Source organism: Melopsittacus undulatus, chromosome 6 (assembly GCF_012275295.1).
Source record: "Melopsittacus undulatus isolate bMelUnd1 chromosome 6, bMelUnd1.mat.Z, whole genome shotgun sequence".
NCBI lineage: Eukaryota > Metazoa > Chordata > Aves > Psittaciformes > Psittaculidae > Melopsittacus > Melopsittacus undulatus.
The window spans coordinates 73,204,968-73,457,149 of record NC_047532.1 but is presented as its reverse complement, the minus strand read 5'-3'; the positions used below and the strand labels follow the sequence as shown (position 1 = coordinate 73,457,149).

The 252,182-nt window shown below is 55.1% G+C and overlaps 20 protein-coding genes across 44 annotated transcripts; 4 read left to right on the top strand and 16 right to left on the bottom strand.

Moving 5' to 3' along the window:
- Nucleotides 1-4,897: 4,897 nt before the first annotated feature.
- Nucleotides 4,898-33,591, bottom strand: LOC101869475 (H(+)/Cl(-) exchange transporter 5). 5 transcript variants are annotated; one of them, XM_034063720.1, is made up of 16 exons: nucleotides 33,572-33,591; nucleotides 33,351-33,400; nucleotides 31,747-31,911; nucleotides 31,066-31,260; nucleotides 27,485-27,634; nucleotides 19,677-19,828; nucleotides 17,688-17,787; nucleotides 15,351-15,535; nucleotides 14,677-14,799; nucleotides 14,002-14,208; nucleotides 13,043-13,123; nucleotides 11,399-11,941; nucleotides 10,637-10,823; nucleotides 9,179-9,577; nucleotides 7,129-7,345; nucleotides 4,898-6,106 (listed from the first exon to the last, which is right to left on the bottom strand). In XM_034063720.1, the coding sequence occupies exons 4-16, from the start codon at nucleotides 31,127-31,129 to the stop codon at nucleotides 6,016-6,018; spliced, it is 2,499 nt and encodes an 832-aa protein (XP_033919611.1). In that variant the 5' UTR covers nucleotides 31,130-31,260; nucleotides 31,747-31,911; nucleotides 33,351-33,400; nucleotides 33,572-33,591; the 3' UTR covers nucleotides 4,898-6,015. The 5 variants fall into 5 exon arrangements, with proteins under 5 accessions (XP_033919611.1, XP_033919612.1, XP_033919614.1 ...); XM_034063721.1 differs by lacking the exons at nucleotides 31,066-31,260; nucleotides 31,747-31,911 and having other exon boundaries at nucleotides 33,572-33,590; XM_034063723.1 differs by lacking the exons at nucleotides 14,677-14,799; nucleotides 33,572-33,591 and having other exon boundaries at nucleotides 33,351-33,546.
- Nucleotides 33,592-40,881: 7,290 nt separating this feature from the next.
- LOC115945575 (regulator of cell cycle RGCC-like) lies at nucleotides 40,882-43,879 on the bottom strand. 2 transcript variants are annotated; one of them, XM_031044202.2, is made up of 5 exons: nucleotides 43,813-43,879; nucleotides 43,380-43,535; nucleotides 42,808-42,888; nucleotides 42,272-42,334; nucleotides 40,882-41,220 (listed from the first exon to the last, which is right to left on the bottom strand). In XM_031044202.2, exons 2-5 carry the CDS (start codon nucleotides 43,531-43,533, stop codon nucleotides 41,213-41,215), a joined length of 306 nt encoding a protein of 101 aa, XP_030900062.2. In that variant the 5' UTR covers nucleotides 43,534-43,535; nucleotides 43,813-43,879; the 3' UTR covers nucleotides 40,882-41,212. The 2 variants fall into 2 exon arrangements, with proteins under 2 accessions (XP_030900062.2, XP_030900061.2); XM_031044201.2 differs by lacking the exon at nucleotides 43,813-43,879 and having other exon boundaries at nucleotides 43,380-43,745.
- A 2,111-nt stretch (nucleotides 43,880-45,990) lies between these two features.
- Nucleotides 45,991-58,115, bottom strand: ARHGAP36 (Rho GTPase activating protein 36). Of its 7 annotated transcripts, none has more exons than XM_034064185.1 (12): nucleotides 57,955-58,115; nucleotides 57,226-57,343; nucleotides 55,719-55,847; nucleotides 53,344-53,406; nucleotides 52,555-52,880; nucleotides 51,751-51,946; nucleotides 51,225-51,280; nucleotides 50,626-50,776; nucleotides 49,403-49,551; nucleotides 48,673-48,843; nucleotides 47,752-47,849; nucleotides 45,991-46,757 (listed from the first exon to the last, which is right to left on the bottom strand). In XM_034064185.1, exons 3-12 carry the CDS (start codon nucleotides 55,831-55,833, stop codon nucleotides 46,619-46,621), a joined length of 1,464 nt encoding a protein of 487 aa, XP_033920076.1. In that variant the 5' UTR covers nucleotides 55,834-55,847; nucleotides 57,226-57,343; nucleotides 57,955-58,115; the 3' UTR covers nucleotides 45,991-46,618. The 7 variants fall into 7 exon arrangements, with proteins under 7 accessions (XP_033920076.1, XP_033920075.1, XP_033920073.1 ...); XM_034064184.1 differs by having other exon boundaries at nucleotides 57,226-57,321; XM_034064182.1 differs by lacking the exon at nucleotides 57,226-57,343 and adding an exon at nucleotides 56,334-57,198 and having other exon boundaries at nucleotides 55,719-56,295.
- An 863-nt stretch (nucleotides 58,116-58,978) lies between these two features.
- Nucleotides 58,979-85,823, bottom strand: ENOX2 (ecto-NOX disulfide-thiol exchanger 2). Of its 3 annotated transcripts, XR_004549669.1 has the most exons (16): nucleotides 85,754-85,823; nucleotides 78,595-78,738; nucleotides 77,859-77,990; nucleotides 76,774-76,929; nucleotides 75,158-75,364; nucleotides 73,501-73,734; nucleotides 72,476-72,688; nucleotides 70,811-70,917; nucleotides 68,404-68,518; nucleotides 67,204-67,385; nucleotides 66,271-66,378; nucleotides 65,399-65,455; nucleotides 64,087-64,195; nucleotides 63,267-63,352; nucleotides 59,421-61,305; nucleotides 58,979-59,307 (listed from the first exon to the last, which is right to left on the bottom strand). XR_004549669.1 is itself a non-coding variant. In XM_034063645.1 (15 exons), the coding sequence occupies exons 3-15, from the start codon at nucleotides 77,953-77,955 to the stop codon at nucleotides 61,174-61,176; spliced, it is 1,803 nt and encodes a 600-aa protein (XP_033919536.1). In that variant the 5' UTR covers nucleotides 77,956-77,990; nucleotides 78,595-78,738; nucleotides 85,754-85,823; the 3' UTR covers nucleotides 58,979-61,173. The 3 variants fall into 3 exon arrangements, 2 of the variants coding, with proteins under 2 accessions (XP_033919536.1, XP_033919537.1); XM_034063645.1 differs by having other exon boundaries at nucleotides 58,979-61,305; XM_034063646.1 differs by having other exon boundaries at nucleotides 58,979-61,305; nucleotides 77,859-77,987.
- Nucleotides 85,824-87,396: 1,573 nt separating this feature from the next.
- GPR119 (G protein-coupled receptor 119) lies at nucleotides 87,397-90,331 on the bottom strand. Its single transcript, XM_031044191.2, has one exon. It carries the CDS (start codon nucleotides 89,722-89,724, stop codon nucleotides 88,345-88,347), a length of 1,380 nt encoding a protein of 459 aa, XP_030900051.2. The 5' UTR covers nucleotides 89,725-90,331; the 3' UTR covers nucleotides 87,397-88,344.
- Nucleotides 90,332-92,873: 2,542 nt separating this feature from the next.
- SLC25A14 (solute carrier family 25 member 14) lies at nucleotides 92,874-101,463 on the bottom strand. Of its 3 annotated transcripts, XM_031044193.2 has the most exons (10): nucleotides 101,361-101,456; nucleotides 101,141-101,250; nucleotides 100,449-100,543; nucleotides 98,153-98,196; nucleotides 97,475-97,560; nucleotides 97,104-97,199; nucleotides 95,665-95,789; nucleotides 94,474-94,609; nucleotides 94,026-94,106; nucleotides 92,874-93,316 (listed from the first exon to the last, which is right to left on the bottom strand). In XM_031044193.2, the coding sequence occupies exons 1-10, from the start codon at nucleotides 101,422-101,424 to the stop codon at nucleotides 93,275-93,277; spliced, it is 879 nt and encodes a 292-aa protein (XP_030900053.2). In that variant the 5' UTR covers nucleotides 101,425-101,456; the 3' UTR covers nucleotides 92,874-93,274. The 3 variants fall into 3 exon arrangements, with proteins under 3 accessions (XP_030900053.2, XP_005143626.1, XP_030900054.1); XM_005143569.3 differs by lacking the exon at nucleotides 98,153-98,196 and having other exon boundaries at nucleotides 101,141-101,288; nucleotides 101,361-101,463; XM_031044194.2 differs by lacking the exon at nucleotides 98,153-98,196 and having other exon boundaries at nucleotides 101,361-101,460.
- Nucleotides 101,464-102,068: 605 nt separating this feature from the next.
- Nucleotides 102,069-104,821, bottom strand: RBMX2 (RNA binding motif protein X-linked 2). 2 transcript variants are annotated; one of them, XM_031044206.2, is made up of 6 exons: nucleotides 104,677-104,804; nucleotides 104,465-104,580; nucleotides 104,324-104,375; nucleotides 104,125-104,254; nucleotides 103,786-103,966; nucleotides 102,069-102,908 (listed from the first exon to the last, which is right to left on the bottom strand). In XM_031044206.2, exons 1-6 carry the CDS (start codon nucleotides 104,679-104,681, stop codon nucleotides 102,508-102,510), a joined length of 885 nt encoding a protein of 294 aa, XP_030900066.1. In that variant the 5' UTR covers nucleotides 104,682-104,804; the 3' UTR covers nucleotides 102,069-102,507. The 2 variants fall into 2 exon arrangements, with proteins under 2 accessions (XP_030900066.1, XP_030900065.1); XM_031044205.2 differs by having other exon boundaries at nucleotides 104,324-104,580; nucleotides 104,677-104,821.
- On the bottom strand, nucleotides 104,787-107,437 carry RAB33A (RAB33A, member RAS oncogene family). Its single transcript, XM_005143571.3, has 2 exons — nucleotides 107,082-107,437; nucleotides 104,787-105,305 (listed from the first exon to the last, which is right to left on the bottom strand). Exons 1-2 carry the CDS (start codon nucleotides 107,301-107,303, stop codon nucleotides 104,853-104,855), a joined length of 675 nt encoding a protein of 224 aa, XP_005143628.2. The 5' UTR covers nucleotides 107,304-107,437; the 3' UTR covers nucleotides 104,787-104,852.
- Nucleotides 107,438-107,829: 392 nt separating this feature from the next.
- MARS2 (methionyl-tRNA synthetase 2, mitochondrial) lies at nucleotides 107,830-111,020 on the bottom strand. The gene is made up of 3 exons (XM_034063937.1): nucleotides 110,816-111,020; nucleotides 110,317-110,651; nucleotides 107,830-109,037 (listed from the first exon to the last, which is right to left on the bottom strand). Exons 1-3 carry the CDS (start codon nucleotides 111,018-111,020, stop codon nucleotides 107,859-107,861), a joined length of 1,719 nt encoding a protein of 572 aa, XP_033919828.1. The 3' UTR covers nucleotides 107,830-107,858.
- Nucleotides 111,021-111,135: 115 nt separating this feature from the next.
- Nucleotides 111,136-128,422, top strand: AIFM1 (apoptosis inducing factor mitochondria associated 1). 2 transcript variants are annotated; one of them, XM_034063920.1, is made up of 17 exons: nucleotides 111,136-111,230; nucleotides 112,727-112,869; nucleotides 115,771-115,864; nucleotides 116,811-116,840; nucleotides 117,919-118,031; nucleotides 118,155-118,285; nucleotides 118,794-118,884; nucleotides 119,596-119,680; nucleotides 120,268-120,344; nucleotides 121,518-121,626; nucleotides 122,286-122,393; nucleotides 123,429-123,517; nucleotides 123,598-123,738; nucleotides 124,269-124,411; nucleotides 126,185-126,309; nucleotides 126,848-127,044; nucleotides 128,190-128,422. In XM_034063920.1, exons 1-17 carry the CDS (start codon nucleotides 111,152-111,154, stop codon nucleotides 128,259-128,261), a joined length of 1,827 nt encoding a protein of 608 aa, XP_033919811.1. In that variant the 5' UTR covers nucleotides 111,136-111,151; the 3' UTR covers nucleotides 128,262-128,422. The 2 variants fall into 2 exon arrangements, with proteins under 2 accessions (XP_033919811.1, XP_030900046.1); XM_031044186.2 differs by lacking the exon at nucleotides 111,136-111,230 and adding an exon at nucleotides 113,719-113,846 and having other exon boundaries at nucleotides 112,751-112,869; nucleotides 128,190-128,419.
- Nucleotides 128,423-131,273: 2,851 nt separating this feature from the next.
- On the bottom strand, nucleotides 131,274-149,648 carry BCORL1 (BCL6 corepressor like 1). 2 transcript variants are annotated; one of them, XM_034064257.1, is made up of 13 exons: nucleotides 149,519-149,648; nucleotides 146,971-147,061; nucleotides 144,139-146,724; nucleotides 143,667-143,883; nucleotides 143,396-143,476; nucleotides 142,783-143,235; nucleotides 140,179-140,408; nucleotides 139,876-140,082; nucleotides 139,626-139,792; nucleotides 139,308-139,453; nucleotides 138,358-138,435; nucleotides 133,861-134,014; nucleotides 131,274-132,785 (listed from the first exon to the last, which is right to left on the bottom strand). In XM_034064257.1, exons 1-13 carry the CDS (start codon nucleotides 149,602-149,604, stop codon nucleotides 132,509-132,511), a joined length of 4,773 nt encoding a protein of 1,590 aa, XP_033920148.1. In that variant the 5' UTR covers nucleotides 149,605-149,648; the 3' UTR covers nucleotides 131,274-132,508. The 2 variants fall into 2 exon arrangements, with proteins under 2 accessions (XP_033920148.1, XP_030900070.2); XM_031044210.2 differs by having other exon boundaries at nucleotides 143,667-143,835.
- A 15,354-nt stretch (nucleotides 149,649-165,002) lies between these two features.
- On the bottom strand, nucleotides 165,003-170,637 carry UTP14A (UTP14A small subunit processome component). Of its 2 annotated transcripts, none has more exons than XM_031044211.2 (14): nucleotides 170,394-170,637; nucleotides 170,104-170,174; nucleotides 169,849-169,913; nucleotides 169,589-169,731; nucleotides 169,326-169,481; nucleotides 168,317-168,436; nucleotides 168,145-168,239; nucleotides 167,909-168,032; nucleotides 167,740-167,817; nucleotides 166,931-167,294; nucleotides 166,249-166,775; nucleotides 165,991-166,178; nucleotides 165,788-165,887; nucleotides 165,003-165,465 (listed from the first exon to the last, which is right to left on the bottom strand). In XM_031044211.2, the coding sequence occupies exons 1-14, from the start codon at nucleotides 170,451-170,453 to the stop codon at nucleotides 165,214-165,216; spliced, it is 2,343 nt and encodes a 780-aa protein (XP_030900071.2). In that variant the 5' UTR covers nucleotides 170,454-170,637; the 3' UTR covers nucleotides 165,003-165,213. The 2 variants fall into 2 exon arrangements, with proteins under 2 accessions (XP_030900071.2, XP_030900072.2); XM_031044212.2 differs by having other exon boundaries at nucleotides 170,104-170,168.
- A 493-nt stretch (nucleotides 170,638-171,130) lies between these two features.
- ZDHHC9 (zinc finger DHHC-type palmitoyltransferase 9) lies at nucleotides 171,131-183,937 on the top strand. Its single transcript, XM_034064001.1, has 10 exons — nucleotides 171,131-171,174; nucleotides 171,525-171,804; nucleotides 179,177-179,337; nucleotides 179,833-179,991; nucleotides 180,904-181,041; nucleotides 181,185-181,233; nucleotides 181,529-181,631; nucleotides 181,801-181,904; nucleotides 182,419-182,524; nucleotides 183,333-183,937. The coding sequence occupies exons 2-10, from the start codon at nucleotides 171,638-171,640 to the stop codon at nucleotides 183,435-183,437; spliced, it is 1,092 nt and encodes a 363-aa protein (XP_033919892.1). The 5' UTR covers nucleotides 171,131-171,174; nucleotides 171,525-171,637; the 3' UTR covers nucleotides 183,438-183,937.
- A 1,507-nt stretch (nucleotides 183,938-185,444) lies between these two features.
- On the bottom strand, nucleotides 185,445-189,817 carry SASH3 (SAM and SH3 domain containing 3). 2 transcript variants are annotated; one of them, XM_031044215.2, is made up of 7 exons: nucleotides 189,681-189,817; nucleotides 187,701-187,796; nucleotides 187,328-187,477; nucleotides 186,937-187,263; nucleotides 186,616-186,822; nucleotides 186,169-186,319; nucleotides 185,445-186,077 (listed from the first exon to the last, which is right to left on the bottom strand). In XM_031044215.2, the coding sequence occupies exons 1-7, from the start codon at nucleotides 189,732-189,734 to the stop codon at nucleotides 185,890-185,892; spliced, it is 1,173 nt and encodes a 390-aa protein (XP_030900075.2). In that variant the 5' UTR covers nucleotides 189,735-189,817; the 3' UTR covers nucleotides 185,445-185,889. The 2 variants fall into 2 exon arrangements, with proteins under 2 accessions (XP_030900075.2, XP_005143631.2); XM_005143574.3 differs by having other exon boundaries at nucleotides 186,937-187,260.
- Nucleotides 189,818-190,369: 552 nt separating this feature from the next.
- XPNPEP2 (X-prolyl aminopeptidase 2) lies at nucleotides 190,370-195,893 on the bottom strand. 2 transcript variants are annotated; one of them, XM_034064329.1, is made up of 20 exons: nucleotides 195,686-195,893; nucleotides 195,497-195,607; nucleotides 195,342-195,405; nucleotides 194,636-194,740; nucleotides 194,463-194,549; nucleotides 194,236-194,382; nucleotides 194,052-194,153; nucleotides 193,478-193,559; nucleotides 192,966-193,161; nucleotides 192,710-192,799; nucleotides 192,522-192,631; nucleotides 192,370-192,447; nucleotides 192,226-192,297; nucleotides 192,047-192,107; nucleotides 191,862-191,931; nucleotides 191,649-191,753; nucleotides 191,359-191,418; nucleotides 191,155-191,231; nucleotides 190,968-191,066; nucleotides 190,370-190,696 (listed from the first exon to the last, which is right to left on the bottom strand). In XM_034064329.1, the coding sequence occupies exons 2-20, from the start codon at nucleotides 195,548-195,550 to the stop codon at nucleotides 190,484-190,486; spliced, it is 1,872 nt and encodes a 623-aa protein (XP_033920220.1). In that variant the 5' UTR covers nucleotides 195,551-195,607; nucleotides 195,686-195,893; the 3' UTR covers nucleotides 190,370-190,483. The 2 variants fall into 2 exon arrangements, with proteins under 2 accessions (XP_033920220.1, XP_033920219.1); XM_034064328.1 differs by having other exon boundaries at nucleotides 192,522-192,799.
- A 4,286-nt stretch (nucleotides 195,894-200,179) lies between these two features.
- On the top strand, nucleotides 200,180-201,874 carry APLN (apelin). Its single transcript, XM_031044204.2, has 3 exons — nucleotides 200,180-200,276; nucleotides 201,042-201,213; nucleotides 201,305-201,874. The coding sequence occupies exons 1-2, from the start codon at nucleotides 200,213-200,215 to the stop codon at nucleotides 201,206-201,208; spliced, it is 231 nt and encodes a 76-aa protein (XP_030900064.2). The 5' UTR covers nucleotides 200,180-200,212; the 3' UTR covers nucleotides 201,209-201,213; nucleotides 201,305-201,874.
- A 3,335-nt stretch (nucleotides 201,875-205,209) lies between these two features.
- On the bottom strand, nucleotides 205,210-224,664 carry OCRL (OCRL inositol polyphosphate-5-phosphatase). 4 transcript variants are annotated; one of them, XM_034063562.1, is made up of 23 exons: nucleotides 224,385-224,664; nucleotides 223,867-223,946; nucleotides 223,044-223,082; nucleotides 222,290-222,400; nucleotides 222,118-222,213; nucleotides 221,620-221,740; nucleotides 221,370-221,531; nucleotides 220,747-220,848; nucleotides 220,196-220,310; nucleotides 218,583-218,699; nucleotides 218,276-218,463; nucleotides 217,178-217,289; nucleotides 216,039-216,148; nucleotides 214,975-215,110; nucleotides 214,031-214,141; nucleotides 213,555-213,720; nucleotides 213,102-213,337; nucleotides 210,273-210,296; nucleotides 208,137-208,256; nucleotides 207,913-207,997; nucleotides 207,287-207,483; nucleotides 206,570-206,681; nucleotides 205,210-206,490 (listed from the first exon to the last, which is right to left on the bottom strand). In XM_034063562.1, exons 1-23 carry the CDS (start codon nucleotides 224,558-224,560, stop codon nucleotides 206,366-206,368), a joined length of 2,841 nt encoding a protein of 946 aa, XP_033919453.1. In that variant the 5' UTR covers nucleotides 224,561-224,664; the 3' UTR covers nucleotides 205,210-206,365. The 4 variants fall into 4 exon arrangements, with proteins under 4 accessions (XP_033919453.1, XP_033919455.1, XP_033919454.1 ...); XM_034063564.1 differs by having other exon boundaries at nucleotides 207,356-207,483; nucleotides 224,385-224,661; XM_034063563.1 differs by lacking the exon at nucleotides 210,273-210,296 and having other exon boundaries at nucleotides 224,385-224,663.
- A 257-nt stretch (nucleotides 224,665-224,921) lies between these two features.
- Nucleotides 224,922-229,486, top strand: ERCC6L (ERCC excision repair 6 like, spindle assembly checkpoint helicase). Its single transcript, XM_034063561.1, has 2 exons — nucleotides 224,922-225,002; nucleotides 225,433-229,486. The coding sequence occupies exons 1-2, from the start codon at nucleotides 224,956-224,958 to the stop codon at nucleotides 229,211-229,213; spliced, it is 3,828 nt and encodes a 1,275-aa protein (XP_033919452.1). The 5' UTR covers nucleotides 224,922-224,955; the 3' UTR covers nucleotides 229,214-229,486.
- A 2,281-nt stretch (nucleotides 229,487-231,767) lies between these two features.
- Nucleotides 231,768-232,863, bottom strand: PIN4 (peptidylprolyl cis/trans isomerase, NIMA-interacting 4). Its single transcript, XM_005143575.3, has 4 exons — nucleotides 232,740-232,863; nucleotides 232,587-232,657; nucleotides 232,379-232,498; nucleotides 231,768-231,940 (listed from the first exon to the last, which is right to left on the bottom strand). Exons 1-4 carry the CDS (start codon nucleotides 232,777-232,779, stop codon nucleotides 231,782-231,784), a joined length of 390 nt encoding a protein of 129 aa, XP_005143632.1. The 5' UTR covers nucleotides 232,780-232,863; the 3' UTR covers nucleotides 231,768-231,781.
- A 2,423-nt stretch (nucleotides 232,864-235,286) lies between these two features.
- Nucleotides 235,287-251,794, bottom strand: NHSL2 (NHS like 2). Its single transcript, XM_034064132.1, is given in 9 exon segments — nucleotides 235,287-235,939; nucleotides 236,479-236,611; nucleotides 236,720-238,900; nucleotides 239,971-240,102; nucleotides 240,855-241,059; nucleotides 241,189-241,224; nucleotides 241,226-241,326; nucleotides 242,360-242,518; nucleotides 251,731-251,794. Coding segments are annotated over 9 exon segments (3,339 nt in total). The 3' UTR covers nucleotides 235,287-235,611.
- Between the last annotated feature and the right edge of the window lie 388 nt (nucleotides 251,795-252,182).

The window sequence follows — 252,182 nt, the reverse complement described above, 5'->3', positions numbered from 1 at the left end:
GCACATTTCACGTGTCCTGAACTGGAAGACAAGTTTCAGTTTCATAGACTGGTTTGAAGCTTAACAAGCAGCAGCAACAGCTGTCAGAGACAGACCGTTCAGACAGGCACATCCTACCTGGTGCCTCTGGCTTCATTCCCACTGCTCCAGCACCTGGTGAGACTGCCTTGTACCACAGCAGGTCCTGGCTTCTCTAAGCCTGACCTTAATGCAAAGTCTTGAAGACTGGACACCACCAACCCAATGGCCACATGTGCAGCATCCTTAGAACTGAGCAGTAACCAGGAGAACAACCTGGCTCGTACCCTTCTCCAAGCCAAGAGCTTGTTGACACGGTGTCACACAAAGGTTTTCTTTCAGGCACAGGCAGGAACTACTCAAGCTACTCACCAGAAGACCTGGTTACTCATGAAATGTCTGTGCCTCAGTTTCACCACTTGTACAAGTTGTAGATGTTGGTCATTGTCAATGGCCCAGGACCCACTGGCCAGGTCCTGCTGTAGGAGCCTGTGGCAGCAGCACTCAATGCAGAACACGCCTGCCCACCATGGCATAAGCAAGCAGGGCTTCCCAAACCACACAGACACCACCAGGCCAGGACCTTGAAGTGCTCACTGGTGTGGAATTTACACCAAAAAGCCTGTGTGTGTATAACCATAGAACCATGGAGCAGTTTGGGTTGAAGGGACCTTAAAGATCATCCAGTTCCAACCCCTGCCACAGGCAGGGACACCTTCCACTGCAGCAGCTGCTCCAAGCCCCTGTGTCCAACCTGGCCTTGAACACTGCCAGTTATGGGGCAGCCACAGCTTCTCTGGGCACCCTGTGCCAGCGCCTCAGCACCCTCACAGGGAAGAGCTTCTGCCTAAGAGCTCATCTCAGTCTCCCCTGTTCTGGCAGGTTAAAGCCATTCCCTTCACATATGGGATGTCCACTTACAAAGCTACTCCCATAGCACAAAAGCAGTTTGCTTTTCCCATGCCAAGTGTAAAACCACATGGAAGCAAAAGAGAAGTCACCTGAAAGCAAAAGCTGCTCATGTCCCTGCCTGGTGACAGCACAGAAACCTCCCTCCCCTTTCCTCCTGCTTTAAAATACCAAGGGGTGAGGGGAATGCTGCAGCAGTAGTTTTGCACTGACTTTATTCCTTATGGCTTCATCATGTTGATTCGATCCAGACACATGCAGCTTCCTTGTAGTCGCTGCCAAAGGACAGCTTTATCTTCACTGCCCTGAGGTTCTGCTTTCAGTTCAGCACAGACCGATGCCAAGGGCGTTCCCGCAGTGACTGCACTGCCCTTTGTCTCACGGCAAAGTCTTCGGCTCAGACCTTGTCTCTCCCTCCTGTTGCTGTTAACCAGTTCATCACTACATCCAAGGCTTCCATTCCCGTCCAAACAACATCTCATTTCAGTTTCAAGTCCCAAGCCCAGAACACATTCACAGTGGGAAGAAGGAAGTCCACATGGAAAACATGTCAACACCCCAGGAAATCACTTCTTGGGACATTGTAAATACAGAGCACAAAGAAACCCAGCCCAGGGCTCTGCCCCTCTGCCTGCCCTGGGGCACCTTAGGGCATCCCTCAAGTGAACTGAACCTGAGAAGGAGGAAAACAAAGCAGAAAGCCCCTTTCCTTCAGCAGGAGAGATACAAGCAGCTGTGGGAGGCGGGATGCTCCTTAAACCAAGAGGATAACATCAATGCTCCCACAGCAGGAGTGAGCAGGAACCTCATTGCAGTCACAAGCAGGAGGAGGCCAGCTCAAGCCATCCCATCCCACCCATGCCATTCCCTGGACCTGTACTGCTCACAGAGCCTTCCCACAGGCTGCAGCCCCACAGGGACTGGTGCCAAGGCCCCACTGAGGCCCCTCAGGAAAAACACTGCCTTGAAGGTGGTTTCTTTCCCCTCCAGTGAATCACCTTTTGCTGCTCAGAGCCCTCAGGGCTGCTGGAGCAGGAAGCTGATGCCAGCAGCTTGGCCCTTCCTCCCTTCCCCCCACAGACATGTCACCAACTCTCACTGGCACAGTCCGTGGATCTCCAGCCAGCACCAACAGCTCCTGGGCTCTGCCCTTGGGACCAGTGAGCTGGACACAAGTGAAGAACTGAGCGAGCTCCATCCAGGCTTATGAAGCATATGCAGTTTTCCCCTTGATTTTCCACAGTGCAACAAACTGTAGATACCAGGAAAAAGTAATTGCACTTCCCTACTGCCTGGGGCACCCTGACAGCTCTGTGGAACATGGTCCTGATCCACACAGGAACCCACTGCTCATGGACACCCCCATATGTGAAGGGAATGGCTTTAACCTGCCAGAACAGGGGAGACTGAGATGAGCTCTTAGGCAGAAGCTCTTCCCTGTGAGGGTGCTGAGGCGCTGGCACAGGGTGCCCAGAGAAGCTGTGGCTGCCCCATCCCTGGCAGTGTTCAAGGCCAGGTTGGACACAGGGGCTTGGAGCAACCTGCTGTAGTGGAAGGTGTCCCTGCCTGCGGCAGGGGTTGGAGCTGGGTGATCTTTAAGGTCCCTTCAACCCAAACCAGTCTGTGGCTCTATGCATCTGCTGCCTTGGTCTGGCAGAGTGGAAAGGGACAGCATCAGGCTCCATTAATCACTGTGTTTCATGAAGACTCAGTGGCTGGGAGCTCCTCCAGGGGCAGGAAGAGGAGGCCAGAGCCCACTGGCCCCTTAGCTTCATAGTGACCCACCTAGTGCATATTCATACTGCTCCTCATACCCCAGCCCCAGGCTGGGAAAGCACCAAGTCAAGCACCCCAGCTCACATCCTGCCCTTTGGAAGGGTGACAGCCAGAGCCCTCCCCAGGAGGGTGCCAGTCATGTATGAATAGGCTATAATCACATAAACAATACAACAATCATCAATATCTTGTTTTAAGACCTTTCTGGCAGGTCCCTCCCTTTTCTGGGTGAGGAGCAGGGTGCCCCACAGCCATCTCCTCGCATGGAACATCACCTCTAGAGTGGGGTGTAAGACCCTGAAGGCTTTTCTGCAGCTGAAAAAAGATTTGGAAGAGCCTCAACCTCAGTCTTCTCTCTCGTGGTCAGCATAGAGCTGCAAGCAGCAGTTCTTGCTTAGCTCAGACCACCGCATGCTTGGTGGCATTTATCAAACACATGGACGGGCTCCAGCGCTGGGTTGTATAACCAGCCCTTTGCTGAAGGGAAACCCCAGCGCTCCTCCTGGAGTCGCTTTGAAGATAATGCAATGGGAAAGCAAGAGCTGAATGGGGGAAAACCCTTCTCAACCATTTCTCCATTGGTTAGAGCTGTGAGTATGGGCTCTCCCTGCACAGAGCTGAACTTGTTTTCATAGGAATTAAAGGAATCCCGCAAAGCAGAGCTCAACCAGACAGGAGGATCTGTACCCCCCCCCGGCCCCCTGGGGGAGCACCAGTCCCAGTGCAGAGCCCTGCAGGAGCCCCACATTCCAGGCACTGGCAGCACTGCTGTGGGTAACACGGTCATGATGAGGATGATTTTGCTCCAAGTGTCCCTGCACAGAGAACTACAGCTTAGACCCAACCAGGTCTGAGCTGAACTGAGCCCCTCCCTCACACAAACACAGTTTATGTCACTGGGGGCAGCAGGCTTTCACATACAGACAAGCAGCTCCAAGCTCCTATTTCCACCTTGCCAGTGCACACCAGACCTCCAGCTGTCCATCCACAGGGAAATTACCACGTGAAAGAGAAGGAGTGAAGAGATCTGTGCAAGCCAGAGGCAAAGAAAGGTCTCTGGCATGGTGGACCTGGGAGCTTGCCTGTTGGCAGCTGCTCCCTGCTCCAAGCTCCCATTCCCAGTGGTCCCAGATGGCAGAGCCGCTGTGATTCCCTTCCAACAGCCTGCTCCCTGCCCTCCCGCTTTCCTAGAGCATCTGGGATAACCCACCAGCCAGCCAGGAATCACAGCTTTCCCTCTTTGCACCTCTTGTCCTTACCCTCACCCCAGGCTGCAGCAACCTTCCCACAAGGAGAGGGATGGGCTCACATGTGGTGTGGATCTAACTGAAGCAGCGACCACGTTTTCAAGCGGGAGCCTCCTTCGTACTGTAAGAGAGGCAGAAAAGCAAAGCCCTATTTGTCTAGTATTCCAAGTGTGCCACAGGGAAGGGAAGCCTCCATGCACCTGGGCACATACCCCTGTATGCACAGGACAGAAATTTCCTGGAGGAAACCCCTAGCAACTGGGAGAAGGGGAACAACCCTCTCCAAACAGGACAAAGAAAGGCATTTAAAGGCAAAGTTTCTCTTGCTGGAGGCAGAACAGGAGCATTTCAAGTTGCGAGTGACTTACCAACACACCAGTCTTTGTTTCAACTCAGCACCAGCTCCAGCAGTACAGAACCCCACAGACAAAGTCAAGGTGTTTATTTTCAAGGCAGAAGGCACCTGATCCATTGGTAACTTCTTGTTTTGATTCAGCTTTAAGGTAGACAAGAATTCAGGACCTCAGAGCCAGGTAAAGCAGTGGCAGCAGGTTCTCGCTGCTGGAAAATTATCTGGCTTCAGCTCTATGTAGATACACATAAGGAACTTGCCTATATTTCAGAGAGTTTAAGAGCAAACTTCCAAACAACTCTATCCAGGAGCCCTGCTCCCACATGGAATGGGTTTATCACGGGCAGCAGCAGCCTCGCATGGACCAGCCATCAGAGATTTGTCCATCAGGAAGCAGAGTCAGAGCCCCCAATCCCTAACTCTGGACCATCACTCACCGGCTGGCTCCTCTCTGCAGCCAGCTGAACCCTGGTGAACCGGGATGAGAGGAAGCTCTGAGGAGCCTCAGCCATAGACCATAGACCACCACCTGCTGGAGACTGAAGCCATGACGAACATCATCCACCTCCAAAACCATTCACATTCAGAATTCCAGTAAATGGCCACAATTTTATTAACAGGAAAATAATTTGGTAGGATTTGGGACAAGGACTTGAAGGACACAGAGCTGGAACAAGGCTGAGGGGTTTATTGCTCAGGAAGGGTTTATTGCATAGCTGTTGGCAAAAGGAGAGAGACCCCGAGCAGTGCACGTATGTGAAGTGGCAGCACTCCCAATCCTGGAGCTGGGACCTGGAGGAGCAGGGAACAGCAAAAGTGTCCATGTAAACATCCCAGGCACAGGGGTCCCAGGAGAAAGTCTCCAGCCCCAAACCCCTGCTGACTATGGGAGAGGTCACTGTGTGGTATCAAATGTGATTGGAACACTGGGAAGTGCAAAGGGCAATAACATAGGACTTAGCCTTTCCCATTCTAAAAGTAAAAGGAAAGGAGAAGGAATCCTCAGGCATGTATCTAAGCCCAGGATCACGGTGAGAACACAACTGTTACCTCCTGCCTCCTCCTCGGGACTCTCCTGGCAAGGCAGCAGCAGAGACACTGAATACATTCACAGATTCATCAAAAGAAGCTTCATCCCAACCAGACCTAGGCCCAGGAGATCTGCTCTCGGGGGTTTGGGCTTGTGGGGCTCTTACCCTTGCTCAACAGAACACCCTCAGCCAGCCAATGGTTCCCTCCCCCCGCCAGTTTTGACTGTTCCTATTGTTCCCAAGTGGCTAATTGGAAATCCACCACCCGAGTTACAACCACATCCTTCTGCCACCACCCAAGTGCTGTGTGCAAAATCCTCCTCCTACAAAGCTTCTGAAGGAACAGAGCTTGTCTTTTCCTCCCCATGTTAGTGCTAGGAGTCCAAATAAAGTAAGAGATCGAATTCTATAGCATTTTGCTTTTACTCCTTCATGGAATCTTTCCAATGCAACTTCAAAAAGGCAACGTAATTAAAGTCTCTTTCTTCTTCTAAAAAGAAGATTCTGTTCCACAGATTATGTAGTGCGATTGGTATCTGGTAGAAAAAAAAGTATGTTCTTCAGCTCCATGGAAGAAAACTTGGAAAACAGTTCCATGGTTTCAATAAAAATAGGGAAATGTATCCAGGATGGTCTCTAAAGGTCCTTTCGTGTTGAACACACAATACCTCCTGGTCTGTCTTTAGTTGAAGAGTATCGAATCTGGGTCCTGGTTGGCCAGTTGTGCAATGTGCTTCAGAACGTCCTTCTTAGTGATGATCCCAAGGAGCTTCCTGAAAAAGGGAACCACAGTTTCAGGGCACCAGCACACACAGGCCTCTCACAGGCTTCACACTTTAATGCCTTGCAGGAGCTGAAGTACCTTTGTGGGATACCCTGCACAACGTAGGGTGCTCACAAGCCCCAGCAGAAACTATCAGTGATTTACACTTAGGAGGTTATGACCAAAAGACAAATATTAATCATTACTAACACCCACCTCTGCTGAAAAGATCAACCTGAATGTTTAGTGCTGCAAGAAACCTGGAGAGGGGCTTTGGACAAGGGTCTGCAGGGACAGGCCAAGGGGAATGGCTTTAACCTGCCAGAACAGGGGAGACTGAGATGAGCTCTTAGGCAGAAGCTCTTCCCTGTGAGGGTGCTGAGGCGCTGGCACAGGGTGCCCAGAGAAGCTGTGGCTGCCCCATCCCCAGCAGTGTTCAAGGCCAGGTTGGACACAGGGGCTTGGAGCAACCTGCTCTAGAGGAAGGTGTCCCTGCCTGTGGCAGGGGGTTGGAACTGGATGAGTTTTAAGGTCCTTTCCAGCACAAACTGTTCTGATCCTATGATTTTAAGTCCTAGTGATCTAGCTGTGCTTTCAGAAAGGTGTATGCCAGGAGGGAGGGAATTAGGCAGAATATCTGCAGGTCCAAGTACCCCCCAGCAGGGAGAGGATCCCTGCCAGTGGCATGCTTCAGGGAATAGCAGATCCCTCCGTTTCCATCTCCGCCTTCACTCCTTCCCCCTCAGAAAACACTGTTTCTGAACAGCATCAAAGTGAATTCCAGTAGTTGCATGATACCTATGGGTAAATCTGAGAGGAGGCTGTGAGCCCTCTCCATCAGTTTGACAGATCCATTACTGCATGGAGCTGTATCCCCACCTTACAGGCTTTATATTACTGCTTCAGCTGAAGGCCCAGTATTCTCACAAGTGCTTTGTTCCACAGCGGCTCCCCCTGATGCTCAGAACTCTCTGCTCACTGAAGGAGAGGAGGCAATCCCAGAGCCCAGGGCCCTGCCTGCAGCATGCTTACCCGTTATGAGTCACCAGGCACTGGCGCAATCCCAGCTTGCGGAATATATCCACCACGATTTCCATGGGCGTTTGGTCTGTCACTGTGAAGGGACTGAGGTCCAGGATGCTCCTAAGTTTCAGCATGGAGGGGGAGCTTGGAGGCAGTGGAGGAGAGTGGTCAGTGAAATAAATAACTGAAGTGCTCACAATCCCATCCTGCTTTTTCCGGGCATTTTCTGGAAGAAGGAACATTTGATTAAGTATTATCCATCCCTCTCTTTTCCAAACCAAAGGGCACATACCCTTTCATCTCTGCCTTAAAAGACTACTCCTTCCCTTCACCTGAGCTGCTTCTCCAGGCAACCAAGAAGTGCAACACCTCAAGGAGGGTGCAACAAGTTTCTTGTGTTTTGCCCTCGCCATGTAAAGGCAAGTTCTGGAGACCTTTAACTTTCCAGTTTTTAAGAGGAGGTAGATAAAATGCTTTGTATTTTATCACTCACTGATTTGGGTCCTATGCAGAGCAACTTCACAAGCATTTTTAAGCACTTAAATGTACTGGCACAGGCTCCATCCCCACAACAGGGTCAGGAATAAAACCAGGTTCAGTACCAGACCTCACTCAGGTATTTACATGGTGCATTACTCTCAGGCTGCACGGCCAGTCCAGGCTTCAGTTTGGTATTTACATTCCAAGGATCGCTGGGAATGGGCTGGCCTGGCAGCCCCAGCACCAGAGCTGGATGAAATCCCCTCCTGTGGCACACAACAGTGCTTATCTCTGAGGAGAGGATTACTCTTAATAAGTCCCTGGAGATTCAGAATAACACAAATGCAAGAATTCATGGCCATCCCACAGAGCAGCCTCTCAGAATGAAGGCAATGTGCATGATAAAAGAGGGGAGACTGAGATGAGCTCTTAGGCAGAAGCTCTTCCCTGTGAGGGTGCTGAGGTGTTGCACAGGGTGCCCAGAGAAGCTGTGGCTGCCCCATCCCTGGCAGTGTTCAAGGCCAGGTTGGACACAGGGGCTTGGAGCAACCTGCTCTAGTGGAAGGTGTCCCTGCCTGAGGCAGGGGTTGGAGCTGGATGAACTTTAAGGTAAGCACCATCCTGCTCCTTGCTCCGGCATCCCAAGCACAGAGGGATATGTGGCTTTGGCTGGATCCATGCTTCTCTCCAGCTCATCACGGGACTCACATGAACTCTGCTAGGTGCTGGTGTAGGAGGTGAGGAGCTCATCCAGGCTCAGCAGGGCTGCTTGGAGCTGCACACACACCACAAGAATTCAACCAGCACTACAACACAGGGCTTGGCACCCTGATGCCCAACCTCCACTCCAGTGCAGAAGTGCTAGATGCCTATATAGCACTCAACCCTAACACCCAGATTTCTCCTGCTGCACCACCAGAAACTTCATGGCCTCACCCAGGCCAATGAGAGACAACATGACCAGAATTTCCACTCAGGTCTCATGCTGGGAAACAGCACTTGAAGGTTTCTAAGAAACTTGAGATCAAGAGGAGCCTAAACATGCCCTAAACTGTGCCATGGCAAAGTTGTTTCCAAAGGAGCTCAACACACATCTGAGTGAAGCCAGGACAGTGTTTACCAAGCCCTGCCAACACCATGCACTACTCACCTCAACCAAGGAGTGAAACAAGTGAAAGACCAGGCTGGCTAGTGGTCAAGAGAGGTATTTACAGGTTGGACAGCACCACCTCAGAAGTGAGCCAATATTCAGTGCCTGGACCAACCAGACTTTTTCTTAATGAAATAAAGATTAATAGCTAAGAAAGCTTTCCACAGTCCAGTCACCCACAGTCATGAAGGCTTAGTTCTTCCTGGCAAGAATCCCCTGCTTCATGCCCCAAGGTGCATGAATTCAACAGAGCCATGCTGACTGCACCAGGAAGTCATCCTGTCCCTCACACTCACTGCATGCAGACCCCATGCTGCTTGGGGGCGCAAACACCACCCCTACTGGGTGCCTAAACTCAATACAATTACAGCTGGTGCCACTTAAGGCCTCTGATGGCATCACTCATCTGCGCAGTATCTTTCCTCTTACCGATTGAAATGATGAGGTCTCTTCTGAGGACAAACCCAACAAGCCTCTGGGACTCACGGGACACCACCACCGGATAGCCACTATACGTGGTTTCATTGATGATGCTCTCCACGTCCTCCACTGTCATGCTGTCCTGAGTGATGACAGTCAGAGGAGGATCATTCCTCCGCGGCCTCATTACATCCATCGCGAGTGTCTTGTGTGAGAACTCCTCCTTGGCCTCCAGGAAAGGGTACCCATTGAGGCGGATGTGGGCATCATAAATGCCTTCCCGCCCAATGGCATCAGCCACCCACTTGCTGGTCATGGCTGCTGCCATCAGTGGAACGATGTATTCCAGTCCACCAGTGAGCTCAAACATAATGACCACCAGCGACACCGTCATTCGGGTCACACCACCTGCAAACACAACAGGAGATGACAGAGGAAATGAGCAGGCAGTTCTGGGGGGTTCCAGGCAGGAGAGCTGCATCTGCCAACACTTCTAGAGAAGGTCTTGTACTGCTGGACTCCTGCACCATATTCAGCATTGCAGAGGACATCAAACACAAGCAGAACACAGTACTGAAACCACCCAGCCCATCCAGAACATGGTGCCATGGGCTGGTTCACAAGGGTTTGCTATGTGGTTTTGATGGGTGTCCCTTCAGCTCAGAAGGCACCTTAAAAGATGACTGACTAACCTTCTCTCAGGTGACTTAGCTAGCTGAAAAACAGCCTGGCCATGCAGTTTTGCTCCAATACGGTCGTCTAAAGGGACACACACCCTTTAGAGCTGTGCAGTGGTAAGAAGAGTTAATGAAGAGGAATTGTATTTCTTTTTCATCAATTACATGTAAACAAGGTGTTTTCCCTTTAAAAAGGCCGAAGATGAGGTTTGGTGGCATGCTTTTACTATTCCTGACGTGAGAATTTCTTCTGATACTCTTAAGAGTCCTTAAATCCCTTAAGAGTTAAGCACATTATTCCATGGAGGAGAGCATTGGGAAATATAGTGAAAGTGAAGTTCAGCCATGTGCACTCAACTTCTCACATCCAGCCAAGAGGAAGAAGTGTTACCAAAACCCAGTGCTTGAAAGAAGAGTTGCACCACGAGAGTTAAGGCCAGAACAGGAAATAAAACGAATTAAAAGCCCACAGGAAAACCTGAGGTCGCTAGGCAGCCTCCCTTGTTCTGCTGCATGGTCAGGAGCTCCTCACTGAAACCTGCCATGTCCAATGATATGTTGGTGCTGGCAAGAGAAGGCCTTGTACACTACCAGGGATAGGGCATTCACAACTTCCTTGGGCAGCCTGTTCCAGTGCCTCTACATCATGAATTCTACAACAAGGGCTTCTGTTCTGGAGATGAAGCCAGCTTCTATGGACTGTGAGAACAGCAGCATTTCACTCCTACATGTCTCCACATGGTCAACCAAGCCCAAAACACAGCTTGGACTTCATGGACTCCTTGCTCACCCAGACAAGCTGCAGCCCCAACCATTGCGTAGAGGCCCGGAGTGATGCAGTCAGCTCCTTGGCTGCACCAGCCACTGAAGATGGCCCAGTCATGGTGGTAGTAGGCCAGCTGCTCCATGGCCACACCAAGCAGCCTGCCCGCGATGGCACCCACGGCCATGCTGGGGATGAAGAGACCTGAGGGCACCTGCAGAAACACCATCAGTCAAGGCCTCGCTCCCCACACATTGCAAAGGAGTGTTCAAAAACAGTTGTTCCAGTGACAGAAGTTCAAGACAGGGCTCAATTAGAGGTTACACTGAAGTTGCTCCACCTGCTGAACCCCACTGCAGGAAAGCTCAGACCTTGGCCCTACACCCATAGCTCAGGAGGCTGTCACCAAGCAAGATCAAAACCATCTGAGCAAGTAACAGCTATAAACAAGCATTTACAAATAAAGACATCAATTGCATTGCCATCAGCTATTGCATATGTGTTAGGAAGGCTTACAGTTGGACAATGTAGCAGCATTCAGCGTCTGGAAAAGGGGATATGAAGCCTTGAGACACCAGTTCAGTCACAACAACATCTGCACCTCACACCCACTCAAGCTAAAGGGTTTCTACTGCCCTCAGTTACAAGCAACAGAACAAATAATTACAGTCTATCACTTTGCCCCCTTCTTAACAGAGCCTGGGGAGGAAAACGTGTTTATTAAGCAAATCAAATTAAGACCTGGGGTTTCTGCAGCAGAATGTGAGCTCATTTATAGGCAATTCTTACCTTCATGCCAAAGGTGAAGATGGTGATGAAGACCTTCATTATAAGGGCCAGAGCCAGCTGCCACATGGCAGTGTAAACTCCTGGGCCAGCAGCTCGGTCTGGCAGGTCATCCCCTTTGGTGCTGTTGAAATCATTCACATACTCGCAGAGCTTGGATGAGTCCAGAATCCCACAGTCATTAAAGAGCTCGGAGATCAGCTCACTAGTGCTCATCCTGGTGTACTCATTGGGGAAGGCCAGCAGGGCTGTGATGGCTGTGACTACAAACACCTCCAGCACCGGGTATTTGCCAAGTTTGGTTGTCTTGCGCCGCCTGCACCAGGCGATGTTGCTGCGAATGAAGAAAGCCCCCCAAAGCCCCCCAAATATGCCCAGAAGGATGAAGGGCACAAGTTCCAGAAGATGCCATGGCATGTGAAACTCCACGTAGAAGAGAACCAGGCGGCTGTTCCCAAAGGGGTTGATGGAGCGCAGGGTGAATGCTGCAACCAGAGCAGCGAAGAAGGAGCGCCACAGTGTCTTGAGAGGAAAGTAGTAACTGACCTAAGAGGAGAAACAAGGCAGAGTTAGTCACTTCAACACTTGCCGCTCCACCGACCACTGCCCAGTAACATGAAGTAGAAGCAAGGACCAAGATCAATGTATGTTGGGTACAGCCCCTCATCTCCAGCCAAGCACCCCGGGCTTGATTTTGGCCTGCTCAGTTCCAGTGCAACAACTGCCCTCTGACTTCTGACAAGGGTCTGTAGGGACAGGACAAGGGGAATGGCTTTAACCTGCCAGAGGGGAGATTGAGATGAGTTCTTAGGCAGAAGCTCTTCCCTGTCAGGGTGCTGAGGTGCTGGCACAGGGTGCCCAGAAAAGCTGTGGCTACCCCATCCCTGGCAGTGTTCAAGGCCAGGTTGGACACAGGGGATTGGAGCAACCTGCTCTAGTGGAAGGGGTCCCTGCCCATGGCAGGGGTTTGGAACTGGAGGAGCTTTAAGGTCCCTTCCAACCCTTCTATCCCTGAAGTGGAAGTAACTTACTCAGATAATAAAAGCTGTTACAAATCAGCTGTGAGCTGAATTAGAGAACTTTTTGTCCTGCATGCTCTGCAAGGTCCAGATGTGCTAAACAACAGTGCTTGCCACAGCTGCCATCACAACTGTGCTCAGCTGAGCAAAACCATCCCACTCCTTCTCTAAGCCCTGAAGCAAGCAGCAGTGATACATTTCACATCTGGATCTGAAGGACAAGGACTGGAAGCTCTTTGGGAAGAAAAGGGTTCAGTGAGACAGGTAAGTTTGTTTCCAATGTACCCTTGGACAGAGCTGTCAGGAGAGGGTGGGCACATGGCAAACATGAGGCAGGCTGTGGCTGTGAGCAGTCAGTGGTGCTGGGTAGAGACAGACCACAGGAAACCAACAGGTTTAGAGCAAAGTTTCAGACAGACATTATGCAACATAAGTTCTCCAGTATTCCCAAGAATTACCTGAAACCCCAATTAGCTTTTAGATTGTTTGGCCTTGTAAACACACTACCGACCAGTACTCAGGAGGCTCTCCTACAACCCAGCAGTTATGGGCAGGATTTTTAACCCAGCAGGGTCAGTCTTTGCAATCAAACAGCTCGCCAAGGGCCACCAGAAAATGCTGCTGTTACCTCTTCTAGGCTGAAGAGCACTCCTCCGATCGGGGCACCAAACGCTACCGACACTCCAGCAGCTGCAGCTGCTGATAAAACCTATGGGAGAAACCAAAAAGGCATTTTCAAACATCCCCAACCTTCGTGTCTGTCTTTAACTTTGCAGTTTTTATCTCCAACGAGTGCTCAGGCAGCCAGGTCTGGTCTGTTTTACAGACAGCAGGGCAACAGTGGAGTGAGCCAGTTCCTCAAGGAGGAGAGCTGCAGGGAGCTACACACCCACTGGTGCTGGCATTTCAACACTCCCACCCAAATCAGTAGAAGTGCCATCATGGCAAGTACCTTTTCCTGCTTCAGCTGGTTTCACACTTTTACCTTAAAGCCCCAGTAAAGCAGCATGGCAGCAATTCCACCTCAGAACACTGAGCTGTCTCACATTCAGAGCATTTCTCATGCAGTGTAACTAGAGGAGCTTGGGGGGCACCCAAAACCAGTCCACTGGGTGCATTCCATTGTTTGGCTTAGCAGAAAGTAAACTGACCAATGTGATACTGCATAGCCCACATGAACTGTTCTCCACTGACTCAGGTTGGAGCACTGTGAGGAAACACTCCTAAGCTTCACATTAGATGTTAGCATAGTTCTTCCACCATGCCCATCACTGCATCCCTGAAAGCAAAGCCCTTCATTCTATTCCTAAAGGCAAGCACAGGTCTCTCAATCCCAAAACAGTTTCTGGAGCTGCATGGCCAACCAACTAGGTGTTGCAGAGGTGGAGGTTAGTGCAGTGAATGCTGCTATCACAAAAGACATGACAACCTGCACTGCTGTGCTGTCCCTTCCTAACCACAATAGCTTTTGTTCCAAGAAAGTGTCGCACTGAGGCACACCAAGAACATGCCAAAAGAGAACAACTTACACCTGAGGCAAAGCTCCAGCCCCAGTAGTCTCCCCACACCAGAGGCGCCCCCTTGTACCTCTCTGCGCTTGGCTTCGTTCTTCCTGTACTTGGTGAAGAGATGACACAAGATGTTCCCACAGCAGCAAGCGACGTGCACCAGGGGCCCCTCCTTGCCCAGGCTCAGCCCAGAGGACACAGCCAGCACTAAGGTGATGGTTTTGATGATGAGCGTCCACTTGCCCAGGTAGCCTCTAATGATGAAACCACTTAAGATAGTTTTGATCTGGAAGTCAAGCACACAAAGCTCTACAGGCTTTCAGTCAAGCCCTAGGCAGAGCTCCTGTTTTACTGGGTGCTCCCAGTCCTGCTCACAGCTTTCCCACTCCCCCCAGCTATCAAAAATAACACAGTCAGCAAAAATACCCCACCATGCAAGGGCTGAAACAGCCACTTGAGTCCTTCCTTCAGGGCTACTGACCCTGCTGAAGAAAAATCTGGTTTTTGTAGCCTTTACACAGTGTGCTTTTGTTCATGTCTCCCACAGCAAATGCTGACACATTTGAGTTTTTAAAGGGACTGCATGAAGACCTAAGTATTAGGCATGTTTCTCGATAGTTTTGGGGAAAAAATACCAACATATATTATTATAATTTCTAAAGTGCAAGAAATTATTATTCCACAGCAGGGATGTGGAATCCTTTGATGGTGGTTCCCCAGCCCACTTAAAAACTCCCTCCTCATTCTCACTCACCTCTGGGATTCCTGAGCCACAGGCATAAGGAGCAAAGCCCTTCACAAGTAGCACAGCAAGGAGGGAAAACAGCAAGGCCCAGACAACGTACATGAAGTAGTTGAGAATATATGCAAAAGCCCCCTGGAATGCAGAGAAAGGAATCCAAATGAGATCATTTCAGCTGAGATCACGTCGAGCCTCTTCACTGAAGCAAGTACAGAAATAGCAGGTAAATGCCACATAAAGTTATTAGCCCAGAACAAAAAGAGCTACAGCAAGTGTGAGGTTCCAAGGACAAGTTATGTTCCTGGGTTATCGGGATATGAACCAATCCTGTACCCAAAGACCATTATTTAAAACAGCAAACAAGGTGCACAAGTAGCTTGGCACTGGGATAAGGTCTGTCCCAGTCAGGCTGGTGGCTCCCTGGACAGAGCTGCCAGAAACACAAGACCCATGCTCACCTTGCATTCCTCTGAGTGAAACAAATGAACCCAATCATAGAATCATGAATAATTAAGGTTGAAGGGACATTTAAAGTTCAAAGTCAGGCTGGGTGAGACTTGGAGCAAGCTGCCCTATGGAAGGTGTCCCTGTCTGTGGCAGGGGGGTTGGAACTGGATGAGCTGTAAGGTCCCTTCCAACCCAACCCAGTCTGTGACTCTATAAAACCAGCTGTAGACACACATCACCTCTCCATGGCCCAGGATGAGCTGGGACCAGCTCTTCCACTCAGGACACTTGTCTCTGTCCGTGAAGGTTGTGTTGGATTTCCAGCAGCAGTGCTCATGGTTAAACCAGAAACCTGCTAAACACACTCCTTCCTTCAGATCTGTCATCCAGTGGGCAGAGATGTCAATCAGCCCTGCCAAGGAGCCTGGTTTGAAGGAAGAAAGGAAAAAGAAGTGTAATAATTCCCTTGCTGAGACTCACACATCTGAAGATTTCAGTCTGCCCTGCTACATTTTGACTCGCATACCAATACATAGAGCAGCACTCGTATTTCTGCCTCCAACCACCTTGTATTCTATATAGAGCTAAATGGGGAGATTTGCTAAAGGATCTATAGACACTGAAATGAGCAAGTCAGGATGCAAAACATGGCCAATAATATTTCAAAGGCTGAAACACCACAAACTGCATCCAGAGAAGCTGTGGCTGCCCCATCCCTGGCAGTGTTCAAGGCCAGGTTGGACACAGGGGCTTGGAGCAACCTGTTCTAGTGGAAGGTGTCCCTGCCCATGGCAGGCAGTTGGAACTGCGTGAGTCTGGGCCCCTCCAACGCAAACCAGGCTGGGATTCTGTGATCACCAGAAATTACTTCTGCCCAATGGCACTGAAAAAGCACTTGATAAATACAGCACAATGAGTGGGCTGAGGGGGACATGGGGCACTTCTGGAGTATGTGTCATCAGCCTCCAAAGTACTTAACAATACTAAAGCTGTGACAGGCATACCTTTGAACTGGGAGAAAACATTTCTAGCCAATTTAAATAAAATTAAAACCAGGGAAAGCTGTAAACGTGCCAAGTGAAAGCCAGGCAGCAGAGAGCCAGTAACTCAGATTTGAAAAGAGCAATCTTCAATCAATTTCTTGTTCTTATGTTAAGAACAACTCCTACAATCCTCACAGGTAAGTGCTGCCATTAGCTCTGCTCTCAGTTATAACACCAGCTCAGCACTGAGGCCAGAAGCAGAAACCTCTGCTCCATGTGAACAAGTCCTGGTACAAGCTCCAGAGGTGGCAATAAACATTCAGCAGATATTCTAGTTAATGAGACACTGGCTTCTGCTCTAAACATTAACAGCAGCTTTCATCTACTCCTAGGGCTGGGAGCCGAGCTGCTCCCTCTCAGGAAGGCCCGTCTCCAGCTGATGTGCTTCTGCAGCACAGGGGGCAAAGGTTATGCTAAAGGTCTTGGCCAGTCAAGCTCTGAAAGAAGCCCTGTTTTTTTTGGGTTTTTTTTGGGTTTTTTTTTATTGTATTTTTAAAGAAAGACAGGATTTACAAGTCCTGGTTCCTTTAGCAAAGTCTGTTGGAGCTGAGGAGGTGTAGTACCTGGGCATTGTGGTAGCCTCTGCTGAGCTTTAGATCACAGAGAGCAGAGGGAGGATGTTGTTCCCCCTTTTCAGAGGCAGGCTTAAATATTTCATGGCTGGAAGGTCCACTTTTTGCTATGGGATTTAAGTTTTTTTTTCTCTTTAAGATCTAAGGGCAAGAACTGAGAATTTTAGTAGCAACAAATAACAACCCAAAGTCCTAGCATCCTTGGCATTACCCTCTCCAGGTCCAGTGAAGAGCCTTGAAAGACCCCCCCACAGTGTGACACCCAGCATTTTTATAAGCTCTGCTTTGATGGATTACACAAGAGGGATGTGGACATTCCCAAGGGAGTCGAGAGCATGATCAGACAGCTGGAGCACCTCTGTTACAGAGACAGTTTGGCATGTTCAGCCTGGAGAAGGCTCTGGGGAGACATTTTTGCCCCCATTGCCTAAAGGGGCTACAAGGAACCTGCAGAGGGGCTTTGGACAAGGGCCTATAGGGATAGGACAAGCGGAATGGCTTTAAACTGCCAGAATAGGGGAGACTGAGATGAGTTCTTAGGCATAAGCTCTTCCCTGTGAGGGTGCTGAGGCACTGGCACAGGGTGCCCAGAGAAGCTGTGGCTGCCCCATCCCTGGTAGTGTTCAAGGCCAGGTTGGACACAGGGGCTTGGAGCAAGCTGCTCTAGAGGAAGGTGTCCCTGCCTGTGGCAGGGGTTGGAGCTGGATGGACTTTAAGGTCCCTTCCAACCTAAACCATTCTATGGTTCTATGATTCTAATTCTCCATAAACCAAAGCATTTAAAAGTAATTCTCCATAGATAGCAAAGCTGTGGCAGAGGCATCAGTATCAGCAAGCCCCTCGCACAGCCCATGCTCCAGGGATGAGGTCTCCTGCTCCAGCAACCTGCTGGGGTTTGTGGGAGGAATAGATGCTGCAGTTCAGAACCAGGACTTAACTTTAAACCGAGGTTTGCTCTTACCTGCCAACAGCCCAATGAGGAGCATCAACAGCCAGCCAGAGAAGGCATCACTCACGCTGTGTATCAGTGCCCATGTGGACTCTTTGCTTCTACTGGTGATCTAGGAAAGGTTCCAAAAAGAAACAATCCACTAAGACACAGACACACTTTGGTGTAAATGCTCTAAAGCTACATGGTGATTCACAGATCACAGTGTGTCATTCTGCGCCACAGGTCAATCTGGACACTGAAGAAACTTTGTGCCTCATGGATACTGATACCCACTGAGATTGATACTGGTACCATGAGAGCACACAGAAGCTGTCATCAGCACTTCAGAGTCTCCAGCTACAGCCTCGGTATCTGTAACGCAAACATGAGTTGCCCTGAGCAGAGGAGGCTCTGTGAAGTGCTGCTCAGCCAGGCACAAGAAGAGTGGTAGGTTTAATGCCAACACAGAGGAATAGTGGCACTGGGAAGTGGGACTCAGTCCCATCCAAGGTGCCCCAGGAGGGCGAGCTCCCCAGTCTGCCTGCGCCCAGCAGAAGCCCATCAGTCTCACTGTTCTTGACAGGTGGACAAAAGGGTGACAGAATTGCTACTGTGCACCCATCAGCCCTCTGCTTCTCCCAGGGGAAGCACTCCAGGACACCACTATATTCCCAGATAAAGAGGCACATTGGTGCAGCCAACTAGCACTCACTAAGTGAGGAATAAAGAAAGTAAGAATCCTTTCTGCCTGAATTCTCTGGATTTTTCCTCTTTCAAATGCCATGCTGCTGGAGAGTGGAACTGCTACTGAATGGAGGCTTGGTGGAGTGGGTGCCAAAGCTATTTCCTTTATATTTCATTGAGCCAATGCTACACCTCTTTGACCAGCAGAAACTTCTGCCTTGACCTGATTTCAACTTCTTTTGAGGAAGACAGAAGCAGTCTTGTCATTCAGGCACCTCTGCAGAGAGGAAATAGGTCATCCTGTTCCATCATGGGCATCACACATGCATGTGTGCACACACGCATGTGTGTGAGAGGTCTTTTGGCTTTGTACTCTTCATCCATAGTTGGGAAGAGGTTTTGGGGCAGCAGGCAGTGGGAGCATTGGGAGTCTCTAAATGGGATCTGCACTTGCTCAAGTTTAGGCATTACACTGTATTGTGTGTACCCCCAGTGAGCAGGGACAGTGCCCAGTTTGTGCACTGTCACTAGGACACAGGTTGGTTTGTGAGGCTCAGGGGAAAAGAAGAATCATGAAAGAATATTTTGGAAAGCAACTAGACCAGCTGAGCTCAGTTCTCACTCCCCACAAGGTCTGCGAGCCAGGGCATGAGGTATCCGGAGCATGGTGGGGACAAGCATTCCCTGCTTTCTAAGCAGATCCCTTGAATTGCAGAGAGTGGTGAAGTCCTGGGAAGAATTGCACTTAGCCTGAAAGACTGAAAGTCTCAAAGAATGCACTTCATCTTCTCAAACATGCAGCACAAACAAACCCAACAGGAAGAGCATCATTCACAGTGCAATGGTGTGAGCAGAAGAGTGACCTGTTTCTTCATCAGTAAACAGGATCATGGTGCTTAGTCCCTTCCACTGTAAACCAGGAAGAGCAATGTGATTCTTCCAGAATACTGCAAATAACCACATAGCTTGCCTGAGTGTCTCTCTCAGGGGATGACACTCCCTGAGAGCAAAGTTCTGCAGGCTTTGCTATGGTCCAAACAAGTCTACTGTGGCCTAAGGAAATGTAGCATTAAGGCATTTAAGATGTGTAGTAGAAATCCACCACAGCTTTTCCATAAATCCAAGCCTCCAGAAGTAGCAACTGATAAACTGCAACATGTCATGTCCCCGGTCTCCAGATTAAAGCTCCTGTGGAGAGGATCTCCATGCCCATTTGAAGGGCAATCCCAGGTCTTCCTTCTAAGTGCCTTCCTAGGCCACAGTCAGAACCCAGATCAGCTCCAGCAGGTTCATTATCCTGCCATCAGTGCCACAAGGAGTAGGAACAGATTTTACCTCTCTGTGTCTGTCCCGATCCCTGGACTTCTCTCGCACCCAGTCTATAGTGTTAAAATCTTCATAGGTGCCCACACCGGGAAGAGGTTCCTCCAGGAAATCCATCATTGTGCTTGTACCATTCATCCCTCCTCCATTATATGAGGAAAACCCTGGTGGGGAAGAAGAGGGAAAACTGAGCATTTCTTAGTTTTCCCCTTTTTAAGGAAAACAGCATCACCAAAACACTCACTTAGGGGAAAACCCACAGATTTAAGGTCCCCTCCAAGCCAAACCAGATAGGGACTCTATGATTCACTTACAAATAGTGAGGTGCCTCTGGTGGGGGGGTCTTTGAGACTTTGCTCAGTGTGGGTGACGAGTTTCTACCAAGCCCAGCAATGCAGAAGACAACACTGAGTCTACCTTGAGCAGGGCAAGATGAATGATCACCTCCCTAGCCCTCACCTCCCAAAGCCAAGCAGCACAGCCAGGAGTTTATCTAAAGATAGAAAGAGATAGAGCTGTCCTAAAAACCAGCCTCTATAAAGCAGTGTTAAACTCCCTAACTCCCTTGAGCAGTATTTTCTGCAAGATGAGATCAGGGTCATTCCTTGCTCAGTCTTCTGGAATAACTGCCCAGACCAACAACTTTCAGCTGTTCTGGGAACGCACTCCCTGCTCAGAGCTGCCACAGAGCAACATGGATTAGAGCCCGAGGGGACAGACTCTGTGCACAGCACTGCAGGTCACCTACCACCTCAATCCACAGCACTGAAGTCCCACAGGTACCATCTGCACAATCCCATCCATAACACAACCACAGCTGAGGGCTCTTGGGACAAGGCCACGTGCAGAAGGGATGTTTGGGCCTGACTTGCAGGCTGGGGACCAGGCACTGTTTGGTACCGACTCCATTCAGCCCAAGCTGAGGTCCCCAGAGCCCTGAAGTCTCCAGCCACACACAGCACATTCACAGCAGAGGATAAGGTGCCCCTTTGATAGCATATCATGAGGAAACATCCTTTTACTTTTTCCAGGAGCAACATTCAACTGTAACATGGCTGACAGCCATAAATATTTATCAAGATTATATTTCCTGCCTCAGCTTGTTGCAAATCAAGGATCCTATGATAACCTCCTTGGAAAAAGGGAAGAAAACAAGCCTCAGAAAGCCTTGCCAAAATGCAATGAAGGTGAATGTACAGCTCTCCCCAGCTCCTAAGGTACAGAGCTCTGAGTCGTTTAGTGCCTAGAGACAGCACAACTCTGTTAGAGGAGTACAGTTCATTCCTTCAGCACAGATTTGTCAGTATTTTGATCACCTCCCTAAAATGGGTTAATGCTCCACTTCAGAGAGTCTGGCTCAGGAAAAAAACAGGCAGTGCCTGTTAAAGTCACAGCATCTGCCGTTTCAAACCAGCAAGCCCATGGGCTTTAGGAGCTGTCCTGCATGGCAAGAGGACAGCCCGGTGAGGAGCCTGCACGCCTGCTCAAGCAGACCTGGGAAAGGAAAGGGTTTACAAGCAAAAGGGAGGCAGGCAGCAAACCACCCACCATTGCCCATTACACAGCAGAAACCCCAGTGTCCCCCCGGCTGCTCGCCCTCCATCACCCGCCACCACCTTCACCCAGCGAGCCGCGGGGCAGCTCCGGAGGCACCAGCGGATCCGGCTGCGCACACATGGCCACGCTCCCCCTCGGCTCACGTCCCTCCTCCTCCTCCACGCCCGCAGCCTCCTCACCGTGGCTCAGCCGCTGCTCCGCGGGAGTGCCGTTGGGAGCGTGGCCGCTGCCCCATGGGGCAAGGGCTGCAGGAGCTCCTGTGTCTCCCCGCAGCACCCTGCTGCACAGAGGAGCCGGCAGTGGTGCGGGGCCCTCCCCACACGCCGGGCCTGGCGTCACACCGGCCGTCACATGGGCCAGCCTGCACCTTGCTGAAGGGCAGGATTGAGGCAGCACAGCCAGATCGTCCCCTCCCCGGCAGGCACCGGGCAGCTCCTACATCCAGATGCGATCCCTGGTAAGCCCAGCGTGAAGGCTGCACACCGGAGCCGCACACGCAGCACTGGGGATGTTTTACCTGGGGCAATATACCCTTGGGACAAAACCCAGCCCATTTGCTGTGCTGTACAGACTGCACACAGCCCAAGCTGACTGCACCAGGACATTGGGGCAGGGGGGAATGGCTTTAACCTGTCATAGAGAAGAGACTGAGATGAGCCTGTAGGTAGAAGCTCTTCCCTGCTAGCACAGGGTGCCCACAGAAGCTTTGGCTGCCGCATCCCTGGGAGTGTTCAAGGCCAGGTTGGATACAGGGGCTTGGAGCAGCTGCTGCAGTGGAAGGTGTTCCACACACATCTGCAAAGGTCTGGAGCAAGCCAGACTTCAGCTTGACTGTCTGTAGATTCCTGACACTGGAATCTACACAGACTCAGAGGCACTGAAAAACCCCTTCTTTGCCCATAGAGCTGCTCTTCTGCTTGCTATGAGCTGCAGTCATGCTCTCTGCTCAGTGGGCAGGCAGGTATTGAATCCTTGTTCCACCCTCTCACACAGGCAATAGCTTTCCCCAAAACCCCCAGCACTCCTTATCTTGCTATTCCATGGAGGTAAGAGCTCAAAGCAGGTGCTGATTAAGTTCTTCTGGCTGTGATTCACTAGTGATAGCTTGTCATTCACCCATTGTCTGTGGAGCCTGAAACACTACACACTGCAAACTTTGACTTTGGTCTGCCCAGATGCCCAGCCAGAGGCTGCTGCCAGCCCTGGGTCTCTGACCAGAGGTCAAGGAGGAAGGTGGGAGAAGGAAAAAAAAACAGGGAAAATACCCCCAGCACAGGGATCAGAGGTGGTCCATTAGCACTTCTGTTGTGTGGGTGAATGAGTCTCACCTGCCCAAGGGGCAGTGGGCAATGAAATCCCCTGGCCAGCAAAACCTGGCCTTTCGAAACCTTTGGAGAGCAGCCGCCAGATGGCATTGAGGGGAGAGGTGGTGCAGATCTGATCTGGAGCCAGGCTGAGAGAGCTGGGCTGGGGCAGCCTGGAGAAGAGAAGGCTCCTGAAGGGGACACCTGAGAGCAGCTCCAGTGCCTAAAGGGGCTGCAGGAAACCTGGAGAGGACCTTTGGAGAAGGGCCTGCAGGGACAGGCCAAGGGGAATGGCTTTAACCTGCCAGAACAGGGGAGACTGAGATGAGCTCTTAGGCAGAAGCTCTTCCCTGTGAGGGTGCTGAGGCGCTGGCACAGGGTGCCCAGAGAAGCTGTGGCTGCCCCATCCCTGGCAGCGTTCAAGGCCAGGCTGGACATGGCTTGGAGCAACCTGCTCTAGTGGAAGAGGGTTGGAGCTGGAGGATCTTTAAGATGCTTTCCAACCCAAACCAGGCTGGGATTCTGTGATTCTTTGAACACTGCATCAAGCTCCACCACCTGCCTCCACTTCCCACTGCACAGACCAAATGTGTCCAGAGATCTGGTGGATAAACTCAAAACTCCATGGGAAATCTAAGCTTCATGAGCCCTGCTGCACTTTGGGTTGTTATTTGTTGCTACTAAAATTCTCAGTTCTTGCCCTTAGAGCTTAAAGAGAAAAAACAACTTAAATCCTATAGCAAAAAGTGGACCTTCCAGCCATGAAATATTTAAGCCTTCCTCTGAAAAGGGGGAACAACATCCTCCCTCTGCTCTCTGTGATCTGAAGCTCAGCAGAGGCTACCACAATGCCCAGGTACTACACCTCCTCAACTCCAACAGACTTTGCTAAAGGAACCAGGACTTGTAAATCCTGTCTTTCTTTAAAAATACAATAAAAAAAACCCCAAATAACAAAAAACAGGGTTGCAGACAGAATGTACCTGACCCTGTATTTGGGTACCCATGGAGCTGTGGGCACAATTTCCTTTAGCAGCTCTTAAGTAAATGAAGCTTTTGGGGAGCAACAGGGAAAGTCTTCTCATAGAAAAGCAACTGGCTAAAGACACAGGATGCTCAAGGCATAAATTCCCGGGTTTGAAGCAGGAGGAAGGCAACAGTGGAACTTCATTCCTTCTGCTTGTACTGACTATTCAGTGTGTTCAAAGTGGTCTGGACAAGTGGTGCCTGCTCTAATGGGAGCTTGAGCTGGTGTCCAGCATCATTTCGGCTGCCTTTGGAGGACTGCAATGGGACTACAAGAGAGCAAAGGAATTCAGTGTCCATGAAGCAAGTCCTGCAGGACAGGAGTAGAGACAAGTGTACACAGTGTCAGGCTCAGTCAGCATGTCTGACTTGGAAACTGAAGTGTCAGCAGATCATGCTCTGCAAGTCATTGCTCAATACTTGGAACAGGCAACAAGGAAAGAGCTTTTTCTTTTTAAACCCCTTCAACCAATCAGAAGATTTACTTCTGGAGAAATGCACCCTGAACATCACGTGTGGCACAGCAGGGACGTGACGCCAGTAAGATGAAACAATGCCTGGGAGGCAGGACTGAATCCTCACCAAGTGTGTCACCTCTTCACCCCTTTGGCCAGGGTTAACAGCTGTGCTTTGACAGCAATTCTAAGACAGCACTGCCAAGACCCACCTGCGGTCTGGTGTAATGCCACAGCCTGGTGTAAACACCACTTACTCCCTCGTGTAATGGCACTTGCTGCCTCGTGTAATGCCACAATCTGGACTACAGGAAAACCAGAAAAGCAGCAGGGGCTGCTCCTTAGAAAGCCAGGTTTGATTCCCAGGTACAAGTTAACAGTGTGGAAATAAACTAAATGATCCAGGAAAGCTTTATTTGTTACCTTCCATTGATGAAATGCTGAAGTCCAAACAAGAGCAGGTAAGAGTAGGATGATGTGCTACTCACAGGGGTTCTCCATAGCCAGACAGCACAGTGGCAGGTATTAAAAGCCATCATAGCCCAGTCTAAATTAAGCCTGAGTTACTCAGAGTATCTGCATTTCAGCTGAAGCTCTTGAAGAGCTCCGGCCTTTGGGAAGCAGACACCAGCTAGGCACAAAGATCCTACGTGAAGATGTTTTGCAGCACAAGCATCCTGTGCTGTAGGCAGCAGGCAAAGCTAGTGGTTCCCATGGGGTACCTGATCCAGTGCAAGAGTGGTGTTACTCACCAGTCAAGGGCTCATAAGGAAACATGGAGGAGCACTGGCTGCCAAATGAACTCTGGATTTACAAACCTACCAACCAGCAGGAGATGCTTCCTCCTCTGGTTGCCTGACAAGATCCATAAGCTCCAGTTGTGGCTGTTTTTGAAACCTGGGATGCCATCACTCTTGCAGGAGGGCATGAGTCTCGGAGAAGGTGGTATGGCCAGGCTGGACAGGGCTTGGAGCAACCTGCTCTAGTGGAAGATGTCCCTGCCTGTGGCAGGGGGTTGGAACTGGATGAGTTTTAAGGTCCCTTCCAACCCAAACCAGGCTGGGATTCTGAGTTTTGTTTCCAAAACATGTCCCTCACTCACACCCATCTGACACACCAGCAGGTCCCAGACAGAGGTCTACGGTCAAGCCCACCATGGGAGAACTTCTGTTCCCTCCTCTCCAGCTCCAGTTGGGCCTGTGCCACCACATCTTCATACTGCACACCTGGCACCCAAACACTTACCAGCAAACGGCTCCTGAAGTCACAGGGGAAGCTTGCAGAGTGAACTGAAACTGGTATCTGGGTGAGCAGCTCTTTCCACTTTTCATTTCCCTTTCTTATTTCATGTCAACCCTACTGTGGACTTGAGCATCTTTCCAACAGTCAGAGCCTCCCGCAGGGGAACTGCTCCTCTCTGCCACCAAGCTCAGGGCAGCCCCCAAAGTGCTGCCACCTCCAGCACTCCAAAGCACACATGCCGGGGGGAACCCTTGCTTCTTCCATAGAAGTAGCCACAAGCCTTCAAACACCCTCACTGGAGATGAGAAAAAAACATTTAAACGAGGGAAACAACCAAGTGCTGCTTCAAGGCAGCAGCAAAGTAAACTCAGCTCCAGTTACCCAGTGCTGCCTCTAAGTTCCGTTTCCTTACAAGAAGTTAAACAATTCAGCTCCTTCTCTCTGAAGACTGAACAGGAGCACACGTTCATAGAGCTGGGGACGGTAAAGCAGATCTCACCAGCAGGTCAGACAACAGCAATTTACTATTCTGTTACCAACACCATAACATGATTATTTCATGTACCCAATTCTGCACATACTCATAAGTCACAGATCCTCAGAAGTAAATTCAATCACAAGTCGTTATTCCAAGCTCTGTGTGAGGGGTTCTGAAGTGGACCCCAGACATGACCTGTTCTAGACCAGTGCTTGGAGCAACCTGCTCTAGTGGAAGGTTTTCAACCCACAGGGGTTGGAACTGGATGAGCTTTGAGGTCCCACCCAACACAAACCAGGCAGATTCCTAAGGCCAAGCTGGAGCGAGCACTGTGCCTGGTCCTCACACTGCAGCTGACCCCACACACCAGCCACCCTCTGTTAGATGGAGCCCAGGGAACACCGCACTCAGTGTGTCCACCTTGCACTTGTTCCCTCTGTGCACGCACAGAGGTTCTTTAACCACAAACCAATGCTTAACATTCAGTTACTATAACTGCTGAAAGCCACAGTGATCCTTCCCCCATGTGAGCCTGACAGCAGCAAGAGGGACTGAGCCAAGCAGAGAGAATCCCATCCTCCTTCCAGCACGCCCTGCAGCAGAATTGCTGGTTGTTTCAGCTACTGAGAGGTGCCATTCAAGGCAGTCTGCCTTCGCTTGCACTACCTAGGATTAGACCACATGGCTCAGAAGCCAAACAGAAGCATTTGTTTTTAATTTTTGCTCTGTAGTAAACAGGCCCGGGAAGGAGAGGATGAGAAGGTGTATGGGAGGTCATGCAGGACTGCTCTCTGCTGCCCAAATTAAGTGGTTTTGCTTTTAAACTAACTTACGATAACTCAAAGAAGACAAAAGTCAGGCAGACTGTGCTTGTCTAGTGCCAAAGCTCAGCAAACCCAGCAGATTCATCTCTCCCCTGCTCATTTCACAGCCTCAGGCTCAAACTGGAGGAGATGCAACACACCCCCACTGAACTGATGTGTGGTGGCAGGGAAGGCGAGTGTCTCTGGCTGTGCACAAGCTCAGTACCGAACCCCTTTGTGCTGACACAGCTCAAGATTCTCTCCACAACAGACAACTTTTAAGATTACAAGTAAAGTAGGAGGGAAGGGAAGCCTTTGCTTGTACCACACACCCCTAAGACCCACCCTGTGCTGTCATCCTGCCCACCACACTCATGACACCTCCCTTGTGGCAGGGGCAGCTCTTCCCTAGAGCAGCTACTTTGGAAGCACCAGAAAGGATGAGCCAGAAGCCCTAAAAGCAAAGCAGTGGGATAGGACATGCTGTACTGGGAAGCAAATACACCCCACAAATGGCTAAGGGAGCAGCTTTCCTTTCTGAGAGGTTACTGGGGAAAGTTCTCAGAACCCTTCTGAGGACAACAGCTCAGCTGCTGGAGATGGACAAGCAGTGCCTCCCCACCACGATAAAGTCGCTCACACACTTCTTGCAATGGCCATTTACCTTAAGGAGATTTTCTGCTTTGCTTATAGCAGACACCTCCCACCAGCCTCCACCACGAAGCGAAGCTGGGAGCCAAATCTGACACTGAGCATGCGTTCAGCTGCTCTGAGTCAAGCAAGTCTGCTTGCGGATGCAACACAGAGCAGAATCCTGAGAACCATTCACGCTGGTACTGTGAAACCCAAGACCCAGCCTAGGCAGAGCCGGGAGGAGCATGCAGAAAATACTATCATCTAACATCACCAAACGCCCTTATGAAAAGCAGAAAGAAGAGGGATGTGCAGGTGTTACCTCCTATCTCCCTGTCTAGAGGTGGGTCGTCCTCTGCCATGGAGAAGTCCAGAGATGCTCCTGCTATTTCCAGCATATCTTCATCACTAGTGCTGCTCTGGAAACTCTCCCGTCGATAGCCCTTCTGATCCATGGCCAGAGCTTCCAACCCTGGGGCAAAGGGAAGTCTGTTAGAGCATAAGCATGAAGACTCATTTTCTGAGCCAACTGGGCTGATGCCCATTTGATGCTTTGTCAAGAACTGCAGTGACACCACCTGAAGTTAGGCTAGAACCAGCAACTGCTCAGCCATGAGACAGGCTTACCTCATGCTCTGAGACCCATAACTGTGAGCAACCATCCCAAAATCCACAGCCAGCCCATGCCTGAGCTGCCCATGGCTCCAGTGCGCTGCTCTGTGCCACCCACCACCATGGCCTGAGCTCTGGTGAGCCAAATATGATCTATGACCCAATAGTGATCTGACACAAGAGCAGCCCAAATGCCTCATGTAATGTTTTTCTGTATAGAAAACCAATTATATTTCTAAGTTCCTGATCTAAAGGAGCTGTTTTCTTTTGTCATTTGTATCTCCTTTGTATTTTCAAAGCCTGTGAATCAACTTCTATCTGCTGATTGCTGCCAGAGAACACAATTCAGAATCTCTAACAGCAAGTAAAAAGTGACCCAGGTCGTATGGAGCCAGGCTGAGAGAGCTGGGCTGGTTCAGCCTGGAGAATAGAAGGCTCCTTAAGGGGAGACCTTAGAGCAGCTCCAGTGCCTGTATAGGGACTTTGGACAAGGACCCATAGGGACAGGACAAGGGGGAATGGCTTTAACCTGCCAGAGGGGAGACTGAAATGAGCTCTTAGGCAGAAGCTCTTCCCTATGAGAGTGCCCAGAGAAGCTGTGGCTGCCCCATCCCTGGCAATGCTCAAGGCCAGGCTGGACAAGGCTTGGGGCAACCTGCTCTAGTGGAAGGTGTCCATGCCCGTGGGAGGGAGCTGGAACTGGATGAGCTTTAAAGTCCCTTCAACCCAAACCAGGCTGGGATTCTGTGGTTCTATGATTCTATGTTAGACAAGGCAAGTGGCATCCGCTGAGGTATTTTTAAATTATCTCCACAACTGCTCTCAACAGGTTTCAATGACAGTTTGTTCACTGGTTTTAACCATTTCCACTCCCATGTCGCAGAACAGTATCTGCTGCTGGAGCTCTGTGCAGAGCCCAGCACCGAGAGAGGATCCTCACAGCAGAGCTGCAGCTGTGCCATGCCCCTGAGGTGCCACACTCCCCTGTGTGTCCTTCTCCGAGATGGAGGCAAAGCATGAGAACAACCCAGGTGAAGGACAGTCCTTAACCACTTGCACACGAAGCTGCAAGAGGAACCTGGAAATGTGCCATTATCTTCATAAACAACTTTAATTAAGCCCCTGGACCAGCTGCTGGATCCAGCCATTGCCAGGAGCTGCCCATTCCATAAGACCCATCATCTCCCCTTCTCTAGGAGGGAGGGAAACTACACCAGCACAAGCTCTGACAACACAGCAGTGAACTAAGCTGGAGAAAAAAATCAGGTCTCGGCCTCCAAATCAGCTCTTGCATCCTGGGAGTGAGAACCTTTTCACCTCAATGAGATGGTTTGCTCTCACAAACACACATATTATTTCAAGAGAATTAGAGAGGAACCAAATGTGCAGCTCAGCTTTATTTCAGGAAGGGAAGAAGCCAGCCATGCACAGCATGAACAACACACTCTGCAGAAAGCACTTCCTATTACAAGGAAAGAAGCCATCACCCCACACAAACCCAGCCCTGGCATTGTCCAAAGAGATGCAGCGGTCTCCTCACTGAGCCCTGCTCTGCGAAACATTCTGGCACTTCACTTTTGAGCCCTCTTTACTCATGAAACTGGTGCAGAATACACCAGTGAGGAATGTGCTGAGCTACTTGCAGGGACACGAACTTCCAGCCCAGCAGGCAGAGAACTAGCAAACCTCAGTGCTGGTGTGTCACAGGGCTTGTCTGCAGCACAGCATGGGTTTGTAGGTATTTTCCAATAAAACTGTGTGTGTGTTTATGTGTATTTGTGGAAGGGAAGGTTTAAAATATGTCTGTAATCACATAAGGCATGAACCCATAGCCCTGCAGCTGAGCCCCACAGCCAACAGAAAGCACAATGCTGCCTGCACCAGCAGCCAGAATCCCCATCTCAGAGGCAGAGACTGAAGCAAGTTCACCTGCTGCTCCCCCAACCCATCCCCACGTTTGTTCTCATTCCGTTTTAACAACTGAACCCAAGCCAAGAAGCAACCACCACCTTCCAGCCCAGTAACACCCAGCACCACCCAGTATGTGTGCAGCACAGGAAGGACACAAGATGCACATTCAGTGCTCACTATTCTCTAAGTCCTAAAGCTAGAGATGCAGGTTTAAAACCCTTTTTACTACAAGAACACTCCCTCTATCGGTGAGAAACACCTTTCCAGGATGAGCCATGTGCACCATCAAGAAAACCAGACTGTTCTCAAGCTTATCTATGTTGGTCATTTACTGCAATACTGCATCGGGCAGTGACTGCTTCCTTCCTATCATGTGTACGTACCGGGAGGCACCCAGTGCACCCAGTGCTGGTGTGAGCCAGAAGCCATCCTTCTCCTCCAGCAGCTCCCCTTCACCTCCTCTGGCTCCTTCAGCCCGTCCTGACTCTTCCCATCACAGTCAAGCAAAGGGAAGCAGCGAAGCTGAACCCAGCATGGGGTCAGCCTCTCAACGCCTGGAAGTGACTCAGAGAACAGCGCTGGCACTGAGGAAGCTGGAGCACCCAGTGCTGCCCTCCAGAGCAAACCCAACCCCAGCGGGTGCTACCTCCAGCCTGGAGTGCACCTCAAACAGCACCAGAAACTGCAGGGGCTTCTTCTCATTTCATGCTTCAACATCGCAGAATTACAGACTGGTTTGGGCTGAAGGGACCCTAAAGCTCACTCCAGCAGAAAATCCAGAAAATCCAGAGCTGGATGCAGCACTGCAGGGAGTTCCCTGCTGTCGGATGGGATTCTTGGCTCTAGCTCACCAGCACCAAAACGCGACTTAACAGGGTGCTGGGCGCAGCCGCCTCCCTGAGCCATGCAGGAGGAGCAAGCTACCACCTAGCGGCTACTGCACAAGGCAACCAAAGCCCACATCAGAAGACTGCCCCCCAGCATAAGCAAATCTAAACTGAGCTTTGATAGTTCAGGGCTCCTGTTCCTCCCCAGCCCCCCGGCATCTCTTCACAGGAGCAAGCACTTCCTTCCCCACCGTTCCCAGATCCAACAGCAGGCAATGGGGGGATCACAGAGATGAGCACACCCACCAGCTGCACCACCAGCTGCACAGGGCTGCACAGGAGGATTTGAATGAGAAGCCTCATGCACAATCACATGGCCAAAATTATCCCAGTCTCCCTTCTGGCAGGTTAAAGCCATTCCCCTTGTCCTGCCCCTACAGGACCTTGTCCAAAGCCCCTCTCCAGGTTTCTTGTAGCCCCTTTAGGCACTGGAGCTGCTCTAAGGTCTCCCCTTCAGGAGCCTTACACATGTTCACTTCCACTGTTCACCAACCTCTTTCTCTTCTGAAGAGCAGACAACATTTCACCCCAGAGCATCCTTCCACTTCTCTCGCCATAGATGACAGCTCCCTGGGGTGGCTGAGGGGGGCTCTGGGACCCCCCCAGCCCAGAAGCAGGGGCCTGGAGAAGCTGCTCCCATCTCATGTTCACCCCACAGCTCCAGCTAGAACCTTGTCCTCAGTGGCAACTGGAGCAAAAGCAAAGACAGGGCAAGCTGTTTGCATTAGGCAGGGAAATCCACCAAAACGAGCCGAGCACGGAGACTTGGATTGGTTTAGGGCTTGGTTGGGGTTTTGCTGTTGTTTGAGGGTGGTGGAACACTAGCACAGGGTGCCCAGAGAAGCTGTGGCTGCCCCATCCCTGGCAGTGTTCAAGACCAGGTTGGACACTGGGGCTTGGAGCAACCTGCTCTAGTGGAAGGTGTCCCTGCCCGTGGCAGGGGTTGGAACTGGATGAGCTTTAAGGTCTCATCAAACCAAATCATTCCATGATTCTGTGGAACAGCACCAGTGTCACCACAATGAGTCACACCCCTTCACAGCATCCAAACCTTGGCCTTGAACCAAAAGAAATACACAAACACTCAATGTGACAGTGATGGGTGTACAGCACCGCAGAGGTACAAAGCACCCAGTAAGGGAGCTTCTCCTGCCAAGCAGATGCCCAGGGTTACCTGGACTGAAGAAGGGTGCCTGGTAGGTCTCACACAGCAGGCTCCCTAGGAGCCCTCATCTGCTGCATCAAGGAGATGGGTGGGCTTTCACACTCAAAGGACTCATGTGGAACAAGATCTTCCAAGCCTGGTGCTCCCAGTCCTCCACAACTGCACATGAAACTGCTGCATAACCAAGAGGTTGTTGTTATTCTAGACGGAATAATTACAGCATGATGCAAGGTGCACATAACTATCCCAACCCACACCAGCAGCTCCGCACTTGGCCACTCAGACCTGAATCCAAACTCGTGGATAAACCCGCCAGATGAGTCCAAGACCAGACGACAGGAATGCCAAACCCAGGTGTACACCGCCTGCTGGTGCAACTCCAGCTACCCCAGAACACCCAAACCACTTGTGGCATCATGGGGAGGAACTCTACCCCTGCAAACCTGCTCAAGGTGAGGAATGTCAGAGGGCAGAGCTTTGGGATTTTAGAGCCCACAGTGATTTTCTAACTTCTCTCTAGTAGCTGAAGTCAGGACCTATGAGTCCGCAGGGAGAGTAAAGTGAATTTGCTATTGTGGTTTCAAGCGCATGCAGCGCATGGGGGGTTTGTAGGTGCAGGTTCAATACAGTTCCATTATAAACCACTTTGGGTTGGGTGCTGCTCTCAGAGATCTCCAGCTTCTGGAGAACACCTGATAGTGACAATGCCACAAATCCTTGGGCAAACCAAAACCAAATCCAATCTCAACAGGCATTTTGGTGCAGCCAAGGCCATACACCACAGGCCTTCCCTATCTCCAAGAAGAGGGTGGGGGATGTACCAGAGAGCAACAGCTCAGCCAGCCTCTGAGGCTCCATCTCAGTGACGGTTCAGCCACTGTGCCCCAAAGAATCACAAACAATTCCCTATTTAGCACAACCGTCATTCCTGCAGCATTGACAAACAAAAACAACCCTGTTCTCCAGCTCTTCTGGGAACAAAGGCGGTCGGAGGCGCAGCAGTGTCTGCCAGGCACACGTCCCAGTGCTTTCAGTCCTGCCCCAGCCCCACAGCACCCCCAAAGCCCCACGACCAGCTCCCCAGCCCCTCTATGGCCACCAGGAACCCAAGACAGGCCCACCACCACATGGACAGTCCTCAAGGGTGCCTGTCACAGACACCTGCCTTTCACAAGTGTGAGAACCTAAATAATTCCTTTCATTCCAGCTGAAAAAAAAAGGGTTATTACCCTTAAGATTGACAAAGGCCTTAAAACTTAGACAAACTCTGCTCACAACAGGCGGATGTTGCTAATATACTGGACACTGGGAACATTGTGTGAAAGAATGTCCAAGCTCTGGCTGCCCTATTTCTTGCCTCATCTATTCCCAGCGGTTCCTTAAGATGGGAACGTAGCTCAAGCACCCAAAGGAACTGAATGAGGCCCATCACTGCCCAATTGTGCTCCAGCCGAGGTGACTTGAGGGAGAAGAAGGTACTGTGTCCCTGTACTCCCCGTACCGCCTTGTACCCCCATGTCCCGCCGCTCCCGGATACCGGACCCCAGCCACGGCAGGGAGGGTTCCCCCGGGCCCAGAGGCCCCCCCGACCACGGGGCAAGCGGCTCCAGTACCTTGTCCTGAGGCTCGGCGGCTCCTGCCTTCACTCCGCCGCTGCTGGGAGCTGCTGGAAGGGGAAAAGCGGTTGGATCAGGGGGACACACAGGTTTGGGATGGGGGATGGGATCCGCTCGACAGGCTCCGGCCCACGGCCCTCTGCGGAGCCCCGTGGCCATGGCCACGGCCCGAGCCCCCTCAGCGCTCGCCCGCTTCCCGGTGCCGGTCCTGGCCTCACCTCAGCCCCCCCGGCCCGCGCCGCCGCCGCGGCCGAGCCCCTGCCCGGGCCCAGCACCGCCCCCCCGCACCTGCGCGCGCTGAGATCCACCTACCCCGGGGGGCGGGGCAAAGGGGAAGACCCGCCCACCCTGTCCCGTTCATCCAATCCGGAAAGGCCTTGTGCGCAAGCGAACTGAGCTGCTGGGGAAGGACGGGCACGTTCTGCCGGTGCCATCTTGAGTGTGGGCGCTGGGCATTAAAGGGGTAGGCGTCAGCTGTGCAGGGTGCGGGGCACTGGAAGCCCCCCCCTCCCCTCGCCCTTCCCCCACCGCACCGCGGGCCCCCAGCCACTGACACCCCCATCTCTGGTCTCCCCCTCACTGAGCGCCCATTACTGAGCCACCCTATGGCAGCACTAGAGGGCAGCAGCGGGGCGGGCTGGAGCCGCGCCGGGCGGGAGGTGAGAGCTCCGGGGAACGCAGATGTGCACAGATGTGTCTCGCTCTGTGGAACAGCACCAGAGGGACGTGGAGTTGCTGGAGTGGGCCCAGAAGAGACCATGGAGCTGCTGTGAGGGCTGGAGCAGCTCTGCTCTGGAGCCAGGCTGAGAGAGCTGGGCTGGGGCAGCCTGGAGAAGAGAAGGCTCCTGAAGGGGAGACCTTAGAGCAGCTCCAGTGCCTAAAGGGGCTGCAGGAAACCTGGAGAGGGGCTTGGGACAAGGGTCTGTAGGGACAGGACAAGGGGAATGGCTTTAACCTGCCAGAACAGGGGAGACTGAGATGAGCTCTTAGGCAGAAGCTCTTCCCTGTGAGGGTGCTGAGGCGCTGGCACAGGGTGCCCAGAGAAGCTGTGGCTGCCCCATCCCTGGCAGTGTTCAAGGCCAGGTTGGACACAGGGGCTTGGAGCAGGCTGCTCTAGTGGAAGGGGTTGGGACTGGATGAGCTTTAAGGTACCTCCCAACCCAAACAGGGCTTGCGTTCCCAGGAATGTGGTCCTACAACTCTCCAGCACAAGGCTGCACCCAGTGCCCTGGCACTCTCCCTTGTCCCACCAGATGGTGACTGTCACAGCAGGTCTGGCTGTGCGAGCTGGAGAGGAAGCAGAGCCATGATGCCTCAGTTTCAGTTAACAATCCCGGAAGACAGCTGCAGCCTTACACCATGCAGAAGATCCTTTAGAAGAGGAAGGCCCTGCCACAGGGCCTAATGAGGGGAGCCCCGGCTTCACATGACCTTGTCTGTAATCGCAGCTTGGCTGGGGTTCCACAGGGTGTGCTAAGAACAGAGCACCAGCTCCTCTGGTCTCCAGACTCAGGAGGTCCTGCCTTGCCCTTAGCACTTCACACATCCAGCTCCTGCAAGAGCCCCACCATTTTTTCACTGAATAAACTGATTTGTTTCCTCCTGGAAAATCAACATTTGTTTTCTTATTGGCATCCCATGCAAAAGTCCTGGAAGAACAGAAACAACCTGGAAGGGGAGGTCCAGACTTGGAACCTTCGTCAGAAGCTGGACTTTCTGTAAAGCCATGGCATGTGGGAGGGAGGAGCAGGGCTATGGGGCTGCAAAGAGAGGGCTGGAGAGGGCTCTGCTCTGCTCCACTGCTGTGCTGCTCATCCCAACAGCGAGCGGCACTGCTGTCAGGGCTGGGCTGAGCTGCTCCATGGGGAGCTTCAAGAAGAGAAACCTGGAGGTTCTTGCAGACACTCGCCCAGCACAGCTGCAGTGAGCAGGAGCGCAGCCGCCATCCCTGATTTCCTGCCCATTGTTTCTACACCACTTGTCCAGGATCTTCATCCAGAGAAAGAAAAAAGAAACTGTGAAGGCTGCATGTGAGCGCCAAGGCCATCATGTGAGGGCAGGACAGCCCCAGGGCCACCTGCATGTCCCCAGCTGCTGGGAAGCCACTTACTTCAGGGAAACAGGAAGCCCTGAAATAACCGAAGTTGGAAACGTGGCTGGGGGGAGAGGAGCTTCCAGCATCTCACCTTCTCTCTGCAGTCCCTGGTCTGCCATTGGCATTGTTTTGAGATGAGCCTGCTGCCCTTTTCCAGCTCCACACTGTGACCAAGCAGGTATGGAGCTGCTGACCCCATGTGCTGACCCAGAGGGAGCAGAAGGACCCAGATCCTCATCCATGCTGATCATGCAGAGGGTCACCGGGAAGGACGGGATGCTCCAGATCACATTGGCTGCAGGGAGGATGCTGATGCTTCATCCCGCTGATATTTGCACCCAGTGGCTACCAGTGGTATCTCCTCAGCATTGTCCTTCCAAGCACTGGCAGCCAGCACGCAGCGGGAGCCACACGTAGCAAGGGACATACTTCATATGAACACATATCCCAAAAAATGGGAAAAGAGTTGAGCTTTAAAACCTAATCACGACCTGCAGTGATAGGACAGGCAGAAGACCGGGACTCATGGAACACAGGGGGAAGGGAGCAGGCAGCTGGTCTCATGCTGCCCAAAGCAGAAAGGTATTTCAGGTCTAAAGATCATTGCATGAATGCCCTGGTAGCTTATAGGTGCTGATTACATCGAGGAGGGTTATTTGCAGGCTTAGCCCCCGGCATTCCTGCAGAGGAATGGTGCCCTAGGCCTGGACCCTCCTGGTATTAGATGAATTAGTTACATATTGAGGTTAATGCCAGCTCAGGCAGCTGGGATACCAGCCCTGCTCCACTCTGCTCCTCACTTCTCCCCCAAGCTTGCTCTGGCCTGGGCCGTCAAAGGCTTTTGGCTGGGATGGAGATGGGGCTCCTGCTGCACAGTCCAGTGCTGCCCAGTACCACCACTGGTGGAGACCACAGGAGGGCAGCTCCTGAAAAAACAGAGGGCAAGATTGCAGGAGAAAGCCAGGAGAGACAGGATAACCTTTCACCGACAGCATCCCGTGCCCCAGCCCCCATGCTCTGCTGCTGAGTGAAATACCACCTAATGGGAGGCGCATGAGGCTTGAGTATTCCTGGTCGCAGGGGACAGCCAAGTAGCAGCCTCCTCTCCCAGCTCCTGTCCCAGCTCCTGTTGAGCAGAGCAAAACAATCCCAGGAAGTGACTGGGGTGAGGGGACAGGATGCTGTGCTGGCTGCCACCATCAGCATTGTCTTTTTGGATACTTGGGGAATGAAGTCAGAGCCCAGCTTGCTGTGGAGGAGCCTGGAGCAGGGAGTAGCAGCCAGGGAAAGGAAACACAAGCCCACTGATCACAGGCATCCAGCTCAGTCTCCACCTGAGTGGAGCTTCAGCAAGGACCTGGAGGAGCTTTTCCCTCACAGGGAAGAGCTTCTGCCTAAGAGCTCATCTCAGTCTCCCCCCTGGCAGGTTAAAGCCATTCCCATTGTCCTGTCCTCACAGGCTCTTGTCCAAAGCCCCTCTCCAGGTTTCTTGTAGCCCCTTTAGGCACTGGGGGCTGCCTGCAGGAGGGCCTGCAAACACGGGGAGGCAGAGGCAATGTCTGCACAGAGGTGCTCCCTGTGTTTGGGCTATCAGAGCGGTTTCTGGCTGCGCTCCATGCAGTAAGGGAGGGAGGTGCCTGGTTGCCACCCCTGTGTGGTTACAAGCCACCTCCATGCCCCAGTCTGGTCATTTGGGTCCTAGAACAGCACGAGGCCTCCTCAGCACCCTGGCATTTTGGCTGGAGCTAAATGTCCCCAGCCTGGAGGAAGGGGCTTCCTGGAGACCCTATGAGAAGGGTGATGGGAGCCACTGCTGGAGCAGCGCCCACTCTGCAAAGCAAAGCACTAGCACAGCCCCAGGCAGCTGGGTCTGCAGCTGGGCTAGGAGGGAAGGTGCAGGCAGGAGGCCCAAGAGGTTGCTGTGCTCTGGTTAAGCCACTTCCATGCCCAGCAAGCACTGCTCTGCTGCTTGGGAGGAGAGGTCCTGGCAGGCTGCAGACTGCAGCATGGTGAACGCATAGCTTGGGGTGGTGGCAGCTCTGCTGGTGGCCCTGTGCATGCACTGTGTCCCTGTTCCAGCTCAGCAAGGGATGGGTTCCTTCTCCACTGACCATGGTAATATTTGGGCTGCATCCCAGCCTGCTCCCCAGCCAGCCCGGACCAGCCACTCACACCTGATGCTCCAGTATTCCCTGGGAGCACAGCTCAGAGACTGACCATTCCCAGGTCCTCCAGCTCTCAGTACCTCCAGAGGGTGGGTTCCCACCCTGGCAGATCCAAATCACCCTCAAGACTCTGTAGAGCCCCACACAAAGTCCATTCTGACCCTGCTGCTCCTTGGCCCTGGCCCAGCCTCCTCCAAGCTGCTGCTGGAAGACGGGCCCAGGGGAGGAGCTGACATGCTGCAGACGTGCTTGCTTGTCGTGATTAGTTTTGCAGTCCCTTCACTGCACGTGCCCGCAGGGGCCACCCAACTCCTCACCCCTGACCACCTCCAGCAGCCTCAGCTCTCCCTGCTTGTGGAGTTCCAGCAACCCTATTACTGTGGTTGGGATGCAGTGGTCCTCCTGGGCTGCACAACAGCCCTTGGATAACTGCACCCCTGGCTGGTGGATGCTGCAGCCCCCATCTGAGTGCCCAAAGTGCTCCGTGCAGCCCTGAGCACAAGTCTATCCCGGTGGGGTTAGGCTGAGCATCACCATTGCTGCTGCTGTTGGTGCCAGACAGTGCTGGCATCAGGTCCCATGTCACCCACACAGAGCACTAGCACTATGGGGTGCCTGGTGCCAGCCCAACCGTGCTCCCAGCACAGACCCAAGGAGCTGCTGGCAGCTCTACCACTGGGTGCAGAAGGTACCACAAGTGCTAGAAAGGATCCTGCACAACACAGCTCAGCAGCACCCACCCAACCTGCCTGTGGTGAGGAAACAAGGGTGAAGCCCAAACCCTCCTCTTGGCAACCCTCACAACAAACAACCCCTCTGAGCAGCACCAGCTGCTGTTCTGCTGCAGGGGTGTATCAGCCACAGCAGATCTGGGGCTCTGCTGTGTTATCTGATACTGCAGCTCTCAGCCACTTTCCTGTGCTGGGGTGATGGAAAGAGACAACGTGTGGTCCCCAGTCCAGCACTGAGCATCACCTTCACCCAGTGGAGGTAGCACTGAGGGGTGGGTGGGGGCTGGGCTGTTAAAAACCCCCTTCCCACAGTGCTGGTGAGGCTTGTGTGATGCCCTGGAGCAGAACAGGACCATGGTGGAACAAACACGCGTCAGAGCAGAGCACGAGGGCAAAACGCCTGCGCCAGTGACTCAGAGAGGAAATACATCCCAGTGACATCGGGGTGGCTGCCACAACCCACGTGCATGGCAGGGACCTTCCCCATGGCTCCTGCTGCCCTCAGCCCATGGTGTGGGCTGAGTTTCCCCAGGGTGTTGTGTGCCAGCCCCCGTGGCACATCTGAGCATCATGGGCAGATCTTGAAGCATCCCCACCACCCCCATCTTCTGGCTGCTCAAAAAGACCTGGGTTTCCATGTGGGAGGCAGATCAGAGGCTGCATTATGCAGCGTGGGGAGAGAGACAGTGGAAAGTGTCTCCAGGTGTGACCTGCCCCGCACCTGGCTCCTGCCCTCTCTCCCACCTCCTGATTGTGCAGGATGAGTGCATGCTCAGCAGATCCCTGATGCAGCACTAAGCCGCAGGCTGGCGATTAGGTGACCAACATCCTCCTGATCAGCATGCCAGGAGCCAAGGGGTGAGAGAAGACACTAAAACCATCTCATTTCCTGCTCAGACGGTTGCAACAGAGCGATACGTGGCCCTGCTCCACAGACATCACAGGGAAGGAAGTCATGAGCACAGCCCCACGTTCCTCCTCTCTCTGAGCTCCTCCCAGTCATCTCGGTACTCACAAGGAAGCTTTTGGAGGGAGGAACCCAGGGATGGACAGAGCATCCCTCAGAACCACCCCCCGCCTCAGCTGCCCCTGGGTCCATCTCATGCCTGGGCATTCTCAGCATCTCCTGCCTGCCCCAGAGCCACTCACTCACAGGGGCATCCAGGACCCAGCCAGGCAAGGGGGCTACAAACCCCCATCCCTTGGGGACTTGCTCCTGGGGCTGCTCTGAGGGGAGGTAACCAGAGGAAGCATCACCAAGGCACATCGATCAGGAACTGGGACACTTAGAGCAGCATCACCCACCACAGCCTTTCCAAGCACTCTGGGAACAAACCCACAACCCGGCTCTGCACGAGGGAGCCCTGTTTGCCTCTTGTTTCTGTAGGTGAACCAACAAATACTCCCTGTAATGCATCTTTAGGGTAAAGTAGGTGGCTTTTGAGCATCAACAGGAGCAGAGCAGGTCCCGCAGCACCACAAGCACAGGTCCTTAGGGCTAGCAGAGCAAGAGGAGCAGGCAGTGGCTCATCTGCCCTTGCACATGGAGATAAAAGGGATGGTCTCTGTTCTCCTCTTGCACCTCCACATAGTCCAGGAGCCAAAGCCATGTGATGGGGTATCTGAGGAGCTGCCAAGGCTTCTTGTCCACCTCACAGCTCCTGATGAGCCTCCAGTACAAGGCTTCAGCCCTCCTCTCCCACTCGCCATCAGGGTCCAGGCTGGCTGGATCCAGCCCCATTGGAGCAGCCAAGCTCCCTGAGAGCTTATGGGGCTGTTCCAGGGAAGCACAGGCTCAGGTTTACCCACAGGAAAAGACTGGACACACACAGAGACAAGCAGACACTTCCAAACCCTTCATACAAACACATCCCCTGTACAGCCACAGCCTTTTAACACTATTTACAGCAGCAGCCAGGGCACGGGCAGGGTTCAGGCTTGAGGCTACTCGTGCAAAGCAAAGGGCCAGCAGTGGTTGTCACTGCCTGTGACACATCTGCCATGGGAACAGGCTTCCCTGATGCAGGAGGGGACATCAAACTCTTGCTGATGCATTGCACACTCATCTTCCTCAAAACCAGCCAGGGTTCTCCTCTGGCTTCAACAGTGGCACAGATGCCACTGACCCCCCAATTCACAAGAGATGGGCAAAGTCTGCAGTGATGCATCCAGCTTTGGGGGAACAGTAGGAGAGGGATGTGGAGCCGCTGAGTGAGTCCAGAGGAGGCCACAGAGGTGCTGTGAGGGCTGGAGCAGCTCTGATCTGGAGCCAGGCTGAGAGAGCTGGGCTGGGGCAGCCTGGAGAAGGGGAGACCTCAGAGCAGCTCCAGTGCCTAAAGGAGCTCCAGGAAAGCTGGAGAGGGGCTTGGGACAAGGGCCTGTAGGGACAGGACAATGGGAATGGCTTTAACCTGCCAGAGGGGAGACTGAGATGAGCTCTTAGGCAGAAGTTCTTCCCTGTGAGGGTGCTGAGGCGCTGGCACAGGGTGCCCAGAGAAGCTGTGGCTGCTCCATCCCTGGCAGTGTTCAAGGCCAGGTTGGACACAGGGGCTTGGAGCAAGCTGCTCTAGTGGAAGGTGTCCCTGCCTGTGGCAGGGGTTGGAACTGGAAGAGCTGTAAGGTCCCACCCAGCACACAGTCTGGAATCCTCTGTGATCCTCCACCAAGAGCTCTCTTCGTCTCAGCTCTGGCAGAGTGCTGCAGGAGCAGAGCAGGGTCCCCATAGCTGGGGCAGTCTGTGGTGGCTGGCACAGGGTGTCACTGCAGGCGGTGGGGCAGCAGGGGTGCAGAAGCAGAGGCTGTATCAGGAATACACAGGGCTCATCTGCTGCAGGTTCTTGTCTTCAAAGTCACCACTAAAACCACGTCTCACATCTCTGCAGGACAGTGAAGCAGGGAGAAGAACACAGGTGAGATGTTGGGGACAGGACACTGCTGATACTCTTGCACCCCCCCAGGCAGCACCAACAGCAGGATTAGAGCAGAGACCTGCTGTGGGCTCCTGTTCTCCCAGGAGGGCTCAGCATCAACAGCAGCAACACCTCCCACCCACCACCATCTTATCCTGGGCACTGGGGAAGGGAACAGATTCTGGGAACTACAACTTGCGGGGCCTGCCTAGAGGGAAGTGCTTCATTTGGTTTCAATCCAGTTCCCTGCTCAGGCTGCCACCCAGGGGCCCCTCTGGGAAGGGAGCACGGCCTCTGCCTCAACTTCCCCAGCAAGGAAGCTACCAGGGACCAGATCCCCATGGCAGGGCAGAGCTGCCTGGGCAGAGCTGCTGGAGACACCAGCATCACCACCTGCCCCAGGAGAAGACCAGGGCCTGGCCATGGGCTGGGATTCCCCCTCTGCCACCACAGACACCCTCGGGAGCAGTTCCTGCTCTGCACATACATAAGTTTCACTTCCACAGGCACATGTCAAGTGATACTTATCAAGTCCAAATCCTCCCTTTTCCTCCCTCCAGATGACATATATCCACAGAGGTGACTTTTTGCAGGTGAGGGAATGCCACAAGGGGAAAACACTTTTCCATCTGCTCACCATCCCCCATAGCAAAGAGAACCCTCCATGCAGCAGTCACAGAGATGCTGCAGGCAGAGCAGACCCACAGGGTCTGCGTACCTTCCAAAGGTACCAACAGCTCTGCAGATTGTGCTGTTTGCCACCTTTCTGCAGTGGAATTCCTGCCCCAGCTGAAAGCACTTGAGAGAGGGACGGGGGGATCTCCAGGTGAGCCCCCGACAAAAGAAAGGACAGAAGGATCCCACCTGCAGCCAGAGCCATGCTCTAACCCTGCTGCCAGAGCCATGCTTGCAGCAGTGCTGGGCCAGGCTCTGCCAAGCTGGAGGTGATGAAGAAGCCCCATCCCAGTGTCCTGCCCCACTGGCTCAGGGAACAGCAGGATCGGAGCTGTGTTTGTACCTTCCAGCACTTTATCCAGGTCCGCAATGAACTCCTCCAGCTCCTGTGTGTTGCCAAGCTTTGCTGGTGGAGAGAAACAGAGTCAGGTCTCTCCCATTCCCCAACATGAGGGAGGAAAGGTCCCTACCCCTTGCTTCCAGACACAGCTGCTGTGACTGCCTGCTGTGCCTGTGCCAGCCAAGAGCTGCCTGTGCAGTGGGAGGGGGTTTGGGAGCTGCATCCACAACAGGGACCTGAACTGCACAGTTCAGTACTAATCCTAGCCACACACCCCCAGGCAGTTCCAGCATCACCCGTTCTGCGGCAAGATGCTCCTGTGTGCACACACCTCAGAGCTGAGAATGCTACTGAAGGCAGCATAGGCAGGAGAACCCCAGGATTAACTCTGCCTGCAGACATAGCATTTCCTGCCCCAAAGCATATCCAGTAGGGCTCCACGAGCACCCTCCTGGGACCAGCCCATGGTTGTAGAGCTGAGACAAATGTGAGGGGGAATTCCCAGCAAACAGCCCTTCAGACAGCTTGCTCAGCCTCACCTTTGGAGGGGTAGGCACTGGCCGGGGTGTTAAGGTCCTCCTCGCTGGAGTTGAGGCTGCTTCCTGGGGATGTGCTGGTACCTGCAGTTGTGAAGCGTCAGTCACCAGCCATAGCCACAGGCACCTTATAATAAAGCTGAAGGGGCAGGGACTTATCATGTGCATGGCACAGGGCCCTGGTCCACCCTCCCTCTTGGCCCATCTGCTCTTCCCCCTGCTATGAAGAATACTTGGAAAAAGGGAACTGAGCTGCTCTGCCAAGTCCAACAGCACCAGAGGTTGCCTGAGCACAGCCACGGGGACTCTTCAGGGTTATTATAATGAAGCAGCTCCCTCTGAGCTCTGGGTTATCTCAACCCTTGTGCCATCCTGCAGTAGCCAATGCATCAGATGTTGGCAGCCCCCTGGCTCAGCAACTCATGCCCATGATGTGCTGGGTGAGCAACTCAGAGGCAGTATCAGCAGGAAGTTCGGTAGTTTGCCATGGAGGTTTGCCCCAGAGCTCCCAAAGCTGCTCCATCCCGAAGGACACAATCCCCTCCAGGACTCCTCATTGCCCAGCCCTGACTCACTCTCCAGCTCGTCGATGCCGCTGTCGTACACCCTGGTCCCTGCTTTCCTCTTCAGCTCCTCCAGATGCTGCTCGTACTGAGGCGTGGGGCCCCTGTCAAAGTCCTCCATCACTTCATCAAACTCCCGCAGCAGGTCCCGGAGCTCTTCGGCCATCGCTGGGGACGAGAAGTCAGCCTGAGGCAGCCCCGGCACACGGCGCCCGGGGATGCTGAGCTCGGCTGCCCCGGCACCGGCGGAATCCAAGACCCGATGGGGGCCCCGCTCGCACTTGGCCGGGACCTGGACGCGGGCAGAAGCCGCAGCCGAAGCCCCGCGCTCCATCGGCGCCAGGGAATGTCCCGGCAGGAGAGCCGCGGTGCAGAGCCCTGCGGGAGCGGACGGGTTTGGGGGGTTGGGGGAGGATGTGGAAGGGAATGACAGCACAACACTCACTGTCGGGCGCGCTCCGGTCCGGGCGGCAGCAGAGCGTGTTCCGCCGGTCGCGGCCGTTTTAGCCCCGGGGCCGCCCCGGGCGCTGGGCGGAGCGTCCCGGAGCCCCCTCCCGTTCGTAGCGCAGCGCTCCCACCTATCCCCTTCCACCGTGGGTTCGGGTGTGGCGTCTCCCCTGTCCCCCCACGGCAGCACCAGGGATGACATTCTCCCCCGCCCTCCCGAACTCACCTCGTCCCCACCTCCGAGGGTCCCGGGTGTCACACGGGGCCTGAGGACCTTGGTCCTGAGGAGCTGGGCGGCCTAAACCCAGCCATAGGGGTCCTCCCGAAGAGGGCAGGTGCCGGCACCATCCGTCCATCCCAGCCCTGCCTCCGCCCATTCCTTGTCTCCATCCCACCCCAGCTCCCTCCTTAGTGCTGCTGGTCCCCTGCATGGTTGGGATCCTGGGCCAGGCTGGCTTCTCCCTCAGCTGGAAATGTTTTTGAGACCTTTACGATTCCTGCTAGGTGCCCTTTTCTTTCCCTGCATCAGCAGCCACCAGGATGTGAAGTCTTGTAGGATGTTTCCCACTTGTCTCTGCTCTCCTTTAACCAAGCTCCACAGAACACACCACGTGTTCAAGGCCAGGTTGGACAGGGCTTGGAGCAAGATGCTCTAGTGGAAGGTGTCCCTGCCTGAGGCACAGGGTGGAACTGGGGTGACCTTTAAGGTCCCTTCAACCTAAACCAGGCTGGGATTGTATGAAACACTGATGCACACCCAGCAGTGACAGCCCAAGGAGCTTTTGAGGGAGAAAAAAACCTGTGTCCTTCTCGGGAAGCCATTCCTGGGTTCTGCCGTCACTTCTCGGTGCTGGGCTGCCCTCACATGGAGTTTGTAGCAATATCTCCAGTGGCAGCCAGAGCAGTTTCTGAGCCTTATGATGTGTACAAAGACCCCACAGGGATTGTTGTATTCCCTGTAGTAAGAATGACTCGTGCTTCCCCACAAGCCCTCTTTTGCCCACCACCCCTTATCTTCTCCATGTGATTCCATGAAAAAGGGGGTCTCTGCCACCCTCTAAATACTGGAACATGGGGATAAGGTGCATCCTGAGTCTGCTTTTCTCCATCCCATGCAGGGAAAGCTGCCCAAATTAGCTGCTTTTTTCTTGAGTTCCAAATTCTTGGTGAACCTTGGTAACAGCTCAGAGAGATCCACCACTGAGGGAACACCTCATCCTCCTCAGCACATGACTGGTAACGGCCCCAGGCTGCCAGGGCTGCCAGGAGATAAGTGTCACTGCACCACATGGGAACAGCACCACCACTGCTGGCAGAGGGCCAAGGAGCAGTTACCCTGACAGGCCAGAAGTTGCCTGGGAGGAATGTGGATGGTCCCCAGAGGTGCAGCTCTTGCAGGTGGTGTAATCCTGTAGTATGTCTGCACAGAGCAGTGTGGACATAGTGCTGTTACACAGCTGGTGCTCGAGTGTGCTGGTGACCTCAGAACCTTCAGCAGGCTCATGGTACCCTGAGTTTATCTGCTCCTGCAGACACAACAGAACCACTCAGCTCCAGAGCTTATCACTGCTTGTGAAGCTCTCAGCAGTTATCTCTCAGCACATGCTCCTCTGCTGTTCTCCAGGAACTGCTTCTCCACCCGCCCCAACTGTACCCATCCACAGGGAAGGGACCTTTTCAAACAACTCATCCCTGAGCAGTGCTGCTGCTGTACCCTGAGAGAGGCACCACCCATCGGCAGATGCTGCTGAGCCTGTGGTGGGACTCATCCACCTCTCAGGAGAGTGGCACAGGAATGGTCCCGCGTCCATCACCGACCTTCTTGATGTTACAAATGTGGCCAAAGCCATCAGGCTTCTCCAGGCACTGATCCTCCTCCCACCACAACCCTCACCATCATCCTACCTGCCTGCCCTCTCTTCAACTGCATTTCTTTGGAGGCAAGATCTCAACTGTGAACATGACACTTTCTAACCCAAACCATTCCATGACTCTGATTCTGCCAGATCAGCTACAAACATACATTCGCATGTAACCAGCCATGAATTCCAATGCCTGAGAAGCAGGAACAAACCCAACCAGCCATTTCTCAGCCAAAGATCATGAAATGACACCATAATGTATAAAATACATTAGAAGGTCTAATTCAAGCAAAATTGAAGTTTATAGTCCTCAGAGTACACTGTGCTCTCCTACTACACCAGCCATTCATTCTGGGGTTGATACAGTGTTTTATTACCTGTAACATTAGCAATTTTAAACAGGGGTTAAAACAAAGAAGAAAGCTGTGATTCATTCTGAATAGAGCAGGCCAGGGTGTCTTTGCACCAGGGGTGCTGTTCCTGTAGCTCCATGGGCATTCCTCCAGTTCCAGGAGAGCTTTCTGTCCACAAAACAGCACATGGTGATATCCCAAACCCCCAGCTGCATTTTCCATCCTCACTGCCCTGCTAACATTCCTCATTCACTCAGTGTCAGGTCAGTATCCTTCCTGTTTGCACAGGGGGGCTCAGCCCCAGGCTATTGCTCTGTAAGCCACCAGCCTGACCAGTGCCTGCAACTACACCAGATGGGATCAGTTCTGAACCTCCAGGTCACATCTCCCAGTCTGTCAGACACCAGCCTGCTGCTCTCCAGCCTGCATGCCATTGGATGGTCTGCTGGTGGCAAAGGGGCTCCTGCAGGCTTTCATGCTCTTGTCACAGCTCCACTCCTCTGACGTGGCACAGAGGATGTGGCTTGTGCGGAAGGGTTGCCCAGCTGCACAGTCGTGTCTTCAGTGCAGAGGGGCTGGACCAGCACTGCTAGATGCCAATGTCCAGGTTTAGGAATGAGATGTTGCTGTACAGCTCCGATGAGACTGAGTTGTTCTCCAGGGTGCGGGTCCACCCTGGCAGCAGGGATGGAGCATGCTCCTCTCTTGAATTTGCACTCTCTGTGCTCCTAAAAGGGAAAAGAGAGAGATGTGCTATTTGCAGACTGCTTCCATTGCCAGTTTCACACCCACACACCCTCTAGCAGTGACCCCAAGGATTTGCCATCACTTTGGACAGTCCCAAAAGAGATGTGAGGACAGACAAGCAGCAGGAGCATAAGGTAACCTTACAGCTCTTAAGGTCTGTGCTCTGGCAAACCACTTTGTACAGGACAGCCCATGTTACTGAAGGAGTCATCAGTTCTACAAGGAGATTCAAGACTGCTAAGCTGCCCTGCTTCACGCCACAGGGGAGCAAAACACCTTCTCTGTTACATGCCACGATCACGGACTCAGATCATAGGACATAAGACCCTTCTACTCCACCTTCTTTACTCACAGGGAAGGGTATGAGCTCAAACTCTGAGCCTCTCTGGGACTTTCCTATCTCACAGCCAAAAAGCAGAGGTACAGACCTAGCTGGCAGGAACACAGAGACCCATGATCACAAGACAGGCAGAAAGTGTACAGAAGTGCAGACAGCACCAAGGGTGAGGAAAACCTGGAGAAGGCTGTTGATGGAGCCGATAATGGAGCAAGTATCAGTGCGTGGTCCTGAGAGGCTGGGGCAGCAGAGGCCCACGAAGATGTGTGCAGTGGGAGAGTGCTGGTGCAGAGTAGATTTGGGTGAAGGAGGGACTTTGGACAGACTGGGAGGAATAAAGGAGAACAAGAAGCTCCAAGGCATGGACAAGCTGGGATGTGAAGGTGCTGAGGTGCTGGCACAGGGTGCCCAGAGAAGCTGTGGCTGCTCCATCCCTGGCAGTGTTCAAGGCCAGGTTGGACACAGGGGCTTGGAGCAGCTGCTGCAGTGGAAGGTGTCCCTGCCTGTGGCAGGGGTTGGAACTGGAGGAGATCTAAGGCCCCTCCAGCCCAAGCCAGGCTGTGATTCTGTGGTTCTGTCTCAGCAGTGGTTGCCAGCACAAGCAGGGTTTGTGCCCCTGCAGCTGGGCAGGGACTCACGGTACAGCATGGAGCCTCCGGCGCAGCAGGTACTTGATGATGTCAGGGTCTGTCTGAAAGAGCCTCCTGAGGATGTGTTGCTGCATCTCAGGGGACACCTGGCCGGGACACACAGACACGCTCATGGCAGCGAGGGGACACCAGGTGCATCCCTGTTCACAGACACCCCGTGTTTGAGTGACTTCCCACACACCACCCAGGCCTGAGCAGGTCTCAGCCCTGCTTTCCCCACACCAGTCCTGCTCCTATGACTCCCTGCAGACCTGACTGTTGCTACAAGGCTTTTCTGGGAGCTGAAGTGTCATGTTCCCATAGACCTGCAGGGAGTGGACATTTCTGGTACTTCTTGTGAATTTCCTGGGTCCTTTCCTAAAACCAGGCCAGGAAGAATGCTCAGTGTATGCTCCTGCTAACCCAGGTGGCTCTGCTGGGGGTTCCAGAGAGCTGCACAGCCCCATGGGGCTGTCCCCAAGGAGAGCAGCCACTTCAGCTACATGACTACCTGGTGCCCACCTGCACTGCATCCCATGGGGACAGCTTCCCTCTTCCTGGGTCCCCCATTTCTTCCTCTTATTTTCCCCCTCACTGGGATTTTGGGGAGGGTATCAGTTCAGAGTTGCTGCTCCTGCACTTGCTGTTTCCCAGTTGTTCCCTGCCCCAAATGAGCTTGGTCAGATGTCACTGGGGTGGAAAGTGACAGAGAGAAGGGGATCTGTTCATGACATGACCCTCAGCTCTGCCTTTACAATGCATTAACAAGCCATCCCAAACAAATATTTACAGCTGCCATGAGGAATGAATCCCATTTTCACAAGGCACCTGGAGCAGGGCAGTGAATCTATCCTTCCTTCTGCTGCTATTAGAATTGTTCAGAGGGGAAGGACAGGTCTAGAGAAGCTGCCCTGAGGAAGCCACATGTACCATGAACAGGGTCTGGTGATGCTCAATCAGCCTCTGGAGTACCAGTATGATGGCAGCGCTGTCCTCATAGTTTACAGCAGCAGCGTCTTTCTCTCCAGGCCTCTCTTTCTGCAGGATGTTGGGACCAAAGATTGTGGCCAAGTTTGAAACTGTCATTTTATTCCCAGGAATCTGGCAAGCAATCATGAAGGGAAATCACACATTATAGATGCACCGGCAGGAGATGTCCTAGGATAGCCTCACCCCCCTGGTCAGGAACATGAACTGTTGGGTGAGGCTAGAGTGTTAATACAGGTCCAATTCTGGTCCTCCCTAAGCTCATAGCAGGGCCAGCATGAAGGGTTTGTGTGCTGGAGCACACACACATCCCCCCCCTTGCATCAGACCCTCCATCCTCATCTCCCTCACTTCCACAACCCCCACCAAAAGGCAATACCCAAGATCTGTGTATTACCTTATTGTCATCTATGGGACAAAACCAGCGCCTCTGAGCCACAGACTTAGCGCTCTAATCGGCAGAGAAACAACCTTCATCCACGATCTGAAACCCGCAGGAAGCGGGAGGTGGGACCCCGAAGCAGTGCACATTGAAGCAGTGCACATGGACGGTGTTTGTGCGGCCCGCGGGGACAGAGCCCGTAGGACGCGAGCTCCCAGCCCCCCCCACAAGGACCCGGTCCTGCCGGGGCTCCCCCCGCCCCGTACAGCGCCGCGCCCCGCGCAGCCTCACCTCGCCTCCGTCGGGGCGGCGGGAGGGGTGAGCGTGCCGCGCCACCTCGGCCAGGAAGCGCAGGAGCCGCCGCAGGGTGTCGCTGTGGCACGGCGGCAGCAGGAACAGCAGCAGCTGCAGCGCCCCCAGCTGGACAGTGTCCGCCATGGCTGCGCGGAGAGCGGAGCCCGTCAGTACCGCGCGGCCTCCGTCCCACCCGGGCTGTGGCTGGTACTGCACAGCCCCGCAGACACTGTCCCAGAGCAGGGGATGCGGTAACCCAGTTATCAACAAACAACCCCAGAGTGCAGCATCCGGAAGTGCCCGAGCCAGCAGCACATCACTAATCCAATGGCTCTCAAGTGGATTTGGTAAAGGAGGGTAAGGAAGGATGCGGAAGCCAAACAGAAGCTGGGCAAGGAGATGGAAGAGAAACCCTCTACAGGCCAGAAAACCTTAACAAGAGATCAGGCTCAGGTTCCATAATGCAAATTCCATGTCTAGGACTCCAAGTAAAAGATACCAAAGGAAAGCCATTGCAGCCACTTCCAGCCAGGATGCAGTACTGTCCTGCTTTTCATCCCCATTTTTCTGACCTCCCTAAGGATACCCCATGAGACATGCCCAGTCTTATGTCATACTTATCATGAAGAAGCTCCATGCTGTGTGTCCACAACCAGCAGACACATGTGCAGTCTCATGCCTTTGCTTTGGGGTGATTTCAGCAAGAATAAGGTTGGTTGACACTCCTGCTTCACAGTGCAGGTGTGCTCTGTGCTCCGAAACCTGAGCTTGAGGGCAGAAGATTGCTTTGTACCTTCCACTACATCCCTGCACACTCCTGTTCCCACCATCATGTGCCCTGTCTTGCCCCCTGACATGGCACAGCCTGGTGACAAGCCCACCAGTGTATAGCTGCTCATTTGTGATGTGGAAGCAGGGATTCAAGGATTTGGAGAATCAAACCTGACCAGAGAAGGATGGCAAAAGGAGAACAAAGAAGTGGTGAAGGAGACCAAGGAAGAGCAATTCCGGAAACTGTGGATACTGCCAAGAAACCCAGTCACCCAGAATCTGGAGGGCAAGGACTTGTCAAGACACCTTTCAGCAATGCAAACTGAGCTGTGCTGGGAGCTGGTAGTGGGCCAGGGAATTGCTCAGGAAGAAAATTCCCTTTTTCTCCACCTTACAAAAGCAGCAGTGGAGGATGGGCTGGGCAGAGGCTCTGCACTATGGGTACTCACAGGCTGTGCTGAGGAAGGCTGAGTAGAGCTCTCTGGGAATCAGGGGATCCGGCATGTCCCGAAGAAACTCTTTGAGCAGAGCAGCCACATCATGAACACTTTGATGCTCATCCAGAAACACGTCCAGTCCTTGGTCAAACTCCTCCCTCAGCTTAAAGATGGGAGAAATGAGAATAAAACAGTCAGTTCTTCCTCTTGATATGAGCCATGCTGTCAGGATTTGTCCCTCTTCAGAGCTACCGCAGTGACAAGGGTCTGTAGAGACAGGACAAGGGGAATGGCTTTAACCTGCCAGAACAGGGGAGACTGAGATGAGCTCTTTAGGCAGAAGCTCTTCCCTGTGAGGGTGCTGAGGTGCTGGCACAGGGTGCCCAGAGAAGCTGTGGCTGCCCCATCCCTGGCAGTGTTCAAGGCCAGGTGGGACACAGGGGCTTGGAGCAGCTGCTCTAGTGGAAGGTGTCCCTGCCTGTGGCAGGGGTTGGAGCTGGAGGAGCTTTAAGCTGCTGCATCCCTCATTCTGGGATTCATTCCCCACCCACACAAGCATCCATCCCTTGGGTGCTGCACAGCCATGGAGGATGCAGTAAATGTTTCTTTACCTGCTGAACTCTTTTCTTGGAGCTTCCAACTCGGAAGATGCCCACAGTATGGAGACCTAGGAGACAGAGAAGTGAGTGCTCTGCATCCCCACTGCCCTCAGCTACCCTGAGCAGTCCTGGGAGCACCTCAGCATCATGATATGGTTCTGCACTGTCCATGAGGGGCTGCATTCATCCCACTCCCAGCAGAGGGGGTAAGAAGGAGGGATTTGCAGCCATAAGATTTTCTGGGGTTCTCTGTGGATCAGGGAGGAGGTCTCATCTCTAGTCACTGTGAGCTACTAGATTTGCAGGGGGAGTTAAGGCCAGAGTACACCAGGCCTTAACACCAAGGGATGTGTCACTGATACACCTTCTCAGCCCAGATGCTACACCTAGTCCAAAGGACTCTTCCTAGGTTTTTGGAGCATTCCCTGCCCCAGGAATCAACTCCCTCCTCCCATCCTGGGGAATGGCCAGGGCAGGAATCCGCAGCCCACCACACAGGATGGGTTTTACCAACCCACTGTGGAACCCAAGTACTTACCATGCATCTCAATGTGTTCGCAGCATCTGTCCACGATCCGCGGGACCTGCCAGGTGATAGGGTTGAGGCTCAACATCTTCTTCTTGCCCAGGCTCCTCCATGGACCCAGCTCATGTGGGTGTGACAACTGCAGAGCCTCCAGCAGCTTGGAGGTGTTGTCACTTAGGTCAGTGATGGAGTCCACGGACATTGCGCCCTGTGATGGAGCAGGGGTTGTTCTGTAACTCTGCAACCTTGGAAGTTTGCGGGAAAGGGAGGCATCACCTCCAAACAGACACAGGGGTCTGCAGAGCCTCTATGGGGTGTCAAGAGAATATTGCTTCATGTGCACTGCTCCTAGTGCAAGGTGGTTCTGAACACAGCCTTGCTACTGCAGCAGACCTATGCCATATACAGACATGAGGAGAGAGGAAACCTTTATGGGGACAGGCTGAGAGAGCTGGGCTGGTTCAGCCTGGAGAAGAGAAGGCTCCTGAAGGGGAGACCTTAGAGCAGCTCCAGTGTCTAAAGGGGCTACGGGAAACCTGGAGAGGGGCTTTGGATCTCCTCCTGTCCCTATCTCCCTCTGGAGAAGGTTTTGGCTGGCTGGCCATGTCCTTCTGGTGATGTTGGCTCCCTAAGAGCCAGTGAAGTGTCCCACCCCTCAGGGCCCACCTCTGGGGGGAGCTGGGGCACCCCATGTCCCTGAGGGCAGACAAGACCAGCATGCAGCACCACATCCATTAAGACCAGGCTCTAACCCACACTGGCCATGGAGCTCAGTGACCCTGGCCCAGCACCATCACTGCTCAGTTCACAGCGTACCCTCCGCTGGCGCCAGGACTCACTGCTGGGCAGAGCAGGGGGAGGCGGCTCCTCAGGGATGGCCCCACAGGGCACCAGGCTCCTGCCCATCCTCTGGTGCCTCTGGGCCTGGAATGTCCTCACAGTCGCCTCTACCTCCAGGCAGAGCCGGCGGCTGCTCCTCACTGCCTCCTGCAGCTGCCGGTGCGCTCGGTCATTGGCGATGACCTGGGAGAGCGGGATCCCGAAGGTCTGAGGGGAGCAGTCTAGGGCAGAACGTGGGAGCAATGGAGAAGTGTCACCAGCAGGAAAGAAGAGTGGGAGCCCAGCGCCAGGGCTGTGTGTGCCTGGGTAGAAGAATAGATGGACAGAGCGAATGCCAGGATACTGTGAAGGTGAGAGAGTGGAGAGGACAGCAAATAAAACCAGCTCCATACACGGCAAGGAGATCTGTAGCATGAATCCACAATGAGAGCCCTGAATCAGTGCCCTTGTCCCCTCCTGCTCTCTGCTCCTCCTCAAGCTCCCCAGGAGCACCCAGGAAGAATATCCCCAGGGCATGGTGTGGTGGGACTCTGGGTGCAGGGCAGGCAGGAGGCAAGCAGGAGGGCACAGAGAGGGAGACAGGGAGGAAGAGGAAGGTGACCCAGGAAAACTGGCCTCCATACACGGGCTTGCTGCAATCTGTGCCCAGTTTTCCCGAGCTTTCCTTCCTTCAACTGGTTACAGCCTCATAGTGTCTGTGACGTGGAAGCTTTATAAATCACCAGAAGTATTTGACCAGGCATGGGGCAGAGGGGGGCTGCTCACCCTTCTTCTCCTTTGAGAAGCTCTCCAGCTTCTGGCGGATGGATTTGCTGCCTTTAGGTCCAACTACGAGTAGAAAAAAAAACAAAGGTTCTGCATCATTAGGCTGGTTTAGTACCATCTCCCCTTAAAGCCATTTGCCTTCCACTCCCTTGCCCCAGAGCATGACCACAGGCACCTCCCATGGTGGACGGATGGTGTGGGGCTGCTGTGGCCATGGCTCAGAGGATGCCTGAGGCACTGTTGCAATGGCCCAGAGGATGCTGTTTCAGCTGCCTGCAGGAAACAGCCCAAGATTGGCACCATCCTCCCCGAGTGAAAGGATGTGCCAGGAGCCTATGGCGAGAAGCCCAGATGGGTTCTCACATGTGGAAGAGCAGCAGGAAAACTTCAGCTGTCCAAAGGCTGCAGCTTAAACCTGTTCTGGCCACCTTTCAATTCTGTATGCACCTTGTACACGATTTGGTATTGATGATGATGTTCTAGCAACTACCTAATGACCCTAGAGAATGCCCTAATTCATCCTCCGAGCCCTGGTCTCCACACTGGAAAAAGGAATCCAGCCCTGGAAAAGCTTTTGGGAATGTCTGACAGAGCACAAGGACAGTTAGACAAAACATCCCACCAGAAACCCGTCTGACCCTGGGGAGGCAAGTGCTGCTCCTCAGCATTCCCATGTTGCATATCCAGGGGCAGCAGCCAGCACCAATGAACTGAAAACTCATTCACAGCCTTCCTTAAATCCTTCCAGGACACACCACCCTATTCTGGCTTGTGCTCCTTATTCCTGTGGAATTCTCTTCTAGAAATAGCCTGTGTAGTTGTTTGGGTTATGGTGTAAGATTTACAGGCAAGCTATAGCAGTTAGTATGAGCAGCATGTGCATGTCACTACATCAGTCATTCTGCAGCACCATTTGTGTTGTTTCATTTAAATGACCAGACACAGCAGGAAGATGAAGAACAATCCAGAGCTAAGTGAAGGTTGCCCAAAGTCTGGTTCATGGTGGGGGAGCACACACTGTGATGCTCATCCTCAAACTGCCTAGAGATGCAAGCATTACAAGAGGTGTTTAACATTTTTTCATTAAGGAAAATATCAACTGTGCAATGGCTGTCTGTGAAAGGCAGCGGGAATTCTGTGTGGGCAGATGCTGGGGGCAAGCACACACAAAGGAATGGAGCCAAATGGAGACCATGCAGCCCTAACTCAGGTGCTTCCAAACATTATGAACTTCCCTTTACAATGCTGGGATAGGAAACTGATGCTGCAAGTGCAATAGTTCCACACCTAATCCTCAGCCTCTCATGCTGAATCCCAGCCAAGGATAACAACGAGCAGGTAGAAACCTAAGGGCTGTGAAGATGGAGAAAGGGAAGAAGGGATTCCCTGACAGCAACTGCTTCCTGCAGGAACCAGGTGAGCACAAGAGTGATGTGCAAAACACACACAAGGATGCAGTGAGGATTCTGCAATCCCTGCGCTTATCCCACAGGAAGAGGAGCCCATTGGACAAAATGCAGCACACTTAACAGCAAGGAAGTGAATGATGGGGGTTTTGCACTGGAGAAGCCGCTGCTGCAGGCTATTGCTGAGAATGGGATCTCACAGCTCAAAATGAGCAGGATGTTTGTGGGCCAAGTCCCCAGGGACTTGAAGGCAGAGTGGTCACTGGTGCTGCAGCCATGGAGCAACCGGAAGCTCTGGGAATGAGAGGGGAGTATCTCCTGCCCTACTAGGATGGCACAACACAGCCTGGGACAGAGGAGGCATTTCAAGGTGTTCTGTCCACTCTTGAGTAAGGAGTGAATATGGGAAGGAGTCAGTTATTCCCCCACACACTGTCCTTGCCTGGTTAATGTGTAGATGGCAGCTACAGAAACCCAGACTGTGCCTCTGTGTCTATGTAGGCCAGTTCAGAGGAGCTCAGTCCCTCTGGAGCTTCTATATTTATCTGCCCATTAATTTCAGTAGCACGTCTTTAGCCTTGCATAAACCCCATTCCAGCATTAGGACTTTGTGCTGGACATCAATCCAAGAAGCAAAGCTTATCCCATCTCAGTGGCATTAAGACAGTCCCAGTGGAAGACCTTGCCAAGGCATTCTGCATCTGGTTTGGATTAGGGGATCAGAGGCAGACAACAGGCAAGGTCACATTCTCACACTCCTATGGACACACAAATCCTCCTCAAAAGGCTGATGAGGTCTGCAACGCTCAAACCAAAGCAGCAGAAAAAACATAAAATGGACCAAAATGTGTCACAAAAGCCTTTCCATAAACAACATCTCTTGTTAGGAAAAGCAGGAATGGGGACGAGCAGCATGAATGGCTCAGAGTTCCCCTCCCTCAACAGTAGCTGTCCTCACCCATTCTCTACCTTTAGCCAGGCTCACATCTCCCAGGAGCAGCTTCTCCTGCAGCTGGTACAGGGCAATCTCTTGCAGACAGGCTCTCTCCAGCTCCGAAAGGCTGTGCAGGGGCACAGGCTGCATATCCGTGCTTTGTCCTGGCAGCAGTGCAGGGACGAAGGTCTCTGAAAGGCATAGATAAAGACAGAAGAGTGGGGAGCACAGGACAGAAACTGGAGGAGCTGGAGCAGGACAGGAGGAGCTGCTGAGTGCTGCAAAGTGTCTGCACATGCAGGGGACATGGAGACAGCCCTCAGCTGCTGATGGCTTTTGGGTGTGTGGATGCTATACCTGGAGCTCCCAGTCTGCAGAGGTGGGTGTAGGGGTTTCTTCTGAAGGGAGCTTCAAGATTTGTTTGAAGTCATAAAAACTTACTAAAGCCTAAAAAGCAGCTCACATCCCCACAAGTCACACCCATTCCCCTTTCCCCACAAGCTCCTCTCTGCCTTTCCCCTCACTTTACATCAGTGTGTTTCTTAGTTTAACACTTGGCACTGAGCCTCATCTCCTGTAAACGAGACCCTTAGAGCAGCGCTGCCCCAGTGCCTGCACCCCCAGCACAGAGCTGGGTGCTGCCACAGCACCTGCACCCCCAGCACAGAGCTGGGTGCTGCCCCAGCCCTGCACCAGCCTGGACACCCGTGAACCCGTCACGGCCCAAAGGGCAAAGAGCAGCAGTGAAGAGGAGCAGGGGCTGTGGTTGCAGTGCGGGCACAGGAAGATGCAGTCAGAGCAGAGGCTTCAGAAGAAGCCTCCCTAGAGATGGCTTCAAGGCAAAAATAAATATCTGGAAATCACCTACCAGGAGCCCATGACCATGGCACAATTAAAACTGAGTCTGTGGGTGCCCACAACTGCTTCACACACTGCACTCAGAAGTAACGTTACAGGGGCTACGTTACTAAAGGTTTGGGAGTCATGATAACCAGTTACATTTCAGGTGGGGTACAGCCCATGCGGGTACTTGTGTCCTGCTTAAAAAAGGGGCTTTTTCATCATTAAAGAGCACCAGGGGCTGTCCTTTAGGTTCCCCAGGTTGCTTTGGCCATCCCTCAGCCTTCTCCCTCCCAGGGCAAGCTCAGCCAGCAGCTGTGGGTGCCAGACACAGCTTTCCCTAATTTTAACCCTGTGGACAGACAGAAATCTGTGGAAGAAGCAGCCTTTTAGGAATGTATTTTACTTATTGTCTCAACAGGGCTATGGTCAGTCTTTAACTAACTGATCCAGCCAAGCTTTGCAAGCAAAAAACCTAGGACATGAGCTGCCCTGAGAGAGCCAGGGGCACAGGTAAAACTGGCTGTGACAGAGAAAAACATCTCCACTTGCCTGCAATAGCTCCTGTTCCTGCCACACCAGGAATGAGGGAGATCAGCAGCAGTGCCAAGCAGCAGCCTCACAGCAGGAAGGGACAAGCTCAGCCACCAGCAGATGATGCAGTTGGACAAACCCCTGGACAGATACATGGGAAGGAATTACCTTACTGCAAGTGACCGTCACAGCTTGGGCAGATCCACAGGCACAGCCCAGCCTGAGCTGGATGGTCAGAGTGGGGTCAGGGAGGATGCGGCTGCCCTGAGGCAAGGAGGAGAAAACCCTATTAGGAGAGGGTTTTTAGGAGAACAGAGAGAAAGCAGGAAGGAGAAGACAGGGCAGATAAGCTGCTGCTTATCTGCCACTACACAAGCATAAACACTATGAGAATAGCCCTGTAATGTGCCACTATCTTCTGCTGTCTGATGAACTCACACTTCAATTGTTTACCCCAAAAACCTGCCCTTACTGCTTGCCACAAGTGTGACCACCACCAACCTGGATGGCAGTTCTGTGGCTGGGTGATTACCCGAGGTGGGTGATGCCCCACGGAGCCCGTGTTGGCAGAATTCGTTCCAGTCTGGGCAGGCACTGGAGCTCCAGCAAGGAGCAGAACCAGAGTACAGCAAATCCCCTTCAGCGAGGGCTGCTAGAGGAATCTCACTAACTCAAGAACAGGAACGAACTGCCTCTCACTGTGTTAACATGGCATTAGCAGTGCTAACACGGCACTTCCTCTCTGCAATGACTTTCCCTGCTTATTTTTAGGACTAGGGCTTATTTAAGGAAATCTCATGGGAAAAGCTCAGCTTAGCTGCCCCTTCTATTCCCAAGGAGCTGCAGTTGCTCACCATTTTCAGCAGCAGTAGGATGGGGAAGAGGGATGAGGTTTACCTTCTGTGCAGGACCAGCAGCACCCTGGGCTCCTTCTCTGCTTCCAGCAGTGGGTTTCCAAGCAGCGGTCCCACAGCATGCAGGGGAATGTTCCTGGTGCTGGCAGAAGAGGGGCCGGGAGGAGCCGCTCCAGCTGAGCCAAGGGGAGGAGAGGAGTGATGAGAATGTGGGTTCCTGCCAAAACAGAGCAAGCTCGAAGCAGTGTGGAGAGAGGGAGGGCAGGGGCAGTGGGAAGGACCAGCACTTCCCAAGCCTGACAGTGTGCGCCTTGGCAGGGATCGATGGTTGCTCAATCCACCTCCTCCATCCCATGTCTTCCCCACTCTTCCTTGTCAGTATCCAGGGCACCCAGGAAGCATCTGCTGCTCCGGCAGATGAGACCTGGAAGGGAAATTGGCCAAAGAGGGCCAATGGATGGTTTCCACCTTGGCTGCTCCTTCACAGCTGTCACAGTGACCAAGCTCCTGCTGCAGGCAGGCATGGCCAGGCAGACACCACTCTCCACATCCACCACAGCTCCAAGGACCACAGGGTCCTGCAAAGCTCCAGCACTGACAAGCTCACAGCTAGATGTGCTGCACATGTGGGCTACAGACCCCAGAGAGCCTTGCATGTACAGCAACCTGCTTTCCTCAATACGAGCATGGAGACCCCTTCACAGGCTGCTCCAGAGCTCTCATTTTCCCTGCGTACCCATCCTTGTCACCAAGTATGAGCTGGTGTGGCTGTGCTGCACAAGGTGTCAACCCCAAATACTGCCACCAGCAGCAAACTCCATCTGCTCTGAAGGAAGGGGGGAGGAGGGTCGGTCATGGACCTCCAGTTTGCTGCCTGTTGAGTAGAAGAGGCTGGAGAGGAAGCAGGGAGTGTTCTGCAGCTGTTTGCTGCCCTGACATGAATCTTTTTGGAATTTACTACAAGGACAGTGGAGCTCCATGCTGACAGAGAAATGAGGATGGAGCACCACTCTCCCCCGGGCCAGCAATGTGAGCTGGGTGAGAAGAAGAAAGCAGCAGGACCAAGATTTGCCTATAAAAACGTTTATTTCTCAAAAATACAAGTTCCCCGCAGTGCCACAACCATTGAACATGTGTTGCTTTAGATGGGCTTTCACCTGCTTCTCATAGAGCAAGCCTTGGGTGCTAGAGCAGGGACAACGGGATGCATTCCCTTCACCCATTCCCGCTGCCTGTACCTGGAGCACTGCCCAGGGCCCTCACCTGCAGCTCCAGCTCCAGGAGGTGTCCGATACTATCCCCGAGCTCTCTGTAGACAGAGGAGGTTTGGTACCTGAAGCAGCATCCCATTTGCCTCCCCACCATCCAGGGCGCCCATCTGCAGCACAGCCTTCTCCTCGTGGCCAAGAGCACATGAGATGTCAGGGAGATCCCAGTCCCTCCCATGGGCCTGAGTGGAGAAAGCCTGGAGATGGGAAGCAGTAGGACCCAGGCCCCATTCAGCTTCACCTGCTCTTACAGCATGGAGCCATCACTCCACAGGTCCCAGCTTCTGCTTCCCCACCGAACAACTGCCTGGTCCACAGGCAGAATCAGCTCCCACAGGATAGCTCTTGCTGGCCAAGGTGGCCTGTCCAAATCCCACGTCCTCCCTGCATCCAACATGCTAGAGGACTGGAACCCAACAAGCCCTTCTGCTGCATCGCTTCCACACTGCAGGGTAAAACCAGCCGCTGTGCCCAGCTCATCCAGCTGATGCCCTCTGGCTCTAGCGTCAAGGACAAGCCCCAGCTCCTGTGTGCTCTGCCCACTGGCTCTAACAGTCCTACTTTCTCAAGTTCCTTCCCTGATTTTCCTCAGGGGAGGTCTGTGCTGAGCACAGACTGCCCTGTGCTCTGACACCTGAAGGGATGGGGGCAGTGGTGACAGGTTCCAGCACAGCACAGCAGGCATGTCTCCTCCATGACCACCTCACCAGGTCCCACCTACAACAGGCACAAGGCTCTGCATGTGGAACCAACAATAATAAGGACATGGTTGAAGGAGTCAGAGGTTAAGTCAGCCTATGTCCTGTCAAAACTGCTTCCATAAGGAGAAAAGATGGGTCACAGAAGCCTCTTCTGAGGGGAGCAGAAGGCACACCATGAACAGCTGACTCATTTCTCCGGGACCTCTGCTGCCTCCCTGGGATCTGGGCTAAAGATGTGAAGAGGAAGCTTCCCATCCTGGCACAGCCCTAATTTATCCACTATTGACTTGTCAGGTAGGCAGGGATGAAGTTCAGCAAGAAGTCCAAGGGCAACCAAGAGAGACTTCAGGGCCTTGGGACAACTGGTTAAAGGGATCAGGAACACAAGCAATATTCTCCTCTGTCAGGGAATGATGAGGGGAGAAAAGGGAAGGGCCAGTGTATCAATATCTAGCTCCAAGCCTGGTGTCAGCAGAAGAATCTGGGATCCTTTGGTTATGGGTCAGTCAAACCAGCAGCAGGCTTGCTGTCTCTAAGGAGGAAATGGCTCTTCATGCAGGAGTTACCAGGGCTCAGAGATCTGAAGGGGGAAAGGGATAAATCCAGGCTGGCTGGAGGTGACCCTAGGGCAGCATGCCAGTGCTTGAGGGATGGGTGCCAGCAGGGTCTGTATTTACAGACTGGCTCTGCAATGCACAGACTACCAGTGGCACAGCCAGAATCAGCCAGCTCCTGCAAACATTGCCTCCACCTCAGCATACCCATTGAACCATCAGCAGGGAAAACGGTATGAACAAGAAGCAGTTGTTTGGCTTAGAGAACTTGGAGCCACCTAAATCTGTTTAAACATACCTCAGGTGTTAATCATAGAAATGTTTAAAAAAAAAAAGCCTTTTTCTTTTTAATCTCCTTTGGTGGTTCTAGAAACCAGAAAATGCCTCTTTGCTGTTGCTTCAGGGCAGTCTAGGGCTGTTTCTACCAGTAAAAAGAAGGTACAGGGTAAGAAATTTGGGTACACAGAACACATACAACATCGGCAAAACAGAACAATCACCATGTTGTGTTTCAGAACATCAGACATGAGTTTCTTTCATCAAATATATTGAACAGCACTTGCCTGTGAACAAATAACTGATCAAAGAGCTACAGAACTTGAAGGTTCTTCCAGTGCTGTTCTGGACTTCCACTTCCCAGCACCCAAGCCCACAGGCATGCAGGAGTCAGCATGAATAGAGGTCAGAGATACCCCTTGGAGCATGTCTCCCACTGTTGGCTGCAGCACTAAGTCAAAGTTCAAGTCATTTTCAAGCCATCAAATCCACAAAACTTCCACCTTTTCTCCAGGCTGGCTCCAACCCCACTCAGCTCCTGCCTGAACGTGTTCTGGAGTCGAGTCATGAGAACTTCCACTTCTGCAGTGCAGATCTGTGAAATCAGAAGGAAAATGGCAGTAAGAATGAAGATGCTTTTGGATTTGGAAGCCCTACAATGACTGGTGGTGACATTCAAGTGCAAACATTAATTGCTACAGGCTTTTCCTAGACATCCTGTCCAAATCATCATGCGGATAATCAAATGGGGATAAGTGTGACAGCTGTGCTACAGTCACACTTCAGGGTGAGATGGCTGCAGCTGTAACACACACTAGAAATAAGGGTAAATATGCTCCATCCCTGGCGGTGTTCAAGGCCAGGTTGGACAAAGCCTTGAGTGGCATGGTTTAGTGTGAGGTGTCCCTGCCCATGGCAGGGCAGTTGGAACTAGATGATCTTAAGGTCCTTTCCAACCCTAACTATTCTATGATTCTATAAAAGGACTATCCTAATTCTTTCCACTGTGAAATGCAAGCTGAAGGACTAAAAACTCCCAAATATTTAAGTAACTGAAGAGTGAGCACTTTTATCACTGCTTTGAGAACAGAGCTCTCAGAGACTTGGGTACAGAAACCAGGGACATGGGAACTGCACTTTCTGAACAAAGAGACCTGAGCAGGCAGCAGGCCAGTGTGTGTGTGGCCAAAGGTCAGCAGACAGTGAACCAGTCCAAGGCCACTGCAGAGGGTCAAGGATGTGCCTTTCACAGGCCTCCTTCTGCTAAGCTCATTGTACAAACCTCCCGTGGGCCTTTTCTAAGCGGCAGGTTCCCAAGAGGAAGTGCCACAAGTCAGATGAAGGGTTTGATGGCATTTCTTTAGCAGCCCCAGATTAAACCAAGAGCAGCTCTTTGCCTCAGACAACTTCTGAACTAGAAGGAGAAGATGAATTATGAACTATGTCTCTGAGGAGCTGGAGGGAGCCAGGAAGCACAGGCCAGCTTCCCCAGGACAGGGAAATGAGACAGCAAGCTAGAAACAAAGCAGCTGAAGCCATTCCAAGCACAAGAGGTAATTCCCATGCTGGGAACTTTAAGAAAGACAACTGAAGAACAGTGTATTAGAGGAACAAGGTGCAATTTCCTTGAGCATTCAAAAGCCTTTGCGCAGTCCCTCTCTGTTTACTTTGAAAAGGAGTCTGAAGCCAGTGATGCACAGAAATACTGCAAGGAACAGCAGCTTTACATTGTGCTAGGCAAAATCCATGAGCTTGTTATGACCCTTCTCAACTCCTGCACACAGGAGCTGATCTCTCCACTTAGCACAGAGCCCCATGAGCAGGGACTCAGTTCAGTGCTTCTACTTCTGTAGTATAAGGCCCTTGCACAGCACCCTACTAAAAACAACTGCACTGACAGCATCAAAACAGTCAGCCAAGGCCCAGTGAAGGCTACAGGAGCAGAAAAAGGGAAAAACATTGCTCAGAGACACAAAACCAATATGACTGCTCAGTTTAGAGAGGATATACACAAACAGTGGCATGGCAGATGTTATAATAAACATTATGCAAAGCTGGGTTATTTGCTCTTTTTCTTAGAGGTCATCAGGCTAAGGGAACAAAGGCAGCAAAACTTACACAGAATAAACAGAAAGACATTTTGGATAGAGATTTTAAAGATGGAATTCACTGCTGCAAAATGCAGCTACCATCAACGGGCTTTCCTCTGAGCAGGGACCTCTGCAGTGAGAATATCTTCAGCTCCGCACTGAGTTTAACATTGAGGTGAGAGCTAAACCAGAAGCTGGGGTGCTTTGAGCAACCTGCTCCAGTGGAAGGTGTCCCTGCCCACAGATAAGGGTGGACTAGATCTTCAGAAGTCCTTCCCAACCCAAAACCTTCTGGGGTTCTAAGTTCAACCTTTCCCCTGTCCTCTGGTAACAAGTCACTGCCATTAGCAGACACCAGTTCTCACTAACCCTGCAGCGTTCCCAGTGACTGAAGCTCTTCACCAGCCACAGGGACTGGACACACTGTCCAGGCTGGCTGGGGAGCTGGAAGTGTCAGTACACCCACCTTGCTGTCCAGACGCTGCAGGTAGGAGCAGATGTACTCAATGCTCGCTCCAAACGGGTGCACATGAAGAAATGTTGAAATTATTCCTAGGAAAAGGAACACCACAAATGTCATTCTCATGGCATCCTCCCCTCTAGGGAGACCCTTCCTGCAGTCCTGACCCAGCTCTGGGGCAACACCACCACAGGGATGTGGAGCTATTGAAGCGAGTCCAGAGGAGGCCATGGAGATGTGGTGAGGGCTGGAGCAGTTCTGCTCTGGAGCCAGGCTGAGAGAGCTGGGCTGGGGCAGCCTGGAGAAGGCTCCTTAAGGGGAGACCTTAGAGCAGCTCCAGTGTCTAAAGGGGCTACAGGAAATCTGGAGAGGGGCTTGGGACAAGGGCCTGTAGGGACAGGACAATGGGAATGGCTTTAACCTGGCAGAGGGGAGATTGAGATGAGACCTTAGGCAGAAGCTCTTCCCTGCAGAGGTGGTGAGGCAGACCCTCCTCTGTAAGTTACTGCCTTTGGTGACACCTCCCAGAAGAGCAACCTGCACTCCAGTCCATGCTGACCTGAGCTGTCACTCCACACAAGCAGTGACTACATACTTCACACCTGAGTGGGTTTGACTGAAAGGTACACAGTACAGGATTACCATGGGAGGAATGCACAAGGTGAAATCCTGACCCACCAAAACTCAAGGCTTTCTTTGCTTCCAGGACTCCCACCTCCCCTGGCATAACCACAGGAACAAGGGGTGGCCAGATGGAGCTGCAAGGCCACCTTGAAGTAAGTCCCATCCTGTTCAGGTCTCCAGCATCATCACCAACAGAACTTACCAACCAATAGGACTTCTCGTTCAGATTTCACAGGGCTGTTGCTCAACGTCTTCTCCACTGGACAGTCCTTCTCCTGGCTACACACACAAACCCTGGATGCGCTGCTCTCCTGCAACGAACCCCAAGGCCCATTGCACACTCAGCAGGCACTTACACATTAACCAGCAGCCTGATCAGCCACAACAGGGACTGTGTTCTTCCCCTGTTTGAGTCATTGTATTCACCGCAGTGCTGTATGGACTGCTTATTTCGCCAAATGCTCCAGTGCAGCACAGCTATGGTCATGCTACTCTGCCTGAACTGCCTGAATCAAGCTAAGTAAGAGTAAAAGCCCATGAAGTTAAGCAAGATGCCCCAACACACACTATCAGCCCTGTTTGCTGGTACTGTCTCCTCTAGAAGGGCCCTATTTTAAACAGTAAAAGAAAAGCAGGCTAGAAAGCAAGCCCTGCAGTGACCAAGGCAGAGCAGATGTTTATTTTTCAGATGCCTGAACTGAGGCAATATGATTGATATCAAGTGCCCAGTGGCTGCCAAGGGTTCAGGATCAGACTGTCCTGGACTCCAGTTTGTGGTACTGAGCTGAAAGGGAATTTCACATCATTTATTATCTCCCAAACAAACACAGTCTGGCAGCAATGCACAGCCCTGGCAAACACTCTTTTATTCCTAACAGAATAAAAGAAGCAGGACATCCTTTTATACCTAAGCTTGATTTGGAATTCCAGTGGTCTGAGAGCTACAAACAGCTATAATTTGAAACAGCCTCCAGTCACTAGCAAAGCACCAAGCTTGGGCCAGTAACAAAGGCATAATTAAACAGTCCCTTGAGTTTGCTTCGCTTCTTATGCCAGTGCAATTCTCAACTGCACAGGACTGAAGCTGTGCACCCCTGGCCTGAGCAGGCTGTAATCTGCTTCTGCAGGAGAAAGAGAAGGTCTGTGCTGCGGAAATGGAGCTGGCTTCAGGCTGGCACAGGGGCTGCAGCGTGTCACACTGGAAATACCTGCTCTCACTTGGAGATCCAAAAGGTGCTCTTGCAGGCTAGTTGAAATAACAGTGCAATTATCTTGCACACCGAACCTCATTTCTACGGCGAGGTGCTGCAAATACCTGCTGCGCTTTCAGTCAGAAGCTGCCAGCACTGAGTAATTCAACTATTTCAACTTGTACATAAACACAGTCTGTATGTACAACACACACTTCACAACAAACCAAACTTCAGAACATTACTCATTTCACAATGAGGTGTCATGACTTTCTCAGTAAGGTATTCTGACCCAAGTACCAGAAAAGAAACTCTCAGACTTACATTCCCTTGACAATCAATTGCATCTCTCTCCCTGTCCTCTTCATCTGTGATGCGTTGCTACACAGAGATAAAGAAAAGATTACTGATGATAGTCTTTGGTATCAGACACTGAAGCTCCTGCACCAAAGGTCTCTAGGATACAAAGCCAGTTTTAGTTACCAGAAAGACATTTATCTTCCCTAACTCATGGCACAAAAAGGAGGGGCTAAAGTCTGAAAATCTGAGGCAAGACCTAGTATTTGGCTCTGCGGTCCTTGGTGAGAAGTGCTACATAATGCTTCTTGTCTATCTTGCATAACTGTGCCTGTGTTGTAGAGGACCATGGCAGTTCAGATGCACATATAGGTCCACAACCAAAAGACAGAGGGGATCATACCTGAGAAGAAATAGTGTGTATTTATGCTAAGAATAAGCAAGCATAAGAATATTGTAAAGCTCACAAAAATGAAAAACTTTCAATTCAATCAGATCAAATCATGCCCCTAAAACATATCTAAAAATCAACATTTGATAACTGAGACCTTTTCTTCTGACCTCAGGTTGCAGAAAAGCATATTCCAGCTGCAATATCACTGTGTATTATAAGATGGAAGTTGATATTTTATTCATATAGTTGCTCATGTAACTAATGCTCAGCTAACTGCTGATAGCTTCATGTACCAAAGCATGAATGTTACTGGTGCAAATGTAAAGCAATACTACTGACATACACCCTCCAAAAGTGGCAGGGCATTTTTTCAGCTCCTAAGCCTGGGCCAGGCATCCTCTATGAGAGTGTTTAAGGACAGAAGCCCCTCACTGCACTCAGGATGGACCATGGAATCGCAGGACTGCATTTCCTACGGAGAAAGGAGCACGGGGATGGCTCCTACCTGCTCCTTCAGGTTTTCCAATAATGTCTCTATTTTTAGTTTGTCTTCTCTCACTTTTTCTAACTCAGCTTCTCTCTTCTTGTATTCATCTTGTATTTTCAAAAGGTGCTGGAAAAGAAAAAGATAAACTCTGTTCTTAACTTGCATTTCACCTCTGCTATTTAAAGAATATACAATGAATAAGGGCTTTTCCATGAAGACCAGGCAGATCATACTCAGAACAAATAACAGGTTAAGTATACACTTAGAAGAGACCTTTTCTACAACATCCTTTAGAAACATCTTTGCTTATTAGCTTTCAGAAAAGCACAAATTTGTGAACATGGGGCAGTAATTCCATCAAACTCTCACTGTCCCTGAACTACAGCATGTTGTGTACTGGACTGTGCCCTGACCAATGCAGAAGCTCCCCCAGCCTGGGTCACTCTAGGGCCAGGCCAACATTCAGCAGATGGGAAAGAGCAGCACAGAAACAAGTGACACAGAAAAGTCACCTCAGAGCCTTTCTAGATCTCTGGACCCATGTGAATACATACGTGTCTGGCAGTTTAAGGAAATAATCTAAACCAGCTATTAAGATAAGGAGATGGGAACCATGTTACTATGCTGGTAACTAGGACCTCATACAATTACAGAATGGGTAAGCACAGACTCAGCACCCCAGAACTCAGATGGTGGTCAAGCAAAGAGAACACAAGGAATCCGCAATCCATGATTGTCTCCATGTGACTTAACGAGTTCATACACAATCACTGTTCTCAGTGTTTGGTTGTTGGGTTTTTTTTAGCAACACTGGGTATAACAAAATTCCTCCCCATTTGCCAGTTTTGATCTCACTGGAAACCAAAATGCCTTTTGTTTGTGTTTCTGGTCCACATCACAGCCCCTCTGTCTTTGGAGCAAGGTCACAGCTATAGAGGAGTCTGGGCTCACCTTCTGCATCCCCTGCAGAGCCTGCTGGAGAAGCTTCATCTGCTGCTCCTTAGTGGTGTCCTCGTCCCTGCTGGCTTTGCCCTGCTCCTGCTTCAGCAGCTCCACCTCGTTGCGGTAGGCATCCAGCTGCCAGCGCAGGCTGTCATTCTCTTCTTTCAGGGCTTCCACCTGTGACACTAGCGCTGGACAACAGGCAGGTGGGATCAGAGGTCGAAGAAGTGGGGGTAGGAAGTCCTTGGGTGCTCTGCCCCAGCACCGCTGTAGCTCCCAGTGCCCAGCTACAAGACCCAACTACCAAAATGAATTTCTCCCAGCCACTGTTGGTGGTATCTCTACAAAAGAAGCTCCTCAGGACAAAGAGTACATCTCAGCACTGATGCAATATTGAAGTTAGAAGAAAAACAGCAGTCAAAGAACATATTGGGGTGAAATAACCATGCTAGACACGGGTTTCCTAACCGCTAAAACTGAAAGACTCTGGAAGATGCTGGTGGAGCCTTTCCAGTTAAAAGAATGTCTCCATCAAGTCATGGCATCAAACACCTGCACCAGTCTGGTGTCCTCAGAGGGCTTGATAAACTCAGGAATGGGATTATAGAACTTTATGGCTACAAAGATATCTTCAGCAGGTATCAAAACACACCCATGACATGAAGGGCAAAGCCTGACATCCCATAGCCTTGCTACTGACCTCTGGGACTTGGACCACAGCACATGGAGGTACCTTTGCTTGGGACTCACACACTGTACTCAGAAGGCAGGGAAGATGCTGCATGGGAAGAGGGTGGGTTTGATCTTACTGTTCTCACTCATCCACCCTGGCATGGAATGTGTGTTGGACACCACTCTGCCCAGCTGCACATCTCAAAAGGACAGCAGGCAAAAACAGATAAAAACTGGTTTTCCTCATCAGAAAACCAAGGGGGAAGTGAATTAACCTCCTAAAATGGATCTGGACAAAAGAAGGCAGTTTCCAGCTTGAGCTTCTGCTCTTTATGGATGAGAAAAGCTGACAGATCACAGAGGGGAATGACAAGTGCTGGCTACAGAGCAAGTCACAGAGAAATTACTCCAGGCAACTGCAGCTGATTTTGCTCCCCTGTGACAACTGTGGAGTACGAAACACTCAGAAAGGGGATCCTGAAAGAAACCACTGAAGAGACAAGTACTTAGTTTATGAGCTTTAAAAAGTGATTTTACCCGATTCTTCTGTTTCTTTCATCTCTGATGGATCTTCTATTTCTTCATCAGACATTTCCATTTCCTCCTCTCTTCGAATACCCATTAGCTCATCATTATGAATATTACGGATTTCCTAGGATTCAGAGAGCAGAGAGGGTTTAAGTACAGATTACAGGGAAGAGGCTGGTTGGAGAAAAAGTTGCTGATAATAAGTCTGTAAAATGCAACTCCACAACGCAAAAAAAGAGGAAATGATTAAAAGAAACTGGCATAGACTATTAGATAATGGGTAACATCTCACAAGAGCCAGTCAGTGCTACCAGTCTTACTGACTCTCCATCTCCCTTCCTCTGTGCCCAGGCAGGCAGCTAGCCTTGCCCACAGAGCAGTTTCTCAGTGAACCCTCTCCCGACATCTGCTGTGCCCGATGTCCACACGCCTGTTCTACACTCACTCAACCCTCCAACACAAACCATTCCCTGATCCTATGATTCTCAGGAGCTAACAGCACAGCCTGAGCTGCGCATACACCAAACTAAAACCACTACAGATGCACACACACCGGGGGGTTTGACCACAGGTCCATCACTTGGCACTGCAACTATCTGCAGCCCCCCATCCCAGTGAGCTCTCCTGCACAACACTGATCTCCCTTGAGCCCAGACACCTCTCAGGGTTACTTCTCAAGGATGAGAGATCTTTAACCCAGCATCTGGTATCTGTAACAAGGGAAGTTATATTTTACATTACACCCAGAAGTGTATTATGTGTTAGCAATATCTTTTTATATATTATATATATATATATATATACACACAGAGCTATAGCTTAGTTATTGAAGTGTAGTTAGTGTTTGACCACTGTCCAACCACTCTTTAACTACCATTCAATTATTGCTTAATCACTATTCAACTGCCATTTAATTCTCTTTCAGTCATCAATTAACTATCATTTGATCATCATTTAATTATCAATAAAACCTTTTTAGTTAACCCCACAATGGTTAATCGTCAGTAACCAATCAATCATCATTGATCAACCCTCACTTGAGCAAAGCCCTTCCTAAGCAAGGGAATACACTGGCTGGTGGTTCACCAAGTCCAAGCTTCCACAGCTTCTTACCGCACTGCCTGCAGCTACAGGACTTGCCAGCACTGCCTGAGAAAAGCACCTGCAGTCACCATCAACAGAAATAATTCCCTGGCCTTGCCTAACACCTCTCCAGCACATGCCCGCACCCTGAGCCAGGCTTGCCTCCGATGTGGTGACCCACTGGATTGCATTATGCCAGAAGATGAACCAAGGAGATGCATCTTGTGGGTCCACCTTCCTTTAAGAGAAGACCCTAAGCTGGGGGAGGCCAGCAGGCTGAGCCCAGCAGCAAGTACTCCTGGAAGAGGCCTCACCAGCAGTCTCATAGCCTCTTCCCATCGGGAGAACTTACCTTGGAACAAAAGACAGCTCCAAATGGAGAGCGTGCTCCCACCCCGGTCATAGTAACCAATCTCAGCAAGCACGAAAGAGCAGGAGCACACTAGGGCTCAGAGGGATAATCTGAGTAATACCTGACTTATCAGGTATAAAACACAATGTTTGCTCCTCCTTTAGCTACTACAAAAGGTCTTGACTCAGTGGGATTTGGAAAGGAAGTCCCAGAAGGACAGTCTCTTAGGGAGACTGCAGCTGGAAACTTCCCAGGAAAACAGTCACTGATGTGAAATAATATTACAGGTGAAAGACAGTATCTGGATTTGCTGAGATGGACTTGTTTTCCTGGTTTGGAATAGGGACTTCAATACCTGGGGAAAAAACACAGAACCAAAGGAGGAAAGGGATGCCAGCCAGAGGGACCTGCCCAGGTTAGGGGACTGGGGCCATGTGAACCTTGCAAGGTTTTTCAACAAGGCCAAGTGCAGGTGTCCATACAGGCTGGAGGATGAACAGTCACCACCTTTAAATCCTTTATTCCACTAGCAGTGTCACTGCATGGGATAAATGCACAAACACGGGAACACCCTCCCTCAAGTTTTCCTCCCTGTCCAGCTGCAATTATTTCCACCTCCCACATCTATCAATAAAAATGTGAAAAAACAGATCTGATGATGCTCAGGGTTTGTAGGGTTTCTCTTGTTTCTGCTTCCATCTCTCTAGAAATCCCTCTTGCTTTAATATTAAAACCAGCAGCAAACAGATCAATAATTAGTAATGAATGACTGTACATACAGATGACAATGTATTGCTACCAGTAACATAAATACCAAGAGAAAATTTATTACCTGTAACCCAAGAGACGACTGAGCAATTCCCATCTTACAGTGTGAATGAACGTGGTGTTATCCACGCAAACATCGTGCAAACTTAACATCAATATCCTGACAAGAAAGAGACTGTGCTGGAGGATCTAACACAATAAAAGATTACCAACCTCTGCTTGTTTGCACCACACGCTGATGTTCTTACGCTGAGCTTTCGTGAAATGGTCCCAAGCCTTTTGTTTGGAGGCAGAATGGTACACGGCCACTATCTGCTCGACTGTAGTATCAAATCAGCAGTCAAATCAGGCCAGAATATCATCCAGAGAGGGCGAACAAGAGGAGTAAAGGAGTAAAAAAGTGGAATCAGGCAGGTGGTTTGGCTAACCTTCTCTTATAACACTGTACTGTGCCGAAGCTATGCTCAGGGAAGGGACTCTGGGCCTGGAAAGAAAAGTGTGGACTTCACCAGGTCAATGTCAAACACTCACAGAGCAAGGATCTACTGGGAAAAGAGGCTGCTCTCAGTGAAAAGCAGGGAGGAGCTCAATGCACTGGAACACACTGCTCAGCACTGCCTGAGGGTGTAACAGTGCTCCTGGGTAACACTGGCTCTCTACAAAAGGAGGTTCAATACGACTGTGAAAGCTGGGGTGTTAGGTGGTCTCCTGCCCAGTGGGTGCAGCCCCACAGAGCAGCACGACAGCCTGAGCACCACATCCAACCTGTGCCCACTATGGAAAAGGGATTCTGGCACCAGCCACCGATCTTCTTTGCTCCCAAGGTTTATTCCTTCTATTTCTCTAGAAAATGTGCAGCAGCTTTTGGTGATCCAAAGTGCCCCTCCTCGGATGACAGCTCACCCAACAGCAGAGAGCACATCCAAATCTACCCAATTTATATATTTTTATGCTTCTGATGTTGTAGCAGGTGTAATTCTTACAACACAATATCAGCTTTTTGCTGCCTAGCTAAAGCTAAGAGTGGCTGAGCTATCAGGGTGTGCTTTACAGCTCACAGGGGCATGTTACTGTCTACTGCTACTTACTCTGCAGTGCTTACTGTGCTTGCCTCTGGACCATGTGCCCATGTTTCTTACCACGAACAGGATTCAGGAGTTTTCAAATAAATCAAGTGTCAAACAAGTAACAGTCAGAATTACTGAGAACCAGAAGTTAAGATTGCTCACAATCAAGCCCAGGGGCTCAAGGAGACTTGGTACAATGGGAAGAAGGTGCTCTGGAAGGTAAAGAGTGAAAAAACTATTCAGACTTACTAAGGAAAGGATGCGTGAGAGGCAATGAATGGTTTGAGGAACTGTTAAAAATCCCATCCTGGAACTAAATATAGCCATGCCTCTTCACGGTTTAGTAAGTACTGGGATTTGGAAGACTCAGGTTGGAAATGCTGTTCTGCCACAGGCTTTCAGTTGCACCTAAGTACAGGGTTTTGGGAACACTCTGCTGCATCCTACCTTTGGTGAATAAATCCTGCACACTTTGCTGAGGCACCAGATTACCAGGGACTTACCTTGTCTGTGCACTGAAGTGAAGTTGAAAAGATGACAGAACTACTAACAGACTACAATTAGAAGAGGAAAAAAATTAAGAATTCATTCTCTCCTCCCCCCACATGTGGACTTTTACTCCAACAAAAAGAATTACAAGACAGTTTTGCCAAGTTACTGATACAGGCTGATAAATTAACTGTAGCTGCACAGAGTGATGCTGCTTCTCTTCTGGAGCCCTTTTAGTGTTGTGGCCTCTCCAGACTCTAGAGATTAAGCATCTTCTCTACAACAACAGACAACCAAGAGTCAGCATGGAAACACTACTCACACTGCACCAGAATCCCTGAGAGAGCAAGTTTGAATTTCTCTTTAGCTTCTTCCATCTCTTTCTCATGAGCTGCTTTCTCATTCACCAGCCTGCGAACGTGGCTGTTGGCTGACTGGATCATGGAGTAGAAGTTGTTGGCAGTCCTCCTGTTCACTTCGCCACGCTCTATCCAGGTCAGCAAGGTCTGGATGGCTTCCAGGAACTTTGTGTCATCTGCAGCAAGGAGGAACACCTTTACACCATGGGACAAGGGCACCTGGGCAGCTTTCAGATCCTTTCACCAGCACTGCTGAACTGCTTTTTCAGAGGTCAGCTTACTACATGTGGAAAATCCACAATACTTGAGAGCACAGCAGTAGATTTAGATTAGACATTAGGCAGAAGTTTTTCCCTGTGAGGGTGCTGAGGCGCTGGCACAGGGTGCCCAGAGAAGCTGTGGCTGCCCCATCCCTGGCAGTATTCAAAGCCAGGTTGGATACACGGGCTTGGAGCAACTTGCTCTAGTGGAAGGTGTCCCTGCCCATAGCAGGGGTTGGAACTGCAGGAGCTTTAAAGTCCCTTCTCACCCAAACCAGTCTATGATTTTATGATTATATAAGACTATACAAAGGAAGACAAGGCTAAGATGAAGCTGATGGAGCAAACAATTTGTTGAGGTGAAATAAGAGGACCAACTGCTAGAAACCTCCTGGAAAATTTCATGTGTCTATTCAGATGTACTCTTTCATGAAAAAAAATATCCTCCAGTTCCAAAATAACCAGGCCACACGCGGCCTTTAGGCTTCAAAGAAGGTCTTAGGACTTACATTAGACCTTGTAACATGAATAAAAGTGGTTTGGAAGAAACTGCTGCACTCAAGTAAGGGTTGTTTTGAAAGAAAGACAATTCTGAAACAGAGATGGCAAGGAGCACCGAGGGCTCTGTCTGCCCGTTCTCATTTCAGTTCAGCAAGACAGCCACTGCAGAACACAAACCTGTCCCAGCACCTGCACAAAGGGGTGGCCACGGCCACAGAACCACTCACCTTTCAGTTTCTCGGCGACAATGCTGCACTCATGGTCAGAGTAATGCACAACGGGTGGTGGGGAGGGTGGGCGGAAGCGTTCCTCTTCCAGTCGCCTGCGATGCCGCTCCTCACGTGCCAGCATCCGCTGCTTGCACTCCCACTCATACAAGTCGTCCCGGGCCTGAGCAAAGTCCACGTGCAGGCGCCCAGTGTCCTTCTTGTCTGTGCTGGAGCCCAGCCTTATGCGATAGCCTGGCAGTAGTGACAACAGGGTTCACATAGGATCAGTGACTTAAGCTCCAACCATCCACCAGCACCCATCTCTCATTCCTAGAGAGCCAGAAAGCCCCTCACCACAGGAATTTCCTGAAGAGTTTAGTGCACAGGGAGCGATGCTGGAAAAGGAAACTTCGGGATTTGCTTGTGCTTTGCATGTGCAAGGCAACACCTTACACGGGCACACTCCTCTCCACACTAGGAGGTACTCGGGCTTGAACAGCAGCTGCTTAATGGCAGGTAAGCTTTTAGGCTAAGATTAGACCTCTCAGGACTAAGCCCAGATCTTCACATGGAGAAGGCAGAACTGCCTTGGATTCTTCCACACTTTCACACACTTTCACAAACTCCTGAAGTTGGAGGTGGGAAGGGGAGACTGAGAGGTGAGACACAGCAAAAAGGGCCAGCATGGTTTGCAGGACTCCTGTTCTGGAGTTTCACATCAGACATGCCAGAAAACCGCTCTGTGGTTAAGAAAAGGACACATGGGATCTGTGGAAGAAAATCCAAGCTCCAGAGAGATTCTGGACAAAGAACAAACCCAAAAACAAGACTTGCGTGTGGAGGACACTGATGACTGTGCATATGACCATGGCTTTCAGCAGGAGGAACTATAAGCAGAGGCTAAAGAGGCTGTATTAGCTACATAGAAGCCGTAACCACAGACGCACAGCTCTTACTAACAAGGCACTGCAAGTCTAACTCGATTTAACAGTCTCTGGAACAAGATGTAACACTTACAGCCAGCTCAAACAGGCTACAGGGAAGTTTCCACTATTTTAAGCAGCAATGAGCATTCCCCTGCCTTATCTTGACAATCTCATCTCTTTGGAAAGAGTGGGGCTTCGGAGACAGAACCCAGGTTTGTTAATACACTGAAAGAATCCATTTGGAAGGGATTTCAGCATGGGAACAAAGTACTGCTGTACTTTTCTAGCATGGTGAAGGGTCAGGTGGGGAGTATGGGCTGTTCTGGGCTGATGCGACTGGCACAGCAGATGCAGGCTTGGCTGGAAAGGCAAAATCTGCTGCCACAGTTTGTGAACATCAACGACGAGGCCTCTGCCTCCATGAAACAAGCCCCAGGAAAAATGAGCCCATGTGTTTCAGGGAAAATAATACTGTCTTAGCATTAGCGGGACATTTATCCAGGAAAGATGGGGATGGCCTCAGACTGTACCCAGTATTTTGCAAGGGTTTGCAGTGCCCAAGGTAAGAAAGCATTGCCAGCTTTCCTATTAGCAGCTCCTTTCATTAAGCAGAAATGCAAGAGCAGCAGAAAAGAGGTGAACTGACACATTAGACAAACCTTGCAACTGCAACACAGCCTGTCATGAGAAAAAGCTCCCATTGCTGTCCCAGAACTGTAACCTGCCATCCAGGACAGAAATGCACCTACCAGAGAGATAAAGAGCCTTGTCCACCATGAACTCCTCAGCAAAGCGGATGTGGCAGAAGTTCTTCTTGCTCTTCCGAATGGCAATGACTTCCCCACACTGCTCAAACACTTCCATGATGATCTGCTCAGTGCTGTTCTCTGGCAACCCTCCAACAAACACTGTCTTACACCCCGGGGGCCTCTCCCTTGTTGCTGGAGGGGGAAGATCTGAGGAGAGCAGAAGACAGAAAGCAGAGTAGGTTAGTTGTGGGGTTGTCAGCACACATTCCCTTCCCATGGTGATCTCCCCAGGTATGGTTGAGACACAACCACACCTTCCTGACTTCCTTCAAACTCACACCCAGCTCCACTGCCCACAACCTTAGCAAGCAGATCTATAGTACTGTTGAGGTGCTGCATGACGATAAGTACCTTTACCAGCATGCTTCCAAACAAAGAGCTCAGGAGACTGCAGCTCTACAAACATTCTCCCTGGCACAAGCAAAGGCTCCTTGAGCTCATCATAGAACACAAGCAGCACCACGACCTCAAAACTTCACCATGGGAGGTGCTATGAAAGCACAGCTTAAAGAACTGTCCTAACAGAAAGAATACATAGAAAATGTAGACAGAGGATCCTAAAGTATTAATGTTAAGGGAAGGTCATGAACCAAATGAGACTAAAAAGATATTATGAAAGGAAGAGATGAAGGAAATGGGTACAGCCGAGAGGTGCAGCAGGAATTAATGTTGGTGTTTTTTACTTTTATGGTTAAAATGAACCACAGAACATAAAAGCAGGCTGACAGTTGAGTTTGTCAGAAGCAGCCTGCTAAGTACACTCACTTACCCACCTGCATTGCTGCAGCACACATAAGACACTGCACGAGACTGCAGAGACTTGGAGAAGTGGTTTTCCAGCACCAAACCCATTCCCATGTTCAGGTGCCTATGTGGCAAGTGCAGGAAGACCCACCCCACCCCATCTCAGCACATGAACTGGCTTGTCAACTGTTTCCAGGACAGCGAGACAGGTCTGCTTCTGGGAACGCTGAACGAAGAGGTAGGTCATCAGACTGGGCACTGATGGAGTTTTATTTAAATTACTGGGCCCGGGAGCCCAGACTCCCACTGCTGGGAGCCCATCGAGCTTGGGTGCCATCTGCTGGCACCTGCTCAAGAACCAGACATAGACACACAGCTACAAACACCTCTCAGAGCTTCTCTGTGTAAGGAAAATGTCTTAGCTCCCATGGAGAGCACTGCTGCTAGAAAAAAAAAAAAACCTGTCAAGTCCTTGGTTTCTATTGGTAATGTCAAGCCTGTCCTGAGCTGACACAGCTCCACAGACACCTGCAGAGCCACAGCTGGGCTGTGCAAGTCCTGCAGGGAGAAGCCTGTCCTACACCAGCCTGCCATGGTTTGGAACCTCTGCCTCCTCTATACTTGAGAATTTATTGTTACTGCTTTTTGGGATGGGACAAGAACAGGCTTTTCCTATTGCTTCATCAGCTGCCTGCCAGCACCTAGTCACAGCCACTCACCCTGAGCAGCTATGTCCAAGCAATGTCACAGCTGTTGTCTCGCACACACATTCCTATATAGACAGACAGAAACAGGACAAAACAGACAATTACGTGGGTTAGGTGGGAAGAGAGTGCAGCTTTTGCAGTGAATGATCTCCTTCACAGCAGGCATGTCTGGAGGGATGGGAGGTGGCACGATCCCCAAGCCTGGCATCATCGGGTTGATGGGAGGGATTCCAGTCATCATCCCAAGAGCAGGATCAAAATCTAAACGAGGGAGAGAATAACGGAGTCAGGTCGTGGTTTGAACTCATGCAGCAACTGTTTCCTCAGACAGCAATTGGAGAAGTCTAATCAGTGAAAATGAACTGAATAAACAATCCAGAAGGAGCATCAAAACGTAAGAACTTTAGATTTATGCCTTTAAAACAATTTTTAGCACTATTTGCTTGTTGACTGCCTCAGCCAAATAAATTTTCTCTGTTCAAATAAACTACTTCCTTTTCCACTCCACAGACACCATCTTCTACTGCCAAAACCTTCCCCAGTAAGGTTTATCCACATAAAGAAATCCAGAAACAGTGTAAAACTTAACCCAGCTCAGTTTCATTAAGTGGTTCAGCAGCACGGACAGCTTGTGGCATGGGGTTAAGGCAACACCTGGCAAGCCAAAGAAGTGTACCAGCTCCAGCAAAAAAGAACATGCAGTAATTCTGGGTAAAATACATAGAAGCATTTAAGAAAATACCTCATTGATTTCCTTAACCTGCTTGACTTGTTTCTAGGCTTCAGTCAGCCCTCTGACTACATCTAAATAGTATTTTACCCTGATTTTGCTCTTACATTTGCCTCCAATGCCATATAAACTAAACACAGCTGTCGGAGGAGGGTATTTTATTTGTTCAGCAGTTGCGAACCCTGAGGAAGCAATACCTGTGGGCAGCCACAGGGGAAGCAGTGCATCTGGATGTCTTGTGGAGATGGCTCATGAGTCTGAGAACATCAGGAGCTGAACTGTAAGAACAGCCCCTTCCAGCAGGGCCCGCTGGTGCTGTGAGGGGGAGATCTCAGCAGGAGCTGCTTGCTGCCTATTCATGGGGTTAGTCCATGGTAGGAATTTACCTAATAACTGAAATAGGCAATTCCCAAAGCCATGTCTGAAAGCAGAGGTGGCGCAGCCTGGGTGAGCCTTGTACCTGGCAGCAGGGGCTGTCCTGTCATCCCCAGCGGAGCCATCCCCAGGTTGTTCATTGCAGTGGCCCAGGCAGTCGGGTCTGACATTGGCAATCCCATCGGAATGTCGAGGTTTAAATTTCTGCCACCATCTGCTGAGAGCAGGGAAAATGATTAAGAGCTTAGTGCATACTTAGCTCCTCTGCAGGGCACATGCTGCCCAGCCAGGCTCTGCACTAGCAGCATCCAAAACCAGATTTGAACCTGACACATAAGAAAGAGCTAAATGAAAGAATAAACCAAAACCAGTGCTGTCCCTCTCAAGCAGAGAACATTGTACAGAGGCAGTGTCTATGAAAACACTGCCAAGTGCATCCGAATTACAGTTTATCCATTAGAATCAATAGCTCTAAGGGGCTTTAAAGGAACACTGATTAAAGGCAAAGGGTGTCCTCTGATTCCTCACAAGAGACTTCTGGCCAAAGGGCAAACATTCAGCACAAATTGTCATAATTGCACTGGATTTGTCAGTGAGGGCAGTTTGTTCCAGCACAGCACACTCCCACTGCCATCTGAAGGTGTTTCTCCTCAATGCTGGAAGGGGAGATGAAGCAGAGACAGCAGCAGCACCAGTGCTACCTGCTCAGAATCTGGCAGAGTGATATGGCAACCCAGGTGGAGCCACAGACATTACACAGACACGTGGCTGCCCAATCTCAGCTTACATGGCCACCTCCCCACTCCCACTTCCCTGCTCACCCGCAGGAACATTTGCTCTCTTCCTCTTCTTGGCCAGATCACTTCCATTCTCAGCTGAGCTTTCCAACCCCAGTGGTGGCACAGTGCTGCTGATCTGCAGAGCCTTGCTGCTGCTGGCAGCATCAAAGGATAGAGGGTTTAAGCCTGAAAGCAAAAAACACACTTAAACACTTTTTTTACATGGGTTTGCGATGCTTCAGGATCACAGTAGGGAGAGAAGTGCCAGTCCCAGGCACAAGCAGCCCTGCAGGTCCCAGGGGGAGCTGTACGTCCCGTTTACTGTCTCCAGCTACACCTCATCTAATGTCACACTGACACCACTTTAAACATTGCTTACAACCATTAACTCCAACAGTCCTACACAAGTCAAACTGTTCACCAGCATAAACCTGGGGTGCATCTCCCCTGCACTGTGCAGGATGTCAGGTCTGGAAACTCAGAGGCCAAATGATTTTTCTAGTTCTTCCAGGAATACATTTTTAATAGTTACTTAACATTTCCACCTTATTCGTCACCAGTTGGGAAGTCACTTGGAATTATTTACTAGCAAAACCCAAGCCACATCTTGGATGATCTTCAAAGATATAAGGTGCTATTGCAGTTTTTATTCAAGGAGTCTGGCAGGCAGCTCTCTCCCACAGGAGAGCATTTCTAAGGGGAAATAAAACTGGTATTATAGAAGCCCAACTGTAAGGCCCAACAAAACCAGAGCAAAAACTGCCCACTGCATCCATCACAATTTTAGGTCTTCTCCCACTCAATCACACGGGGCTCAAGAGGCTTAGATGAACAATTAACAAAACTGGGCAAGACTGAGGGTCTCCAAGGGGTATAATGAAACAGAGCAAAGGCAAATGCATCCTTAAACAATCAACCACTGTATAGGCTAAGAAAAGCCAATCAGGCAGACTTGAACCAAAGAGGAATAAGGAAAAATAATTCTGTAGCTTCCCATATATTTCCTAATTCAAGGAATTCCATCCACTGCAGACCAATTCTGCACTAAGCTTACTGCCCTTAACTGAGCACTGAGTTCATTATTCCACCTGCTGCCATGCTCAGCACTCGCAGGGATGTGAGACTGAAGGGACATGAAAATATCCAGTTGGATTTATCTTTTTGTCTGCAAATTTCCTCTGAACAGTCAATGGAAAAAACACCAACCAAATCCTCTATGAAGTGGTAAACCCAGCTACATCTCTGCTAAGGTGTGCCTGTGTTCTGGGTGGAACAGCAGAACTACAGAGGATCAAAGGCAACATCTCAATACACTCATGGCCCAGGGTATTTGTCCCAAACCTTCCTCCAGACACTGCAGCACTGGGATTTCTATTCCAATGGATTCCACTTCCAAGAACTTGTACAGCTGTAAATAGACAAGGGAGGGGACACAGGGAGCCTGAAGGGCCTCCTCTCTCAGCCACTGAAAGGGGAGAATGCAAGAAGCCGCCAAAAGAGAAGTTGCATTCTGCTGGCAACAACAATAGTCATGCCCAGCTCTGGAAGATGCCCACAATGCTGCTGCTGCAACACCCCAAAGGCAGAATGTCACCAAGGTCATGAGGACCAGGGGAACAAATCTCAAGTGCTGCAGGTTAAAAATAGGCCACAGCACAGGCACAGAACAACTGAAAAGGAGCCACTGTAAGATTCACCTCTGCTGTTATCCAGCTGATGGGACAGGCAACATGAAACTTGGGAGTGTGTTTTCCTGTGCTTGGGTGTGGGGAAGGATGCAGCTGTGCAGGGATACAGCTGGTCATTCATGCTACCCGGCTGAAATGGACAGACACCCTGCTCCAGTTGTAGGTGACACACATGGAGCTGTCTGGTGTTAACCAACACACTTCAGTGCAGCTTGCTACAGACCAGCGATGTGTGTCCTGCTTCCAGCACGCAGATCAACGAGAGGAGACCCAGAACAGGTCAAGTTGCTTAAGACCTTTTCCACAAAGCTGTTTTCCAGGAGCTTGTCCCAGCATGTACTGGTGGAGGCGGTCATTCCTCCCTCAGGTGGGAGACTAACGTCATAAGAACTGCCTAAAGGTGACAGTAACATAAGTACAAGTTTTGTGGCATGGGTTTTGGGGAAAGTCAGGTGAAGCCCAGCATGAGACCAACGAGGACTTCCAGGAGCCCAAGATCAACTTCCACAGGCACTTTGCCTTGTTTTGCTCCAGGCTATGTGAGCAGAGAAAGCCAGGAGCTGCTGCTGGTCACTGAGTCAGGTTTTCTACCCTACAACTGGTACATGCCATGATAGCAGCCACCTTCAGACCCAGCTGCCTCTTCTACCATTTCAGCAAACTGCCATTCAGCTGAAGCTCCAACCACATCCTGCTGGATACAAAGAACACGCACAGAAGAAAGCTGAAGCTGCGGAAGAGCATCCCTCCTGGGCACAGAGCAGGATAAAATCGAACAGAATCAGCCAGTGCGACTCTGAGGCACCAGCACAAGCCCTTTCCCTTCATGCTGACCTTAGCAAAGCACCCTTGGCTGGGCTGGGCTGGTCAGCACAGGAGGGAAGGGACCAGCACAGGAGCAAGCCTCAAGGTTTTACCAAGGTTTACTGAGGCTCTGTAGAGTTGGACAGGAAAGGCAGAAAGCAGCAGATTTCTGTTTGCAGTGAAGTGCTATGTGGAAGGTAAGTGGGGAGGAGAAAAATTAGGGGTTTGAGTGTGTGATCAGTGTCAGCATTTCTAGAGCACTACATGACAGGAGCACTGGCAGGTCCTTTACCTCCAAGCACACCCAGTGTGTATCTCTACAGCCCAAGATCAGGTGCTGCCATAATGCAGGGACTGAAAAATTTTAAAATCAATTTAAAAAGAGATAAAATCCGTTTGTACTAGAAGATTACTCCCTAGCAAAACAGGTCAGGAGGAACAAGTAAGGCTGCTTAAAGATGAGCACAAGACAACTGCCAGCGAGTCCTCTCACATGGCAGCAGCATGTTGCTGTAGGTGGTCTTCATCTCTGGAAGCAAATGCCGAGTTGTTTCTGATGGGAGGACAGGCAGCAGCTTCCCACTGTCCTAAAGAGCACTGCCACCACCTAACCCTGCCCAGCCCCAGTGGACATCGATCCTGGGCTGTGCTGCTGCTATATACAGCTCCAGCTTTCACAGCACACGTTTAGAAAGGGCCTTGAGAGAGACAGGGAAGATCAAAATGTTCCAGGCATAAATCAAAGGAAGTATTTGCCCTCACCTGGTCCCATGCCAGACCATGGGTAAGACTTTTCCAGCTACTAGTTCCTGCTAACAGAGCTTGGCCATTCGTCTTCATGACCAGTGAAAGCAACATCAGAAATGGTCAATAGAAGGTGGAAAGCACTGGTTAACAAGTCAACCCTTCACCAAGAGCTGACAACACTGAGCTCACCGAGCAGGGCACCTGTGGCCATACAGGACAGCAGCTCCTCACAGGGAGGGGTGAATCCCACAGGACCTTTGCAAATCTTCCCTGCTGGATTTACTAATGTTGAACCGAACAAGAGCAGGAGCTCTGAGCACAAGCCTCGTGCTGCTATGTAGGATGGAGAGCACCTCACTCTGAAGACACCACACACTGACAGCAACCTCCCACCACTGCCACTCATGCTCCAGTGGCTTTCCTGACCTTCAGCTAGTAAGAACCAGACATACAAACCTCTGCCCTGCAACTCAAAGAAAAAGCTTAGTAACAGGTACTCTGACACTGTCACATACCCAAAAGCATTTTAATGGTACAATTAAAAAGCCAGTGCAGACTGTAGCCATCAAACTGTTCTTACCAACCATCACGAGGAACTTCAGAAATGGGCTGACACAGGCTTTACTATAAATATGGATTTACCTTTGCCAACACTCGTAAATATATAAGTGTTACTCAGACTGAACAGAGGTCCTTTTTCTGCATAGAGTAAAGTGGATCCCAGAAACAATCTGCCACCCGATGACACAGCGCTTAAATGCTACAGAAATGCACATTAGAAGAAACCAAAGCACACAGTCTGTAGCCATCAGTTAGAAAACACAGAGGAAAGAAAACAAGGAAGGGAAAGGAAATGCCAACACTCTGAAGTTACATTTTGACACCAATCATTTGCCTTCCCAGATTCATTCCCAAGTTCAAAACCCACTGCTGGACTTGTGCACTCTTTCCTACTGTAGTCTCAGCTTAAGTGCCATGGCTAGCTAGAGCTCAATCATCAGTTTGATCCCAAAGCTGGCTAGGCACACTGGGAAGACCAGCAGACTTCCAAAAGTTACTTCTGTCCACTCCATACACTTCTGTGTGCTACCAACACTGACCAGACACTGAGGGAAGCATGCTGTCAGGACAAGCACACAAAGCACAACTTCACCTGCGAACTGCACGAGAAACATGGCAAGATCGTGGTCATATTCCAGGATTTCAGCCAGTTCTGCTGCTCCCAGCTTGCTTATCTATGGAAAGGATGGAGCCCAATGTTGAGCTCCCATGCAAGCCTCCAAGCACAGAGGGGAGCTCAGGTCCTAATGACAGATGAACTGACCCTGCACTCCCCTGGGCACCAAGAGCACAGGTTGGGACTGGAGCTGGCACACAGCAGCTGCATGTGTCACCATCAGTCTCCAGAGCCTGGCACCAGTAACACATTCTGAGCTGGAGGGGAGGTGGAAAGCAGGTGGAGGAGTGCTGCGTGGCCATCTCACCATGGAAGGGGTTTCACACAGCAGCACTTTCAAGTGCCAGTATGCAGTTAAATAAACCCTGTTTGCATGCCTGAGATTAGCTGTGCTGCACAGGGTAATCTTCTGGTAATCCTCAGTGGCAAGAGGCACACTGCTCACCCCGTTTGGATCAGGAAGCTTGAACTCAAGAAATATTCATGTCAGACAAGCTAATTGTCCCAACAATACACTTAGACACAGAGTCCTCTTCTTCTTGGGCCCTAAAACCAAGTACATCACAGCAGCAAAACCATGGAGAGGTACGAAATTGATGAGCTGTGCCCTTTACTTGCTGTTGTAACCCAAAGCAAACGAAAACATTCATTACCAGTATGCATAAGCACATACGCATGTTATGTGTGCTGCACACACATAGGTGCTTGTTCACAGCCCCCACACCAAGGCACCATGGAGTGTTTTTGGAATGCTCTGTTAAAGCACCTTCCCTCTCGACACAGCATCTAGGAATTCCTTTGTGGAAGCACTGGGATTTCTGGGGAACAAGCAGCTCATCCTCCATCCCCTGGGGGCAGAGGGGATGTGCTTGGCCCTGGACAGCTCTGCAGTTCAATCCTCCTAGTCCTGCTAGCTCTACTTCCAGCACATTCCACTTCCTAACAAATTCTCAAAAGCTCACCTTTTCAGAAATACATTTTGAAAGGTGAGGAGCAAAAAGCTGTCAGACAGAGTGAGGCAGCAGGCAGGACTAACTGCATAAACCCACTGAAGGGGGATAGGAGAAATGAAAAGGAGGGGAAAAAACAGGGAAGTCCAAAGAGAACTCCAGCAGAAGCAGCGGTGAGGATCACTGGAGAAGTCCTGGATCAGGGGGTGAGTGCTGCTGCCCAGCTAAGAGCCTCAGAGGGGCAGCACTAGCACGAGGACCTGGATGAGATCAGAGCAGCGGGACGCAGCATGACACTGGAGGAATGTCAGCAGAAAAGTTGGGGATTAGGGCAGAAATCTCACACCATCTTCGGAAGGTGCACAGAATGCCTCTCCAGCAACACCTTATCTCTGAAATTACCCGGAGATAGAACTTCACCCCTTCTAGGGGCTCGAGTCACCCGTACCAAAAAACATGACCTTAAACTAAGAAACCTGACCCTGCGGCAGCTCAGGCAGAGCTTTCAACAGCTTGAGACAGAGGGCTTCTTAATGAGACGTTATCAAATCCATTCTCGAAACACAGAGAGACAAAAGCCAACCAGTTAGCTTGCAGAGTGGGAATGACAGGAGAGGCTGGTGTGAGAAGGATGCAAGTCTGCTAGACAAACTTGCCCAGGCTGCCTCAGCACTTACTATTGTCTCACCGCTCCACTGACACGTTCTGCAGGCTGGAAAAACTGTCTAATGATTATTGTAGCTGTGGAAGTACAGGGGAGCTAGAAAGTGTGTGGATTAATGGGCAACCTATACAAGGACTAACACACCTTGAAAACAAAAGCATTTCTATGCAGCAAGATGTGAATCTACATTGGTGTTAACAGCTGGACTTCGCACACACAGACAAAATGAAGGCAAAATAATTGAGACAGTAAGAAACACATAAAGAAGCCTGAAGGTAACGCTTAAGGAAGCAAATAAACGCGTGCATGCACCTACATATGGATGGTAGGCAAAAGATATTTATGGAGCAGGGCTGTGGGAGAGCTACAGCCCATCGGTATCTGTGGTTACCGGTACACAAGCATGCTGGAACCTGACAGTGCTTCCTACGTACAGTCTGGCTGTCGTGAGTGGATCCAGCACAAGCTGAGCATGGCTGAGCCTGCCACTGCTGAGAACCCAGCCAGCTACACCCAACCTTGAACACAGTGACAGCTACACCCAGTTGGTGAGAAGCTGCTCCCACTCTCCTCCCTTCTTTGCAACCCAACCCTCCGCAGCACCAGAAGTGCCCAGTGTGCCAGTCCACCAGCTCAGCAATCACTTCTTTAAGCACACCTCACTTCGCCGTCCCCTCAAACTTACCACCCGGTGGCGGTTTGATCACCATCAAAAGGCTGCCTAGAGACTCTGCCACCCTAACTTAAACCCCCTCGGAGCAGTCCCCCAGCCAGCCGAGCGACACCGGAGCTCTCGAGGTGTCACCACCAGCAGCGATTCCCGGAGCTCTCGGGACTCCAGTGACAGCAATGGCCGGCGGGAGCCGCCCCGAGCCGCCTGCACAGGCCGGAAGCAAACCCTCGGCCGCCTCGGACATGGAGAGGCAGGTTCAGCCCAGCTAGCTGGGCTCGGCCTGAGAGGCAGCAGCACCCACGGAAGCGGAGCGCACAGCAGGCCCGAGAGCTGCAGGCCCGCAGCACCGGGCCGCGGGCGCAGCAGGCCCAGGCTGCCGCTCCCCCTGGAGGTTCCCGAGGAGGGGCTGAACCCTGCCGCCCGGACACCGAGACGTGCCGCCCGCCTCAACCAGCCCTAGCCCTGCAGTCACCGCTCGGGTCCAGGCCCCGCACTTACCGCCAGGTCCAGGTCCAGGTCCAGATCCCGATCCCGATCCCGATCCCGGTCCCGATCCCGATCCCGATCCCGATCCCGATCCCGATCCCGATCCCGATCCCGATCCCGATCCGCACCCAGTGCCTCCCCGTCCGCCCTCCGCGAACATCCGCACAGGCCGCTCCGCGCGCCCCCGCGGCTGCCGCTCATTGGCTGTCACGCCGCTCAGAGCCGGGGCGCTGCGCGCAGGGCACACTGGGACGGTGGCGGACTGCGCCTGTGCGGCTACTAGATGGGGAGGCTCCTGTTAATAGAGCCTGCGGCTGCGGGGTTTGTTGGGCTGGAGCACAGCGGGGGCAGCTCTGCCCCTGTCCTGGAGCAGGACCGACCCACCCCTCCTGCCCCCTTATCCCCATGCACCCCCCGGGCCCACAGAATCCCACACTCTGGGGTTTGGTTGGGTTGAAGGGACCTTGAATCTCATCCAGTTCCAACCCCTGCCACCGGCAGGGACACCTTCCACTAGAGCAGCTTGCTCCAAGCCCGTGTCCAACCTGGCCATGAGCACTGCTGCGGATGGGGCAGCCACAGCTTCTCTGGGCACCTTGTGCCAGCGCCTCAGCACCCTCACAGGGAAGAGCTTCTGCCTAAGAGCTCATCTCAATCTCCCCTCTGGCAGGTTAAAGCCGTTGCCCTTGTCCTGTCTCTACAGGCTCTTGTCCAATGCCCCCTTTGCTCCCAGCGTGACCTGGAGGTGTCTCCAGGAATGGAGCGCCCCCTCCAGCACATGGCTGGGAGAGAGGAAGCACAGATCAGCTCCCTCCGCTGCAGGGGATCCTCTGCCTCCGCCGTAACGTGCCCCCACCAGCACCAGCCCAGCAGCAGCGGCTCCTTCCCCCCAGCCACTGCCCGTGTCTCTCGCACTGAGGGCGCTGCTAAGCGGGATCCCCGCTCCGGGTGCAGCAGCCGTGGTCGCTGCAGGCTGCACGGCCTCGGCTCCTGCTCTGACGTCCTGCCCGGTTCCACGGCCGGGCAGAGGGGCTGCTCCGGCCCTACTCCGCGCTGGAGGCAGCACGGAGCCGCAGAGGCAGCAGCGGGAGAGCTGGGGAAGCAGCAAGAGACCACGTGTAAGCTGTCTTCATTCCCACAGGACACCCACGGCAGACCGCTGCGGGGACTGCTGCGGCAGGACCGGTGAGGGTGGGCGGGCGGCTTTGCAAAGCAACAACCGGCAGAGCTCAGGCTCCATGAGAACAGGCAGCAAACACCCTGCAGGCAGATGATAGGGCGGTCCCAGCACTGATTCAGGCTGGATCCACCTACGAGTCACCAACGCACCCGCAGGGCCAGGATTGCTCCACAGACACCTTCCCTTGGGCTTATTCCGTGTTGCACAGCTTAGGAACAGCATCAGCCGTGTGATGGCCAGTCTCAGGCCTTTTCCATGCGAGGTGAATGCCACAGATCACCTTGCATTTGGGTTTTTTAATGGCACTTTTATTTTTGCTGCTCACTCTAGGGTGGGGAAGCCTCAGGACCAAGGCAGCTTCTGGACAAGGACTGGATATAGCCTTGAACAGTCATGTCCACCAGTGGGGCAGATGGCAGAGAGGAAAAAAAACTGCTCTTGTGAGCACAGCACCCTCATTTCAGATCAGGGAGTGTTCTGAGCTAACAAACCTCTTCTGACAGAAATTTTCATGCTGTATGGATTAAATAGACATAATTTAATGAGAATCAATGAAATCTGGTTATAGTTTCCGGCAGGGCCAACAGGCTGGCCAGCACTGCAGCATGGCAGGGCATGTGGAAACACTCCCATGGGATGAGTCAGTGCATAGGGACCCTTGCAGTCCCAAATCCAGCCCACAGCCCTGGTCAGATAGAACACCACTCCTTCCTGGGGCTTCCCAGGCTTGGAGGCAGCTGTTCCTCCTGCTCCTTCAGCCAGTTACTCATTAACTCACTTAAAAGCCCAGGCCAAACATCAGTGGCACAGCCCGTGCTGCCCTGCATCTGTGCTGCCCTGCTCACTCTGCCAGCTTCCATGTGGATACTGCTGCTGCTGGGGAACAGCAGGAGCCTCCTCAGGGTCCCAGTGCCACGGCAGAGTCACACCCCTCACCACTGCAGGGGACCGGGCTGGGGAATGGCCCAGGCTGCAGCTGTAGGATCCTGAGTTTGGTTTAGGATGGGCAGCAACTTGCAGTGCTTGTGGTCCAGGACAGACTTAAGGACATGAACACACCTCCCACACTCTGCTCCCAAAGAGCTGGCGCTGCAGGGAGAGGGCAGGGCAAGGAGGAGCTAGTTCTGGGCAGCAATGGGCAAAGGATGTTGGCTTGTAGAATGAGCGCTGAGGGCTTGGACCTGGGAGACACCAGGCTGCTCTTGCTGAGCTCTCCAGGCAAAACCTAACAAGTGGGGTGCCTGGGGCTGGTGCTGACCAGGCTGTGCTGTGGGAGGCTGGAACTGGCCATGCTAATGTGGAATTAGCATCCAGATTGGTCCCACCTTGGTCGGTGACCTCCTCCAGAGCCAGCAGTCCCCAAGTTCATGGTCATGATGCAGGAGATGAGCTGGAAAGCTGGTGACAGCCACTCCTTACCCTGTCAGTGCTGGAGCTGCAGGCAGGACACAGTGGGGACAGACTTGGTGCCTCTGCTGGAGAAGCAGCAGCCGTCACCCCAGTGAAGCAGGATCCTCTTCATGCCCACAGCCAGCTGGGAGAGCTGCAGCCGTACATCCCTCTGCCAGAAAGAGTAGAGCAGCGGGTTGAGGAGGGAGTTGCCCAGCCCCAGCAGCCAGAGGTAGTTCTCGATGACCCTGGTAGGGAAGCACTCGGAACAGACAGTCTGCACGATGCTGGCCACAAAGAACGGCAGCCAGGACAGTGTGAAGCATCCGATGAGCACAGCCACAGTGCGCATGGCCTTCATGTCGCTGGTAGTGCGGGCCGGGGGGCATGCAGCACCTGCCAGCCCTGCTTGCTCCACCTCCTGAATGTGCTGCACATGTACAGAGGCAATTTTCAGCATGTCGCAGTAGAGATAAATAAAGAGGAAGAGCGCTGGGAAGAAGCCGACACAGAAGACGGTGAGCATGTAGGTGGGGTGGAAGACCCCAAAGATGGAGCACTTCTCAAGATGGGTGACCTTCTGAAAGCCTGGGGTGAGGACTGGGAGGAAGCCAATGATGGCAGCCACTAGCCAGAGCCCCGCCAGGTGCACCCCAACCCGCAGGCCTGTCATCAGCTGGAAGTAGTGGAAAGGCTTCCTGATGGCCAGATGCCTATCACATGCGATCAGGGTCAGGGATAGGATAGAGGCAGCAGAAGAGGAGGTCACAAAAGACATTCTCAGGACGCAGAAAATCTGGGGAGGATAAAAGGGCTGGGAAAACTCATCCATGACCAGCCCTGTGACCGTGAAGCCAACCATGGCATCCGCAACAGCGAGATTGAGGACAAAATAGAGCCCCTTGGAGCCACTCTTCTGGATGAGACAGAGGAGAGCGATGACCACCAGCGCGTTGGCAGTGATGATGAGCGAGGCCAGCACAGCGAGGATGGCTCCAAGGGCTGAGCCAGCCATGGCTGTCCCAGCGGGGCACAGCCCCAGGATGGCGCGTCCCCAACACGGTTCTAGGGCATCCCTCACCACGGACTTCCAAGAGCAGCTCCTCGCTCCGGCGGTGTTGCAGCAGCCTGTGGCGTCTCTGGGCTGGAGCAGAGCTCTGCTGAGCCCCTGCCTGTGGAACGGACCAGAGCACTCCCAGCACCTGCTGTGCCCACAGAGGTCCCTCCCTCCAGGCACGTTTCCAGACAACCCTGGAGGAGGAGGTGAGCTGTGAGCACCTGGGCAGGAAGCTGCCACGATGGCACAGGGGGTGGTGCCTGTGCCCCCGCTAAACACCAAGGACCTGAGCAGAGATGGTGCTGGCATCAGGGAACAAGCAGAAGGATGTCCCAGCACCCAGCCCCACTGGTCCATGTGGGTCACACAGCTCGTGGGGTCCCTGCCAGAGCCAGGGCAGCCTCTTCCTGCAGGGACCAAGGGAACCCTACTGATCCCTTGGTGCAGCAGCCATAAAGGTGATATGGTTGTAGAGGGGAAAAGAACTGACAAGAGATGTCAGCTAAAGCACAGGTAAAGTTGTCCATGAGCCTGGGAACATAGCATGTCCTCAGCAGGTGCAGCTGGGACACTACCGTGCCTTTGGTAAGCTCAGAACAAAGAACCTGCCATAACCTGCAGAGCAGGAACCTGCCATAACATTCAAAGGGGCCTCCTAACAAGCAGAATTCAGGAGCTGGTGTCCTCTGCCCACTTATGGATCCATGTAAAAGTAACTGACTTCCCACCCAAACCAAGTACCCCCCTCCCCAAGTACGTGAACTTCCCTATATCATCATTCAGACCCTCTGGGGATGCTTGGGGTGACTCCCAGCTCTGGAATATGGATAATCTCTAAAGAGAGGGTTCACCCATCATGGACCTCACCCTGAGAGCAGCATAATAATACAACACTTTGGAATGGAATACACAGACTTGCTACTAACAGTACAAAAATAAAATTATATATTCTGTTTCACGGTTTGGGTTGGGAGGGACTTTAGAGATCATCTAATTCTAACCCCCTGCACGGGCAGGGACACCTCACACACTCACTTTACTAATTACAAGTGTATTTACCTTACTAATAGTAGCTTGTAACAAAGAGATTCATGGAAATAAAGCTTCTGTGTCCTTGTATATTAGAGTCCTATGAACCCAATGCATGTCTCTCACATTCCCACAGAGTGGGTAACCCACACAGGCCAGGACTGCGACTGCTCCATCCCTTTGAACCAAGTGCAAGAAGTCACTTCTGTCTCATGAGCCAGAAAAAACTGGAGCTGCCAGGAAATGGGCAGGTTCAAACCTTCCTCTGTCAAACAGTAACCAGAGGCTGGGAAGGAGCTGGGATCAAGGCACAAGGCAGGACCTGGCACTGTGATGGGGAGATGCTACAGAAACATGAACTGTAGCCACTGTGGACGGAGCTGCAGAGCAGGGAACACCCTTGGTCTGTTCTGCAGGTGGGCACAGGAAGAGCTTTGGTGGCCTCACACCCCTAAACCTCCTCTTGTATTTGCCCAGGGAGATATCAGGGACGAGTCCAGAGGAAGCCACAGAGATGCTGCGAGGACTGGAGAAGCTCTGCCCTGGAGCCAGGCCGAGAGAACTGGGCTGGTTCAGCCTGGAGAAGGCTCCTGAAGGGGAGACCTTAGAGCAGCTCCAGTGCCTAAAGGGGCTGCAGGAAACCTGGAGAGGGGCTTTGGACAAGGGCCTGTAGGGACAGGCCAAGGGGAATGGCTTTAACCTGCCAGAGGAGAGACTGAGATGAGCTCTTATGCAGAAGCTCTTTCTTGTGAGGGTGCTGAGGCGCTGGCACAGGGTGCCCAGAGAAGCTGTGGCTGCCCCATCCGCAGCAGTGCTCATGGCCAGGTTGGACACTGGGGCTTGGAGCAAGCTGCTCTAGTGGAAGGTGTCCCTGCTGGTGGCAGGGGTTGGAACTGGATGAGCTTCAACCCAAACCTCAGAGTCTGGAATTCTGTGACTACAATGTCCTGAGGCAAAGAACCTCCTTAGAAAATGCCAGACCTCAACACCTCTGCCCTTCGGAGCAGAGGTTACCAGCCATGTAGGGGCTGGGATGTCGGTTTTCAAACTACTCGGCAGCACACTGAGCTACCAATGGAGAATCCTTGGCAGGATTCAGCTTTTCCTCCCTGCTGGCAGCCGTGTGGGATGCTTTGAGGATGAAGGGCTCTCTGACCACCCTCTGGGAGTGCCTGGCAAAGGGCCAAGGTGCACCCATACCCACAGGGATCACCACCAACACCACACATTTACCTCCGTTACTATTGACAGAGTGAGGCAGAGGGACATGGGGCAGCATTTATGACAGCCAGTGCAATCACAGCTCTGATAAAGGCCATCTCCAGGGGGTGGGACCACTTGGGCAAGGCAGAAGGAAATCTCCGAAGCCATCCTGAGGAGCTGATCCAATGGGAGGAAGAGGGGAAGGAGGAGCCTCTCATCAGCACTCTGCAGCTGAGAAATGTAAACAGCGAAGTGGCCGTGGGGACACACTTGAAGCTGCTAAGAGGAGCCTTTGAGCAATGCCTGAAAAACATGCCCAGAACAGCAACTGCACATGCCAAAGAGCTGCTGGGGGATAGGTCCAACAATCAACAGTGACATCTCATGGGAAGGATGGACAGAAGAAATGGCCCCAGGACTGAAGGTACAGGAACACAAAAGAACACCCAAAGAATGTCATGAACTGCAGTTAAAATCCATCTCTAAATAGAGTCATAGTCATCCACCATATCAGTATTGATTTACTTAGGTTTAGAAACCCTCTCCATGAGAGAGGCCAGGCGAGGCACATGGACCTTGTCCACTCTGAATCCACTGCTCCCTATTATTGACAGCTTGCAAGTGTAGTTTAACCATGAGGAGAGTCCCCACAGCCTGCTGAGCCATAGCCCTGGGCTACCACCTCTGTTCAGGGCATGACTCAAGTCCAGGAGCTTCTTGGAGTGCCCTTTCTCATGCACGTGCTGGCACAAGGCAGCAACACCTTCACAGCACAGTTCTCATTGTCCAGGCTGGCTTTGTCTGAATGTCCCTTGCACAGTTTGCATGGAGGAAATTCAACATGGACCTTCATCCAACTTGAAGCCACCCCACAACGAGGACAGGGAGTAGGACAAGAGCTGTTGGCTTTTACAACCATACACATTAAATAAGAGACCAAAATATCTTGCTTGATGTTCTGCTCGGCACTAGCAACATTAGAGCCACCATCTTAAAGTAGTGGGATGTCTCAATTCAGCTTGAAATCACATTTAACCTGCTTTAAAAATGATACAAGCAAACCCAATGTAAGCAGTAAGAGACTGAGGTTTTGCAACTTGGTTTCATCACTAACAATTACTTTGGTCCAGAAACATTTCTGTTGTCATGAACCCTCAAGACTGCTTTTACATACATCTGTTTGGAAAAGAAAGATCCATGGAGTGTCCCTCCCGGGGCAGCCAGAGCAGGCACTCTGGCTCTCTGCAGCAAACCCACCCAAACACAGGATCAGCCACCAGTCAATAAATAATTTAATGAGGTTCCAGGTAGGACACACGCCAGCACCCACCCGGCCCAGCCTCCACCACAGCCGAGCAGCACACACGAGCCAAACCACCCCCACAGCAGCACCCAAAGGCCACAGGAGCACCCAGATCTTCACAGAAGATACCGCTCAAGCCCGCTCGGACACCCTTAACACTTGCCCTGACACAAAGACTCACACAGCACCCACCTCCAGCCTCCCAGGTACGCCTCAGCCAGAGCATGCTCCAGGGACCGTGCACTTGGGGAGGGGAGGGCCCAGACACACAATTACCAACACAGCAAGACACGGGATGGTGAGATGAAGGAAGGCTGCAGCGAAGCTCTGCTGCATGTCCTGGAGGACTCAGGTGGGGGGTGAAGCCAGCTGTCAGAACGGAAGCCGCTTCAGCTGCTCGTATGTGATAAAAAACTAAAGGGAATGTCAAGGAATTCAGGCAGATGCACAAGGCAGCAACCCCAGAGCCTCCTGGCATGACCAGACTGATGACAGAGCATCACCACAGCATGGGGCGGCCTCTTCCAGACACCATCAACTCATCTTCAGAGGTGGGAGACAGCTGTGGAATAGGAGCTACTGGGAGAGAGAAAACTGATCCAGAAGAAAACTGGGCCAGGCTTGTCCAGACCACAGAGAAAGGGAGGGGGCTCTAACCCCAGGCTTCTTTAAATGACACACACAGAGTTTCAGATGGCAAGAGCTTGTGCTGGTTCTGCAGCACAGCAGCACCCGTCTGGGAATAGCAGAACATTCCCAAGCTTTCCTCATGAACAGAATCTGATCCAGCAGCCACAGCATCTTCAGGAGCTCAAGCAAAGGGAGTCTCAAGCCGCACACTCATGAGCACCCCGTCCAGAGGGAACCACTGTGCTGCTGCCCTCAAGTCCCTGCACTGACCACAGCATCCTCAGTCACACCAGGGGCACTCTGGCACTTGAACCAGCAGCAGCAGCCACATCACAGCTTACGTCTGTCAAAGGGGACAGGGAGGCCACCCTGGGCTGCTACAAGGAAAACATCAAAGTGCCCCATTGGGGTGTTTACTCTACATTCCCCTTGACAGCTCAGTTCTCCCCTCCCTGTCCATACCACAACCTCCCAGCAGCACACTGAAGGATACAATGATGTTCCAGGGACCGAGCCGAAGCCAGTTGGGCCAGAAACCTTTGTAGAGTGCAAAGAAGCCCTCGCTCTTCCATGTCTAGGAGGAGAAAAGAGACAGATGAGTTATGAGACACACCAGATCCATGCTCTGCCCATAACCCTAATGCCACGTGACATAAAATGGACCCTTACAAATGCTGCATTAAGCAGACAACAGTGGGGATGCTGTTGTGTCAGCATATGAACCTAACCAAACCACATTACTGACAGAGTTCTGTCCCAGGAAGCTGGGAGGAAGCTCAAGTGACCTCAGGGAGGTGACTCTGGGCCTGGTTTGTCCAGCACACTCACTACTGAGCATGTCCTGTCCCTGCCAAATCTAACTGCTCCCACCAACGTGTGCAGCACTGGGAGCTGCCCAGGCTCCTGAGGACAGGATCTGCCCACCTTGTGCACCTCCATACCTTCACCAGCCCATCCAGGGTGCCCTTATAGAGCTCCGTGTTGCCCACGATCGCCCGCTGGTTCATCATCCGTGTCCGCACCACATCCACAGGGTTGGAGGCGATGGCACCAGCCAGCCCACAGGTGAAACTGGAACTGTACACACAGCAGAACAGAGACAGGAACAACCCTGAGCACACTGCTCTGGCTCATGAAGGACAGCAGCACAAGAGAACACCTTTCATTGCATTTTATGACAGGCACTTTGCAATAGACATTAGCTGCACTACCTGTTCCCACCCAGGAAGCAGGCAGAGAACCTCAGGAATCCAGAGAGACACTCCAGGGGAAGGGAAATGTTCAGCTTTGTCTTATGTAGACCCTTGTCAGAGCCCATTGCTGGTCTCCAGAGGGCAGACTGCAGCCCAGCAAGTGCCTCTGGGTGCCATCAAGGCAACATAGACCTGAAGGTGGCCTCTCAGAAGCACACAACCTGCTCACCACAGCAAACATTTCTTCAGGGTGGGGAAGGAGGGAAGAAGGCCAAAGGCAGCAGCAAGAGGGAGCAGGCAGATGCAAGTCCCCTCCCTCCACATATGGTGCAATGCTCATTACCTTCAGCCCACAGGAGGCAAACCCGACAGGAGCACAGCGGCACCTCAACTAAAGCGTCTGCCAGAAGAACAGGAAAATGTAGGTGCAAAAAAGCCTCCAGGAGGTCTCTAACTCACTTCCTGCTCAGAGCAGGCTGACTTCAAACCTGGCTCATCAGCCCTGCAAGTCCCTTTTTACCGCGTTGCTTTTAGAGCAACACCTGCAAGATGACAGCCCTGGTTCAGGCAAAGACCTCAGGCTAGAGCAGTTGTTTTAGGTGACTGTTACACACAGTCACACATCTGCAACTCTTGCCTTGCTCATACCAGGGCACACACATGGAGCAACAGCATTTGTGGCTGCTATCAGTGAGGTGACATCATCCTGACACTCCATGATTTCTGCCTGGCTTCTTCTCCAGGGATGTCTCCCTGGGAATACCTGCTGGTACTCACTGAGCTGCTCCAGTCAACACAGCCGATCCCTCTGAAGCACCAAGCCTGTTCTCTGCAGCTCAGAGCACTGGCTCTGGGAACAGGTCTGAGCCCTAATCCCACCTTGCTCCTCTGCTTCCCACACCCCTGCCAAGCCTGGAGAGTGAAGCAGGAAATACTCACACAAAGTGGGCAAAGATGGTGTCACCCATCAGGCCCGACAGGATTAAGTGCTTCTTGGTGATGTCGTAGACTGGCAGCTCCACGCCGACCACAATGGCAGCTCTCTGAGCTGTTGGGACAACACCCTGCAGGGCACAAGCACCAGTCACAGACAGAGCTGGGGGCTACTCCAGGCAGATGAACTACTCGCTGCTGCCCTCCTCCCAGCCACGAGCATGCAGGAATCGGGCTAAAATCCACTCATCTTTCCCCACTGAACAGCACCCATCCATTTTAACACCAGGAAACATCCTGCACCCCAAGAGGAGAAGTTCTTTAAGGAGGCAGGTGGGGCTCCAGCTCCTCATTGCTACAGAACAGGTTTGTGAAAGCTTCTGACTTAGGAGATTTTCATGTATGAAGAGTTGCTGCCAGCAGGACATTGATCTGGAACTAGCAAGTCAATTACTGCAACAACTACGAGCTTAGGCAAGAGAAACCAGCCACCTTCTATCTGAGAGCCACCCCAGCAACCCCTCACCAGGAACGAGATGTGCAAATGTCTATGAGCTTGCAGAACATGAAGAACATGGCACCAGTGTGGAGCTGGGCTATTTCACAGGGACTAATAGCATCCAGGTAATCCAGAGACCCATGAGAAAGCTCCTGGTCACCAGGACTGGAGGAACCCTCCCATGTGGCTGAGCCGTTTATGAGCCATCAGGACAGGCAGCTTTCTCACCACACAAACCAAAAGCTGCAGCAAGAAGTAAAAGTACTTCTCAGGTGTCTGGCTCCTGCTGTGCTAATGAAGCACCTTACAGTCTCCTCCTGGGCTCCTGCCTAACCCAGGCCTGGCACAGCCAGCTCAAAACTCCCCACATGGTGATGCCAGAGCTGGTGAGCACAAACATCCCTGCCTCAGCATGAGTGGAGACTGGAGAGAGGAGACAGTGATTGTCCCACACCAGAGAGCAGCATGACTAGCTTGATCACTGGAATGAACCTCAAGACTGATCTGTCTCTGCACTGTGTCCTGTCTGCAGCACACATCAGCAACACCGAGGGTCTCATATCTTTTCTAGTCTCTCTTCCCCTCTCCAGTGTCTGTGTCTAGAGAGGAGAAATAATCTCAAAGTAAATACTGAGTCAACACTGGCAGTTGACTGATTCTTCCTCCCCTTCCCACACAGGTACCATCTGTAAAGGACTTCAGGGACCATAAGAAGGAGAAATTTGACGGCTGCCTGTACCTGAAACTTCACAAACACATTTCAGCCCTGGAAACCAGGTCTGCCTGGCCCAGCACTGAGGCTGCTGTGGCACAGGCCCCAACCCCACCACAGCTCTGCTATTCCCCTTGGTTCAGAGTTCTCCTCAACAGCTGCACCCAAGAGTAGTGAGCTGAGGAAGCTGCTAGTTCTGCTACTAGTGGAGGAAGTTCCGCAGCCAGTGCTCACCCTCCAGAGGCCTCGGGTACCCTCCTGCTGGTAGATGTCAATGAAGCTGCCAATCATGCCCCCCTGGAATAAACTGCCTTGAGCCTGCATTCGGATCTGAAAGAAACATGAGATACACCAGCTCAGTGACGGGAAGAACAGCTCAGAGCAGACACCACTCCCCACATGTCCCCTCCCTGCAGGGCACAGGGACAGCAACAGCCTCCACCTCATCACCATTCTTAAGTCTGCTTATAGCTTCTGCCCCCATCAATAAGGCCCCAGATGAGCAGAGCTGCTGCCAGCAGACAGCACCTCCCTGCACCAGAGAGCAGCACTTTCCACACGTCAAACCACAGCCCAGCAGAAGCTCTCTCCAGACATGTTCCTACCTTTAGCACATCTGTTGGGTTGGCAAGAGCAGAGGAGATCACCCCTGAAACCACCCCACAGATGACATTGATCAGCAACGTTTCATCTGCAACCAAGAAAATAAAGTCAGATCATAAAGAGCTGAAGGGAAGGTGCATGGATTGTATAGAGCAAGCAAGAAACTGGGAAAGGCAGAGGAACTCAGCTCACAAATCACACGGTGAAGGTGCACGAGCAGAGGCTGGCCAGTGCCACCAGCACAAAGCAGATCTGTCCCCATGCCTGGCAGAGTTGGAAAGAGCAGCTGGGACACTCAGCGACACGCTCAGAGAGAAGCGGGTCTTACTGGTGGATCCAGCTCATCAGACAAACAACAGTCTGAGGGACATGGACATTTTGGACAATTATCTGAGATTTCAGTGTCCAGCGATGGCATCATGATAGATCCAAGCCAAGGCAGAGGGAGACAGAGAGGGGCAGCCCAGTGCTTCTCAAGGCAACCTGATGACAACTAGTTTGATCTGGAGCCCTAGCTGGCCACGCTCAGACTATGCAGCCACCTCAAAAGAACAAAGAGCAGGCGCCCAGGCAGAGAGTTAGACATGATTAGTTCCAGGGGGAATAATCCAAGACTTCCAGGCCCAGTATTAGGGTGTTGGTTATGTCAAGAAAAGGCACAACCCTTTGCTGGTACTGACCACTGCACTTTCCAGAGGAGACCAGGCCACTGTCTGCCCCAGGCCTGCAGGGAGACAAGCATTCAGAGAAGGGTACTCACAGGTAGAGCCACTGCCACAGGCAGCGAGAAGGCACATAGTGCTGCACAGGCACAGCACCACGCACCAGGGAGGCAGCACTGCAGAGCAGAGCAGCCCTGGAAAGAGGCTCCCACATGCTCCTGGTCTCACTGTGTTGCTGACCAGCTCAGCCACCCCTTCCTGGGCTGGAATGGTTTGACAGGGGAATTACAGACCAGTCAGTCTCACCTCTGTGCCTGGCAAAATCTTGGGAGCAGATTCTCCTGGAAGGCATGCTAAGGCAAATGAAAAACAACCAAAAACAACAAGGTGTTTGGTGACAGCCAGCATGGCTGCACTAGGGGGAAACCCTGCCTGACCAATTTGGTGGCCTTCTATGATGGGGCTATGGAAATGATGGACAGAGGTAGAGCAGTTGATGTCATCTACCTGGACTTGTGCAAAGTGTTCGACACTGTCCCACACAACATCCTTGTCTCTAAATTGGAGAGACATCTATTTGATAGGTGGAGCACTCAGTGGATACAGAACTGGCTGGATGGTCGCACTCAAAGAGTTGTGGTCAACGGCTCAATGTCCGGCTGGAGACCAGTAACGAGTGGTGTTCCTCAGGGATCAATGTTGGGACCGGTCTTGTTCAACATCTTTGTCAGTGACATGGACAGTGGGATTGAGTGTGCCCTCAGCAAGTTTGCCAATGACACCAAGCTGTGTGGTTCTGTTGATACGCTAGAGGGAAGGAATGCCATCCAGAGGGACCTTGACACACTTGTGAGGTGGGCTGATGCCAACCTCATGAAGTTTAACCATGACAAGTGCAAGGTCCTACACCTGGGTCGGAGCAATCCCAGGCACAGCTACAGGTTGGGCAGAGAAGAAACTCAGAACTGCCCTGCGGAGAAGGACTTGGGGGTGTTGGTCAATGAGAAAATGAAGATGAGCCGGCTGCAGTGTGTGCTTGCAGCCCAGAAAGCCAACCATATTCTGGGCTGCATCAAAAGGAGCATGACCAGCAGATCAAAGGAGATGATACTGCCCCTCTACTCTGCTCTTGTGAGACCTCACTTGGAGTATTGTGTGCAGTTCTGGTGTCCTCAACATAAAAAGACATGGAACTGTTAGAACAAGTCCAGAGGAGGCCACGAGGATGATCAGGGGACCATATGAAGACAGGCTGAGAAAGTTGGGGCTGTTCAGCCTGGAGAAGGCTGCGTGGAGACCTCATAGCAGCCTTCCAGTATCTGAAGGGGGCCTATAGGGATGCTGGTGAGGGACTCCTCATTAGGGACTGTAGTGATAGGACAAGGGGTGATGGGTTAAAACTTAAACAGGGGAAGTTTAGATTGGATATAAGGAAGAAATTCTTTCCTGTTAGAGTGGTGAGGCACTGGAATGGGTTGCCCAAAGAAGCTGTGAATACTCCTTCCCTGGTGGTGTTCAAAGCCAGGCTGGACAGAGCCTTGGATGATATGGTTTAGTGTGAGGTGTCCCTGCCCATGGCAGGTAGGTTGGAACTGGATGATCTTAAGGTCCTTTCCAACCCTAAGTATTCTATGATTCTATGACAGGATTCACCTGTGTCACACCAGAGATTAAAACTGCACATGCACATCGTGGTACTCCGTCAGTGAACATGTACCAGGTTCCTGCTGCTCTGCTCTTGGTGGGACCCAAGGCCCCTTTCCCAGACGAGCACAGGTCAGGAGTATTGGCTGTATCCCAGCTGGAGCCATGGCTACAGAGCTGGACAGTACAACTTCTATCTGGATGTGCTGCATTCAGGCACAAAGGCTCAAAGGCTCCAGCAGGAAAATCGCAGGGACTCACTGCTGGAGCTTTCAACCCACGCAACAACCTGATGTACAGATGGCTGGATGCCTTCCCAGAGACTAATCCTAAAAGAAATGAGCCTGGGGCCACAATACCTTTGGGTCTGGTTCTGCAAAGCAGAAATAAAGGCTGAGGAAAGGAAAGAGCTGGCGGGGGAGCTGCCTGGGGCTGCAGTCAGCACCAAGCACACCCAGATTCCCACCTGTGTGGAAGCCCATCCTGGCTATTACCCCACAAACAGAACCACAGCACAGAGTAACAACACAGTAGCAATAACTCTGTTCCTGTGGGAATCATAGCTGGGAAGGACAAAGAAAGGAATTAGGAAAACTGGACTGCACAGAAGGTACAAGACCATGCCCGGCACCTTGGTGAGGCAGGAGGTGCCACGCTCACCCACACCAACCTTCCATGCGATCCACAAAGAGCCGCTTCAAGCTCTGGTAGATGCCGATCTTTATGGTTCCGTAGGATGCCTGTCTTAGCAGGGCAGGAGCTATCCTGGAAGGACAGACAACACACAGAGCCCTGCCATGGGCTGGCTCTCCCTGCGGGCCCAGCATGGAGCACTCCCCATCACCACCAAGGGGCACAGCCTAGGACAGGCACAGCCTTGCTGCGGGTCAGACACCACACACCCCTGCCCCCGCCTCCCCCAGCAGCGCAACGGAACAGGGAGCACAGGATAACAACCCTGGGAGCTTGTAATAACAACCCCGGGAACACAGGATAACTCTGGCTGACCTGGAAGCATCTAAGATACACCCCCCGCCCCTTCCCCCCGATACCTACAGCACGAGAGCCCAGCACCCACGGGAGCCTTGGCATACAATTCCCTGCTCTGTATCTCAGGAAGACCGTGAGTCTCCAGGATGCACAGCAGCACCGCTGCCTGATCCCGGGATGGGCAGGGGGGACCCAAACCAGGATGAAAGGAGATTCCCGAAGTGGGATGGGGGAGCCGGGGGTCCCGGAGCAGGAGAGGCAGAACAGGCACAGGATTGAGCCAGGATGGACCCGGACCGGGCGGGATTCCCGGGTCCGGAATGACGTTCCCCGGGCGGGTGAGGGCTTCCCGGTCCTGTCCCCGGTGCTTACCCGGAGTAGAGAGCGCGGCCGCCCTCCTCCCGGCAGATGCGGAAGAGGGCGTGGAACATGCCTCGGTACCGGACCTCGCGGAAGCGTGCATCGGAGCTCTGGCCCTGCACCTGCAGGCGCGTCTTGGTGAGGTCCACAGGGAACGTGCCTGCGGGGACACCGCTTGTCAGCGGCCGCGGCCCGCCCGCCCCGGCCCTCCCCAACCCGACCCCCGCCTCACCGAACTCGGCCACGATAGAGGCGAGCCCGCCGTACACGAAGGGTTTCCAGCTCAGCGCGGACATGGCATGGCGGAACGCGGCGGCACGGGCGGAGCCCGGGGCCACCGGATCCGGAAGCGCTAGCGGCGCTAAGCTCCATCCGCCCCGCTCCCCCGGCGCGCAGCCATGCGGTCGGAACGGGTATTTCTGGTACCAACGAATTGCGGGTACAAACCCCCCCGCTCCGAAGCCAGGCTGAGAGAGCTGGGCTGGGTCCGCCTGGAGAAGGCTCCTGAAGGGGAGACCTTAGAGCAGCTCCAGTGCCTAAAGGGGCTGCAGGAAACCTGGAGAGGGGCTTGGGACAAGGGCCTGTAGGGACAGGCCAAGGGGAATGGCTTGAACCTGCAGGAACAGGGGAGACTGAGATGAGCTCTTAGGCAGAAGCTCTTCCCTGTGAGGGTGCTGAGGCGCTGGCACAGGGTGCCCAGAGAAGCTGTGGCTGCCCCATCCCTGGCAGTGTTCAAGGCCAGGTTGGACACGGGCTTGGAGCAATCTGCTCCAGTGGAAGGTGTCCCTGCCCGTGGCAGGGGGTTGGAACTGAAGGACCATTAAGGTCCCTTTAACCCAAACCACACTGTGATTTTATGTACATCCCCCCATCACTGCACACCGTGTCAGCATCTCCCACCCATAACACCAGGAGATAAATGCTGTTCCAAGGTGACCGCTGAGTTAACAGGTAACATTTTAATAAAAATTATTTAAACCAAAATGCAAACCAACAGTAAACAGCCCCACTGCAGCAGTGCAGCCTTGGGGATGCAGCACAGGACCCAGGCATGGTGGTGGGCAATGCTGGACCCAGTCCCAGCATATGAGGCCAACAACATACCACCCAGTCTCTCCCAACAGTGCACAAGGGGGACACCCCTAAGGACCTAGATATTTTGGGAACGGAAGGATCCTGCTGCTCTCAGTGATCACTTCCACAATGCAGTGCAGCATCCTGATGAGAGTCCATGGCTGCAGGAATGGCCAAAGACAGCAACTAAGGAATGTCCTGGTCCACACCACAGTGTTGATGAGAGCCCTGGCCCAGGATGGAACAGGGACCTAAGTGGAAGCAGCTGGATGTCCCTGTGGAGGCTCCAAGCAGATTCTGGTGTGTCAGCAGCGGCTGGAGCCCCTGGTGGAGCCACGCTCCCGATGCCAAAGCTCCCGGGGGCTGTGCTCCCGGGCCCGGACACCCTCGGGACACTCACCCCTCCTGCCGGCCTCTTCCCGCCTGCCTTCCCACAACCTGCCTTGGCCCCGCTGCTCCTGGCAGCTCCTCTCCCCTCTCCTGTCCCCAAGCCTCTGATGCCTCCACTCCTCCTCTTCCCGCTGTGTCCTGCTTGCAGGCTTCCTCTCAGAGCCCCTCCCGGGCTGCTGGCTCCCACTGGCATAGCGCTCGTAGGCCGGGTCCTCCTTCTCCTTCTTAATCTTGATCCTGGGATGTGCCTCCTCCACAGACACCGCTCTCTTCCCAGGCTGGGAGCTTGCCTGCGGCTGCTCCTCTCTGCTCTTCTCTGCAATATACGGTTTGCGTCTGGGATGGACACTCCCAGAGGCACCCAACTCTCCAGCTCCCTCCCATTTGAGTTCTCCCCCTTCAAGCTACGCAGACTGCATCTCCCTTAGTGATCCCATTCCACTTCCAACCTTGATGCTTCTCTCCTCCAGCCTCAGCCATCCTAATTCCTTCTTTAGTGCTCCCCAGGTTGTGTCCTTGCTGTAATAGCAGGTGCATGCTGCCCAACAGTCATTAGCAAGCCACATTAAGCAACTCCTCCTACAAGTCCCTGCTTCTGGCACCCCACCTGCCCCAGCTAGGCTAACTTTTCCAGGATCTCTGCTGCATGGATCAAAAATAAACCCAACAGCTGCTAAAAAGCCATCACTGCAGCTGCATGGGCTGGTCCTTTACATTCAAGTCACTGTGGATGTACTCTACATCTCACAACAAATCGTGCTGCAACCCCTGAGAACAGGAGGTATCCAGGCACTCAGTTGGGTTTACCTTGTTCTGCATTTTTAGGTGTACTTGGGGCTAGAAAGAACCTTTAGAGTCCACCCAGTCCACACTCCCCCCACCTTCTTTGACTTGAGCTTCCAGCCACAGAAGCTTCTCCAGACCTGCTGCTTTATATTCTGTTCAATTCAGTTGTCTCACACAGGCCACAATGGCCATCCCATACACCTGCAGCACTCCAGTCATACAGCAGCAGCATCCAGGTGTTAAACGGTGTTCTTCCTAAGCCTTCAATTTCCAAAGCACAGCTCCCCCCTGCTCTTTTCAGGAGTTCACCCACCCTCAGTGCTCCCCTGACAAAATGGTCCTCTCAAGGCCAAGGGCTCTGTGCAGAAGCTCCCACTGGGGGTCAGGGCTGCAGGAGCACATCTCACCTTTTGGCTTTTTTACAGGCTTATCATCATCTTCCGACAGGGAATCAGATGATGTATGAGGTGGTGTTTTAACTCCACAACCCTTTGCATGGAGGGTTTTTGTAACATCATCCAAGTCATCAGAGTCCTGGGGAGGCCGATAGTTGGCCACATGATCCACTCGAATTGTCCTTCCTTTGATCTACGAGGGGAGTCCTGCTGTTAGTGAGGGCACTGCCCAGCTCCTCACATGATGTGGGTGGCCAGGGCTCCTGGCTGATGTGAGGCAGCATTATAGGAGAGACATGAGGGTGACAGACAGACAGACAGACAGACCTGCCTTCCAGGCTGCTCCCTCACCTTGATCCCATTGAAGTTATCAACAGCAAGGATGGTGCTCCTCTGGTCCTCATAGCACAGAAAGCAGAAGCCTTTGGACTTTCCCGTTTTCTTGTCCCTCACCAGATTGATGTTGACGACCTCCCCGTACCTGCAACACACTCCTGAGCACCCGAGGCTGCGGCAGGGGCGCTGCGAGCCTGGGGGCTGCGGCACTTACTGCGAGAACACGCAGATGACATCGCCCTCTGTCAGCTCGTAGTGCAGCCCGCCTGCGGGGAGAGAGGCAGGGAGGAACGGGACACGGGCACTGCATAGGCCCTGGCCCGGACCCCCGAGCCCCGGCCCTCCCCGGCCGTACCGATGAAGATCCAGGCGCTGTCCTTGTACTCCGCGTGCCACGAGACCGCCTCCTGCACGCCCAGCTCCGCCTCCCGCGCGTTTAGCTCGTTGATCAGCTTCACCTTGGTCAGGGGGCTGAAGGCGAGGGGCACATTCAGCTCCCGCACGGGGACGGGTACCAGGCCGCCCAACTTTTCCCCCCGTCCCCTCCTCCGCGCCCCGCACACCTACTTCATGGCGGCGGCGCCACACACTGCGCATGCGCGCAGCCGAGCCGAGCCCGAGAGAAGCCGAGCAGAGCCCGATCGCTGCCGAGCCGCGCAAAGGATGACCCAGAGCTGTCTGGAGCCGCAGAGACTTTATTGGGATGAACGGGGCCGGGGCCGGGGCCGTGCCGCCGGTCCCGCTCAGCACGGGCAGGTTTTACTGCTGGTGGTGTGCGCTGGCTCCAGCCTGCGGGCCTGGCCCGACCAGCCCTCCAGGTCCCGGCAGGGCGGCGAGCGCTGCGCCTTCAGCCGGCAGGCCAGGCACATGAAGATCGCATCCACGTTCTGGCTCTCCTTGGGGTCCTTGGCCGAGGTCTCAAACAAAAGCATATTGTGAGCGTCGGCGAACTTGAGGGCCATGCTGGATGGCACTTGGATCAGGTCTTCCAAGTCACACTTGTTGCCAACAAGCACCCTAGGGACAGTGAGGGACACTGCATGCTCATTGCACTCCTCAATCCATGTCTTGAGGTTGACGAAGGACGACATCTTCGTGACATCATAAACAAAAACGACACCATGCACATTGCGGTAGTAGTGCTCCACCATGCTCTTCCTAAACCTCTCCTGGCCAGCTGTGTCCCACACTTGCACCTGGGAAGCAAAGCAGAAGAGAAGGAAGACTGCAGGAGCACTGCGTGTCACCCTGAGCCAGGCTGCTCACCAAGCTCCCTGCAGAAAGATGTGGGATTGCTTCCCACTGGCCCTTACAACCACAGCACCTCAGCCTGAGGAAGCGCAGGCAAGGAGCCTTGCAGGGAGAGGCAGTGTCTTACTGCATGAACCAGGGTCAGTGGATGAGTTACACAAGCTTTTGTCCTACACTGACAGTGCCCAAGGCTGTATGTAACAGGGAACATGCCTATGTAATTCCACCAAGCAAGCAGAGCTCATCTAGTAAGAGACAGATCCCTCAGCACTTGCATTTACAAGGACCTGTAGGGACAGGACAAGGGGAATGGCTTTAACCTGCCAGAGGGGAGACTGAGATGAGCTCTTAGGCAGGAGTTCTTCCCTGTGAGGGTGCTGAGGTGCTGGCACAGGGTGCCCAGAGAAGCTGTGGCTGCCCCATCCCTGGCAGTGTTCAAGGCCAGGTTGGACACAGGGGCTTGGAGCAAGCTGCTCCGGTGGAAGGTGTTCCTGTCCGTGGCAGGGATTGGAACTGGATGAGCTTTAAGGTCCCTCCAAACCCAAACCAATCTAGGATTCTATGATTCAGGAAGCACTGCTCCCTACTTCTCAGCCTTTTCCTGATACACTTGGCCACCATCTCCACCACAGAAAAACTGCACAAAGTACTTCTCACTTCACAAACATTCTTGTGCCAAATCAGGACATTCTTCCACCTAATCCTATGCCATTGAAGAGAACCCCAACAATTACATAGAGGTCTGTACAGAGGAGTTAGGGCAAAGATGAGGATGGGGAACCACCTTTTGTGTGAGACCAGCCGGAGGGCATGAAGCTCTGCATGGCTAAGAGGAGAGGTGATCATGCTGCTGTCTACAGAGACCTCAACAGCCTGGAGAAACGCGCTAAGAGCACCCTCATGAAGTTCAACAGAGAAATGCCAAGTCCTGTCCTGTGGAAGAGCAATGCCGGGCCCCAGGACATGGTGGGGAGCACCCAGCTTGGAAGTGGCTTTGAAGGACAGAACTTGGGGCTCGTGATGGACACCAGGTTGGACGTGAGCCAGCAGCGTGCCCTAGCAATGAAGGCAGTGAGTGGTACTTTTGGCTGAACTACACAAAGCATCACCAGCAGGTGAAGGATGCACTTCCAGGTTGGATGGGGCTTGGAGCAATCTGGTCTAGTGCAAGGTGTCCCAGGTGTGGCTGGAGATGTAAAAGCTTTAAGGTCCGTACCAACCAAACCAGGCTGGGATTCTATGAATTCAGCCCATTTTAATGCTGCTGAGATGACACCCTCCCCATACTCACCAAGAGCCGCCTTCAGCATTAATACCGCAGCTGCGGAGCCCACTGCACCCAGCTCCTGCATGCTCCTGGCCTGGCAGCACACAGCCATCTGCTCCTGAAACCACATTGGTTTCTGCACAGCTCATCCTTGGCCTCACCTCTCCCATGGCACAAGAGCTCTCAGGGCATTCTGGGGCCGGAGGGCAAGACAGCCACGGTGCACCCTGAGCCATCATCTTGGGTTGCCAGCTCAAGCAAACCCCACACGCAGTGACAAGGCAACAGAGACGGGCTTGGAAAGCATCTCTGCAGCACAGGGCGGAGAAACCATCCCTGTTCCACTCCCTCGAGCTGGGCTGGGGAGGGAAAAGCCCCTGGGAGGCGTTCAGAACCTGGGGCAGGGACCAGGACAGGGGATGGGGTAAGGACTGGCTGGCGCTGCCGTGCCCACCTTGATGCGCTCCCCCTCGATCTCCACCGTCTTCTCACGGAAGTCCACACCGATGGTGGCCTCGGTCTGCCGGGGGAAGGTGCCCCCGCAGAACCGGATGGTCAGGCACGTCTTGCCCACGTTCGAGTCTCCGATCACAATGATCTTGAAGATGCGGGTCCTCACGTACGGGTCCAGAGAGGAGTCGGGGCCCGGCGGCCGCCCGCCGACCCCCGCCGCCATCCCGTGCCTCCGCTTCACCGTCTCATGGGGCCGCGCCGCCCCAAGCACCAGCTGCGGCACAGCTCGGCCCCACGCACCGGCACGGCACGGTGCTGCCCCGCCCCACGCACCGGCTACGGCACGGCCCCACGCAACGGCTACGGAACCGGCAAGGCACCGCCCCGCGTACCCGCCACTGCACAGCACGGCCCCGCCCCCCACACCATGTACGGCACATTTGCGTCCCGCCCCATTGCACCGTGTATGGCAGGGCTCCACCTCCTATGCCATATCTGGCACACCACAACCCCGCCAGGGCCGGGGCCGGGCTGGCGCTCGCTCCCGGGCGGTCCTCCTCTAGCCCTGAGCTGCTCGCACTACCCACCACCCGCCCTCCCGTGGGGGGGCAGAGGCCTGAGACAGTTTCCTGAGCAGGGCAGCACAGCCCTGCACCGTCCTGGTTTCCCCTCATCCACTTTATACCCCTCCAAGAGATGGGAGGAATGTGCTTTTAAGAAAGACAACATTCTCCGGAATTCCCGGAGGCTTTTATTTGCAGGAGCTCTGTGCCAGGGACTACGGCTTCTTGGTTTCCCTCTGATGCTTCCTGGATTTCTCTAGTCTGTGAAATAAGACGCCAGTATCAGGTCCAAGCTGCCTCCCCTCAAAAGGACATGGCTTCCCACTGTAGCGAGGTAGAAACGTCAAACTGGAGAGAGCTCTCTCCTGTGGCTCAACAGCCAGCCTGGACAGCAGCTTGTCTGCAGTGTGTGGGATCACGGGCTGCAGCAGAGTCCCAAAGATGCGCAGGCATTCCAGAGTGACGTGGATGATGGTGTCAAGCCAGAGCTGCTCAGCGGGGTCTTTCCGGTCAAGTTTCCACGGCCTGTGCCTCTGGAAGAAACTGTTGGTCTGCCTTACACACAGGGTGATACATTCTAAAGCCTTGTAGATCTGGAAACCCTCAAAGTAACCAGCCACCTGCAGAGGCAGAGAAGCCACGGATGCCAGCAGCTCGTAGTCTTCAGCAGAAGCTCTGCCTGTGCCTGTTGCCTCCCTGAAATCTGAGACCTTTGGAAAACAAGACTCTGAGAAACAAGGGTAGGTGTTGCTGGGGTTAATGCTGAGGGCTGTGGACCGATTCAGAAGCCCCCCAAGTGCATCTGCCAGTTCTGAATTCACCACCTTAAGTACCTTCTCATGGTAGTAGTCACAGTCCCGCTCAGGCACACCCTGCCTTAGTAGGAAGTACCGAAACCCATCCACAGTGTACTGTTCCATACAGGAGAAGGGGTCAACCACATTGCCCAGGCTTTTGGACATCTTCTGCCCACGAACAGTCCAGTGGGAGTGCACAAGGATCTGCTCAGGGGGCTGCAGCCCCACTGCCATCAGCAGAGCTGGCCAGTAAACAGCATGGAACTTGAGAATGTCCTTGCCCACAACATGGTGTGCAGCTGGCCACCACTCTGCATGTGCCGTGGGGTAGCCCACCACGCTCAGGTAGTTCACCAGGGCATCTACCCACACATAAATAGTTTGTGTTGGGTCACCAGGGACAGGGATACCCCACTGCAGCCGGCTGCTCTCCCGAGAGACTGACAAGTCTGGCAAGTCCTCTTCCAGCCAGTGCAGCACACGCTGGTAGAAAGGGTCAGGGGAGATGGCATGTGGGTTCTCCCGGAGCCACTTCCACAGAGGATCCCGGAATGCTGACAGCCTGAACATGTAATTCTCCTCTTTGGTCCAGTGCACCTGCAGGAGCAGAAATAATGACAGTGGAAATGTACCACAAACAGCTTCCCAATTTGCAGGCACCGTTCTCAGCAAGCGGCTGTCCCATGTTTCCTCTGCCTTTGGGTGTGCTCACCCCTAGCAGCTTTCTATGACCAGCAAGAACCTGCTCTCCCCAGACACCCCCTGAGGCCTCAGGCACTTGAGATGGCTCAGCAGCAACTTTTGAAGGTGCTCATGCCCCCAGGGAAGGAATACCTGAATACCTTCCTGCCTGCCAGGAAGGTATTCTGCCTTCATCAGGCAAGAATTACAAGTATAGTTATGTAATAAAAATCACGAGAAGGCAACACAACATAGTTAATTACTGCTCAGGAACAGCCCTGGCACACGCTTTGCCTTTCTCCTGGGCACTGCTTTCCTCCTTTCCCCCAGTTTAAGCATTTGTGCAGCTCAGCTGCTAACTTCTTTAGCCTGTCACCGTGTTATAGCACTGACAGCACTCCTCTCACACCACGTTGCAAGACCTTCTCTCCCCCATCCACACTGTTTCTCTTGGACAGTTTGCCAGGCAGCTAAGGCAGGTAATTTTCCTCAATTTGCCTCTGAAGCCTGCTGACTATTTTAGATATAAAGAATGATTTATTGGGCTACATTAGGTGCTAAATATCCCTTTCTGTGTGAACCAATACTCCTTTGCCCCAGCCTCATACAAATATCACAGGAGCATAATCTCTGCCTGCCTCTGAAACACAATTATCTACAACTGCTGCATTAAACCACGTAAGTCCTGACACCCAAGAAAATGCAGTGACAGAGACTCTAGGTCAGGCACCACACACCTGGCTGCATCACTGCAATCATCAGGCCAGAGCACAGGCCTGTAGTGTTACAGTGGTTTATGGTGGGCTGAAACCTACATAATAAGACTGACAGAAACTGTCCAGAAGCCAAATGGAATCACCTCACAAAACACGTGTGAAACCCCCTCCTTCCCAGAACACCTTCACCCTCCTGCACAGCTAACTTTCCCATCACCACCTTCACGCCCTGTTTCCAGGCCAGCAGACTGCAGAGCCAGCCCCAGCTGAATCCTTACCATGGCTGAAATACGGGGCTTTGGCAGTGCTCCCCTACTCACCACGCACCACTACAGACAGAGAGGAGACATTCCGCGAGATACAGGAAAGCCTCAGTTGACGTGAAGAACGAAAGGCCATAGGAAGCATTAAACACCCCCAGATCTAGCCGCAGCAAAGCACCGAGCGCTGTGTCTGTGGGAGCGGGACGGCACCGGTACCTGGTGGCCGCTCTCCAGCGACACTTTGCAGGGCCGCCCCAGCGCGTCCCTGCTCTCAGCCAGCTGGCTCTCGGGCAGGAAGCACTCCTCGGGGGTGCAGTACCAGCCCTCATAGGATCCTTTGTAGAGGGCACCGCCGTCCCGGAGGGCTCCCCAGAAGTGCTGCACAGCTCGCTGGTGCCGGGGCTGGCTGGTACGGGTGAAGTCGGTGAAGGAGACGCCGGCCTGGGCCAAGGCCTGGCGGAAGAGGCCCGAGACGCGCTCGCAGAGCTCCGGGGGTGATGTTCCTGCGGCAGCCGCAGCCTGCTGGATCTTCAGCCCGTGCTCGTCGGTCCCTGCAACGGCAGCGAGCGGGGTGCTGCAGAGCGGGAGGGGGACCAACCATCCCCCACGGCCTTCAGGATACGGGGAACGGAAATAGCCCCGTGGGAGGCGGGTCAGCCCCGGGCACAGGCAGAGGGCGCGGGGCAGCCGCGGTGCCCGGCGGGCGCACACTCACCCGTGGAGAGGCGGCCCGGGCCGGCGCCGCGGAGGTGGCGGTGTCGATGCAGTGCGTCGGCGAGCACTGCGGAGTAGAGGTGCCCGATGTGCGGCGGCCCGTTAACGTAGAAGATGGGTGTGGAGAGCAGGAGGCGGCGGCCGGGTCCGGTAGAGGCGGCGCGGCGGGGCGGGCGCGGGAGGCAGCGGAGGGGCGGGCGCAGCATGGCGGCAGCACCAACGAGCAGGCAGTGCAGAGGGCTCCTCGGAAGGGCGGGCGGAGGCGCGGCGGCTGCCGCCAATAGCGGGTGTGCGGCGGCGCAGGCGCGCGGGGGGCAGGCGGGAGGCTGCCGGAGACATGTTCCGCTGCGGTGCGGGTGGGCTGGTGCGAGCCCTGCGGCCTCTCAGCCCCGCGCCACGGGGCAGGGCCGCCGCAGGTGAGCCGGGACCGGGCGGGCTTGGGGGACCTGCCCGGGGTGCGGCCTTCCGGGGGGTCCGTGAGCGGTGTAGGCGGGAGGCCCCGCCGCTGGCTTCCGCCTCCGCGCGGGTCGGGGCTTCCCTTCTCCCGGCGGCGCTGCCCATTCGGTACGGAGCTTTCTCCTCTCTGCCCGGGACAGCACGCGGTAGAACCGCAGTTTCCAGGTCAGAGCTCGGGGGGCTCTGGGCGCCCGTTACCCGGGCAGAGGGCACCCGGGCACCGCTAATGTGGAGGGGGCTCCTCGGCAGCACTGTTGGCGGCGGGGCCTTGCTCCACTTCGGTTGCGGCAGCGGCCGGTGCGGGTGCTTCAGGAGCGGGAAGGGAAGCCCTGAGCGCAGTGGAGCTGTTGGAGCGCCTGCGGTTTCGCTGCCGGTTACAGCGCAGAGCTGTGCGTTTGGGCGAGGAGCTGGCGGCAGAGCAGGAGGAAAGTGTTGTCTGCATGAGGCAGAAGCACGTTCTGCAGAAGAGCCCGGCCGCTTAGGCCAGCTTCAGCTGCTCTGCAGCACAGTGCTCCCAGCAATGCCCGGGATGGCTCCGCTTAAAGATCTCATTGGGACAGGCGAGTCTGTGGCTGAGTTATAGTGAAATCCAAAGTCAGAGCTGTGCAGGCACACTGCGTGTCTTGAGTGCCGGTGGCTGCCTTCACCTGGCCGAACAAGCCTTGCTGCTTCTCTTTGTTTGGAAGGCCCTTTTCTCAGCAGAAGCCCCTCTCTGCTGGAGGCTCATCTCAGGGGAGTGAGTTGTGCTGGCAAAGGGATATTTTTGCTGGGATAACTGTAGCTACAGCTTGTTCTGGCAAGGTTATGTTCATTTCTGCTCACATGTGGTGGAGCAAACTTAAAACAGGGGAAGTTCAGGTGAGATACAAGGCAGAAGCTCTTCCCTGTGAGGGTGCTGATGCGCTGGCACAGGGTGCCCAGAGAAGCTGTGGCTGCCCCATCCCTGGCAGTGTTCAAGGCCATGGTGGACAGGGCTTGGGTGACATGATCTGGTATGAGTGGTTGGAACTGAATGGTCTTAAGGCCCTTTCCAGCCCAAATTGTTCTATGGTTCTGTATGATGCTAAGTGCATCTTGAGTCTGGGGGCCTGGAGGAGCGTGTGAGAGCAATAAACGTGCAGTACCTGGGTATCTCTGATGTCTTCTCCCAGTAATGTGTAGCCTGAAGGCTTTTTCAGCTGGAGATACTCCTCCTAGCTTCCTAGTAGATGTTCCTGCTATTAATTTGCTCAGTGACTCTTTGATCTTGCAGGTGGTTTTGGCATCCACAGCTGCCTGGAGCTGTTTGTTGTGGCAGGGAATAACTGAATGCAGTCACTCAGATGTGGTGCTGGGCTTTTAAAAGCAGCACCTTGTTTGTTTTGGTTTCAGAAATGAATTGGTCTCTCAGTTTCAACGCATGCCCTTGTATTGATGGTCTGTTTGTGTTTTTTCTCTAATGAACTGTGTTCCTCAGGCAAGTTGCTGCAGCGCTGGAGCGCTCCAGTGGAGCGGCAGCGGAGCATGCACAGGGCTGGCTCCAGTGCGCCCTGGAGCAGCGGCACTAGTTCGGCTTTTGCCCTTATTGTGGGCTTGTCAACATTAGGAGCGGGTGCCTATGTAAGTAGAAAGGTAGTTCATGGAAAGAAGCTGCCATACATCTCTCCTATCAACCGTGTGCTCTGTTTGAGATACCTTAGCTTTTTATCTCTGCTGCTATATCTTCCTTCAGAAAACATCAAGGGGAACTAACTAAGCTGGCTGGAGTTTAACTTCTGATGAGAATTGGTTTTGAACTGTAATTTCAGTTACCTTTTATGTTTCTTTGCTATGAAGGCACTCCTTTTTTTTAGCATACTATGGCAAACCAAAGCTCTCGCTGTTGTATGTGCTCTTAACATGTAGTTCAGGGAGAGGTGGATGGTAGATGTTTTTAATACCAAAGGAAACCATTCTTTGTGAAATCTCAAATCAGAACATCAGTGTTTAGTTTGTGAAAGTGCACCAAACCAACCCGAAATCGGTGGCCACACACTTGTGTCCTGATCAAAAGATTCAGAAGGGTAAAACTTTAGTTGGATTATAAATCACGTTCCCAGGCAGCCGAAGCCTAGCAGCCTTACCAAGGGGTGGATGGTCCAAAGTTCATGTCATACAAATTTTTGTTACAAAATTCCTTCTGGTAGAGGATCATATTTGGTAAAAGTTCTGAGTCCTCATTTCTTCTAATGAAACTTTTCACATGCAGAAGGCTTCTGGGAAATAAAACAATTCACAGCACTGCACGCAGGAAAGGGCTTTTCCTGTTCCTTTTCAGTCTTCCTTGCTGTGCCTTGCTGCTCTGTTTGACAAACAAGATAACTGAAATTACAAACCACATTCTCCTCGTCCCAAGTTCTGTTTAATCAAGAGTCCTTAATACTCAGCTCTTTCCCTCTCTTCTCTCTTGTTGCCTGTCTTCACCTACAGTTTTGCAATGTCATCATCTAAGATGCCCTTCTAGATCACTGATGTCTTCAGGTGTTCCTGGCAAAGCTGGCAGCAGCCTTTTGTTATACTTAATTGTAGGAGGAACAGTCACTGGGACAGGAGCTTATGTAAGACACTGAAATAAATGTGGTTTAATGGGGTGAGAGGGGGGAAGGAGGGAGGGCACCTTTCGGTGTGGCATTCCAACTTAGCCTTTTACTGTGTGCTCCGTGGCTTCAGGTACTTAATTTCAAGGGACACTGTCAAGTAACTTAAGTTTACAAACTTGATAGTCTCAAAATTGTAGTTCTTAGTAGGAGAAATTGCCTTAGAATTAACTTTTCCCTGTTGAATAAATCTAAACCCCAAATCTGCTGCCTTTGATTTGTAACCATCAGAAAGGCACAAATTAACACATCTATTCTGATACCAGTAATGTTGGCCTACAAAAAAAGGAAACCATCACCTAAATATGAGCATGCTGGAGGGAAGGAAACAAAACTTGTCCAGCTGGGTGATATCTTCAGAGCAGAGCACAGAACTATTGCTCTGTTATAGCACTTCTGGCTAGAAGGAGCTTGGCATTGTCCCTTTGGAAACAGGTATCCTAAAGACCTGATGTGACATTTTGCATGGGTACAGTAGTCCACACACACAAGGTGTGCTGCCCTTCACCTTGCTTAGAACTTCATGGTTCTGCTTGCAGATGCAGAGGTAGTTTTGTTAACGTTGAATTTTATTTGCTTAAGCAAAAGACTTTAAAATATCTTGATTCTACCAACAGCGAGTTCCTGTTTTCTGATGTTTTTGACCATGTTTCCATTCCCTGGGTATGCTTTTGTCTGCCTATGGTCTTTTTTGTGCCTGGCATTAGATTCCTCATCATGTTTGAGACTTTGGTGTGGTATAGAACACCTAATTGTGGAGATGGGTAAGATGCAAAATGTCTGGGGAGTCAAAGATTTCAGTTCCCTGAAGGAATTAACTTTTGCTCAAATGCAGTTTAGATATCAGGACCCTGGCTTAGCAAGCACTAAGTCGATGGCATCAGCTGCAGCATTACCAGTCGTGCCTTCACATTTAGGAGGCTTTTATTGCTGCTGGAAATGTCCCAGTTTTGATGTTCTGTCACAGTTCAGGATACAGGAAGTGGATAGATGGTTGTGTTTCAGATTGTCTTGATAAGGTGTTTTTCTCTTTTATGAACACTGTAAAATGAAAGTTATCATCCTGCACGTATGCATTATTAGCAAGGCTAGGTTTTGCCTTAAAATTGTTTGCTTCCTTCTGATTTGTTAACTGGGGGGCAACTAGGCTTTCACCTGCTTCCAGCAGTCTCATTGTCCTTTGCTTTTCTAGATTAGCAGGTTTTTTTGGAAGTCAGCAAAAAAAGGACATTTCTTCCTTGTCTGTGCCACTAAACTGTGTCCCCAGGCATGCAGGTGAACTGTGTCCTGGTTCAGCAGACACACAGGCAGCAGGTCAGCAGACCTGGGAAGCATTTCCAGCCAGAGGCTGTTGCCTAGAGCAGCCACGCTCTGTCTGAAAGGCACTGCCGACCTCGGTGATGTTACTCATGTAACATCTGGCCTAAAGAAAGCCAGTGAGGTTGTTTGCTTGTTCTGCCCATCTGCTTTTGAAGCTGGGGGCTGCTTTTTGCCTTGAATTTATCTTCCTGTTGTGCCATGGCCTGGCTTGCAAATAGCCTTGGAGTTGGTTTGACTGCATTGCCATTGTGGTATCTGGTCCCTTTTGAAACAGGTCTGCAGCAATGTCGATTGCTTATGGAAAACAACCATACAATTGAGATTCATCACACCATACATAGAGCAAATCGTCTGCTGAGCACATTCCTCTTGCAGCTTTACACACATACCTTTATGGGCACTGCTTTCAGTGAGGTATATTTTGGTCCATGTGCTTTAATAGACAGCAGATGCCTTTTCTGAGCAAGCAGGATGGACAAAAGCTGGGGGGGGGAAGGGGCAGAAGCAGCATGGTGCTTTGTTGCTGTGAGGTGCATAAGATAAATATCTCCTTGTCTGTCTCCAGGTATATAAAACATTGCGAGAAAACAAAGAGCGATTCGTCAGCCGGGTGACAACAATAACTAAGCGATCTCAGGAAAAGGAATCCTCTCCTCCTGGTGGGTATGAGCCTGAAGGTTCTGGGTTTGGGTCTGTTTGTCATAAGCTGCTAACTTGAGATGTCTAAAACAAATGGACCAGGTCCCTTCTGAAAATGCAGATTAATGTAAGCTGTATGCTTATGCCTTCACAGCATTGTCATTCTCAGTGTACACTGCTGTTTGTGATTCCCATGTTTTCCCAGCATAGAAGATGGTGCTAGCTTTCCATGGCCCAGAAAAAGGCTTTGCTTTACAGTTAATCATGAGGTTAAAGTAGGTTGTCTCTCAGGGCTCCTTCATGCTGTTTGTGTCTTCTGTGATAAAAGGAGGAAAGAGTTATCCCTGCTTTTGGCTTCTACCCTTATGTAGCCTGGCAAAGACACTGTGATTCCACAGGGATAATGTGGTCTGCCAGCACAAAGTCCTCTGTGCTGTGCTACATTCCTGTCTCATGTAAAGTGGGATGGGCATGTGAGAAGCAGCCTGCTTGGGCTGCATGTAGAGGGAGGAATTGGGGCAATTAGTGAGGCTCTTGATGCTTTGCAGGCTTTATGTGGATCACAGGTTGCTCCTGGAAGTTCTCTCTTAATTTATGAGATCTGTCTGAACCATTGAGCCAGAGGATTGTATATTTAGTAATAACAGTGGCTTTAGGCCGTAGAGCAGAGAACTGGTCTGTCACTTTACTAGGAAACCCACACAAAGAATATCCTGCAGACAGGACAGAAAACTGATTGCTTTGGTTTGAAGGATGGAACACTTTTGTTAGTGTTGAGGCTGGGGGACAGACACAGCCTAAATGCTGAAGCAGAGGTCTTGGTAAGTCTATATTTGTGGAAGCTCTGTCCCTTTGTAGTGGGGAGCTGGTGAATCCTGTGGCCTCCTTGGGTCAGTCCTAACCTGCAGCTTCTTCCCTGCAGTGTCTCTGTGCTTTGCTGAATTCAGCTGCTGTCTTCTCTTTCAGATACAGATGCTGCTGCTCAAGGCAAAGCAGGTGAGTCTCGATGGTAATATTTAACTAACTTTTATTCCTGCATATGGTTGCTTAGAGACAGGACCTGCATGTGGGAGAAAATGCATCCTGGTAGGAACTCAAAACCTGGTCTCCTTTCAGAATTCACATGGTGTTTTAGGGAACTTTCCTTTCTTACAAACTGTTCCCTGAATGGCCAGTGCTGAGTTTTGTTCTTGCTCACAGTTGGTTTGTGGTTAAGGAAGACATGTGGCTGAATCAGACACTTTTCAGCTCCTGTTTTCCAAAGAACTTCAAAAATTGTTTTCTGGTTTGAATAACACCCAGGCCATGTCTCCTCTCCCAGTGTTTTGACTCATTTTTGAGCTTTGTCCCTCTTGCTAGCTCAACAAGGCACCATGTACCGTTGGCTCTCTAGCACATTGTTTGGCCAGAATAGAGGTCAAGCATGTTTTTGCTGTCCTGAATCTACTGTACAGAGAATGTCCTGATCTTATATGAAGCTTCTGAAATTGTGTATTGAATGCTGAAAATTCATGAAAACTTTGTGGGTCTTTGACTTTGCAACCACTTCTCCCAGCTCTGCACATCTAAGCAGCGTTCTTAAACTGATCCATTCATAACAGGAAGCTCTCTGAGAATCTGCTGAACAAGTAGCACAGGTTCACAGTGAGGCTTCAAACCTGTTAACAGCCTCTCCAAATAGTGATCTTTCAAACTGTTACATAGATCATTCTTGTTCTCAACATCCTAAACCAGAGAAAAGTAGATCTGTAAGAGAGGAGCTAAAGCCCTGCAATGAAAGCTGTGTTACAAGACTTTTCCAAAACTCTGCAACTGCCACTGAGCTGAGCTGTGCAGATCTGGCTTAGGAAAGGTAGTTTGTTGAAAGCTGACATCTTGATTTGTGCAGGGAGCCAGCTTTGAAGCAGCAGCACGGTTCTTGAGAAGTATTTGGGATGGGGGGGGTATTTGAGGGGCAATTTGCCAAAAGAAGGCTGTATGGGAGAGGCATGTGGTGGCATACTGTTCTTTAGGGCTGGGCTGGGCCGTTTTCCCTGCTGAACTTCCAGTAAGCTGTTCAATCTGTCACCTGCAGCTCCTGGGGCTCAGCCTGAGGTCCCATCTCACGTTCCTTTCCTGCTGATTGGTGGAGGAACTGCTGCTTTTGCTGCTGCCAGATCCATTCGGGCTCGTGACCCTGGTGCCCGGGTAAGAGATGCCCAGAGCAGACTTGTGTCTGTCTGAATACTGTGCTTGCTTCAGAGCCTCTGTTGTGTGTTTTGCCATTTGCCTGGCATCTGTACAGCTGCTGTGTTTAATGACAAATTAAAGGTGCTGATTGTGTCTGAAGATCCTGCCCTGCCCTATATGCGCCCTCCTCTCTCCAAAGAACTGTGGTTTTCAGATGATCCAAATGTGACAGAGACTCTGCGATTCAGACAATGGAATGGCAAGGAGAGGAGGTATGTGTCACTGATGGGTAGCAAGGATGAGGGAGAGTGCTTAAGGAAAAGCTGATGATGATCAAGCTGGTTTTGTGAGAGAGCCATGATGGACCCCAGAGTGCTTGTGTGGACAAATCACTGGGTAGATTTCTGTGTTTGTCTGCTCTCTACAATGTCACTAGGCTGATCAAAGGGGGGACAGGGCACTGCATCCTGTGTGCAGAGCGTGTGTGTTATTTTGCACTGGAGTGGCTGGCTGACTACCTTGGAGAGTCCTTGAGACACCACGTGGCTTCCTAGTGATGCTGAGGTGTTACAGACAAGTCAGGAGCAGAATGAAAGGTGCAGCCAGTGCTGCTGCACATGAGAGTTAGCTCAGAACTTAGCACTTCTTTAATCTTGCTGGGATTCCCTGAGACACACACCACCTCTGATGCTTGTTATAGATGCTCAGAGGTGTGTTGGTATTATTGGTAATTGCTGATATTAAAAAGTGGAACCCATTTGATAACGAAGCTTGTTTCAGTATCTATTTCCAGCCACCATCATTCTATGTGCCTGTCCGTGACCTGCCTTACGTAGAAAATGGTGGAGTAGCAGTTCTCTGTGGCAAGAAGGTGGGTACAACATGAGCTGCTGTTCCAGCATCATGCAGCTCTTCCCGAGCAGAGCCTCTGCTTGAAGCTAAACAAGTGCAGGTGGTGGTGTGGAGGGTTGGCTGAGGAGGAGAACCTGTACAAGTTTGGGGGAAGTGTATGTGATGAAGCAGGGACTGTGTTAATCTTAGGGACATGGTTTGAAAGCATAATAAGCTATGAGAAGGAGTAGTAGGCTGAGGGAAGATAAGGAAGAGGGAAGGATAAGTCCAAGGTTTGAGCATGGGACGATATGTAGAGCCTAGAGCAGGGTGTAACAAAATGTGAGCTAGGCTATATATCAGTCAGGGGTGAGGTAAGGAGAGCAGAGTGATCAGAGCAGTGGGTTATAATGTGGGCAAGGACATTTTGCAAAAGCAGTAGGAAGGTGGAGGAGTTTATGGTGAGGCTTCTAATATATTTGTGCCCTCAGTTTTTTATATCTTGCTAAAATAAGGCTTCAGTGAGTCCTGTTACTGTTACCTCAGGTGTCCAAGTCCATTTCTTAGAGCCTGGGAAGATCAGCTTGATCTATGATGGCTGTCAAAGAATTCCTACCTATGGTCTTCTCCCTTCCCTCCTCCCCCCTCCCCTAAATCTAAAGGTATAAGAATGTAACTTCCAAGTTTGTTTTTTTAATCAATAGTCTGTGCAGTTTAACTCCCTACAGTGCACGGGTGTTTAATTTTGCAGGTTGTACATATGGATGTTAGAGGCAACACAGTGAAACTCAGTGATGGTACCCAGATATCCTATGACAAATGTCTAATTGCTACTGGTAAGTTGTTGGGGTTTTTCACTTTTTGTTCTTTGTCTTGTGCCAGGCTTCTTAGTTCAGTGGCATATATCTGACAAGGAAATTTCTGCAGTATGTCAAACACTTGGCAGAGCAGTCATGTGAAGGACAGTCATAGACAATCATGCTTTGGGTTTTTCACCTGCCTCACAAAAGCCAGCTTCTCTGGGATGTTCAAAGCTCTGCCCTGTGAAAAGCAGCAGGAAAGGAGGAAAAGGTGACTTCCATAGCAGCTCAGTAAAGGAACTCCTGTACATGCCAGCTTCAAGTTCTGCCTATGGTCTTGTGTGGTTCAAGTGGCACTGGCTGTCTCCAGTTAGCGGAGCAAGGTGTACAGCATCCCATCTTTTTCTGTGGGTGACTGCTGGGTCACCTGCTGCTCACACAGAAGGTCTTTCACATTGAAAACCCAGACAGCAACAGGGAACAGAGCATATTGTATCAGTCTGGGGAACAGAGCATGTTGTAGCAGCTTGGAAAGCACTGTCATGATTAAAGATAGTTCTACATTGTCTGGATAGCCGGTGACATGGCCGTGGTGTCATTAGTCTCTTTCTCCTTGACCTCAGGTGGTTCCCCAAGGAATCTTCCTGCCATTGAAAGAGCAGGAAAAGATGTACAACAAAGGCTGACGCTGTTCCGAAAGGTAATGTCCAGCAGCTGCTGTCCTGGGGTGAGGTTGAAACAAAAGAGCCATGGATGCTCCTGCTTGAGGTCCGGGACAGCTGTGCCGTGGCTGCTGCTTCCCTGGGCTGGTAACCAGGAGTCTGTTTGCTATTTCTTTCTTTTCCCAAGGCAGGTAAACGGGTAGAGTCTACCTGAGCACTCCCCTGCTTGCCTCAGGCCTGAGAGCTGCAATGATGTGATTATTTTGTTTTTTTTTGTCTGGCGGCTGGTTTTGGGTTTTAGTTTTTTAGTTTCCCTCCTGTATGACTTTGCACCTTCCAGGCCTTTTAAAACCATGAGCAATGTACGCTCTGCAGGGCAGTCTGGCCTGTGAGCAGCAAGTGCCGTCAGGACTGGGCAGACACGGGAACCTGGCTCAGTGCTCAGCCTGCCACCCCTCGGGAATAAGTGCATGCCAGGATTCTGCAGCACGGAGGCAAGAGCTTGGCCTTTGGCCTGAGACATGACAGAGGCTGCTCTCATGCTCTGCAGTTGAGCTAAGTGTGAAGTTGAGCATCTGTCTTAGCTCTTGAACTGAGTTAGATGGTTTTCCGATGAGCTGATAAACTGATATCCATGCCTGCTTTGTGGTATTTCTTCACCTTCATCCCATGCCCTGGGACAAAGTGAATAAAAGACATGTAGTTTAGTCAGGGATCTCCTGGTTTTTGCTGACAAACTCTGCTTTTCTTGAAAACATGGTACTGGGGACAGGTATGCAGCCTTCTCCTTGGTCTAGTTCAGGGAATGAATCAGGAATAAGAAGCCATCTGTGAACTTTCTGCTCTTTGCTGGACTTACCCTGAGGTCTGATCTGCTCAACGTGGGAAGGGAAAGACGTAGGACATGAGCTGTGGCATCCTTGTACTGTTTGTGCTGTAGTACATTTGCATCTAGAAATTTAATTGTAATTGCTGTTGGAAGTTAGGGGAAAATGCAGGAATCTGAGATTACCTGGCCAGGGAAAAGGTAGCACAAACATTAGGAAGCCAGAGAGGATTTTTTTATTGCAGTAAAAAAAGAGGATGAAGGAGAAGCACATCTCCCTTTCTAATCTGGGCAGAGACTTGCTCTTATTACAGAAGGAGAAATTGGAGAAAAATATCCTCTGCTGCCATTCCTGTTTGAGGATACTTGAAATGTCTTCTTTCAGATTGAGGACTACAAAAAGCTGGAAAAGATTTCAAGAGAGGTCAAGTCCATCACAATCATTGGTGGTGGCTTTCTTGGCAGTGAGCTGGCCTGTGCACTGGGAAGAAGAGGTAAGTGTGCTGCTGCGGGCAGTGGGGCTTCAGCTGGCACCTTGACAGAAGTGTCAGACACTGCATGTAAGCAGCCTAACACTGTAAACTCCTTCATTCTCCAGCTGCTGATTTTTTGCACAGACTCGTGGTCTGCTTGAAGCAACCCTGTTGCACATGTGTGGTGTTGGCTGTATGGCCTGACCTAGTTTTCCATTTTCTCTCCCATTAGCTGTCAAGCAGCACCTGGCCACAAAAGGGCTTGTCAGTCTGGCTCCCTATAAGCTCTGCACATGCTGCAAAGTCATTCCACCCTGTAAAAGTTATATTTGTTCTCTCAATGCTAAAAGCCACCTTAAAACTGGCATTTCAGAGAGGCCATGAGCAACTGGATTCTCACTGTCAAGCGTATGCAGCTTTATGGAAGTTTTCTGATAAGGGAAGTTTTCTCCAGCACAATATGCATTTGACTTAGAAGTCTGCTGTCTGTTACCCTGGAGTTTGCAGGTGTACAGGAAACAGTGGTCAGTCACTTTGAGACTACTGTGGGAAATCTGGGAGCCAGAATTCCCTGTTTCAGAAACTTCTGCCGAGCTCTTTGCATAAAGTAAAGTCAAGTCCTGAAGTCTGTACTGCTGCTCTTTAGCCATAGATTGTAAAGCTCTTTGCATTCCTTTCAGCACGAACCAGAGGCCTGGAGGTGATTCAGCTGTTTCCAGAGAATGGCAACATGGGCAAAGTCTTGCCAGAATATCTGAGCAACTGGACCACAGAGAAAGTCAGAAGAGGTGAAGCTGTACTTCAGGGTTCTTCCTCAGAAAGTGGCAGAGCTGTGGTGTTTAGGCCAGTGGGTGTTATTTAGCTGTTCCCTGTGAGATACAGCTCTCTGCTTGTCTGCTGGTGCAGCCTCAGGAAGACCAGGTCCCTGAGATGCCTCAGATGCAGAACAGAACCAGCTGTAGTTCAGGCAGCTTGGGTAATGCAGAGCTGCCATGAATGCCTGGTCTCTTAGATGTTCCTCTGGGAACACCAAGCACATATGTGTGCTGATGCTGGTGAGGTTTTCCCTCTGGCTGTTCCTGCACAGAATGATCCCTGCTACATACTTGCAAGTTACTTTAACAGTTTCTGTGATCTGAAACTAAAGTTGTCTTACAATAACTGCCTTGTTCTCTTCTGAGTTGCCCTAGCCTCAAATCATTCCACTTCATACAGCCTAGTGCAGTCATCTTAGAGTCACTTTGAGAGCAGGGTTGTGTAGCCCCATGCATACAGCTCTGTAAGGCCAGCTACTCTGGTGTTAGCTCAGAATGCCACTGAGATCTGAGATACCTTTTGCCCATTTGCTACATGAAATGCAGAAAATATTCCTGTGCATTGGCAAGTGGAGTGGAGATCAAGGGAGAAGGGATGTAGCTGGACTGTGGATTGCAGCCCTGGTAACCCACAGGTTTCAGTTACTTTGATTGTGGAAGTTGCCTTGTCAGACCCGTTGGTCTGGCATGTGGCAGAGCAATAGGTAATTGAATGTCCTTAGTGCCTGAAAAGGGTGTCTTGGGGAGTTCCTTTGGGTGTCACCTTGTCATCATATGAGACATGTACTTTTGATTGCCATTTAAGTAGCTCTTTCAAACTTTTCAGCTGGCTTTCTTTCTCATCATGCTTTGTTCCAAACTGGAGTGGTACAAGCCACAGAGATAAGACAGCTTCTCTTGGTGGCTAGCCCAGCCCCTGTTCTGCCTGTGTTTTCAGCAAGGACCCTCCCTGAGCTGAAACCAGTCTCCCCCTGAGTGAGCAGTCACATTCCCTGTGTTTGCTTCCAGAGGGTGTTAATGTCATGCCCAATGCCGTGGTCAAGTCTGTCTCTGTCTCTGGCAAGCGGCTGGTGATTAAGCTGAAAGATGGACGAAAGGTAAATTTAAAAGCAGGGAGAGGGCCAAGTTTGCAGGAGCACTGAGAGAATTGAGATTTTAATTACGAATCCCCAAACAGGTGGAGACAGATCACATTGTGGCTGCAGTAGGGCTGGAGCCTAACGTGGAGCTGGCCAAATCAGCTGGGCTGGAGGTGGACTCTGACTTCGGGGGGTTCAGGGTGAACGCAGAGCTGCAGGCACGCTCCAATATCTGGGTGGTGAGTATGTGCAGAGGAGATTTGTCTGCTTGTTCTGCTGATGCAGTTGGAACACAGAGTTATGGGGGTTGGGGTACCTGGGTTAAGTGAATGGGGCAAAAATTCACAAGTATTGAGACCACTTATTCCACAGACCCTGCCGGCAGCCATGGAGGCTGTTTGTGGACCACAGCGTGCTTTGTGCTGTGGGAACAATGGTGCAAGTGTTCTAAGTTATGCTGTGTAAGAGGAGTTGGGGTAACCTAAAGGTAGCTTGGGTTATTCTACTGTGTAAGAGGGGTGGGAGTTAAGACTTCAGTTCTTCTGGAAAAATGTACCTGATAAAGTCTTTATTTTTCAAAAGATTGATGAAAAATGCTGAAAAAACAGGACTTCTGTGGCTTGGGGAGTGGGATACAGCAGCAGTGGTGGTTGGGATTTATTAGAGACTCCTGGTTCATATTTCCACTTTTCCCAGTGCCATTTTTGGATGTAACTAGTTTAAGCTTTCAAAGTCAATGTTCAGCCATCATTGAATGATTCTTTTTAAGGCAGGGGATGCTGCCTGCTTCTATGATATCAAACTAGGTAGGAGACGTGTAGAGCACCACGATCATGCTGTTGTGAGTGGAAGACTGGCTGGAGAAAACATGACAGGAGCTGCAAAGCCCTATTGGCATCAGTCCATGTTCTGGTAATGTGATTTCTTCTTTTGGTATTTCTTATTTGGTCACACTGAGGAGCTGTGACAAGATACACCTTGTAAAGGTTTCTGCTTCTTGAGTGCAGTGAAGCTACTTCAGCAAATAGCTTGTACAGCTGATTATTCCCAGAAGCACAGGGAATGGGAAGGGACTGAACATTTGCTGCTCTGCCCTGACCTCTCCAGAATGGTTTTCCTTCCTGCAGATCCCCATTTCTCCCAGCACCCATAAAGAGCAGCCTCTTCCTGCAGAGCAGGCTTATTTGCAGGTTGAACTTAGTAGCAGCATTTGTGTTAAAATGATCTCAAGTTCCTCAGCACAGCCTGTTGGTGTTGGCTGTTTTGCACCTCTGCTGATTACCTGAACTGATGCTTTAGTTGCGATGTGCAGCTGCATCCAGGAGCGTTTGTGTGCTTATTGTTTTCCAGAGGTATGGAGAAAATAGGCTGTTCTGCTGCATGCTTTGGAACACACATTCTTTTTAAAACATGCAAACAAAAACACACACACAAAAAGAATCCCAAAGCTGAAGATCAGAAATGTAAGGTTACCAGGAGTTAAAATATGGGGAAAAGTTTTACTTTACTTGCAGAAATCCCCATAAAAATAGTTATTTATGACTTGCCATAATTTACCTGAACACTTGGTTCCAGAGTCCTGCATGGCCTCTGGAGGAATTTCCCACTTCTCTTTTAACTGCAGCCAGAGAAGCATCCATTTCAGCTGGGTGGTTTTCTTCGGGACACTCTTGCCTGTGACACAGATGTAGAGGATGGGGGATCATGAGTTGCACTAGTGTGTTCTGTTGGCAGGGGTTACCCTGGGGGCTTGCCAGCCCCTACCAAGTGACACTTCCTGTTCCTGGGCTCAAAACCTGGCATGTGGCAGGAACTCCTTGTACGTTTGTTAAGGATGTTCAGGATCCTTTCTGAGTTCTGACTTACCCACTGCTGGGAGCCAGGTCTGGTTAGCTGACACATCACTGGGATTCCTTTCTGTAAGCCCAGTCTGTTCTGGAGGACTCTGGCCAGGAAGTTCATGATACACATGTCAGAGACTCGTGTTGTTTTATGTAATGTATCTGTTTCCTCAGCATAGTTGGGAACACTTTTGACACTTACACAGTAAGTGTACTTACTGGGCCCTAAACCAGAGCTGCTTTGACTCCTGTAAGCACCCCAGTGCATATTCAGCAGGTGCCCTGTTCAAGAAGGAGTGACAGCCACATGTTCTCATTAATCTTCTCTAAATGCTCTCTCTGAAATACACACTCAATAATTGTCTGTACTGCAAAATCTGGTGCTTGTAACTCAGCATGGCCAGAAGTTGGATCAAATGATCTTACTAGGACCTGGAGGAACACTTGCTTCTGCCCCAGCTCCATGTTACAGTGGTACTATGCAAGCAACACGGAAGTTTTAGCAAGTACCTATGAGCTGCATCCCAATGCCCACGATTGAGTACTGAGGTCAGATGTCTGACTTCCTAAAGGGCCAAGATCTATGCAGCTTCTGGAAGCCACCCCTTAAGTATTTGAGGTTCTTGTTTGTTGAATCAGGAACTGATGACCTCAGACTCGCTGTATCTTCCCTGCTTGTTCCACCCTAGCATATGCAGAAGAGACAGTGTCAGTCAGCCTGCACACCCCCACCCTCCTGCCCAGTGCTGTCACTAAGGCTTTGGGGCTGGGTGGATTTGCCTTGTGTTTGTCTCGCTAATGCCTCAAATGATTTATTATTTTTTTTCCCCTCCTTCATTCCTAGGAGTGATCTGGGCCCTAATGTGGGGTATGAAGCCATTGGCCTTGTTGACAGTAGTTTGCCAACAGTAGGAGTCTTTGCTAAAGCAACAGCGAAGGACACACCAAAAAGTGCAACAGAGCAGTCAGGTAGGGCTGTAGTTGTGCTTGGGAGCTGTTGGCGGGGGGTGGAAGGTTTGGGGTCTGTGTAGTGGCCAGTCAGGCTGATCATACTGTGGAGCACTAAGAGACATCAATCTGTTCCTTTTCTAGACCAAGCTTTAAAGGCTGGTTTTGATATTAAAATGTCTCCAAGAAGACATTTACCATCTCAGTTACCAACATTTTTTCTCAGGGAAGCTCAGCTTCCTCTATCTCCATAAAATAATCAGGTTTTGGACAAAAGAGATTGTGTGGATCTAAGCATCTTGATTTTGCATATGCTGCCCAAAGAAATAGATTGTCTTTTCCATTTCGTGAAAGAAGTTGGGAATTGTCAAGGATGTGCTTCAGGTTAGGATTTCTTCATTCTCCTGTTACTGAAACCTAACTTTTGCTGTATGCACCTCAAAGGAGAATGCCTCAGGCTGTTACAGAACCTCACTCTTCAGTCTGCTTTCACAACCGCAGCAAAAAGCTACTGCTTTTTTCTGCACTGGATGTTCACTGTCTCGTATCTTTGTGTTAGGGACGGGTATTCGATCAGAGAGTGAGACAGAAGCAGAAGCCTCAGAAGTTCACGTTTCTCCAAGCTCTTCACCAGCGCCTCAAGTTCCAAAACAAGGAGAAGACTATGGCAAAGGTGTCATTTTCTACCTCAGGGATAAAGTTGTGGTTGGAATCGTATTGTGGAACATCTTCAACAGGATGCCTATTGCTCGAAAGGTCAGTACAGGACTAGTGTGCTGAACAGGGAGACTTGCTTAGGTCAGGGATTTCCATGTGGAAAAAATCAATCTACCAATTGAAAATTAGGATGAATAAATGCAGATGCTGTGTCTGGAGCGGCACTGTGCAACATCCAATCATAGCCCTGCCTCAGGTGAATTATGGGAGATGTCCTTGTGCTTTTCTGCATGTTTGTTCAAAAGTCTTACAAAAAACAACTTGAGTCAGGTTTATGCTTCAAGCCTTGCCTTTGCAGGGCTGCAATTTCAGGCCTGTAGTAAGCACAGGCAAGAATCACAATGGGCTGAGCATCAGTATGAAATGTCCTATATTTGTGCTACTTTTTCTGATTTACAAGTGTAAAACAATCTTAAACTCTCATCCTAGAGACCCTGCCATAAAATGTCAGGTTAGGAGCAGCTTTGAGGTGCTTAGCCTGTCTCCATCCCCCGTAGTCAGTCTCCATTCTCCAAGGTAAGATCAGCTATACTTAGGTCACTTGTTAACATTTGGAGAATTTCAGTACTTTGAGAGAGATTCCATACCATCTCCAGGTGATGTGTCCCAAAATGACCTATTCTTAGTGGAAATTTCCATTAGTACATAATCAGAAGCTTTTAGGATGCACTTTAAACCTATAATTGCTTCTATCCCCATGAAAGAGATCCTTTCCTTCCTTCTTGTAGCAGCCATTCCTCTAAATCAGAGGGCCAAGTGTGTACCTTGCCCTCTTCATCTCATCACCTAAAAAGTAGGTTTGCAAGTTTAAGCCACTTATATAGGCTCCTCTAAGTCATGCAAAGAGCCAAGCTGGCTCATCTTCTCGGAGCTGAGATGAATGACTTGTTGAATGTACTTGCTCTTCAGATCTGTAAAGGGAAACCTAGGCATCAGAAAGAAATCCTACAGGGGTAGTGAGATTGTTTTGACTCCATCCTGTAGGCAGATAATAATGTGTTTAAGATTCCCATATAAATGTGGCTGTAGTAAGTAGTACTGTTGTGTTGTGGACTGCCTAAGTTGTCATCAACAGAGCTTCAGAGATCTAAGGAATTCATTATGTTGATGGGTGACAGGTACAGCCTTGCAGCACTGGTACTTTAAAGTATGTGCAGGTTTTAATGTGTTCTTCCTTCCATCAGATCATCAAAGATGGGGAGGAGCACGATGATCTCAATGAAGTAGCAAAGCTTTTCAACATCCATGAAGACTAAACTCTGGAAAAGAAACACCACAATAGGTGTGAGTAGGGCATTGGAGGCCACTGTCTGCGTGCACCCCTTCACCTAAGACACCCTCCTCTGAGTACATGAGAATATTTCCAGTCAGCTACAGTTCTGATCTTTGCACCAATAAAGTCAGACTGTTCTAAGTTAAATAACTTTGTCCCGTAGTTGTGCATTGTCGGCTTTGAAAGGGGAGTATGCTGCATGCTGTTGCCAAGTTTTCCCTCATGTTGGTAGTTAAGAAGCCTGCGGAGCAACCTCTTTCCTTGCAGTACTTCCCAAATACTGCCCTTGCCGTCCTGCTGGCTCTTGGCAGCACATGTTGGCCAAGTAGGAAAAGCGCATCCCAATGGGATGAAAGAGTGTGTGATGCAATGGTTCCCACATCAGCTGGCTTTTGAAGCCCAGTGCATGCTGCAGGCCAGTGACCAGAATGAAAGAGATGTAGAAGGGATGTGAGAATAAGGAGCGAGGCTTGAAGTTGCTAAGGCCAGAAATAAAGAACTGAACTATGGAAGCAATGGAGGAGGTGCACTTATGCGTGTTTGGAAAGCACAGGCTGAACAGGGTGGGGAGAGCCAGCACGGGAGGTTCTGGACCTAGGGATGTAATGATGTCAGGAGCATGTTATTGGCACTTCAGCCTCCATATAGCGACTTGGGATCTGTTATCTTGGAGCTCTTGGCTGTGCACACCAATCCAGCAGGTGCTGTGGCAGGTTGCATTACACCTGCCAGCCGCTAACCTGTCTCTGCTCCCCCCAGCACTGGACTGTGGGAGTTGTGGGCTTGGGCATGCAAATAGCATGACAGCACAGGAACAGACACTTATCTGCCACCATTGGTGACAGTGGCACCCCAGCCACCACTTCAGTCAGAGGCAGCTGTCAGCAGGTGCTGTAGTCTGCTACCTGTGACAGGGAGCCAGGGATGCCACCAGCAGCCAGTGGCATGGCAGGAGCCAGCACAAAGCAGGGCTGCAAGGACACAAACAAGAACAGACACTGTCCGTGCAGCCAACAGCAGCAAGGGCCCTGTCACTCAGCACACACTGAGGAGCGCTGGGCGAGCGGCAGAGCACCTGCCAGCAATGCTGGGAGCGAGCAGCAAGGGCAGACTCGACGGCAAGTTGCTGGGGCTGCACCAGAAGGTGTTTCCCCAGCGTCTGCCTTCGCTGCCCCCCATCAAGACATCAGAGCAACCAAAGAGGAGCTGCCTGCCCAGAGCTCCTGAGAAGCACCGGGCACCTCTACCTCCTATTGCACCAACACAAGGTTCCCATCACTCTGGCAGGCAGGAGGCAGCAGCACAGGGACAGAGACAGGCACCTGCCCTGCAGACCAGTTCAAGGCAGCTTTGGATGCCGCAGCCATGAGCAAAGAGGAAGCCTCTGGCTTTATTTGTGGCTGCAGTCCAGGTAACCAAGAAGAGGCTGGTGGAACAGAAGGGCAGAACCAGAAACCTCCATTTGGGTGATCGTGGCAATGCCACCTGTAGCAGTTGAATCTCCTGTGGTTGCAAAGACTCAGGGAAAGCACAACAGAACCATTGCCTCCTCATCAGTGCATGAAGGGGAAGATGGAGCTTCACACAGAAACATGCCTGGGGCAGAGGCTGAGACACCCCGCCTTGCCTCAGGACCAGACAAAGAAGGAGATGTTGCTGCTTCTCCCTTAGCTCAGGTCTCACAGCACCCGGTAACCAAGGCACATGTGGCTGGCACCAGGGATCCTGAGGTGCAGGAGGCAGGTGCCTCCCTAGGGCTGAGTGTGGCAGGGAGATCAGTGGTGCTCCCTGTGACTGAGATCCTGAAGGAGCAGGTGATTGCTAAGGACAGGATGGAACAGCACAGGGGAATTAACCTCCCTCTGCCTGAGTCCAGCCGCTGCACTGCTGAGGTGCAGCACAGTCATCCCCTGCATCCCAATTGTGTGATTACAGGAGGGAGTGGGAACTAAGGAGGAGAAGGATCAAGAATGGGAAGGGGACAGAAAGAAAGAGCTATCCCAGATGGAGGACGTCTTCGACTGCAGCATCTGCGTCAAAGCCTTGGTCCAGGAAGAGGACGTTTTCACCATACAGGACATCTGGGTCAACCCATTGGTGCCAGAACTCTTCCGGGCCCCCAGCATAGGTTCCCAGGAGGGGGTCCATCTGCCCCAGCAGCATAGGCACTGATGTGGCAGGAGAGGCAACCAAACACCTGCAGAGTGTGTCTCCTGCCCTGGCCGGTCCCACGGACACTGAGCTGGCAGCTCCTACCCCAGCTGGAGCTGCTGAGGAAGAGCAGCAAGATGAACTGGCAGTGTCACCTGCCAGTGGTCAGGACACCAAGGATGAGCCAGGTACATCCCTGAGTCAAGTGGCACCAAGGCTAGACCGGCAGCAGCATGCACACAGCTGTGCCCTGGCCTCCCCTCCCTGGGTGAGGGCTGAAAGCCTCCAGTTTAAAAGTCCCTGGGAGAAACCCTCGGTGGTGGGTGGCAGCAGGAACTTGCCTGCTGCCCGCCCAGCCCCACGCTTACAGCTCTCCCCACAGGCATCGCCACCCTCCTGGATGCAGGAGCAGCCCAACAGCGACGACCATCTCACTGGAGAATGGCGCTGAAGGCTCTGCGCAGGGCTTTCTGCTGCTCCTGCATCAGCCCAAAAGTGGAGTAGAGCCCCACTGCCAGCTCCAGACCCGAGGGAGCTGCACTGAGGACATCGTGCTGCAGCCTGTGCTTGCTGGGATCACTTTCTCAGGCCAATAAAAGAGATCCCCATCTCTGCAGTGCTTGCCTCTGCCTGGTCCCTCTCAGGAGAAAGCTGGGTGTAGACAAGGTACACCCTATCATGGCTCTTTCCACGCTGCTTTTGCCCTACCACAGCCTGTGGCTGCTCTGGGCTGGCAGAATTCCCATCCTCCCTCACTGCCCCATTGGCTCGTGCCATTCTGTAGGGAAAGCTGCCTGCAGCAGGCATGGGACATGGAAAAAGAAAGAAAAGGCAGGAGCCAGTGTCCTGATGCAGGTTTTTTTTTCTGTACATCAGTGTTTTTGACACCACAGCCTGTTGCTGTTTATAATAAAACAGAAATCAGAAAGAGCAACCAGAGTACACACCCAAAGGCAAAAAAACCCTTGGCTTACACAAGGTGCTGCCAGGCCAACAGGAGGAGAGGCTGGCAGCTGGATTCCAAGGGGAAAGAAGGGGTAACACCTGCCCTGGCTGGGAACAAACACAACACAGGAAAAATGAACCAGCAGAAAAACCCCACCCAATGCTCCCACTGCAGAGCAGGGGAGAGCCAGAGAAAGCAAGATTGTCTCGTCCTCAGTCCTGTTAGCACCTGTACAATAAAACTGTACCATCTCCCGGGAGCACCACAGCACCTTGCCTGCTCTCTCCCAGAGAACTTCTCATGGTGACACTGGAGGGGAGCAGGGAGCGGGCCGAGGCTGAGCAGGCACTGCAGCGGGCACTGAGGGGGCTTCTGCAGTGGCCAGAGCCCCCATGGCAAGAAGCTGCCAGGGAGTGTGGGTGTGATGGCTGCCAGGGAGCGGGAGCAGCAGCACAAAACAAATGAGATGGAGGAAGGAGCCTGGTGAGAGGATGGAGCAGTGGGGCTGGCTCCAAAGGGCAGTGTCTGTTCCCAGGCTTTCGGCCAAGGATCAAGTAGCCCATCCCTGGAGGGCCATGACTCCCTGGGCCTGCAGCTCAGGGCATGGCTGGTCCAGGGGAGTGCTGGCCTCAGAGTGTGCCAGACAGGGGCTGGAGGAAGCCCTCACCCCTAGCTCGGAGCTCACTATCACAGTGATACAGACTCAGCAGAAAACAAAGGAAACATTTACAAATTAAATACTAATTAAATAAATACTATGGAAGACATTGGGAGGGGGAGGTCAAACAGAGAGGCCCAGTTCCACGGGGTCAGGCAGGGCACCCTCCACCTCTTGTGTTGGGGGAGCTAGAGCTATTGCTGCCCCAAGAGCTCTGGCTCAGGTGGCCCAGAGGAGAGGGCTTCATTGCCCACTGCAGCTGGATGGGACTGACAGTTGCAACCGCTGCTGCTCGTGACGAAGGGATCCAGGCAAGTCCTTGGAGGCAAGGGTCCTATCTCCCCAGTTTGAGGAGACCCCCGAGGAGAGAAGGACTGGCTGGCCAAAGACCCAGGTCCCTGCTGCTGGCGCTGAGAGGGCTGCTTCCCGTTGGTCCTTATTATTGCCTCGTGATGCAGGGAGCGAGCTGTTTCCGTCAGCTGCTCCAGGCCTGGTACTCCACCACCGAACCCAGGAGCTGCAGTAGCTCAGGCTCATAGTGCACCAGCTCCACTGTCTCTGCAGAGCCCTGCACCAGCTCGGGGCTCTCCTGCACCTCCTCCTGCACCAGCACCTGACTGAGAGAGATCTGCCGCTGGAACTCGGCCTTGGGCAGCGTGGCGATCTCAAAGTGTGGGAAGCGGGCCTGGAATATGCGGGAGGACAGCTTCAGCCGCTTGAGCACGTCGGAGAAGAGGAACCAGTTGCAGGGCCTGAAGGATAGTGAGAGGATGGCAGGTTAGGGCCACCAGGGTCTGCAGGCATGCTGCCCACTGCATCCCCACCCACCTGCAGCACACTGGCCCTCCACCCACCTGGCGTTGAGCACTGCTTTGCAGATCACACCTCACAGAACCATATAACCACAGAGTCAGCTGAGTTGGAAAAGACCTCTAAGATCATCAGGTCCAACCGCTGCCCAGCACTGCCAGAGCCACCACTATCCCATGTCACTGAGGGCCTTGTCTATACAGTGTGTGAATGCTTCCAGGGCTGGTGACTCCAGCACTGCCCTGGGCAGCCTGTTTCAATGTCTGAGCACCCTTTGAGGGAAGACTTTTTCTCTCATCACATCCACATTTGCAGGAGTGCCCACCCAAGTGAGTCTCCTCCACAGACACTGGGGAGCTCATCAGTCACAGCCAGACATTCACCTCAGCCTAACGCTCTCCTGCCCTCATCTGCATAAATCCTGCTATGAGGTCTTTGCTGACTGCAAGAAGATGCCAAGGTGACCTCAGAGGTGGACCTCTCAGAATTAGCCTAACAAATTCCATCTTACCCTACATCTTGCACTTGCTTCTCTGACTTGGGGCTTATAAAGTGTTATTTCTACCTTCATATTTTTTCTGAACAAAGAATCTATGCAATACTTCATTTTGAGATGTCTCATGACAGGGAGCTGTCATGCCACAACTGTGTTTCTGCCCCAGCAGCAGCAACTTTCTCCTCCTGGGGAAGCTGCAATAGCTTAATCCCTCCGTGTTTCTACCTGCAAAACAGGGATAAGTCATGTCCTCCTTTGGAGGGTGCTTTGAGATCTACAGGACACAAGTGTGCTCTATCGGGCCTGTCTCCTTAGCATGCAGTAAGCTTGGGCTCACAAAGCTTCTCAGGCAGGTGCAAATTTTCCATGTATGAGTAACTCAAGTCATCCCCACCTGGAAGACAGCCTAAGGCTTCCTTGTATTGCCACTATCTTCTCCAGCTCCAGGGCTCTGTTCTGTGAGCTCCGACTCCACCCCCGCATTAATGTCACCACATACTCTGCTCCAGGAAGATACTCACCCCCGAGAGACCGACACTTGGAGGTTATAGCTGGGAAGCAGTGGCTTGTCTGAGAACTCAAAGAGGAAGTTGTCTGCATCTTGATCTTCTTCTTCCTGGTCTGAACTTCCCGGAGGGTTGAGCAGAAGATCACATCCGATGCTATCCTTCCCCTCTGCAACAAGCAAAATAGACATCAGCATCTCTCACAGTTTCACACCAGTCAGTGCTCATCACTCCCTAGGGAACAGCTCTGCACAGCTGCACCAGCTAACAGCACTGTCCCATGTCCACAGCATCCCAGCAGCTCTAAGAGCAAAGTCCCAGGGGTTTCTCTAGATCAGTGTGTCAGCAGTGGTGCCTAAATACAGACAGCAAGGCTGTGTCACCAAACCATGCGCAAGCCTAGAGACCAACACAACCCAACACCAATAAGCATGACTCGGCCCTACAGGTTTCTGGCTTAAAGCTGGCTGTTCCAGGAGGCATGTGGGCTCAGGCAGGCTTTGCTTCACAGGAGATGGAGAACTGCACACTTGATCCATAAACCATTTGAAGACAGTTAAATTTACTATTCATCAATCTGAAAAGCATCTGTTGAAGAATACCTTGCTGCCTAGATTTTATTAAGCAGTATGAATAGTCATGGGTCTTCAGAGTGGTTTTGTCCTGCTGAGATAATACAGGATAACTCCAGAAACTTGCCACTAAATAGAGGTTAGGTTCTACACAGAGAAGACAGACCAAATGTGCTGGTAATAACCAGCAAATAACCCATCATGCCATTGTTCAACACCACCCATGAGAAAGCTGCCCACCCCACACTCTATGAATGAATGCAAGAATGTCAGAATGTCATTTTACTCAGCAACAGGAGACAGGCTCCAACAGGGTCTCAGGAAAAAAAAATAATTATTTCTTAGTCTGCCCAGGAGAAAAAAAAATCCCTATGAAATAGGAAAAAAAAAGGTGCTCAAATTGTCAAAGCTTCCTGTAGACCAGGCCAAAACTAAGAGACAGGAATCTCGGTGTGATGTCACTGCTGGCAAAGCTCGGAGGCCATCACTGAAAAGCCTCACGTCTCTTGAGGAACCCAGGAAGAAAGAATATAAATGCAACAATGTGGCAACAGTGCAGTTCAGTGTCTACCCTGAACACTCTCCTCACTCAGTCCTCTCTCTTAGAAGGCTGGGACAAGAATAGGGACATCCTACCAGGAGCAGGGAGACAATCAGGCACAACAATGCTAGTCCCAGGTGTAGAACAAAACCCTGGAGCAAGGCTTGGTGTCTGGAGCTAAAGCATCACCAAGTGCAAGACACTGACCACTTTACCACACACAGACCTCAGAGATCTCACACCCTGACTTCCCTCATTATCTCCTGGTCCCCAGAGATCTGCAGATCTAAAGGAACATGCAGACAACATTCCTGCCTCAAAGAATAGCAATGGATTGGAGCTGCAGCCTGGGAGTTCTCCTCCACATGAAGGGACATGCAACACTTTGTGCTTCATCTGGTGGAAAGGGATGCATGCCCCAAGAAACACCAAGGGGTGACAGTTTGCTTACTGAAAAGTAAACTTTCTTTTTGCTTCCAGGGGTGAAGTACAGAAATGTGGGAAGACAAGATACAAGACAAGATTTTTCAACATAAGCCAAGGGATATGGAAATGAAAGAACTGAAAGAAGCAGCTAATTTGAACTTGCTCTTCCAAGATCCACCCTTTTCACTTCAGGGTATACAAAAAACAAGATGGCACATTTCTAAGTCACTTGCATGCAGCAGTGGGTCTCCTAAAGGGTATGCAGTCTCTGCAATCCCACGCTAGGATCTTCAAGAGGAAAAGGCACTGATGACTGGAAGATAAGCAGATGCTTGAACTCAAGCACATAAATTCTTTGGGTAACCAAGAACTCAGCATGTTGTGGTAACCAAAGGGAGGCAAGCTCTCCTGCCCGCAAACCACATACCATTATCCTTCCTTGTTTATCAGAGAAATTCAAGTGGGAATCAGTGATCAATCAAAAAGGGTAGTATCTTTATTTCCAAAATATTACAGTCACAGAAGACCTGTTTTTTCTTGTGGTGAAGAGGCTTCTGAAAGGACTGAGATAGCTTCGAGAGTGAGAAATTCAGAGGAAGGAGGCTGCAGCTTTAACTGTTTCCTAGGTACACCTGAGGTGCAAAAGCCTACGAACAGTAATACAGAATTCCTTCTGTTCTGAAAGGAAGAGACATCAGGGTCCTCCAAATAGAAGCAAGGACACCCTTCCAGAGGTATCTGATTTTTCCGTGTTTCTAGAAGGATGTTGGAAATGACATATGTGACCAGCTAAAACCAAGACCCTTTTAGCTTGCCAGTGTAAACAGCCCAAGTCTTTACAAAGGGCCTGTAACCACTGACCTATTGACTGAAGTGGCTAGGAGGGACTCTGCAGTCTGCCACAGCCCCACAGCTACATCCAGAACATCTTCATTCATGGGCACTGCGGGAACTGGAGCAGCACCATGAGGGATCTGTGGATCTTGTGCCTATGTTGTCCTGAGAGAGCTTCTAAGCTGGTAACCACAATTTTCAGGAAGTGACAGCAGAAGACACAGGTCTTGGCTTTCCTGGGAAATGCCTGCCACTGTAAGCACAGGACCTGCCCCAGCCAACTGCCATCCCTCCAGAGCAGTGGAGAGGGAATCTGGAAGAAGTTCAAGACTTCTAATACCTCAAAGGAATAAGCATGTCCTGTGTGTGCACTGGATTTATCTTTTATGACTGGTTAGCAGGGGAGCAACAAGAATCATAGAATTATAGAATAGTTAGGATTGGAAAGGACCTTAAGATCATCTAGTTCCAACACCCCTGCCATGGGCAGGGACACCTCAGAATACGGTTGGCTTTCTAGGCTGTGAGTGCACACTGAAGCTGGCTCATGTTCATTTTCTCATCAACCAACACCCCCAAGTCCTTCTCTGTAAGGCTGCTCTGAATTTCCTTTTTGCCCAACCTGTAGCTGTGCCTGGGATTGCTCTGACACAGGTGTAGGACCTTGCACTTGTCATGGTTAAACTTCATGAGGTTGGCATCAGCCCACCTCACAAGCGTGTCAAGGTCCCTCTGGATGGCATTCTTTCCCTCTAGCGTATCAACAGAACCACACAGCTTGGTGTCATCAGCAAACTTGCTGAGGGCACACTCAATCCCACTGTCCATGTCACTGACAAAGATATTAAACAAGACCGGTCCCAACACCGATCCCTGAGGAACACCACTCATTACTGATCTCCAGCCGGACATTGAACCGTTGACCACAACTCTTTGAGTGCGACCATCCAGCCAGTTCTTTAACCACCGAATGCTCCACCTATCAAACTGATGTCTCTCCAATTTAGAGACAAGGATGTTGTGTGGGACAGTGTCGAACACTTTACACAAGTCCAGGTAGATGACATCAACTGCTCTACCCCTGTCCATCAGTTCCATAGCCCCATCATAGAAGGCCACCAAATTGGTCAGGCAGGATTTCCCCCTAGTAAAGCCATGCTGGCTGTCACCAAGCACCTTGTTGTTTTTCATGTGCTCTAGCATGCCTTGCAGGAGAATCTGCTCCCAGATTTTGCCAGGCACAGAGGTGAGACTGACTGCTCTGTAATTCCCTGGGTCATCCATTTTCCCCTTCTTGAAAATGGGGGTTATATTTCCCTTTTTCCAGTCGTTGGGAACTTCACCTGACTGCCGTAATTTTTCAAATATGATGGCCAGTGGCTTTGCAACTTCATTCGCCAGGTCCTTCAGGACCCACGGATGGATTTCATCAGGTCCCATGGACTTGTGTATGTTCAGGCTTTTAAGATGGTCTCAAGCCAGATCCTCTCCTACAGTGGGCCCAAGGTCTTCATTCTCACAGTCCCTGTGTCCACCTTCCAAGATGGGTGGTGCAGTCAGAGCCTTTGCCAGTGAAGACCAAGGCAAAGAAGTCATTCAGAATCTCAGCCTTCTCCAAATCCTGTGTAGCCAGTTCTCCCAAAAGCTTCCAGCAGGGGCCTATGTTGTTCCTAGTCTGGTTTTTATTCACTACGTACCTATAGAATCCCTTCCTGTTATCCTTAACATCCCTAGCCAAGTTTAATTCTAACTGGGCCTTTGCTTTCCTAACCTGATCCCTAGCTTCCCAGACAACATCCCTGTATTCTTCAAATAGTGTTTCAAGTATTCTTCAAAAGAAGTGCTACAAGGATAACATGCTCTGCGATCGATACCCAGAGACCCTTAGGAATCACCAGCAGCACCTTAGTCCAGTCTTGCACACCATGCTCAGCCCACAGGAGGGAACCACACATGCAGCTTCCCAAAGAAAACATCCCTTTCAGGAGCAACTCCCAACATGTAACATTATGGCAAGATCTCTGTCAAGGCTGTGAGCTGGGAGAGACACAGACATACCCGACTGAATGAGGGGTTGGTACTTAGCATTACATCTCTCTGCTCTGCTGCTGTACATGAAATGACACAGACTGAACTCACCTAGTACAGAGCTGCTGTAGAAGTCCCACGCTGTGCGAGGATCCCCATCCGTGCGCCCCTGGAGATCCAAAAGGTAATCTAGAGAAGATTGAGAGGGTTAATGCTTATCTACTGGACAAAGCATGAGACTGGCATGCATATCCATTGATCCAGGGTTACACCCTTCACCTCTGCTGCTTTTCCCTAGTCTGCAGTTAGAGATTATGGCAAAAGCTGAACCACAACTTGCAGGAAGAGTATCCTCACTCAGGAGAAGACAATGTGGCCCCAGCCTGAGAATATGAAATAGAAGCTGAAAAGGGAAAACAACTGACAACACCCAATGTGTTGGAAAGAAAGGTTGGCCTTGAGCTCAAAATGACATGTCCAACACCTGCGCATGTACTTAAGCCTGAAGGAGCTCAGACAGACAGCTGGAAACAAGACTTTTCCTGGCTGTTGTATAGAAGCCAACACTCATCTCACCTCTATGCAAAGAGTGCAGCAAGCAGAGGGCCTCACTCTCTGCCACAGAGAATCCAAGTGGTCCTTTCTGACAAGGGAAGGTAGGCAGCACTTGGGCAGAGCTGTCTGAGTAGAAGGCACTGTTACTTGGCAGCAAACCCTGTTACTTAGGTTATGCAATAAAACGAGGAACTGTAGAACAGTGTCTCCAAGCCTCATGCACAGCACTGGCTTTAGTTGCGTGACCACAGAATTGCCATCTCCCTGCACACTGAAGACTGAAAAGTGACGTTTACCTTATTTGGAAAACAGTACACAATCCTGTAATTAAAGTTTGGGTGGCAAACACACAAACACACATGACAGCACAGAGCTCAGATTATTCAGTCACTTGCTGCTCAAGCACTTCTAAACCCTCTGACACCCACAACTGGTCCCATGTGCTGCCACACGGGAAGGGCAGAAGCACTGCCACCACTGGGAGGTGCACTGGTGATTCCACCTACCACAGAGGAAGCGCTTCATCACCTCGCTGGTGGCAAGCTTCACAGCCGTCTGCCCAGAGTAAGTGGCCAGAGTGGGATCAGCACCATAGGAGAGTAGAAGCCACATGGTTTCCAGGTTGTCATTTGCTACTGCATCGTGGACAGGCCTGCAAGGACAGAAGCACTGATAGGAAAAGAGAAAGGCAGAGTTTGCAAAGCAAATGCTGGTTTGGGTTAACACAAATCTAGTGACGACCAACAGCTCATCCTGAAAAATGACCTGCTCCCTGCCCTGACTTCCCCAGGGCTTCCCCAGGTGCTCCCCTCTCAGTGCCTTGCCTGGTGCCATCCTGTGCACTGCAGTTCACATTGGCGCCGTGCTCGAGCAGGATGTGGAGGATGTCAATCCAGCCTCGCGCACAGGCTTCGTGCAGTGCTGTGTAGCCAGCATTGTCACGATGGTTCACGTCGCTGCTCTTCTTCTGCAGGCAATACAGCACCACGTCCTACAGGAGCAAGAGTGTTGGAGGCCTGGTTACACACAAACCCAGACAGAGCAGCACAGGGGACAGAGGGCATCAAAATTCACCTTGTAGCCCAGGCGAGCAGCTCGCTGCAGAAGGGTCTCCCCTGCATTTTTGTTCACAATCAGCCGCCGAGCTCCAGGAGGAATGTTCTGGACTGGGGGCAGTTCGGGGGAACTCCCTGGGCTGACCCGACGAGACTTGCAAAGTGTCCACAAGTCCTGGGACTTCTTCAGAGAGTGGGTTTTGGGCTGATTCCAAGAGCCTTTCCCCTGGAAAAGAAAGGAATGTGACTCTTTGGCTTACTAACAGAAGTCCCTTCTCTCTCTTTTCCCCATGTGTGTTCCCCTCATCAGTCCAAGCCATACCTTCCCTTCCTCACAGATCCCTGCCAGGTGTTTAGTTTTACATTTGCGTTTTCCTGATGGTTTCTCCAGTTCTTCTTGGGCAGGAGAGCTGTCGGAGTGCTCCAGGAAGAAGCCATTCCGAAAATCTGGGCATCCTTGAGATTTTCGGGGCGATGGGGAAAGCCTGCTCCTCAGCCGTAGCTCTGTGCCTTTACCCTTTACAGACTCCTTCTGCTTCTGGTACCTAAACTCTAGAGGAGAAATAGGAATGAGGAGCTTCTGGAGGTGCAGCACCAAAGGCTGCCAGGCAGAACAAACTGCTGATCTTGGACAGCTGCACATCCAGAGGCCCAGACCCATGGCAGAGGCACTGCAGTAAGTGGAAGCAGAGTGAACACACAGGTTCTCCCCACCAGGGATGGAGTGCACATGGACACAAGACACCCAATGGCAGGTCTCAAAAAGGTCAAGCCTACCTAGTGCTGGGGCTCACACAAAACTGACCACAGCTTAGGTCTGACTGGGAACCCAGTATGAAACTATCTAGCAGATTGCTGCAGCTTGTACCCAAAGATGATGCAGATTCTTCACCTAGTACAGGACACAGCACTCTGCAAACACATGGGCTGGATCTGTCTCTCCTCTGGCTGCCAGCCCACTCACAGTGCCTCAGTCCTCATCTCCAAAGCCAGCGATGGCTTTAGGCCACAACTTCTGAATCCAAAATACAGAAGCTACTCTGCTCTTGTGCGACCCCACTTGGAGTATTGTGTGCAGTTCTGGTGTCCTCAACATAAAAAGGACATGGAACTGTTGGAACAAGTATGAAGACAGGCTGAGAAAGTTGGGGCTGTTCAGCCTGGAGAAGAGAAGGCTGCGTGGAGACCTCATAGCAGCCTTCCAGTATCTGAAGGGGGCCTATAGGGATGCTGGGGAGGGACTCTTCATTAGGGACTGTAGTGACAGGACAAGGGGTGATGGGTTAAAACTTAAACAGGGGAAGTTTAGATTGGATCTAAGGAAGAAATTCTTTATTGTGAGGGTGGTGAGGCACTGGAATGGGTTGCCCAGGGAAGTTGTGAATGCTCCATCCCTGGCAGTGTTCAAGGCTAGGTTGGACAGAGCCTTGGGTGATATGGTTTAGTGTGAGGTGTCCCTGCCCATGGCAGGGGGGTTGGAACTAGATGATCTTAAGGTCCTTTCCAACCCTAACTATTCTATGATTCTATGATTCTATATGAGGGTCAAGCAAACAGTCTCTGAGGGAAACTGGCTTCTGGACAGAAGACAAACACTCTTAAGATGTGTGGTAAAGCTACTGGGGAAAACCCTCCTCAATGCTGCTGCACTCAAACCCCCTTCTCAGGCTCTGTTTGGAACAGATGCCACCAGAGGCCAGTCTGAGAGCACCCATGAATTGCAAAGATGCCAGGAAGCCCATCAGAAACTTTACTCTTGGTCTCACAGGGGCACCTAGACACAACGTAACCGCAGCAACAGTGTAAAACTGTGTCAGAGCAGAAGCAGAGCTTGAGCCATCAGCTGATAGGAGTGCAGCAGCCATCTATATGACTTCTCACAGCACCTCAGAGCATCTCAGAGTATCCTGAGGACTGTCAATCTGACCGCTGGTGTGGCAGAAGGCAAGGGGTTCGTACCCACTACAGCACCTCCAAGAGAAAGGCCCAAGCCTATGGAGAGCTGGCAGAACTGCTTCCCCCAAGCCTGTGGCTCAAACACACTCTTCTGCAATCCTGGCAGAAGTTACCTGTGGGACCCCTGGACACAGCTGCAAGCTACCAGCCGTCAGCGCACCCTGAGACACCGCACACTGCTGGATGAGCCCCAGCCTTGTGTCCTACAGCCTCAAATCTGCTCCTGCCTCAAATTCTCATCCAGAGAGGAGGGACTGCAGAGACTGCTAAAACTCAGGGATACGCAAGTCACAGGCTTGGTGTGACTGCATGGGCTGGGCAGTACTGGTAGAGTAGCAAGCAGGATGCTGGCATGGGCACCGTATCCTCCTCCCTGCAAAGCTGAAGTCATGAACCACAGTGAGGGTGGGCAGGGGGTGTCTCTGTCACCTGCAGACACTCCAGCCTTGTTAATCCTCTCACCCTTGTGATCCCTGATGCAAGCTTACAAGTTGCCTTAATAAAGGGACACAGAGCATAAAGATGCCCAGTTGAATTGTAGTGGCTCCACATCCTTCTCCTATAGCCAGCTGAACACTGCTCCCAGGGGCCCGTGCTTGTCCAGAAATGCTTCTCTGCACTACCTCATCTGATTCTCATTTTCCCACGCCCTCTGTCTTTATCTGAGGGTAAGACCAGTATCTAATTAGTCACATAAGGCTGCTCTTTCCTACTCCAAAGTTTACTGTAAATATTTTGGAAAGAAGAGCTGGTCAGTTGAAGCCTGCTGCCCGTGCTGTGGGCATCAAGCCACTACTACCAATAGAGTTTCATCATTACAGAAATAACCCAAAACATCAAAAAACACAAAAAAACCCCACAAAAAAATCTTACACACAAGAAAAACCACCCCAAAACCCCAAATCCCAACCGAATGAGAAATCGCCATTTGTCCCCAGCCTGGTACCAGCAACCCCTCTGCAGATTGTACCTGCTTTGTATTTCCGCCTCCTGTGGGGGTAGCCCACCCGCTCCTCCTCTCGCTCCGTCAAATACTCCCCCGTCTGGTACTTCCGACTTTTCTGTCGTCTCCTTTTCTTCCTTTTGACGTGGCTGTCATCGTCCTCCTCCTCCTCCTCGTTGGGCTCCCACAGCTGCCTGGGGGATTCCACTCTCCATGGCAGGTCCCGGGTCCTCCTTGTGTGACAGCTGCTCCTCCCAGACACAGACCTGTCCCTGTCCCTGCGGCTGTGGTAGCCAGTTGTCCTGTGGGATTTTCGCAGTTTGCGACGTTTCAAAGATGTCTCCTCTTCTTCTTCCTCTTCCTCCTCCTCTTCCTCCTCCTCCTCTTCGTCTTCCTGATCCTCCTCCAGCAAAGGCAGAATCTCCTGACCAGTCACATCACACTCTCCTGTCACACCAGCAGAAGAGCCAGCATTGCTTCCTGCAAAAAATGGGGGATTTCTAGCTGACAAAGAAGCCAAGAGTATCTACAAGAACAACCCTGCAAGGCAGAACAAAAGACAAGAGCCAAGACCACGTGAAAAGGGAAACATTCACAGTCCACACAAGCCTCCCACCCGGGTCCCCTGGCACTGACTCACCCGACTGGCTGCGCGTCCGGCTGCTCAGCACCACTGGAATGAAATCCCGAAAGCTGTTCTTGGGTTTCTTCTCAAGGTAACCTGTGAGGAAAACATGAGCCTTAAGGAAACAGGCCACAGATCTGTGCACACACACGTCTGCTGACCCGACAAGGGCAGTCCAGCACAGCACTGTAGCTCTGGTTTGGATCCCAACCCGCTGCAGGAAGCCACTATGTGAGGAGCTGCTGCAGCCTGACCCCACAAGGACACAGTGCTGTGCCCTGAGTACCTTCCTCACGGCTGTCTCCACACTGCACCACTGGCGATGGCAGCTCCGTCTTCGCTGGCTTCCGCCGCTTGCGCTTTACCCTGAAGCTGTTGTGGTCCTTCACCGACCCCAGGCAGGGCTGGGCTTCTTGCCTGCCAAGTTCATGTGGATTGTCGTGGTGTTTTCGCCACTGTGTGTGGAGGACACAGACTGAAGCTTGAGCTGGTGACTGACCGAGCTGGAGCACCAAAGGAGAAGGGACAAAATGCTGTCCCTTCCACTCATCATGCTGGTGCCTTCCAGCATCTTTGACACCCCAAATCCATTTTTGCTCTAGATGACCTGCACTAATCCACTGCCACATAACTCCAAAGAGCATGGGTGGAAAGTGCTGTGCACTCAACTAGCCCTCCCACGCGAGAGCTCCTTCCTTGTCCCCAGCCCCACCTGCCAATCTCTGCCATAACCCAGCAGCCCCGGCCCATCCACGCACCTTCCGACCATGCATGCTCCAGCTCCCCGACTTCCCAGGGGCCTTCTCGCTCTCCTGGCCTTGGCACTTTAGTCTCTTGTGGGCCTGCCTGGTGTCCCCATCATGCTGCCGCTTGGACTTGCAGCGCACGCTGCCCTCTTGCTTGATTTGGCCTGCTCCTTTGAGTTTGACCTCGGCAAAGGCCTGGGGAGCAGTCCCAGCTTGCAGGCAAGTCACAGGAGTGAATGACAGGTCACACTCCACTCGCTCCTTCTTGACCCTGCACAGATCCACCTGACGCACACACTGGGGGGGCTCTGCAGCAGGGGGCTCCTGGGAGCCTTCGCAGCCCAGCTCCTTGCACTGACCCTCTGCAGGCACAGAAGGCACCTCTGAACTCACTCGCAGGCTCTGCTGCTCTGCTGTCGGCACCTCATGCGATAAATACGCTGCTAACATTTGGGCTTTAGGTTTTCCATCCAACTGCTTGAGGCTACAGCTCCCCTGGGGAGGAGCCTCAGTCTCTACGTTCTGTACACTGCCCTCCTTACTGGAGTCAGGTCTTGGTGGATCACTCTGCTGACTCTTCTGAGGGTTCTCCAGATTCCCCTTCTCCCCTTTCACATCCAAAGCACTGGTCTGAGGAGATGGACCTGCATCCAACAAGACTGGGTTAACTGGCTGCTCGTAGAGCTTGGGCAAGGACCGGCAGCTCTTGCTCTTGGCTGCAGCTTCCCGTTCCTGAGGTGGGAGTCTGGGCAGTCCCTCTGGCAGGCTCTGGGCGGCTGCACTGGACTCTGTGGGCTGCACGCTCGGGAATGTTGGGAGCTCACCTGCACCTGCTGGTTTGCAAGAGCTATTCTGGCCTGGGGGCAGCTGCCCAGCTGTGGAGATGCCAATCGAAAGCAGAGGGGTTTGGTGATAAGGAGATAAGCCAAGAGGCAGAAGCTGAGGATTGGAAGGTTTTCCATTCATGGGGCATCGTGGATACACACTTGCCTGGCCAGGATTCCTATTGGAAATGTCCTTGGACTGACACAAAGGAGCTCCCGGAGTAACTCTGCCATGAAGGACTCTCCTGGCAGGATCCTGCTGTCCTTCTGCGCTGGTCTGGTTGGCTTTCTTGCCACAGGGAACCCCAGCACTGCGAGGTTCTCCCTGATCGATGACAGAAATAGGCTCCTGCTTGGGAAGGTGGCGCGGGTCCCTGCTGAAGCTCACAGCGGGGTCCTTGCTGAGTAGCAGTGAGGCAGGCACTGGGCTGGCAACGCCCACATAGGTGCCTGGAATGGCACTGATGAGTGCAGTGTTCTTCACCCAGGAGCCCTGCTCACCATTGCGCAAGAACTCGGGGAAGATGACTAACGGAGGGGTGGTGCCAAGACACGAGGTGACACTGCTGCCCGTGCTCTGGGTCGCACGCTGGGACTTGGACAGGACCGTGGTGAGAAGGGCTTTGCCGCTGGTGTGCACAGGTGTGAGGATGGGCATAGGAGGTGTTTTACGTTGGCTGGGTGGAGGCAGCTTCTGACGATTGGACTTGGAGGAGAGATCAAGAGGCATCTCACTGCACTCTGGAGATGAGACCATCTCACGCTCCAGCTGTGGAGGGGACTTCAGAGGAGAGAGCGATGTGGCAGCCCCTGGTGTGGGTGGCTCGGGAGCTGCTGGGGCTCTGGTGTGTGCACCAGTGCCGGAAGATGGAGCCGCACTCGTGCACGGGGCTGCTGGTGGGGGCTGGCTGGACAAGGCCGAAGGGCCAGTGGTGGATGGGGGAGCACCCTCAGAAGCAGGCTGGGCACCACTTCCTCCTGAGGGCAATGGGCAGCTCAGCTGATTCACCTCCACAGACACCACTTTTGCATCTGAAGCCAAGGGTCTGGTGACGGAGAACGTGTAGGGGTAGGAGCGCAGCTCTGGGGAAGCAATAATGCCCGGCAGGCAGCGATCATGTAGGTAGGAAGGCAGGACAGGGAGGGTGAGCGTGGAGGAGACCCCCAGGGTGGCTGGAAGTGTGGCCACGCTAAGCGGCTGCCCACAGCTCGGTGGTGGGATGTACACCAGTGACTGGCTTGGGCTCAGAACTGCCCCAGCCTGAAAGGACAGGGGCAGCTTTTGCATAGCAGGGGCCTGAGATGCGGGAAAGCACACTCTGTTCAAAGTAAAAGTTGTAGGAGTGGAGGCAGAGGTGTTGCAGCTGGAGACAACCACAGGAAACGTCCCTTCTGCCAACACACCTGGCTCTTGTGCTCCGTTGCTTGGGATGGTTTTCTCCTTCCCAGAAGGCTCGCTCTCTGGTGCCACGGAGCAGGCTGGAGCAGCATCAGCCTGCTTGTCGCTGTGAGGATCTGCAGGTGTCCAGGCAGCATCAGCACCACTCTCCTGCTCTGCACCCCTGGGGATTGCAGGCTCCTGCCCTCTGCCATTCCCCTGGTTTGCCAGAGGGCCCAGGGCATCATCTTTTACAGTCTTTTCCACTCCCTCTGGGTTTGGGTTGGGATCAGGCGGCTGCTCTTCCAGTCTGGGCCCAAGCTTTTCCTCCACCTTGCCATCAGTGTCCAGGCCCTGGGCACTGCTGCCACCACCACTGACTGCCGTGAGCTCCACCTGCAACAAGAAGGGAGAAGGTGTTCGTAGGGCTGTGCAAGTGAATCCTAGTGAAGCAAGCAGGACCTTCTCTCTAACCCCCACCCAGACACAAAGGCAGAAGTGTCAAACAGCTTTGTTTGCTTCCCGTTGCTGCACCCCTCTCGAGGGGGAGGCCATGGGACCCATTAGGGTAGATGCTCTTTCTTGGCCTGTTCCATCAGGGAAAGGCCTTCTCAGCCCCACACATGCACACAAGGAGCTCACCTCGGAAAGGGTGCTGCTGACACAAAACTCCTGAGTCCTCAAGTGCTGGGAGCTGCTCGTTTTAGACTCCTCATCAGAAAGGGGGGCTCTCCTGGCCAAGGAACAAGACAGAGAATTAAAAATACCCTCCCAGCACCCCAGCATGGACAGCAGCAAAGCTGGCAGTCTAAGGAAGCGTGGCTGCTCCAGGTAGCTCCTCCTCACCACACAAGACACAGCGGGTACCAGCTGCTGCAGACCAAGGGGGTGAGGCACACTGCTGTGTCCTCCCGCTCCCGGAGCTCTGCCAGCTGGATCACACCTCCTCATCCACAACAGCTCACCCTGTGGCTTCTGCAGCCTGGACAAGCCTTTCTGCATGGCCCCACAGCTCTGCACATCTTCCTCAGCCACAGCATTTTGTCCCTCCGGCCCTTCTCTCTCACAGCCTGCACTCACACCCACTCCTCACCCTCTGCTTCCCGTTCTGCTCCACCACATGTTTCCAGTCCCATGCTCCCAAGACCCATCCTGTCTCTTCTTCCACAGGCAGCTCCTCATCCCCACCCCTATGCCCTGGGCATTTGACCCTTTCTCTTTGGAAAGCTGTTCCTGAGTGGAAAGACTGGATTCGGGTTCAGGGATGTGAACGCCACTGAAACAGGGTGCACTGAGGACACAGCTCAGGATCTGTGGGGATGGGATGGGGTGCTCCATGCCTGCCCCAGCAGTATTTACCCAACGGCCATTCGCTGTTCCTTAAGGGTCATTCAGACAAGCTGCTGAGGCCAGGGTAGAACAGCTCGAATTCAGCTTCTGCTGAGGGACACGACCCGTTCCCAGCCCTGCCCGGCTCTCACAGCAAAGTACCACACACAGGTGCGACCCGGAGCTGCTGCACCCCAGCACTGGGCCTCGCAGCACGGCTCCCACCGAACCCTGGAGCCCGGCCGCGGTCAGACGGCACCAGCCAGAGGGCTGCCGGTAGCCCGGCCAGCTCCGCCTGCCGCGGGAATGGAAGTGTCCGGGCCCAGCCGCCACAGCGCAGCCAGCGGGGCTCAGGGAGCCACGCTCTTGGCCGCGGCAGACCCCGGGGCCCAGCCCTAAACCGGGACAGGGGCGGCCCCACCGGAGTGAGAGGGGCCTGGGGGGAAGAGGGGGACGCAGGGATCGGGGTCCCGCAGCCAGCCCACAGCCGTAGCCCGGTCCCGGTGCAGCGGAGCTGGCCACGGGGGCCGTGGCGCGGGCCGGGGCCGAGTCCACACAGGCGGGCAGCGCGACGGCGGGACGCCAGGGGGCGCCCGAGCGCAGCCGGCTGCCCGCGGCTCTACCGGCGAACGGCAGAAGCCGGACGGACAGCGGGGCCCGGCCCGGCCCCGGGGCCCTGGGCACAGCCCGGCACGGACCGGAACGGGCACGGCACGGACAGGAACGGGCACGGCACAGCCTCGGGCACAGCCCCGGCACGGGCACGGCCAGGCCCCGGGCACAGCGCCGGGCACTGCCCCACCTCCTCCCGCCCTCTGCTACCTCCAAGGCCGCCGGGTCCGAACCTGCCCCGCCGGCACTGGCGCCAGGCCCTGTCAGCCACTGGCCCGGTCCCCGCCGGGGATCCTCCACAGCCACCCGGTACCAGCCGAGGGAGTGCGCCCGGCCGCAGCCAGCCCGGTTGTCCTCTCTTGCTTGCACAGACACCCCAAACTTTCATGCTTACTGCAAACTAGGAGTAGCTGCGAGTGGTTGAGGAGAGGAGGAGAAGGGCAGCACCGTTGCCCGCTCTTATCTGCGGGACACACGGCGGGCCAGGCGCTGCTGAGGGCTGCAGATGATCTCTGCCATGTCCCTGCCTCCAGCGGGGCTGAGCTCGCCTGTCCCACGGCTCCTCTGGCCGGCCCTCACAGCACTCACCCCCAGAGCCCCAGCGAGCAGTGGCAGGCACATGCTGCCTCTGAGCCCGTAAAGCTTTCCTGGCTCCGGCAAATGCACTGAACACGTGAAATAGCCCCAAGGAAGCCCCAGACTGATCAGTTTTGAGAACTGACAACCCCAGAGTCATCAGGGGATGCAAAGCCACAGGGCAGGCCAGGAACTTGCCTTGGTTGATTCTGCTCCCCAGCCACTAATCCTCCCTAATCTCGTATTTGGTGGCATGTCACAGCTCTCTCATCTGACCATTTGGTCTGCACTAACCTTCCTGGGTCACCAAAACCTCTTCTGAGTGGCTTGGTTTGCAGTGGGTCAAGCTTTCCCTCCACCCACCCTGGCAGTTCAGAGCACAGGTGTGGTGAAGCCAACAGAATGTGCAGGCTCATCCCCAAGCCACATAGCAGAGGGAATACATCTACACACTCTGCCTGTGGGCCCTCGTCAATGGAGCACAATGGCGTTTGGGAACCATCACATACCATCTGATTACAGACAGACCCATCCCCTCCCTGTGCTCTTGCACACCTCAGTCTGTGTTACACCCCAAGAAGCACAGGCTGAGCCAGCTCATTTCCTACAGCCTCTCCAATTGCAAGGCACCTTTCTCTTCCTCCTTCCCCACTACGCTGCCGACGCACCTCACCTCTCCTCGTTGAGGCCACACATGCGAATCCGCTCTGTGCTGGTCCAGTTGTGCACCCCACTATAGAGAGGTGCTGTAGAGATCATGACAGCTGCTCGTCACTGACCAGGGCTGCTGGGGCTTGAGAAGCCGCTCTGCCTACAAAAGAAAACCAGAGGGTTGGGAACTCTCCCAGAGGTGCTCTTGCCCAACCGCGCTTCAGAGAGCAGTGTCCCCAGCTCCACTGCTGGGCAGACAGGTGCAGTGCTCAAGATGCTACACTTCTGTCTGGAAGAGGGCTAGAAGCAACCAGCACTGCCCTGGGCAGCATCCGCAGCCCACTCGTGTTAAACAGTGTTACTGCCAAAAAGCCTCTGGCTACCCTGAGAGTTTCACACCGATGTCTTCACACACACACACCCCCGTCACCAAGACTCCTCTGCTTTTCTTCTCCCTCCAGAGGAACACTCAGCACTGGGGAACAAGCTACAAGTCAGACTTTTACCCAAGAAGAGGGTCTGTTAAAACCCTGCCATCCCCCAAGGCCCCATACGACTTTTCCCAAGCCAGCACATGGCAGGTTCAAGGAGGAAAAACCTCATATAAGGAGGCAACTGGGGGACCCTGGAGGCGAGCAGAGGTTTGCCAGCAGTGCCCTCAGACAGTGCTGACAAGGGATTACCCCCTCCCTCGGCCAGGAAGGTGCTAGTATTCAGCAGAGTTACGGATGGAAAACATGAGGAAATCCAGGGATTTGCGAGCATCCAAGACGCACCGTCGGCTGGGTGGAGCTTTTGAGGGAGCGCTGCAGCCAATCCTGCCGCGCTGGGTGTTCCAGCAGTAAGGCAGCTTTGCTGCTACACAACTGTCAGGGAAAAAGCAGCGGAGGAAGCGAGGATCCTCTGTGCTAACAAGTGGACACGGTTGAACCGAGCGGCGCTGACTGCAAACGGCAGAGAGATGCTGCCAAAGAGGCTCCTGGTTCAGAGAAGCACGGAGCACCTGAAGGTAAAGCAGGCGCAGAGCCACGGCACTGCTCGGTGCAGCAGGCAAGAGTGGGAAGAAGCTGAAAGTGACACGTGATCCCAAATCTCCATCGGCTGTCTGTTCCCTGACAAACTCCTGGCGACATGAGCTCTGAACGGGACAAGAAGCAGCTTGCACCTTCCGTTTATGCTGAAATGAGGCACACAGGGATCTACCGGCCAGCAGCTCAAGGGGTCCAGCCGTGGAACTGCATGCAGTCACTGCCGGGTGCACTCACCTCAGCCCAAACGTGCCTGTGGGGATCCTCAAGCAGAAGGCACTGCCGGGCACGCAGGAAAAACCGGGGTGAGGCAGCCTGTTTGCAAAAAAGCAGTGACAGAGCCATCTGCACGTATGAGGGCACAAGTGAGCAAACAGAGCACAGCAACCAGAGGTCAGGAGAAGTGGGGGAAACCTGCTAAAAGACATGGGTTTGGAAGCAATGCTCTGCAGTGAAGGGGGAGATGGGCAGAGGGTGAGACAGAGAGCAGGGTCATACCCAAAGAGAATGCAAGGTGGCTTGGAGCAGGAAGGGGAGGAGTCTTGTGATGCTTGGAGAGAAATGCAACATAAAGGAAATAGGGGAACAAACAATCTGCGGGGATTTCACCATCTTAGGCTAAACTGAAAGAAAGGGAGGAGAAAGGTCCTGCCCCCGAGCACAGGGACAGGACAGATGTTTGGGGGGAAACCAAAAGGGACCTCCTGTGCAACAGGGAAGGGGACACATGCAGTTGCGCCATGTGGAATGGGAGCTGGAGACGAGCTGAAGCCTTGAACAGACCAGGCGTGACCCGAGAATAGGTCTGGAGAGGGAAAAGTGATAAGAGGGTGGTACGAGAAGCTGGGAGAAACAGCATGTTTAGAGTACTTGAGTAAAAGCTGGTCAACAAAGGAGGCATGATGGCCATGAGAAGGGAGCCGGGAGGACACAGCAACAGAGATAGACACCGTTTCATGAATTCCTGGCCTCTGTCCGCTATGGACGATATGGGACATGTGCCAAAGACAGGCATTTCACAGGGAACGAAGAACAGAGGAGAAAAAGAATCAAGATTTCAACTAGAAGAAGGAATAAAACGGGGACAAAACCACAGATGTGGTCTCAAGCACAAACCTGCACAAAGACTGAAAGAACAGCATCCTTAAGGAGGTAGGCCAGGAGGTTTATTGAGAAACATGGGATGAGCAGCAGCCTCCCAATGCAACGCCGAACCAGAAAGAGCAACTGCAGCCTCCCCGGGTCAGAACACGCTTTCTGTCAAGTCGACATGAGGAAACAGAGCACATCTCCTGTCTACACTTGTGCTGCTTGAAGCGACTTTAAACGGATGTAATGAAACGAGTAGGAACCCCTTGGAGAACACAGCTAGAGCTTGGCTTCACATGCCTGTCTTTGAGCAGGAGCTGTTGAAGCCCTTCTCTCCCTTCACCCCTTCAATCATGTCACTGAAACTGTGCAGAGTCCTGGTAAACTTGACCAGGGAGTTGATCTGAGTTTAAAACCTTTGTGGGCTCCCCTCTGGCCTAGTTCTAACCCCTACTAGCTCCTAGATCAGGTTCACAAAGAGGGAGAGAGGGCACAGGCTGGCACAGAACCTGCTTAACCCCTCACATCTGTCAAAGGAAGTGTACATGAAACCACAGTCTTATTTTGATTTAGCTAAATAGGTGCCCAGCCAATTCTAAGTAACTCTGAAGAAAACTGGTTTAGAATGAAGTCAGAAGATGAGCACTGCATTTTGGGCTCATGGTGTGATATTAAAGCACTTTCACCCCCCAAAACAAAAGGTGCTCCAAGAACTGCAGACAGAAAGGTGCTGAATGCGTCCACCTCCAACAGCAACTCCTCAGAGGGATGTTCAGTGAAAAAAATCCCCCCCTGGAATTAAAAACAAGGGGGATTTGTTCATTTGTTCATTGAACATCCCATGTTCATTAAAACCTCTCCTCATTTTGCAAAAAGAGAGGCTGTTCTTTTGCAAATCGGTCTCTTCCAGGCTCCAGAAAAAGCAGATGTTGTCCTTGTAGTAAAAGCATGCTTTTACTCAGGTTAGCCATGACTTAGCTACATGTGGAATTGAGTCAAGCAATTACTATCCTTCTGAAATACCATTGTGCAGCCAATAGAAGTGAGTTTCCTGAGACAAAGCTCTTCAGGCACGGGTATTTTCTAATAGTTATCACCATACAAATCCCCCTTTCACCAAAATCCCAACAGCATCAAGACAACCATCGCTTGAGCCCAGGCTAAGGGTGGCAGGACAGGCTGCTGCTGCCTTCACCCACCCACTCCCACACTGCTGAAGAGAACCAAGCTCACACAATCTCCATGCTGACCCCTGCTAAAACCCTGCCCGTGCCCTAGCTCTCAGTGATCAGAACTGGAGCTGCCCAAGGCGAGGCATCTGAAGCAAGTTTTCCATTGTCATGCTGCCCCTTGCTCTCCATCTCCCACCCCAGCAGGAATTGCAAAGTGGATTTTGCAAACTACTCCCCCCTGCAAATAACAGCAGTCCCTCAGCTGGATCAGCTCCCTGACCGAACTCAACACTCAGCTTCTCAAGCGCTTGCACCAACAGTTTCTCTGGGCTGCCTCCAAATTTCAGCCATAGGTAGCAGAGAGTTGGTTTTCACCAGAGGATTTGGTGCTGTCACGTTTGCATGACAGATGTCACATCTCTGTTGCCACCTGGTCTAACCCTCGCTCATACTGCTCTGATCAGGTCAAACAGAGCCACGATCTCCTGCAGCCGTCCACCTCCAGGGCAGCTGGGGTGAACCCCTGGTACAGGAAGGGGCCTTTTCCCTCCTGTGTTTAGGATCACACTGCCTTGACACACACGCCCACCCCCAAGAAGCTTTTCATCTATTTCCCTGTACTGTACTAAAATGACATAGATTTCAAGCCGCTTACCTTCCTCTCCATGTCACAGCACTGGCACATGAGTAATGCACCGAGTGGTTGCCACTATTTCAGCTGCACCCTGCCTGGGCAGGCACGAGATGCCAGGTGCTGAAATGCCAGCAGCCAGTCTCCTATAACCCCCCAGCACAAGGTTTCCCCCTCCCGTGCTCCAGGCAGGAGTATCACCCCAAGAGCATTGGTAGGAACTCAGTGCAGCTCGACAGCTCCAAGGCCTTTATGGACACTGGTGGTTAAGTGTGACAGTGGCCAGAGGGAGGAGGGGGATTTCCACCTTAAGGCTTGGAGAAGGAGAAAGCCCAATGGACCCCGTGCAGCAGCAGATGGGGAGGCTGCAGTGGGTCCCCTCCCACTGTGCAAGTGAAGGCCGGGAAAGGACGGATGCACTTTGACCCTGGAAACACACCCGCAGGAGACACCTTTGCCACATTTGTGCCCAGACAGCACTGAAGCCTCGAAGGCTGTTGGCCTGGGTTTGGTTTTGCCCCAGACAGCAATGGAATATCAAAGGGGGTTTCACTGCTGGGAACTCCCAGCAGGACTCGGAGCTCAGAGTGCATCATTCAGTGCAGCAGCGCAGGGCTGCAGGAGGAACTGGCTGCACCGCCAGGAACGGGCCGTCACCCACAGCACTCCGCTCTCTTTGGCAGCCTTCGTTGCCATTAGTAACACAGGCAAGAAACTATAGTTGTCTTTACGTGTCATTGTTGGGTGCCCATTTAAGGTCCAGAGGTCCAGAGCAACCGCCAGCCCCTAGAGTCACCCCAGGCGCCTTTTCAGCTCTGAGCATCACTTTGGGAAACCCTTCAGAGCAAAGTGCTGGCAAAAATGTTTGAATTAAATGAAAAAATCTACTAAAACATGGTGAAGCTCCCCTCACAGGACTCACAGCAGGCACAAGGCACTGCCAGGGAAAATCAGAACAAGAAAACTGAAATTAAAAGGGAACAGTTTTATCTACCTTGTATTACGTTACCACTCAGGCAGGGGCCAACAGCAGCACCAGTACCGACCGGGAACAACCAGGGTGGCACAAATCCCTGCAGGGCCTAGCCAGGCCACCACCGTGGCCTGTGTCAGCAGGGAGGTGCCGGGTCCAACTGAGTCTCCCACGACCACTCCAGCTCAATTTGAGTCCCCCCAGCTCAGATGGATTCCCCCAGCAGCCCCGACCACTGCCAAGATAAGCCAGGCTTTGCCTCTATGCATTTGCTTAAGCTCATTTCAAGACACAGCAACACCACAAGTAATTATAGATACTCAGTGCGACAAATTGGAACTAAAAAAGAGAAAATCCATCCCCATTTGAAATGAAACAAAGAAAAGTTTGCCACTCATTTGCTAGTGCTTTGGTCACTCAACCCTGCTGCCGGCCGGCAACACTGCGTACTCCCTCACTCACAACACCGGGGCTGTCCTCACAAAAGGCCACTGCTGTGCATTTAAGGACTGGAAAAAAGAGCCACTGAGGGAGAACAGTGTAAAAAATGTGTCTGACACGGCACGTGTCACCAGAAATACCGCAACGGGAGGGCAGCCGCCTGTCCCTGGTACTGGGCTGGCACGCCAGAGCCCAGCACTGCCAGGGGCAGCTTCTTTCTGGAGGCCAAACCGTGCCAGAGCCAGTCTTCGGAGCCCACCCAGCTCCAGACCCAGGTGATGGCGACGAAGTGGTGCCCTGGCAGACACCAGCACCCGCCAGCAATCACCCAGCCGCTGGGACCCAAAGGCTGGTGATGGCAATGAGGAATGCAACGGGGAAGGGAAGGATGGTGCAGACATGGCCAAAAAAGACGCGACAAGCAGCAAAGGGCGCGGGGTGCACCAGCCCTTCCTCACAGCGATCCCCCCTGACTCGGCTGGTGATGATGAGGATGCTGGGGAGGAGATGCTCTGCCGGGAGGAGAGACTTTCTCCATCGCTATGTCAGCCTGCAAGAGCTTCTCAAGGAGCTGTTCTGAGCTGGCAGCACCCGTGCCTGGGGAAGGGAAAGACGCTGCTCGCCGAGAAGCTGCACCGACCCCGCTGAGCACCTACACTCCGTCGAAGGAGTTTTGGTTTCCTCTCCGGTACGGGCGGCAGGAAGCACCTCCTCCTGCCCGGTCCCGCCGCTGCCCGGCCATCACCACGGGCACTACGGGGCCCGGTACGGCCGCCGCGGGCTCGGGGGGCGGCGGTGTGGGGCCGGCCCGAGCCCTTCCCGAGGCCGCGGGGCTGGTCCCTCCCGAGACCCGCGAGGCCGCAGCACAGCCTGCGCCGCTAACGGAGGCTCCCCCGCCCCGCCCCGCGACACGCCGGACCCCACTGCCGCTCCGGGAGCCAGGCCCCGCGGCACTGCCCCGCGCCGGCCCCCGCAGCCCCCGGTGTCCGCTCCGGCTCAACGTCAGCCCGCGGGGCCGCTCCACACGGGAGTGCGAGGCCGCCTCTCGCCCCGCGGCCCCGGTACCCGCGGCAGGGCCCCACCTCCCCGCGCTGCCGCACCGGGGCAGCCCCGAACATGGAGGTGGCGACGGCCGCGCTGCCCCCAGGGAGGGCTCTTCCGCCATTGCCCGGCGCCCGCCCGGCCGGCTCCCAGCGCTGCTGCCGGGGCGGCTCGGCCCCGGGGAGGGCGGCCGCCGGCGACGGGCTCGGGCCACGCCGCTAAACTCCGCGAGCGCCCGGCGCCGCCGTCCCGTCGCTGTCGACCGCCGCCCCGGGAGCGCTGCGCCCCGGAGGCCGCCCCTCCCTGCCGCCCCGGGACCCCCGCGCCGCCCCGGGAGCGGCAGGTGTCGCCGGTGCCGGTGTCACCGCGCGAGGCACGGCAGCAGCGCACCGCGCCGTCGCGGGGCAGAGAGCGGAGCACAACGCCCGTTGCCCGCTGCCCCCGGCTCGGCGCTGTCAGCACCCGCCGTCCCCGCCGCTGTCCCGCCTCAGGACGTCGTCCCCCCATCAACATCGCCAACTCCCCCCCCCCCGCGCCCCCCTCCCCGGGGGTGTCCCGGGACCGTTTCCATGGAGACCCCGTCCAACCGGGCGGGGAGAGGATGATTCGGGCCGCCCGCTCCGGTCCAACCCCCCCTCACCCCCTCGCCGGTGGGTGCGGGGCCGGGCGGGCCCGGGGTGCCCGGGCAGAGGGGGCCGGGGCGTCCGGTGCGGGGCGGCGCGGTGCGGGGGGGGCTGCTGGGCACGCACCTGCTTCCCAAGCCGGGCGGGCGGCGGGGGGGCGGCGGCGGGCCGAGGTGGGCCCCTGCCCGGAGGCGGCGGGTCGGACACTGTGCGCTGCGAGCGGCGGTTCGGCGGCGGCGGAGACACTGGCAGCGGCAGCCGGAGTGTGAGGGCGAGAGCGAGCCGCGGCCGCGGCGGCTGCCGGGAGCTGTAGTCCGGTGGCCGCTGCCGCCCGCCCTCCCCGCGCCCCGGGGACTGCGGCTCCCGGCGTGCCGCGCGCCAGCCCTGCCCGCGCGGGGGGGCTGCGCGGAGCCTGCCGAGTCCGGAGGGGGAACGGGCAAGGGGGGGGGGAACCGACCGGGAGGGGCCGGTACCACCGACCGGCACGGGGCGGCACTGCGCGGTGCGGGGGGAGCCTCGCGAACACGCACACACACACACACCCGACCTCGCGCTGGGGCACCAGCGCCCGCACCGGGAGCGGCGCTCGCTCCGCACCGGGGGGAGGAGGATGGAGAAGGAGGAGGCGGCGGGGCGGGCGCTCGCTCCACGCCCGAGCAGAGCTGGACGGGCAGCGCCAGCGGAGAGCGCGGCTCCCGCAGCCCCCGGTGCCCGCCGCCGGGTGCGGCAGCGGGGGATGTCCCCGGACGCAGCCCCCCCGAGCGGGGCCGGTGGAGCGGGCGCGGAGCCGCCTGCCCGGCCGAGGTGGGCGCGGGGCCGGCGATGGCGCTGGGTATTCCCCCCACCCCCGGTCCGGTGCTTCGCCGGGCGGGCAGCGCTGCGAGGCAGGGGCGGCCCCGGGCGGGAGGCGAGTCGCCTCCGCCTCCCCATGCGGGGCACCGGGCTGCGCTGCGCGGTGCGGTGCGGTGGATCGAAGTTTTTCACCGGTCCCCGCCGGCGGCACCGGGGCCCTCAGGCCCGGCGACCGCAGCACACACACACACAGACACATACAGAGCTCCTCCGATGCCCGGCACGGAGCGGCCCCCGCGGTGGCCGGCCGCGCCCTGGCCTGCTTCGTTCCGGTCGCCTTACCGGGCCCGCCCCGCAGCGACCCGGCGGCTGACAGCCTCGTACGGGCCTCGGGACGGGCGGCCCCGCAGCGCCCTGGCGCGGCCGCGCTGTGCGGGCACCGTCCGCCCCGGCCCTGCCACGCTGCCCGGCCCCAGCGCAGGCACCGCCCCGCCGCCCCCTCCCCTGCCCCGGGCAGACCGGCCTCCCCCGGGCCGGCCCCTCGCCCCTGCCTCCCCCCGGGCCGGCCCCAGCTCCGCAGCCCGCCCGCCCCACCCGACGCCTCCGGCCTGGCAGCTCCCGCCCCGGACCCCGCGCACCGGCTACCTCCGCCGCCTGTCGCTGCCGCCCACCCCGCGGAGGGTGGGGGGATCCTTCATTTCCCCGTTTCGGCACAGAACCGGCGGGTGGTGACCCAGTCCTGCCCTCGGGGGTCTGCCGGGAACGCGCAGGAAACACCCGTCCCACCGGGGAACAGCGGGCAGCCAGCTGCCGGGTGCCTCACAGGGCTCAGGCGGGGACCGGCACCGGCAGTGGGTGAGGGCCCGGAGGCCACGCTGGGGATCCAGGATGGCCGTGGATTTGGGCTGGGGGTCGCCCGAATCTGGAGGGGCTGCCGGGGGTCCGTGATGCTGGGCCCCCCACCCCGCAGCATGGTGCCGCCCCAAGGTGTGTCCAGGACCTGCCTTTTTGCTGTGGTGCCTGTCTTCGGTTCCGGATTTGGCCTGTCCAGTGGCCACATCTCACCTCATCCCAGCATGTGTGACATCTGCTGGGATGTGGGGTCACTCCACAATGCACACTCTGTGGTGGGTACCCCGGCTGGTACATGTAGGTGTCGCCTGCCACTGCAGGCAGCAACCTCTGCAGCCTCAACATCAGCCTTCGCTCTGTCCAAGGGGAAAACCCCCTTGCAAAGTCATCGAACTCCTTTCCTTTGCCAGAAAGGCTTCAGTCACCTGGGGAAGACATGTCCCATTGTCCCTTTGGGAGTGTGGTTTGGGGTCTGCAGCAGGGACAGCACTGCGTGGGCAGGGCAGACAGCCAGGGTTGGGGTGAGATTTGGGGGCAGCAGAGTGTTACGTGAGGTGTGGCAGGGTGACATATGAGGGATGGCAGGGTGACACGTGAGGAGTGACAGCAGCAGGGCAAGGCAGAGAGCCCTGGCTGAGCAGAGGAAGGCCAGGAGCAAGGGCACACTTCCTGCAGAGGGGAATCATTCCATCTTGCTCCTGTTTTTTCCCTGCCTTCCCCTACCTGCTGCCTCCAGCTGTGTTGCGGGCAGGGAAGATGCTCCAAGAGGTGTTTTGGAGCCTGGGAGGATGAGTGAAAGCTGGTGCAGCCCACAGCCAGCCCTGGGTTGATAAGAACCTGCCATGTTCTGCATCCTGCTTTGCATCCTGCTGCAATTAAAACCAGGCGGTTTGAGCAATGGCCCCATCCTGCAACTCCCTTCACCCCATCCCTGCAGGAATTGCATGCAGGGATGTGTGGTGCCAGCTGAGTGGGGTCTGCATCCCATCACCATGTTGTCCAATAATGCTCCTTCCTGCTTTAATCAGAACCTACCAGCACTTCACCATCTTCAGGCTGGGATAATTTTCACCCAAGAGCTTTAGAAGATAGTCCTGAAAAACTGTCGCCTCTCCTGCTGGTGTTCCAGGGAAAGCCTGGAGAATGAGGAGCATCCGTCCCTGGGAGTGTTGTTCATTGGACACCAGTCACGGGCTGACGTGCAGGAAGGCCAACATGAATTATATGTTAATATGCACTGCAAAAATACATTTTGGTTTGGGGTTTATTTAATTCTTTTGCCCCTTCCCTCTGGATTTGGGCAGGATCTGCATCACTGCCTCCTCCCCTCACACATTGACTTGCACAACCCAGCTAAGTAAGCACTGGTGGTGGGAACAGTGCTAGCAGATTGCACACTGCTCACTTCCAGGCCATGCATGGGGACCTCACACCCTGCTCAGGACATTGTTGGTCTCTGCTGGTCCCAGGGCCACTCTCCAGCTGGGCTGGGAGGCCAGGAGATCCAAATGGGTGTCTGAGCTCAGGGGGCACCTCGGAGCCTCCTCCCGCTCTGGCGGGCGCGATGTGTAGCTCCTGGCACCAGGACAGGAGTGATATTGCGATGCCTCATGTGATGTGTTCACCCCACAGACCCCTTGTCCCTGGCTGGTCCTGCACGGGACATCCCTACTCCAGAGCTTCAACATCATGAGGCAGATAGAGTTGTGCCCATGAAACCAGCTCTGAGGCCAGGGGCTTCCCATTAGGATGGATGGGATGTCCATTGCCACAGCATCTGGTACACAGTCTATGGGTTTCCTGGGGCTTTTCCTTCTGCACTGAAGCAGGAGCCTGTGCAATGCTCTATTCGTGGTGGGCAGACACCTTGTAGTAACCCCATGAGGAGCATCAGTTCCACCTGCAGACCTTGTCTTCCTGCTTCCCACCCGCCATCCCCACTCCAATGACAAACCCTTCTGCTGCACATTAGAAGGTGCATCTAGAAGGTGACCCCCTCACTGGAGCAGCACCTTCTCCTCCTGCCTGCTCACACCTGGGGGATGGGGAGGAGCATCACGAGGACCCTGCAGCTACTCTCCTCCCTGCTCCAAAGGGGCTTGCAGTGGGGCCTGTGGGGGGTTGTGTAACCGAGTCCCACCTCCCGTATGACAAACTGAATCTCTTCATCAAGAGCTTGGAGGCTGATATTTGAACCCAGCCCTGGGGACAAAGTGATGCTTCTTCTGCACTGGGAAGGGGCTGGTGGCTTGAAGCTTTGGGTTTCTTCACCTTGAACCTTTCACAGGGAGCCTGGGGCTGGCCTCTTCCTCCACATGTGCTCCAGAGGGTTCGTTGAGACCAGCCTCTGTGCTGGCTGGAGTTGCGTGGAGGACTGAGGCATCACCTGTGGTGAGTGGGGCAGACAGAAGGCCATGTGCTGCTGCCTCTGCTGCCATCCTCCTCCTCTGTATCCCTGGGAGAAGCGCTGGGCTGAGTGAGAATTTGGGATGAGGCTGGGAGGAACTGCGCTGTGCCTGGGGGCTGAGGGAAGAGCTGGCAGCTCCAGCTGGAACAGTCAGGGCAAAGTGATGGAGAGGGAATGGATGCAGTGGGTGAGCAGAGCTGGGAGTGCCTGGGGAGCCCCAGAAAACAGGTGATGAGCCCCATGGAGCTGGAGGGGTGCTCATGTGGAGCCCTGGCTCAGCTCCAGCCCCTCTCCAAGGACTGTATGGCTGCAGGCTCTGGAGGACATTTCGCTGTGGGCAGCTCTGGGCCTTCCCCTCCTCCCAGCTCCCACTTCGGCCTCCAGATCCTTTATTGACCATCCTCCAGCCCCAAGCCCCCAGGTCCAGCTTTGGGAGGCACTGAGGATCCTAATTGTAACCAGAGACAAAGAGAACCAGTGTTTATGCACAATACGCTGCTCCGACAGCCTGTGCCTGCAGATGCAGAAGCTGCACCGGCATGACCGTGCTACAAGGTCCTGGGATCCCCGGGAGCTGGGGCCTGGAACAGCTACCAATGCCCAGCCACAGGCATCACCCCAGCTCCCAGCTGCAGCTCCAGAGGGTGAGGGCTGCCATGCTCCATGGAGATGCAGAAAGGGAAGAGCAGAGCAAAGGAGCCCTCACAGGGACCCAGGACAGGATGCAGGCAGGGAGTGGGGCGTGGGGGGGGGGAGGAGGTTGGAGTGGGGCAGCTGAGCCAGCCCCACATCTCCTGTGGGCACAGCACAGGCATGAGGGTGTCCCAAGGGGGGTGTCCCAGGCAGGGTATCCCAGCCCAGCACTCAGGGTTTCTCTGTGTGCAGAACAACCGACTGTGACCTCTGCAGTGGCTGCATTCAAATTAAAGCTGCTTCCATAGCACTGGCCAGGGCACCCGTCACTGTGCCACTGCCTGCCGTGAGGACATCTGTGTGAAGAACCTCCGCTCACCCCCTGCTCTGCCTCAAACCTGACGTTTTAGAACCTTTAATTCCTGCCCCACCTCGCCGGAGGTTTTTGGGGCTGTGGCTCTGCCAGAGCCCAGCCAGGCATCCCGCTTTCTGGGGCTGCTGCTTTGGGGCTCAGTTCCCCAGTTTCCCCGGGTTTTGGGGCCCAGAGCAGTGTCCAGCTCCCTGAAGGTACTTGAAGGTTGATGTTTTGAGCCCCTCACTGGGGCCAAAGTGACTCCACCTCTGCACTGAGGAGGGGGTTTTGTGTCTTGAGGCTTTGAGTAGCTTTGCTCTGGGCACCCCCCTGCTCCTCCACTATCTCTGTTGGCCTTGACATCCCTCCCTGGCCCTAGTATGCCCGGCACATCGCTGTGGGAACTGCAGGGTGGCAGCAAGGACAAAGACATCAGGGGGGTACAGGGACTTCCCCCCCACAAGCAGGGATCCGCCACCTCCAGGAGACCCTGAACGTGGCATTACAGTGCGACACACTCCTGACGGGTGACAACGGGGCTGGTGGCTGCTCCAAGCGCTCGTCACTAAGGGTGGGCGGCCGGTGCCACCGCGGGCACCGCACCTCTGCGGGTACGAGGTCCCGCTACAGCATCTCGGCGGAAATCTCTCGCTCAGGTTGTGCCGTGCTGGATACGGCATCTCCATGGAAACCCTCCCGCTCCGGCGGTGCGGGCTCGGGAGATGCCATCTCCACGGAAACGCGGCTGCGGCGGACGCGGAGATGCGCTGCCCGGGCACCGGGTGCCACTGCAAGGAGGGTTCGGGGGTATGCGGGCACCCCTGTCCGGGCCCACCGAGGAGGCTGAAGGAGGTCCGGGGGAGCAGGGTCGGAGCACAGGCCACCCTTGTCCCGGCACAGCGGGAAGGAGGCACCGGGAAATTGGGAACGGGGCGGTCCCATGCCTAAAACACCAGCGCAGTCCTGCGTGCCCTGCCCCACTCTCGTGTTGTGCCAGGCAGAGCCTCCCTCCACTGTTGTGGGTGTTTTCTGGGGGGGGGGGGGGGTGTCACCTCCTCTCCTCTCTTGTCTCCCACCCCGGGGCTCAGCCAGGCCCGTTCTGGGAAGGACCATTCCCTACGCTACAGGAGATGGGAGCGATCAGGGACATGGACCCCCCTGCTCCCAGCGAGGAAGGGGGTAGGACCTGCCGATCCCGGGGTGGCCCCGTGATGGCCCTGGCGCTCGCTCCCCCGTCCCACGGCACTGGAAGAGGTTTCACGCTCTGAACTGGCCCAGGCAAAATATTTTACAGGTTATTTATAGCCTGCATTAAAAACCGAACCCCCCGCGCTAGCACCAAGAGCGGCGCCTAAAGCCCTTCGTTTGCTGAGTTTAAACGTGCCTCTTGCTTTCCTTCAGCTCCCGCCGGCCCCGGTGGGTGCTCGGAGCTCCAGCGGAAGCGGGCACCGGCTCTGCCCAGAGGGGACCCTGCACGGGGCGGCGCGGGGGGGGGGCACCGCGCACCGGGAGAGGCCGCGCCTCGCTCCCGCTCCCGCTGCCGCTGCCGGGCCGGGATTAGCCCCGCTCCGGCTTTGACGCAGCCCCGAAAGTAGGGCAGGGAGAGCGAACCGCGGCGCGCGGGGCTCCCCGGGGACTCGGCGCTCGCGCGGCCGGGGGAGCGCGCATCCGCACCCCGGGAGCACCGGCAGCAGCGGGGGAGGAGAGGGCTCGCGCCCGGCACCGTAGCTCCCGGTACCCACCGGCCCGTGCGGGAGGGAGCCGGGTTGGACCACGCCGCGACAGGGACAAGGGTTAGGCCTGCGCTGCCCCGTGACAGCGCCTCGCGGAGCTCCCAGCCTGGCTCCACCGCTGCGAGGTACCCCGCAGCCCTGGGGCTTTCCGCCGGCATTCCCAGCACCCTCCTTCCGCCGGTCACCTGAGACCTGAAATCGCGTCCTCATTAAACCCCCAGCGCTGATATTCCTCTGCCCAGAAGATGCCCCCCTGTACCCATGTCCCTCTAACCCACCCCCAGCAACTACCCTGGTGCTTTCTGCACTTATTCCTGAAGCATCTCTGGGTAGATGGAGATGAGATCTCGGGAAGAAGCATTTCCCCTGGCAGTGTTCAAGGCCAGGCTGGACAGGCCTTATAGCAACCCGCTTTATCGGAAAGTGTCCCTGCCCATGGCAGGGGTTGGAATTGGGTGAGCTTTAAGCTCCTTCCCTCCCACTCCAGTCTGTGGTTCTGGGATTCTATGGTACTGGAAGCCCCAGTTCACGGCAAATCCAGCCCAGCGCTGGGCATCCAGGGCTGGGAGCTGGGCAGCCCATCGTACCCAGCAGGCACAATCCAGAGCTGGGAAGCAGGAAGGGAGAGCCCTGGGTTGGGCAGAGGAGGAAGGCATCCAAAAAGAGGGACAGGAACAGCAGTGCTGCAGGGCTCTGGCAAACCATGGCCACAGGGAGCTGCGGGGAGATGGAGGTGTCGGCAGAGGGGCTGCCACCACCCCAGGCCAGGCCCAGCCTCGCCCTGGCTCTGGGGCACTTCAGCTTTTACTAAACCAAACAGACCCATCCTTGCACCTCTGAAAGCCCAAGGGGCTGGGGCAAAGGGTTCTCATGGCCATTGGTGCAGGCAGGGCAGAGGGAATCCAGGCTCCAAGCTGGGACCTTACCCGCGTGTGACATGGGTTCTCTAGTATCACACAGAAACGCTCTGTGCTTCCTCTCCTCCTGGCCTACATTCACACTGTGCAGCCCCAGCGCAGCCTTATGCTATCTGGGCACCCCAGGGACTCTGTGGGGCTGGTGACACCCAAGCTGAGTCCCTAGCAAGGGCACAGCTCCAGCAGAGCTGACACCGCAACAAGTCACTACCCCAGGAAGGGTGCCAGCACCCAGAGCAGGAGCCCTGCACTGTTTTGGGTCTAGAATACAGGAGTTAGGGGCACCCACCCTCAACCCCACGGATGCCTGTGCCCCAGCCCCACAGGATGGCACCCAGGTGTCCTGGCTGCAGGGAGAAGGGTGAGTGCAGTGGATCTGCCCCAGCCCCAGGGGACAGGGAGCAGCCCAGGGACACCACATGGCTGAATCCCAAGGGAAGGCTGCAGTGCCAGTGTAGGGTATGGCAGCACCCCTGGGACGAGGAACACTAATTCCTGGGAACAGCAGCCCCTTCAGCTTCTTTCTCAGTCTGGGAAGCATTGCCCTGACTGGCGTGAGCACAGTGCAGATGAGAAGAGGGAGGACTGAGGGGGTCCCTGTCCCACCATGAAGCTCCAGCACTGCACATACTAAGCACCTCGCAGTTACCCTTTGCAGGGTGCAGTGGGCCAGGAAGCCTGGCTCAGCAGAAGGAAGAGGGCAGGGTGGCTAGGTGAAACCACCTCAGAGCCCTGTATTCCAGCTCATGGGATTCACCAGAGTGCGGCAGAAGTTACTTCAGAACTTCTGGGCTCAAAACCCTTTTAGCTGAGATCAAAAAATATTGTGTTATATATATATAATGTCATATTTATACATATAAAAATGAGGGTATAAAAGACAGGAGACCCAGGGCAGGTGAGCCCTAGCACTGAGCTCATCTCCACTCTTGCTCCCAGCCCAGGGCAGTAGCTCCAGGCACCCTCAAGAGCACATGCCGTGCAGGAGGGCACAGAACAGGTGCGGGCCCACCCTGCTGCAGCCTGCATGCAGCTACAGCCCTGTCCTGCCACGGCGCTGGCCTGGCTGCACCCTCAGCTCAGGAACCACCTCCAGTGTGGGTCTGGCTGCTGCAGGAATATCCTCAGCAGAGATGGGCTGGATGATGTGGCCACTGCGGGTGATGACACGGGGCGCTGTCAGCTTCTGGAAGGCACGCTGCGTGTTCCATGTGGCTCCCACGGGTGTTCGGATGCTCTGCTCAAACTGCTGGTGCCTCTCGAAGGGGAAGGGCAGTTCATTGACCTATGGAGAGTGGCACAGCAGGGTCACCCCCTGCCAGCACCCGGGGGGCTGCTCCCACCACATGCTGCTGCTGGCTCCCACTCACACCATCCCTTGCCCCGCTGCCCCCTGGTTCCATCCCTTATGCCAGTAGATTCCAAGGGATGGCACAGCCAAGAGCAGTACCAGGAATTTCTCTCCCCTCCATCATCCTTCTGGCTTCTGAGCTGCCAAAGCTGGAGGCTCAGCGCCTGGGCAGGGAGTACTTGCAGGAATGGGGGATGTTTTGGGAATGGGTCACAGGAAGGCTCTGGAGCGCTCACAGAGGCTGCACGTCACCCACCTGATGTGCTGCTGCATAGATGTTGCGCTTTTCACTTATGATGACGTGGGGCAAGTGCTGGTCCTTCCTGGGAGGTGCCGGTGGTGGCTTGCGCAGGAACCTGCAGGGCACACATGTGCTCAGCCCCGGGGCCAGGCTGAGGCACACACATGGTCAGCCCCATGACAGGGCCAGTGCACGCTGCCACAGCTCTTCACACTCACCGCTTTATCTTCCTGGTGCTGGGCTTCAGGCCTGAGCCCCCCCACTCGCCCCAGCCCGGCAGCACCAGGTTCACTGGCTGTGGCTTCGCATCCTGCTCCGCCTTGCGCTTCTCCCGGCGGAAGTCAGCGACCACGTCATCCCCGGCAAAGGCCTCTGTGATCACCCCGCGCTGGTCGATGCCTCCCTCCTGTGGAGAGCAGCGTCAGCCCCTGCAGCCAGCCTGGCTGCGGAACAGGGGGCTGGTGTGTCCTGCTCACCTCCTCCTCCAGCACCACAGGCAGGCTGGGGCACTGAACCTCCTGTGCCTGCCCCTCCAGCACTGCCTGCAGGCTGATCAGCTGCTTCTGGGACGTTGGCTTCCTGGCAGGCCTGGCCCCAGCTCTCCTCTCCTCGGGCTGCCGTTGTGCTCCCATCTCTGCTCCTGTCCCTGTGGCCACTGGCTGCTGCTCTCTTGCCTCTGCTGCTGCCGCCACCAGCTGCTGTGCTCCTGTTCCTGCAGCCACTTGCTGTCGTGCTTTTGCCTTTGCTCCTGCGACCACCGGCTGCTGCACTCCCATCTCTCTTCCTCCAGCCACCAGCTCCTCCGGCTGCTCCACACTCTCCTCTGAGGCCAGAGCCTCAATGTCCTCCATTGTTCGCGCCCTGTCCAGCTGCTGCATGAGCAGAACCTCCTCCTGGACATCAGTGGGCAGCTTGATCCCTGCACTAACCTCTGTCTCTGTGCAGATGAGGGGGACAGGGATGTCCCCTGGAAGTTCAGAAACTGCCTCTGTCACATCAGCATCTGCATATTGAGGAAACAGGTGAGAAACAGTCACCCACGAGGAGGAAACAGGAGGGTGAAGCCAGGTAGAAAACAGCCCTCACACCCCTCTTTCCCTTGCCCAGCCCTGAAGCAGCACACCAGTCCCTCCCTGGCTGGGGCTGCAAACTCCTCACCTTGCCTTGCAGGGCTCCCTGCCCGCTGCTGCCGCATGTGCCGCTTCTGCGCAAAGTCCTGTAGCAGAGCTTCCTCCTCTGACATCTCCTCTTCCTCCTCCTCCATCTCTTCCTTGCTTTCCGCAGCACCAGGCTCCAATATGTCTCCCTGACCCTCCTGTGCCTCTGGCTCCTTGGCTGGGCTGCTGGGTTTGCCCAACAGCCATGGATTTGCTCTGCTGGCATCCGTGGGGATGGTGGGAATGGTCACCGACGTGAGGTCCTCCTCAGGCACGTCATCTGGCTTCTCCTCAGGCAGCTCCACACTCACCTTCTGCATCAACTCCTTGTTCTTGGCCAGCTGCTCCTGCATGGCTTTGCGAGCCTGCGAGGGGATTGAGAGGTTTCTGAGGCAGGCCAGAAACAACACACCCACCCCACTTCAGCTGCCTCTCCCTTCCCCAGCCAGTACTGGAGATGCTGCTGTGGCCTTTCAATGTATAATGGTGGTTTATAAGGAAGAGAGAGACTTTATACCAAGGTCGATAATGACAGGACAAGGGACAACTGCTTTAAACTAGAAGATGCCAGATTTAGGTTACGTACAAAGAAGCAAGGAAAAACAAGTTGTATGATGAGGGTGCTGAGGCGCTGGCACACGGTGCCCAGAGAAGCTGTGGCTGCCCCATCCCTGGCAGTGCTCAAGGCCAGGTTGGACACAGGGGCTTGGAACAACCTGCTCTAGTGGAAGGTGTCTGGCAGGAGGCTGGAACTGGATGAGCTTTAGGGTCCCTTCCAACCCAAACCCTTCTGTGGTTCTACAATCTCACCTCTAGGTCATACTTGGCTATAATGGCCCTGGAGCGGGCCCACTTTCCCTTGTTCTGGTGCTTAAGGCTCATTCGCTCCTGGGGGGACAAACAAGAGAGAAGCATCAGAACAAGCACCTTCATGAGCAGGGATGTCCCATGCAGTGGGGGACAAGCACAAAAGCAGCACCTGCATCCTGAGCTGCTCCAGCTCCTCCAGCCTTGCCAAGGCAGCCTCAGGGTCTGACTTCTGCAGCAGCTCAAACTCCTTTAAGGCCTTGCGCCTCTTGCTTTTCTTCAGCATGCGATGGTACCTGAGCACAGAGGCAGTGAGCGAGGCCTCAGGTGCTGGGGAGGCCCTGGAGACCCCGTGTTTTGGCCATACCCCCACACCAAGCAGACTCAGCCCTCTCCAAGGGATCTTACTTCTTGCTCTTGATCTTCTTCTCTCGCCGAGCCTTGGCTTCATAGTAGGACTGCACGACCCGAGCTTTCTGCAGCTCTGCCCGCCGCTGCCGGGCCTGCCAGAGAGCACAGAGTGAGGGCAGGCACCAAGGAAGAGGCCTCAAGAGTCAGGGTGTGGCAGGGGGGCACCCACCTCCTCCAAGCTCATTGCCTGCAGCAAGGCTGCCTCCTCTGGATTTAGGAGCGGATCTGTGATGGGCTGCTTCGTCTTGTGGAGCAGCCCAAAGATCTCCTGCTCCAGGGGAGTTCGGGCCTGTTGGAACAGAGTAGACCCAGTAAGATGATGGTGACGAGAAGAATCACAAGAGGCAACGCTTCTCTAGATGTCCTGTCCTGGTGCTCCTGAGCAGGTCCATAGGAGGGCCCAGAGAAGTATTGCACCTCCTCCTGGGGCTGAAGTCACAGCCCTGACCAGGGTCACAGGCAGCAGCCCCTGGCTTGGTCCGGGTAGGGTAGAATTCCTCCCAGGGAGAGGAGGAGGCTCACAATAGGCAGGCAGCACTGACAGGTAGCTCTGGGCATGAAGCACAGAGCAGTTTCCCCGGCCACAGGACATCATGCCCTGACAAAACAGAAAGGGACCTTTGGGCAGGTTGAGGTGAGCTGGCTGGGAGCTTGGCAGCGGCTGTCTCTCACCAGAGCATTTGTACAGCTGGGAGAGCTCTTGGGGAGGGCAGTGACTCACCTGCCAGCAGCACAATCCTCATGGGAATTCGTGTTCAAAATCAAAAACATCATTGTTTTGTAATTTTACAGGATTTACAATAATGAGGTCCAGGGGTTGCCAAAAAGGACCCTGTCTACCTCAGCACACGAGACCAAGGGCTACAAACAGGCACATGGCTCAGCACAGGGACCAAAAACCTGCACACTCAGCACGTGTGACTCAACCTGAAAGGCTAAGAGAGAGAACAGAGCATGCTCGAAACCTTCTACTTGTTCCTTAGCCAGCCCCTCCCAGAGACTCGGCTGTGCCTGCGGAAGGTGGAATACTTCCATGTGAATCTTCCTCAACTCAGCCCATGCCTGACCAGAGCCTCAGCAACAAGCTGGGCCTTCCCCATGCCTGCCTCACTGCTCCTCACACAGCCAGGAGCTGCGCCACTGAGCCCAGGAGCTGCTTGACACACGGCAGCACCCACCTTCCAGGCTGAAGTCGCCTGCTCCAGGGGCACAACTGCAGCAATGTCCTGCTTGAGCGGGAACACCAGCTGCTCAGCACGCCGGTTCTGCAGCACAATCTGCTGCCACTTGCCCACATCTTTGGAAGTTGTGACGTAGGCAGCTTCCCTCACGACCTGCAGATGGGTGGGAAGGGAAGCATGTGAGCAAAGGAGGGCTGAGGTGAAGAACAAGAGCCTGTTGGCATCAGAGAGTAGCAGAGGGCAGCCAAGGGCCCACTCACCCGCTTGGCCTCCTCCTTGCTGAGCGGCAGCTCCACCACTGCCTTCTGCTTCACTCGGGTCAGCTCATTCTTCACGCTGCTCAGGGCAGATTTGGGGCGTATGGGCTGCAGGAGCTCCGACAAAACCAGCTTCTCCCCAGTCCCTGCATGAGGTCCCACATGTCAGCTCAGGTACAGCACTGCTGACCCGAGGGGCTGCAGATGCATTCAGCCAGAAAGCCAGGATAGCTGCAGCCAACCTCGGCCCCAAATGGTCTCACCTTTGGTGCTGACATTGAACTCGGACACCTGCACACTGGCCTCCGTGCGCTCTGCCAGCCGCCGCCTGCAACACGGGAGAACAAATCAACCAAAGGGCTCCCCACATCCCCCCCGTGTGCTTGTCCCTCCCACAGGAGCAGAGCCTCTTCTCCCGAGCTCCCTGCGCAGTCCTGCAGGGCCCATGGTGAGAAAACGCGGCTGCTGCCATAGCCCCAGGGCCAAGCCACAGCAACACCCCGAACGCCAGCACTCACCGTTTCCGTCCGGACAGGGAGCTGACCGCCTCCAGGAGCTGCCGGTGCCGCCGCTCGCCGTCCTCCTGCAGCTGCCACGAGGCAGAACACTTACAGACCCCGGCCCAGCTCGACCCAGAGGCCCAGCAGGCGCTGCCAGGAGCGGCGCCCGCTCCCTGGTGCCCCGCTACCACCCGGCCGAGCCCCGATCCCCGGCTTGCGCCCTCTCGGCCGGGCCGGGCCAGCCTCTGCCGCAGCGGAGGGACCCATCCCCGAGGCCTCGCCTCACCCGGGCCTCGCCCTCCCCTCACCTCATCCTCATCTTCGTTCTCGCTCGCGGCCGCCTCCGTCCCCAGCCACTCCTCTGCCATCGCACCGCAGCCACGCTAGCCGCAAAGCGCCGCACCGCCTAGTACTGCACGACCTGCAGGAAAGCGCACCACTTCCGCCCGGCCTGCCGCAACCCGCCGCGCTTCCGCCAGCCGGACGGCTCTGACGTCACGGTTGCCGTGGCAGCTGGGCCTAGGGTGTGGGTGACGGGCCTGCCCCGCGGTTCTCGGGGTGCGGGTCGGGCCCGGGCTCAGCACCGATACGGGCCGGTCCCGTCCTCATGGCAACGGCCGCGGGAGGACCATGCCTCCCAGTTCGGGGCGTCGCTCCCTATCCTCACAGGCAACCCCGGGCACCACGGCGGAAAAACGGGGCCGAGGCAGCGACATGCAGGGGGCACAGGGGGGGCACAGGGAGGGCACGGTACAGTACGGCACGACACGACACGCCCGCCACGCCGGTGCTGCCCCGCCGCACCCGCTGCCGCAGACCCCGCCCCCGGCCACGTGCCGGGCCCCGCCCCCGGCCCCTCCTCCCCTTGTCCGCACCGGGGCGGGGCGGAAGGGAGCTGCCGCAGAGTGACGTGCGTCGCAGCCAATAGGAATTAAGGGGCGGGACGGATGGTGCGGACAGGCCAATGGGAGGCGCGGCCCCGCCCCCGCAGCGCCGCGAGGCGTGGTGGTCCCTCCCGCGGCGCTGAGGGAGCGAACGGCCCGGCCCGGCCCGGCCCGGCCCGCGCGGCGCTGCCCGCACCGGCACAGGGTGAGCGGCGATGGGGCCCTCTCTTCCCCTCCCCTCCCCTCCTCGCTTCTTATTCCCCCACAAGCCCGGACTCCGGCGCTGCCGTGGGGTGGTCCCTGCTTGCCCAGCCCAGCCCCGTCCCCTCCCGGTGGGGCCGGTGCGGGGCCGCCCGCCGCTCCCCCCTACCGGGAGCTTCTCTCGGGGCCGAGGCCTTCGGCGGCCGCGCCTGGCCCGCTCCCCCCTCCCTTCCCGGTGGGTTACCATGGCAACGCCCCTCCCGGGGCGGGGGGGTTTCCATAGCGACGGCCGCCGCCCCCCGCCGCGGACTCCCTCTGCTGCCCCAGTGCTGAGGCGCTTTCCTCTCCCCGCAGCGCCCAGCACAGCCCCGCGGGGCCCCCGATGATGCCGGGGGCGCGGGCGGCGGAGCAGCAGCGCCCGGACCTGGAGTTGTGGCGGCCGCCGCCGCCCCAGTGACTGCCCCGCCATGTCGGTGATGGTGGCGAGGAAGAAGGTGGTTCGGAAATGGGAGAAGCTGCCGGGCAGGAACACCTTCTGCTGCGACGGCCGCATCATGATGGCCCGGCAGAAGGGCATCTTCTACCTGACGCTCTTCCTCATTCTCGGCACCTGCGCCCTCTTCTTCGCCTTTGAGTGAGTTCCCCTCGGCCGCCCGGTGGCTCCCCGGGTCAGGATGGGTTCGGTGGCCGCCGGTGGCCTCGGGAGTGGGGGTGGGGGTAGAGTGAGGTGGCGCGGAGGCCGGCGCGGTGCGGCTCTCCCTGACGGGATCTGCCTCTCACACAGTGACCTGCAGGTCTGGGGACGCTGGGCCCTGGCAGAGCTCACCCTGCCGCGCGACACTGGCCCTTCTCTGCCCTGCTTGTGCTTCCCTGTGCTCTGGGACCTGTCATCCCGTGTCCGGAGCTCAACCAATGGGGATGGGGTTTGGGGTGCATGCTCCTCGCCTGGGGTGCAAGGGCATTGCTGCTGCAGCACCAGAGGCCAGCGTGAGTTGGTGGTGGGGCAGAGCTTTGTGCCCGTGCACTCTGGGCCTGTGTACAGCCCTGCTTAGCCCAGTGAGGGAGGTGACCTGGCTGGAGAGCTAACTAAAAGTGCATGAGCCTGGTGGCACTGGTCCCTAGCACAGATCCAGCTCACCCTTCAGCTGTCTGTGTTGTGTGGTGCTGCACTACAGCAGACCCTCCGTGAGCCGAAGCCCTGGAAGGGATCAGCGTAGCAGCCTAAAGGCATGCAGCAAGTTGTGTGTCCTGCCAAACAGCATGGACTGACCCTGTCTCACCACTCAGCCCTGTGAGCCCACCTGGGAGTGACCTGGCCTCAGGCTAATCCTGACAAAACAATAAGTAGAAAGGGAAGAAAAGCTCACTCACATTTGCCTGAGCTCTGGTTGGGGGGGGGGGGCAGCAGGACTGCTCTGATTGCCTGGGTTGAGGGTGAGCTTGGATCAGCCACACAACTGTGAAATGTTCCTTTCTTTGTCTCCATCAGCATGTGTATGTTGTTCTTAGGGAGGCAAAGGTCTTGACTGGTATTGGGTAACACAAAAGCCAGTTAAGCCAGGACAAGCAAGCGGAAGAAACTGCTCCCACTGATTAAGTCCTAGCTATTGCTCCACATACATAATGCTCTGGGCCCAGGCACTGGCCTCCTGGGCATCTTCCTCAGAGCAGGGACCTTGTCCCAGCTTCCTCTGCCCTGGTATTGCTCTCCCTCACTCCTCTCCTTAGTGAATATTGCCACCATCCTTGGAAAGGGCTTTCTGGAACAGTCTGCTGAGGTTTGCCATGTCTCAGTGGCAGCAGTGCAGCAGCAAACACCATGCCGAGGTCAGCTACAGGGCTGATTTCTCTGCTTGGTGGTCGTGCAGCAATGGAGGCAGGTGCTGCACCACTGTAACACGAGGTGTTGTGGTTCTCAAGCACAGGAAGCTCAAATTATCCCTGACTCAGTCTGAAGCCAAAGGTATGAAATGACACTGCTGCTTGTTTTGTTGTTTGGTTTTTTCCCCATCTCAAAAATGGGGCTCAGACTTGCTGCCTTCAGGGAGGGCTGGTAGTGTCACTGCTCCAGAAACATGTGTCTGCTCCAGAAACACTTACCATGAGGGATAATTGCTCTTGCTCCCTGTGGAGCTTATCCTGAGCAGAAGAGAGAAGCCACAGCCCACTCTCTGCTGCCTTTACAGTCCCAGGCTGTGCTGGCAGAGCCAGCGGTGCTGTGGGTACTGCAGGTACATGACTGAGAGTTCCTTGGGAAGCCTCTTCCCTTGCTGCTCTGGAGGCAGAGGCCCATGGGAGGGGGTCACTCATGTCCTTGCTCACAGTGAGACCTCCGGGTTGTGCCTCTGTGTCAAGCCAGGGGGATGGTCTCCGTGGGATCACCAGCCCAGGGGCAGATTTGCTGGGAGCAGAATTCCCTCTGAACTGTGGTTAAATTAGTTTAGTGGGTTTCGATTAGGAATGGTTTGGGAAAATCCAAAATATCTGTTTGATTCTCTTATTGCTCAACACTTCAATGTTTTCTGTCTTAAAGAGGCATGTTTGTTTTGAAACTGTTTGGGATTTCTGAATTTGGGATTTCTGAATTTGGGATAGGAACAAAGCATAATGTTGCCAGCCAGAAACTGCTCTGTTTCACAGACCCAGCTGAGGTGATGAGCAGCTGCCCTTTTGTGTGCACTGGAGTGCTTGGCCTTGACCTTCTGTCTGTGTTGTCCATTAATTTCAGTTTTTGGCAGGTTCTTTGGTGTTTGCATGGAATTTCATGCTTTTCCCCTTAAAGTCTGTGCTGCAGAGGAGCAATTGGAACTGTTGGGCTCTGTGGAGAGCAGCAGACTTGCTGGTGTCCTGTGGGCTCGTTGCAGGGAGCCTGTGCTTTGGGTTCCCCTTTCGTTCAGCTAAATCACTTGTGCAGTTGCATCTTGTCTGAGCAGGGCCATGGATGCCTGAATTCAGCAAGTGCCTCTGGCTGAGAGCAGAGCCCTCCAGGTTGCTCTGCTGGCTCTGGTGTGCGGTGCAGTGTGTGGTGTGACAGGTGCGGAGTGCGGTGCCTGGTGCAGGAGAGCCGGCAGTGACCAGCACCACACATCACGAGATAAGCTGAGCCCGCGGCAGCCACTCTGAGCTGTACTCACAGTGTTTGTATTGTGAGTCCCCTGCACACCCATTCCTCTGCTGTGTCTCCAGTCAAGTGGTCTGAAGCCATCTCAGCCCCATGGGCAGGAGTTTGTGTGTTTTTATCCCCTAGACTGCAGAGCTGTGGGCTGGAATGGGGAAAGTTTCCAGCCGGGAGCAAAAAGACCCAGAGGGCTGCCTGCGCTATCAGTGCTGTACCTGGAGCTCCGGCTCCTCCCTCCCTACCAGATAAAGCAGAGGGCTGTGGAGCTGTGCTGGCTCCCGGAAGTGCTCTGCAGCGACGGGAGTCCTCTGCCCAAGGGCACCTCTCACCAGCACTTTGGCAAAAAGCAGCTCCTCCTGCTCCAGGGCTGAGGCTGGTCACTGCAGTGTCTGAGCCCTGTGTTTAATTGGGTCTGCTCCATATCCGTAACGTGTCACATAAAACTCATTTAATATCCTCTTGGCACTCTTTCAGACTCTTAATGGGCATGTCAGCCTTTGCAACAGGGCGCGTAGTTGTCTAACTCTGTTTGTGGTATTGGAGCATGAGGAGAAGCCCGGGTAAAGCACTCATGAAGCCCCTTTGGGAACTGGGATGATGGGATGTGCAGCCTCGCTCTGGCTGCTGGGATCTCCTCTCTGCAGTTTGCCAGCATGGCTGGAAGGGCCTTCCCGAAGTTCTTGCTCACCTCGGCAGCAGCTGCAGAACAACAGCATTTCTTTTGACTCCAGCTCGGCAGCAGGACGCTGCTGCTGGTAAATGCTTCGGTGCTGGCAGCACCAGGCTCCTGCAGGGAGGAGAAGGGGCTCTTCACTCTCCAGTAACAGCCTTTGTATCGTGTTATTGTTTTCTACTTTCTTAGCTATGTAGAGATTAGAATTTCTTTGGTTTCTGACAAGTTGAAATAACCTGTGCTGACCCTTTATGTGACTTAATTCTTGGGTTTCTCCCTCCAAACCCCAAAGACCCCAGATTTTAGACTGATAAAAATACTTTCATAATGTCTTTTACCTCTGGTTAGGTCAATGTCAAGCACTGTCAAAGCTTGCACCCAAGTCAGTTTGTGCTTTTTGGCAGTTGTAGCCTCTTGGTAGAGGTGAACCTCAGAGTTCAGCTTGCTTTGCTCCTGAAGACATGGTTCTGCTTGAAGTGTGTTTAGAATGGCATGCCGGGTTTCTCATACATGGGCTCCTTTCCAGAAGACAACTTACCTCTCCCTGTGATGTGCACGTCCTCTGGAGCACCACCTCTCATTGCTGATGTGATCTTGGGGTGTTCCCTCACCTGCAGCCAGAAAAAGAGCAGTGACATTAGCAAAACTTTTCCGTCTCCTGCCTCAAGGTGGTTGCTGTGTTGGTGGCACATGCTCCCGGTGGAACTACCCTTGATGAGAGTCTGAGGTGAGGGTTTTCTGTGTTGGTGTTCGAGCCAAGACTGTTGTTGTAGCCAACTCCGGTGCTGCTCGGGGCAAGTCCCTAGGCTCCAGCATTGCAGTGCAGCACTTCCCTGGCTTTTGGAGCAATGGTTTCCAGGCTTGCTGCAAATACATCAGCTCCTGGAAATCATCCCAAGCCTGGGAGGTGCAGATGACTGCAAGTGCTCTGGTGATGGTCAAATGTTTGCTACAGATACTCCTGTACTTCACTAGTGTTCACTGTGAGTACACAGTGTGGTGGTTCAGGGAAGTCCCATAGGTGATTGCAAGTGAGATGTGGATGACTTATACAGGAGAGCTTGTGCTGAGCCCCAGGGGGACCTGGCCTGAAATGTGCTGTCCTGTGGCCATGGCTGATGTCCATGTCCACTGGGGCTGCTGTGTTTGTTTCCCCTTCCTCCAGAGCTTTGCCTGATGGGCCGGTTACAGCAGAGCTTCCCGAGCAATGGCAAAGAGCTCAGTCACAGTCCTTGCATTCGTGGCACCCCACAGCTGCTGCTGCTGCTCCTCCCTCTCATTCTAATGCTCTCTCTGTTTAAGCCTTTCTCACCCCCAGGCCCCTGTGATGGGCAGCGTGATAGTGCTGCTATTGTCTGCTCGGAGATGACAGAATGCTCAGGAGCACAGACACCGCACTGGGAGCAGAGCAGCAGCAAGAGCCTTACATGCAACAGTATGCCTGTGTTGGCCCTCAGCTTTCCCAAACAAGGGATCTCTAACATGGCTGTCAGCACTGGGAATGAATTGCTGAGTGTAATTGTGCTGTAGATGAGATGCAGGGTGACAATCCCCCAGCACCAGTGAGTGCCAAGTGACAACCTCACGTGGTGGCCTTACCTGTTGCTCAGCTGTTCAGGATGGTACTTGGCTTTCTCTGCCATGGCAGACAGACCAAGCACATCCCCTGAACAACACCTTCCTAAAAGCAAGGCTCTGTTGGCACGGGGAAGGATGGGAGGCTGGGGTTGGTGCTCAAGGTGCAGTGTCAGTGCGGTGTTTGTCTCACCCTCACCTCCAGGCTGTGTTCCTGTGCAGAGGTTGCAGCAGTGCTGCCAACCCTACTAGCCAGGGAAGCAGGAGGGCCCTGCTCAGCTCTGTGGTGCTATAGCACTGCTGAGTGATGGGCTGAGCATCCAGCACAGTGCCTGGATTTTAGCTTGATGCTGGAGGGAGGATGACAAAAGGACCAGAGTGGGTTCCTTGAGCAGACCTCTCATGCTCTTCAGTGAAAGGCAGATAAAGGAGCTGGTGTCGTTACCTTCTGTGTGAGTTTCAGGGTATCTTATCCCTATCACATTCCTGCTCTCCTGGCTGGCTGGTGCTGCTTCCGGAGCCACAGCAGGAGCACAGTTGTGCACTCATCTCATCTGAATGCTTCCCACTGCCATCTCATGCTCTGCTATGTGGTAACATCAATCCTGAGGCAGTTCTTGCTGCTCCTCAGGGGCAGCAGGACTTGGTGCATTCCCGAAGGCAGGTTTCCAGTCAGTGGGAATGACTCACGTCCCACACTGCTGCTCACACCCAGGCTGAGTGGGGTTGCTGCAGGGGCTGATCCAGTTTATTGCGAGTGCCTCTCTGTAGCACGTGCTGCAGGTAATAAATCTCCTTGCTGACAGTTCACTGAAGAAACTTAAAAGGTCTCAGTGCGGAGCCAGGGCTGGGAGCTCTGGTGCAGCTCTCACAGCTCATAGATCAGGTTTTAAGACCGTAACACGTTGTTCATGTTGTGACGACAGCAACAAAAGCTTTCGTGTCAGCTGGACAATGGTCAGGCTGCAGCCCTTTGGGGCAGAGCCTTTCCAGAGGAATAATCCCATATTCCTTCCCCACATGGAATCCAGGGTTTCTGTGTAATTGCTGCCTGATATGCAGCTCTTCCTAGACTTTGCCCTTGCAGAGGGAAAGCAAAGTGATCTCAGGCTGCCTCAGGACACTGAGCTCAGCCCTCCTGCTGCCCGTGCACCTGAAGGCAGGACTGTGCACGGGGACACCTCTGAGGATTATGTTGCTGCCTGTAGCTGCAGAGGTTGTGGTGCCTGAAGTTAACCCTGCTGGTTTAGGGGCCAGGCCCCGCACGTGGCTGTGGCCAGAGCATCCTGTGGCCCCAGTGCACAGCCCCCTCTGCCCCTCCTCATGCCAGGGGATGGTAGCTGCAGCCAAGGAATGGTAAATGAGAGCCTGGTTGGCTCCCTGCAGCATGTGGTGGGCTTCCAGAGGAATCAGGGGAGCTGGAAAATGTGTTGTGTTTGGAGCAGCTGTGGGTAGGAATGCTAAGCAGAACTCAACAGTTAATGCTGTGGATGTTGTGGATTGTCTTGCTCAGGATGACAGATCAGCTGGGGAGGATAATCCCTGGCCTTTCACCACAGGAGTCTTACTCCTGCTTTCTTGGAGACCAGGAGCCTGGGTTGGATCCACCCCTGTGGTGCCAGGGCTTACTAGAAAGCCTGGGTGCCCAGCTCCATGAGGAGCCTGGGAAAGCACAGTGCAGGGAGAGGGGAGGTTGTGCTCTGTGCTGAGGTTTGGGCAGGGTTCCCATTGGAAAGCTCCATAGGAACTTCACCCCCACATAAATGGGTTTTTCTCAAGGAATAGGGGCAAAAACGTGTTTCCTTTCATCCCTGTAAACCACAGCTTCAGCATGGCCTGTGCTACAGTGCCCAGGACGTGCCTGTAGTGTGCAGAAGGGACAGGGGCCACAGGGAAACAGGTCTCCTGCTCCCTTTGCACTGCTGTCAGTGGGATTAGCACTGGGAACTCCTCACAGGACCTCTCTGCTGGAAAACCTTAGGCTGTGTATCCTCTCCTGAGCTGGGGCTGCCCTGGGGCGGGAGCCTGCCTACTTTATGTGGAGCTCTCAAGTCCTTTGCCTCAGGTAAGTCAGAGGAAGGCAGACCTCATGTTGCAGGGCAATGTTGCACTTTCAGGGAAATCCCTTCCTGTGAAGCACAGGACACAGTTAATCCCTGGCAAGTAATCTCTGTGGTACTGGCATCTGCTGCCCAGAGATTCCTGCTATTCCAGTGTGCTTCCATGCCTTTTGCTTTCTCCGATGGTGGGATCTTGAACTAGGCCTTGGATGCTTCTCCTAGGGGAAGGAAGGGTCCATCCCTCAGCTAGTGTCCTCCAGGCAAGATCCCTCTCGCTGGCTGGTTGTGTTCCTGCCATCATCCATGACTGAGCAAAATGCGAGCTGGGAGCAAACCAAAATGTTGTGAAGAGTTCTGGACCTGGCTGGTGAAGGGCATAGTGGCACTTAGATTGTGGCTGGCTATTGGAGCCACCCCAGGGGTGATTCCCTGTGGTGGTGGGACCAGAAGGAAGTGCTGGACAGCTTCCCCTTGGTAACATCATGTGGGAAAGCCTGGGCTCGGACTCGGTGCCCGGCCCGAGGCCTGGCTCAGGCAGAGCTGGTCACAGTGTGGCTCCTGCCGCCGCGTGTCCCCGCAGGTGCCGGTACCTGGCAGTGCAGCTGTCCCCGGCCATCCCCGTGTTTGCAGCAGTTCTCTTCCTGTTCGCCATGGCCACGCTCCTGCGGACCAGCTTCAGCGACCCTGGTGTGATCCCCAGAGCGCTGCCGGACGAGGCAGCCTTCATCGAGATGGAGATCGGTGAGTGCGGCTGGGGCAGCCTCCGGGACCCTGCTCTCTGCAGAGCCCTTCTTTCCAGCTGGCAGTCTGGAAGCGCTGGGTGCGCCTGTGGCTGGGTCTGCTTGGCTGAGGCTCAGAAGGATGGTGCCGTGTACCCATTTCCCTCTCCAGGGACATATTCACTGCTGTTTTCTCTCCTACACATGAGCTCAGTTTGCTTGGGAAGGGGTGCAGGAGCTCACTGTGGGCCCCTTGATCCTTCAGGTAGAGAAGAGGTTTGGTGGATGCAGGCAACACCCTCCCAGCCCCCCTAAATATGCCAATGAAAGCTTTGGCATCAGTTTCCCTGCTGCCAGGCTGCCAGTTTGGCTCTGGACTGTGTGAGCAGAGCTGCAGCCGCTGGCTCCGGACCCAGCAGGCTCTGATCCCACTGGTAGGAGAAGCAGGAGGCGAGCTGTTGTCCTTGGCCTGTCGCATCATGGCAGCAGGTCTGATCTGTGCTCCATCCTCTCTCAGAGGCCACCAATGGGACGGTGCCTCAGGGCCAGCGCCCACCCCCGCGCATCAAGAACTTCCAGATCAACAACCAGATTGTGAAGCTGAAGTACTGCTACACATGTAAGATCTTCCGTCCACCCCGAGCCTCGCACTGCAGCATCTGTGACAACTGTGTGGGTGAGTAGAGGCCTGAGAGGGGACAGGGACAGCCCATGGAGCAGGGAGATGAACATCTGCACCCACCTCTGCTCCTGCTGAGCTGAGGGTGGTGGAGTGTGAACAGAGCAGGACAGGCTGCCTCATCTGTGGCACAAAGAGCTCGAGATTTGCTCAGAGCCTGAAATCGGATGGTTCATCTTTGCCGGTACTGTTTTGGCAATACCTGGTCTAACATAAGCCAATCTTGTGCAGAAGTTTGCAGGTGCAGTCCATTGCTGAGTTTCTCTGGCCTTGCTGGGCTGGAGGGTTCTAGCAGAGCTATGTCTTGTGTGAAAGCAGGTCCTTGCATCAGCACGGAGATTCCACCATTACATGGAGTGCTTCTGGGCTTTGTTCCCCTAGCTGCAGAGCAGATTCTCTCTCAGCCCTTTGCTACCATGATTGGCTGGTGTTCAGCATCCCTTCTTGAGGAAAAAATCCCTTGTTGCATCGCTTTCCTCCTCTGCAGGTTCCCAGCCCTGTGAGGGTTTATGCAGTTCCTTCAACCCATTTCTAATTATTTTTGAAGAAGTGAAGTGGCTTACAGGTTAGACAAGAACTTCTGAACCCCCCAGGCCTTCACCTAACCTGTGTGCTGCTTTAGTAAAAGCTGTTACACCTCAAGTCTCTGGGAGAGAAGACATACATAGGGCCAGGCTCTTAAACTCAACCGCAATATGCAAAACCACTCATTAGTAAGCGATTTTGCCCTTTCTTGCCTTCCCCTGCTGGAAGAAGGCCATGATACAGGCCCTGAGTTAGCAGAGGGCTGCACTCTATGCCCAGGGAGCCCTGTTAGCCTCGGATATATTTGGGTTTGGGACAGTGTGGCTGGGGGCAGTGTGACTAGGGTCAGGCAGGGCCCTGCTGATCCCATCTTGGCTTTTGCAGAGCGCTTTGACCATCACTGCCCCTGGGTGGGCAACTGCGTGGGGAAGAGGAACTACCGCTACTTCTACCTCTTCATCCTCTCGCTCTCACTCCTCACCATCTACATCTTCACCTTCAACATAGTCTACGTAGCACTGAGTGAGTCTGGCTGCGGAGAGGTGGGTGGCTCAGGGAGGGGGGATATGGGGGGTGGTGGGAATCCTGAAGTGGTGGAGTGGGAAAAGGAACTGGACTTGATGTGATGTTCCTGAGAAAACATCTCTCTGTCTTTGTGTTGCCAGAATCTCTGAAGATTGGGTTTCTGAACACGTTGAAGGAAACTCCCGGGACATATCCTTCCACAGCATGGAGGGTTGGTTCCCCCAGAACTGGGGTTAGTGGGACCTGTGTTATGGAGTGCCTGGAGTCTTGATGCCCAGGCTTCTCTAAGGAGTCTTTCAGGGCATTTTCCCCCATGAATACGAGGTGAGGAGCAATTTTGTGGCTCTTGGGAGGAGGGTAAAACAGAAAACCACATCTAGGAGAAGAAAAGGAGAGTTAGGGTAGCATGCACTGGGGGTAGTGACAGAGCTGGGCTGAGGCTGGGACTGTTCCCAGGCTGTTCCTAGTCCTTAACTGTCCTCACTGTACTGGAGGTGCTCATCTGTTTCTTCACCCTTTGGTCGGTCGTGGGGTTAACTGGATTCCACACCTTCCTGGTGGCACTGAATCAGACAACCAATGAAGACGTAAGTAGAGTCTGCCTGTTCCTCTGAGCCATCTCTGCCTCTCATCACTTCCTCAGCATGTCACACCTGTGCCCACCTTGCTAACATGCCTTGCAGCCTGAGACTGTGCTCCACGGTTGGGGGCTGCTGCTGGTGGAGCACACCTGAGCTTGTACCCTAACTGTTGCAGATCAAGGGGTCCTGGACTGGGAAGAACCGTGTGCAGAATCCCTACAGCCATGGCAACATAGTGAAGAACTGCTGTGAGGTGCTCTGTGGGCCCCTGCCCCCCAGGTAAACTCTCAAAGGGCAGCCCTGTCATTTTTACCCCCAGAGCCCAGCGTGGCACTGTGAGGAGCTTTCTTTGCTTGGGTACAAGACCTGGCTCTTCTGCCAGCACTCTGTGTGTTGTGAGCTTCTAGAGGTCTGCTGGGACATGGCTGGATGCTCTGGGGAGGAAGGCCTTGTGTTACCTTCCTTGCATATCTTCCATGATTCAAGCTTGTGATGTGCTTCCAATCACCATGTGCTTGGGAAACCCATGGAGCAGTGGCTGCCCTTCGCTGGGGCAGCATGTGAAGAGGAGGCTCTTTCCAGGGCACTCGTTTTGGTAGTCCCACACTCAGAGCTGGGCTGCTCTCCAGGGGGCTTGGTTTTCATGGGAGGAGCAGAGCCCAAGCTTAGTCTGTGCACAGCCTGTTTTGAAGACGGTCCCTTCCCCTGACGTTTATCTACCAAGGACTTTTCCTGCAGGAGAAGTCTGCTCCAGGGCAGGCACGGGTCTGACGGGGTGGTTGTGTCCTTGCAGTGTCCTGGACAGACGGGGCATCTTGCAGCAGGAGGAGAGCACAGCACAGGTGGAGTCATGCCCACAGGGGCCCAGCACTGCTCCGGGCACCGGGGAACAGACGGAGGTGAGCGGGGTGCTGCAGGAGGGTGGGAGTCTTCCACACACCAATGCTGGGAGTGAGGCCTCTGTGCGCAGGGCGAGTGGGCCACTGCTGCTGCTGTGGGCCAGCAGGGAGAAGCTGATCGTGTGACTCGGCAGGAGCAAAGCAACACTTGGGGCATTGTGGGGAGGCTGCCCATGAAAAGCTGTTGTGCTCTGGGCAGGAAAGCAGCTGCTTTTGATTTACTCAAAGGAAATCACTGGCTGCAGTTTTGGAGATGTCAATCCTGCCATGAGAGCATCCGGGAGCTAGCACCTGTAGAGGCTGGGAGGAGTTGAGGAGGGCTGGGAGGCTGCAGACGTCTTGTTTCAGCACTGAGTGAAAGCTGTTCCCGGGAAGGGCCCTGACAGGTCTGGGATCTCCATCTTTGGAGAAAGCTGTTGCCCCACAGGCTGTGGCCCCAAGCAGCCTGCTCGTTGACATTAGCCCTGCTTTAAGGGTAGGGCTGGACAGGCGACCTCCAGAGTGCCCTTCCCCCTAATTATTCCATGAATACAATGGGAAATGACCAGGCCTACTCCTGCTTGGGCATGAGCTGCTGTTTCTCTGGTAGAAGCAGCCTAGACCACTTCTGGTAGAGTGTTCTAGTGCCCCAGATCTCCATGAAGCTGCTGTTTTTGCCTGTTTAGTGACCCCCAGTTTCTCCTTTCCCCAAGCACAGCTGAGACCTCTGCCTGGTGGAGCAGAGGCAGTGGGGCTGTGTCTCTGTGCTCAGACAGATGCTCTGCATGGGGGCATGTTCATGCAAGTCACTGCTGTCTTCTCTCTCCAGGTCCCTGTGCCACCCCTGAGCCATGCTGAGATGCCAGAGGAGAAGCAGCTAACTTCTGGGGAGCTCCCAGTCCCACCCCAGGACACTGGGCAAGCAGAGCACTAGCATCTGCTTGAAGGAGAGAACTTTCTTGTTTTGTCTAATGGAGGTGATGGAGGAGAGGAGGAGATGGGCTGGATGCCAGGCAAACAATTCCTCGTGGCCGCTTTGCTGTAGTCTTTATTCGTGGCTCTGGCCTCGTGCGGTGCCAAAGGATCCAGAGCAGGAGTCTCGGTCCCCGTGGGGACAGGCCAGGGCCTGCAGGCCAGGGCAGGACCTCTTGCTCTGCAGGTTGTCCTGAGGCTAACTACCGGCTGTTCCTCCACCTGATGAGATGGCTCATGGTCAAGCAGCTCAGAAGCGGCGTTAGGGTTGGCCTGCTCCCTACTGCTGAGGAATTCTGGTGGGAAGGGGAAAGCAAGTCATGGCAGTAGCATCCTCTCTCCCCTCCTCCCTTCTTCCTCTATTCTGTGGCATTGTTTTGTTGGTGAACGTGACAAGGGTTGTCAGGAGAGTTTGGTGCCAAAAGGACCAAGATAACGGGGAAGGTGTTCTGCTGGCAGTGATTTTGAAGTAGCTTCATTCCCATGCTCCTTTCCGTGTGACTTAAGCTGGCATGAGAGTGGTGGTAGCGGGCAGGGGCCCCCTTCCTGTCCTTCCCTGGGAATCACCCCAACCAGAGGCTCGCAGGATGAGTGGGGCAGCCCCATCTTCCTGCGTGTGTCTGGCCGCAGAGCGGTTGATGACTCCCACTGCAGGAGGCTCTGCCTGGCTCCTGGCTCCCTGCCTGGTGCCGGGGCTGCCATTGCTGCTGGGTGCAGAGTGCCCTTGCCTTGCAGGCCAGGCTGTAGCTGCTGCTTTGCGGAACCTCAGCCCTCATTCTGTGTCATGTCGTTGTGTCCCTGTGTCCCCACCACCATGCCCTGTGTTCCTCAGCCATCGTTGACTGGTGTTTGGCACAGGAGGGACCAGAGGCCAGGGCTGGGCAGCAGCAGGAGATCTCTGTGCCCTGCCCAGAGCTCCTCTTCCTCCCCCCCCCCCCCCCCCCGACAATCCTGTTCTGTGCTGGGCAGCCAGTCTGGGAAGCGCCTCAGGGCTGTGGGGTCCATGGTGATGGAGGGAGTGCCATTGGTGCCCCTGCAGCTCTGCAGCCTGTACCTTGAGCGCTGGGCATGTCTGTGCCTCCTGCGGCCATGTGCTGAGCCTCTGGGGTGCTCCTGCCTGGCAGCATGAAGCTGCTGCTCCTTCCCTGCCCTCATATTCTGACCTGCTTTCAGCTGTGGCAGCAGGTTACATGGGGAGCCGGGTCCCTCCGGAGTGTGATGTGTGAGTCCCACCCCTCACAGTGCTGTCCTGGCCGTGCCTGGCAGCCCATGAAGCGGTGTGAATGGAGTGTCTGGTGCTGCCTGCTCTCCCCTCACACCAGGACCTCCTCTCCCTGGTGAGGGCAGAGCTGCTGCCAGGGTCTCTGGTGGTGTGTTCAGCAGCTCCTTCATTCAGCAGCTCCCCGTTGCTGGGGAGCTCACAGCTCCTGCACACCCCAGCCACGGGAGCGCTCCCCCCTCATCTCCCATGCTACCACCCCAGCCCCTAGCTCGCTGCGGAGAGGTGCAAGGTTGGGTTTGAAAGGTGGGGTGCTGGCACTGTCTGCACGCGGGATTGTGCCTGCTCCAGTTGGGAAGGGCATGGGGCTGGGTGAGGGCTGGGCTTGCTCTGGTTTGGTTTCTTCTTTTTTTAATTTTAAAACAATGAAGAAAAACTAACTGGTTTAAAAACTGGCCAAGCTGCAGCCTCTGCCTCTTTGTGCCTCCCCCAGCCCGCTGCTTCCCCCTTCCCTGTGGCTTTCAAGCCTCTGCATCTTGCATTTCCAGGGTGTTTTATCCATGTTGCCTTGTTTGCATCCTGCTGTCCCCCATGGCAGGTGAGGGGTCTCAGTGCACAGGTGACACAGCCCAGGCCAAGCAGTGACAGCCCAGGGAGCACCCTGGCCAGCTCTGTGTTACCTGCGGACACTGCCCCGTGCCCCAGCCCCAGCCTTCCTGCCTGGTAGGAAGCTGAAGGCTGGAGTAAAACGGACTTACACACTTTTATTGGGATAAAGCGCTGGAGCTGGAGTTTCTCGTGTGCAGCAGCATGAGCTGGGCTGAGAGTCCTGGGGTCGGCCCCTGAGCTGGGCACAGCCTGGTGATTGCTGCAGGCTGCCCCATGCTCCTGTATGGATGCCAGCCCCTGCCTGCTCCTGCTGCCCTTGTCCTCTTCTGCCTGTGCATGGGGGCCCTGGCTGAGCTGCAGCTCCCATGCCCCTGCCTGGAGCTACTTGGGGGGATCTGACACTCTGGAAGGGGCTGTCCCGCTGATGACAGCAGGGTGCTCATAGTCACCCCAGCTCCCTCCTGTATCTCCCCTGGTCCTGGTTGGAGGGCTGGGGTTGCAAGCTGGGGCCAAGGGCTGAGCTGCCTGCAACCCTGCCGTGGGGTCCCATTGCTCCCCCCCGAGCAGCCATGGCTGTGCCATGGGCTCAGGGGGACTCTGCCAGGGACAGAGCCTGCAGCTGCCCCTCAGGACCCCCCAGCTCGGCCTCGTCCCGGCTCCCGTCCAGGGTCTCGGATCCCTCGAAGCAGCCCGAGTCCCGGGGAATGTCCTCTTTGGGCTCCGAGGGTGATGGCTGGGCCTCAGAGCTGTTGCCTTCTTCTGGCTCACTGGCTGCTGGGGAGATGGGACACAGTGTTAGGGCAGGGCCATGCTGCTGGGGCTGCCTGGCACCGGAGTGGCTTCTGCCCCTTCCCTCGGCTCTTACTGTCGTAATCCAGGAGGAGGTCTGCAGCCGTGAGCAGCTTGGCGCGGTGCTGGGGGTCTGTGATGTTCAGCTCATTGAGGTGGGTCTCCCGCAGCTCCTTGAAGTCCTCCAGGGTCTGGTACCCGTTCAGCAGCAGGGTGGAGGTGTGCTCCTGTGGCAGCACAGCATGGGCTGAGCGTGGCACAGGCTGAGTGTGGCACAGCTCCCAGCTCACTCTGCCTCACAGCTCTCTCTGCCTGGCCCTTGGTGCTGCCCACATGATTCCTACCTCGGCACAGGACCACTGTGGCACTTGCCTGAGCACCAGCCAGAGGATCCCTGTGTGTGTGCCCCAGTGGTGCTTGGCCACAGGGTCGGGGACCAGCGGGGATGTGGGGACAGTGAAGAGCTTTTCAGGAGCAGAGGGAAGCATGATAATGCTGCAGCACTGCAGTCCCTGTCCCTTACCTGCAGGTTGATGCGCTCTAGCAGCTCATGTAGCGTCTTGGGCTTGAGCCGCTTGCTCTGGCCAGGGCTCCGGCTCTTGCGGGTGGGAGCTGCCTCCTCGGGGATGACGTCCACATAGATGAACTTGAAGGAGCCAACCCTGTTGTTGAGCAGCCCGGTCCAGGTGCCCACGGGTGGCTTCTCAATTATGCCAATGATGTCCCCTTTCTGTACAGGGGGAAGTGGGGGTGAGGGTGGGTGCAGATTGCAGATGGCTGGAGAACATCCTCCCTAAGGGGGTCCCTACCCCTGCCCTCCAGCTCCCACCCTGTTGCCGCTCACCTGCAGCTTGAGTGAGTCCCTGTCGTAGGGGCTGGGTGTGAAGTCAGTGTGGACTCGTGCCCGGCCACAGAAGGGGCCAGTGTACGCAGTGCCAGGGCTCTCCTGCTGCTGGCTCCTGGGGCCGGACCCCTCGCTGCCCGTGGAGTGGCCGGGGCCAAGGCTGTGCCTGGCCAGTGCTGCACTAGAGCCAGGCTCACTGCTAAGGGGTGGCTGCTCATCCTCCTCCATCTCCAGGTATGGCACCGGCATCTTGTCATGGCTTGGCTCCTCTGTGCTGCTGGCTGGGGACAGGGGGCACAGGGGCCCCTCCTCCTCCACGTCTCCCTGCTGAGGGGGACCAGGCTCAGGCCACAGCAGGAGGAGCTGCACCCCCACCCCAGGCCCTGCTCACCTTCCCCTCAGCCAGTGCCTTCACAGCCATCCTGCCCATCTTGCGGTTCATGGTGCGGGAGATGACGGCTCTCCACTTCTTGCTCAGCTTCATCCCACTGCTCCGTGCAGCATCATCTGGGCTGCCACTGCTGGACTCATCCCTGGGGATCTGCAGAGGGATGGAGAGTGAAGGCAGAGCCCTTGACCCCCATCCCCACCCCAGGTGAAACTCAGATGGGTCACACAGGGCTGCAACACCCTGAATCCTGCCAGTGCTGGAAGCCCTGAGGCTGCTGCACAGCATGGGGGTCACTGGCAGGACCAGGATTTTGGGGTAGGATGCTTTGAGCAGGACTGTGCCCAGCAGGAATGGAATGTGGCAAGGGACTCACCTTCTCCTCCAGGTTGAACTCATTCTCGCTCAGCACGGGGGAGCTGACTTTGGCCTTGGCAAAGTCCTTGAAGCTGCTGGAGCGCTGGAGGGAGAGCTGGGGGGGGGGATGGGGACAGGAAGAGTGAGGGATCCTCCTGGCCAGCTCCCACCCCCCCTCCGCAGCCAGGCCCTGGCTGGGCCCAGGGCACTGCTGGTGCTTGCAGGGGTTATGGCTGGCACAGCATCTCCCTTCCTGCTGTGCCCCAAGAGCTGCTGGCGGTTTTGAAAGCCCGGGATGCAGGATGCAGTGCCCAGCACTGCTCATGGTGTGCATGTGGGTGCTTGGCACAGCTAAAGGCTGTTCTCAGCTCCTGAGCATCGGTGCTGCCGTGCCCATGCCCTCATCTCCAGCTTCATCCCCAAAAGCTGCCCACGTTTTCTGTCTGCGAGCATCATCCCACTCTCTGCCAGCATTGCCAGCAACCTCAATCCTGCCTTTGTGATAAAGCTGCCAAAGCGGGAGTTAGATCTCAGCCCTGGTGCAACCCTCCCTCACTGCCTCTTCCACCCTGCCTTGGCTCTGCTCCCCTCCATGTCTCCGGGTGCCTGCCCCATGTGGGAAGGGGCTCCCTGTGCCGGTAGCAGTGCCGGGGCCGGATCCCCTCATCCTCGGGGGGCCCAGCACCGGCTGCCAGCCCGCGGGAGCAAGCTCCGCTCCGCTCGGAGCGCACACCGCAGAGCTGCTCTCGGCTCGACCGCAAGCGCAGCAATTTCCTTTCTGGGTCGCTCTGCTTGCGCCGGAGGCCCCGCTCAGTCCCTGCGCAGGCACAGCCCCTCCTCCTCCTCCTCCTCCTCCTCCTCCCCCTTTTTATCGGCCCCGCCGAGCATCCTTTGTTACTTCTTTTTGTCGTTTTCTTCTAGAGGGCTGGCTCGGGTGAGAGACACCCGGCTCCATCCCAGCCGTGGCTGCGGAACCAGCCCAGCCTGTGCATCATGAGCTGGTTTGCCCCGCTCCCCACAGCACCCTGAGGCAAACTGAACCCTTTAGGTCTCTCCCTGTGCCCTTCAGATAACACAGCTCCGTGCTCCGTGTCCCCCCTGGGCCCGGAGCTGGGGAGTGGGGCCGTGGAGCTGGGACATGGCAGCAAGGGGGAAGTGAGAGCAGCGGCTGTGCCTGGGCAAGGGAGGGGATGCCCGCGGCGCCACCCCAGCACCCGGATGGGACCTTCACCCAGATATACCCAGGGAGCTTCCCAGCATGGAGGAGCCACCATGGAGTGGGATGGATGCTGCTCACCAGCAACATCCCATGGGCAGGATCACAGCACCAGCTGCTCTCCCCCACTCTCCTCTGGAACTTGCTGTTGCCGACACCAGCCCACCACAGCCTGGTGAGAGCTGAAGCACCGGCTGGTGCCAGACCCAAAGGGCTGGCCATGGCCCCCACTTGTGCTCCAGGTGGAGTGGTGCAGGGTGACACATGGGCCTGCTGTGCCGAGCATCTGAGAGGCCGTGGTGCTGGTGCCAGTGCTGCTAGTGCTCTTGGTGCTTGTTGCAGTGCTGCTGGAGGCAGTGGCCGATGCACATGATGAGCTGCAGCATCGTGCTGCCTCCACTGCAGACACCTCAGGGGCCAGCGCTGCAGCCATCCCCAAAGGAAACGTTGCCCATGCTGCAGGGATGGGGAGCTCTGCCCCCCAGCAGCACCCCATGGGTTCCACTGGCCCCCCATTGCTCCCATGCCAATATGAAGGGTCTGTGCATCCCGGCCACGCATTCCACCATGCTGCAAGTGGGAGCAGGGCACTGGCCAAGCCCAGAACCACTCACCAGGGAGGCCGCAGTGTCCGTCACTGAGGTCTGGCTCTGCCCCATGGCTGTCCCAGCCCCACAGCACCAGCACTCCCTGCCCAGCATCCTATGGGCAGCCCAGTCTGCTGGCGCAGGGCATGTAGGAACACCCGTGGGTGCTAAGGGCAGCCATGCTGCTGTCACTCACCTTCCTGTGTCCTGGCTCTTTGTCACCAGCGCTGGAGGGCTTGCGGCGCAGCATGGTGCTGTCCCGGGGGCAAGGGCACAGCGCTCGGGCAGCACCTGGCACAGCACAACCCGGAGCACCGGCACCGGAGCCCAGAGGCACACAGGAAGCTGCCGATCACATGAGAGGTGCTTGCTGCGCAGTGGGTGCACAGGCAGGGTGTGCAGGAGGAAGGAAACCCTGCACGGAGCTGCTGCCCTGGCCGGGGCCCCAGCATGGGGCAAGGCCTGTGCCCTGCCAGCCCTTGGCGGTGCTGCTGGTGGGCTCTGCGTCCCACATGCAAATGGTGAAGGTCCCCAAACCTCTTCACCATGCCCACTTGGGCCACACCATGGCCAAGCCTGATGTGTGGCACTTGATCCAGGCTGTTCCCTGCATCCACAGGTCCTCCCAGACAGGAACCAGTCCCAGATGGAATGTGCACGTCAGCAGCATGCTGCTGTGAGGATGGCTCCCTCAGCACCTTCTTGCTCCACTCCCTTCATCTCCTGTCCCAGGAGTTAGAACCTGTCCTGATCCTGCCTCACTGCTGACTTGGCTGCCCCATGGCAGGGGCAGCTAGCATGGCAGGGTCACAGGAGTGGGGTTGGCCCCAGCCTCATGGCAGTGGGTACACCGGCTCTCAGCATGGACCAGAGCACAGCAGTGCACAGGCACCCACTGACATCACTCGTGTTTAATCACCACTGCACAAGAGAAAACAACAGGAGAAAGGGAAGTGAGCTGCTGCAGGAGGGGGCTGGTGCAGAGCCGTCAGAGCGACCTCAGCTCTGCAGCCCTGGGAGCAGAGCAGACAGGAGCATGGGGAGGGCCAGCACGCCCATGGAGCTGGTGGCAGTGGTGGCAGTGGCTCTGCCCAGCGGGAAGGGCTCGGTACTCCTGTGCAACCAGTCATACTCCTCCTGCAACTGCTGCCGCTGCAGCTCCTGCCCCACACGCGCCCGGATGCTCTCGTAGTAGGTGTTCAGGTAACGGATCTGCAGCCAGGCACCGTGGGGGCTGCAGGGGCTGCCCCGGCCAACTGCCTCCTGCAGTGTCTGGATACCCCACTGGATATCCCATCTGCAGCACCAGCACCACCTGCAGACCCCACGTCCCCTCTCCATCCCCCATCCATTCCTGCCACAGCCCCATTTACCCACCTCAATCTCTCCATTTCCCACTACTTCCATCCTCCAGTCCCCTTTACCCATGCTGTACCTCAGCCCCATGTTCCTGTTCTGCCCTCCTGCCACAAACACCCGCTACCTGCTCTGGAGACAAGAGGCTGATGTCGATTAGGTTGCGGTCATAGGGCACTAGGGACACCACCTCAAAAGTCAGGAAGGGCTTCTCCCCGCTCTGGTGCTGTGCAGAGAGGTGGTGTTCAGTGCCCCCAGCCCTGCCTTGGTGTCCCCAGCACTGTGCCACCCCCAGGCCGGCCCCACTGCAGCACCTCGGTCTGTGCCTCCACCACAAGGGCGACGTCCTCAATGCGGATTCCGAACTCGCCGTCCTGGTAGTACCCAGGCTCTGGGGGCCAGAAAGGGGCCTGGTGAGAGCTGAGCCCTGACAGGTCCCCCAGTCCAGCCCTGAGCAGGTCTGAGTGCGGACACCTCCTGTGCAGAGCCCAAAGCACCTTTGGGTGTGGGGCACGTACCGATTGAGGTGAACATCCCAGCCGTCAGAGGCACGTTGTTGGACTGGAAGCCCACAGGCCCTGCAGGAGACATGGGCTGGTTACAGCTCCTGGGGATGGGATGTGCTGTGGGGACACCCTGGCAAGGGCCAAGGTGTCACACTGGTGAGGACAATGTGGCTGCCACCACAGGGACCATGGAGCCACTCTGGCAAGGATGTCTGAGGCTGTGAGCAGCCCTGGATAAGTCCCTGTCTTCAGCCCTGTTCCCCCCATGTCCCCAGCACTGGTGCTGAGGCTCTAGTACCTACATTCGTGGACTGAGAGGAAGTTGCCAATGCCATGACCAGTCCCATGGCCATAGTTGAGCCCCACTTCCCAGAGTGGCCGTCGGGCAAAGGACTCTATGACTCTCCCTGGAATGACAATGTGGAATAGGGGCATGTGCTGATGGGGACTCCCCCATCCTCATCGTCCTCATGTCCAGAGGGCCTGGGCTGCCCAGATTCTGGCTCAGCACCTACCGGCCGTGTTGGGTGGGAAGACAAGGCGGGACAGGTCGATGTTGCCCATCAGCACCCGGGTGTAGGCTTCCTGCGGGGGGCACAGCGGGGGCTGAGCATCACAGTGCCCACACCCTCCCTGCTGGAATATCCAGCTCTGGCTGGGACATTGGTGCTGGGCACCAGGGAGAGGTCCTTTCTGGTACCTTCTGGAGTGGTGTTGGCATCCCCCAGTGCACCGTCCGTGTGATGTCTGTTGTCCCGTCCCTGCAAGGGCAGGGATGTGATGGGGGTGATGTAGTCCCTGCACTGGCTTTGGGCCCACTGGCACCACCCTGCGCTGGGGTCACGGGGAGGGATGGGGATGCAGAGCTGAAAGACGTACAGGTATTGCCCTCCTGTGTCCGCGAGGTACATCTCATCCACAGAGAGCTGCCGGCTGCTCCCGTTGGAGGGGCTGTGAAGGGAAGGGGGTCAGAGCGCTCTGTTCCAGCTGCCCCCACCACGCTGCTGCTGCCAGCCCTGGTACCTGTAGTGTGCCAGGGCGGCGTTGAGCCCGCTGGCGGAGATGGACTGGAAGCTGGGTCCACAGCTGTGCTCCTGCGCTCTGGAAGGGAGGGTGGTGCTGCAGGCCCCCGGGTGCCTTACACCAGGCAGGGGGGCCGTGGCCACAGCACTGACTGGCGGAGCGCGTCCATGCGCTGAGCCCCAGAGAACTCGTTCACTTCCCCCCGTGGGACCGTTTTCTCCAGCCACAGCAGGTACTGGATCACAGCCACTGCGTCCCGGACCTGGTCATCAGTGAGGGGACATTGGCATCCGCTGCCCCCACCTCTCCTCGGGGCTGCAGGGACGGGGACAGCCCTTACATGAGCGGCTCGCAGCAGGTCCTGCTCCCTGGTGTTTTTCACAGCCTTGGCCAGCATAACGGGGGAGTATCTGTCCGCCAGCAGCTTCTCCTGCAAGAGCAGGCTGGGGTGGCACCAGCTCCCCCTACCCCAGGGACGGCCGCGGTGTATCCCCACGGCTCAGTGGCACGGGACCATCCCTGAGCCCGGCAGCAGCCGCATCACCCGTGGCCGGACTCACCGGCACTGTCACGGCGGATACACGGCCATGACCCACCTGAGGGATGAGGCTGTAGAGGCCGTACGTGGTGTACTCGGTGCCCAGCCACACGGTGACGTTGCCCTGCACGTACTGGCGGAGGTGATCCGGTGCCTGCTCGTACTCCTGCAGCTCCACGCAGAGCGGCCCCGGGCAGCCGGCCCGCAGGGAGCTCCGCGCAGCCGCCGCCAGCCGCCGCTCCCCCACGAACAGGCTGGGGACGGGTGGATAGCGGGGACAGCCGAGGGGACACCCTGGTCCTCCCAGAACTGGCAGTGGGGGCCACGCTGGGGGGCCCATAGGCGACACTGGGCTGGGAAAGGGGGGCTCTGCACCCTAGAGGGGGCTGGGATGGGGGACTTGACCTGGGCTTCGAGGGGACAGTCACTGGGGCTGGGGGCTGCAGGATGTGGTGGGCTCTGGGGAAAGTGGAGCTGGTCTGAGGGGAGGGTCCCATGGGTGCTGCAGGGGAAGGGGAGTGGGTGCTGAGCCCTGTCCATGCCTTCTGCCTGCAGGGAGATGCTGCCCACCTTATGCTCGTGTTGGTCAGCAGGGTGTAAGAGTAGAAGACAGGGTTGTAGGGGATGTCATTGCCACGGAGGTTGAAGAGCCCTGATGGGAACAAGACCTCCAAGCCCTCACCTGCCGGCTGCTCTCCCACACCCAGGGCTCAGAGCCCACAGCACCCATCACAGCACCCACCACAGCACCTGCCATGTCACCCACCAAGGCATCCACCACAGCACTCACCATGGCACCTATAATGGCACCCACCACGGCACCCACCGTGGTACCTAACATGGCACCTACCACAGCACCCATCACGGCACCCACCACAGCACCCACCATGGCACCCACAGAGCACCCATCACAGCACTCACAGAGAACCCACCACGGCACCCACCACTGCACCCACCATGGCATCCACCACAGAACCCACCATGGCACCCACCACAGCACCCACCATGGTACCCACACAGCACCCACCATGGCACCTACCGCAGAACCCACCACAGCACCCACCATGGTACCCACACAGCACCCACCACGGCACCCACCACAGAACCCACCACAGCATCCCACCATGGCACTGCAGCTACTCACAGGCCGTTTCCTCCAGCCCCGACAGCAGCACGGCTGTGGGGTGCCGGACGTGCTGCTCCATCTCCTGCCGGATCCGGGTCACCTTCTCCTGCCAGCTGCTCCCTGGGAAGGGAAAGAGCATCTCAGCACAGGGTTACCCCCGGCCCTGGGGCCCAGCACAGCCCAGCAGCACCGGTGCTCGTACCGGTGAACTCCTCCGGGAGGCTGTAGATCTCGCTGGAGGCTGCTGCGGGTCTCTGGTCACCCCACACTTGGTCCACCAGGTTGGTCTCGATGGGGAACAGGATCCTGCCGGAGCCTTGCAGGGCTTGTCTGTAGCTGTTCCAGGTGTCTGAGGGGGAGCAGCCTGTGGTGGGCTCAGATCCACACCTGAGAGCTGCCCGAATGTGGGCAGGGTCACCCCAACCCTACCGATGGAGAAGAGGAAGGGGTCCAGGCTGATGTTCCCCCCAACAGGAACCACTTCCAGGATCCACATCCTGATGGACTCAATCGAGGCTGCAGGAGGGAGGTGGGTAGCACCAGCAGAGGCTGGGGGCTGCTGGGGTTCGGGGGAGCAGCAGACCCAGCCTGCCCCCACTGACTTGTCCTCTGCAGCTCCCAGTTGCAGTCCAGCTGCCGCTCTGCCTGCGTCCAGTACCGGCTGTCAGTCCACAGCGCAGCCTTGTCCTGTGTCACCACGCCAGTGCCTGCAACAGGAACTGGGCTCAGGCGTCACCTGTGCCCCCTCTACAGGCAGATGTTGGGACCCCCAGGGATCCCCAGCCCAGCCTCTGGTGTGGAGCGGGATTGTCACAGAACCACAGACCGGCTTGGGTTGGAAGGGACCTTAAAGCTCCTCCAGCTCCAACCCCTGCCACAGGCAGGGACACCTTCCACTGCAGCAGGTTGCTCCAAGCCCCTGTGTCCAACCTGGCCTTGAACACTGCCAGGGATGGGGCAGCCACAGCTTCTCTGGGCACCCTGTGCCAGCGCCTCAGCACCCTCACAGGGAAGAGCTTCTGCCTAAGAGCTCATCTCAGTCTCCCCTGTTCTGGCAGGTTAAAGCCAATCCCCTTGTCCTGTCCCTACAGGCCCTTGTCCAAAGCCCCTCTCCAGGTTTCTTGTAGCCCCTTTAGGCACTGGAGCTGCTCTCAGGTCTCCCCTTCAGGAGCCTTCTCCAGGCTGACCCAGCCCAGCTCTCTCAGCCTGGCTCCAGAGCAGAGCTGCTCCAGCCCTCGCAGCATTCCTGTGGCCTCCCCAGGGATCCCCATGGATGAGGAGCAGCCTTGGTGGTGGGGCTGCTCTCACCTGCGGAGCCAGTGAAGCCGGTCAGCCAGCCCAGCCGGGCGTCCCGCGAAGAGATGTACTCGCTCTGAGCCAGGAGTGGAGCCGTGAGAGGCGGCCGCTGGTGTCAGCAGCAGTGGCAGGGCCGGTGCCCGTGTCCCAGCCAGTTCCTGCCTTACCATGTGTGCATCTGTGGCGGGCACCACGTAGGCCTGCACGCCGAGCGCCCGCATGGCATCCCGCAGAGCCGCCACCCTCGCCGTGGTGTCAGTGGCCGTCGGGGGCAGGTACTGGTGGCACAAGAGGACATGAGCTGCGGCGGTGGGGCCGGGGTGTCCCATGCTGGGTGTCCCAGGGACAGGGCTCACCGGAGGGTCCGTGGAGCAGTCACGGATGTCAGTCCTGGCGTTGGCAGCCTTTGGCAGCCGAGCTGTGGCACAGCCTGGGACATGGGGACACCAGTGCTGCAGCCGTCACCCTTGTCCCCAGTCCGAGGACCCAGCTGGCATCCGAAGAAACCAGCAGCTCTAACCCGGGGGATGGTGGGTGAAACCAGCGCTGTCATCCAGCTCAAGAGCAAGTAGATGCTCCTGGAGCAGGCAGAGCCTGGGGATGGGCTGGGGAGGGGCTGGGGATGGTGAGATCGTCATGAGGAGTGGACAGTGCCCATTGTGTTCAGGAGCTGGGGAGGGGGTTGGCAGGAGCCAACCCTGAGGGTCCCGGTGTTGGAGGAGCTGCCGGACAGCCTGGACATGCCCCAGCAGGACCTGGCCTCTCCCTGGTGCTGCTGGGTGTCTGGTGCCATCAGCAGCACTGCCTTGCCCCGAGCTCTCCATCTCTGGCATCGCTGCAGCTGCCGGCAGGGACCTTGTTCTTTGTCTCAGGGCAGTGGCACGGGGTAGTGGGTCACCCTTAGCACTGTGTGGCCTTGAGCACCTGGTCTCCATCCCCTGGGAGCTGCTCTTTTGCCTGTCACCTCCACAGGGCTCATCCCTGGGGTCAGGCAGGTTTAGCCCTTCTCTGCAGCCCCCTGCCCAAAGGCTCCCTCAGGATAAACTCCCCCTTCCCTCACCCAGGTGTGGCTGCAGCTGCTGCAGAGCACCCAACACCCTTCACAGACCAGTTCCTAGGATGTGTCAGCCCCGGGTGAACCCCCCAGCTCCCAGCCCCCCTCGGTACCGTGGAGCAGGAGCAGAAAGGCTGGGATCCACTGTGGGGGGTGCATGGCTGAGGGAAGGGAACGATCCCCCAGTGCAGTGCTCCGGGTGACAGGTCCCTCCTCCTGTGCCTTTGCCCCCGGGGTGAAGGATGCTGGATGGGAGGGACAAGGACTGGGAAATGGGAGGTTGTTGTCCTGGGCATTGACAGTGAATTCTGCTGCTAAATAAAAGCAAACAGCCAAATCAGCACAAAGTCCAAAGATCCTCCTGGAGCAGAGGTGGGGCTGTGCCAGCTCAGCTGCCTGTGGGGAACTCTTCTCCCATGTCCTCAGAAACCTCTGTTCCCTGGAGCCACTGAGAGCTGATGGAGGTCCCTGGGTAGGGGGCAGACGTGTCACCAAGCTTGCCTTCCTCCTTATCTCCTGTTCTAGTGCAAGGTGTCCCTGCCTATAGCAGGGTGTTGGAAATGGATGAGCTTTAAGGTCCCTTCCAACCCAAACCAGTCTGTGGTTCTATGATTCTATAGCACGGAGCAGTGCAGAGCATCCTACATGATCCTCCTCCTCCACCACATCACTGAGGGGTGCAGGGCATTCTCTGGTCACGCGATGGTGGTCCCCAGCCCAGTGCCCAGTGGAAGCCCAATGCTGGAGCTGGCAGAGACTGGGGAATACAGGGGGAGCCCCACAGCAGTTGCTGAACGCTGTGCCTTGGCGGGGGGCTCGGCTCCATGCGGTGACTGTGCGGTGACTGGTGTGTCACCACAGCGACTGTCACCGGGGTCCCACTCACCACGAGGTGGCACCAGGACTGCACTGCGAAGCTCACAGACTCCTGTGCCCCGTTCTGTCCTTCCGTCGCTCTGTCCTGCCCCCTGTCCCGCCCCCTGTCCCTGTCCCTTGCCCACCCGCCCGGTCCCACCACAGATCCAGTGCAGCGCGGGGGCCGGTGACAGCAAATCCTTGTGATCCCTCTGCCATCCTGTTCCTGCTGAGGCCTGGCTTGCTCATGTCATGGATGCTCTCCACCCACCTGAGCCTGGCACCATTCTCCTGTCCCTGCTTAGAGGACCCCAGGAGGGATCAAGGGGATCCCCTGTTCCATTGGCTCGGATGAGGACGTGCAGGGTGACACCAAACCGCCTCTCTAATGCGGTTGCTGTGGTGATGGTCAGGCAGTGCTTTGCCGCATCTTGCTAATTAGTGTGATGTGTTAATGATGTGTCCATGTATGGTCCTTCCTGGCTCTGCTGCCCTGCCTGCTGCACTGGGCCATGGCTCTGCATGGGGACAGGGGTGTCCACACACCCCTTAATTCCCAGTTGCTGAGCTTGATACCATCCCCTCCCACATCCAAGGGATGGGGCTGAGGCTGGTGTGTCCATCCCCATGGGTACAATGTCAGTGTGAGTCCTGTAGCTGCACATCCTTCTTCTCCTTCCTCCTCCTTCTCTCCCCTCATGTCTCGGGGGTGTCACAGGCCATCCTGGCCTTCCAGGGCTGCCCCAGGCAGGGCAGTGTCAACAGGACGAGGCTCATCTCATCAGTGCCGTGCGTCCGGTGAGGCCCTTCCCTCCCGCGGGAGGTTTCCTCGAAGACGAGCGGGAGGAAGGCTTTGGGGACATCCTCCCTTTGTGGGCTATTGTTGGCCTTCCGTCACCTGCACGGCCACGGCGTGAGTCAGGCCGGGGTGACGCGCCCGGCAAACAGGACATGGTGGAGGAGGAGGGTGCCGGCGCAGGAATGCGGAAGCAGCGGTGGCACCAGCACTGGGATGAGGTGAGGATCCTGCCTCTGCCCGCCCTGGGGATGGGGTGCGGCCAGGGGGTCCCTGCTGAACCCAGGGCCTGGCAGCTGCCCTGCAGGGGCTCTGGACCCCGTGAGCTGGGCCCCTGCTGAGGGAGCGTCCCCCTCGGGGGTGCTGGTGGGGACTCTACAATGCACCAGCGCCTTGGCAGGGCTGCAGTGGTGGTGGTGGTGCCAAGCAGGACTGGGACAGGCACAGAGGATGTCCTCCTCCCTGCAGAGACATGCAGGGTCTCAGCATGGTCCCCACACCTCCCCTTGTAGCCCCTCTTACAACCCCCCAGCCCATCCTACAGTCCAGCACAATCGCCCCAGATGAGGACAGGGAGAGGTCATTCCCCCATGGCAGAGGGTTGGTACTTGATGATCTTGAGGTCCTTTCCAACCCAAACCATTCTATGATTCTGTGATTCACCAATGTCATGGGCAAACCAGGCTGGCTTGGGCAAAGGTATTTAATTTATCGCCATCCGAATCACAGTACGATAATGAGAAATAAAAACTAAATCTGAAAGCACCTTCCCCTAACCCCTCCCTCCTTCCCAGGTCCAGCTTCATTCACAGTTTTCTCTATCTCCTCCCTACAGCAGTGCAGGGGTATGGGGAATGGGTGTTGTAGTCAGCTCATCACACGTTGTCTTTGCTGCTCCTTCTTCCCCACACTCTTCCCTTGCTCCAGCATGGAGTCTCTTTCCATGGACTCCTCCAATGTGAGTCCTTCCTATGGGCTGCAGTTCTTCATGAACTGGTCCAGTGAGGATCCCTTCCATGGCTGCATCCTTCAGGAACAGAGGGCTCTGACGCGGGGTCCTCCCTAGGCTGTAGGTGGAGATCTGTTCTACATGGACCTTTCCAGGCTGAAGGGGCATATCCTACCACACCACTGTCTGCACCACTGCTGCAGGTGGAGATCTGCTGTTCCATGGCCAGAGGTGGATCCGTCTTGGATCTGGCTGCATCAGCTTCATCTGTGGGGGAAGCTTCCAGCAGCTTCTCATGGAAGCCACCCTGTCCCCTCCATCAACCAAACCCTTCCACATGGACCCGGCACATCCCTGTACCAACACTCTCCCACTATTCACCACCCCAGGGGACCCCCGTGGACCAGGAGAAGACACTATCTGGTGGCTGGCCTTGCAGAGCCCCGCCAGTGCCCAGGTTGTGCTGCGGTTGTCACCACATCACTACATAACTGTCAGGCCTTTGTACAGAAGGTTTCATGTTGTACCCCGACTGCCCCCTCCCTGTGGCCACCTATCAGCCCCATATCCCCAGGGGATGGCACTTGGGGTCCTGTCTGCCAGGGTAAGGGGAGGAGACAGTCACAACGAGGGTAGAGAATCCCCAACCCCCCCACGAGGTCTGGGGAGGCTGAAGGGTGATGTTCTGCCACTGTGTGGGTCCCTATGGCCTCACCCACCACAACACCAGCACGGTGCCAGAGGCTGCACTTGCAGCCCGCAGCCTGCAGCTCTCCCACCTCTGTGCATGGTGCTGTGTATTAATGCCCTGGCAGAGGGGTTTTGTGTCCTCCCATCGCTCCGTGGCAGTGGCTGGATGACCTGGGGAGTAGCGGAGGGGTGCAGGTGAACCCCTCTGACGGGGGACTGCAGGACAGGGGCTACCGGTGGGGTGGACATGGGGGGTGCCAAGGCAGCCTCCTGCAGCCCCTGGGTGCCAGGGCAAAAAGGTGGAACTGAAGGAGTACCATGGTCAGGATGGGGGGTCCCATTGCCCCGGGGTTGTGAATGAGGGTTCCACAGGAGGGAGTGCGGTGGGTCCCGGCCGGGGGTGCCCTGGAGTGGGGCGTGCAGGGGCGGGCCGGGGGGCGGTTCCCCCCCGGGGGCCACATGACCGAGTGGGCTGCGGGGCCGGCACAGCCTACAAATGCGGCTCCGCCGCGGCGGGGCCGCCGCTCGCAGCCCCCGGCATGGCCGCGCCGCGTTGGTTCCTGGCGCTGCTGCTGCTCCTCTGGCTCGCCCTGGCCGCCGCGGGTGAGTGCAGGACTCCCGATCCATCCCCTTCCCCGGTGCGGCGCCGCCCGGTGCCCGAGCGGGCAACGGGGCGAGGAGCGGGGCTGGAGGTCCGGCAGCCCCTGTCCGTGCCGGGCTGGGCAGGACAAAGCACTTTTCATGATGCCAATAGCTCCCCGTGTCCGGCCGCCGGCAGCCGAAACAGCAGCAGCCAAGGAACGGGGAGCAGCCACCGACCCGCCCGGTGCCACGGGGATGGCATAGAGCAAAGTCGGTTCTGGCGGCGGGACTCCGACCCGGCTGCGCTGCCAGAGGCGGGTCCCGGCACGGCCCCGGCTCAGCAGATTGCGGCCACACCGGGGCCGGGACCCGGATCCGGACCCGGACCGGGACTGGTGCTACTGGGACTGGAACTGGCGCTGGGATCGTAGCAGCTCAGCCTGGCACCCGGGACAGGGGCACAGGCTGTGGGGAGGGGCACTGCCCGGGGCTCAGCATGTGCTGCCCATCGATGGGGCATAGGGGCACAGAGGGTGGCTTTGGGGAGCGCTGGGGCTGGAGCTTGAGGCTGGTCCGTGCCTTCAAGGCGGCCGTGGCCAAGCGAGGTGGCCCCACTGGGTGCAGGTGGCCTGGCCCAGCTCAGTGCAGGAAGCACTCGGCCGGCCAATGGCTCCTGCTGGGGGCAGTTCAGGAAACGGGAGGTGCTGGCAATCCCCACGGCATCCCCATCCCCACCCCACGTGCAGCGGCGAGGGACCTGGCTAATGCTCTTCCCACCATCCCCAGGGCCACTGGGCACTGTGCTGGACAAGCAGGATGTGAACGATGGCCTCATCCGGACACTGGTGCGGCCACGGGGTGCGCGGCTTGGAGCTGGGCACCGGCCTGGGGGCTGGCGAAGGTACCGGAGACCACGACCCCGGCTCTCACACAAGGGCCCGATGCCCTTCTGAGGCAGGTGAGGAGCAGCGGGGACAAAGGGGGACATGCAGACACATGTGATGCTGCTGGGAAGGAACTCACGCATCCTGACTTTGCTCTCGTTGCAGGGGTGTCCCCAGCCTACCCTGGACGCGGCTCCCACCACCCACACGGTGCCACAGCCTGTGCTGCTTGTGCCCCAGCCCTGAGCACGGGCTCCCACCCATGAGCCCTTGGCTGGAGCCACCTCATCACTGTGGCTACACCTGGAGGCCCAGCACCGTGTCTGGCTCGTGTTGCAGACGGCTGCCGCCACCATGGTAGGCTTTGACCAAAGCACTTTGTCAGACAGAGGAGCTTCTCCAGCTTGCCTTGGGTGGGGGGGTCCTATTTATTCCCCTGGTGCTAACCCTGCACCCTGGGTGAGCTGCTCTCCCCTTAGCACTGCCAGATCCCCAACCCTGGGGAACTCCAAGGCATGGGGCGCCTGTCCAGGACACAAGGGGGGGTCTGGGCCCCTCTGCCCATGCCACTCCGTGGGACAGTGGGAGAATGGGGAGCACTGGGGTCTCTGTGCCAAGCACTGACATATGCCAAAGGAGGGGCCCTTGCTCTGAGCTGGGCCTTGTTGACCATGTCTTATGTCTGTAAAGATTTATTCTGTGTAAATACATCTTTGTAATAAAGAGTTCTGATGACAGGAAGCCCTTATTTTTGAGGTGTGGGCAGGGGGCGCCTGCACTGCCCTTGAGACTCCCAGGGTCCTCTGTTCCCCTCTGGAGCTGCCCGGTGGTGGCTGGAGTGAGGGCAGCCCCTTCCCCAGCCCAGGGCTGGTGGAGAAGATGCCCAGCAAAGACTGAGGAGGAGGGGGAAGACACAGGGGGTCAGAGCCCTCTCTGCAGAGGGGCTGGTGATATAGAAGGGGATGGTGGAAGGGCACAGGGATGCTGGTCGCAGCAGGGGCAACAGGGGGTAAGGGGCTGGGGAATCCTCTGGCTGTGGAACAAAGACCCTGGCTGCAAATGCTGCCCTGAACTCCCCACCTTTATCCCCTCTTGGGCTTTATTTTTCTGCTCACCTGAACTCCCTCCACATTGAGCATAAGCTGTGCAGGAACAGCTCTAAAGGTGGGGAGTGGGCTGGCGGAAGAGACTCTGCTGGTGACAGCCGTGCTGGGACCTTCATGCCCAGAAGAGAGGACATGGTGCATACGATCGCTCACTGATGGTGTCCGCTCCTGAGGACCCAGCAGCTCCTGAGCCAGGATCATGTTTTTGGTGGGGTACTCCCTGCAGGGAGTCTCAGGTGCATGGATGCTCCTGCCCTGCGTTGAGACGCTGCCGTTGCCGTGGTTACCGGCATCACCACCACCCGTGGGTGCAGCACCATGTCCCCAGGGTTTGGGCTGGAGGAGGGTGAGGCCGGTGGGACTGGCAGGGGCTGTGTGATGGAGGCTGGAGCTCTCTCTGGGATGCAGCAGCCCCAGCGCTACAGGACCCCGGCCTGGGCACGGTGCTCACTGGCTCTGTTTGATCCGGCCTCATCTGCTGGATTCCCTTGTGTCTCTCCCCTCAACTGCCCCCCCGCAGCCCTGGGCAGCCTTGCCCAGCACCCCACACATCAGAGCAGCTGCAGGTGCCTGCAATCTGGCAGATCCCTCCCTGGTGTCCCTGTGTCCCTTTCCCTGGCATCCCCCTCCCTGGGGTCTCTGCTGTCCCTGGTGTCCCCTGGCATTCTTTTCCCTGGCATCCTGCTCCCAGATCTCCTTGTTCCTGCTGTCCCCACCCTGGTGTCCTCACCCCAGCTCTCCCCATCCCCATTCAGTGGCGAGAGCCCTGCAAGGGGATGGCACCCCCGGGACAGGACCTCTCCCAGTCCCAGCGGGGTCCGCAGAAGCGGCAGTGCCCGTGCAGGGCCCCTGGACCCCATATTGTTCACAGGAGGCCGCCCATGAGCCACGTCAGCGGTCGGGGGCACGGGCAGGGGTGGCAGCCCTGGGGGGGAGGGGGATAACGGGTTAACGGGTTAACGGGGGAGCGGACAGGCTGCAGCTGCGGGGTGAGAGCAGAGCTCAGGGAAGCGGGGCCAGGCCAAGCTGCCTCCGTGAACTCATCCTCTGGGACCACAGGGATGTGAGCTTCGCCACGCGCCAGCGCACTCTCGCCACGCTCTGGCTCCGCTCCCGGAGCTCGCACCCCGGCTTCCAGCCCCATTAGACTCCAGGGGCCGGTGGCCTCATCACAAGTACCAGCGCTGTGGCCACAGCCCCCCCAGCTGACCCCAGCTCCCTCCCTGGCTGGGCTGGTCGGTGGTGGGGGTCCCACTCCTCCATGGGCACCCTGCTGTGCTGCTACTGGTTTGAACTGGGAAGTCTTTTCCCACCCCAGCACTCACGTCTTACCCCGCTGCAGGCAGCCATCACCCTCCCAGTGCACCCCTTGGGGGGGGGGTTCTGGGTGCTCTGCTGCTGTGCCAGGAGCAGCGCCAGTGTCCCATGGCTGCACCGGCACGAAGTGTGAGGCTTGGGCTGCGGCCAGGGGCTGCACAGCTGAGCCCTGACCCCGGACCCCCTTGCCCGTCGGGAAGGAGGACGCCCCGGTTGGGCTGTGGCCAGGCAGGGCCAGAGGAAAAGGCTCCTGGGCCGGGAGACCAAAGAATCTCTGGCTTTTCCTGGCCTGGCAGGCTGCCTGCAGGCAGGTGGGGGGTGGCCGGGCTCCTCACTCTCCCCGTGTGCCGTGGGTCACTGCAGCAGCTGCACACCATGCTGCAGCCCTGCACACCAGACAGTACTGGGGCATCAGCGGGGATGGCAGGGGCAGACAGGCATGGGCACTGCTGGAGCTGCATCTCTAGCAGATGTGGCTCTCCAGAGTGTGGCTCTCTGTGTGGGTGAAGCCAGAGGCTCACAAGGTCTCTGGAGCCACGGCCAGATGGTGACTGTGTTCAGGCGGCTGCCAGGCTGCAGTTCTGGATCGCGATGCTGGTCCTGGTATGGTGCAGACTGGTCTTGAGTCTTGGCCCACTGAGAAGGGAAACAAGGATGCTGGGAGCGCTGGGAGAGGGGATGGGGAGGGGCTGAGAAACCACTGGAGCCCTCCAGGGCCTAGGGACAGCGGCTGGACAGGGCTCACCCTAGTGATGGCCATGCAGGAGGACATGGGACCCTCTGCCAGCATCACAGACCCTGAGCACTCATAGCCAGCACATGCTACTTCCAGCTCCCCAAGTCTCACCACTGGATACCAGCAGCAGCCTCAGTCCCACTGATGGCTGTGGTGGGCTGAGCCCCCAACCTGCATGCAGGGCAGGGAGCATCCACCAACAGCCCCCAAGCAGCTCCATTCCTTGGGCTGGGCCCAGATGATGCACAGGCCAAGGCTCCAGCCTCATCCCAGGGGCTTCGTGCTTGCTCTGGCATTTCCGCCGGCAGTGGCAGGAATGTGGCGGCCGCTGGAACAATGCGACACCTTGCGCTGGTCCCTCAGTGCCGGGGCCGCAGCAGCTGCCCAGGCACAGCCCTCCTCTCAAGGAGCCCTCAGGAAGCACATGGAGATGACACCGGCCACCGTTTCCTGTGGCAGGACGTGCTGGATTCCTCCACCACTGCTTCAGCAGGGCCCAGGGGACCCAGACATCACTGCTGTGTCCTGCAACAGCTCTGTGCCATCCGCATCCACCGTGCCTGCTCTCCAAGGCTCTGCTCGCGCAGTGCTGACTCCACCATCCCCAGGCTGCATCTAAATGGGGAACTGGCACATGGCTGCACAGTGCCCAAGTGACAGCAGCCTGCTCAGGAGCAAGAGCAGAAACCGGGAGAGCAATAACCTCTGTTGCTGTCCCCCAGCTCTGTCCAGCACGATGCTGGCAGGGGCCCAGGACAGGCTCAGCTGCATCTGGGAGGCTTCAGCCCTGCTGACAGAGTCCTGGGCAGGGAGGATGGTGGAGCTGAGCCACAGCTCTGCATTAGGGGATGCTGCAGCAGCCACCCAGGCTGTGCAATGCAGTGACATAGTGACACCAGTGCGGCCCCAGGAACTTGGCACAAGGGAGGTTTATTTGGAACCAACCATTTCCCAATAAATTACATCATTTAAAAAGTTTAAAGAGCTGGGGCTGGGAGCCCCCAGCAGCTCACCCAGCAGGGACCACGGAGCCACAGGACACCATGGGCTGGGCACTAGCAAGCAGTGGCCTCCTGCAGCTGCTAGCCAGATGTGGCAGGATGCTGCTTAGAGTTTCCATGGGACTTGTCAGCCACCAGGCCCCAGGGGTATCCCCAGCACTAGAGCTGCTCCTCTGGGACTCAGGATGCATTTCTGCCTCATCTCCTCTTCCTCACCCGCCTGCACTCTCTAGGGTAGGGAAGTATCCAAGGCCCCCCATCACCCAGCCTGTTGTACCCTCATGGCTTTGCAAGCAGGGCTGGCCGGGTCAAGAGCTGTGTTCTGCCCCACACTACACACAGGGGCAGCCCTGATAAGCAAGGTGCTGCTCCCTGCCTGCCCCATCACACGTGTCCCAGAGGAAGGTGGGGCAAAGGGAAGGGGCAAAGTAGAGCAAAACTCAGCTACAGTGCAGAAGGCTGGGAATGCAGTAGGGAGAGCTGTATGCTGAGCCCTGTGCTCCAGGAGGGAGACGAAGGGATAACACCCCCCCACTGATCCGGAGAGGCTGAATGTCCACAGAATCTTTCTGGAAAGCTGCAGTCCAGCTTCCATAGCACAGTGATGGGGCATCAGGGCTGGCTGGGTCTGCTGTTGGGCAGAGGATGAAACGTACCCAACATCCGCCCAGGGCTCTCGTGGTTCAGTCAGTGCACACCAGCACATGCACCCGCAGGGCCATGGCACGCAAGGTGAATGCCACGGCGCCTCCACCAGCACTCACAGTCTGTGCCTGCCCCACAGCAGCTCAAGAGAGAGAGGGTGAAAAGGAAAGAGAAGCATGACTGACACTGCCGTGGGCCGCTGGCACAGTGCTTGGGCACCACCAAACCCAGCCAAGGAGAGAGCAGGAAGCTCTTGGCATGGTTGGCAGTGAAGTGAGTGTGCAGGTCCACTGCAGTGCAGGGTACAGCAGTGGGAAGGAGAGGGGAGCATGTCCTTCCGACTGTAAACACGGCACTTGGAGTAGTTGGGAGTCTCCCTGGAGGCCCAGCCCCACTGCAGGGCTGGCGGCACAGGCAGGGCTCACTCCTCATCCCCAGCCAGCAGGAAGCTGTAGAGGAAGTTGATGGCGCGCTGGCGGTCCTGCTGCGACTGCTTGGTCACTAGGTTGGGTGGTGGACGCAGGAGGAGGCTGGAGAACAGGGCAGCTGCAGAAGCAAGGGCATGTGTGAGGGGCCAGGCATGAAACCCTGCCAGGGATGGGGGAAGCAGAGAAGCATCACCTACCAATCATGGTGACACTGACTTTGTTGTCCTCAGAGTATCGGAGCAGCTCACGGAGGAATGACATCAGGTACCGGAACACGCTGCGGTGGCAACGGGGCAGCTGGAAAATCACCTGCAGAGAAGAGAGGAGGGAAGTCCCTGAGCTCCACCATCACAGCTGGGCCTAGGCTCCAAAGGCAGAGCTTCCCTCTTCCACTGCCTTGAGGCCATTGTGTGGCCACTGCATGAGCCACAGGCCTAGAAAGTGAGCAACAAGGTGGCACTCCGAGGGCTTTGGCTCCCAGTAACACTGCCTCTGGGATTGGTGGCCCTAGGCAAGAATTCCTACTGCCCAGGACCTGCTTCCCACTCAGTTCCTGTCAAGTCCCAGCTCTCACCCCTGTAGCTGTGCAGCAGCAGCACAAAGACAGGGACAAGAGGTTTCCTGATGCAAATACTGAACATGCCCCAAACCTTCTCCCTCAGCCCAAGGACATGCTGGGCTTTGCTTCCCACTTTAAGAGCCACTCCTGGTCCTTCAGGGAAGCAGAGGAACTGCAGCTCTGAGCAGTGTGGTAGAGGCTCTTCCCTCCCTGGGGCTGCTCTTCCCCCATGCTCAGGGTGACACAGGCCACACACATGGGGTGTCTTTGGGAGCCAGCAGGCCCACTGGAGATGCTGCAGTGCTGACCTGGGGCAGGAAAGCTTGTAGCAGAGCACGTGGGACATCACACCCACCCCAAGGGCCAGCTCCAGGGCCCAGGGCAGCTCCCAGGGTGAAAGCAGGACCCGGTGGCAGCTCTGTACCTGCCGGCAGAGGCGGCTGCTGTGTGACCAGTCCAGGCACCGCTGGTACAGCTCGTAGCAGATCACTGGCTCCGGCAGTGCCTCTAGGAAGATGAGGAGCGCCTCAGCTACCGAGTGGTTGCTGCCCGCTGAGCTCGCAGGAATCAAGGGGCATGTGAGCAGATGGAACCTCCCTCCAAGCTCCTACCTCTCTGCCTACCCTTGCGGCCTCCCTTGCTGCTCCCTCACATCAAAGCCACCCTCCTCCTTCTCTGTTAGCCCCTACCTATGGAAAATGTTCATCCACTCCCCCTGTGCTGCATTTGTCCCCCTCACCCCCCCAGCTCCACATAGATCCTCTGCTCCATCAGCCCCTTCTCAGCTCCAGCACTTGGCACAGTCTTGCAGAAGCTTCCAGAGCTCAGGCCCTGTGGCTGTGTTAGCCAGCACATGTTCAGCTTCAGGAGAGGTTATCTCAGAGGCAACAAAGGGGACTCTGCAGCTAAAGGTCACAGATGAGCTCTCCTAAGGGCTGTGATCCAGCAGGATCCTGTAGAAGTCAGGCACAGCAAGGATACGGATTGTCTCAGGGATACTGGTGTCCAGGCAGTCAATGATCTGCTCCAACTCTTCTTGCATGCCTGGAGTCTGGAACAGGTCTTCCTGCCAAAAATAGCATAGGGATGGACAACATCACCTTCCTCACAGTGACAGCAGAGTGGAGGCTGCGCCTCCCAGACTGGGCTGAGCTGCAGGGCCCAGTGATAAACATAGCACCCAGCACACGGGGCTCTGTCCTCACCTGGTGGCAGGCATGCTTGAACAAGTGATCCACCAGCAGCCACACCTCCTTTGGCACCTGCAGCGGTGTCCCACCATCCTCCTCACTGTCCAAGGAGCCCATCTGCAGCACAGACTTCTCCTGTGGCCAAAAGCACACAAAGGTGTTGGGGAAGTCCCAGTCACCCCAGTAAGGCCTGGGTGGAGAAAGCCCAGAGAGCAGAAGCAGCAGGACCCAGCACCCATCCAGCCTCACTTGCTCTTTCATCAGAGCCACTGCTCCACAGCTCCCATTTTTCTCAGGTTCCTTTCCCGTTTTCCTTCGGAGAGGATCTGCTGAACACAGACTGTCCCAACACCACCATCACGTTTTCCCACTTACTCATGCAAAGCAGCTGATGAGCTCAAGCTCAAGTGCTAAGAGCCTCCAGCAGCACAATCTTTATAGGGACCAATGATTGCTTGATTTTACTCTCATTTTACAGTCCTCATGTTCCTGTGTGCTCCCAGACCTGAGCCATGCACTGCTCTCCTGCAGCCCATTCAGCAGAGCCCCCAGAAGAGACCAGCAGGAACAGGAGCAGAACCCAGGGAACACAACCCAAGGACACCACCAGAGGAGCACCACAAGCCAAATGCAAAGCACTTCCTTCCAGCAGTCAGCTCCCGTGACAATCACAGAATCCCAGTCTGGTTTATATTGGAAGGGACCTTAAAGCTCATTCAGTCCCAACTGCCCACCACAAGCAGGGACATCTTCCACTAGAGCAGGCTGCTCCAAGCCATGTCCAACCTGGGGACGGTGGTGACTGCCCCTCACACAATCACTCACAGCTCATGCCTTGGCACAGGTGGTAGCCACACACAGAGCCCAGCTCTGCCCTGCACACTGTCAGAAGACACCAGGACATGCTCCTCTGCTAACCCAAGCACACAGTGGAGGTTGGGAAGCAGTGTGTCAGGCAAGAGCGTTACAGCTTTCCTTCCTCCGAGGGGGAAGAGGAGAGAGCTCTGAAGCCTCCTGCGAGTCAAGGGTTCCTTAGCAGCAAACCCCAGGCCAGCGCATTGTGGCACAGGGGCACTGTGCCAGAGGCTGCCCTTGGCATCACCAGATAGATGCGGACACCCCCAAGGCAGAGACCCCGGTGGCTTAGAGCAGAGCAGGAGAAGGTGGCTCAGAGCTCCTTAAGGATGAGGAGGAAAAGCAGGAGCTTTCGGCTTCCCGTGTGCCTTGGCCAGGCACCGAGCGCCCTCTCCTGCCGTGTGCAGGCAAGGGAAGGCGAAAGGAGAAAGGGAAGAGGAGGAGGATGCCTGTTTACAAAGGCTCTTCCCAGAGGCAGACACCAGCCTCCTCTCTCCCTTCTGCCAGTACCAGCCTGAGAGCTTCATCTGGTTCAACACCCGCGTTCAATCCCCTCTTGAGAGGGTTCATTCATTCTCTTTCCTGTTTTATCCTGCCACTGCTCTGGCAGCCTGGGGATGGAAAAGCCACCCAGCACAAGACATCAGTACAGAGCCAGCTCCAATGAGCCACCAAAGGTCTGGACAGGTGCAGGGGAGCAGGAATGTACCTGACACACATCCCAGCACCTCCCACTTGCTCTTCAGTGGCAGATCTGACCCACTCAGCCTCCAGTGCAGAGCACGAGTGCAAAGCAAAGCAGGGATCCTGCCCTGGGGAGCGTGAGGCAGCAGAGGAACGTCTGTCCCTGTGCAAGGCCCTTCCTCAGCCTCTGCAAGGATGCAGCAAGATGGAAGGAGGAGAATACGTCAGTTGTTAATTCATCCTCCTTTGCATAAGGTGCTGAGGTGAACCCCACCTGATGGGCACTGTTAGAGCCAACTCAGGTATGCTACAGGGTGCCGATGGTTTCACTGCTGGAATAAGGGGAGCTCTGTGTCTGTCACCAGAGACAGCTGCTGAGCTCTGATCAGCAAACTGGCTCACCCCATCCTGGCTGCAGGGTCACTCTGTGCTCTGGCAGTGGATGGGATGTGTGGGATGCAGTTCTCACACAGCCCACAGCGGTGCTAAGGGGCTTTGCTGGGACAAACGCTGCCTCTGCCCCCCCTTCCCTCTGCAGCAGGCAATGGGGAGGACACTCATTCACTATAAACAGGACATGAGAAGCAGGACCCTAGCAAGGGGTTGTGTTACCTTTTCTAAGAAGCTATCTTCTCCCTGAAAGCAGTGGGAAAGAGAGAAGAGGAAAAAGTATGGTTAGGAGGGAGAACCACACTCCAAGTAAGCAGAAAGACAGTTTGCATCACAAGAGCCAGTGGAAGCTGGGTCCTCATGCGTTCTGCTGACATGGCCAAAGTTAAATCTGCTGCGAGAGATCTGCCTGCCAACAAGCACAAATCCTGCTCACATGATGCCCAACCTCGCCAGGATTTGTACCAACTCCTCACAGGGGCCTGGCAGCAGTGCTGCTCACACACAGAACAGCCCAGGCTGAGAGGTGTCTGCCAGGATGAACTTCCCTTCCCAAATCTTCCCAGGCAGAAATCAACATTCCCGCATCATTTCAGCCACCTTCCCCCCTGGCCAGGCCAGAGATAAAACATTCCCCAGGCTAAATCTGTGTTCCTGAGCTCATGGCAGCTGTGGAGCTGTCAGGCCCCCTAAGCAGCTTTGTGTATGGTCAGGGAAACGAGTGTTTGTGCTCAAAACCCTATGCTGCCTCTACCTAATAGCATTAGCACACTGCAAGGAGCTCAGCAAAACCCCTCCAGGTTGCATGTCCCATCCCTTAGGCAACCTTAACATCCAGTATCCACCAGCACACTGCAGGCTGGTGAGGTAGAGGGGAGAAGCTGTTGGGTGGAGCCCACAGGAGGAAACTGAAGCAGGTTGCCCAAGCTGAGCTTGATGGATCAACATTTCAGGATGGGAATAACCAGAACACAAAGGCTGAGCTTGACACAATCACAGACATCCTGATGCTGCCCTGAGTCCTGCAGTGTTGCTGCCTTTGGAGGCTTTATCAGCCACAACAGCCCAGTCTCTTGCAGGGCACAGCTTGCTCGGAGCACAAGCTGGCGCAGGCTCCTCTCCCAGTCCCAAGTTTGGGAATAAGCCAGGCAGGCTGCACAGGAGCTTGCTCCCTTCTGAGTCACCTCAGCAGTCCCACTCCCACCTACCTGACTAATTGCCCTGCTGGTCACCTCTCTTCTGTGCTGTTCAGCACCACTGGCTCCGTGAGACTAACCTGCTCCTGGCAAAGGTTCTGCAAGAGGCTTTGTAAAGGATCCCAAGACAAAACCATGATGAGACTCTAACACTGAAATCATAAAGGTGGGATGCTCGAGTGTCAGCAGCTTCTCCCAGGAGAACCAGGGGCCATTTCCAAGCAAGCTTCCACCTGCTGTCTGCTACCCTGCATCAAACCACCCCTCACACCTTGACTGTGTTCTCCAGGTCTCCCTCTGCTGAAGACAACACAGAGCCGAGCCAGGCTGAGAAATGCACCCACTACAGTGAATGACGAGCCCTAACACTACCTACGTGCAGGAGGGGAAATGCTTCTCGACACACACACACACTGCCTGCCTCATGCACAGCCTAACCCTCAGTGAAATCACACGATGGGACCAGAACACATTTGGGTTAGCACAGGCATTGCTCTGCCTGTTGGAAGGGCTCCTCTTGCCCCATGGCACTTCCCATCTCACAGGTATGATCAAAACCAAAAGACCTAAAAATAGCTCTAACATGACAGCAGCTTTATAATCCAAGTGACTGCATTTTGCTTTGAGCAGTTACATTGTGCTCTTTGAGTTTGCTTAGCTTGTTCCGATCAAGGTCTTGAATTCACACTGACCTCCCCAGAAGCAAAGACTAAGCTGCAGATATGGCAACAGGGTGTTTTTCTCTGGCTGGTCTGCTTCCTGTACCTGGTTTGCTTCCTGTATTTCTGTACATTTCACTGAATAACAGAAGGTGGTAAAGGAAGAAGAATAAGCCTCAAAAGTATAAGCCTCAAAAGTACCCTTCGAAAAGCAATGATGTGTGTCTGTGAGGGCAGAAAATAACAGTGGGCCTGAGTTCCTGTCCATCAAGCGAGAAATCAGTGCTGAACACCGAGCAGGAAAAGGCAGGTGGAACAGCTCCCAGGACTGATGAGATGCTCCAGAACAAGTTAACACACTTCTAGAACAAGACTGATTTTCAATTGAACCTTGAAGAGCATGAGGAGCCTGCAGCCAGGATGAGCTGTGTGAATGGAAGAGGCAAACCCTGCATCTCACCTCCTGGGCTCTGCCTCACCTGATCTTGTAATGGAAAAAACAGAACTCTGGTATAAAACCAGCCTTTCTGTATGCTGGGCCTGGGAGTAAAGCAGACACAGCCAGAAGTGGGAATGGCAGGAAGCAGCAAGAGCCTGGTATATCTGCTGGAGACCTGGGTCACAGTGGTCAGAAGGAGAGGAACTGGCCAGAGAGGCTGCAAGACTGGCCATAGGCTGAGCTGCACACATCAGCACACTGACCAGCATCAGAGCCCTTCTCTTGGTCCTGCTTTTGCTTGTTCCTCCCTCTGAGCAGTGCGAGTGCCACAACCAGTAGAAGGGAAAGGATCCTGAAGCCCTGTAACTGCAGAAGCAGCCTGGGCACCTCAGAGGAGAGCATTTCAGGCATACCTCTTGTGACACAGCAGTGCCACCCAGCTGAGCCTGCCAGCACCAGCATGACAGTAACACAAAGCACAAGGTGCTGTGATCCCTTTTTGTTCCTCCAAACAACATTTAGAACCTACTCAGAAACTGGGATAAATCACTTGCTGTTCAAAGCCCCTGGTTGTGGTGGAGGGAAAGAACAAAGGAGCACAGGAAAGGAGCACAGAAAGGAGCTCCAGAAAAAGTGCATCAGCTAGGAGCCAGGGCAGCTGACCCACACTGAGGGCATCACTCCTGCTTTTAGGGGTAAAGAGAGGGGAAATTGCTCTCTCCCTGTTAGGCAGCTGCTCCAGAATGTGGCTACTCACCAGGTCAATGAGTTTGGTGACTGGAACTTCTCGGATCGGTCGTCTCATTCGGCACAAGGCCTCCAGGGAGGTGCCGAAGCAGCTGGGCAGGTAGGTCCCACTAATGGTGAGGAAATAATCCTTCCCCCGGTCCAAGTGAAGGACAAGAATATCCTCAATTTTATCCTCACCAGAGTTCAGGAGGGTCACCGAGTCCTTGCTGACATACACGTCCAGGGAGATGTCCGTGCTCTCATCTGCAACAGACAGCAGCTCTCAAGAACCCACAGTCACTCTCTAAAAGAGGCGACAAGGACAAACATAAGCAGCAGGGACCAAGGCCACAGAACCGAGAGGCCAAACAGACAGGAACAATGGCAAGAAAGGTGAGACATGAGAATGACAGAATGGACGGATTGGAGGTGGGATGAGAATCTACACCAGCTCACATGGAGAAACCATGGTGAACCTCACCTGGCTCCAGGTAACCCTCACAGGGCTCGGCTCGCAGCCACGGCTTACAGTAGTGGTTGTCATTCAGCTTGGGGATGAAGGAAAAGTGGCAAGTGACCTGCCCGTTGTTGGTGATCTGGAACTTCTGCTTCTGCAGCTGACGGAACTTCACGTTCTGAAACTCAAACTGCAGAGCAAAGAGAAAACACAAACCAGGTTAGCAGGCAGGAGGGGACACATGGGTAGGCCCCCAGACTCCACAGCAGCAGCCTGTGATGGGAAGTGCCCACACAACACAGAACTCCCAGCAGAAGACCTGCCAAGAAGCCAAACCAAGATATCCCTTCTAATCCATCTCCTGAGCATAAGATAATGGATGAAGTCCAATTTCCCATAATCCAGTTTACTGAACCAAAGTCTTTAAAAGTAGCTCTAGCACTTCCATGGCTGCTGTGTAGGGAAGTGACAAGGTGGGAAGTGGCAGGTTTCATCCTCACTTCTCTCCTGCTTAGCTCCAGCGAAGGCAGGAAGTCATTCTCCATTCTGTCCATTAAGCGAACAATGTCTTCAAACAACTTGCGATACTTCTGCTCATCCACAACCTTTACCTGTGGGAGACCAGGAAACACTCAGCAATCTTCCTGACCCCCTTCACTGGGACTCTTTGACCACAAGCCAGCTGCAGGAGTGAACTATTTCTCTAAGCACTTGCTATATGCACCTGGGAACCTGAGAGAATTCACATATGTGGAGGCACCTCCAAGCTGTGTCCATCTTCACTTGTGTTTTACCCCCGCTGATGTTACCTGGGTCTTCCTGGCCACTGACCACACTGCTGGGAGATTCCTGGGGGTGGTCTCTGGGGTCAGCACTGGCACCCCACAGCATTACACAATTCTCTAGAGGAAGAGGAGAAAAGCTCTCCTTTAAGGAGGCCTGAGCTACCTAAAGAGTAGGTGGTAGCAAATATGGACATGGACTGTCTCCACTCGGCAAGCTGGGGAACCCAAACCTGCTGCCAGCTGTTCAGCACTACAGAAATAAAGATGTGAACCAGTGACATGCTTCTCTTAACACACCAGAGGCAACACTGCAACAGCAGGGATATCTACTGCAGGTTTCTGCTGTGTCTCTTTGTGGAGGAAAGAAACCAGCAGCTCACCCATTGTAGCAGCTATTCTGGGTTATATCCCGGAAGCCAAGCAGCACCACTGAAGCAGTCAGTTGCAGTCACTGCATGACCCACCAGCTGGGGTAAACCCCAGATCTCCCCCGTTACAATGGGGTGACGTTGTCCTGGCCACAGCACTGTGCTGTTTGCTGCAGGAGCTGGCACTCTGCAGCACACTTCCTCCACTTTAGCTTTACTACTCTCATTGCAACAGCACTAGCAGAGGTGCCTTGACTTCATAGCCCCACCCCAGCACATGAGAGCTGTTACCCCGATGAGGAAGAGCGCGCTGACGGGCTTGTGGTCACTGGTCTTCAGGTCCATGTGGCTGCCATAGCGGAGCTGGGTGACACTCCCCCCTCTCCATAGGATCCGGTCGCACCATGCTGGCACACGACACTTCCCACTGCAAAGAGAAACAGGCTGCCAGGGACATCCAGCAATTCCAATGAAGCACCGGAGATACTCCTCCTCCCAGCCCAGCTGCTCACCCACCCCCATCAACTGACTGCAGAGGGGCTGAACTCCCATTGCTTCCCTCCACTCAAATACCATGCTATTTCTTCTGCTCTCTTCCCCTATCCCTGTGCAGTAGGATGAAACTCCCCATCCTTTCCACCATCAGGAAATACACCAATCTCAGCCAAAGCTGCTTCCACAGCCTAAACCCATGTATACTGTGACCCAGGCTGCCTTGGTTTCTTTTGCTGCCGTATCTTTCTGCCCACTACAGTCTGACCCATTGCTATTGTTTCCACTATGGAAAGTCTACTCAGCAATTACTACTTTGTTATGAACTCTGAATCCTGAGCTATCGTTCTGCAGATTAACTACTGTGCTGATTCACAAACACAGGCAGAGCAAAACCCAATCTCTGAACTGTAAGTCCTCCTTGGGAGTTTCTCCATTTGGAGCAAACTTCTGCAGCAGACACAGGAGTACCAATGAGGGGCACCAAGCAGGAATCACTGTGCGCAGGTCAGGGGACAGGCTGACCCAGAGAGTGCTTCCTTAACCTCTCCAATTCCTTTCTCACCCTTTGTCCTCTGGTAGGAGAACCCCCACCAGTGCAGGGCCACCTCTGAGTGCATGCTTCACCCGCTTCATCTCTTGGAATCAGCAGCAGCTGAGGTTTAAGGCAAGTCCCTGGTCAATGGACACAGGCTCTGCCTATTCCAGACAACACGGACAACAAAGGAGTGTAAATCTGTCTGTACTCCAGCCACCAGCACAGCACTTGGGGGGATTGCCAGCTCCAGGAAGGAGGAAGTCAAGTTTTACGAGGAACTGCTTTTTGTGTCACAAGTAAAGGCGTGCATAGGCAGGTGATTTACCTGGAGTCCCAGCGGTCTGTTTTAGAGTCGTATTTGTACGTGGGGATGAATTTAATCTCTCCCTCGGTGAAATCGGCAAATGCCTTCTTCTGCATGCGCTGAATATTCAGCTGAAGCGGAGAAAGAACACTATAAAACACACCAAACCCACCCAAACACTCCCTCAACACATAGAGCAGTGTCAGAGAGTGGATCTACAGGCAGAGCAATTGGAGCCTGGGGCTGTGGGGTTCACCAGACACCTCCAAACCACCTCTCAAACCTCAAACCTTCAAAAAAGGTAAAACCTCAGCAGGAGTGGAATGTTTCCTAACCCGACTGAGCACCCTCTGGCACAGTGCTGCCCACCAGAACATGCAGACAGAAAACAACACTAAATGGAAATATTGGTTGCTCTACTTGTGCTAAACACCTTCATTAGTTTTCAGGCTTAAGCATCACCATCATAAATACTTCAGTGCCAATCATTTTAGCAGCAGCCTCCCGCAGGGTGCTGGAGTGACAACCTGTTCCTGAGTTGTTTTCCTCATAAAAAAACACAAGCTACAGTTATTTGCTGCACGAAGCCCCACAGCACAGAAACGAGCTGCAGAGCAGAGTCAAAAAGATTCACTGTTGTGTGCTAGAGATAGCGGCACACTCTGTCTGTTCACATTTCACAGGTGCAACCCTTCATCTTATAGGCACACCTTGGGCTGTCCCAGTTTTCAGTGGGCTGTAAGGAAATGCTAAGTGGGGAAAGCTTCAGCACAGAACTGGGGTCAGCCTGGCTGAGACAGAGCCTTGCCCTGGCTACAGGTGCTGGTCACCAAATCAACACCTCCTCCAGAACACTGACTGCAGCAGCTGTAGTTGCTGTTACCAGTTCTGATGTTCTAGTCTGCAGTTTGTATGTAAGAGAGGAAGACCTCTGCCACTGAGATGCAAAGATACAGGAATTGCCAGAGTCACCCAGTGAACACCAATATAATGTACAATCTGCTTTTGCTTGGAGGGTTGATGTCACCAGGACACCCCCAGCTCTGTCAAGGGTCTATGTCTACATGCACAGACACCTGCCAGCTCCTCCCAAGCCCAGGCACATGCCAAACCAAGATGCCCTCAAGAGTACACAGCAAACATAAGCAGAGCTCACTGACCTGGTCGTATGTCAGCAGCTTCTGAAGCTCGTTCTTACTGATGAGACTTTTCACTTCACTGGCATCAGGGAGACAAAGCCTGTAGTTCAAGTCTCCCAGCCAGATGACAACACTGAAACCAGAGGCAAACATGTAGAAGAGCCAGTGGTTACTACCACAGGCAACACAGCGGAGAAGGGTGCAGAAGAATGGATGGTGGGTGCCTGGTAGTTGAGGTTGAGACACATGGAAGATGAAAGGAGACATGAAAGACTGAATCTGGCAGCAGGATTTCTGGCACTACAGCACTAACCCTATCCTCTTTGGAATCCCTCATAGGACAGAAGACTTGGTTTACTGGGAGATGCCAGAGCTTGCCTCAGTTTGAGAACAGCCCCACAACACCACCAACTCTAACGAAGGGAAAGCTGCATCTCAGCACCTTCATAACCTCTCGGGCTACACAAACTCCACCGGGTAGTGAGGCTCTGCTGGTGCACAGAAGAGGGCAGTGACAGGGCTCGTTATGCAGGGCCAGGCTGTCAGGCTGCTCTGACACCATGGCTTTGCCACTTCTTTTTCCACTGCCTTCCTCTCAGGCAGCCCACGACAGTGCTACATCCCCTGCCTAGCACAGACGGGCTGAGGCAGAGGTGCCAAAGCACAGCTGGGTTCCTGACAAGTTTATGTCTCACAGTTGCACCTCATCAGTGACTGCTCCAACCCTGTTCCTCTCTGGGCCTTCCAACAGGCCTTCATCCTTCCCATTACCAGCAGCCAAAGAAACACTTGTGCTACTCGCTCTTTACCCGATAAAGGCTTCATTTAAAGATTAAAATCTAAACCCCTCTCTGGCATCAAAGCTCTTCCTGTTTATAGCCAAACCTCAACATTTCCATTAGCAGAAATCAAGGATAATCTAGTATTTGGATTTTTTCTGTACTATAATCCAGTCTACATTTTATTTCTAGTTTTTAAATGGTTTAAATGTTAACTACAGAAGTATTAATTATTTGTATCAGGTTTATGAAAACTCCACTTATGTGCTTTGTCACACACATGGCTGAGTCTCATTTGGATTATTCACCACCAAAAGGGAAACTAGCCAAGCAAACTCACTCGTGTTTCATGATGTTGATGTGAGGTAGGCTCTCATCTGGGGTTGCAAAACTCATCCGGGCACAGATGTCCTTATAGTCCTGATTCCGCCGCTCAAAGTCCTCCACATGCGCGGCAAGGTGGGAGTTGACGATGCAGAAGGTGGTGTTGTGGAACACAAACCTCACGGCCACACCACCCTTGTTGCCCTGGGGAGAGCAGGGAGCAGCAGTGAGAGAAGGTGAGGCCCCGGGAAGGAGATGTGATGGCTCAGACTGGGACAGACCCAGTCATACTGTTCTTGCATGGAGTGGTGCTGGTGACTCACCATCTTCCCCATGACTCCCGTGCCCACAGACTCCGTCACGATCTCTCTGATATTGCTCAGCTGATCCTTCTTTGCAAATATGAGCAGCATCATCCCAACCAGACGGACCATTTGCACCTGCAACAGTAAAAGGGATCCTGGATCCTCAGTTCCCAGCCTGGCAGTGAGATGCAGCACCTCTGATCTGCCTGCTGTTCTAGTTCTCTGGCTCTCCCTCTTCCTTGTCATGTTTTGTAGGCAATCCCTGCTTGAAACACCACCCACAGGCCCTCCTGTCCCAAAGCAAGGTTCTGGAGGACAATTTGTCACATCCAGTAGCTATCAGCCCTGCTGAGCTCACTGCAGTCCCCACTCTGGTGCTTCCCTACAAACAAAACTCATCTCCTGAGGTAAGAGGAACATAACAAACACGTAGCAGAGCTGCTGGTGAGGTCTTGGCCTTTGGCTCTGCTCAAGTCACCAAAACTACCAGAGGAAGATATCTCAAGTGCTTCAGCAGTGAGCTGCTGGCCACGGGTTCAGTTGGAAGTCAGTGCTCACCTTTGTTTACTCAGAACTACCAGGGAGGCAGTGATTAATGGGCAGAAGAGTTTTTGTTTCCTGAGGCAAACACACCTGACACATGGGGTATCAAAAGGCAGCCACCCCCCAGCTACACAAACTCTCTGCTTGTCAGAAAGCCCTTGTTCTCTAATGCAAAGAGCCTTTTTCTGGAGCTATGAAGTTCTCTACTGAAGAGCTCAGCCCAGAGGCATTAACACAGCCCTGACGTGTACAGTCAGAGCAGGGAGCTCAGGTCTGCACTGATCTTTCACCTGTGCCAATGCACGCTCCAGCCCACGACCTACTGGTACCTTCAAAACAGTAGGGCCATAACTTGGAAAGCCAGAGACAAGGCCTAATCTCCTTAATCACAGTCCACATGCTCCCTTTAGAGACATAAAACCATTCAGATGTGTTGGGATTAAGCCTATGTAGTGAGGGGTGAAGCTAAAATCCAAGATCAGCTGGAAGAGTGACTGAGCAAAACCCAAAGTGAGCAGGACAGGGGTCAGAGAGGCAGGAGGGGCTGAGGAGGAAGGAGAAACTGAATCATGTACTCCTGGCTGGTAGAAACGTTTGCTACAGCAGAGATAGAACTAGCAGTTTGCTCTGAACCAGCGAGAACAACATCCTGCTGCCACAGCAGAGTTCTGACCCAAGGCAGAAGCCTCAGGAAGACTTCACCTCATAGTTTTTCCTTGAAGGAATGGGATAATTAACTGAATTTACCAGCTCAAGACATGCCTTGCTTTCACAGTACAAGGGTGGGAGGGTAACACAGAGAGCGAGCCTGCTGGGATTCCGCTGAGCACACCACCTCCCTGACATCCACCTTGTATTCATCACCTTGTTCTGATCCCCATCTTTATAAATTTCTACCTCAAAGTACAATATCCCCTTACATCTCTGGGGCAGCAACAGACTCTCTGGATTTCACTTGGCATGTTAAGAGCACACACATGCCCAGCACACATCCTTGGTTCCTCCAGTCATCATGCTTGGTGTCAGCCTGTTTCTCTTCCCATCGTGCCAACTCCTCAACCAGACCCCCAACACTGAACAGAACTCACTTTCTTGTACTTGGCATGGGGGTGCAGGGCCTTCTCCACAGCAGCCAGCCACTCCTGCTCCTTCACAGAATCAAAGTAGAAAAAAGCCTCCGTGCTGAGGTCCAGCTCCTGGAATCTACAAAACCAGGTTCACTGAGCACATCCCAGCTCACTGATAGCCCACTCTCAGGGAGGCCAATGTGAAGCCTCTAGTTTGGAAGAGAAGCTCCTTACTCCCACTTGCTAAGGGAAGCAGCAGAATTTCCCCACAGTGCCTCCAAGACCCCACACAACACATGCCAGTAACTGTCTCTGACCAGCATTACTCTGGGTAGAGGACAACCAGAGAGCTCTGTGCATGCCCTAAGGGATGTCTTATTATGTCATGCCAGCCTTTAACCCAGTACTCTGCCTCATCCAACTGGCTCTTTCCCCTCAGGCAGCTCCTCTGAGACATAGCTCAGCTTTGTGGAACGTCTGAAGAGCTTAAACCAAATACAGCCCAGCAGGATCCAAGCAGGAGCAGCAAGAAGCCCAGCACTATGTGTACATACGAGGTGGCTGCTGCTCACCCGATGCAGTAGACATCTGGAGGCTCCATGTCACACACCAGCCAGGGCTCCAGGCCACTGTCTGGAGACTGCCCATTCACATTCCACGTTCCCACAAAAAATCTGCAACACAAAAGCAGCTGAACCATTAGAAAACACAGAGACAGTGCCAGTGTCAGCACAGTCTCACCAACAGGCTCAGAGCATAGGAGTCTCTCAAATGGGCTCAGGGCTCCCAGCCCAGACTGGGAGCAGATATCTCTGAGCTGTCCCAGCTAAGGGGTAACTGAAGCTCTTCCAGGCTTGGTTTTCAGTGACACTCATGCTACAGAGCTAAAGATGTCTCACCAGGGACAGTGAACATCTGGCTTTTTTAACACCACGTCATGTGGGGCAGTACTAGGACAGTGTGCTGGGACAGCACCTTTATCCTCCCTTCATCCAAGCGAGGTGTCCAGAGATCTGACACACAATGTGAAGCTGTAGCACAGGCACTGCTGCCCCTCGGTGTTCGCTGCCTCTGCTTGGCCACCAGAGCTGCTACACACCAACAGCTGTCAGGTTTCCAACCGGGGCTGGATGCAAGCTCCCAGCAGAGCTGACAGTGCTATGGCCCTGTGCACACTGCTCAGGACAGCTCTCACCTGAAGTTGTGAAGGTTGACATATGCCTTCTCCCTCTTGGCAAGCAGGTGTTTGATGAGCCCCTCTCGCTGCCCTGATTGGCTGCTGGGCAGGAACATCTTGCGCATTGTGTTGGTCACTCTTGGCTGGTCTCTGGATGAACCTTCTCTCTCTCGGTGGAATCTAGGAAGGAAGCAAGAGCAGCTTCAGAACCAGTTCTGCTGTCTAGGAAGAGAAGGAAAAAAGGGAACAGATTCCCCATGCTACTTACTGCCTGTTCTGAGGCACGGGAGGTGGGGGGGGCTCCCGATGAGAGCCTGCTTGGTGGTTTTGCCCATTCCTTTTCTCTTCTAGGCTCAGAGCAGTGAAGTCATCCTCAAACCCCAGAGCCCCTGTCATGAAAAAATCAGCACAATACCTGAGAAACCATTTAAAACTGCTCAGAAGGAAGGATCACAGAAAGCAAAACCACAAGTGATAATAGCAGTGGAATGGCTTTAACCTGCCAGAGGGGAGACTGAGATGAGCTCTTAGGCACAAGTTCTTCCCTGTGAGGGTGTTGAGGCGCTGGCACAGGATGCCCAGAGAAGCTGTGGCTGCCCCATCCCTGGCAGTGTTCAAGGCCAGGTTGGACACAGGGGCTTGGAGCAACCTGTTCTAGTGGAAGATGTCCCTGGCCATGGCAGGGGTTGGAACTGAAGAAGTTTTTAGGTCCCTTCAAACCCAACCCCAGCAGTGGTCCTATGAGAGGTGACAGTGAGTTCAGTACCTGAAGAAGAGGCCTGTGAGAAGCCTGGGAGGTTCTTCTCCACCTGATGCCAGCTGGACGAGTCCTTTGGCTCCATAGGAGAAGCTTTCAGGTGGGCTGGAAAAAATAATTACCAGGCCAGTGAGGAAGTGGTGGCAGTGGGGCCACCCCAAACACCCTGCAGCTCTGTTACCTTCCTGGATGCTCTGCACCTCTGCCAGGAACCCCAAGCAACGCTCCTCATCCGGGATTTCAAAGAGCCGCTCTGCTGCCTCCTCACCCTGGATCCGGACCTTGCAGCCTGCTGCAGGCACAGACAGACACCCTCAGCCCTTACGGCTGCAGATGCTGCACCCCAGGAGTGGCAAATTTCTGTGTGTCCTCTGAGCTCATCCATGAAAGCCAGCTTCCAGCTATCACTTCCAGTGGAAATCTGCATTTAAGCTAATAGCCCTGTGCCACCAAGAACCCCCTCCCCAGCTTGAGCTATCACCAGTTGTGCTCTCCTGGCTTTAGGAATACTCCTCCCTACTGTAAGCTCTAAAAATGTGAAAGAAACTTCCTGAAGGGCAAAGCAGCACTGGTAACCACCCAGAGCACTGTCAGTACTGACAGAGGCCACAGGAACCCTGGCTCAAGAACAGGCCAAAGGGATGCAGGGAGATGAGGGTGGTTCTGAGAGCAGTGCAGGGCCTGGAGAAAGGACTAAAGAAGCTAAACTTTGACCAACTGCCAACACTTTAATCTGGGCATTTAAAACCATGTCTGTCATGAGACTCAACTGTCAAAGAACCAGAGTGTATCATCAGGAGAAACACAATCCATGCTTCGCCAAAGACAAGCACAGAGCACGGAGGGAGGTTCTGAAGGTAAAAAGAGTGTGTGGCAGTGCCCAGCCTGATCCCAAAAAACAGCTTTAGCCCCACAGTTGCAGTTATGAAACTTACTGTTTGCAGCTATATCAATCAGCAGTGTTTCTTCTGCCTCTGGAAAGAGAAACATGGGATCAGGAGAGGTCACACTGGATGCTGCAGTAACTGAGCACTCAGAAAGCACACTGCCTGCTGCCAGCCACAGAGGAGCTGTGATCTGCATCTGTACTACTCATGTGCTCTGGTACAAGGTACAGTTCTGTCTGGACATTCACTTCCCACCATCCCAGAGTCACAGGGGAGGTTACCACATCCAGAGCTCTCACACATCCAGACGGTTTGTTCAGTATCACTCTGGGAAAAGACCAACCTGGCAATGAACTTGAGAGCTTGCCCTACACACTGAAGTGATGGGCAGAATCATGCTGGGTTGCACAGAGGCTTTCAGCCGGCCCAGGGAAGCATGCTTTCATTCCTGAACAAGTAACTGCCCCAGGGACGGGCACTGCTGTTCCAGTTCTCCCAGGGCAAAGCCTGGAGCTCTGTTCCATTCCATGGCTGGGAGCTGAGAGCTCACCAGCCCCCACAGAAGTTTTGATCTCAACATGCAGGAACCAGACAAAAGCTCCCAACTCTTGCCCTCACAGAGCATGAAGACAGACACCAGCAGGCACCAGATTTCAGGCTCTGCCCGACATGAAGCCCCCTCCTGATGAGCCACCACGTCCCCCCAAGCTGAGTGCCGGCAGGGGAAGCTGACCCATGCAGTAAGGAGGAAACAGCATTCCATGATCAGTAAGTTTTAGTTTCAGGGGGAAACAGCATCAAACGTATGCAGGTGCTCATGCACAGGGCAAGAACCACGGAGACACAGCGGTGCTGGCTCCAGCAGCAATACCTTGCACACATCTGAAGCGGCTATTGATGGGGATGTAATCCAGATCGGAGCTGTCCCTCTCCTGGGACTGGATAAGTATCCTGGAGATAGGAGAAAGGCTTGTAAGAGCAGAGGAGCAGCTCCCTGCTTGCGTACACAGAGGCACGGGAGCCGCTCTTACAGATCTCTATCGCTGTACGACGGGAGAGGCGCAGAGAAAGGGGCAAACAGCCCCGGAGCCGCACAGGCTGCGGCGCCGGGGATGTGGGAACAGCTGGATAGGGGCAGATGCGGCCGCACCGGGGGCAGGTGCGCACCGCTCTCTCTGTCGCAGCAACTCCGCGGATTCCCTGTCCCCCTCGAGGGTCCCCGCGCCAGCCCGGAGCAGGGTCGGCGGCAGTGCACGAGACACCGGCCGTTCAGGGACGAGGTGCCCAGACGGCCCAAGACCCCCGTCACCGGCCCGGCTCCCGGCGCGACCGGGCCCCGCACCCCTCCGCCGAGCCAAAGGCCCGCGCCCCGCCGCGGCCCGCACTCACCCGCAGCGGCCGCCCCGCCGAGCCAGGCTGAGCACGCAAGGCTCCCGCCGTCCGGCACGCAGCTCCACACCGGCCACGCTCTGCTCCGCCGCCCCCCGGCCCCTCGTGCAGCTGCCCGGGCCTGGGGAGCCCCCGCCGGACATGGGCAGGCCCCAGGCCGCGGCGCGCGGCTCCATGGCGGCACCTCGGTCTCCCGGCGACTCCGCGCTGGTCACTGGCGGCGTGCAGAGAGGCGCCCCCCGCGCACCGCGCTGCCCCCTGCCGGCGGGCGGACTGCTCTCCCTGCGGAGGGGGCGGGGCCGCACCCGGGGGATGGTCGCTGTGTACCCCGGGATTGCCTGCGGGCAGCGCCAGGACGGGAGCGGCGCCCGTGGCGGCGGCGGCGGTGCCGGTAAAAGGGCCCAGTGAGCACCACGGCCCCGCCCCGCGCTATCTCTCTGCCCCGAGGCCCCGTCCCAAGGGCGCTGATTGGCTTTACTGGCCACTCATTTGCATGTCACGTGGGGCGCGCAGTGCAGCACGGGAGGGGCTGGCTTTTGAAGTCCTGGGCGGCAGCGGTGGAGCGTACGCGATGGCGGTCTCGAGTCTAGCTCCGGCGGAGGAGGAGCGGTACCGGGGGTGAGCGGCTGCGGCCGGCGGGGCCAGGAACAGCGGTACCGGGGGCGGGCGGTGGTACCGGGGGCGGGCGGTGGTACTGGGGGGTGGGCGGTGGTACCGGGGGTGGGCGGTGGTACCGGGGGTGGGCGGTGGTACCGGGGGTGGGCGGTGGTACCGGGGGTGGGCGGCGGTACCGGGGGCGGGCGGCGGTACCGGGGGCGGGCGGCGGTACCGGGGGTGAGCGGCGGAGCTAGTAAGAGTGGTGCTGGGGGAACAGCGGTACCCGGTGAGCGGCGACGCGGGGTGGGGGGAAAGTACCAGGTGTGAGTGGCAGGAACGGGAAGCAGCGGTACCAGAGGTGAGCTGCTAGGCCGGGCGGGGCTCGGTGAGCCTGCGGGCGGGGTTGGTGCAGACAGTGGGCAGGGGCTCACGGTGTGTCTGTTACGGGCAGGTTGGTGACCGGCGCGAAGGCGGCGGCGGGTGATGGGCAGCTGGTGGAAGCACTGCGGCTGTTCCGCCTGGCAGCCGCCATCCGCCCCAGCGAGAAGCTGCAGGGACGCATCCAGCGTGTGGAGGAGGTGCTGGCCGAGGTGGTGCAGCACGGTGAGGAGGAGCCAAAGGAGGATGAAGGCTTCGTGAACGTGTGCAGCAGTGGCCTGCTGATCTATGGGGAGATGCATGAGAAGCTCTTCCAGCACCAGCGGGAAGGTGTTGCCTTCCTGTACCGCCTGCACAGGGAGGGCAAGCCCGGTGGCATCCTGGCAGACGACATGGGCCTGGGCAAGACCATCCAGGTGATTGCCTTCCTGTCGGGCATGTTTGATGCCGAACTAACGCGGCACGTGCTGCTCATCATGCCCACCACGCTGGTGAGCAGCTGGCTGGCAGAGTTCGCCCGCTGGACACCCGGCCTGCGTGTCAAGGAGTTCCATGGCACCAGCAAGACAGAGCGTGCCAGAAACCTGGAGAGGGTCCAGAGCAAGAATGGCATCATCATCACGAGCTACCAGATGCTCATCAACAACTGGAAGCAGCTGGCCAGCAGGCACGAGCAGGAGTTTGTCTGGGACTACATCATTCTGGACGAAGCACACAAGATCAAGTGCCCCTCTAACAAGACGACCAAGTGTGTGTATGCGATCCCTGCCAGGCATCGCCTCCTGCTCACTGGTACCCCCTTACAGAACAACCTGCGGGAAATGTGGTCCCTGTTTGACTTTGCATGCCAAGGCTCCCTCCTGGGGACAGCCAAGACTTTCAAAATGGAGTACGAGAATCCCATTACAAGGGCGAGGGAGAAGGACGCGACACTAGGTGAGAAAGCACTGGGGCTAAAGATGTCTGAGAACCTGATGACAATTATAAAGCCCTATTTCCTCAGGAGAACCAAAGAAGATATCAAAATCAACTGTACCAACAGGTCAGATGCTCCTCTTCCTGAGGGTCCAAATGAGAACAGTGCCCCTGTCATGCCATCTCTCACCAGGAAGAATGACTTTGTGGTGTGGGTGTACTTGGCAGCAGTACAGGAAGAAATCTACAAGAACTTTCTCTCTCTGGATCATGTAAAAGAAGTGCTGATGACAACGCGATCGCCTCTGGCTGAGCTGACTGTCCTGAAGAAGCTGTGTGACCACCCTAGGCTTCTGTCAGCAAGGGCATGCGTCCAACTGGGCCTGGAAGAGCAGGAGCCTGGGGGTGAAGCTGGCATGCTTGCAGGCACCAGTAAGATAGACCACCTCTCCGCAGAGACCCTGATTCAGGAATCTGGAAAAATGCTATTCCTTGTGGGACTTCTGGAAAGACTGCGGGAAGAGGGGCACCAGACACTGGTGTTCTCGCAGTCGAGGAAGATGCTGGATATCATCGAGCGTGTCCTGTCCTGCCGGCAGTTCCGGATCATGCGCATCGATGGTACTGTGACCCACCTGCTAGAGAGGGAGAAGCGCATCTCCACCTTCCAGAGTAACAGGGACTACTCCGTGTTCCTGCTCACCACGCAGGTTGGTGGCGTCGGCATAACCTTGACAGCAGCCAGCAGAGTGGTGATCTTTGATCCTAGCTGGAACCCAGCCACGGATGCACAGGCTGTAGACAGAGCTTACAGGATTGGGCAGAAAGAGAATGTGGTCATTTACAGGCTGATAACTTGTGGCACGGTGGAGGAGAAGATATACAGGAGACAGGTATTCAAGGACTCATTAATTAGACAGACCACTGGTGACAAAAAGAACCCGTTCCGGTATTTCTCCAAACAGGAACTAAGGGAGCTTTTCACGTTAGAAGATACTCGAACATCTGCAACCCAGATCCAGCTGCAGTCCTTGCATGCCACCCAAAGACAGACTGACCTGCAGCTGGATGAGCACATTGCTTACCTGCACTCCCTGGACATGTTTGGCATTTCTGACCATGACTTGATACACACAAGGGAAACTGCTCATGAGGAGCAGGTTGAGAGTGAAGAAGCCCACCAGTACATTCAGCAGAGGGTACAGAAAGCCCATGAGCTGGTTCAGTTGGAATCTCAACTTAGAGACCAGAGGATGGAGGGCATCAGAAATGATTTTGAACAGATGTGGCAAAGGCCTCCAGAGTTAGTTTCCAAGCCAAAGAAGTTGTCTCCAGGGCTGAACAACATAAATCACACTGTTTCACTACCAGTAGCTGACAAACATGAACATTACAAAGTTACTGATCTTACAGAGGATGTGGAAGTCGAGGCTCTTAATGTCAGGTCCAAAATAAATAATCTGACTATTGAGGACTTGGATGAAGAAAAACCAGCACAAGATGTGTCCAGTATCGATACAGAGCTGCTTAATACCAGCAAGACAGTGAAACAATCCAGTACAGAAGAATCTGAACAAAACCTTAACTTGAGCATGGTGCCATCATCACATGGACTTGATAGGGACAGTCAGAGACTCCAGCAGGAGCAGTGTTCCCATGTACATGCAGACAGCTTGGCTGAGGCAGGGAAGGACCTGTCTGTGTGTCCTCAGCATTCCTTTAGCAATCCCAAGAGGTTAAGAGAGGCAGAGATGCCAGGTGAGATACCTGATCCATGTGCTGCCTCGGGGGCAGAGAAGGATGATGCTCCTGAGCTTGCTTGGGCTGCCACAGCGCCAGATTTAGTCCATGTTACACCAGAGATCCATGCTGGGCTCCAGAAGCCTTGTGTGCTGGAAGCCTCCTTGGAGGAGATGTCTGTGCCTTCTCTCCAGGATCAAGTCGACTTCAATCTGGTCTTGGAAGAGTCTGATGATGGATGGCAAGATGCCTCAACTAGGGAAAGATCAGCGGGACATGCAGGAGGGGAGGGCTTCCCACAAGAAGCAGGAAGCTTTAGTAAGTTTCCCACCAAAAAATCTCCAGCAAAAGCTTGGCCAAGTGAGAATGGTAACTGTGGAGAACCCTGTCACTCAGCTGAAGAAGTGCCAAATACTTCCCTGCAAGGGAGTGAAGCATCAGAGGAAAGCAATGATGACTTTGCTTTTGGTAGAAAGAAAACCTTAAAAAGACTTGTTTCAGACGATGAGGATGAAGAGCATTCTGTTATGCTCTCGCAGGAAAACCAACCTGACAAAAGGCCTTCTCCCTTGAACAACCCCCTGCACCCATTCCTGAAGGGAATTGGTACATCCACTCCTAAATGTGACAAAGGTATAGCACAAGTTGTCTTTTCTCCCCAGCTGAGCAACAGCGGCAACAGGTCTACTGCTTCCAGGCAGTCTCTGATGAACAAGGTGGTAGATGAGGTGGAGGATATTGGAGAACTCATGGGAACCACTGATGAAGAGGACAGCAATGAGGAGCAGGATGACCTCATGGAAGAAGAAGCTGAAGAGTGCAGCGGGGAATCTGTGGAGTCTGAAGAAGAACCTGCTGGAGAAACGCTTAGTACAGCTGAGAAGTCCTCCTGCCTGGACAGCATGTCCTCTGAGCAGTCAGAAGTGGAAGTCAATGAGTCCTCTCAGGAGGAATCCACTGGCAATGTTGAGCAGATAGAGTACTGCACCCAGGAAAGCATTCCTGAAACAGAGGTGGGCCAGAGCTCTTCTGCTGCAGGATATTACAAGACCTTGGTAGAGAGTGGGAAGAAACTTCAGGATGATGGAAAGCTACAGGAGGCATTGAACTGTTTCCTGCAAGCTCTTGACATCAAAAGTGGTGATCCTGAAGTTATGCTCATGACTTTAAACCTGTACAAACAGCTAGCCCAGAAATGAAGCAGCTGTTATACCTTTGGTAAGTACAGCCTTAACATTGTCTTGTTAAATGCCTGTCTGAACTACACTGTGATTTGAGACTGAATGCTGCCAAATGCACTTCTTTTGTGGTGGCTGAACAACTTCAGTACCTTCTCCTGCACGAGGAAAAGCCCCAAACCCACTTGTCAGGTGCTGGAGAAGGCGTTTACCTGGGGCCTCGCTTCACAGAGGTGAAAATGGTTCATGCTGCTGTCTGTTTTTTTAATAAAAACTCCTGTTCTTTATGGCTAACCCTATCTCCAGCTCCCAGCACTGGCTGCAGCCTCCCGCACATTCTGTCCCTGCCTCTCCCCAGAGGGTGCTGAGGTGTAGAAACCCTCCTGCTTCAACCCCTGCCAGGCTGCAGCTGCTGTTGAGGGGGGTGGAGGCAGGGGCTGTGGGGGGAATGGACCAGCAGTTGGAGCTGACTTGCTGCAAGGTGCTGAGCACCTCTCACCTCCTGGTGGTGCTGAAGGAGCCTCAGAGGCGGCTCCAGTCCGACCTTGTTTTCTCCCATCTCCATTTCCCTCTGAGCAGCGCAGGCAAAGCCTGTTCTGTACAAAGGCAGCAGGAGAGGGGAGAACTGGTGTTGAAGTTCAAGCTGCTTGTCCTCTAACCCTCTTCCCACATAACACCTCAGTGTGGTAGATGAACCATCTCTCTGGCACAGTAGCCACAATGATGCAGTTCTTAACTCAGAACCATGAGAGCTTAGCATCAGAAGAACCTTGCAGTGGTTTTCAGAGTGCTCAGCTTGCCTGCCCTGCCCCTCTGCTGCCACGCTGAGGGAAACTCAGCTCATCACTGTGTCTGTCTTCCCTTGGGACAATACAGCACTGAACTTCAGCCCTTCCTCATGCCACGTGCGCATTTTGTGCCTACCAGGTGTGCCTGCTGCCCTGAAGAGCAGGGGATACCTTCACACCTTGCTCAGGGCTGACTGAGGAAACTGGTCTGCTGAATGTGACTCCTTTGTGCTAGGAGAGATGGCAGACACAAACCACTATGTGGTTGGTACAGGAGATGTGCCAATGAGCTTCTGCTAAGATGCAGAACAAAGCTCTGGTAGCCTGGAAACAAGCAGTTTATTAATAGAGCATCCCCTAAACGAGGCCACATCTGCTCTGGTGCTGGAGAAAGGCCTGTCTGCCTTTCTTAACAGAACATTCATGAACCAGAGCACTGCAGTTGTTTGTGGGCTCTCTGAGCTTTTCAGTTCCTTAACAAAACACCCTGAAACAGAGGGAGGAGAAAGACCTGCCCTGGTTTTGGTTTAGCCTCATCCTTGTATATGATCTTGGGAAAGGCCTTTTGGTCTTTGGTGTATTCTCCCAGTCTCCAAGCATTCAGACACTGCATGATGCTCATGAGCAAACAAAGTCCACTGCTGGAACTCTACTTCAGGAAGGGGCTCCCTGCACTGGGGTATGAATTGCCAAGATCTAAGAGACCTGCAGAGCTGCCTCAGTCACATCAATCACAGAATCACAGCCTAGTTTGTGTTGAAGGGACCTTAAAGCTCCTCCAGTTCCAAACCCCTGCCATGGGCAGGGACACCTTCCACTAGAGCAGGTTGCTCCAAGCCCCTGTGTCCAACCTGGCCTTGAACACTGCCAGGGATGGGGCAGCCACAGCTTCTCTGGGCACCCTGTGCCAGCGCCTCAGCACCCTCACAGGAAAGAACTTGTGCCTAAGAGCTCATCTCAGTCTCCCCTCTGGCAGGTTAAAGCCATTTCCCTTGCTCCAGCCCTTGCACATCCCTGTGGCCTCCTCTGGATTTACTCCATGTCCCTGTGGTGCTGTTGCCCCAGAGTTGGAACACACCTGCAGGGGGGGTCTACCCAGAGCGCAGCAGAGAGGAAGTATCCCCTCGACCTGCTGCTCATGCTTTAGGGGTGCAGCCCAGCACATGGTGGGGTTCTGGGCCACAGTGCACATGGCATGGTCATGGGGAGCTTCTCATCACCTACCACCAAGCACATCACACTGTCCCTCAGATAGTTTCATCAGAAGGATGAGGTGCAGCCTGTGAGGCCTGATGCATGTACTGCACACTTAGCAGGAGGGGAGTGCAGGAAGCAACAAGCATTTAGTGGCTTTTCTCACACAAGCATAAGGTATGCAGTGTCTTCCACTGCAGGTTTGAGCAGGCAAAGATGTAGCTTTAGGTATGGGAAACTGAACTTGGGAGGATTCCCCCTCCCCACTACTGCTCGGCCAGGGCACTGGACCTGCACCTCTGCAGGGTGACCACTGTAAACCTGAGCACCTCCTCCAAGTGTCGCTATCTCCACAATGGCAAAAACAAGAGACTGTCCAGCCACGAAAAGCAGAGCACAGAGCTCTTGCTTCACCTTTTCCAGGGAATACTCTGCCTCTCTAGGCAGAGCCCTGCTCTCTGCCACGTCTAACCTGTGTCCTGCCACAGCAGCAAGATGGGCACTGCCTCCAAACAAGCTACTGGTAACCACTGGCTTGCTCCAGAGCAATGGTGTTTTTGAAGCTCTCAGGATTCAAGCAGCCAATACACTCATGGTCATTCACATTTTATTTTCTGCCTTCCACCATGATAATGTGGTACCCAAACTTTGTTTTGACTGGGGGGTCTGTATACACTGGCTTGTCCATGCTGCTCACAGGCAGGGCGAACGCTGCCTCCTGGAATGGTCCCACCATGGAGCCTCTGGTCATCCAGCCCAAGTCTCCCTACAAGAAGGAACCGTGAGGGTTAAGCTTTGAGGCTGTCACTGCCGCAGCAGCAGCCTGGGCAGCAGGGAGGGGGGTGGTGGAAACCTGTCCCAGAACCTGTTCTGGCAGCATCTGTCCCAGCAGCACACACACTGTGAGACAGTACAGGGCTGGGAAGAGCTGCTCACCCCGGGCTGCCTCCCAGCCAGCACATCTAAAGTCCGGCTACCCCCGCGGTTCCTGTGCCTCAGACCTGCTGCAAACAACCATTTATCCCTGAATTAACTCTGCCCCCACCAGTGTTTGCTCACAGCTGTGCCCGCAACTGATGAACCAGCCTCCTGAGCCCCAGCAGTATCTTCTCGGGGCACGCAACCATCGGCAAGCAGAGCAGACCCGGTCTCCGCGGGCCGCCACCGCCCACCCCCCCCCCCCCCCCCCCGGTGCTCCCCGTACCCCTTGTCGTGCTTTGTCCTCGCTGTACTGCGAGGCCACCTCGCTGAAGCGCTGCCCAGACTTGAGCTTCTCCATGGCCTCCATAGCTTTGCCGTGCTTCTCACACAGGATATGCCGGACCTGCGCGGAGAGGGTGCCAAGCGGGACCGTGAGAGCCGTGCCGACAGCGGGAAGGCCCCCCAGGGGACCCCGCGCACCCCGCTCTCACCTTTACGGCGTTGCCGCCTCCCTTCGGTCCCTGGGCTTTGGCATCGCTGCTGCTGCTGCCGCTGTCGCCGCCTGTGAACGCAACTCCCTGAGACCAGCTCGGTGCCCCGGACCCCTCCGCCCCGGTCCCACCCCGCCGGTCCCCGCCGCTCACCCTTGCCAGCCTTGCCACCACCCTTTCCCTTGGGCGCCATACTGCCGCCACCCGGCAGTGCGAGGCCCCCGAGCTGCCCGCGGCGCGCCGGGACCGGCAGCTTCCGGGCTGCCCCGAGCCCGCAGGACCCCGCGGCAGGGGGGGTACCGGCGGCGCTGGAGGGGTTGCCGGGGTCGCGGGCTCGTCCGCGGTGTGTCCTGTGGCAGAGGGGCACCGGGGCTGAACCCAGCAGGAGGGGCTGGGCTCTGCTCCCAACGAACAAGGGATGGGACAAGAGGAAACGGCCTCAAGCTGCACCAGGGCAGGTTTAGATGGAGCTGAGGAACAATTCCTTGCCCAGAGGGTGCTCAGGCATTGGAACAGGCTGCCCAGGGCAGGGCTGCAGTCACCGTCCCTGCAAGTGTTCACACAGCGCGGAGACGAGGCCTCAGTGCCATGGGTTAGGGGTGGCCTTGGCAGGGCTGGAGTAAGGCTTGGACTGGATGAGCTTAAAGGTCTTTCCCAACCTGGTTGATGCTGTGATGATGCCTTCCCCCAGGACCCCTGTCCATCCCAGCTCCCCACACCATCCCCAGCTCCTCACACCCATCCCAGCGCCCACCCTGGCCCGACCCCAGCACCCACTCCTGGGTCGCCCCGCTCCCCGCAGTGTCTTTGCTCTCACCCAGAGCTATTTGGGCACTCGGGCACATGGCAGACGCTGTGAGAGCTCCCTGCCCCCCCGCGGGGTCCCATCGAACCACCCCGTCCATGTCGGGGTGCACGTCCCCCACGCCCGGCCCCGCGGCAGGCACAAGAAGCACGCAGAGACAGCCGTCAGCAGGAGCAGTTTACCGAGCTGCAGCTGGCAGGTTAAACAGTACACACCGGGAGCACGAGCCCGCGGGGGGCCCGGCACCGCTGCCCGGGCGCTCCCCCCGCACCTCTGCACCCACAGAGTGAGGAGAGGGTGAACGACCAGGGACAGCTCCACCGGGAAGAGCCCATTCGAGAACCGCAGATCTCCATTCCACGGCCCAGCCGCCGGCTCGGCAGCCAGGAGTCACCTTCTCCAGACATCCCTTATCTGACAGCAGACAACCCGCCGGTGCTGGGTGTCTGCAGGGGCAGCCCCCATGTCCCCAGCTCGCTTCGCTGTCGGCCCTTGGCCACCGCCACCATCAGTTTCCTGAGCAATCATGTGCAAAATAGACCCGTCCCAGGGCTTCCCTCCCCGTTCCCATGACCCCTCCCAGCACAGCAGAGCCTTTGCCAGGCTGGGCAGCAGCGGGGCCGGGAGCGGGGGCGGAGCCGGGGTCGGACAGGGGCTAGAGCTGGGACATCTCATAGCGCTTCTTTTCCTTGGGTTTTGCTATTTTTTCCTGAGTTTCTCAGCCTGCACCTGAATTACAGGCTTAAATCTACAGCCCCGGCGAGGGCAGGGAGCCATGTGCAAGTCATGGGAGAGAGGGGAAGGGGAATCAATTGTGAAAGGCGTGGAGACTCCTGGAGGGTCAAATACAGCCTGGGTGCGTGGATGGGAGTGAGCATGGGGCTCTGTTTCCAGGAGGATGGGGACCCCCATGCCCTGGCCATGGCCCCTCACTGCGGTGCTCCCTGCTCTCCTGGGAGCACGCCGGCATGGACGCATCGGGGAATAAAGCAGAAATTGTTCTAAACACACTCTGAGCTGGGGCTGGTGTTTCCCCACAGCACTGCCTTCCTCCCGTGCCCTGCTCCTGCCCAGCGGCTGACCCTGACCATTACTGCGGCCTCTGCTCCCACCTGGCGCCAAGCCAGGGCAAAGCAGCAGGGGTCCAGGGGATGAATCCCACCCTGCGCCTGCCGCTGTGGCCCAGGAAAAGGGCTGACTCCCAGCCACGGACGTGCAGATCACCCTTCAGCAGTGTCTGCACCATGTCCGCCAGCACTGCCACAGAATGTGCCACCTCTTCAGGGTTACCCATGGGAGACTGCTGCTGGGGGTAACCCCAGAGGGACCCTGGGAGTCACCGGAGGTGGCGTCTGGATGAGTTTGGCCAATGGCTTGGTGGTAGCCTCTGTGCTCTGGCAGTGATGTGGCCGAAGTTTGCAGGAAGTGCTTGTGCTCCAGTGTGATGCATGAGGCACTCAATGCCAGGGCCGGTACCAGGGGGCTGTGGGGCACAGAGGGGCCGGTGGAGCTCCCTTCACATGTGGCACACCAGGCGGGATGAGGCTCCCTGCGCTGGTGGTGGAGATGACCCTGGGGTTTGCTTTCAGACCGAGAGCCAAGGAGCTCTGAAATGCAGCATTTTGGGGGCTTTCAAGGGCTGGGGTTGGCTTGAGGTCGTTGCGCTGGCTGTGGGCACTGGGTGCTGTGTCCCCATGTGGCAGGGAGGGTGCTCAGGATGAGGAGGTGGAACCTCTAGCGGCTCGTCAAAAGCAACCTTGGTTCCAGCTGGCCCTCTCACATCTTCCCAAAGTACGTCTCCATGTATCCAGCTGAACTCAAACCTGGGATCTTTGCCTGGGAAACTCAAGGTACAATGTCAAATGAAAAAGAATAAAACATCATCATCACCACCGTGCATTAAAAAAGCCATTTAAAGTACCACATGCCGAAGTGACCACACAGTTTCAAGCTAGCTTCGCTGCAAGGCTGCCACCCCACTCTGCCTTTCAAGCAGCCAGGATGGTCCCAGCCATGGGGCCGCCTCTTCACACCTGGATTTGGCCCTGCTCCATCAGAGACACTTGAGCTCCAAATTCAGCTCTCCAAGGAAGAAACAAAGGCAGAAGAAAGCCCTCAGTGGGACCTGGGGCTCAGAGGGCAGCTGGGCTGCTGCATCCGCAGCAATGCTCCTTCTGCAGCCATCTCCAGTCCTCCATGGCCAGAAGGGACCACGCATGGTTAGGGCTGGCTCCTGGAGCTGCTGGCACTGTCCAGCTCAGGGGCAAACTCCGTCATGACCCTCCGAGCCAGCGGGTTTGTGGTCTTGAGCAGTTCAGCAGCAGATGGCCGGGTGCCGGCACTGGTTTTGCTGCTCTTCTTCTGGAGCAGAGCTTTAAAGTCTTCGTTCCTGCTGGAAGACTTTCCAGTGCTGCCTGGTGCTGCCACTGCAACTGCTGCTGGGGACTCGCTGGTCGGGGAACCTGAAGTTGTGACGGGCAAGTGGGAGTTGGACCGGCTGGCAAAGGTGTCACCAGGCTCCTTCCGCCCCAGGACCTTCCTCTTTGACCTGGGCACCAAAGAGACATGTGGTGGGAGCAGCCCCAGGTGAGAGCTGCTGCCAGTGTCTGTATGGGATGAGACTGGTTTGGGTTGAAGGGACCCTAAAGCTTATCCCAACTCCCTGCCATAGGCAGGGACACCTTCCACTAGAGCAGGTTGCTCCAACCTGCCTGGCCTGAACACTGCCAGGGATGGGGCAGCCACAGATTCTCTGGGCTTCTCTTCTCCAGTGCCTCAGCAGCCCCACAGGGAAGAACTTCTGCCTAAGTCTCAGTCTCCCCTGCTGCTGTGCCAGCTCCCCTGGGGCAGGAAGACAACCCGTTCGTGACAGGGTATGCACCAAGGTGCTGGCAAACACTCTCCTGGCAGCAAGGCCTGAATCACCCCAAGACTAATGGAGCAGTAGACCCTCCCCAACCCCCTTGGGAGCTGGTGGTCCCGGCCTGGCTACAGACTCAAGGTGTTGAACTCTGTGGGGCGTAAGGCAGCAGAAGCCTCAAGTGTGAACACCTGAGGTGTGGCAGTGGCACAGAAGGAGCCACATACCTGTGGATCACAGTGAAGAGATCCTCCGTGGTGCGGGATGTCACGAACACGTCGTCGTCCTCCTCAGCAATGGACTCTGCTGTCTTGTCACTGGCAAAGCTCTTCTCCTCTGTGCCAGGGTCTGCTGAGCTGTCTGTAGCGGGAGGAGACTGCTGTGAAGCACCACGTGCAGCACTGGGACCCCTGCCCTGCCCTACCCTACCCTGGAGTGAAACCACTGCAGGAGTGGGGAGACCCTCACCTTGCTCCGGGGAGGCGTCACTGGCTGTCGCAGTGCCCAGGGTCTCTGGGGAAGGCAGATCCTCGGCATCAGGGTCGCAGCATGTGGGGTCAGCATCCAGCGTGATGATGGGGCTGGGGGTGGGTGCCGGGTCACCCGTACTGGCTCCCGGCACCAGGGCTGGCACGAGTGGCAGGTACAGAACGCTGGGCTTCTTGGGTACTGGCGGTGGCACCTTAGCCTTCCTCCGCGGCGGCCATGGCTCATCCTCCAGGCTGTCGTGCGAGAGCCGCCTCAGTCCCACCACCGGCACTGGGGCTGTGGGGGGCTCCCCCAGGCCCCTCCTCAGCTTCCCTTTCCGCAAAGCCACAAAGCCGTCCTGCGGCAGCCCCTTGTTGGTGGCAGTGGCTGCGGTGCCCGGCGGGGATGTGGGGGACAGGGGGCCCTCCTCCTGCAATGCTGGTGGCTTGGGCAGGATGCTGGGGGGCCGCTTGGCCAGCAGTGGCTTCTCTGCCACTGGAGGCTTCACCTTCCTGTCAGGCACTGGGCAGGGCATGCGCGGCGGCTCCTCCACGTGCTCAGGGCCATCGGTGCTGTCCTCGGGCTCAGAGCGGCTGATGGAGCGCAGGCGCACAGAGCGCAGGTCCGACTGTGTCACCACTGGCATGATGGGTGTGATGGGGCTGCTCTTCTGGGCCAGCTTGGTGGCGAAGGTGGTGGAGTCGGAGTGGTGCCGGCTGACCTTCTTCTTCCCCTTTAGGGAGATCTTCAGCCCTGAGAGGTCAAGGTGGGCTGGGGGTGTGAGTGGCAGATCGAAGGACAGCCGTGCCTTGGGGCTCCTCTCCATGGGGGATGTGGGGGGCAGTGAGGACTTCCTCTCGGGCACCAGTGGCCTCACCCGGACCTGGGACGGGGAGTGCCCAAGGACAGCGGAGGTGGGCACAGTGGGGGTCGGGGTCTCGGACTGGCTGGAGTACCCGCTGGATGGGGACATCAGCCCCGGGGGCCTGCTCGGGGAGGAGGTCTTGGTGTCCACCTCGGCAGAGAGCTGGGAGGGCGTCGTGGCCCGGGAGACAGAGGGGGACATGAGTGACTCGGAGCTGCCCTGTGCCTTGGCGCACTCGACAGTTGTGGTCCCTGTGGCAGTGCTGGAGCTGGACAGGGAGCAGTAAGGGGGTTCCGCAGAGGACTTCCAGTCCGTGAGATGCCACTGGAAGGGGGTGGCTGTGCCATCGGGCTCCCTGCCCACACTCCCCTGCTGGTTGGCGTGCACTAGCCGGTGTCCCTGCGGCTCCAGGGGGATGCACAGGCTCTTGGGCCGCTGGTCTTTGGGCAGCAGCAGGCTGGGGTCCACGTCATCCGGGCCCTCCTTGATGAGCGAGACGCTGCGTGTTGGCGGTGAGGGCTTCTTCTTGGCCTTCTTGAGGGAGATGCTCTTGGAGCGCCGGCGCCGCTGCCCCTCCTGCTCCAGCCCCAGCCCCAGTGAGACGTTGTCGGTGCTGGTGCTGCCCTCAGAGCTGGCGCTGGGGTAGCCCAGGGTGTAGTTGGCGCTGCCCCGCCGTGCCTCAGTGTATGCTATGTCCACGGAGCACAGCGAGCCCGAGTCAGTGGGCACCGACAGTGAGCGCTCGCGGAACCGGCACCCAGCACGTTCCACCTCCAGCCGTGCCAGCCCTGCTGTGGGCTCGGCCTCCACTCGGCTTCCCGGCAGCAAGTTCCCCCTGGAGCCTCGGCCCTCGAATCCCTGTCCCCCCCCACAGGGGGACTCAGGCACCTCACTGGAGCAGGAGCCGTGCCCGTTGCTGCCTGTGTGTTCCTCTGCGGCGATGAAGAAGGCAGCGGTGGCAGCAGCAACAGCTGCAGCAGGTGAGCCGGGGCCAGGAAAAGGGCTGGAGCCACTCGGTGAGGTGCAGGCCAGGCCTGTGCCCTGGCCACCAGTGGGGCTGTGGGGGCCTGTGTAGCTCCAGGGCAGCGGGAAGGAGGATCCGTGTGGGCCGTTGCAGGCGCCAGCACAGGGGGTGGCTGCGGGGTCCATGGGGCAGCAGCGTGCCCCCAGGTCACTGAAGGTTTTCCTCAGGGCAGCACGGGGCTGGCGGGGGCTGGTGTCCTGCGGCACTGTCCCTGCTGCCTCGGGCACAAAGCTGCAGGAGACGGACTCGGCAATGGGTGTGGGAACAGTGGACGTGGGGCCGTTGGTGCTGCCTGCAAGGAGAGACACGGCCGAGTCAGCACTGTGTGCCAGGGACCTGGGCTTGTCCCACCCCATGGCCAGCCTCTGGGGCTGCATCTCTGCACAGGCTTGAAGCATGCCCAGGGGGACTGGAGAGGCCAGGCTGATACCCTCTTACCCCTGTGTTGACATGGCCATAACCCAACTGTGGACTGTCCCTGGCTGGTGTTAGCCCTCCAGCCTGGGATCTGATGGCTGGGATGTGCTAGGAACAACTTAGCAGCTGTGGCAGGAGTCTTCTCTGTCCATTGGGACATTGGCCCCATGGTGACCAAAGCGCTGCCCCATGGTGGGGACACAGACTGGGACCAAGAAGAGCACAGCAAGGCATTGCTGCCCAGGTCAGGGAGGGACACGGTGGCTTGCAGAGCCCAGGCTCTCCTCTCAGAAGAGCCCGGATGGGGAAGGACGTGGGTACCTGCTTGGAGCAGAACACTCAAGGTCTCCAAGGCAGGGGCTGTGATAACCTTGTTTGACCACTGTCATGGGGAAAACCCTCCTCCTACCCAGTGATAATGGTGCAGTGGGTGCCTTGGCCTCTCCTCCTGCCCCTGTCTGCTCTGAGAACAAGCTGGCTCTGGTTCCTCTACACCTTCCACAACAATGCCCCCAAGCTGGGCTGGCTGCTGTCCCCATGGGGTCCAACACTGCTCCATGGCCATGCTAGGAGTGCTGCAGTACCCTGAGTTGTGTGACCACCCTCGGCATGGCCAGGACCCAGGCACCTGGGCAGGGTATGTGCCCGCAGCCTCCTGCTCTGCCCTGCCGGAGCCAAGGCCAGGTGTCTCCTGGCACTAGGAGAAACTCGGAGGCCTTCCCACCCTGTAAGTGTGCAGGATCCCGACTTGGGTGAAGGGGCTATTCCCAGTGCCACGCCAGCCCCAGAGCCAGCCTGGCATCACTGGTGTGCAGCACCTCAGTGTCCCAGGAGGGAGCAGAGCCAGCACGATGGCCGGGCATTCCTGAGGACTGGCTGCTTGCCCCCATGGCAGCTCTGACCCCAGTCATGACAGCTCTGCCCCCATCACAGCAGCTCCGTCACCTTGGTCTCGCAGGGACAGGTTAGGGAATCCGATAATGGTCCGTCTACGTCGCAGGGTGGACTTGGGGTTCATCGCGGTCTCTGTGTTAAACAGGGAGTGACGAGCACTCGTGTGCCTAGCAAAGTGCTGCCCTGTAGCCAAAACAAACAGGCTGTCCATGGCGGTGCACTGTGTCCCTGTGTGTCCCCAGCCTGGGATGGGACTGCAGGCAGCAGCGTGGGATGATGAAGTTGGTGACCATGGGTGACCATGGAGCAAAGGACATGGAGGCACAGCCAGTGGCAGGACAGGTGCTGCAGATGGAGGTGGGATGCAGGGAAAGTGGTGGAGACTGTCCCTGCTCTGCACTACGGGCTCTGGGCTGTGACTGGGAGGACCCTGCACTGCTGGGCTGCTGCGTTAACAGGGCCAGTGGTGCTGGGGACATGGATGTGAGGAACAGCAAGGGAGAGAGAGAGACCTGGTGGTCCCAGCATGTTTCTTCACTGTGGAGGGAAAGGGCAGAAAGCCATCTCTGGCCTTCAGAAGTTGCATTTGCCCAGGCACTGGCACTCATGTCTGCAAGGATAAGGCAGGACCATGCTGCTGGGAGGATAGATGGATGGATGGGTGGACAGACAGACAGACAGGTCAGACAGGCTGGATGTGTGGGGTGCAGTGAGGACAAGGTGACCCCACAACTGGTGGCTGGACAGTGCAGTGGAGAAAAGGGGCCAGTGGGTAAGGCACACACAGCTGTGGATGGCAGCAGAGATGGCAATGATGGATGCCAGTGTGGTGCTGTGGTCTCCTGCTCCATTCCACTGCCCCTGCCCCGCGCCCTGCACCCCAGGCTCTGCCCACGTTCCCCCTGGTCTGGCTCGCCCGGTTAAATCTGCCCTACCAGAGACATTGATGGGGACGATGTTGGTTTGGACGGAGCAGGATGGCTGCTGCTGCTTCTCCTCCAGGGTGGGCAGGGGGAAAGCCCTGGGCCAGGCAGGCTGCTTGTCTGGGCTGGTGGGGAGGCTCAGGCAGGTGTCAGGTGGCCGCGCACCCAGTTCACTCGTGCTGGTGCTCTCCTCATCAGTTGCTCGCCGGCTCGGGGGCTGCATGGAGAAAGGCATGGCACACGTCAAAGGGAGGGGGCGGGACACAGGTGTCCCCAGTCCTGCCCCACCAGCCCCTCTCCGGTGACACCAGGGCCGTGCCACCCCGCCCAGCACCCCAGCACTCACCATAAGCACAAATTCAAGGCGCTTGTTAGGGGGGGGGTCGGGGCGATGGCTCTGGGGGAGCGTCAGGGGATGAGTGCCCGGTGCTGCGGAAGGTCTTCCCGGTGACCCTGCTCTCGCTGTACTGCTCCTCAAACTCCTCTGCAAAAGAAGCAGTGCCTGGGACCTTGCTCCATCTGCTGGCTGCGGGCAGAGCTTTGCTCCCAGGGCAGGGGAACACGGAGGGATGTGTGTCCATCCCAGCCCTCTGTCCCCAGGCTGGCTCCATGTCCCTGCTCCACACAGGCAGCTAGGGAGGTGGGAAAGGGATTTGGGCTGGTTCAGCCCGGAGAAGAGAAAGCTCCAAGGAGATCTTAGAGCAGCTCCAGTGCCTAAAAGACCTACAAGAAACCTGCAGAGGGGCTTTGGACAAGGGCCTGTAGGGACAGGACAATGGGAATGGCTTTAACCTGCCAGAACAGGGGAGACTGAGATGAGCTCTTAGGCACAAGCTCTTCCCTGTGAGGGTGCTGAGGCGCTGGCACAGGGTGCCCAGAGAAGCTGTGGCTGCCCCATCCCTGACAGTGTTCAAGGCCAGGTTGGACACAGGGGCTTGGAGCAAGCTCCTCTAGTCAAAGGTGTCCCTGCCTGTGGCAGAGGGTTGGAACTGGATGAGCTTTAAGGTCCCTTCAACCAAATAGGGCTGTGATTCATTGTGTGATTCTTTCTATGACCCCCAGGAAGAGTGCTGGGGCTGGAGGCAGCTCCCCCCACTCCTGCCTGGGGACACAGAGAGCCTGCGAGAGCCAGGAGTGGCCAGGAGGGAGCTCAGTGTCTCCCCATCCTGCAGTTGTTGAGCTAATTACTGCTGCTGGTTGTGTCTTGGGGGAACTGGCTCTGCTGGGGCCGAGCTGATGTGATTACAGGCTGGGGGGAGGCCGGGCTGCTGATCTCATTGATGCCTGAGCCACATCTGCCAGCTTCTGGTGGAACCAGGCTCCTGGCCCTGGCTGCTCTGCCTCTAGCTGCAGTGACCTGGAGCAGAGATCAGAGAGGGGCTGCTGAGGTCGGGACCCACCCCCCCGGACCCACCAACTGCAGCATGGGGCTTCCGAGGAGCAGCTGGGATGCTGGTCGCATGCCTGGGGCAGCTCCCACCCTGCCACCCCCACCTCCACCACCCCAGACCTGGTACCTTGCAGCACGCTCTGCAGGTTGAGCTGAGCCTCCTGGTGCAGCTGCTCCATGCCCGGCGGGCGCCCGGCTGCCAGAAACACGTTCACGGGCTGCTGCCATGGCAGCTTGGTGTGCGCGGCTTGGGCTTGCTTGGTCTCCACGTTCACGTTAGAGGTGGCTGTAAGCGGGAGGAAGCAGCGTGAGAGGGAGGTGGAAGGGTGGCTTCTTTGCAACCCCGCACCCTGTACAGTGCTCATCCCACCAGAACACCCTCCAGGAACACGGGACTGAGATGTGGCAGTGTCACACCCCAGCAAAACCACCCCAGCAGACTGCTGCTGTGTGGGACCAGAGCCAGCACTGCCACTGCCACCACACCAGGGCTGGGCACCGTGCCCGCAGGCTGCCAGAGCCCAGCAGGAAGGGAGCGGTGTGTGATTGGGGAAGGAAGCTGGTGCTGCTGCCCGGTGGCTGCCCTGCTGCTCCAGGCGCAGGAAGCGCCACGCGCGGTGAAGTAACCAGAGGAGCAGAACTTGCAACTAGAATGAAGGGAGTGAAGGGGCCTCAGTGCCTTTCATCACACTGGGTACAGCTCCTCACGAGGTCAACAGCCTCCTGGGGCAGAAACCTTTGCAGGGATGGGCCAGGAACTTGTCGAGACCTTCAGAAACACCCACCCTGGTGGAGCGGTGCTCTGACACACAGGCTCTGCCATGGGACCTGGAGCACTGGCACCGTTGCTCCGAGCGGATGTGGGTTTTCCACCCAGTGTGGTTTTCTGCTGGAGCTGGGGGAGCAGAGCAGGGAGCGGTTTGTGAGCTTTGAACAGCTTGTGGATCACCAGGGCCTCACCCCCAGGATCCTTCTGCAGCTGCCCCTGGTGTGGGCAGAGGGATGGCTGCTACTGGCACCAGCCCGTGGCACCAGGCTGGGTGTCACCACCAGGACCCGGGTCTGATGTCCCTTTCTCCGTCTGGTAGCCGGGACATTCCCATGCAGCAGCCGGCACCTCCTCAGCCACCTGAGCCTTCCCGACAATCTGCACCCCAGGATGCCTGTGTGCCCATTCCCTTCCCATTGGTCCAGGCACTCCTTGCCAGCATGACAAACACGTTCCCTTTACCACAGGGCCGCAGGATGCCCATCCCCAGCGAGCCAAACCACAGCTTGTGGCATCCTGCTTCATGCCAGAGCCAACCAAGGCAGCCACAGCTATCCCACTGGCCTGGGAGAAGGGCAACAACTCCAGAATGAGGCCAGCACCCCTGGCACAAGTTGTGTCCCCACTCCTGCAGTGGCTGGTCACCAGGCACTGCACCCCAAACATCACCCCTGCTGCCCACAGGTGCCATCCTGCCTGTGGGTCCCAACCATGGGTCCTGCCTGTGCTGCCCACACTTCCTCAGGCATGGATGGAGCAGCAGAGCCTTCATACCGCCCAGCACCCAGAGGCAAGGTGCCACCTTCCCAGCCTAGTTACTTTTATAATTTGTGTTACCATAACGACGTTGCCTTAACACCAGGCTTCATCCTTTTCCTTTTTTTCCTTCTTTCTTCCTCCCCTCAATAATTTGACTCGTTTCCATACCAACCAAGAGGTGTTGGGGGGTGTGTGTGTGTGAACAGCCTGAGCTTTGCCTGCTGCAAAGCCCATGGGCAACGCCATGCTCCGAGATTCAGCTTTCCCTGCCATGGGCAAGCCAGCTCCTTTCCTCAGGCAGGGAGGAGGCTTTTCCAGCTCTCACCTCCCGGCCTGGTGCCTGCTCAGAGGGGCTAGCAGGAGATATGTGCCCTGGTCCCTGACTCATACCACGTGCCCAGTCATCCCTGGAGATAGAAGCCAATATCAGGGCATCCCCCAGACCCCTGACTGGCCATGGGAAGGGCCACAGGGTGCAGGTACCACACAATTGCCTCTGTAGACCCCAGCCCCACAAGCCACTCTCTTTGCCAAAGGGAGGGACCCACTGGTGCCCCATCCATTTCCAGGCGCACCCCAAGGATGAACCCTGTACCCCAGCTCACTGCACCCCCTTGCACAGACCCATCCTTCAGCCTTGGCAGGTGCTCACATATCCTCCAGCACCCACAGACCCACAGCAGCTACACAGCATCTCCTGGGACTGTGGGACACCCCCAGCTCACAACCCCCTGCACCCCACTCCCACACCAGAGCCGCAGCACAGGATCTTACCTCCACCAGCTCAGCCTGTGCTGGGGCAACCAGGGCTCCCGTCCCGTGGCACCCACCACGTGCACAAACCGCAGCGCTGAAACCGGGACCGCCCTGGGGTGAAACGGAAGCCCAGGGCCTGCCCTGCCCTGCGGCTGCAGGGGGAAACAGGGGCAGCATGGCCACATACAGTGAGGGAAGGAAGGGTGCTGGGGGCCTGCACCCTCTCTGTGCACAAGAACCCTTTGCGGACATAAGTGAGCCGGTGCTGTCCTGAGGCACAGGCGCCACTGAGGGCTGGCAGGGCTGGTTTCAGCTTGGAGCAAGCTGCTCTAGTGGAAGGTGTCCCTGCTCGTGGTTTGAAACTGGGTGAGGTGTAAGGTGCCTTCCAGCACAAACCAGTCCGTGATTCTATGATCCTCCCAGCAGAAGCAGCAGCGGAGGAGGAGAAGGGGTGGGAAAGGAAGGATGAGCAAAGCATCCCTCCACAGCCCAGGCACCCCAGACTGCCTCCTCAGGGGTGCACTATGCTTGCATCACCCAGTGTGCAGAGGTGTGTGCGACACCCTGATGGTTTGGTGTCGCTCACAGGGGTTTTGGCCCAGTCCCAGCAGCACTCATGGCCCAGTATGGCATGTGGTGAAGAGCTGGCAGCCAGCCCACGGCTGATGGAGCAGCCTGGAGCACTCAGCAAGAGGACACACAGCCGGTGGGGCAGGTGCAGCCAGAGCAGGATCTGTTGCCCTCGGCAGTGACCCTCCTGCCAAGCTTACCGGTGACAGGCTCAGCATAAAAATGCCTCTGAGGGGCCCCCACCATATGCAAATGCCTGTTGGAGGTGAAGGGCACCTGGGGAGAGCAGAGCTGGAGGGCTGGCTCCATCCCGTACACTGCCGATACTCCTGCACTGAGCATGGCCAGCCCCTCTGCTGGAGGAAACTGAGGCACGGCTGGTGGGAAGCTGCCCCTCACTGCCCCAGGCCTCACAGGCTTGGCCAGTGGTACTAACAACAGGCAATGAAGGCTGCTCCCCATGTGCTCCCACGGGTCTGTCCCATCGCAGAGCTGGAAGCAGGGGCAGGATCCTGGCAGATCCTACTGGGATGGTCCCACTGGGCTGCCCAGGGGAGGAGCAAGTGCCAGTACCACCAGCAGCGGGTGCTGCTCCCTCTGTGACAGCTTGAAGTCTTACAGAGAGCAAGCGAGTGTTCAGCTGCAGGACGCCATGGGCACTGCAGGTGGATGAGGACTGGGACTGAAGCCAAGCAGAGTTTGCTCTGTGGGGAGCTGAGCTTCACCCTCTCCTGGGAGAACAGCGTCCTGTGGAATCCCCAGACAGAGGACACAAGGATGCGTGCCCTCCACTAGCATCTCCCAGAGTCGCCCCTGCTGCATGCCAGCATCCCTGTTTACCTACTGCCCAGGCGTCCCGAATCCACAGGGAGATATTCGACAGTGCCATCGGGAGTGGTTTCAGTTGGGGCCGACGCTCCCGTCAGACAACGCCTCTCGCTCGAAGTCGCCGCCAAACTTTCCGGTGTCAGGCTCGGCGCAGGCTGGCGGGGGGCTCGGCGCTGTGCACGGAGCCGCGCGGCCGCGGGCTGCCGCTGCGGAGGTATCACAGGAATGATGTAACGGCGGCAGCAGGCGATGCACCATCAGCAGAGCAGCCATGGCAACGGGTACCGGCACAGCGGAGAGCCAGCGCGGCCCCAGCACAGCGGAGGAGGACGGTGAGCCTGAGACTGAGCCCGACCGCGGCAGCCGCCCGAGCCCCACTGGAAGCTGTCGGTGCCGCCGGCTTCGAGCGAGCCCCCAGCCTGCCACCAGCACTGCGACTGCTCTCTGTCGTGCGTGCAGCCCGGTGACATGCCCATGGTACGGAGCCAGGGTGCACGCTGCGCTGAGACGAGCGGACAGGAAGGGACGAAAGCAAACAGTGGGAGCTGGCAGCCGCCGAGGAACTGCCTCCTGTCCCCAGCTCAGCCCCCAACGCACTTGGACCGACTGGTCCAGCCACCCCACTGGGACGCAGAGCCACGTCTGTGCACGCAGCCAGACAGATGCCTACCCAGGCCAGAACGACATCCCAAAGCAACACCCAACTGAGCACCCGTGTGCCCAGGGCAGCGACGGAGTGTTGTTCACAGTGCAGACCTGCCCCTTGCTTCAAGCACTCATCATGCCCGAGAGAAGCCCTTGTTGCTGTGGCTGATGCACTGCACCAGGCCCAAATCCATACCCTTGTGGAATGTCACCCTACCATTACACATGCCACAGGCACTCCTTGAGCCTGCAGCAAGGAAGGGCCATCCCCACACACCTCTAGCCTGCTGGTGGTTGAGACCAGAGGGACTGGAGGATTTTTAGGGGAGTGCCCATGCCAGGACCCTGGTGTCACCTTGCAGAGCACGGTTGGGTGCTCCTGTGCAGGTGCCCAGCAGGTCTGCTGAAGAATATCACCACCTGGCTACGCCATGTCTGCTCAAGGTTCCTGGCTCCTCTCACTGTCCCTGTTTAACATGCAACCGGCTGATTCTTGCACTGACAGGAGATAAGGGCACTGGAGCAGTTGCTGCCAGGTGTGGTGGGTTCAGCAGCTGTGAAGGTCACTCATCTGGTGGGGAGAAGGCTGGATTATATGAGAGGCTTCGACTAAAACCTCTGGCAGCAAAACAGTCAATAACATCAGTGCCCATCAGTAGGGCCCAGAGTTAACAGTGCACCGAGGCACTCTTCCTGCCTGGCACTGTGACGAGATACTGTAAAACAGATGAAAACCATCTTTCTCCAGCCAGATCCCAAGTGATCCATCACCTCATGCCTTGTTTAGGGCAGGGGCAGAGGGGACACGAGTTGGGAGCCTGTCAGGGAGTTCTGGCAGGCAGGGAGCTGCATGTGCCAGGGGGAGGACTTGGCCAGCAAGCGGCACAGGAGGAGCCCCAACCATCATCTGCCTGTGCTGCGGGGATGGGAAGCGCCCGCGGCCATGCTGGCACCAGGGCTTGGCCAGGTACCACGGCAGCCAGGATGAACTCACATGGCTGCCTGCCAAGAGGACAAGAGCCACCGTACAGGAGATGGAGCTGCAGCCCCAGTACTGCTCTAGGCTCCTCAGGTGCTACCGTCACCCCACCTTTGTCATCCAGGAGCCTGCTGGTGGGACCCAGGTCCCTGCAGTAACCCACCAGTCATGGGCAGCAGAGTCAGACCCCCCAAGTGCAGCTCCCAGCCCCATCATGGCTCCTGTCAGCCTGGCTTCATCCTATATTCCAACCCTCGCTCTCACACATTTCTCAGTCCAAAACCAGGCATGAGCCTTTCCCAAGAGCCTCAGCAAATGCAGCACGGCAACCTGTCAGCCCCAGCACCCCAGCACCACATTGCCTTGCACTGTGGCCATGGGCACCCTGGGCACAGCACGGCTAAAGCTGCTGCCTGCTGGCTGTCCATGGTGCCATGCCCAGCCTGGCCAGGACACTCAGGATGCCTGGACAGGGATCACGGCGTTTGCAGGCGCATGCTGCCCATGCCGGCGGGCTGCAGCCCCTCTCCGGGCAGGGGTGCTTCCAGGAAAGCGCCGTTTCCCCTGTGCCCAGCTGGTTTTACACTCTGCAGGGCCAGGACAATGCGAGGAAGTTGCCTGAGAGGGGAATGCGGCCAGGCCCTGGGACAAAGGGGCCTGAGGCATGGAATCAGCCACGGCTGGAGCTCCGGCTGGCTGCAATGCTTGTGTCAGCCCACAGCCCCACAGCCCCACAGTCCCCAGTCCTGCCACCACCAGTAAGGAAGAGCTGCTGCAAGGGCTTAGCACCACAGGAGTGGATGGGCAGGACCCGTCCCCATGGTGGGATGAGTGGTATGGGGGTGTCTGTGCTTCTCTTGCTTTGTCAAAGCAAGGACACCCCAATGGGCTGGGCAATGGTGGCAAGGGTTTTAGAGGGAAGGGGACATCCCACGGTGGAGGCCAGGCTGGGAAAGGTGGGACAAGACCTGTGCTGACGGGCAGCACTGACTCTGTTGCTATTGCATGGCCTCTGGCCTCTGCCTGACAGCCCACCCCAACCCGGGTCCTGCCCTGCAGACCCCAACTGCCCGCCCCTGGGGAGGATGGTGTCCCCCTGCCCGCCCCTGCCCATGCTGCCTGCTTTACCTCCCCGGTGCCAGGGTGCCAGGAGCCATTCCACCTTGGCCATGGCCGCGGGTGCAGTGGGAAGGGGCTCACTCCTGCCCCAGCAGCTCCTGCTTCCAAACCCAGCCGCGAGCTGTGGGCTTCGTCCTCCTTCCCACCCGCTCCCACTCCAGCCCAGCCCAGGAGAGGAAGCAACCAGGAACTGGCTGTTTGAGTCAGCGCCCAGCCCATTGTCCCAGCCCCGGCCCCTCTTCCTTCCCCACCACGGCAGGCAGATCTGTGGCGGAGGGGCTGTGGGCTCGTGCAGCCTGTCCTCTGTCTGTCTGTCTGCCCATCCTGCTGGTGGTGGCCCTGCAAAGGCCACCAGCTCCATGGCTGGGTCAGGGCTCATCCTGCTCCCTGTACCTGAAGTGCTGGGAGTGGGGATGGGGTCCTGGGGGCTCCCCTCGGCTGAACAGAGTCATGGAGCTGAAACCCCCCCCCCCAGCACAGCCAGAGCAGCCATCAACATCCTCCTGGAAACCAGTGCCTGGAGCCTGCTGCTGCCACTGCCACCAACACTCATCAGCTAAGGAAGGTGGGCACGTTTCTGAATCCTCCTGCCTTTGCCCTGGAAGCTGCCAGAGACCCCAGAGCTTCCTCTTGCTCTAGCTCACTCACAAGCCTGGAGAGAAACCTCCTCGGCAACCAGTCTCCCAGCTCCCCAGGGGTCTGTGAAGCTGAGCTGGCTTTTCCCAGAGGATGGAGGTCCCTGGGAGCCAGGACTCAGCCCCAAGCCATGGCTTGCTTCAGAATGTGGTTTTCGGGCCACTGGGCAGCACAGGCAGCTGGTGCCTCCCATGCCAGGCACCCAGCATGCTGCAGACCCCAGTGATGGATGGGTGAAGGATGACGGATACCAGCAAAGCTCATTTCCCCCCTGGCAACCCAGGCAGCACTTGCATGGGGCTCACATGTACCAGCTAAGCAGGCAGAGCTCAGGTTCTGACCCAGCATCATGCAGCCTTTCCCAGCCCACTGGGCTATGAGGAAGGCTGGATTCTAATGACCAGTGTAAAGACCCCTCTGTGCACTGCCCTGGGCATGGGCAAAATGATCCTGCACATGATGATCCAAGGTACCTCCTGGTATCACAGGTCATAGCCCTCCTTGTCCTACCAGCCACCAGACTCACCACAGGGCTGCTTTTTATCAATGTCAGCTCCCTCACTTGACAGATAAGCTCCAGCCTCAACCTGCCGCCACTGCCTCTCCATGAGGGAGCCTGCACGTAGCCGCTCAGGAATGCCCAAGCCATCGAGGTCCCTGCAGCCCCAGGCCGAAACTGCCTGGGAGCACCCAAGTATCTGCCCCAGCTTCATGCTCAAGGTACGTTAGGGCCGTCCAGTGCAAAGCCCTGTTCCTCCCTGCTCCCAGCAGCTCTGTCTCTCCCACGGGAGCCAGGCACCAGGAGGAATATCCCTGGAGATGTCCAGGCTGGTGGGGAGATGCACCCTGCACCCAAGGGCAGAGATGAACAGGCTCCAGCACAAAGCCTAGGCTTGCAGCCCCTGAAAGCCCTTCCCGCTGGGGCTGGGAAGGTGACTTGCAGCTCCCATGAGTCCCTTTAACGATGCAGAGGTGCACTTTGCAGATCCAAACCGTGACAAGGGTGGGAGAGGCAGGCCAGGAGCAGGCCAGCATCCACAGCTTGAGTCCTGCATCCAGCCACTGCCCAGCCTCCAGTCCCCCGCGAGACAGGGATGATGTACTGGGTACCAGCATCCTTCATCCCTGAACACCCACCAGGTCAGCATCCCTCCTCATCCCTTGGACAACCTGGGCATCTGGTGCCCCGTTCCAGCCCTCTGCAACAATCACAACAACAGCCCCTGCAGAATGAGACAGAGACAGGCTGTACCTCCACCCCCTCTGCCCGATAATTATTAAGCTGTGACAGTCACTCGAGCTGTGACAAGTAGTTCCCATTTTCTTGCAGCTTCTGAGCGATGTTCCCCAGATCTCTCCCAGGGACGCACGCAGCTCCCGCACTGCCATGTCCTGGCTCTGGAGCCAGCAGCCAGGCACAGGGCAGCGGAAGCCATGGCCGCAAGCCATGGCCGGCTCCAGCCTCCTGCTCCTCCGGCATTCCCGGGAGCTGGGCTGGGTCAGGACAAGAGCTGGAGCACTGGGTGTCTGGACAGGGCTGCTGAACCGCCTGGGCCAGACAGGTGGGGACAGCACAGTGACCAGACGGGTCCTGCCTGTCTGACCCAGCACTTCCAGAGGGCACCTGCCCTTGGCTGCCAGCTCATGGCCCCAAGTGAGCCCCCCATTGTCCCCACAGATCACAGGGCCTTTCTGCCTTCCTCACATCATGTGTGGCTCGAAGCCCCTCAGGCACCCACTGCCTTCACCACTGGTGGGAAGGGAGCTGGGGTGCAGGGATCTCTGTGGGTACGGGCTCCCTGCCCAGGCAAGACCCAGCTCTAGGGCTGGCAACCACGAGGGCTTCCCATTGCTTGGGAGCTGGGTCCTGCTGCCCACGAGCTGGTCCCCCACTGCCTGCTCTCCAGCACTGGAGCTGTTTCCCTGTGGCGTGAGCTGGTTCCCTGCTGCCTGGAGATTGCTCCCCACTGCTCAGAGCTGGCTCCACTCTACCACGGGCTGCCTCCCCACAGCTGCAGCTGGCACCCCAATGCTTACAGCTGGCTGCCCACTGCTCAGGGCTGGGTCCCCATAGCTGGAGCTGGCTCCCCACTGCTTGGGAACTGCTTCCCATCATTGGAGCTGGCTCCCCTCTGCTGGGGCTGGCTCCCCGCACCTTGGGCTGTGGGTCACCACCTGCTCCACACCCCGCAGGCCCGTGCAGGGTCCCCCCGGGTCCGCCCGCTCGCCGTGGCTGCCAGCGAGGCCAAGCTCCGTTGGAGGTGACCTCTCCCGGTGTCCTCCAAGCGACCCCGAGGGGCCGAGGACCGGGCGGGTGGTCCCGCGGCAGAGGCCGAGCACCCCCTCCCCTGCTGCCGCAGCGGCCCCGAGCCCGCCCGCGGGGCCGGGGAGCAGCGCGGGGCGCGGGTCCGGTCCCGCCCCGTCCCGTCCCCGGTACCTGTTGCCGAGCGCATCCTGCCCCGCCGCTGGCTGCGCGGCGCCTTCCGCTGCGCGTTGCCCATCCTCCGCCGCGGCTCGCCCGGCCCAGGCGGTCACCGCGCCGCCGCCCCCGGGCCGCTCCCCGCCGGCTCCTGGCCTCCCCCGCCGCCGGGCCCGCTGCGCCGCGGGGGGAGGAGCCGCCGAGCCGGGCCGGGCCGAGCCCCGCCGATCCGCATCGCCCCGCGCCAGGCACCCCCGCCCGCACCGCTCCGCACCGCTCCGCTCCGCACCGGCCGCCGGCCTGCCCCCCCCCTCGGAGCCCGCCCGTCGCCGCGCCGGGGCCGCCGAACGGGCGCCCAATGGCGGCTGCTGCGGTGGGCGGCCGGGGGCAGAGCGGCCGGGCGGGCTCCGGGGGCGACGCGGGGCTGGGCGTGCTGAGGCCTGGGGAACGCAGGGGAACGGGACGGGTGA

Excerpts from the sequence above, each read along its gene's own strand:
- LOC101869475 (XM_034063720.1), bottom strand. The coding sequence starts at position 31,129 with ATGGCGAGAGAAGTGGAAGGATGCTCTGGGGTGAAATGTTGTCTGCTC. Across the intron at positions 19,829-27,484 it reads TCTAGACAGGGAGATAGGAG|GGTTTTCCTCATATAATGGA; the intron begins GTAACACCTGCA and ends CTTCCCCACCAG. Across the intron at positions 9,578-10,636 it reads TGGGGCTGCAGCTTGTCTGG|GTGGTGTGACCCGAATGACG; the intron begins GTGAGCAAGGAG and ends TTGTGTTTGCAG.
- LOC115945575 (XM_031044201.2), bottom strand. The coding sequence starts at position 43,701 with ATGGAGCGCGGGGCTTCGGCTGCGGCTTCTGCCCGCGTCCAGGTCCCG. Across the intron at positions 42,889-43,379 it reads CGGCATCGACGAGCTGGAGA|GTACCAGCACATCCCCAGGA; the intron begins GTGAGTCAGGGC and ends TCACAACTGCAG. Across the intron at positions 42,335-42,807 it reads CAGTGCCTACCCCTCCAAAG|CAAAGCTTGGCAACACACAG; the intron begins GTGAGGCTGAGC and ends TCTCTCCACCAG.
- ARHGAP36 (XM_034064181.1), bottom strand. The coding sequence starts at position 55,980 with ATGTGCAGACACTTTGCAGCACTCAGCAGCTCCTCCTGTCCTGCTCCA. Across the intron at positions 52,881-53,343 it reads CTTCTCAAAGGAGAAGAAGG|GCACACACAGCCCTGGCGCT; the intron begins GTGAGCAGCCCC and ends TCTTCTACCCAG. Across the intron at positions 48,844-49,402 it reads GCCGCCCCGACGGAGGCGAG|ATTCCTGGGAATAAAATGAC; the intron begins GTGAGGCTGCGC and ends ATTGCTTGCCAG.
- ENOX2 (XM_034063645.1), bottom strand. The coding sequence starts at position 77,955 with ATGGGATTGCCAATGTCAGACCCGACTGCCTGGGCCACTGCAATGAAC. Across the intron at positions 73,735-75,157 it reads CAAGGCTCTTTATCTCTCTG|GCTATCGCATAAGGCTGGGC; the intron begins GTAGGTGCATTT and ends CACTACTGCCAG. Across the intron at positions 66,379-67,203 it reads CTCTGCAGGGGATGCAGAAG|CACCTTTTGAAAATACAAGA; the intron begins GTGAGCCCAGAC and ends TTTCTTTTCCAG.
- GPR119 (XM_031044191.2), bottom strand. The coding sequence starts at position 89,724 with ATGGACCAGTGGGGCTGGGTGCTGGGACATCCTTCTGCTTGTTCCCTG.
- SLC25A14 (XM_031044193.2), bottom strand. The coding sequence starts at position 101,424 with ATGTCCGCGCTGAGCTGGAAACCCTTCGTGTACGGCGGGCTCGCCTCT. Across the intron at positions 101,251-101,360 it reads CTCTATCGTGGCCGAGTTCG|GTGCAGGGCCAGAGCTCCGA; the intron begins GTGAGGCGGGGG and ends ACGCGCCTGCAG. Across the intron at positions 97,561-98,152 it reads CTCCTCTGGAAAGTGCAGTG|ATGAAACGTTGCTGATCAAT; the intron begins GTCAGTACCAGC and ends TCTTGGTTGCAG.
- RBMX2 (XM_031044205.2), bottom strand. The coding sequence starts at position 104,706 with ATGCGCAGTGTGTGGCGCCGCCGCCATGAA. Across the intron at positions 104,581-104,676 it reads TGTGGCGCCGCCGCCATGAA|CCCCCTGACCAAGGTGAAGC; the intron begins GTAGGTGTGCGG and ends CCTCGCCTTCAG. Across the intron at positions 103,967-104,124 it reads ATAACTTCAATGGGATCAAG|ATCAAAGGAAGGACAATTCG; the intron begins GTGAGGGAGCAG and ends CTCCCCTCGTAG.
- RAB33A (XM_005143571.3), bottom strand. The coding sequence starts at position 107,303 with ATGGCGGCGGGGGTCGGCGGGCGGCCGCCGGGCCCCGACTCCTCTCTG. Across the intron at positions 105,306-107,081 it reads TCGAGGGGGAGCGCATCAAG|GTGCAAGTGTGGGACACAGC; the intron begins GTGGGCACGGCA and ends TTTGCTTCCCAG.
- MARS2 (XM_034063937.1), bottom strand. The coding sequence starts at position 111,020 with ATGCTGCGCCCGCCCCTCCGCTGCCTCCCGCGCCCGCCCCGCCGCGCC. Across the intron at positions 110,652-110,815 it reads CCCGGGCCGCCTCTCCACGG|GGACCGACGAGCACGGGCTG; the intron begins GTGAGTGTGCGC and ends CTGCCGTTGCAG. Across the intron at positions 109,038-110,316 it reads CGCTGGAGAGCGGCCACCAG|GTGCACTGGACCAAAGAGGA; the intron begins GTACCGGTGCCG and ends CTGCTCCTGCAG.
- AIFM1 (XM_034063920.1), top strand. The coding sequence starts at position 111,152 with ATGTTCCGCTGCGGTGCGGGTGGGCTGGTGCGAGCCCTGCGGCCTCTC. Across the intron at positions 119,681-120,267 it reads CAAATGTCTAATTGCTACTG|GTGGTTCCCCAAGGAATCTT; the intron begins GTAAGTTGTTGG and ends CCTTGACCTCAG. Across the intron at positions 123,518-123,597 it reads AGCTGAAAGATGGACGAAAG|GTGGAGACAGATCACATTGT; the intron begins GTAAATTTAAAA and ends ATCCCCAAACAG.
- BCORL1 (XM_034064257.1), bottom strand. The coding sequence starts at position 149,604 with ATGATCTCTACAGCACCTCTCTATAGTGGGGTGCACAACTGGACCAGC. Across the intron at positions 139,793-139,875 it reads CTGCTCGCCTGGGCTACAAG|GACGTGGTGCTGTATTGCCT; the intron begins GTGAATTTTGAT and ends TTGCTCCTGTAG. Across the intron at positions 134,015-138,357 it reads CTACAGCAGCTCTGTACTAG|AGGGGAAGGATAGCATCGGA; the intron begins GTGAGTTCAGTC and ends TGCTTGTTGCAG.
- UTP14A (XM_031044211.2), bottom strand. The coding sequence starts at position 170,453 with ATGGCAGAGGAGTGGCTGGGGACGGAGGCGGCCGCGAGCGAGAACGAA. Across the intron at positions 168,240-168,316 it reads AGGCAATGAGCTTGGAGGAG|GCCCGGCAGCGGCGGGCAGA; the intron begins GTGGGTGCCCCC and ends GCTCTCTGGCAG. Across the intron at positions 165,888-165,990 it reads AGCACCAGGAAGATAAAGCG|GTTCCTGCGCAAGCCACCAC; the intron begins GTGAGTGTGAAG and ends TGTGCCCTGCAG.
- ZDHHC9 (XM_034064001.1), top strand. The coding sequence starts at position 171,638 with ATGTCGGTGATGGTGGCGAGGAAGAAGGTGGTTCGGAAATGGGAGAAG. Across the intron at positions 179,992-180,903 it reads CATCTGTGACAACTGTGTGG|AGCGCTTTGACCATCACTGC; the intron begins GTGAGTAGAGGC and ends TGGCTTTTGCAG. Across the intron at positions 181,234-181,528 it reads TTGAAGGAAACTCCCGGGAC|TGTACTGGAGGTGCTCATCT; the intron begins ATATCCTTCCAC and ends AACTGTCCTCAC.
- SASH3 (XM_031044215.2), bottom strand. The coding sequence starts at position 189,734 with ATGCTGCGCCGCAAGCCCTCCAGCGCTGGTGACAAAGAGCCAGGACAC. Across the intron at positions 186,823-186,936 it reads GGGACTCACTCAAGCTGCAG|AAAGGGGACATCATTGGCAT; the intron begins GTGAGCGGCAAC and ends CCCCCTGTACAG. Across the intron at positions 186,320-186,615 it reads TAGAGCGCATCAACCTGCAG|GAGCACACCTCCACCCTGCT; the intron begins GTAAGGGACAGG and ends GTGCTGCCACAG.
- XPNPEP2 (XM_034064328.1), bottom strand. The coding sequence starts at position 195,550 with ATGCGGGCGCTCGGCGTGCAGGCCTACGTGGTGCCCGCCACAGATGCA. Across the intron at positions 194,383-194,462 it reads CCCCTTCCTCTTCTCCATCG|ACACCTGGAACAGCTACAGA; the intron begins GTAGGGTTGGGG and ends GCTCCCCCTCAG. Across the intron at positions 192,448-192,521 it reads CGCATGGACGCGCTCCGCCA|AGCGCAGGAGCACAGCTGTG; the intron begins GTCAGTGCTGTG and ends CCTCCCTTCCAG.
- APLN (XM_031044204.2), top strand. The coding sequence starts at position 200,213 with ATGGCCGCGCCGCGTTGGTTCCTGGCGCTGCTGCTGCTCCTCTGGCTC. Across the intron at positions 200,277-201,041 it reads GCTCGCCCTGGCCGCCGCGG|GGCCACTGGGCACTGTGCTG; the intron begins GTGAGTGCAGGA and ends CACCATCCCCAG.
- OCRL (XM_034063562.1), bottom strand. The coding sequence starts at position 224,560 with ATGGAGCCGCGCGCCGCGGCCTGGGGCCTGCCCATGTCCGGCGGGGGC. Across the intron at positions 221,532-221,619 it reads CCCGTGCCTCAGAACAGGCA|ATTCCACCGAGAGAGAGAAG; the intron begins GTAAGTAGCATG and ends CTTCCTTCCTAG. Across the intron at positions 207,998-208,136 it reads TCAAGCATGCCTGCCACCAG|GAAGACCTGTTCCAGACTCC; the intron begins GTGAGGACAGAG and ends TATTTTTGGCAG.
- ERCC6L (XM_034063561.1), top strand. The coding sequence starts at position 224,956 with ATGGCGGTCTCGAGTCTAGCTCCGGCGGAGGAGGAGCGGTACCGGGG. Across the intron at positions 225,003-225,432 it reads GAGGAGGAGCGGTACCGGGG|GTTGGTGACCGGCGCGAAGG; the intron begins GTGAGCGGCTGC and ends TGTTACGGGCAG.
- PIN4 (XM_005143575.3), bottom strand. The coding sequence starts at position 232,779 with ATGGCGCCCAAGGGAAAGGGTGGTGGCAAGGCTGGCAAGG. Across the intron at positions 232,499-232,586 it reads GAGGCGGCAACGCCGTAAAG|GTCCGGCATATCCTGTGTGA; the intron begins GTGAGAGCGGGG and ends CTCTCCGCGCAG. Across the intron at positions 231,941-232,378 it reads AGGACAAAGCACGACAAGGG|GGAGACTTGGGCTGGATGAC; the intron begins GTACGGGGAGCA and ends TCCTTCTTGTAG.